Source organism: Hyaena hyaena, unplaced genomic scaffold, assembly GCF_003009895.1.
Source record: "Hyaena hyaena isolate Hyena2069 unplaced genomic scaffold, ASM300989v1 scaffold_382, whole genome shotgun sequence".
Taxonomy (NCBI): domain Eukaryota; kingdom Metazoa; phylum Chordata; class Mammalia; order Carnivora; family Hyaenidae; genus Hyaena; species Hyaena hyaena.
Genome location: NW_024081015.1, coordinates 1,513,716 through 1,769,862, shown reverse-complemented (window position 1 = coordinate 1,769,862; position 256,147 = coordinate 1,513,716). Strand labels below are relative to the sequence as shown.

Below are 256,147 nucleotides of genomic sequence, written 5' to 3'. Positions count from 1 at the left end.
AGTCCTCCATGGCGGCTAGTCCCACAAAATCATTCTTGGGGGCCCCATGAGGCTGCGGGGCCAGTCGGTACCGACCCTGGATCACATGGCCCCTTTTTTTTTCTGCTTAGGACCTTGCTGAGAATCATCTGGTCACTGGGGGCACTCACTTTTCCAGTGGCCCTCCTGACAGCACAATGCACACTGATTCCAGCCTAGTTTCGATCTAGGGCGAGACCCCCCTCGCCGCTGCTCTCCTTTCTGGATTTGGTCCTTTCCCTGCGGGGCTTTCTTCTGGGGGTGCCTTGATTGCTCCGCCAAAGCGGCAGCTAATAAATCTGCCTGTTTTTGCATCTTTCGTCGTTCTTCCTTCCGTGCTGCCTGGTCACGGTTAACGAACACCTGGGTTGCTACTTCTAGCAACTGACTGATATTCATGCCAGTGAAACCTTCTAGTTTTTACAGCTTGCGCCGAATATCTCCCTGGGCCGGGCCTACGAAAGCCGCATTAATCATCCACTCATCCGCTGGCTGGCGGGGTTTTTTCAGGTTCTCCTGACTGTATGGGCTGTTTAACCTCTGGCCGGTTTGGAGGAAGCCGTGAGGCGAGCCAGGATTACTTTACAGCTCTCTTCAGTACAGACTTTTAGCCAAGGAGGCCAGAACAGGACCAGGTCTTGCCAACAGTCAATATAAGGAAATTGGTCAGGGTGGCCTGGGTCCCCTGCAATGACTCTGAACACTCTGCTATCTTGTTCCTTCTCAAGTGAGTCCTCAGAGGGCCAGCCCACCCCAGAGGATAGCCAGTCAATTTCACAGAATGTCCGGAGCTTTTCAAGAGTTAATTTTACACCATAATTTCCTGAATATCCCTTTTTGAAATTCCTCAACATACACTCTAGGGGAGTCGGTTTACTCTGCTTTCCACCCATTTCCTCCCCCTAACAGACGACTTTCACGCACAAGAATGGGAAGATCAGGGAAGGAGGGGGACCAGTTTGGAAAGGACGCACACCCGCTTTGTCCGTTTCCGGCCGCTCTCCTCTCGGAGATATTTCAGGCTCCTCTTAGCATTGGCGGGTTCAGTTTCAATCCCTGACCCGGATCAGACTCCCGAGGAAGTCTGACGCCGCCTTAAGCCGTATGAGGTCGCCACGGAACTGCGGATCGGGACTCAACACTCGCTTCGGCCCTTGGTCAGGTCGGAACCTTCCCGTTGTCCGTCTCAGTCACATACATTCACACAACGACTCCAGCCCATCGCCCTACATCCAGCGCCTTAGAGTTGCAGCTTTGTTCCTCTTCCCTTGTGGACTTACTAGTGCAACTCTAGGAGGTGATCAGGCTCCCCTTCTGCCTCGTAGGGGCAGGTCCACCAAAAGGAACCCGGGTTCTTACCAGTCAGATGGGCGGTGCTCCTTAAGCTGGTTCCTGGGCCTCGGGTTCCGTTAGCGCACACAGGGCCCTCGCCCCGGCTCGCCGGGATAGGCTAGTCCCCTACGGATCAAGAGGTCCGCTGGCGCCAGGTGAGGTCGCTTCTCCCAGCGCTCCGAGGCTAGTACCCTGGTGGCAAGGGAGGTGGCAATGCACTGTCTCCGAATCCCGGGCGAGGCCCCCAGGTAATGTTGCAGGATTCTCGCTCAGAGAGTCGTGTCACCAAGACTTTTCTTTCCAGGAAGCAACTTTATTATGCCGACACCGCTCAGTTGGGTTCATACCCAAAAGAACTGAGCGGCCCACATCATATGGCATAGGGTTTTTTATGCATTTTCTATTTCTTTGTCTCCCATATATGGTAATACACATAAACATGTAGTCTGATTAAGTTGTTTCAGTTTACAAGAACATGGGGGATGTAGGCAGCTGGACTCATATCTAGGTGACCTTGGAGTCTGCTCTTCCCTCTTCTTCAGTTTTTTTCTTTCTCCTTAGGGAGGGGTTCCTACCACAGTCTCTATTCAAAATGAGGGATTAGAGTGCTCAGTTGATAGATGGAGTCTTAACTCCAGTCTGATGGACTCTGGGCCCACTTGTTCTGCGGATTCACTTGTGATTTCCCCAATTACTGAACATATAATTGGAATAGACCTACTTGGCAACAGACAGAATTTCCACATTGGCTCTCTGACCTATGGAGTGAGGGCCATTATGGTAGTAAGGGCCAAGTAGAAGACTCTGGAACTTCCCCTTCCTACCAACATAGTAAATCGTAAGCAAAGGCCGTGCCCCTGCTGCAACTGCAGACATTAGCGCCAACAAAAGACTTGAAAGAAGCAGAGGTAGCGATGCTTATCACATCCCCATGTAACTCCGTTCTGTGGCCTGTAGAGCTACATGATCTTGGGTAGTGACTGTGGACTGTTGTAAATGCAATCAGGTGATAACTCCAATTGTAGCTACACTTCCAGATGTAGTATCTTGACTGAAGAAATTCTTCGAAGGCCACTGGCACTTGATAGGCATCTATTACCCTTGACTTGAACAAAGCCTTTGCCTCCAAACCAGTGTGAAAAAACCTCCAGAAGCAGTTTGTTTTTACTTGGTAGGGCCGACAGTAACACCCTCACAGGCTCACTTCAGGGCCATGTCAGTTCTCCTGTTCTCTGCTGTAACATGGTCTGCAGAGGCACTGCTTGCTTTGACTCTGCAAAACATTGTAGTTGTCCACTGTGTTCTGCTGATTGTATCTGATGAACAGGAAGTGGCAATGACTTTGGATGTCTTAGTAAGACATATGAATGAGAAAGTGGGAGAGAAACTATTTTTGGTACCAATTTTTGTAACATGGTTCATTCAGTTAGGTGACAGAAACCACACCAGTAATTTCAGCAGGGAACACTTAACAATCATTAACTGACAATAAGGGATTGGCTACAAAGAAGGGATAAAAGAGAATTCTAAAGAACATCCTAGGGCTGAAGGGCAGTATCCAAGGAAGGAATAAACAGAGATGTTGGCTTTGTTGCTCAGATGTTTTCCTTCGAAAGTTCAGGCTGGGCACTTTCCCAGGGTGTCTGGCTGACCAGGTTATCCTGAAGCGCCGGGCTAATCAGGTGGAGATCTGTGCCCTGGTCCTGAGGCAGCTGCCCGCGCACAAGTTCTACTTCCTGGTGGGTTACAGTGAAACACTGCTCTCCCACTTTTACAAATGTCCCGTCCGTCTGCACCTCCAAACTGTGCCCTCCAAGGTCGTGTACATCTAGGACAGTCTCTTTTTTTGATTCAGGCTCGAGGCTGCCAAGGACAGAAATGTGTGGGGAAGGGGTGAAGTGGGAATGGGGAAAATGCATCCCCTCAGTGTACTGAGGATTCGTTTTCAAAGCTGCTGTTGAATAGACTTTCCATGTTGAAAAAAAAAAAAAGTTCATTGCTAGTGCAATAAAGCTGGCAAGCAGGTTTTTGTGGACTGGTTGGTAAGCAAGAATCCTCCTGTTGTATCAACAAAACTTATTGGTAAACAAAGGGCGTAACTGTCCCCCACACACACGCCACTGCCCGCCCAGCCCCGGAACAAAAAATGAAGCACAGTGGAATAAAGGAGAGCAGCTCTCCTGGCATGCTCCTCCAGCGCCCTCTACTGACAAGATTTAGCTTTATGCCAGCTGGCAAAAGAGAACTGTTTACAGCCAGCATCCAGGTTGACAAAGCTGGTGGGTGAAGGATGCAGAGTTGACAGCCAATAAATTGGTAACTGGCATCAATGGGGACTGTATGAGGTGTACCCTGTAGGTTTATGGTAGATAAATGTTTATCAAGTTAAGGAAAGAGGTTTCCATTTGGTCTTGCTCTTTTATTTTTCTTTTTAATCTAGAATGAGTATTCAAGTTTTATGAGATGGATTTTTTTTCATTGAGATGATATGGGCTTTTTCTTTTTTAATAAAGTAAAATATGTTAATAGATTTATTAATGTTGGTCATCTTTAAATTCTTGGGATACGGACACCTGGGTGGTTCAGTAGGTTAAATGTCCTACTTCAGCTCAGCTCAGGTCATGATCTTGTAGTTCATGAGTTTGAGCACCGTTGGGCTCTGCTGACAGCTCAGAGACTTGGAGCCTGCTTTGGACTCTATGTCTCCCTCTCTTTCTGTCCCTTCCCCCTTTCACACTCTGTCTCTCTCTCAAAAATAAATAAACATTAAAAAATAACTGTTAGATAACAATTCTTGGGTTAACCCCTACTCGTTCATAATATTCTTTTACCAGATTGCTAGATTGATTTGTAGATTTTTATTTTGTATTTATATATTCCATGAGCAAGGTTGACCTCTGGATTTATATTTTGGTATTGTTTGTATTGCTATCAGTTATGCTAGCTTAGCAGTCTGAGTTGGGAAGCTTTCTATCGTTTTATGCTCTGAAACCTAAAAATATAAATAAACCGAATAGATTATCTGTTCCTTGAAACTTTGGTAAAATTTAGTCATAAACAGTCTTGTCTGGGTATTATTTTCAAGGGGAGAAGTTTGGCTACCTTCTCAATTTTTTAAATGATTATTTTCATGTTAAAAAGTCTCTTTTTGAGTCATTTTTGGTAACTTATGCCTTCCTAGAAATAATGTTTTAAACATTCATTAAACATTCAAATTTATTCAATTTTATTCAAATTTCAAATTTATTAGTATAAAAATATGCTCCAAAGTATCTTATAACTTAAAATTTTGGTTTATTTCTATTCTTATTACCATTTTCATCTTTAAAAAAATTGTATCTTTTCTCCCTTATTCTTGCCGAGATTTATCAAAGTTTTGACCATTTTATTGGTCTTCACAAAAACCATCTTTTGGCTTTATTGAGCAAAGGTTTTCCCTTTCACATTGTTTTTTGCTTTGATTTTCAGTAATTATTTTCTTATACTTCCTTTGAGCTTATATTGATAATCTTTGTCTTGTTTCTTAAAAGCTCAATTCACTTATTTTCAAATTTTATTGTTTTTTACTACACACATGCAACCCAACATATTTTCTGAGTCCTGTTTGGCTGCAGTATACATGTTTTGATATGTAATGTTTATGCTGTCACTTCTTTCCAAATTTTTTAATTATTTGTTTTTAGAGTGAGAGCGAGAGCAAGAGAGAGAGAGAGAACACACACCCTCATGAGTGGGGGAGGAGCAGGGAGGGGAGGGATAGAGAGTCCCAAGCATGCTCTGTGCTGTCAGCACAAAGGCCCACATAGGTCTTGGTCTCACAAACTCCAAGAGATCATGACCTAAGCTGGAATCAAGAGTTTGATGCTCAACTAATTGAGCCACCCAGGTGCCCCTTTCTAAATAGTTTCTAATTTATTTATTTCTCCCCAACATTTTATTTTTAGTGCTTCCAAACATACACAGAGTTAAAAAAAGAACTTTACAGTGAACACCCAGTAGTGGCAGATTCTACGATTAACATTTTTTTTCTTGCTTCATCACGTATCTATACATCCTTCCTCCATTAATCCATCTTACCTTTTGCACGCCTTTAAATACATTACAGGCATTATAATTTGTTTTATTCTTAACCCATGAGTTGTAAAAGTGTATTTCTTTTTTTTTTTTTTTAAGTTTATTTTGAGAGAGAGGATGCATTGGGGGGGGAGGGGCAAGGCAGGGGGAGAACATACCAGTGTGATGCAGTTGTGTCTTTAATGTCTTTCTAACTCTTGTTAACACATTTTTTTTAAAGTTTATTTATTTTGAGGGGGGGAGGGGCAGAGAGAGGGAGAGACAGAGAGAGACAGACAGAGAGACAGACAGAGAGAGAGAGAGAGAGAGAAAGAGAGAGAGAGAATCAATCCCAAGCAGGCTCTATACTGTCAGTGCAGAGCTCGATGCAGGGTTCAATCCCATGAACCGAGACCATGACCTGAGCCAAAATCAAGAGTCAGACACTTAACTGACTGAGCCACCCAGGAACCCCTAAAAGCGTATTTCTTAAATGTCCAGGTATTTGGAGTTGGAGAGGGAGCGTGTGCCTTTGTTTTTCTTTTTTGATGTATTTACTTTTTTAAGAGAGACCTGGGGCTTGATCTCATGACCTGGAGATCTAACCTGAGCCAAAATCAAGAGTAGAAATCAAGTCGGCTGCTTACTGACTGAGCTACCCAGGTGTCCCTCGGCTGTCTTACTGCTCACAACAATCCTTTGAGGTCTACACTCTTACTGTCTTCCATTGTGGTCTCAGAATGTAAAATGTAAGATTCATGCCTGCTGGAATTTGTTGAGCCCTTATTTAGGCTTAATATATGCTCAAGTTACATGAGTATTCCATGGGTATTTGAAGAGAATGTATATTGTTAGGTACAAATTTTGTATAAATGTCTAATAGTCTGTTAAGTTCTTCATATTTATTACTTATTTTATCTACCAGAGCTATTAATTTCAGAGAAATGGGAGTCTTCCAAGATCATTGTGGACCTGTCAGTTTCTTATATTTCTAATAATTTTTGCTTTATATATTTCTACATCATGTTTTACTCACCTAAACAACTAATCAATTTATTTATTTATTTATTTATTTTTTTAAATATTTTTATTTATTTTTAGGAGAGCTAGGGAGAGAGAGACAGCGTGAGCAGGGGAGGGTCAGAGAGAGAGGGAGACACAGACTCTGAAATAGGCTCCAGGCTCTGAGCTGGCAGTCAGCACAGAGCCCGATGCGGGGCTTGAACCCACAAACCGCGAGATCATGACCTAAGCGAAAGTCGGACGCTTAACCGACTAAGCCACCCAGGCGCCCCTAATCAATTTATTTTTAAGATTTTTATATTACTATGAAAGAAAACCAGTATCATTTGCCGTAAGTAAAAATTAAAATAAATAGAAGTACAATAAATACCAAATGATGTGATTACATTTTAGCCAGTTCTTCTTGCCTGCCTGGAGTCTCTTCTCTTTTTGTTAAAAAAAGAAAAAGGGGCGCCTGGGTGGCTCAGTCAGTTAAGTGTCAAACTCTCGGTATCAGTACTGGTCATGCTCATAGTTCGTGAGATCAAGCCCTGAATTGGGCTCTGTGCTGGCAGCATGGAGCCTGTTTGGAATTTTCTTTCTGCTCCTTCTCTCTCTCTCTCTCAAAAACAAAAACAAAACCCACTTAGAAAAAAAATGGGGTGCCTAAGTGTCTCAGTCAGTTAAAGCATCCGATTCTTGATTTTTGGCTCAGGTCATGATCTCATGGTTCATGGGTTAGAGCCCCACATCAGGGTCTGTGCTGACAGTGCGGAGCCTGCTTGGGATTCTCTCTTTCTCAAAACAAACTTTTAAAAAATGTGTTTAACGAGTTAAAAGATGTTATAAGACATGACTGCCTCAAACTGGTATGTTCTCTTTAACTTAATCAGAATGATTAGTTGAATCATACTTTTTTAAAATCCCATGTAAGTGTATCACCTAAAGTCTCCTTCTTGAGGTATTTGAGGTATGTGATCTACGAGTTTAGAAGTCCTACATTCTGTTTTTGGAGTGGTAACCCTTAACATCTGAACATAAATATTTATACTTACTCTTCTTCCTAAGTCTACAATTAATATCTATATCTTCTTGTTTTTATTAAAGCAGAGCTTTACTTACCTCTTGTCTTCCTCTTCCTCTCCTACATACCATGTTGAAATCATTCATTCTATATTTCCATCTTACAAGTGAGGCAACTGAGGCTTTAGAGAATATAAGTTAACTTATTTGAGTATCAGAGTTGGGAGCTGAACCCAGGCAGTCTGCCTTCAGAGCCTATCTGTGCTCTTACCACGAGACCATACTCCCTAATTTAGGATTTTAGTTCCAGATTATGATTTAATTTTTAAAACATATTATATAGCTTAAATATACATTTTATTGTTTCTCCCATATACTATCTCTTTCATTTTACTTTGCTAAAATATACTCTTGAGTAACTGTTTTTACAAAGACCGGATATGTTCTTTCTTTCTCTCACATTTAAATGTTAGGTTGGCTAGGTCTAGAATCTTAGATTCACATTTATTAGTTTTGAGGAATCTGAAGACCCTGTACCCTTTCCAACTGGTATTTACTATTATTAATCAAAGAGATATCTGATGCCATCCCTTCTCCTTCAGAACTTTCTACCTATTTCCCTCATCCAGACACCTGGAAGGCCCTCTTCCCCGTTTTTAAATTGAGGATAATATTAAGTATACAAATATTAAGCATATAGTTTGAACATTTACATATATAAACTCCTGGAACCACCACCACCCAGATAGAGAGCACACGTACAGCATTCCAGAGCTCTCCCTCGTGCCCCCTTCACAACCAGATAAAGCAAGTCACCCCCTAGAAGTAGTGACGATTCTGACTTTTACAACTATATAAAAGTTTTACCTGTTCTTGAACTTTATATAAATGATTTCATACAGTATATAAGGCTTTGTGCTTGTTGAAAACCATGTTTTCATGTTCTTTCCAAACAGAAACTTGAAGCGAAGCTAGAGTTCTGGATGGAGAAATTTGATAAGGACACAGAAATGAAACAGAATGAACTAAATACTCTCAAATCTGCTAAGGCCAGTGACTTGGCACATCTTCAAGACCTTGCAAAAACGGTAAGGAAACAGTCTCAGTAGTGTAATACGGCTGAGCACCAAGGGGTAGGTGGTAGGTGAGCTACAGTAGGCGGGTCCTGCTGTTCCTGGTGACAAAGTGGAGGTGTGCCTATAATTCACTGAGATTCTGTCCTGTGATGATGACGATGGGGACAGTGATAGCAGCAGCCAACACTTGCATGGTGCTTGCTCTGTCCCAGGCACTTTAACTAGTATTTCGCATTTATAACTTATTTAATCCTCACAACAACCTCTTGAGATGGATACTATTAGTATTTCTACTTTATGGTCTCTGAAGCTAATCTGTAAATTATGATTTAAAAAAATTTTTTTAATGTTTTTTTATTTGTGAGAGAGAGAGATAGCGTGTGAGCCAGAGTCATGAAAGAAGGGGAGACACAGAATCCAAAGGTGGCTCCAGGCTCTGAGCTATCAGCACAGAGCCCAACGAGGGGCTCGAACCCACGAACTGTGAGATCATGACCTGAGCCGAAGTTGGATGCCCAACCGTCACCCAGGCACCCCTAAATTATGATTTTTAAAAAGCTTCTGATTATGGTTTCATCATTGAATAAACATAAAACTTCCTGAGTTTCTCTTTTATTTTTTAATTTTAAATGTTTCCTTTTGAGAGATACAGAGAAACAGAATGCAAGTGGGTGAGGGTCAGAGAGAGGAAGACACAGAATCTGAAGTAGGCTCCAGGCTCTGAGCTGTCAACGCAGAGCCCAATGTGGGGCTCGAACTCCTGAACCGTGAGATCACAACCTGAGCTGAAGTTGGACGCTCAACTAAGCCACCCAGGCGCCCCTCCCAAATTTCTCTCTTAAAAGATGGCTGCTGCTATTTTTATGCATACATTCTAGGAGGTAAAACAAATTACATTATTTTGAGGCCACTAATCACACATCAAATTAGTATTTCATTTTTATGCAAGATTTTATGCAAATTTGAATTATTAAAGTGAAAAACCTGTGGGGGACAATTACAAAGTTAATATATGAATATTTACAATATAGGAATCCAGTAAGTTTTATCTTTAGACTTGGCATGCTTTATGTTCAAATTTTATATTAAAAGTGCAGGGCTGGCTGGGCCACACCTTGCCAAGACAGTCTTATAACCTAGGATTAATGTCTACTTTTATAGATAAGGGAGTTTGAACAGATCATCATTGAAGATCGGATAGAAAAGGAGAAGACCAGGAAGAAGATAGAACAGGATGACTTGGAATTAAGGAGCATCATAAAGGTAGAAAGCCAGAACTGACATTTTGGGGCACCTTTAATCCGATAGCTGGCCTAACATTGAGGAACATAATGTATCTCTCATTTGTTATGAAGCATGGACAGGACATCTGTAAGGAAGCATGGCTTTTTGTTATTCCTGGAATCTGCCTACAGTCCTCAGTGCAGGGAGAGAGTTAACATGCCCCCCCTCTTAATCCAGAAGGAAAGTGGTGGTTAGCAGGGGAAGCAGAACCTAGAACTTGTGCCCAGAGGTCAAATTTAAGAATACTATTTATAATTGAAACAGCTCTTGGAGGAGCATCTTTTTATTTTTTTTAATTTATTTTTTGCAAATAAACTCTACCTCCAATATGGGGCTTGAACTTCAAGACCTCCAGATCAAGAGTCACATGCTCTACAGATTGAGCCAGCCAGGTGCCCCTGGAGGAGCTCCTTATAATCCTATTTATAGAAATGAGCTCAGCCTATCTTCTAGGTCCTGATGAGCTATTTTCAAAAAGTTGTAGGGAATAAAGAGTTTAGGGGGAAAAAAAAAACATTTACATTTAGTTTTGCTTTTTTTTTTAATGTTTATTTTTGAGAGAGCACAAGCGGGGGAGGGACAGAGGGAGAGGGAGACAGAATCCAAAACAGGCTCCAGGCTCTGAGATGTCAGCATAGAGCCCCACATGGGGCTCGAACCCAAGAACCATGAGATCATGATCTGAGCAAAGTCAGACACTTAACTGGCTGAGCCACCCAGGTGGTGCCCCATAACATTTAGTTTTATATGAACTCATGAATATTAGTGATGTTGAAACTGGTAGGTCAGATTCTGGGGAATATTTTCAAGCAGAAATAACATCAGCTGGACCCAAACTGTTGTTGAGAGGATTACCCTGCTCTCTGAAAGCAGAGTGTCTGCTGAGAGCCTACAGTGTGTAAACAGTAGTCTGTGATGTCTGTTATGGGGTAGATTAAGAAAGTAAGCTTTAAAGTACATTCAGAACCAGGCATCCAAACCCAGATAGGAGCTTTGCATTAGGAGAGACTCAGATGTACAGTTAGCAAGGATTTATTGAGCTTTTATGGTATTTTTCTATATGGCAGGATTCCTTGATTTTAGAGCATAAATGTAAAGACTAGCTGAAGACCACTTTTGTTTTCACTAATGAATTTGCTCCTGGTTTTTAGGGCTTAGTCTGATTTTAAAGTAGTGCAGACTATATTCAGAACAGTTGTCTAGGACTAAGATATTCAAGGGAGCTATTGAGATCCTTTTTGCAAGAGGAGTACTGATCCTTTAATCAATCATTAAAGCCAAGAAATGCACCAGGAAGCCTAGTGAAGCGGTCTAAGTTATCTGCACATTTTTGACGGAATGCTTACTTCTGCCTGTGTCCCAGCTAACTAACGTCCCTGCTGGAGCAAATGGTTTAGATGTGGGGAATCATAAAGAGAAGCAGTACAAGGGAGTCAGGTTTGTAAGTGAAAAGGAAAGATTGGCCTTATCAGATTCCTTTTCTTTATTTTTAGTCCTTGAGAACTTTACTCTAGGTTCTGTGGCTGCAGCTCTGGGTCCCGCACAGCAGGGCAGCACCGCTGCAGGGAACGCACGCGTGGCCACTTCCATGTTTCAGACAGACATCATTCTTCAGAAGTCACTTTAGGAAAACAGCCACTCCCTTCTGCAGAAAGGATGCAGCTTGTCAGGCATACTATAAATCGTACCCACTCTCCCTTTCTCTTCCAGCTCCAGGCCTGGTGGCGAGGCACAATGGTACGGAGGGAACTTGGTGGTTTCAAGATGCCTAAGGACAAAGATGACAGCAAGGATTCCAAAGGTAAAGGCAAAGACAAGGACAAGCGGAGAGGCAAGAAAAAGTGACATTCTCTTGCCTTTTCCTCTGGTATTCTGGAGATGGAAAGGCAGACCTGAAGGGAGGAGGAAACATTTTACCAGCACAGAGAACTCATCTACAGGTTATTTTCTTATTTGGACATTTCCAGGTGTTCCCTGGTGTTTTCATTTTGCCTGCTGTATTAGTTTGCAAACCCTGAATTAGGGGTACACCATCAACTTGGGGTTTCTTTTGAGGAACTTTTGGTGGGAAGTATTTCTAGGAGCCTTGTAAAGATTCTTCTTGCTCTTTCTTACTAGAAAAAGGTTCATGGGCTTAGTTATGGTGATGCATTAAAACTTCAGTAATTTCTGTAATTTCTGATTCTTATCATTTGTCGACAGTGAAAAATCTATGAGCAAAAGTGAAGTGTTCAGTCAGAATTCCAAAATGATGCTTATATAGTGTCTAGCATAATATAGACACAATGAAGTTCCCTAGGTTGGCTCCTTCCTGCCTTTTAGATTTGTTATCACTTTAGTGTTTTTGTTGGGGTGGCGGTGGCATGGAATATATATCTTACTGTAAGCTGCTTCAGCTCCTTTTCTGGGAGATAGGTAGGGATATCAATTATAAACTTAAAAAAATAATCCATTAGAATAAACAGATAAGAGATGTTAGGATGTACAGCCCACACCCAGTACAGGTGGGGACACAGGCCCCAGGGGAAGATGAGGTTGGAGAGATTTTTGATCAAGGAGACACCAGGGTCTACGTGTGCTTTGTTCCCTCAACAATTCTCACCCTGCAGGATATTAAGACTAAAACAGTAAAGATAATCCAAATAAAATGTCTTGGGATACTAGAGCTTTCCCTACAGCACAGTTGGTAATTTCTGAGTGAAAAGTGTCCAAATGTGTTACATGCATTGTTTCATGAATTAAACCTTAAATGTAATTCCAAATATAGGGCAATACTGATATCTGTATTTCCTTAAAGTAATTTAAAACACTGACCTCAAGGGGCTGTTATGAGGACCCAGTTTCTACTGATGTTCCTTCAGGGAATTAAATAACCTTTCATTTTTGCCAAGGAAATCATGCTTTAGGTATGAACATTTTCAAATCAGCCTTTATTTCACGCTACTGAAGTGTTGGCTTTTATTTTAATGTCAACGTGTAAGGTGGCATACAGGCAATTTAAAATAGCATACATGATATTGACATATTTATACTTAGAACTTATGCATTATATTTACAGACATACAAATATAGGACAATGTTTTACAAAATCTTTTACTAATTACATGTTTACAACATTTTCAGAAATAAAATGAAATCTGCTGTAAACCATCTCACTGCAACACTTCTATAAAAAGGGTTCTAAATATCCATGTTTTCCTTCATTTCTATAACCATTTTAAGCGCTTAGTTGTTAAAATTCATCATACTCATCAGCACAGTCACACATTAGTCACTGCTGAGCTGTAGAAAGTAAGAGAAATCAGACTCCTCAATTAGCTGTAAGGCTGTGTTTTAAAAACCTATTAAAGAAAGTGACCTGCTAAGAAGCCCCCCCATCTCTGTTCTAGCCAAATACAAAGGCCCCCGCCCATGAGCTGTCTCCAGAGAACCAGCTGACTTACAGTCTCCGTAGCTGGCAGGGGCCCTGGTGGGTGGGCACCTAGCCTTTTCGCCGTTCACACTTCAGCACGGGGCCGATCACTGCTTCAGTAGGAAGCTCATAAATGGTCAGGTAGAATCGCTACAACATCGTCTTCATCCTACACTGCAGTCTAGCAAGGCTAAATGTGAAATTTTCTTTCCATTTTTTAAAAAATACATACAAAACACTGAACACAAAAATTTTCCAACCAAAACATCATCAATGTTTTTGCATCTAGACAAAGAAAAACGTTCAATGTGCTTGATATTTTTCTTTCATTATCAAGCAAAACTGTATACAACTTTTTTCTAGCAATTCAAATATAAATTTGAATTAGTTTGATAAAAATATTAGGTTTCACATTATGTGTGAAATATGAATTAAGTGGAAATTTCCGTTTATTCCTATGGGATAATTAGTTGCAAATGTCCCAAATGTTGTATTATATATGTCTTCTGGGGTTATTCCTTGCATGGTATAAAACAGTCCTGTTCTTTGCTGAGTTTCAAATGACTATTATTTAGAGATTGTACTGAGATTTAATGTTGATGAGAAGGGGAAGAAATACCCATAGTTTAAAAATGCACACAAATTCTAAACAAGTTTTTCCAAACAGACCGCTCAATTTGAACTGTAACTATAATGGAGTCTGGCTCTAAACACTTAAAAGACATATTGCTTTTGTTCTGTAAGGACAGTGAAGGACTGGGTTTTGAGCTCAGAGGTTTAATTTTAAACTCGGACAAATTGGTAATGTTCTGCTGAATTTGTTTCCCTGTGAGAACGGGGGAAAAACGTTATTTTGACCAGATACTCCACATGATTTTACCCAGTTACTTTTAGATCCTGCATTCATATGATAGAACACACTTTGCTCAAATGCATGCATTGGTAAAGAAAATTCAGAACAATTCACCCTGGATAACTAGTATCTTCACTTAGTCTATTTACCTGGTTTATAAAGGCAGTGCATACCAAAAGATATGCTGACATCTAAAAGGGGTTCAAAATACAGGGTAAGAAAGAATCTAGTGGCTTAAACTTGAACAAAGGCTCCCGGCTTTGTGTTACATGAGCCCCTGGGCCCTTTTACTTGGTCCATGATTGAGTGAAGAAGGCACTAGTGGTAGAGTTAGATGACCTAGATACACAGTACGCTGTTTTAAGATGCCACAGTGGTTTGATTCAGGTACGGAAACTGGCTATTACCTGAAAAGAAATTAGGAAACTTGGCTTTTCCTTTATTTCTTGGACTTTGTTTTTCCTAATCTTCCATTAATCAGGGAGCTGGAAGTGTATTCTGCTGTGAGTGGAAGGTATGTGCAGACCCAGGTGTCCCGGGAGCAGCGTTGGGGGGAGTAGAAGGGAGGGCTCAATGCAAATGGTGAGTAGTGCATGTTACCAACCTAAGGATATAGAATCTGTGTGGAGAGTGTTTGTTTATAATGTGTAGATAATAGCAGGATGTCACGCAGAAGCAAGCTTTAACTGGTGGTGGCCAGCCTGCGTTTGGGGTGGGGTGGGGGGGGGTGGGCTTCAACTCTGGCCTTATATAGAACTTACCTCTCTCAAAAGGTTTTACTACACAAAAATCTAGGCCTTCTACATTATATGTGTTTTGCCTGGACATAAGTATTGTCCAAAAACCCCAATTCTGTTATTTTTGTTTTGCCTTTCACATACAGTCTAAATAATCATAATATAGCTTTTGATTTTAAATGTGGCTGAGAGTGGAGTCATTATTCCCCATATCATACAAACACCTAGCCTTGAGACTGTGGTCTCTACCCCATCTGTTGAAAATGCAGATACCCAGGCCTCGCTTTAGACTGACCAAATGAGACTCTGCATTTTAACAAATGGTCCAGGAGATTCTAATGAACAACCAGTTTGGGAAACCAGAGGACTCCAGAAACTGGAAACAGGTAGAGGTTATAGCAGGTCTGTGCTTTCAGGAGAGCTAAATAGTCTTCTGAGGAGATTTCTCTCTGGTATGTGAAACAAGCCTACTCTCTAGGAAAGCACAGCCAGTTTAGTCTTCAGTGTTGGGTTCTCAGTAATGACAGAATTAAGTTTCATTTGTGAAAACCAACCGTGTCTTCCTAAACAGTTCAATGGAAACGAATATAACCTCCCCTAAAATGGAGGAATGAAGCAAAATATTCCTGTTAGGAATCATGGAAACAGTCCCTTTTAAGAACACTTAAGAGCTCTGTTTAAGCAGATGGATGGCAGCAGCAATCGCGTCCTGCTCCGGTTTGGCCAGGCCAGTGCCCAGGTGCTGGGGGTCCTTACACAGCAGACGATGGGTGCTGCTGCTTGGGGGGGGCAAGTGCCAGGAGAGCCTGGACCGTCACCGCAACCTGGCTCAAACCTTTCTCTTCTAAAATGTGGAGAGGCAAACATAATTGCTCCTGAAATGGGACGACGTAACATAAAAACAAACAAAAGAGAAAACAGGATGAACATCAACAAACTAAAAAGAAAAAATAAGCACCTCTTCTCTCCCTCATAACAGTCCTGAGATATGAAGAATCAGTACCTGGGGAACTGGCCTCTGTTAACAGGAGTTACACAGAGATGGTACCTTGACCACCGCCACTTTATTGAAACAACTAGAAGTACAAATGGGCCATTCTGAAAACTGGAATGAGGCCCAGTTACATACACTTCTACATACAACAGAGGATAACAGAATACTCTGGAGTAAATGCAACACCCTTCATCATCGATACATAAAAGAGCAATGCAGATCAGTAAAATGACGCAGGGAAAATGGAAAAGCAATTCCAAGTTAGCAGATGGCTCAAGCCTGACAGACAGGACATTGGGGGAGAGAATGTGCTGGAAATCACACACCATGGGAAGGCAAGATGGTTTCCGGCCAGAAGCCAGACTGCCTGCGGGAAGGATGCCCACCAGTTACAGAATAAATGGGAGTATTTCATATCCTTGCATTTAATGGATTAAATTATGCTGGAGAGCTATGATGTGAGTTTAGTCAGGAATACCTTAATCATCATATATTTGAAAAGTATACGTTTGCTTAAGGAAGTTAACATGTACGGGGTTTGCCTCATTAATGTCTGGTTAAGCCTTGAGAAAGAAAAAGGCAGAGTTTAAGGATAACACCTGCCATTGGTGTTTCTTTTAAGATTAAATATTCAGAAAAACAGACACTGCTCTCAGAAAGGACAGAAAGAATTCTGGTCCCACTAAAAAGGAGACTACATACACTTATTAAAAAAGATAACTGGACTTTTCAATGGCACTTACTGTATTATTAGGAAGTTTTACAAAATTAGTTGCAATAAAAATATAACATTTATTTTGAACAGTTATTGGTACTTGTGCTTCTTAAAACTTTAATACTTATCTTGATAAAACAAGGTAACTGCAATCTTTTGACCTTATAAAACTAGTAACTCAGTATAAATACTTTGCGTACCACTGCCAATACAGATGAACTATTCTAAAATGAACGTGCAGGGTGTTTTGCTCTTGGGGAAGCATATTTTCTCCGAGGCCAATTCCCTTGTCCCGCCTCCATAGTGCCCCACACCGCGTGTGGTTTAGACATTCCCTCAGAGCCTTATACTTTCCAGATGCACATTTACCTGCCAGCGGCTTGGAGGGAACGCCGTGTGCTCTGAAGAGAATGTACAGCTACTCCCCCCAAGCCACACACAAGACCACGTGTTGTATCTTCTAAAGGGACAAAACTCCACAAAACCAAATGGTCTTTGACTCTGAGACATCTTAAAAACAGAACAAAGCAAACCTTCCAAACTCTGGAAGGCCCTACTACTGTATAAAACTGGTTTCCAACACAGTTTCAAACATCAGGTCAATGTTTCAGCATTAACTGCACACAGTTTTTTAATGTGTTAAAGAATGGTCCCACCTAACATGGAAGAAAGCCAAAACAATCGCACCCTCAGGCTGACTTCTACAACAAGGTGTTCTGTTCCCTGCAATTCCCCTTCATATTTTAGTTCAGCAGATTCCTGAATGTTCAGAAACCCTATTTATGAGAACTAGAATCTGAATGCATCCATGAAGTCGTTTCAAGCACCAGGGCCAGCAGCTCACATACTTAGAACATCGTGAAGATGACAATACTCCCTGCCTTGGGTACAGAACAGAGACCGCTGCCTGATACTTTACCTGCTCCTACTGTTCACATACAAGCTCCTGAACAGCCTAATTCAATACAAGTGCACCTAATAAGATGATTCAAGTATACTGAAATTACATAAATTCCAATTTTAAATTATAAATAGGGTTTTAGAGGTGAAAATCAGTTCATTGATAACAAACAGTAAGTATGGACAGGTGCCTATTCCTGGAAGGTCAGCTCCAGACCATCTGCTTGTTGTGGACTATTTTAAAAGTACACACTGGGCTCAGAATAGCGATCTAAGGAACCTACCTGAGTTTTGGACTGAACATTCAGATCAAATTAAAATTATTAAGACCAAATGGCCAGTGCTTCCAGATGTGTAGACAGCAAATGCTTACGTGGACCCGTGCCTCACAATACAGGGAGATCCCAGGATTTCAGGGCACAGCTCAATGCAGAGATCTTAGTGACCAGCTGCCTCCTCAGCTGGAAAGGGTACAACTATATTCTTTATGAGCAGTTGTTGAAAATGGCAGAAAAACGGCCACATGGGAATTTCATTATGTCATATCATATTCTAAGTCTTATTCTAAGAATAGGTGCAGGATTGTATCAGAGGCACCTCGGCACCTGAGATAAGAGGAAAAAGCCCATAGGCCAGGAGAATGGACAAATGACCATGAGAAAAATGCTGGTCTTTTGCTGTTAGCAATCATCATCAATGCTTACTAATGTGATGGGCTGTTCATCTGGACATATGGGGGACAGGATTTATCTGCTTTATTGGTTAGCTCTTTGATAGCCAGGAAAAAAAAAAAAAAAAAAGCACATAGGTAAATACTTTGTAGCAAGAAACAAACCTCCTTTACCAAGCACAGGAATGAGGTGGAAAATCACTGGAGTGCAATCGTTCAGCTAGAGGGGGAAGATCCCGTAATAAAGCAGACAGAGAGTTAACATTAAAGTACAATAAAATGCCACAAAACCCAAAAGCTGGATAGACAGAGAGACAAAACTGGATTCTTCTGAATGTGCCCCAAGAGAAAGTAGTGTTTCAACAGTTCTTTTAACGCTGAGGTTTAGCTGAAGGATGTCAGAAGGGGAACAAAGATTGTCCTGTCCAAAGTGTGAGCAGGAAAGGAAAACAGAAAAACAAAGTCAGTGGATCAGAAATACAGATTTCAGTATAGAATTTAATATGATCATCTCAGTCATACTCACAGAAACACATCCTAGTAACATTTTTTTTATTATGAATAAAAATAAAATGCTAAAAAAAACAAAACCACAAAGACTCCTCTTTGTGCTGAGCTTGCTTCCACTCCTAAACAGCAGAATAAAATGGACTTGTTGGTGACCAGTACAAACACTCAGGAAATTGAACAGAACTGGGTGACGGCTCAGGGTTATCAGGCCTACAAGTGGTGACGTCTGTGCCAGGCAACCTCTTTCCAGACTCATTCTTCCCTATTGACAAAAAAAAAGAATGGGCCAGAAAGCAGGACCAAACCTGCATGTAGGCTGAGGAGAGGGAAGTGTGTTCAGAGAAAGCCAGGTAAATCAAGGAGGGTTGAAGAATGAGGAGAGCCTAATAATTGGGGAAACTTACTACCTGGAAGCCAGGTGTACTGACTGATTCGGTACTCCTCTCAAAATCACGTCAGTATTCCTTCCATCTTCACCAAGTCCAAGTTACTAATATGTACAAAATGAATCAAGAGTGGGAAGGGGCCAGACCCTCCAGCTCATAGATGAAGAAATCAGGTAAGTAAATAAAAACACAATTGGGACTGGAGAACAGGAAAATATTCTTTAACACATAACATACAGTAATTCTAGGACATAAGATACTGGACTCAAACAGACATTTTTATCGCCCATTATAGTTTTCTGAAGATAACATACTTAATAAAAGTATAATGAAGAGAATACCCACATGCCCAGCCTCAACAGAGGTTTTCAAGAGTCACCTTATTCTTTAGTGTTTCATTCAGAACTCATAAACCCTTCAAAAGTTACACTGAGAAGGGAAACTGTTCACCTTGATACATATTCTCTGGACATAAAATCTGACCCCTGTTTGCAATATTAAGTTTTATGTTATACATTTTTAAAAGTGGCATTATATTACAAGTCAAACAGAAGTAGGGGTATTTAGGTAAAGATCAGAAAGCCTAGACATAGGGGAAAACATAGTGGAGAGGAGGAGGTTTCCTCCTGGGGCAGAGGGACCTGAGAAGGTTAATTTGAACCTATGAGTTTATGTATGTATTCATTTTCCTTCACTTTGTTCTAGGCAAATGACTAACTTTTTAGCAGAAGTGGCATCATAACAGGAACCTGTCTCAAAGTGGTAGTGGTGGTGGTAGACACTCGGGTAGAAGGCAGAAAGGGAGAGGAAGAGGTGGCCTTTGGGATTGTCCACTTCTTCTTTCGGGTGGGAGAGACCGAGAGGGAGGAAGGATGTGTCCGGAACCTCAATCTAACCACTCTGGAAAAATACCTAGTCTTTTAAACATGTATTTTTGTCTCCTGCCTTCAAACAGGACAGCACTGGTAGGGACAGGCTGGCCCACGATAAATATTGTTACCCACTGGTTGGCAAGTGCTGAATTAAATGCACATTTTAAGGCAGACTGTATTTTGCTAACTGTTGGCAATACATTCTGGAAGAATTTTAGTGTATGAACTTTAAATCTGAGACACAGGTCATTCTCTAAAGCCCAGAGTATAGGAACAATGAGTGTAAAGCTGGTAAACAGCACTTGCAGCAGGTCTGATGTAGGCCAAGTCTGCAAATATGTCTTGCTATTTGGGGATGTTTCTAGCGCTCTTCTCTTTGGGTATGTAGTGCCTCTTTTTCGTTACTCTTCTCCTGTCTCTGGTTCCCATTCCCTGCACTAACCCACGCCGCATTCTTTGTTCCAAGACCTGTGCTGTGGCGTCGGGGCAGGTCCCGGGCATGCCTGTGTAGTGTGGTGATCAGGCAGAAGCGTCTTCAACAGGCAGAAGGTGGCACTGACCGTTAGTGTGCTTATACAAATATTAGAACCTGCTTATTAATATGAAGAAAATGCATGCTATTTGCTTAGAAACCCTACTGATGCTCTGTTACTATGTTTAAAAATGGCTTGTTCTAAAAGAGATGATGAGTCTTTAGAAAACAATATGATGTAAAAATGAAAAATCTGCTTTCATTTGACATAGGAACAAAATAAGGTCCTTGCTAACTACCAAAAATGTAAATTTTAGTTCTTTTTAGAACTCAGATTTTAAAAAAAGCCACAAAAGAAAACAGTGAAAAATAACTAGTGAATTCCAGTCTACTTAATCAAAGGGGAAAAACCATCATGGGAACGGACTCCAGCCAACGCAGATGCTCTACGGCGCTAGCCTCTTTCTCTTCCCCTCTGCAACACATACAGGAGCTGAGGGAGAAGGCCGCCCACTGGACAAGTGGTGCTGTGGCTGCCTCAACTCAAGGTGACTAAGAGTGGAATGGGGGTCAGGTGAAGAGAGAGTCACTGTTGTGACAGCTGTTAGGACAGAGGGCTTAAGTTCTAGAGAAACACAGGAGTTGACTCGAGAGCCAACCCTGGGGCTCTGACCGCTAATTAAGAAAGTGATAGAAAAGAGTCATGATTTTCTTCTTGAAGGTTGGACACCAGATATGATGACAGGAACTTCAAGGGTGATGGTTAATGGGAAAAAAAAAAAAAAAATCAAACAGTACCAAGCTGGTTATTTCTTTAAATGTATGTAGGTCTCATGTCATTAAGTATAGTAGTTTCTAAGAGTACCATGCTTAGTTGGTCTAACATAATTGTTTTTAAAAGGGTAACTGAATAAAAAAATGTATGACGTTCATGTCTCTTAATTTACATCTTAATTAAAATCTGTAGAGTTTACCTATTTGTACCACTAAAGGGCTGTCGCTGAGGAACCTGGAGACCGTAAATCTCAAGAGCAGGACAAATGCCTAGAAATAGCCTCTTGTGTGCTACATTCCAAAGTATTAAAGCTTAGTGGAAAAACCAGTGAAAACAGAACCAGGCCTGTTAACAGCACTGTCTCAGTGTTTGTTAGTCTGGATGACCCACAATGTTTATATAGATGTTAACAGTACAGGTGAAGTGTACACAGTAACTCTCTGTGCTATTTTTGCAACATTTTTCTAAGTCTAAAATTATTTCAAAATAAACATTTTAAAAAAGTATTCAAGTAAGTGTTAAAAACCTGAAACCAACTGAAGCCTTCTCAGTCTGAGATGCACTCACTCTGAAGTATAGACTCTTATGGGCAAAGATGTATACAAGTCCAACAGCAAGTAGGAGTGTTTAGGAAAACAGCAGAGTATCGATTTTGATTACTTAACATGACTTATTACCATAAATTTAAATTTCTATGTGTATTATTTTTTTGCTTGGTCCTTGAAAATAATTAAGGAAAACTGCTCAGAAGCAGACTGACTGACTCTAGTAACACAAAATCTCGTCAGCAGTCATCAACTTGGTTCAGGGCTAGTCCTCTAAGATTTTAGATCCTGACATTTCTGAAAACTTTTAGAAAAATAATACTGAAGTCTGAGATGGGGAACTGGCAGCATCATCTAGGCAACATAAAAAATGATAAATTTATTACCTGAGGTACACCAATTTTTCTGCAAGCTTCTAGGAAATTCTCCACATTCCGCCTGCATTTTGCCATTGTTAATTTAGGCTACAAAGGAAGGAAAATGTGGTGTTACTACTGAAGTTTTCAAGATTTATTATTTTAAAAATCCTCTTGTCACAATTCCTTTGTCAATTCAGCACTCTGGTCCATAAGGTCAACAAATTTCCTTAAAGGATCAGATAATAAAGCTGTTAGTCTTTATGGCCATACGATCTGGTAAGAGCTTGAAAACAACCGTAGACAAGCAAATAGGTGTTCCAGTAAAACTTCATTTACAAAAAGAGGTGTTGGGCTTGGACCACAGTTGGCTACTCTGTACTTTAGACATTTTACTTTGAGTTTTGTAAGGCAAGTGCTAAATACAGAGAAATTTTAGGGGGATAGTTTAAATTTTTTTTCCATTTTAAAATAATACACAGTAAAGAAAATGTGTAGGAATAAGAAGGAAATTACCCACAACCTCAACATTCAAATACAATCACAGTCAACATTTTGGTTCATTTTCTTGCAGTCTTTATAAAATAAGATAATCTTATTAAAAATATAGATTTTTTATGTTTCTTTGGGGGGGGGGCGGGCAGAGAGAGAGAGGGAGACACAGAATCTGAAGTAGGCTCCAGGCTCTGAGCTGTCAGCACAGAGCCTGACGTGGGGCTTGAACCCATGAGCCGTGAGATCATGACCTGAGCCAAAGTTGGACGCTTAACAGACTGAGCCACTCAGGTGTCCCTAAAAGAAGAATTTTAAAGAATCAACAGCTTTTGCTCATAAATATGTTATTGATGCAGCATGTCTCTATTCAATATCAAATTCACCTGAAATTTTTAAAACATTTGTATTTCATTATTTCTTAAAATTTTATTTATTCTGAAAGAGAGAATACAAATAGGAGAGGGGCAGAGAGGGAATCCTGAGGGAGACAGAGAGAGAGAGAGAGAGAGAGAAAGAGAAAAAGAGAGAGAGAAATCCTAAGGAGGCTCAGCAATATAGAGTCCGATGAGGAGCTTGAACTCCTGAACTGTGAGACCATGACCTGAGCCAAAATCAAGAGTCAGACACTTAACCGACTGAGCCACCCAGGTGCCCCAAACATTTCTATTTTAAAAGATTGTATTAAAGAACCTGTTTCCTGAAGGATGAACATTTCCCAGAGGAGATTTCCCTAATTTCTAATTAGTAAGCTTGTTTTTCTGAACAGACCTCTTAATGACTAAAAACAGAGTTGTATCACATGACCTAAAATTGTGAAAAAGTTTTTCACCTAAAGGTTATAATGTAAGAAAGAGATATGAATTCCATTTCCTGGGAAGATTAACAAACTCAAGTGTTCGAATTTGTTGACTCGTTTCCCATGTCTGCACATCAGGCATGGAAGCCAAATGTCTATACAAGCTCTGCCTTTACTGAGTTTTCACATAGCTAAGCAGATGGAAGCTTTAACCATCTCTAGGACACAAAGCTTTTCTGGAAGGTTACCTGGATTTTCTTCGAAGATGGAATATGATACTATATCATGAAAAGAGGAAATATGATAAATACATTAATAGTGTTTGAAGGAAGTATTATAAACTAAATCTGTCAGAGGTAGCAAGGGCTAGTATTGGCTTTATTATAAAATATGTGGGATGAAAGGAAAATAATTTTTTTTAAATATTTTATTTTTTTAAGTAATCTCTATGTAGACCCAATGTGGAGGTCTGAATTCACAACCCCGAGATCAAGAGTCATAAGCTCTACCAACCTGACCCAGCCAGGCACCTCAATAATAATTTTTAATTTTCAAATAAAAAAACTTACAAAAAGGTCCAAAAGGACGACAGGCATTAGGTTTCTAGGAAAGCACCCATTCTTTCCTATGCCAAGTTCTTCTATCATTGAAGTAAAAAAGTTTGTTTTTTTGGGGGGTGTCTGGATGGCTCAGTCAGTTAAGTGTCAGACTTTGGGTCAGGTCATGATCTCACATCATGAGTTCAAGCCTGCGTCAGGCTCTGTGCTGACAGCTCAGAGCCTGGAGTATGCCTCAGATTCTGTGTGTCTCTCTCTCTGCCCCTCCCCTACTTGCAGTCTGTCTCTCTCAAAAATCAACAAACATTAAAAAAAATTAAAAAAATTTTTTGAAGAGTGAAACAAATGGTAGAATCAGGATCTACTTAACAGAAGGAGGAAAACAGCAATGGGGGTTCATATTGGCTAATTTACACTGGGCCTGGGCTCCTTCATTCTCTTCTACTTTTTACATGGGTAAGAGCAGGGTGTTCACTGCACAAGTGATGACGTGGTCTTCTCAACTCCTGGCTAAAGAGGGAGGTAAGGTGAACTGAGGCACAAGGAAAAGTCACTGTGGTGAAACTATCACAACAAGGGCTTAACTTTAAGGGAAGTTGGGCAAATAAAGAAAATACAAGACAACTGCTTTGCACTTTGGAGAATTTTTCGTTGGCTAGAAATTCTCTTTCCCTATACCAGCTTCCCTGTCTGCCTGTAAAAATGGAAGTAGAAACAATGTAATTAGCTTTATTACCAAGGGACATTAGCTAAGCAAATAAGGATCTTGATCTGAGTCTGGGAGAGAAGGCTGGGGGTGTGTTCACAGGGCCCCATGAACTCTACAAAAGAAAAGAATTGGGCATTTCATTCTATATAAGAAGGACCCCCTACATTTCTGAAACTCCACCATTCAGATGCCAATATCTATGGAGTGGAGAGTGAAGTAGGTCTGACTGCATAGGTAGAAAAACAACTTGGTTTCTATGCAAAAGAAAGGCTAAAAGGATGGAGATCATGTCGCCAAGTTAAAACTGGTTCAAGAATCACCACCATCTCAGAAAAAAGGAAAACAAAAGGCTCAGTCAGAATAGTGATCACGGAGACTAACTCAACATTATCTCCATGAAGGCTACTAGCATCTTAAGACATAGAAGATGTCTGTGTTTGTGGGGATGGGGGAGAGGGAGAGAGGGATGGGAAGTAGAAAACTTCCTTTGAGACTCCCCCTGTAGAGAGCAGCGTTCTGACTGATGAAGGTGTAGAGGAATGAGGAACAATCAATAAGCTCTCTGCCCAGTCATTTCTTCCTTTAGCATTATCTCAATTCCAGGGATGTAGGTCAATGTTTCAAAATTGGGATCAAACTCCTCACAGTCTGATGAAAGTTGTGAATCTATCCTTGAGAAGAATACACATGCATGCAAATTAGGGAGCTCATGAAGCCCTAAAAGTGCTTGATCCCAGGCTATATACAAATCCCTGCCTCTATGTGTCCAACAGAATGGCTAGTCAAAAGGACTCCTGAGGTAGATTCCCTATCATTCGAGTGCAGAAGGACTTATGATTTTGCCTTAAGTCAAATCTCAGAGAACCTACTATTCCCAAAAGCTTTGCTAGAATTTGGATGACATAACATACGGGTTGAGGTAGCTGTGCACAACCTGTTCTAATTCTTTAATGAACAACCTGATCTGAATAGAAATATTATATAAGTTTTGCAGAAGGTAATTTCAACAAGAGTATGTCCTATACCTAAAGAAATAAGGAATAAACAACTTCACCACTCTGAAATTTGAAATGATTCAGAATTTTTAAAGGTTATCTACCTTGGTGACATGGTTCTTTGGTGATATGAGTTGTCATATTACATTATTTGTAATCATTTTTGATACAATTTGCTAGTGCACTTCTAAGAATGTAAACTGTACCCGTAACACCTCTGCCTATTAAACAACCAAACAGCAGTTTATCAAACATCACTGATCTCCAAAAATAACAACGGAAGATGAATTATAACTTAATGCTTAGAAACACACATGCTTTTCTGGCTTTCTTTTGAAATGTGTGGATAACCTACGGCTATGCCACCCTGAACGTGCCTGATCTAGCCTGAAATGCTTGGACTTAAGACTTCCCCTTACATTAAGGGGTCATTTTTTGAATTGGGTGAAAGAAATCACAGTTCTTACAATACATCAAGAAAGTGTTTTTAAGTAATACACTTGGGGAGTTGTAATTAGCCAGTTCTCAAAAAATTACAATAAATCACTGTGTTTTAATTAATGTAGCCATAAAGAAATTGCTATGGTTTTTCATTTATATATGGCTTTAATTTTATATTCTTTAATTTTATATTCTCACAAAAAAACTTCTACTAAGAAAGTAAGTTACAAAGCTCTCTGTATGGTCAGAAGAACAAATTAAGGGAAGCGACAGTCTAATATGAAGGCGAATAATCCATAGAAAAGAAAAACAGACATAAATATTTATACTGAAATCTAGTACTATAACAGAAACCCCATTAACACAATACTGACTTATTCATAAAATCATTATCACAATTTCAAAGTAGGGATTTTTGGTGGTGTTGGGTTTTTTGCTTTTAATTAAAACACTGGACAATTTTCAACTGTTTGGCTCATTTTTTTACCCCCAAATGTTATAGTTTGGGAAGTTTTAACATTTACATGTTTTTCTTTGTTTTAATGTTTATTTATTTATTTTGAGATAGCAAGCAAGAGAGTGAGAAGGGGAAGGCAGAGAGAGAGAGGGACAGAGAGAACCCCAAACTGCGCTGTCAGTACAGAGCCCAAGGCAGGGCTTGATCTCACAAACTGTGAGATCATGTCCTGAACCTAATCAGGAGTCAAGTGTATAACTGACTGAGCTACCCAGGTGTCCTAAGAAGACCTCTTTTGATTTTTTTAAAAAACATTTATTTATTTTGAAAGACAGAGAGCACACACAGAGGTGCAGAGACAGAGAGAAAATTTCAAGCAGGCTCCATGCTGTCAGCCTAGAGCCCAACTTGGGGCTCAATCCCACCCAACCATGATATCATGACCTGAGCCGAAAGCAAGAGTAAGACGCTTAATTGACTGCCATGCAGGTACCACTGATTTTGTTTTTTTAAAGAGGAATTAATGTTCTTGAGAAATCGGACCACTTAAAACTCCCCTCCGTACCTTTTGTTCTCACACTTGATATGTACTCGATGCAGAGTTGTTGATTTCACTAGCAAGTTTTAAACGCTCTCATCTTACGTTATACCCATATTTCTTCGACTATAAGAAGGTCCATGTGTTTCATTTCTTTAGGCAGTTAAGTATTTGTAAAAGAGTTTTATTTTTTCTATATGTATTTTACACTCTTACATGAAAGGCACTGTGCTCTGGTAATCAAGGTAAAGAACCTCAGTCACCCTTATTCTTAAACTCCCCTTTCTGCATTAGCTGCTTGCTACTTCCTACGTATCTCCCCTGGAAATGAAAAATGACAGATTTGTCCTTTTTTTTTTTTTTTAAATGTTTTTATTTTATTTTATTTCTAGGAGAGAGAGAGAGAGAGAGAGCGTGAGCAGGGGAGGGTCAGAGAGAGAGGGAGTCACAGACTGAAACAGGCTCCAGGCTCCGAGCTGGCAGTCAGCCCAGAGCCCGACGCGGGGCTCGAACCCACGAACCGCGAGATCGTGACCTAAGCGAAAGTCGGACGCTTAACCGACTAAGCCACCCGGGCGCCCCAGATTTGTCCTTTTTAAAAATTATTCTTAAGGGGCGCCCGGGTGGCTTAGTCGGTTAAGCGTCCGACTTTCGCTTAGGTCACGATCTCGCTGTTCGTGGGTTCGAGCCCCGCGTCGGGCTCTGGGCTGACTGCCAGCTCGGAGCCTGGAGCCTGTTTCAGTCTGTGACTCCCTCTCTCTCTGACCCTCCCCTGCTCACGCTCTCTCTCTCTCTCTCCTAGAAATAAAATAAAATAAAAACATTAAAAAAAAAAAATTATTCTTAAAACAATTTTTCCCCTTAATCTGGCTGACAGAAACTGGGAAGAATGCAAAGCATGAATAAATCCTTTCCTTACTGGTGTTGCCAAACAGTTCATCAATTCCTATTCTCTTACTCACCACCTTTAGGACCAAAACCATGTCTTTCAAGTCTCTGAGAGCACAGCGGACTTTGGTAGTGCTGTTCCTCTCTGCCTTTCCTGCACAAAACTGAAGGCCTGTTTTCAGAGGTCACTAAGTAAAACTGGCTGCCAATTTTCCCTAGAAGTAAATGCAACATGCTTATCTGTGGATGTGCTAGAGGGGATAAGTACACATCATTATCCTTGGGACTTGGTAACAAAGCAGCTTTTATAATTAGAAGAATACAAAGTCCTTGAGAGGGATAAATGATTTGTATCTGGAGAGGCAGCAAGTTGAATGTCCCAAAGTGGCCATCTATAGGCCCAGATACAACTGCAATTTGAGTAAAGAATCTGTAAAAGGAAGTATCTACTAAATAATAACAAATGACCAGAAAATGAGATGGAGTCAAGATTTTTGAAAGGTTAGACGATATTAAGCATGTTACAAATGGACGGTATCCAGGGCGCCTGGGTGGCTCAGTCAGTTAAGCATTCAACTCTTGATTTTGGCTCAGGTCATGCTCTCACGGTTTGTGAGATCGAGCCCCGTGTCAGGCATTGTATCCTTCCCCTGCTTGCACATGCACACTCGGTCTCTCGCTCTCTCTCAAAATTAATAAACTTAAAAAAAAAAAAAAAAAAGAAGAAGAAGAACAGTATCCATTTAGAATCATCAAAAGAGGGTATCACAACAATAACTATTAAATGCAGTGGGAACCTTCATTATATCCTGGCTTTGTGTGTGTGCACGCACTGTGTGCAGGGAAAGGAAAGAGCACAGGTATGAAAGATAGTTTTGGAACAACCAGGGAAATGTGCCTCTAGATTATGGATGCTGTTGGTGCTTCCCCCAGTGACACATCAGCTAGCCTGTGCTTCCATCCTCACCTTCTACCCCTAGTCTGGGCTGGCTGCTAGTGTCCTATTATATCCCCTTCTTGGTTTCAGCCTGATCACACAGAACCACCAGAGTGTGAATCACACCTCCTCCCATCTTGAGGCAGCGGGGCTCAGCCCCCATGTGAGTCATTGCCTAGAGGCTGTAGAGAAGAGCAAGGTGGCCTAGGACAATTCTCTGAAATATTGAGAGAGTAAAGTTTCATAATATCTGCAACTAAATAGTTACAATTAAAACACAAATACACACCCACATACACACAAATATAGGCAAAGCAACACCATAAAATGAAATAAGTGTCAGGTCTAGGCTTTAAGAGTGTTCTTGTAGAGACGCCTGGGTGGCTCAGTCAGTTGAACATCCGACTTCGGCTTAGATCTTGAGTTCACAGTTCGTGAGTTCAAGCCCCATGTCGGGCTCTGTGCTGACAGCTCAGAGCCTGGAGCCTTCTTCAGATTCTGTGTCCCCCCCTCTCTGTGTCCTTCCTCTTTTCACACTCTCTCTCTCCTCAAAAATAAATAAAACATTAAAAAAAAGAATGTTCCTTGTATTATTCTTCCAACTTTTCTGAAAGTTTGAAATTTTTATAATGAAAATTTGAAAGGGAAAAAACTTGTTCTTTCTTCTGTGGGCTGCCATCCTGACACTGACTTCTGTATCTGACCAGCAGTTGAAAGAAAACCTGCCAGTCATCCTGAATGCATCCTCGTTTTCCACTCATCGTTGGTCACTAGATCATGTGAGTTCCACTCCCAAAACAGATTCCTCATTCTAAACTACAATTATAATCATATTTTCCCCCTCAGATTCTTTGTTTCTTCATTGTCTACACTAAGATAAACCTCTAAAACTGACACAGCACATAACACCACTGTCACATGGCCTTTGGCTTACCTCTTCAGCTACATCTCCCACCATTTATACCTACAACTTTGTGCATCATCATCCTAAGCAACTTATGAGTTCCTTGAATATACCATGATCCGCTCCATCTTTTGAATCTAGCTAGGCATATTATGACCAGAATGCTTTCTCTCCTGTTATGCTGGCAAATTTCTTTTTTTTTTTTAAATAATCATTTCAGTCACTGTTTTTTTAAAAGCAATATCTATGTGCAATGGAGCTTGAACTCATGATCCGCAGATCAAGAGTTGCATGCTCTACTGACAGAGCCAGGCAGGCGCCCCTATGCTGGCAAATTCCTACTTATACTCTATTGTTCAAATTTTACCTCCTTTGGGCAGACTTTCCTGAACTCTTCAGGCAGAGTTAAGTGGTCCCTTTTTGTATTCCTACAGCAACCTCTTATATACCTCTCTTGTAATGTTTATTACAGTTATGAATCATTGTTTACATGCCCATTTTTTCACTCATAGGAAGGAGACCCAGGAAGGCAAGGACTGGACTACTCATATTTGTATCCCTAGCATTCTACATAATACCTGCCATTGTACATAATATAGGTCTCATGAATAGCCAGTGCTTTTTAGTATTATGTACTTACTACAGCTGGCGAGGGGACATGGATGCTTGGGACAGAGCGAGGCCGCACATGATTGGCCAAATGGCAAAGAACAACACCATCGGTTAGAGCTGCTCCCAGATCACAAGGCAGTGATACTTTCAGCCGGTACTCAATATGCTAAAAGAACAGGAAAATGTGTAATACGTTAACTGAAGTGGCTGACACAGGACATAATGAAGTCACAACAAAATACTATATTTAATTAAGAATCAAGATAAAAAGCAAATAACTTAAGTACCACAATCCCTATTTTATTTATTTATGTTATGAGAGCAGGGGAGGGGCAAACAGAGAGGGAGAGAGAGAATCTTAAGCAAGCTCCATGCTAAGCACGGAGCCTGATGTGGGGCTTGACCTCAAAACTGTGAGATCGCAACCTGAGCCAAAATCAACAGTCAGACACTTAACTAAGCCACCCAGGCACCCCAAGTACCACAATCCCTATTTTATCCTTCCATTGTAAGTCAGTAACTCAAGGAGATCTAATACATACACATGGCAGCCAGGCCACAGTGGTACAAAATACTACATGAGAAATTCATTTACAATTTTAGGGTTAAAAATAAAACACAACTAGATTCTCTTTCAGTTCCAAAATAAAACACTATATGTGATATGTATATGTGTACATATATATAAATTATTACTACTCTTACAAGATTTCCATACATGAGGTAGTAAAAAATTTTAATGAGTAGGGCTAGGAATTGAGCTTTATAGAATAACCCATCTAATTTTCCTAGCAAACAGAAGAAAAGAATGACCTTAATAGCAAAATCTCTTTTATGTTTACCACATGGTGGGCACTTGCTGATTTTATGAAAAATTTTAAGTCAAATGAACAAGCGATTGCAGGGTTATGTGCTCTAGCAGTAACAATGCAAAAGTACAACTCAAAGGTAATGTACACACTTTCCGTAGTTGATCTATTAACTCCAGCTCTTCCTCTCTCTGTCTTGAATTGGGTCTTGATATGGAATCTGCAGAATCAGTGGTAGGTGCAGAAGATGAAAGAAGGGGTGAAGCATGACCTAAAAAAAATATGAGTATGTAAGACAGAAAGGTGACTGCTACTGCTGGAAAAATTTGCAGCTCCACCTGATCACAGGTGTCTCACAAGTATAGCACTTTTCACTTCTGGACTAACTCTTTAAAAAAATGTTTTTATTAAAAAAAAAGAAAAGTTTCAAATATACACAATAATAGCAAGAACAGTGTTAAAAACTACCAAATGTCCACCACCCATTTAACTCAACTATTTTTTTTTTTGATTAAAAATGTTTCCATTGGTGGCTAAAATGAACAAATTAGAGGACTCTAGATGCTGGCGAGGATGTGGAGAAATGGGCACCCTCCTACACTGTTGGTGGGGATGTAAACTGGTGCAGCCACTCTGGAAAACAGTATGGAGGTTCCTCAAAAAATTAATAATAGAACTCCCGTATGACCTAGAAATAGCACTGCTAGGAATTTACCCAAGGGATATAGGAGTGCTGATGCATAGGGGCACATGGACCCCAATGTTCATAGCAGCACTCTCCACAATAGCTAAAACATGGAAAGAGCCTAAGTGTCCATCAACGGACGAATGGATCAAGAAGATGTGGTTTATCTATACAATGGAATACTGCATGGCAATGAGAAAGAATGAAATCTGGCCATGTGTAGCAACATGGATGGAACTTGAGGGTGTTATGCTGAGTCAAACAAGTCAGGCAGAGAAGGACAGATACCATATGTTTGCACGTATAGGAGGATTAGGAGGAACTTAACAGAGGATCACGGGGGAGAAGAAGGGGAAAAATAGTTGGGGAGAGGGAGGGAGGCAAACCATGAGAGACTCTTGAATGCTGACAACAAACTGAGAGCTGATGGGGATGGGGGAAAGAGGAAGCGGGGTGATGGGCATGGAGGAGGGCACTTGCTGGGATGAGCACTGGGTGTTATATGGAAACCAACTTGACAATAAACTGTGAGAGAGAAAAAAAAATGTTTCCATTGAAAAATTAAATTATGCAAATCACAAGCAAACAGCTCAATAAATTATCACAAAGTGAACACAATGAGGTCAATAAATGCAATTATTACCAACACCCAGAAGCCCCTTTCATGACCCCTACCCATTAGTACCAAATGGTTATTTCCAACAACACAGGTCCTAGCTTCGTGATTTGTAATACCATAGATTAGTTTTGTCTAGTTCTGAACTTTCTATAAATGAAGCCAGACTGTATGTATGTATGCATGCTTTTGTCTGTCTATAAGATTTATCCATATTATATGTATTAATTAGTTCATTATTATTGCCTATATGGTATCCCATTGTACAAACACACCACAATTATGTATCCATTGTATCAGTCATGGACATTCTGTTTGGGGCTACTATGAATAATGTTGCTATAAATAGTTTTGTAAATACCTTGGGGTGTACATGTTTCCATGTTTCAGAAAGCAGAACTGCTGGTGACAGGATATACAAGTGTTCACCATTATTAGACAGTGGAAACAGTTTTCCATATTTGTTTACAGTCCCATATGCAGTGTACCTTGGGTTTGATTTTAAATCTCACTGCGAGGGCATCTATTCAGTTATACTCAAAGTAGTTATTTTTGATTTGAAATGTTTGTTTCCAGTTCTAGGTAACTTCTTTGGAGGCCAGGAAGATGTATATTAACTAAAAAACTAAAAAGTAGATTTTTTTAAAAAAATAATTACTGATTCATTTCTTTAAGAACACATAAAATAGCTTTTATCAACGGAAAAATCTGAAAAAGAGCTCATTACAAAGAGAAGGAATGTTCCCTAAAGGCTGAAAGAGTATTTTATTTTTTCCAACCTATAATCTTCTTTGGGTAGTGCTGAGAAACTCTAGTTAAATTGAAACAACATCCTCCTGTTTTTGTTTTTTTTTAATGTTTTTTTTTTTTATTTTTGAGAGACATACAGAGAAACAGAGAACGAGAAGGGAAAGGGTAGGTAGAGAGGGAGACATAGAATCCAAAGCAGGCTCTAGGCTCTGACGTGTCAACATAGAGCCCAACGTCGGGCTCAAACTCATGAACTGTGAGATCATGACCTGACCCAAAGTTGGGTCATGCTTAACTGACTGAGCCACCCAGGTGCCCCAAAGATTCTCCTGCTTTAATGCTAGTGAGATCAGAGTTTAAAGCTTTTGCCAAAGTAACGTCTCAGGGTAAAAGTTTAAAAGCATACAGCAGTAGGGGCACTTGGGTGGCTCAGTCAGTTAAGCATCCAACTTTGATTCAGGTCATGATCTCGCAGTTTGTGGGTTTGAGCCCCGCCTTGGGCTCTGTGCTGACAGCTCAGAGCCTGGAGCCTGCTTTGGATTCTCTGTCTCCCTCTCTCTGCCCCTCCCCTGCTTATGCTTTGTCTCTGTCTCTCTCTCAAAAAGTAAACATTTTAAAAAATGAAATAAAAGCAGACAACGGTTAATGTCATTATATAAAATACCCTCCCCCACTTCTTAGTCACTATGACTTACCTTTATTTCCCTCTGTCCTGACAGCTGCTCGGTGAAGGAAGCTTTCAGGGCGCTGGGCCTGGTTTCTCTGAATAGCAGCAGGAAAAGAATATGCAGGGGAATGATGAACTACATCAGCATGGAAAAGCAAAATAAAATTAAAGGAGATGAAAAAAAATTAAATATAGCAATAGACATATGTCACAAAAGTTCAATAAATGGTATAAAAGATCAAATTAAACATATTGATATAAAATGAATACAAAATTTGTTAACACAAAATCTAGTATAGAAAAGTAACCTTGATATCAGGAAGGCGGTTTGTATTTTTAATTGTCATGCTATTTTTGGTATGTCAATAGAGAATGAGTGTTAATAGACTAAATAGATTTTCTTGCAAAGCTATAACCCTGATAGCTCATGCTCATTTGTTCATATCAAATGGTTGAGGAGTTGAATTAAAAAATGGAACATGTGCAGGAAGTTCCCAATTTTGGGTCTGATTTCTCATCTTAGAAAAGGAAGTCACAGCTCTCTAAGAGGTAATTTATTAGGAAAATCCTGGTAAAGAATTATTCTTGATGTGGTTAATTGTACCTTTGTGTCTATTATTACCTGTTTCTGTTGTAGGTGAACTTGATACGGTATTTGATCTGTCATCGTTCTGTAGAGAAAAAGAGAGATCTCAATAATTATTATTCAAGAAGAGTTACTTTCCACATTTATGATTACTTTGGGATAAAAGAAAAATTCATGCAACTCTCTTTTAAAATAAAGTCTAGAAATGAGAATTTGGAGTTAAGGCCAAACCTTTTAGTTACTTTTGTAAGATACAAAGTTTATATAATGCATTCTCTAAAGATAGTTCTATTATATGATAGGTCTTTCTTATGACTATTAAAAATGATCATCCTAAGGCAGAAAATTTTATTGGGAAATATACACAGGAGAATAATTTCATTTTCTAGTATAGTTTCTAAAGTATTTTTCTACACCTCTGGGGAGTATAATTTAATGTATTAAGAAAAAAATGAAGTTAGGAAAGAAGGTATTTAAAGATGATAGATAGCTGTTATTTCCAGACTACCATTTAAGTCCAAGGTATTTTCACTTCATTGACCAAAGAGAACTGTAAAAAGGGAGAAGAGCTAGCTCAACATGTATAAAGTTTACCTAAAAAAAGAGAAATGTAATTAAGCTCATTTAAAAAGAAGTGTTGGTTGGATGGGTTAAAGACATTGAAGACTTGGCAGGGGAGTAGAATTAAGAAAGGTTAGAGTAACAATTTTCAAGGCCTTGACATCTGGACCCAATAAATTAAACATATTACAACTTTAATTTTGTAATGTTTGTTTATTTTTGAGAGTGAGAGAGAAAGTAAGAAGGGAGAGGCAGAGAGACGGGGAGACACAGAGTCCAAAGCAGGCTCCAGGATCTGAGTTGTCAGCACAGAGCCTGATGAACTCATGAATCACGAGATCATGACCTGAGCCGAAGTTGGATGCTTAACTGACTGAGCCAACCAAGTGCCCCTAACAGAATGATTTTAAAACACAGAGGTACATACATCTGCTGCCATGCTTTTTTCTCACTTTTGGTTTTAATATTTTCATTAATCTGTTCTCTGTAGATGGGAGTTGGGCAGAAGAAATGAATGATGATAGGGAATTTGTTAACATTCATGCATATATACACACATACACAAAAGCCATGCTGTTGAGAAGACTCTTGGACTGATCTGGAAGACATACTTGTGGTAATAATTCCTTGGTTTGATACTCTTTGGCTGAGAATTTATAAAGTAAGCTGAGCTGCTGAGTGAAGCAATGTGTTGTATCTTCACTAGTGAAAAAAGATATGTTTATCAAGTTTATAGATGCAAATAAACTAAGTTTAGGATGTTGAGAAGAAATGAAAATTTAAATTACAAATTTAAAATAAGAGCAACAAAAAAAGATCAGAGCAACAAGAATAAAAAGAATGAACAAGCAAATGAGGCAAAAATGATATCTTTACAAGGAAACAAAAGAGCATCCTTATTTTCAAAGAATATGAGACAGAAAGGAGAAAACTAGTTACCCCAACAAAGACCTGGTCAAGGTTCAATAGTACAAACAGGAAAACACAGGCAGTAGAGATTATTCCAGATATATAGGGAAAAAAATTTTTTAATTTTAAAAGACCCAGTAGGAGTTAGGCTAGAAAATTTAATATTGCAAAAAGCAATAAAGCTAACAGGCAACTCTATTAGATGAGAAGGAAGAGCTGAAACAAACTGCACCGAATGGCAATAAATGTTCTCCACCTCTAGAAACACCAAAAAGGTGATACACAGTTGTGTGTAACGAAAAACAAAGACAGAAGAGAGCAACTTGTAAAATGATAATTTTTAAAATGTACTTTTATTGAAACTAGAAATCTAAGTAACTTGGATTCTAGGGTACTAAGTCAGTTAGTTCGAATCACTCAGAGGCCACTGACTGTATTTGAGAACTTGCAGGACTGCACCAAAAAAACCCAAAAATTGACAGGAACTCAACTTTTTTGCCTGGTTAAGTAACAAAAGAAATAAACACATGCCTAAATATATATGTATATACCTGCTGTATAGTAATGGGGATACTAAAAAATAAAGGGTAGTAAGTCTTTTTAAACTAATCATTAACACTGCAGCAGGTCTGACAGAAAGAAAGAAAGTTAAACTTCCCACACAATGGTTGACAAGTTCAGATTTGGCCTTTTCAACTCTGATTCTGGGAGAGAATAAGCCCCAATGCCCTAAGGTATCCATTGAGTATAATGAATTACCTTCTCTCCTATGTATCTCCTATACTAGTTATATAACTTCCTTGAGAGAACAATCCCTCAATTTTCTATGTTGTCATTCAAATGAGGAACCTAGCTGAGAAAGGCTAGCAAAGAGTTAACAGAGATGAGAATTATAAAGGTTTTTCAGAAGTCACCCAGGTATGTGTAGCATCTTCAATAACGACTAAAGAGAAGGTTTATCAGGCTACAGATGGTATAAAGTTGGGGCCAGCATTTACAAGGACATGATGCAAGAATTTGAAAGTACTGTGGTAAATCAGAGAATTAAAAATGTTCAAAAGGCATTTGAAAAACAAAAGATACAAGATGTGGCAATTATCATCTAGGAGTATAACTGAAACATTTGAGAATTACACTGGGTACTGAGCAAAATGGATACTGAAATGAGAAAAGTCAACCTAACGCTTAGAATAAGATGTGAAAAAGCTTGTTTCATGCTCAGCACCAGGTAGGCTCTAATAAGGGCTATGTTTCTACTTGGGGACTGTGGAGCCAAAATGGAAGGCAGAGAAAGCTCAAAAGGATTAACAGACTGGGAAAGGCACATAAAACAACCAGAGTTGATCTGGGGAGAAGACAAGGGCAGCATCATAATAGTTTTCAAATAAAAAGATTCTTTTTTTTAAAGACTGCTAAATAACTAGAAAATCTCCACTCTGCAAAGAAGAGAAGTGTAAGCCACAGCATCGATCTAAGTTAGACAAGGGGAGAGTCTCTAACAGTGAAGATTATTAATAATTTCTTATATATTATATGATTAACAAATATGGAATCAACATTCCTACAGGCCTTCAAATAACAACATAGCACAGGATTGCAGGCCATATTCTAACTCTGTTATTAAGCTCGAAAGCAGCCACAGAAAATAGATAAACAAATGGTAGTGGCTGTGTGCCAATAAAACTATTTACAAAAACAGGTGGCCTCGGGGCCATTGCTTGTTGACCTCTACTAGAAGAAGGTTTTAGCAATGACACATTTGGGGATTAGGACTGAAATTATTTTGAATGCACATTAGACAACAGAGTTAATTTTATATTATTTATTAATCAAAGTAAAATAACTCATGACAAAAAAATAACCTTTGGTAGGAAAATCAGAATGGCATGTCAAACAGAATTTCAATATAAAGAATTAACACAGGCTCTGTGAGTATATCTAGCATGGTAACTCTTTCAAAACTTTCAAGTAAAATTAATGTTAAACTCAAATAGTTTTATAAGCTTACATGTATTTCATGCAATCCTAGATTTCACATTGCTGTTGGACCAATCAATTGGAAAAGTTAAGAACTCTTAGGCACAGCCCCTCCCCAAAGTTCCCAGTGTACTACAGTAACAAGAAAATACCTTAAGAGGCATGAAGGCAGAAGAATGAGGCAGGGAAGTAGCACAGCCCACTTGATTCAACCCTGACAGTGACTACATTTTAAAAGAGAAAGAGAAGAAACAGAAGGCAGCATTTATGTTAGCAAAATGTCAGGCAGGCAGGCAGATCTGGTCAATGAAATTAGAAAAGGAAAGGTTGTGGACAAACTTTCAAATGGTTTATTAAATACTGACAGGGCAGAAGGAATACTAGGGGAAAACCCCCTAACTTACAAAACAGGTTTCCCTTCTATATATGTCAAACTATTTCAATACCTCATACCATACCAATCAAGAAATGAAACGGTTTTTGGCATTTGGCTCAGAGGAGGCCAAGGTGCAACTATCTTCAGTCATCTCAAATCCAGGTTCATCTGGCACCAGCTGCCTCTGCCATAACACCTAAATTTGACCCCAACGACATCAAAGTCACACACCTGAGGTGTACTGGTGGGGAAGTCAGTGCCACATTTGCCCTGGCCCCCAAGACCAGCCCCCTGGGTCTGTCTCCAAAAAGGTTGGTGAACACTGCCAAGGCAATGGTAATTGGAAGGGTCTCAGGATTACAGTGAAACTGACCATTCAGAACAGACAGGCTCATACGGAAGTGGTGCCTTCTGCCTCTGCCCTGATTGTCAAAGGTCTCAAGGAACCACCAAGAGACACAAAGCAGAACAACGTTAAGCACAGCGGAACAATCACTTTCAATGAGATTGTCAACACTGCCTGATGGATGGGGCAATGATCTTTAGCTAGAGAACTCTCTGGAACCATAAAGAAATCCTGGGCACTGCTCAATCTGTGGGCTGCAATGTTGATGGCCACCGCCCTCATGACATCATAGATGACACCAACAGTGGTGCAGTGGAATGTCTAGCTAGTTAAGAACTACAACGGAAAATATTTTGATAAATGAGAATTTGACAACCAAAAAAAAAAAGGACAGGCATGATTTCTTAAAAGTGATTTTATGTAGAACTAAAACTGTGAACATCAAAACTGTTGAGCAAAATTGCCTTAGAAAATACCAAGACTCGTGCTATTCCTATTATGGGAAAACAAATCCAGTCAAAGAGCTCATTTTAACTGAGCAGAAATGGCATGAGTAAGAACACTATTTTTTCAACATTAATCCAAATTAGATTTCTTATAATTCAATGTAACAGCTCTGATGTGAGAAAACAAGAGGAATGAGGATTCTGTGTCATGCCTTGTGGATGAACCAGCATTTCATTTCTGCCTCTGTGTCCCAATGGCCTACGTGAGTATAAGAGGAATTTTCCTTTTCTCTGAATCCTTTATCCTTTCAACAACCTACATACAACTAGAAATATTGGATATATCTATTAGGTATATTACAGGTATAATTAGAGACAGTAAGCGTTAGAATCTATTGTACAGAATTTTGATTACAGATAAAACTCAAAGCATGACAATTTTTTAATTTGGTAAAGAGTGGAAATCAGAGAAGACAGGACTTTCATCACAAAGGGCACTGGATAAGACTGTATCTATTAAAACATCAAAATGCCAAAGTCTTAAATATATTAAGATCTTTTTAAGTTAAATAACTTTTAAAAATTTAAACTAGGATATTGCAAGGAAGCAGGGTTGTGGAAAAAAAATTTACACTAGGATCACAAATATGTGAGTCATGGAATAAAGGACCTTATTAAACACATGTGAATGTTCAGAAAAAGGTGTGTAGATGATCAATAAAATAAATACAACTATTTTTAATGACATTTGATAGATAGCAGTATTTCTTTTTTTTGGCAGGGTGGGCAAAAAAAAGTAACACTGTAACCTAATCTATCTAAAGGCAGAAAAAAGTGAAGAAGGAAATGTATCAAAGAACAACACTGTAACAACAGTCATATACTGTGTATGTGTCACCTCTTCAGTTTTCCTGGGCCTCCTTAAAATCAAATGTACAGACATTACTGTCAATCTCAAACATAAAAAGGCTAAAAGCCACTGTGTTGGCAAAGGAGGACAAAAGGAGTGGAAGAGAAGAGGATGTGAAATGAGCCTAGATACTCTCTAGTTTCTAGAGATGAGATACAGATACAGATGGGATATAGATGAAAACAACAGAAGCCTGGAGGCCAGCCCTAAAAGCATGTTAGTGTCAGGGATATTAAACATCATTAATACTTATTTCAAATCTTGTATTTCAATGCTGATGCATAGGAGCACATGTACCCCAATGTTCATGGCAGCACTCTCAACAATAGCTAAAACATGGAAAGAGCCTAAGTGTCCATCAACGGACGAATGGATCAAGAAGATGTGGTTTATCTATACCATGGAATACTACATGGCAATGAGAAAGAATGAAATCTGGCCATGTGTAGTAACATGGATGGACCTTGAGGGAGTTATGCTGAGAGAAATAAGTCAGGCAGAGAAGGACAAATATCATATGTTTGCACGTATAGGAGGATTAGGAGGAACTTAACTGAGGAACAAGGGGGAGAAGAAGGGGGGAAATGGTGGGGGAAAGGGAGAGAGGCAAACCATGAGAGACTCTTGAATGCTGACAAAAACTGAGGACTGATGGATGTAGGTGGGAGGGGGGATGGGCATAGAGGAGGGCACTTGTGGGGATGAGCACTGGGTGTTATGTGGAAACTAATTTGACAATAAACTATTTGTAAAAAAAAAAAAATCTTGTATTTCAAGATCTTTAAATGAAATCAAACATTTACACCTTCCTATATTATCAGACCTTTTCATCATGAAATAATTTAATGAGCAATATCAGATGCATAGTATTTATGTGTTCATTTCAGGAGTATTTATTGAGCACTTAATATATCCCAGGAACAATGATAGGGACTGAGTATAAACATAGGTAAATGCAACAGAGATTATCTCTGTTTACAGTCTCGTAGTCTAATAGGGGGTTGTAGGCTGAAGAAGAGTCATTTTAAAGATCTACCATTTAAGCTGATACCTGATAGATGAGTAGAAATTAACCAAGGAGTAAATGCAGGGAGGGAGAGGCATTCCATGCTGATGGAAATAGCATTTGCAAATTGTCGTGAGGTAGAAGCTGGCTTGCTATATTTGAAAAGCTGAAAAAATGCTGGTGTAGAATAAGCCCAGAGATGAGAGAGAGTATGCAGGAGCTTGCAGGCCATGTTAAGAAAGCTTTATTCGCCTGTTTCAGTCTGTGACTCCCTCTCTCTCTGACCCTCCCCTGCTCACGCTCTCTCTCTCTCTAGAAATAAATAAAAAAAACCTTAAAAAAAATTAAAAAAAGAAAGGCCTTTATTCTACCATATGAAGCTACTGAAGAGAAGTCTTGAGAAAAGCAGATATATGATTTTAAAATATGAGTTTTTGCACAGTGTTGGATACTATTTGGCATATAAAATATGTGAGACACAGTCCTTTTAAAGGGCATCTTATTTAGGTCAAACATGAATACTGGTAAGTAAAATACAAGCGTATGTGTTTTGAAAATGGCTTAAAGCCATTTCAGACTTCACGCCAAAGGGATTTATTTTTCCAAATTCCACATTTCCTTGACAAAGAAGTGTGGGCATTCAGACTTATGTCACTTCCTGTATGTTATTAAATCCCATCTTCAGTCTCCTAAATTGTTTTCCATTGTAGTGTGAGGGGCAATACACCATGGTGTTTAATAGCAGGTTCTCAAGTCAGCCAGATCTGGATTTGAATCCAATTTTGCACTTACTAGCTATGTGACCTCAGACAAATATTCTGGACAGAACATCTGTGCCTCAGTAATCATTTGTAAAAAGGTGATCAGTTTAACCTTAACTTTTAAGATCACTATGAGGAGTAAATGAGATAATTCTGGTAAAGTGTCTGGATCATCACAGGCTCTCAGTATTTTTCTCCATTTATTTAAATCATTTGCTTCTTAAACCAATTTATTTCCACTAAAACTCCAGAGGGTGGTGGTTTTATTTGTCTGTAAGACTGCCCAGTTAAAATGTGCTTTATCCATCTCAAAGGAAATGATAATTGCAGAACACACGGAAATTTTGACAATGGAAGTTTATGTAAGAAGGTCTCATGCTGAAGTGTGCAGTTCATGCAGCAGTATGCACAAGGGCGCAGTTACCAGCACGTAAGACAGGAATTGCTAAACACAGACTTTTGAACTGCTAGTTTTCAACACTACTGTAAAAAAAATATCATAAAACATGACAGGGAAAGCAATTATGTGAATGTTAGAATTCTCTTGCAAGGCTGACAAAAGTAAGATTTTTCAACACAGCTCTTATGTTATACTCATTTTCTGCTGAAGAAACAGGCAATAAAAGTAAACCAGTGCTAAAAATGATCAGTATATAACATTCCAAGTTAATGTTTCCCAGAATTTAAAAAATGGGCATGAGGGTAATCTTGAGAAGTAAGTATATTTGAAAAGTTTGGGATTTTCAGTATCTTAAAATAGATAATAAAATAGGATGGCAAATATACAGTTGTGTAATTAGTGTCATGGAGTAAAGAAATTCATTTAACACACAGATGACTCATGAACCAAATTAATGATTAATAAAGTAAGTGCACCTGTAATCAGAAATGTCGTTTAAAAAACTAATATGTCCTCTCCTCCCAACCCACATATGAAGCTAATATGGTCTGCAGTATGAATGTTTTACTTTTGGAAACACTAACAAAGCTATTTGAATCATGGCTGCAGAACCCTGGAACACCGGGTAAGTCATGAACTTAAGTAATGGAGGGAAACACTTGCAGCTATTTGTAAAGCATTTAGTAATGACGCTCATCATGTTTTATGATACATAATTTCTGAATGAAAAGTATAATTAACTATTCTCCAAACTCGACACAGCAATACATAACTCTGTTTTGTGCAAGGCTCTTACCACTAACAAGGCACTATCATCAGTGTGCTGAGACCTTCTGGATGGGAAGGGGCACTGGAGAGGCGGAGAGAAATGAAGCAATGTCAAAAACAAACGATGCACGCACATGACATATTTCACAAGTAACACAAGCGAAGCGGTATATCAAGACATAATGAAGATGCTAACATATAGGATCACATTCACAATCATTTTGAATTTATGTATCATAATAGCTAATAAACTGATTCTGAGTGATGATTTTCTTCCAAAGAACTTAATTCCAAATATGATCTGACTGCTTAAAAACTAAGCAAGGAGGGAACAGGGATTATTCTCTATCCCCAGAAGAGAAAGCTGAAGTATAAATGTAGCAGTAACAAAGAATTTGTGGACATTTAATGAGTCAGTGACAAATTAAAACAATAAATCCAAGAGTCATGATTTCTAGTCTATGCTCTCTTCATTACCTTTCTCAGACAAGAGGACAACTAGAAATTTAAACACTGTACACCCTATTTTCCTGAGAAGCTTTAATTTTTAAATAATGAATTTCTCCAGAATGACCATTAAGAAGAAAATTTGAGGGTAAAAAAAGAAGCGGTTATTATTACCCTGCAAACAAAACGACTGAAAAGGCTGAGTGAATCTTTCAGGTATTAGACCAATGCGTAAGTTCTAAGATAAACAAGAAGTAGTACTGGTACATCCAATCAATAAGATAAGGAAAAAAATGCTTTATAATAGATCGTTTAAAACATTTCAAACAATGTATTTTACATTCCAGAATAACTTGTGCTTTAAAAACTCTGTGAAACTTCATGTTTGCCAAGCCCCATGTGTTAGGTCTTCATGTAATTTAGTTTACAGAAAACAGATTCAAAATTCACACAAAACAATACCTTTAAGCATTTTTAAGGAAGCAGTGATCATAAACTGAAAACATGAGAAGGCAAAGATAAAGAAAAATGGTTTTAAAAGCCGACTGCAATACAAATACTTATTTAATAAGTTTCATTTTAACAGATCAAAATAGGTAAATTTTAAAAAATGCTTAAGCAATTAATTTTGTATGTTAACTTGCAATGAAAATGTACTATTTAATATTATAAAACTACTATGTACACTGTGTAATCAATAACATACACACTCAGGAAATGACCCCTGGAGCTGAGATATATGTAGTACCTTTCTGTTCAATACCAACACCGTTTACTGGTGCCAGATAGAGCTCCCTGGACTACCTCTCACTACACAGTATGCTTTGAAAATAGATAAGGGAGATGATACTTCTGTGGGGATGGAGGAAGGAAATAAATGATCTCCAGATGAATTAGTATAGACTAAAAACCCCCTGATCTATAGACTTGGGTTAACTCCCTAGCCCATATCTTCTACTCCTGAATAAGTGGAATTTTGTGAGGGGGAAAAGGAAATTGGCAATATTTTGATCACTGAAATCACATGATAATCGCACGCAAACATTTCATTTCCAGTGTAATAAAAATTTCCAAAGAGAAAGTGATTATATAGACTTACCTCACCATCTAGGGAAGGTTGCTGTTTTTGTGGACTTTGTGATGCTTTGTGCTATATACCCCAAAGCAGCCCCCCCAAAAAGGGAAGTTGGTTAGAATCTGAAACACTGGAAATGATAAATTCTATTTACCAAAATAATCAGCCACACTAATTTCTGTCTCTCTCGTGTGCAGCACTTTGCCAGATTTACTGGTTGGAAGATGTCACCCTTTCCCTTAAACAGCTTACAATTAAACAGGAAAGAGCAACAAACTAACAGTATTTCATGTGTCTATAAGCATTTATAAATAAAAATACAAAAAATGTATGTTTTTTATATGTGCATGCAAACAAACACAGTCCCAGTCAGAATAGTGATCTCTCACTATATTCTCTCAATGAACTCATTCTCTCTTTCTCTACTGCTAACACCCTTAACTTCCTCCCATCAGCCAAATTTCAGGTTTGCATTTTCAACTGCCTGTGGAAACTCCCTGTTTGGAAACCCACGGTCACCTCATGTTCAGCATATTCAAAAACAAATCCATAAATTCCCATATTAATTGGCTCTTTCCCCAATTTGCTAATTTCTACTACTATGTCAAATAATTATACCATCTGTATAATCAGAGTTTTATAATGTATTCTTATATACATTATGTTAAATGATTCTTTTTACTCTCTCAGATACACAAACATCACAATCATATTCTTTTTTTTCATAAGTTTTAACTATTTATTTTTGAGAGAGAGAGAGACAGAGCACGAGCAGGGGAGGGTCAGAGAGAGAGGGAGACACAGAATCCGAAGCAGGTTCCAGGCTCTGAGCTGTCAGCACAGAGCTTGACGCGTGGCTAGAACTCACAAGCTGTGAGATCCTATCTGAGCCGAAGTCGGATGCTTAACTGAGTTAAGCCCCCATAATCATATTCATTTAAAGACAAAAGAATTGAGGACAAGAGAAGTTATATGATATGTGCAAGGTCCACAAATCTGGAAAGTAGCATAACTGAGATTTGTACCTATATCTTCTGTTCCCAAATCCTACATTCTTTCCACCAAGCTAGACTCCTTTTCAAACTATTCTCTCAGCCTCAAAATCTTACTTTGGGTTTTCCTTTTTTCCCCCACTCATCTTCAGTGATTTATTCAACATTTACTATATCTATGTATAAAATATAATAAAACCTCTCTTAAAATCTCTTAATTTACAAAACCCATTGTGGTGGTAAGGGGTGCAACACTCACCACACTAGTAAAAGTATTAGGTGCACCTATAAGAATTCTGAAATAGTTAAATATTACATCTATGAGGAAATTAAAAGCCCAGAATGATTCAGTAACTTTCCCAAAGCCAAGCACATAATGAGTAGCAAAGCTGGATTCATATTCAGATATTTCTGATTCTTTTTTTAAAATTTATTTATTTTTTTAGATTTTTAAAGTTTATTTATTTTAAGAGAGAGAGAGAGAGCACAAGCAGGGGAGGGGCAAAGAGAAAGAGAGACAGAATCCCAAGCAGGCTCCACGCCATCAGTGCAGAACCCGATATGGGACTCAAACTCACCAACTGCTGAGATCATGACCTGAGCCAAGATCAAGAGTTGGATGCCTGGGGTGCCTGGGTGGCTTAGTCGGTTAAGCGTCCGACTTTCGCTTGGGTCATGATCTCGCGGTTCGTGGGTTCGAGCCCCGCGTCGGGCTCTGTGCTGACTACCAGCTCAGAGCCTGGAGCCTGTTTCAGTCTGTGACTCCCTCTCTCTCTGACCCTCCCCTGCTCACGCTGTGTCTCTCTCTCCTAGAAATAAATTTAAAAAAAAAAAAATTAAAAAAAAAAAAAAAAAAAGAGTTGGATGCTTAACTGACTGCACCACCCAGGCCGTGCCTATTTACTTATTTTTGAGAGAGAAAGGGATGGGGGGAGGGACAGAGAGAGAAAGAGAATCCCAAGCAGGCTCTGTGCTGTCAGCGGTCAGCACAGAGCCCAATATGGGGCTCAAACTCACGGACTGTGAGATCATGACCTGAGCTGAAATCAAGAGTCAGACACTTAACTGACTGAGCCACCCAGGTGCCTCCAGATATTTCTGACTTTAAGCTCTTACCACTATGTAACACTGCCTCTCCTTAGGAACCTCAGAAATCATCTGGTTTTATGGCTTCATTCTGCACCCTAGTTTAACTGTTCCAATTACTGTTTCATTTTCCTCATCTCTTTCTTTTTAACACATTCTAACACGAGCAGATCAGTTTTTCAGAAGTACCTTTCCTCTCATGTTTTTCTCCTGCTTAAGAACTTAGAATTGTTCTCTTCTACCTAAAAGATCAAGATCAAACTCTTATTTGACAGTTAATACAAAACATCCACAATGTGATGGTCTCTTACTAGCTCTGTGATGTCTACAGAAGGCAAGTTAAATGATAAATGAGTTAACGCAGAATGCACAGAACAGTGCTTAGGATGTAGTATGTGTCAGCCATCATCATTTACTGACAGTACCACATTCTGGTCACAGGTGAGGGTTTAGAGCTAGCCTTTTTTCTTTAAAGAAACTTTTCATTTTAGGTCACCCTTATTTCCATTTTCTGTGAGCTTAAAAGATCATCATCAAGGGCTTGATGTATTTGGAAAAAAAAAAGAGAATTTTTTCACGTGTATGGTACTTAAAGAAGATGGTCTTTGGCTAGTTATAAAACACAAGAGAGGAAGCTTTTGGGAGCCAAGAGTGATTCATTCATTTAATCATTCCTTCAACAACTACGGGCTGACACCTGCTAAGATCTAGGGATGGAGCAGTGAATAAACAAGACAGATACACTCCCGGTCTTCATGGTGTTTACGGATAAATGGAAGAGACAGATATCAAACAGACAAAAATAGAAATAATTCTTATGAAGAGAAAAATCCAAGGTGACTTCCAAATAAAAAGACTTTAAACGATAGAGGCAAAAAAAAAAAAAAAAAAAGTTGGACCAGGTTTAGATGCAACTGTAGAGACTATAAAATTAAAAAAAGAAAGAAAGAAAAAGTATTAACAGGGGTTGTTAGCTGAGTAGACGTGGAGAGAACAGAAAGGAAAGAATCTAAGATGATTCTAAAGTATTAAGCCTGTGACCCTCACACTGTTTTGGTACTCACCAGAGTGAGGAAGTCAGATGGGCTTGGACAACAGTAGTTCACATTTGCATGGCACTTTAAAGTTTACATGGCACTTGCACTTTCATGATCTAACCAATCTTTATTAATGGACTGAGGAAATGGAAGCTGGAGAGTAAAGTGAGATGTCTAAAGACAGATCGCTAATGAAGAGGAAGAGACTACTGTCCCAAGTACAAGATGATCACTTCACAGCCTACCTTACAGGAGGACAATTCATGTAATCACAAGCAGGAGACAGTTACGCTATTTACTCGAGATTCCACATAGTGAGAAAAAAGAAAGTTGACACTTTAATTAAGACAAACACTGACAGCCTCAGCAAAACAAATAAGTACTTACTTCTAAAACAATTTAGGAATGTCAATGAAATTTGGCAAAATTTCACCTTGACAAAGTCCAGGACAGCATCTCTTTGAATCTGCTTGGTCCTTATTTTCTCCTCCTCATACTGTAGGGCTGCAAGCTGGGCCTCTCTCCGAGTACGCTCTACTAATTGTTCTCTTCTCCGATGAAGTTCCAAGTCTGCATGTGATAACTGGAACAAAAGTATTTTGCATTTGCAAGTGGGGCTAAAGGTCAACTTATCAATATCAATATAATCAATGTAGGGAACCAATACTGACCCAAGCAATTTCTACTTTGCAGTCACCTAGCATTTCTTTTTTTTGTTAATTTTTTTTTTCATGTTTTTTATTTATTTCTGAGAGAGAGAGAGACAGCATGAACTGGGGAGGGTCAGAGACAGAGGGAGACAGATTCTGAAACAGGCTCCAGGCTCTGAGCTAGCTGTCAGCACAGAGCCCGACACGGGGCTCGAGCCCATGAACCGTGAGATCGTGACCTGAGCCGAAGTCGGATACATAACCAACTGAGCCACCCAGGTGCCCCATCTAGCATTTCTTTAAATGTGTTTACTGCTAATCATCTCCCATCTTTCTGTACTGTGTTTTTATATGCATTATAAAGCCATCATGTCAATAAAGATTTATTTTGTGTCTAGGGTCTAAAAGCATTGTTAACAAGTATTAGGTACACATGTTACATTAACTGTATCTTAGAGGAGACAAGTAGTAAAGTTTACAGATGTCTGGCAATTAATGGTACTTTAAGTATTATAAAAATAGAAAATCATTTTAGTTGAAAATCAGAACTAAAACAGAAAAAAAACAAAACAAATTTACCTGATTGTGATTTGGTGATAGTGACATGAGAGAAGATGGCTCAGATGAAACCCTGACCCAAAAAAGAAAAAAAAAAAAGGAAAGAAAAAATTATTTGGCAAGACAAGCAGTATATAAAAGACAAGTAAAATTTTACTGTTAATGTAGCCTTCTTTTAATTAATAGGCAAACTGTCTGGTCAGCAATGAAAGACTGACTGCATTTTGTAAACCTGAGCTCAAGTCATTAAATTAAGCTACAGGAATACCTGATGTCTCCAACTCACATTTCCTGCGATGATATCACTGATCAAGCTACAGAGAGTCAACAATGGTATCAGCCAGTGCTGACCAGACATTTGAGATCACTTTTCAAATAGCATCATTTCATGACAGCATACATAACTATTATCTTCTTCATTACCATGACTGAAACAAGATACATGTAAATAGAGATCGTTTTATCTACAAAGTTATTTTATCAACTGAAATCTGGAATATGGCAAAACCTGGTCACTATAGTTGTAAAGCACCCTCCTCCCATCTTCAACTGATGTAGCAATTTTAATAACAAAAGTAAAGATTCTGTTGATTTTTATTTTTAAGAAGAAGACGAAAACTGATTTGATGTTTTAAGAAAAACAGTAAAAAATTGCTTCTAATCTTTATTAATGCTAAATCTTTTTTTTCAAGGATTTTATTTATTTATTTTTTTTAAGGATCTTATTTGTAAGTAACCTCTACACCCAAAGTGGGGCTCTAACTCACAATCCCGAAATCAGCAGTTGCATGTTCTACCAACCAAGCCAGCCAGGCACCCCTACCAATGCTAAATGTTATAATTTGGTATTTATCTTTTTCCTGAATTGGATTTAGTGTTTCAAGTGTCTAGTACTCATTTGTCTCTCTGAACTAACAATGGTGGGAGAAAGTGGCTTTTGACATTTAGCACCTAAAATTTTAAACTATGATTACTAGTCTGTCAAGTTGATTTTAATGCATTAAATTAGCGTGTTACAAGGCAAGAAAAAAAAAAGTCTCCCAAAGCTCTGGTAGTTTCTTATTACTGATTAATAATACAAATTCTTCAACCTGGCTCTCAGGATTCTCACCCCATTTCAGAAACATGCCCACTATGCAATCTTTTCTCCAGCAAGATGCCCTCACTTGTCATTATTAATTCCTTACTTTAAGCCTCTTCAATAGATTCCAACCTATGGAGATTTTCTTAGAAAAGATCTTTTTTAGAATGTTTTTCTTTAAAATTGGGACTTTCTCTCTTGAAGTACATGTGTAATTAATACTTCTTTTGCGTTTATCAACTGTGATTTGTGTTATTTTTTTGGACAGTACTTTTCAGAGGCAAATATAGAAACTAACAATCCTTGAGCTGCTATCATGCACTCCATATGCCTTGTGAAGTACTTTATACACAGTGTTTCTCAATTACTTCTCATGCAATCTTATGCAGTAAGAACTATTAGAATCCTCATTCTACAGTTGGGAAGCTGAGAAATGGAAGTTAAGTAACTCTCCCAAGGTGATGCAGCCAGTAGTCTTTATCCATCTGATTTGAATTCTTATCTGTCTGACTCAACCGTAGTTTGCTCTCTCATCTTCTAGGTATGCAGCCAACAAGAACTGGAGGTGCCTGAGAAACCATGGAGTCCAAACCATAGCTTTACAAACTGAGGTCCTCAGAGGTTTAGTGACAGTTGCTGCAGGCAAAGCCTGGATGAGAATTCAAGCCACCTGACTTGGAGATTAGTGGCTCCTACTATACCATACTTCTCCACTCTACAGCAGCAGAATGTAGGAAGGAGAAAGCGAAGAACACAGATTTAAAAGCATATGGACACACACACAGAAAAAAAGGACCTGCAAGGGCCAGAGTAAGCTGTGAAAGTTAAAGATGGAGGCAGAGCATGAAGCATGGCATATGAGAGAATAAAAGTGGTAGCAAAGAAGGTATCTGAGAACTGACAGCTTCCGCAAGCTGATCACCAGGTGCTAATGTGGGCCCATCATGACTTGGGTGCTCCTAGGTGTCATCATGCTGCTTCGTTCAGGCATACGACCTTTTCATCTAGGAATATGTTTCTCAGTAGCAGTGTCTTAATATGTTGGATAATTTTTCTGTTGTACCAGCTTGTCCTGTACATTACAGGTAGTTTAGTCTTAATGCCTGCCAGTAACACTTTTTGGCAACCAATTCCCAACAAATAAACACATTTTTCAAATATCCACTACAACCTATTGAGAAACACTGGCTTACCCTATACTTTCCTAAACTAAAAAATACAATAAAAAAGCAAAGTAAAGAAGTAAAAAAGCAAAATGTTCTCTTTCCCTCCACATTTATTTTCTTATATTCGTTACAAATCTTTGAAGTATTCACAAAATTCTTTTTTTAAAAATTTTTATGCATGAAAAGAAAATTTTGAAAAAAATTATTTTATATGACCTCAAGAGTATAGCCATAGTTTTTACCTTTATTAAAATAATTAAAATAGCACCCAAAAAGTTTTGATGGAAATTATAATTTTTTAAAGGTACATAATAAATTACTTAATAACTCCCTTAGACAAGGTTTAAAATAAAACTTAAGCTGGGCAAAAAACTTCCTTCAATTTTTACTAATCTTTCCCAACCTTTACGTTATCACTCCTAGTCAAAGGCTTTCTTTTTTAAATTTTTAATGTTTATTTATTTTTAAGAGCGAGAATGAGAGAGAGCATGAGTGGGGGAGGAGCAGAGAGAGAGGGAGACTCAGAATCCAAAGTAGGCTTCAGGCTTTGAGCTATCAGCACAGAGCCTTATGCAGGCCTCGAACCCACAAACCATGAGATCACGACCTGAGCCGACGTTGGACACTCAACCGACTAAGCCACCCAGGCGCCCCTAGTCAAAGGTTTTCAAGAGAAAAGTAGAGAAGAGACAAGAAGAGAAGAGAAGAAAGGGGAAGAGAAGAGAAGAGAGGGTTGGTAGGGTAAGATTTTTAGCTGGGTTATAGCCAATAAAGAAGGAGACATGAGTGAGTCTGGGAGAAGCAACATGGTCTAGTGGCTAAAGGCATGAACTTTAGAATTAGTTGTGACTGAGTTTGAATCCAGGGTCTGTCACTTATTAGTAGGTGACTATGAATGTAATTGGAAAACTATTAGGTCTGAAAACATAGGCTCAGGTAAGGGAAGAATTCCTCAGTACAGGCAGAGCAAAAATTTCTAAAAAGTAGTAAAAACAGGAACTCTGGGTTAAGGTTTAGTAGAAAGATTTTTGGCTCCCATGAAATCCATCCCCAGTGTTACTCCAGTAAATATGTTACAAGTCAAAAAGGACTCTGCAAATGAAATTACGGTTACTAATTGGTTGACCTTAAAATGGGAAGATTATCCAAGTGGGGCTAATAAAATCACAGGAACCCTTAAAAGCACAAGAGAGCAGGGATGAGGGAGGGGCAATTGGACGGAAGTGGTCAAAGCTACAAACTTCCAGCTATCAGACAAATAAGTACTAGGGATGTAACGTACAACATGATGACTACAGTTAGCCCTGCTGTTGATTCCTACGAAAGTTAAAAGAGTAATCCCTAAGAGTTCTCATAAGGTGAAAAAAATTATTTTTTATTGTATCTATGAGATGATAGCTATTAACTAAACTTACTGTGGTAAGCATTTCACAATATATGTAATTTAAACCATCACACTGTATGCCTTTAACTTCTATACAGTGACATATGTTAATTATTTCTCAATACAACGGGGAAGGGGGAAAGAAGGCAAGAGAGTTTGTGGGACGTGATAGAAAGGGAAATCAGAGAGATTCAAAATGTGAGAAGAAATAGATTCAAAACAGCTTGCCATACGACTTGACAATGGAGGGAGCCATGAATCAAGGACTGTGGGTAGACTCCAGAAGCTAAAACTGAGACCCAGCTGATAGCCAGCAAAGCAACAGGGACTTCAGTCCTATAACTGCATAGAATTGAATTCTGTCAACAACCTGGGTGAGCCTGCAAGTGGGTTCTCCCCTAGGGTCTCCAGGTAAGAATCTAGGCCAGCCAGTACTTTGGCTATGGCTTGCCAGACCCTAAGTGGAGAATGAAGGCAAGCCTGCCCAGACTGTTATCCCACAGAATTATTATGTTTTAAGCTGCTAAATTTGTGGTAATTTGTTACTAAATTCCAGAGATCCTGAGCCTTCCTTATGATAGATGCAGGAGGTAAGAGGGACAGGAGATAAAGCAAGGACCCAACCAAAGTGGAAAAACACAACAGGAAACCCCTGTGTGAAACTGGAATCTTAAAAGACCACACTCTCAATTTAAGGACACAAGGCAACTAAAAAGCCTTTCTGAGATGAACTTCAATTTCAAAGATTTGAAATTTAGGGTGCCTGGGTGACTCAGTCAGTTAAGCATCTGACTCTTGATTTTGGCTTAGGCCAAGATCTCACAGTTGGTGAAATCAAGGCCCACGTCGGACTCCGCACTCATAGCTCTTTCTCTCTCTCAAAATAATAATCATTAAAAAAGAGATATGAAATTTAACTAAATCCCCATGAACTAACCTATGAGACTATGAAAGGCCAATTATGAGATTTCTTTCTTTCACTATTCTCCCACATTTTCTTTACCCATCTATATCTCAGGTTCCAAAACAGGTTTAATATCTTGTCAAGTATAAAGAACTATGAATGACACTTTCCACAAAGGAAAATCACATTTAAGAATAAGTATGTCAAGTCTACTACTTTAAGAGGTCATACAGGGCCCCTGGATGGCTCAGTTGGTTAAGCATCTGACTCTTGATTTTGGCTTAGGTCATGATCTCACGGTTCATGGGATTCAGTCCTGCACCAGGCTCTGTGCTGAGTGTGAAGCCTGCTTGAATTATTCTCTCCCTCTCTCTCTCTCTGCCCCTCTCCCTGGCTTGCAGTCTCTCTGAAAAATAAATACACTTAAAAAGATAACCAAACAAACATCAAGTAGTTAAAAAAAAAAAAAGACTTTATACGAAAGAGAGGAAGCAAAGACCCAAAGTCTGTGAATTTTTCAACTACTGTGATACAGTGTATGGCAAGAAACTTTGGAATTCAAGAATAAGCAGTGGTGCTCTAAGCAGTCAAGTTAATTTTAGAAATATTCTGAGGCACTAAGTGTAGTGAAAAGATCATCTCAATTGAGATAGAATGAGGATATGTATTGCTGTCTCTGTCTAGCTCCCTGTTTCTAGTCAAAAGTTTAGGGAAAAAAAATTTTCAGGACTCCTGAAATTCATTTAGCCCTCTTAATGCATAAATCCAGACATCACTACAGAATCTCCCTCCTATTAAGTATCTTCAAATCAAATAATTATACAAGTAATGGTTTATGCAATCTGAATTTAGAATCAATAAATCAATTTTACTTCTTTTTCTATTACATGAGCAAAAAGCACACTGTCATTCAGCTCTAAATACACAGTATCTAAAACACACAGTCTCTAAGTATCTTCATCATACACAAATCTGCACAAAACCAAAATCATTTCATGCTCTCACCTAATGAGTTTTAAAGACAAAACAGAGTTTTTTTTTTTATTTTATTTTTATTTTTTTAATGTTTTATTTATTTCTAGGAGAGAGAGAGAGACAGCGTGAGCAGGGGAGGGTCAGAGAGAGAGGGAGACACAGACTCTGAAATAGGCTCCAGGCTCCGAGCTGGCAGTCAGCACAGAGCCCGACGCGGGGCTCGAACCCACGAACCGCGAGGTCATGACCTGAGCGAAAGCTGGACGCTTAACCGACTAAGCCACCCGGGCGCCCCAGACAAAACAGAGTTTTAAAAAGAATTGGTTTCTTCAAACCTGTTTTGATATGAATATCTTCTCATGTCTTCTGTTTTTTGAAACTCCCTCAGAGGTACTGGCTTTATGGGTGATCCCTAGGCCAAAAGAACAGAAAAAAATCAATGTAACATATGAATCCACAACACTGTGACTACTACATAGTTCACGTTCAACTTGGCACTTAGAGATCTGTATATTACACTAAAAAATATTTCAACAAAATATTCAAATGTAAATTTTTATGTTTAAAAGCATTCATTATAAGCTATATGACTGCTTTGGTAAACAAAACACTATGCATAATCCCAAAACACTTATTCTTTTTTTAAATTAATTTTTTAATGCTTTACTTATTTATTTATGAGAGAGAGAGAGAGCGCGCGCGCAGAGGAGGGTCAGAGAGAGAGACACACACAGAATCCGAAACAGGCTCCAGGCTAGCTGTCAGCACAGAGCCCGATGCAGGGCCCAAACCCACAAACCGTGTGATCATGGCCCGAGCTGAAGTCGGATGCTTAACTGACTGAGCCATCCAGGCACTCCCCAAAACACTTATTCTTTAAAAAGTGGATTTCTTTCTCACTGTATTATATAAATTACACTGACCATACAGTAATATTTAGTAAATGATAAGGTGTTCGAACTTGAGAAGATTTTAGGTGTTATCTAATACAAATTTCCATCCAGAACAGGAATTTCTACCTGCCCTACCCTGACTTGTGCTCAGCCTCTCTTCAATATTTCTAGTAAGGGGGAAATTCACTGGGCAGATTCCATTTCTTTACTTCTTCATTATTACAAATTGTTACTTATGTTGGTTATACAAATAGTCCTGGGGATGTTGGAATATTAAGATAAAGCAAAAAGTAACTTCTCTTTATGGTAAAGCATGGTGTTAACTAAAAGAAAAACATATGCGGTTTAGTTTATTTATAAACTAAAGGGTAAAGGTCATTTTAAAAAACATTACTGAGGAAAATTAAACTGGACTCGGTGATAGGGACCACACAGTGAACAATAAAATTATAAGTCAAAGGTAAAGGCTTACTGATCATCACAACATGTATTTTGTCAAATGAGAATCTATAGAAGCAATACAATCTTAGTTCAACACCAAAAATAATCATTAAAATGGGTATTCTTAAAGGGAAAGAAAACCATCTTATCCAAAAAACATATCTGAAAATCAAATGTTAAACTATTTATAGTCTATCTCCAAGAAATAGTTGCCTCATATAGAATTAGAAAATCTTTGGTGAGTTACTGCAAAAGGCTAAAGCAGACTCTTTTAAAGTTTAGGCCTGAGGATCATACAGAATGAGATATCATTCTAGTACTCTGATCAAAGAATAATTATTCTAATTTCAGTGAATATGCCTTTTTAAATTAAACAAAAATCTCTCCTAGTATGTTAACATCAGTGATTTAGCACTCTGGTTTTACAATACTGCAATTATTGTTAGAGGTACATGAAATTTCCATGATAAAATGAATGTGACATTGGTTTCATGTCATATCCTATAAATATAAGCTATACCTTATTTTATCATAATACCTCTCTGTATACCGCTATATATGTGAGAGGTATTATAACAAAATTAAACAACAGCAGAGTGTTTAAAATCTCAAATAGCTTCATTTCTTTTAACAACTCTTTTTCAGATCATATTCAAGAATATAAAAAATATTTCTTCACTGGCTATTAAACCATCTAAAATAATGCTTACTTCATCATATTTTTATAGATGCTAAGCTGTAGAAAACCTTAGGACACAGAAGTCATAAAGACCCTTATGACATAGAATCAGAAAGACTACCACACAAGTATAGATGGAATTAAAAAAATGTACAAAATAGCAAATATAATGGCTTTAACAAATGATACTATAATTTTTCACTAGTATAATACACAAGCATTTTCACTTTTAGTAGAGATACCTCATCTCTGCAGTCTAACTATCCATAAAATTATCAAAGAGAAAAACCACAATGAAAGAAAAGATTCCCTTTAAGATTACAATGTGCATTATTAATTTTATTATTTTTTTGCAAAGCAGTTGCCCTTCACCCTAACAAGAATGCTCATGACCTGAATCATATGTAGTTTCATTAGTCACTTGGTACACTGCTACTACTGGGCTGTAGGACTTTGATTTATATAATATGATCCAACTTTACATATAAGAGTGTCTTCTGAACACCAACAAAAAATACTGTGTTCAGAAGTCTTCAGACAGGAAGACTGAAGGATTTTTTTTAAAGAATGATAATATCACCCCACAGCATACCCACTTGAGTGATTATTCTCTATTTCTAAAAGGCTAAATACATCATTCTCTAAAAAGGCCCCAAGTGTTTCTCAAATAACCCCTGCTCCGAGCCTGGGACCAACTCCAGACATTAACATCACACACACTGAAGTGGAGCCATTCCATTATGCTGACTAGATACACTGAAGAATGCAATCTCCACTGAGACCCTTGGGGGATTGGCAGAGATTCCACAGTGGGCTGAATGCTTATTTGTTTTCTAAGGCAACTCAGTGCTCCACTAAAAGAGACACCCAAGAATGATAATGGCAAACAATTTATATTCTGTGTGACTTGGCATAAAAGCTCCGATATAATTAAGTACATTATAAAAATTCTATCGTTAAGTTTGTATGTGCTCCAAAGTCAGCAGTTTGGTTTGATTCTTAAATTACTGATCAAACTACAATTTACTAGTTTGTAACAGTAAAAAAGCAGTAAGAACAACAATGAAAAGCATTACATTCCTTTGCACTTTCTTCAGAGGGATAGTATACTCTTAGGACTTCTCGTTTAGTCTTCAAAATTCTGAAATCTGTCTTTTTTATTTGAAAAATAAAGCTAAACCCTACTTCAGACTATTGTCTGATTTTTTACAATAAATCTGAAAAATTTAATCCTGAAGTTAGAACTGAACATTATAAAATAATACTTAGGCCTAAACCAACAAATCACTAATACGACTGAGATTTATGCCATCATGAACTGTTTTACTAGGGGACAGCAACAGATTTTGGCTGAAGTGTGTGTAGTACCTCATGAGAGATTCGCCGTTGTTCAATATACGCCATAAACTGGGAACTGAGGCTGTCTGAGTCCAGGCCCTTGGGCTGTCTCATCTCATCATCTTCCTCCTCTGCAGCACAGCTGTCGATGTAGTCGATCTGATCCAGATCATGTTCCACTGTCCACACCACACACACACAACAGGCAAATTCAACAGCCAATAAAGACATTCAGTTGTATTCTTTCCTGTTCCCTAACACCTTCTATTCTGAAAGTAGGAGGAATGAGAAGTGTAAATTATTTAAGCCTTTCTTTTTCAGTCCATAGCCACTCACAAAAAAAAGTTCCAGAAAAATCTTAGTCCTAATTCACTAAGGAATACAGTAATTGATAGTAATTATGGGACTACGGCCCTTTAATATTTTTTTCTTTGGTTAGCTCTTTACTGTTTTAAACAAAACAGCCTGAGTGTGTGAGACAAAGAGAAGAGCTTTTAAACATGAGAAGTTACATCTTCTTTTAGATTTTTTTCTCTCATGTTTTAGCTTTGGGGCTTAATCATAATCTCTTCGAGGAACTGGGAGGCAGAAAACCTAACAGAGTCAGGTCAAAAGGAAGGATAGGAAGAAAGTGGCCTTAGAGAAAAAGAAACAGATACTGACTACTCTTTCTCTTCCTGTAACTGTTGTCCACAATTAGAACAATGGTTTTCTTATTTATAAATTTATTTTCTAGAGCTCAGCAGCATAGACATTTTGTAGCAATTTGTAGCAGGAATCATCTGAGAATTTTTGCTTCTCAATGCTTTGGGGTGAGGAAAGGCATTTAAGTAAGATATAGCCCCATCATTATTCTAGTGTATTTGGGAGAGCTCCATTATTTTTAAGTTTAAAAAGTAACTTCATCTTAAAGATTTTATTTTTAAGTAATCTCTACACTCAATGTGGGGCTTGAACCCACAACCCTGAGATCAAGAGTTGCATGCTTCACTGACTGAGCCAGCCAGGCACCCGAAAAGTTAACTACTTTTATAAACTAGTTAAAATGGCGCACTAGAAAAAAAATTTACTACTAAACTTTCTAAGGTTCCCCAGAAACTAAACCCCAGCCATTACTGTATGATGTTCTATAGATTGCCTAAAAGATGTAGTTGCTGGGAATAATGAACTTGGAGAAGGCTATTTTTCTATTTTCAGGTTCAATTATTTCTAAATAATTCTATAAATGCAATTAATATGAAAATGAATTTTGAGTTATTAGACTTATAATAATAGGCAAAAGATGAAAAGGTTATATATTAAGTCTATACCCAAATTAGAAACCGGGTACATAAATGTATGTTTTTTCAATGTGCTACAATTTGTGTGACTAAATAAATGGTTCATTCATTATGACTACTACCCAAGAAAGCAACATCACTTTTTCATACTATCTAGACCAGTGCAGTCCAAGAGAAATAGAATGCAAGCCATAAATGTGAACCCACATAAGTAATTAAAAATTATCTAGTAGCCACAGTAAAAAAAGATATTAATTTTAATAATATGTTTTGCTTTGTCCAATATATCTAAAATATTACAGCATATAATCAATATAAGGTATTATCGATATTTCACATTCTTTTTTTTTTTTTTTTTTCATGCAAAGGCTTCATAATCCAATCTGTACTGGGTATTGTAGACTTACAGTACATCTCAATTTAGAAAGGCCTCATTTCAAATAACTACACGTGGCTAGTGGCTACCATACTGGACAGCACATATCAAGAAAAAATTATTTCAAGTCTGAAATAAACTGAAGGGAAAGAGATCTCATGTGAAAGCAAGATTAAAAAGAAAACTACTAAAATGTGAATGGGATGGTAAGTAACAGAAGTAAAAAGGAATACAAAATGGTAAGGAAGAAAAAGAGAGTAAGCCACTTAACTGAAATCATCATTCAAGGATGAAAGCTCTTGGGAAACATACAGATGGCTAGCAGACACATGATAAGATACTGATCACTTATCATCAGGGAAATACAAATCAAAACTTCAATGAGATATCACCTCACACACTTGGCAGAATGGCTTAACTCAACAACACAAGAAACAACAGGTGTTGGTGAGAATGCCAAGAAAAAGGAACACTCGGGCACTCTTGGTGGGAATGCAAACTGGTGCAGCCACTCTGGAAAACAGTACGGAGGTTCCTCAAAAAGTTAGAAACAGAACTACTCTATGACCCAGCAATTGCACTACTGGGTATTTACCAGCACCCAGTTTATGTTTATAGCAGCATTATATTTTTGCTCCTCCTCTATAGCTATATAACTATATAATAGCAGCAGTATTTATAATAGCCAAGATATGGAAGCAGCCCAAGTGTCCACTGGCAGATGAATGGATAAAGAAGATGTGGTATATATACATGATGGAATACTATTCAGCCATAAAAAGAATGAAACCTTGCCACTTGCAATGACATGGATAGAGCTACAGAGTATAATGCTAAGCAAAATAAGCCAGTCAAAGACCAATATCCTATGATTTCACTCATATGTGGAATTTAAGAAGCAAAACAAAGGGAAGAGAGAGAGAGAGAGAGAGATATCAAGAAACAGACTCTTAATTATAGAGAACAAATTGATGGTTACCAGAGGGGGATGAGGTGATGAGCAGAGGATGATATATGGAAGTGTTGAATTACTACCTTGTACATCTAAAACTAATATAATACTGTATGTAACTAAGTGGAATTCAAATAAAAACTTTAAAAAAAAAGATGAAGGCTCTTATCAAATGGATTTCTAGAAAACCAAAATAATATCCCCCTTATAGCTGGCCCTCAATATTTTAAACCTTAGGATTTGGGAATTCAAACTAAAGCAAGATTGAATAGAATGCTAAAATCAAGAATCTGCCTCAGAAGCCCAAAGAAAATAGTTCTGCCTGTTAATGAGTTATTTAAAAAATTACAAATTAAAAAAAATAATTCAAATTATAAATTTTTAAATACCAAAATAAAGACAACTTGGATTCAGATGCCCCTGAGGAACACAATTCCAGATGAATGCAAAGGTAAATGCTAAGAAGCACAACAAATTCCTAGAAGTGGTCAAATAATGACCACAGGGAGAATACACAATCAAAAGGAGTGGATGTGAAAAGGACCACTTAAAAAATCAAAGTGATTGCAAAGCTTTGGCTGCCACAGGGAATCATGCCTACCTCCACCATTTGTTACCACTAAACTGCTGCGATTCTCCTGGTACTGGCTTTCTCTTCGTAATCTTTGTTCTTTAGTAATTTCTGCTACTCGAAGTGGCAGATCTGAAAATTCATCTGTAGGCTTAAAAAAAAAATAGCACTAACATTTAACCACATTTCAAACTTTAAACAACATAGTATTTAAAGCATGGACATAATAGGAACTCACTAAAATTTATATTTAAGAAGAAACAGCAAAAAAGTACTGGAGTGGTGGTGGTGACGGTTTTTCAACAGTATGAATGTACTTATGACTGGTTAAAACGGTACATTGTATGTTATGTATATTTTACTACAATTAAAAAGAGATGAGAAGTTATACATGACTCTATAAATAAACATGAATTTAAAGTATCTATACAGGTATCTTCAGGGATACAGATATAGTTATGCACACACCCACTCACACATACACAAGCAATTTCAAATTACAAATGGGCTGTGGTCTGAAGTTAATTTGCTTTGGAAAGAAAGAAACAATGTTACAAATGCAAATGTGAGGTTATCAGTCTTGTTAACAAAAGCTTATTTCATCAATTAAGCCAATGTAGAACTAAGATAGTCTACCTTTTAATTTAAATAGGGAAAGCATAATAATAATTAAACTCAGGAGAAAAAAGATATAATCAGCTAAGAAAATAATTTATCTTGAGCATGTTAATAGTCTAAGGCTCCTGCCTCATTACCCATCAGCCTATAGTCCTATTTTCTCATCACCCAGCACCCCTTCTACTACCTCTGCTCAAGGTTACCCAGCCTGGCAAATTTTAGGCTTCAGTTGTAATTGGCTCAGTTCCCATTTGGCTTTCCAGGATTTTAAGCTATTTATACAAAACATATAAAACACTTGGTAAAAAGATGGCAAAGAAACAATACAATTTCTGGATTGTACCTCTCTGTGTGATTTTTTTCCTCTCTCTTGGCTTTTCTATATTTTGCATAATGAGAAATTGAATCTAATTAAGATACTTTCCATTTTCATCATTTTATTGCTTCTTAGTCAGGAGTTGGAACATGCAGAATAGAAAAAACACTTACTTCATTCCCTGACCATCTCTTATCACCACTGTCCACACTATTGAAACCTGAATCAAGAGCTCCATAAGGGCGACCTGAGTACATTTCTTCATGGCTGCAAAAAAAGAGAGTCTAGCTGTTACTGGGAAGTTTGAGGTTTTAAAATTAACATTTGAAATAAACTGAATGCAATTTTACTAAGAAACATTATCATGCAATTTAGTGATTTAACTTACTTAGAACTAAATGGGCATTCTTTTAAAAGTTTTTTTTAAATGTTTATTTATATTTGAGAGAGGAGACAGAGAATGAACAGGAAAGGGGTAAAGAGCGAGGGAGGCACAGAATCTGAAGTGGGGTCCAGACCTCTGAGCTGTCAGCACAGAGCCCAAAGGGGAACTTGAACCCACAAACTGTGAGATCATGACCTGAGCCGAAACGGGCTCTCTACCAACTGAGCCACCCAGGCACTCCCACATGGACATATGTTTAACTTTTAATATGAAAAATTCCAAATTAAAATAAATAGACTAGCATAATGTATACAAATATAACAGCACTTATCCCGTTTCAAAAATATCAACATGCTGCCATTCTTGTTTCATCTATGCCACTAACCCATTCACCATGCCTCCCTCAATTCTTAACAGTACTTTTTAAGGTAAAATTCATATACACTGAAATGCACATACCTTAAGCTATATACTTGACAAATGAATACATCTTTGTAATATACACCTCTCTCATGATAGAAGACATTTCTACTTTGCCAGATAATCCCCATACTTATCAGTCAATCCCCCTCACCACGGTACAGGGTGCTCCTAAGAGATAATCACTATTCTGGTTTTTTTTCACCTTAAATTAGTATGGAAGGCAGAATAACAGTCCCCAAAGATGTCCAACGCCTAATTTCTGGAACTATGAACTATGAATATGTGACTTTGCATGGCAAAGGGGAATTAAGGTTGAAGATAAAAATAAAATTGCTAATCAGCTAATCTTAAAAAAATAGGGAGATTATTGTGAAGTATCTGAATGGGCTCAATGTAATCAAAAGGTCCTTAAAAGTAGAAGAGGGAAGCAGAAGAGGAGGTCAGTGTGACGCAATGCTGGCTTGAAGAGGACTCTTGGTCTAGAGTCAAGGACTGCAGACAGCCTTTCTCCAAAAGCTGAAAAGGCAAGGAAATGTATCTTACTCAGAGCCTACAAAGAACAAAGCTCTTTCAGCATTATGATTTTAGCCTAATGAGACCAAGATTTAGACCTCGAACCTACAACACTGTAAGATAACAAATTTGTGTTTAAAAATTGAAGTTTGTGGTAATTCATTATGGCAGCAATAAAAAAGGAATACAATTAGTTTTACTTATTCTGAAACTCATAAAAATGGAATCATATGTAATTTTAAAAACCTGGCTTTTTTTGTGGCTCAGCATTATGTCAGTGAAATTCTTGACGGTTTTAATACTTTCAAATGGAATGGATAAATTGATATGTATAGGCTTAACTTTTTGAAAAAAAAAAACTACCGATCTGTTTTTGAAAGGAGCTATATTATTTTGCATTCACTCAGCAACGTCTCTGAGTTCCCCCTGCCAACACTTGTGTGGTCAGTCTTTTAGCTATTTTGGTAGGTGAAAAGTGGTATCTCACTGTAGTTTTAATTTACATCTGTCTGATGACTAATGATATTGTTTATCATTTTGTGTGTGTTGGCCATTCATTTGCCTTCTTTTTGTGATATGTCCATTCTTTTGCCTATTTCTAAGTACATCAGTAATCTCAAAAGTAGTTTGCTAAGAAGCCAGACACACAACACTACATAATACTTGACTTCATTTATATGAAACTCTAGGAAAGGCAAAACTATATTGACAGAAAGCAGAGCAGTAGTTGCCTGGGGTTGAGTCATCTACTGTAATGGTTGATGGAACATGGTTGATGGAAATGCTATCTATCTTGATTGTGTTGGTAGTTTCATGACTACATCCATTTGCCAAAATTCACTGACCTGCACACTTAAAATGGACAGATGTTATTATTTGTAAATTATACCTCAATAAAGCAGTTAAATCTGCCAAATACTTTGGTCAAAGTACCTGTCCCATTTTTATAATTTGTAAGGAACGTATGAGAGCATTGGTTGCTCCACATCCTCAATAAACATTTGGTGTTGTCAGGTTTTTTTTTTTTAAGTTTATTTAATTTGAAAGAGAGAGAGACAAAGGGACAGAGAGACAGGGAGAGAGAATCCCAAGCAACAGAGCCTGACGTGGGGCTTGACCTCACAACTGTGAGATCACCATCTGAGTGGAGATCGAGGGTTGGATGCTTAACGGACTGAGCTATTAAGGTGCTCCACTGTTGTCAGTTTCAATTTCGTCATTCTAGGTGCTGTGTAATGATGTCTTGTGCCTTAATTTACATTTCTATGATGATTAACGATGTTGAGCACTTTTTATGGGTGCTTAGTGGTGATTGGTATATCTTTCTTTGTTAAATATCTATTCAAGTCTTTGTCCAAGTTTTTAAAGTTTATTTACTTTGAGAGAGAGAAAGAGAGAGAGAATATGGGAAGCGGCAGAGAAAGAGAGGGAGAGAGAAAATCCCAAGTAGGCTTTGCCCTGTCAGTGCGCAGCCCAATGCAGGGCTTGGTCTCAGGAACCATGAGGTCATGACCTGAGCCAAAATCAAGAGTCAGATGCTTAACCGACTAAGCTACCAAGGTGCCCCTACTGAACAGTATTTTAAAACATTATGTATTTTTTTTTTTCAAGCAAAGGCTTTCAGATTTCTAGAAGAAAATGATAGGTTATTGCAAAGATTCTATTCATTTCTTTATGAAAAATTTCACAGTAATATTAAGCATATCTCAGTTGACCACTTGATAGATATAATGTATACTCATTTTATGTTCTTTATTTGCTACCTTTAGTTTCTCCACATACTCTCTCTTGCTCAGAGTTTAAACTGGTAAGATTAAAGTGAGACATACAGGTTTACCAATTCTCAGGTTGGCTTAGGATTTTCTTGGTTTTAGCACTGTGAGTCCTGTGTCCCAGGAAAACCTTCAGTCACAAGTAAACCAAGATACATGGATAAATAGGGCCTTCAGGACGCCTAGCAGAGTTCTGCCAGCCAGGCTCCCGTGATGCCCTGTCAGAAAGCCTACTCTCCCTAATAAACCACCTAGCACTACATGGACTCAAATGTGGAAGTGCCCCTTCTGGAGGAGGAACATGAACTGTGAGTCAGTATAGTGCAGTGAGGGGCACAAAACATAACAAGTTTTCTAGCTGAACAGATCTGGATTGGCAACTTGGCACCACCATTTACTAGCTATGTGACTTTAATTAACTTACTTAACTTCTCTCAACTTCTGTTTCCTCATCAGTTAAAGGGGGAAAAAAAGATTAGCAGCACCTACACCTCATCGATTTGTCATACTGAGAAAATACAAGCTAAGGATTTGCACAAATCCTATTGTAAAGCACTAAGTAAAAGTTATTATTATCTCTATGAAGAATGTAGCCTTTAAAGAGTATTTACTGTTATGTCAACTCACTACATCTGCTTCATTTGAGTTCGGTTCACCTAACATTTACTGAATGTGACATAGTGTGCTAGATGCTAAGAATATTGAGTATGAATAAAGGACAATTATTGCTTTCACAACAAGCTCAGGCTTGTTGGAGAGAATTAATTCTGTAACTGGGGCTACAGAAGCAGGACTTTTCTTAGTCCTTCTTACTGTTTACTTAGTCTTTCCTCACTGCCACATTACCATAAATAAATAAATGTTTAGTCTGTAATATAAAGCTGGTGAAAATCATCTCAGCAAAAAAGTATAGGTCACTATAGATCATCAGGGAAAACTACATGTGCCACTGTGTAAAACATAATTAATCATAACAGTGCAACTTGCTAAAAGAGTTGGAAACATTTACACTTAGAAATAAATAAAATATTTGTGACCTTTATAAAATGACTTAAGGAAGACTGTGTGTTGTTTTTATATTACACAAAGGTAGTCAGAAAGTTACATCTAAGGATTGAAAAGTACCCCAGCATCTAATCTGTACTGAATACTTGAAGAGCTATAGGATTAATAAAAATTCTCTTCAGCAAGACCAGACTCTTAGGACTAAACTAGTCCTAGAACACAGTAGACAGCTAGTAATTATAATGCCTAATATTTACATAGGACTTTATGGTCAGCCAAGCACTTTCAGAAACAGGCCATTTAATCCTCAGAACTACTGTTAAAGTATCAACAGGGTAAATAAAGATCATGTTAAAGTGGGGCGCCTGGGGGGCTTAGTTGGTTAAGCGTCCGACTTTCGCTTAGGTCATGATCTCGTGGTTCATGGGTTCGAGCCCCGCGTCGGGCTCTGTGCTGACAGCCAGCTCAGAGCCTGGAGCCTGTTTCGGTCTGTGACTCCCTCTCTCTCTGACCCTCACCTGCTCATACTGTCTCTCTCTCTCTGTCTCAACTAGAAAGAAATAAAACATTAAAAAAAAAAAAAAAAGATCATGTTAAAGAAACTGAAATCCAGAGGGGTTAAGTCAACTTCCCAGCAGTACAGGCCCCCAATAGTACAGGCATTCTGGCTCCATAACAGCATTTTGAATAAAATTACTGCCAACTAAAATGCAATTTCACTGTTCTGTACCTCAGTAAAAAAGACATAAAGGTATAATTTCCCATTTACTGCTGTGTGAGAAGTTAAAGGAAGTATTTTATTCACACGATATGAATATAAAATAATTTCTAGGACATTCTGAAACAATTACAAATATAGTAACATAACTCCAGAAAAATATGAAAAATACAGAATACAGATTAATCTAGTGAGGATAATGAAGGATTCTTATCAAGACTGGGAGATACTAGATCTATAATTACCAATCTTTTGGAAAGACATGACATGATTATGCTATTTAGACTTTCCATTTAGGATACACTTCTCCAAGGATTTAATCCTTTTATCTCTTTGCAAATATACATGTCTCTTGCCAGTTTTTAAAATATATGTATATTTTAAATATTTTTAAAGTATTATGATGAGGATTTTCCTATTAAAAAAAATTAGGGGGCATCTGGGTGGCTCAGTTGGTTGGGCATGTGACTCTTGATTCAGCTCGGGTCATGATCCCAGGGTCGTAGGACTGAGCCCTAAGTTGGGCTTTGTGCAGAGCACAGAGTCTGCTTAGGATTCTCTCTCTCTCTCTCTCTCTCCCTCCCCCTCCCTCCCTCTTTCTCTCCTCCCTTCTGTCCCTCTCCCCTACTCATGCATTCTCTCTCTGAAAAATCCAAACAAACAAAAAAAATTAGGCCAAGATCAATTAGTCCTCAAAACTAAGAACTCAATGACAGAGAGAAACAGGCTCTGCAATTAGCACTATAGGCCTCAATCAAAGCTCATTATTCTGATAGATGCTGATGCTGCCTCCTTAGTCTTAGGGCATACCTTCACATATATGTCCCCAGTAGTCAGCATTCACTGCCTTACACTCTAGTCTCAAAGGCAGCAGTAGCAGTTTATGTTCCTATTTGCTATTTCAGGAGAGGAAAACTTTTCCTTACCAAAGATTATTAACTCCAAGGAGGAAAATAAAAGCTATGTGAATTTGTTGTACATCTTTCCCCCGCCTCCCTTCCTTCTTTTTTTAAACAGCAGTTACTAACTTTGTTATTTTTTTAATGTTTTATTTATTTTTGAGAGAGAGAGACAGAGAGAGACAGAGCATGAGTGAGGGAGGGGCAGAGAGGGAGACACAGAATCTGAAGCAGGCTTCAGGTTCTGAGCTGTCAGCACAGAGCCTGATGTGGGGCTCAAAACCATGAACGTGAGATCACCTGAGCTGAAGCTGGACGTTTAACCAACTCGGCCACCCAGGTACCCCTATCTGTTGTACATCTTTCAAGAGTACAGAACTAGAACACATTTAATGAAATCTTTGAATAGGAAAAACAAGACTTTTCTCAATAAATAATACAAGAGTTCTACGTTATAAGAAACTAACCAAGGTAGGAGTAAAAAGAAATGAAGAAAGAAAAGGATATAATGAATGGAGAAAATTTAAAAACTCTTGGCAATAATGGTCTGGGTCCCCTCAGATTCTTCCCACTGTCAAAGTCCTTCCTCCAAGACAGGTCTAGATCTAGCACAGATTATACCAGACCTAATCCCTACCATCTGTCAAAACCTTTTATGTCTTCCTTAACATCACATACCTGCTTTCAGTTTTCTCAGAGATACAAGTGTTAGAACTAAGATGTTCTTGTAGAAATTTTTTATGAGTATATATGATATTGGTTAATTTCTCCTTGTGTGTTTGTATAAATACACTAAAACTTGTATTACTGAATGCTTAAACAACCAGATTAGAGCTAGTGTTTTAAATATCCTTCATAGTGTCTATTTAAATCTTCAATCTAACAGTCAAGCCAAAAAAACCTCCTGTCTGTGGCAAACACTCAGGTGAACTAGAGATACAGTGGTAAAGAAGAAAGACACCTTCTGTGGCAAAGGGCAGGGATCAAGTCCCTTGGGAGTAATACTTAATTTGCTTGAGAAATCAGGTTCTGTATTTTCAGATAGCTTGAGATTACTCCTTTACACCATAATCACTTAAATATGTAATCCCAGTAATTTCTGAAGAGAAACATTTAAACTGTAATGCCTATATCCCTTTACTGTAAATGACATATCTAATATACCTTAGCATTTTCTTAATGAGCATCAATTAATGTACTGTGCTATAACATAGTAATAACTTAAAATATTACTGAAATATGGAGGGTTCTTTGCATATATGTCTAATGGTGTCAAGTTGCTATATTTTTAGTGTGTCTTGATTTTAAGTATCTTATTAAAATTATGCAATATATCATATAGATAAAAAAAAAAGAATATAACAGACGTAAGTTTTTTTTTCTTTAAAGAGAGAGAGAAAGAGAGAGAGAGCGTGCGAGCATGAGCAGGGGAGGGTCAGAGAGAGAAGGAGACACAGAATCAGAAGCGGGCTCCAGGCTCTGAGCTGTCAGCACAGAACCCGCCGCGGGGCTCGAACCCAGGAACCGTGAGATCATGACCTGAGCCGAAGTCGGACGCTTAACCAACTGAGCCACCCAGGTGCCCCCAGACATAACTTTTAAAACATGATGGAACATGAATACCTTTACAGCTCATTTATGCCTCTTTCATACCAAATCTTCCTCTTCTCAGAGTTAACCACTAACTTGAACTTTTTGTTTAATATGTGTTGCTTTTTAAATTTTATTTTGGGGCGCCTGGGTGGCTTAGTCGGTTAAGCGTCCGACTTTCTCTTAGGTCATGATCTCGCGGTTCGTGGGTTCGAGCCCCGCGTCGGGCTCTGTGCTGACTGCCAGCTCAGAGCCTGGAGCCTGTTTCAGCCTGTGACTCCCTCTCTCTCTGACCCTCCCCTGCTCACGCTGTCTCTCTCTCTCTCTCCTAAAAATAAATAAAACATTAAAAAAATTTTAAAAAAAAATAAATTTTATTTTTTCCTTCAACTTATTTTTTGTACTTTTAATATGTCTGCTTTTACAAACTCTACCAAAATAGAAATTTGTTAATCTGTTTTAAACTAGGATACTGAGAAGCAAGCTCATCAGGACTGTGCTTTTATGTAAAATGTGACAGGTTCTAGGAGAAAGCCAGAGGGGTTCTCTCTTTTTTTTTTTTTTTAACAAATAGTTTATTGTCAAATTGGTTTCCATATAACACCCAGTGCTCATCCCCACAGGTGCCCTCCTCCATGCCCATCCCCTCCTCCAGAGGGGTTCTCTTTGGAATAAGGCCTTGTTGGAGATACCCATTTTGCCTGTTTAAAGGCCTTCTGAATACTCTAAAACTAATGCTACTTCAGTTGTTCCAAATGGTTGAGAATGCCAAGGAGATAACCTTTTAAGTCAGGTGTTATGCAGCCAAAGGGTTCACAAGCTAAAAGATCCTGAAAGTAATATTAATGGTCATCAAATCCAAACTCTTCACTCTCTATTGAAAAAATGAAGCCCAAAAAGTCTGAATGACTTCAAGTCATAGAACTAGTTAACAGCAGAGCCAACGTTAGCATTCAAGTCACTCAGATCACTGGTTTTCAACTGGGAATGCCCGCAGGGAATATCTGGCAATGTCTGGAGATATTCTGTTTGTCTGTCACTTTGGAGGGTGGTACAGAAGCCAGGAATACGGATAAACATCTTCTGAATTACAGGACAGCTTTTCACAACAAAGAACTATCTTGCCCAAAATAGCAACAATACTGAGATTGTTGAAACCTTAACTTAGAGTTACACTTTGTCCATCTATGTAATCAACAAGTATTCTGAGATAGACAAGTGCCAAAATAGGTTATTTCCTTTTAGTTAAACATTCAGATTTAGGGTCTAGTTTGATTCCCTGTAAGACGAAATACGTTAAATTAAAAAATAGAACATACTCACCAGGAACCAAAACCCAAGGGTCTCCTATCATAATCTGGCAGATCTGGAGCAATCTTACAAGCCTGTATGTTCAGGTACTTAAATATGTGCACTTTGCCTTTTATACATATCTAAAAAAAGGAACACATAAAAGCAACCAATTTATTACTCATCTTAAATATATGTATCCCTTTTTAAAAGTCATAATCAGCTTTTTACTTACAGTATATTAGAAATAGAAGGCATTTCTATCAACCATAGACAGTGATATTAAAAATCTAATACTTATTACATTATAACATATTTGTTATTTTATGTATTTATTTGAAATGTACATATATGTACATATATATACACACAGATTTTATTTTCTAGTCATAATAAAATTTCAGTAACATATAAAACAAATAACTTATAAATAGTGATAAAATACCAAGTAAATTTATCACACTGATTAGTTAGACACAGTCAGGAATAAATTATAAATATGTTTTGAATCCTACTTTCTGTAAGAAAGAAAAGATTAAATATTAAAGTTCTATTTCTGTTGACAGAAGTAAAAACATAAACTCTTTAGGATTATGAGATCCTTCCACAGTTAAGAAGTTTACTCATAAAGCTTTATAGTTGCCATCCAGAGGTTTGAACAAGACCACAAATCAACTATAGAGCACAAACTACAGTGAAAAATAAAGGCTGGTAAAGTTGTTCAGATTATAGGATGTCTAGAATCTACACATGAAGCTACCTTATAATTACTTTATTATCAGTTTCATATCAGCCACTGATAAACAAATGACCAAACTGACTAAATGAGGAACTTAAAGACTTTAGAAAATAAAAAGGTATAAAAAAGATGGTCAAAAGAAACGTACTGATAATCCTTAGTTCTGGAAGCCAAGTATTTGTCTCTAGCCATTTACATTGCCTATATTCAAGTTTTACTAGAAAGAAATTAACTCAAATTTTATTAGAAAAACTTTAAGAAAGAACCCTTCAACTTAAAAAAAAAGTCAATTCAATGAAAGGAAAAACACACTCTGCAAACATTACTGTCCTCCATCCCATTTATTCAAGGCTTCTAAAGAATGCCTATGTGTGTGAATTTATTTTAAAAGAACTTCATTTCCAACAAAAAGATAAATGCACAGAACTTCAAGTTTTAAATTCACCCTTTGTCAAAAAAGTTCACAACATCCTTCAAATCCGGTAGAGCTTACCTGTGCGGGAGGAGACTGTAGTGGATTGTTATCTAGGGTGATCATCTGAAGGTGCCTGAGGTTCCGATAACAAACGGGGATTGTTGTAATTTTATTGCAGGAGAAGTCGAATCGTATTAAAGGCAACTCTGCCAGCTCTGCAGGGTGATAAGACAGAAATGAACAACTGATGATATTTCAAAACTAGACAAGTTTTATAGGCGCTTCTAATTAAATACAGTGAATTTAATGTATTTATCTCCATTCTTTCTTAATGATGAACTGATACTGTAAAATGAAATCTAGTTACTCACAGATGGTAATACTAATAAAAAGTGAGCTGTGTTACCCCTCACCGAACTAAAGAAACCGGACTCCTCATACCACAGAAATACAGGCATAACCAAGGGACCAGATGACAGTCTGTACAAAAAACAAGTTAAATGCCTAAGTCCCCAACCTCAACTCATGCAGCTAGGGCACTGCCCCTTTCCAATCACCGCAGGAGTCAACAAGTTATTCTCTGAGGCTTTGAACTCAGGAACCTCAGGCACAATAGAAAGTCAGGATAATGAGTTGCCAGTTGAAACTGAAGGCTTTAAGAGAAAGTCTTACACAATGATGAGATCTCAGCACTTATCCACCAACCTCAACCCATCTCCAGCTCTAGAATCTCAGTAATCTCCCCCCCTTATCCATGGGGAATACATTCCAAGATTCCCAGTGTATCCTAAAACCACGGTTAGTACCAAACCCTATATATAACATGATTTTTCCTATATATACATATCTGTATATATTTTATATATATAATCTTTTATATATATAATCTTTATACATATACATGATAAAGATTAATTTATAAATTAGGCACAAGATATGAACAAGAATAATAAAATAGAATACTTATAACAATGTAGTATAATAAAAATTATGTGATTATAGTCTCCCTCTCTCTCTCTCTCTGCTAGAAAAAAAGGGAGGAATTAGACATAGGGACATAAAAACACTAAGCAAATAAAAAAAAGAGAGAAGTTATTAACTCCAGAAAAACAACAACAATAAAAAAGATGTACAAAAAGAATAAATGAAATCAGAGCACCTGGGTGACTCACTCTGTTAAGGGTCTAACTTTGGCTCAGGTCATGAGCCTCATGTTGGGCTCTGTACTGACAGCTCAGAGCCTGAAGCGTGCTTTGGATTCTGTCTCCCTCTCTCTCTGCCCCTCCCCGACTCGTGCTCTGTCTCTCTGTTTCTCTTTCTCAAAAATAAATAAATAAATAAATAAATAAATACTAAAAATTAAAAAAAAAAAAGAAACGAAATCAGTACATCAACTGAATTGGCAGGGAACAATATTCATAAGTTAAAATAATGGAAATAATAATGCTTTGATCAGAAGTTATGACAGACCATACTGGGACGACAGTAGGAGGGAGGGGAGAGTATGATGGTGATAGTATATAAGTTAAATCCTCATCTACCACAATGGGAATCTCACATTAAGTGTCAAAATTGATAAATCAAGTAAAGCTCTTAAAGGCACATCACTTAGAAATGTCAGCAAAATGCCAGTGGAAAGAGTCAAAGGCAGAGAAGGCAGATGCTTTTAGACATTAAAGCTGGGGACAGGGATGGCTGAGGCAGAGGAATGCTATTATTGATTTTAAACTTTTTTTTTTTTTTTTTGAGTATTTGGGTTAGCACAAGGTGTTATATGAAAGTGTTGAATCACTATATTGTACACCTGAAACTAATCTTACACTGTATGTCAATTAAGTAGAATTTATTTATTTTTTTAATGTTTATTTTTGAGAGAAAGAGACAGAGCACGAGGAGGTGAGGGGCAGAGAGAGAGAATCCCAAGCAGGTTCTGCACTATCAGCACAGAGCCTGACTCAAGGCTCAACCCCACAAACCATGAGATGGTGACATGAGCCAAACCAAGAGTCAGTTGCTTAACTGACTGAGCCACCCCAGGTACTCCTCGAGAATCTAACTTTTAAAATCCACAATGAAACAGAGGCCCCTAGACAGTGCAGAATCTGCTGTGGATTCTCTCTCCCCCTCATTCTCTGTACCTTCCCCACACGTGCTTGCTCTCTCTCTCTCTCTCTCTCTCTCTAAAAATAAATAAACTTAAAAAATAAAAATAAAATAAAATCAACAATGAAACAGATAATATGTAATAACTAAACCATTATAATCTTGAACACTGGCTGTAGCTATCTATCATCCATCTATCTATTCATCTCAAATGTTTATTTATTTAGTTTTGAGAGATAAAATGTGCATGAGTGGGGGAGAGGCAGAGAGAGGAGGAGACAGAGATTCCTAAGCAGACTCCATGCTATCAGCACAGAGCCCAATGTGGGGCTCAAGCTCATGAAATGTGAAATCAAGACCTGAGCTGAAATCAAGCCACCCAGGTCCCCTGCTGTAACTCATATTTTTGTCTCGTATCTATTAGTTCTGAGAGACTTTAATATAAAAAGACAAAAAACAATAAAACAATTATTTCAGGACACCTGACTGGCTCAGCCAGTAGAGCATGCAACTCTTGACCTTAGGGTTGTGAGTTCAACCCATGGATGTGAGTTCATCCATGTTGGATGTAGAAATTCTTTAAAAAATAAATAAATAAAAAGAAAACAATTATTTCACAATTTCTTACCTTCAGGCAAACGTACTAAGTGATTTCTTCTGACATTAAGGTCTCTCAAAGCCTCCAAATTACCAACTTGGGAAGGTATTGTTTGAATTTCATTGCAGCTCACATCCTATTTCAAAAAGATACAAAGTAAAGAATTCTTCTAATATTACAAATTTGCCTGCTTTAAACCCTCTGTAAAATGAGGTTGGACAAAGATAATATTTATGGTGTGTCTTAACTGTAAAAAAAATTATGATTCTTTGTCCAAGAGTAATTCCATAGTTTATGCTAGTATTTAATTTTAAAAACTTATAGGCTTTTGATTTTATAGATGTTGTATGAATCTACATTAATTTTATGAGCAGGACAAAAATTAAATGACTTAAGACGTGGACAGGAAGCTTAGTATCAGATCAAATGAAAATTCTAATGAAAAAGTAAATTAGAAAAAAAGTATAAAAACATCTGTTTAGGACAATATTTTACTTTATATGTATTCTAATGAGACTAGAAGAAAAAAGCAAAACAATGATAAAAATTATAATGATAAAGTTAATTGAAAGGAAATCCTACTTTGAAAATACCAGTTCACCTGCTCCTCAAGAATATAAAATAAAAATGCACTGAAGATGACTCAAATCATTCTTTTTGAAACTGAAAGTGAGGGGAAAATAGTAAAGTACGCTTAACTATAGGCTACGGGAAAAATAGATACTGCCCTATTTGGCATCTGATCAAGTTGGTACCAATACGTGTATTATGCAAGCCTTCTGGTATCTTGGTCAACAGCTTGACAACACAGATTCTGAAAAGAGGCTAACTACAGATACCAAGACTGACAAATTCAGAATTCCACAACTCTGACACTAGCCAGAAAAAATGTATAAATCCATGGGGAACAGCAGGAAGTTGTCTAGCTTAATAAAAGCTCCAAGATGCCATGTTAACACTTAAAACTCTTCTAGTATATAAGCAAAAAGAATGTATTAATAGAGTTATTAGAAAAGATCACTTACCCAAAACTCCAAACATTATTTTAAAATTTTCCCACAATATTCTTAGAGAAAATAATATTATTTCTACTTTTCCTACCAATTAATGACTGAAGTGGAATAAGTAGCTATATTTTTTATTCCAATGCTCTGGGCATCAAAGTTAAAAGGAAAAGAAGTTGAAAGGATAGGGAAAATTGAGCTGAGCTAGAAGATAACAGTATTTCTAATATTTCTCTTGGAAAGTGTACATCTTGAAAGACAGGTTTCCTCTTACTTAAAAATGAAGAGAAATAGGGGCACCTGGCTGGCTCACTCAGAGAAGCATGAGACTCTTGATCTTGGGGTCATGAGTTTGAGCCCCACGTTGGGTGTAGAGATTACTAAAAAAAATAAATAAATAAAAGGGGGAAATGAAAGAAGCAATAGGATGTTGTGAGAACATGTTCTATCCAGTGGGAATCAAGGGCTCTGGGATTCTTAATTCTCACTCCGACACAAACTATTTGTATGACTGTGGATATCAATTCACTGCTTTTGTAGAAAGCTAAAAGCTCCTTCTAGCAGAACTATCTATTTTTTACGTATTTAGGGTTCAATAAGGAGAGTTTAAATGGCTGAAAATCAGAATTTGAATCACAAGTAGAATTTAACTACTAGTTCATGTTAATAACCAGGTTCTGAAGGGGGTGCCTGGGTGGCTTAGTAGGCTAAGCCTCTGACTTAAGCTCAGGTCATGATCTCAAGGTTTGTGAGTTCGAGCCCCACACTGGATCTGTGCTGACAGCTTGGAGCCTGGAGCCTGCTTTGGATTCTGTGTCTCCTTCCCTCTCACCCCTCCCTTGTTCACGTTCTCTCTCTCTCTCATTCTCTCTCTCTTTCAAAAATAAATAAACATTAAAAAAATAATAATAAATAACGAGGTTCTGAAGAAATGTCAACAAACATATATTCTGGACTTTATTTCCTAGATCTAACTGCTTCTAATACACCACAGTCTAGTATCTAGACTCCAGATTTAACATATTTGTAAATTTTCACATATGACCTTTTACATTCATAATCCACCTGAAAAAAAAGAGAGCTAATGTGTGGTCTAGTTAATTATATGTGTGTTTCTGTTCATAATATCTACCTTTGTTAATAAACTACATGGATCCTCTCAAATCTCAATGGACATAGCTATATTGGACCATTTCAGATATATGAAACATGGGCTCTGGAGTTAAGGTAGATTGGTTTAAAATTCTACTTCAGTTATGGAACTTTGGGCAAATTACTTAACCTAGCTAAGTGCTAGTTCCCTCAGCTGTAATACGATGATAAGTATTATACCTAATTCATAATGTTACTGTGGTGATTAAATGGAAAAGTTGCACTCCCATGCCCAGGACAGGAGTACTAAAGAGTAACAAGGAGTGGTACATGAAGTGAAGTTTCCTAGAAAACAGAAGGCAGTAAAGAATAGCTTACTTTAGAGAGGGAGATAGGTACTAGAGATAGCACTGTAGGGCCAAAAAAATAAGCCTGACCTTTGCAGTGCCCATTGCCCAAGAGGGGTTAACCCTAAATCAGAACACTGATGCTATTAAGATTTAATGTGAAAAATCCAAATGCATTATTAACTTATATCTCAAAAACTTATTAACATATAAATCACTTAATAATCACTTAATGGGACTTTGACCCATTCTACGTGGGCCTATTAGACTTGTACTTTCAGTTCCTTTCTTAACTCTGTGCTGAAGCATTTCAGTACTGATCAACCAGCAAAACTTCACTATCAATACCTGGAAAAACGCAAAACACACCTTAATACTGGGTCTTTCTTTACTACAAAATAGAGTATGGTATCACTACAGATATACATATATGTGAAACAATAAGAAAGTAAAACATTAACTTACAAGTTCTGTTAAATGTCTGAGATGTCCAATTTCTTCTGGAAGTGACACCAATTTGTTATTACTAGCAATTAAGACTTTCAATGGTAAATTACACAAGTGTACTGGCAATGTTGACAGTTGGTTCCGACTAAATGGGAAAGTAGAAAAAGAAAAGAATTAGAACTCACCACTCAAGAAAAAAAATTTTGTCTTTCCCATTCTATATTCAGTAAGTGACAAACATAAGTCATGGAAGGAACAAATAAGGTATCAGATTTGGGTTCGAGCCTCCATTTCCTCACTTATCAGCTTTGTGGTTTTAGGCACAGTATTTAACTTACCTGCTTTTTACAGATCCTCATCTGTAAATTGAGGATTTTAATCCTTCTCTACCTATCCTACAAGGCCATGTACCATAAAATTCCTTTGTATAAAGATGTGCTACATAAACACATATTATTACTTTATTAAAGTTAATTTTATGTAAGATAAAGTAATTTAAAAATATGGTAGGGGAACCTGGGTGGCTCAGTAATTAAGTGTCTGACTCTTGATTTCTGATCAGGTCATGATCTCATGGTTGGTGAGATAAAGCTCTGCATCAGGATCTGCACTGAGTGTGGAGTCTGCTTGGGATTCACTCTCTCCTCACTTCTCTCTCAAAATAAATGAATATTTTTTTTAAAAAATAGGGTGGGGCACCTGGATGGCTCAGTCGATCAAGTATCTGACTTTGGCTCAGGTCATGATCTCACAGCTCATGGTTTTGAGGCCCCCATCAGGCTTTGTGCTGAGAAATCAGAGTGCAGCACCTGCTCTGAATTCTGTGTCTCCCTCTCTCTGCGCCCCTTCCCTGTTCACACTCTATCTTTCTGTCTCTCTCTCTCTCTCAAGTATTAAATAAACATTTAAAAAAATTGGAGAGATGGCCATCATCCTCTCCCCTTGCTTCCAAAAAAGGGTTATAAACATAAAAGTAGTTGTAATTTACTTCTCTCATCATTATATACATTATAATCAAATGCACATAAATGATCCAAATATAGCTCTATAGAAAACAAGTGACAGGTTGTGATTTCAAATATATCACATCAGCTGAAGTATAGGTAAGGAATTTCATTTATATAAAAACATACAAAATCAGAGCTAAAAGTACACACCTATCATTAGGATAAAAGTAAGTTAAAACCTTACTTATCTAGATTTAACCTGCTAATCTCTATGGTCAATTGACCCCATTTTCAAGATCTTTTGCTGATTTTACTAATATAGATCATGAGCCTATAAAACTTTTTAAATAATTCTAATTCCTAGACATTTATCTTAAGGAAGGAGAAAAATAAACATTTACATACCAGTGTTAATACTACTTTATCACAGCAAAAAAACTGAAATAAACTAAATATCCAAGAGGGAAAATGAGTTTTAGAAGTATACAAACTGTACAGTAAAATTTTTACATACAAAAATATTTTGAGAGTATTTCATGACAAGGAAAAAACTCATTTAAAAATTTGACAAAAGCCTGGATAAAAAGGAAAAATATCACCTATAACTATAAAACTCAAATATAACATTTTGGTGAATATCCTTTACACCTTTCTACATTTGCTCATTTTCTCCAATGAACAACTGTAACTTTCATAATTTAAAAAAGGTCTTTCAAGATATGAAAAAGTGGAAATAAGTTAAATAAATGCATTTACACATTCAGAACTTAATATACAAAAATACTTAATCACAAGAATGAAAGTACTTTCAGATCTACTATCCTCATCTGATATAGCTTATTTGAAAATCTAATTGAAGAACCACAGCTATAAGACTGTTGCAATCCTATCAGACTAATGACCCTTATAGTTACAAAGCTAAAGACAAAGGGAAAAACAAGGAGGGCACAGGAATATTGTTAATTCAGCCTAAGAACATGTATCGATACTGCAGATATGAACAGATAATGTAAATTTTAGTGAAAGCCAAGAGAGAAGTGAAAAGACCACATGAAAGCAAAAATAAAACAATTTTTAAAAAGAAGAAGAAGAAGAAGAAGAAATTCCTTACCTAATATTTAAGAATGTTAGAGCTTGTAGGTTTAGAATTGCCTCTGGTATATACCGAATACAATTTTGGTATAAGTTGAGATTCTCAAGAGAAACGAAATGACATGCTTCTATGGGAATTTCTGAGAGGCGATTTCGTGACAGATCTGAAAGAAAAATAAATTGTGAGGTTAATTCTTGCAATGTATTTTATTGAAATGTTAGGTAAATAAGCAGGTTTCATGACTGAATTCCCAAGAGTTCCTATTTTAGAGACTCGTCCAGAGTAAACATTCAAATACTTATGAATATTGAAAAAACCATTTTAACATATGCCTCTACATCTTTTTGATAGGAAATACTGATTCTTTTTGAATTTCCATGTATACTTTAAAAATAAAACCATTAGGGGCGCCTGGGTGGCTCAGTTGGTTAAGCACCGACTTCGGCTCACGTCATGATCTCGTGGTTCGTGGGTTCAAGCCCTGCATTGGGATCTGTGCTGACAGCTAGCTCAGAGCCTGGAGCCTGCTTCAGATTCTGTATCTCCCTCTCTCTCTGGCCCTCCCCTGCTCACACTGTCTCTCTCTCTCAGAAATACATAAAACATTAAAAAAGTTAAAAAAAAAATAAAACCATTATTTTTTGCAAGTAACACAAATTCTAAGGCATATCTGCCTACGATTACACCAAAGATCATAATAAGTATCAAATATCCTAGGAAACAATGGGTCCCTAAAATCCACCATCCCAAAAGCACAGAAACATTCTGAGGTTTTTAGAAAAGAAAGCAAAACTGAGCAAAAAATACTGCCCTTTTCTTTATTAAGAGTATGAAGGTCATGTCAAAAGGGTTCAGGAACCATTTTTGCGCCAACTACCCAAAATGAGACAATTTGAGCTTCAATAAAGATAATAATTGTAAAGGACTCAAATCTATCACATATATTGAATTATACTAGCTTATAATGACATCTCCCCCCTTTCCCAAGACAATAGAGAACCAATTCATTATCTTGTAAACTGACAAAGGGCGAAAATCAAACACTTATCTTGCCTTCCTTATATGAACTGTACCACTGAGTAACCAAACAGATGAAAAGAGGCATCTTTGTGTTAAGTGGTCTAGCTATCAATGAAAAGTAATGATAGAATCTAGAATTGGGTACTAGGGAGCCTGGGTGATCACTTGGTTAAGTGTCCAACTCTTTTTTTGGCTAGGGTCATAATCTCACAGTTTGTGGGATCAAGCCCTGTGTCCAGCTCTGTGTTAACAGCGTGGAGCCTGCTTGGGATTTCTCTCTGGCCCTCCCTCTTCCTCTTTCAAAAAAAAAAAAAAAAAGTTCAGAATTGTGTATTAATGACTATTTTTACAAAAAGATGATCAGAGGGGTGCCTGGGTTGCTTGGTCAGTTAAGTGTCTGACTTTGGCTCAGGTCAAGATCTCACAGTTCATGCATTTGAGCCCCATGTTGGGCTCTGTGCTGACAGCTCAGAGCCTAGAGCCTGTTTCAGATTCTGTGTCACCCTCTCTCTCTCTGCCTCTCCCCTACTCTCTCTCTCTCAAAAATAAATAAACATTAAAAAAAATTTTTTAATGATAATCAGAAGTTGTATGCCTCCCTACAGAAGAAGAGAACATCACTTATGGTCTTGCCAGGACAGAACCTACGTCTAATCAAGCTTTTGCAAACTTTCAGGAAGTGCAGAAGGCAAAGGAATGTGCTGAAATACAGTCACTCTATCATTATCCACTTAGCCTTAGTTAAATATACTGTGAGATTCATTTGCTTACCACTGTTTTTCTCTTCTTCTCTTCCTCTGCCCAATCTTAAAGTCTCTGCTGGCAATTACTTGGTGACAATCCTGTACTAAAAACTTTTCCTAAATGGAGGACCTGAATTCCTACATATCCGCAAGTATCTTGCTTTCACCATAAACATGCGAATAATACTTGGCTAGGTACAGGCACAGTTCCTCTCTTAGGAATCTGTAGATTTATTTTACTACCTTCTAAGTTTCCAGTGTCCCCTTGAGTAATCTGGCACATATCTTGATGATTTTTCCTTTGTAAACAGCTTGGGTTTGGGTTTGTTTTGTTTTTGTTTTGTCTCCCCTTCATCCTCAACACTCTGGTCTCGAACTTAATCATTCTTTAAATCAGAGAAATGCTCCCCTATTATATCTTTAGTTGTTGTATCTCCTCCTTTTGCTCTCTCCTTCTCTATTTTTTATTTACTTACTTACCTACCTACCTACCTACTTATTTATTTTCTGTTTTGGTATATCTTCTACTTAATGTTCCAGACCAGGAATTTGAGTCCTCTCACCTTTTCTTCTCCTTCTTCTTCTTCTTTATGCTATGATTAGAGGCGTGTCACTTTTTTTCTCCCAAAAATCTAGGATAATTTATTTTGTTTTGCCTATTAAATCTGTCACCTATCACCTTCAATTTCTATTTCTGACTTCTGACTGAAGTCACTTGTTCTGGTGACTAGAACTATAGTAACTAGCAATCCTTGTTCATCTTGCCTCTGGCTGCTGGAGTTCCTTCAAGTGAATTACTTTCCTTTGCTAATTCATGGCTTGCCTCATCTTTGGAGCTCAGATCAAGCTGCTTGAGTACTCTGAATGGCAATTAACACCAAGATTGAGGAAACAATCCCTAAAATGAATCAGAAGCTTCCACTCAGAAGCACAGCTTTTTCTGAGAACTCAAAAATTGTAATAGCTGCTCCACAGGCTTTTGCCTCTTGTTTTCATTTGGATCACAGTATGTTCCCCAAACTCACGTATTCCCTCCAGGCCACACCAGCCTGCATGCCTCAGAGCTGCTTACTCTGAAGTTGGGAAACAGATCACCATCTTGCCAAAATGCCTCCCCATATTGTATTCATTAGGAGAAAGTTAAAGTCTTGTTAAAGGAGATCATCAAGTACTTAGGACTAAAAATTTCCTACAGAATCACACTGTAAACAGCCTCTTTCTTACTAAATGCAACAAGAATTATTTTTTTTTTATCAATTCCTATTTAAATTTTATTAGTATAACTTTAAAAGTTGAAGAAATGAGGAGTGCCTGGCTGGCTCAGTGGGATGAGCTCTCATGTGGCTCTTGAGCTTGGGGTCTTGAGTTCGAGCTCCATGTTGGGTGTAGAGATTATTTAAATAAATAAACTTTTATTAAAAAGTTGAAGAAATGAAAGAAATTAACCTCATTAAAAACTGTTCGTTATTTAAATTTAACCCTCTAAAATGACAACTCCAGGCAACAAATTAAAGCAAGGACTACTGAGAGTCAATTTGCCTTGTATGTATATTATAAATTACTTAAAATCCAGGAAAATGAAACAAACCAATTCTGTCATTTTTTTGGTCCCCAAACTAGGGAGGGGAAAAAAATAACAGCAAGATATACACTAGGTTTAGATGCATCTCAGCAAATGTGTACTCCTTAACTGTTTTAATATTTAGCAAATTTACTCAGCCACCCACTCAGCTGACTGACTGAGCTACCCAGACACCCTCGAATTAAGGGTTCTTATAAGGTCTTGCACTTAAATTGTATTTTTATTTCAATTTGGGAAGACAAGTAGCTTCTTCCGTAAGTTAACTGAGTAATTTTTTTACACAGTTTAAATTCATGAAAGAGTCATTTAGGTCACTGATCATATTATGGAAAATATTGCAAAGTACTAATGGTTTATAAAAAGTATTTTTTGTCATATTCCCTTAAGAAAGAAGTAATTTTATAGTCGAAGAAATGTGATTTTAAAGTGACTTCAAAAAATAACCTTCAGGGGATGCCTGGGTGGCTCAGTATGTCAAGTGTCTGACTCTGGCTCAGGTTATGATCTCATGGCTTTTGAATTCGAGCCCTGTGTTAGGCTCTGTGCTGTTAGCTCATAGCATGAAGCCTGCTTTGGATTCTGTGTCTCCCTCTTTCTCTGCCCCTCCCCCCCCAAACAAACATTAAATAATAATAAAAAATAAAAAACTTTCAGTTAAAAAATTATAGATATATATTATTTTTTAATGTTTTATTAATTTCTGAGAGAGAGACAGCGTGAGCAGGGGAGGATCAGAGAGAGTGAGGGAGATACAGAATCTGAAACAGGCCCCAGGCTCTGAGCTGTCAGCACAGAGCCTGACACGGGGCTTGAACTCACGAACTGGGAAATCATGACCTGAGCCGAAGTCGGACGCTTAACCGACTGAGCCACCCAGGCGCCCCTGGATATGTATTATTCTTAAAACTCTTTCTGGTTATAAAAGCAATGATGTTAAGCTTCATACATGCAGAAGACTATATAAAACATATATATTTTTAAATACGGTATTGCCAGTACCCTAGAAGCCTCAGTGTAGCTCTTTCTAATCATAACCCTTTCCCTTTCCAAAAGAGAAACCAATCTATCGATTTTAGTGATAATCATTTCCTTGACAGTTTTAACACTTCATAATTTTTAGTATTAGTTTCCTATTATTGCTGTAACAAATTGCTTAAAACAACACAAGTTCATTATTTCACACTTCTGGACGTCAGAAGTCAGAAATAAGTCTCAATGGGCTAAAATCAAGGTGTGTTGGCAGGGCTGCATTCCTTCTGGAGCTTTTAGGGGAGAATCCATTTCCTTTTCTCTTCCAGCTTCTAGAGATGACCCATATTCCTTGGTTGATAGTTCCATTCCTCCATCTTCAAGCCAGCAATGTCAGGTAGAGGCCTGATGCTGCCCTCTCTGGTTCTCCTTCTTTTGCCTCCTTCTGCTTTTAAGGATCCTGTGACATGTTAAGGATCCTGTGCATCTCTCCTCACTCCCCAAATAGTCTAGGATAATCTTCCTGTTAGAATGTCTGCTGATTAGCACCTTAATTTCCCTTTGCTGTGTAACCTAACATATTCATAGATTAGAATGTAAACATTTTTACAAGGCCATAATTCTGCCTACCATGTCTATGAACTTTTTAAAAGGAGAAGCATACTGTATGTGTATTTTTTTGTGACCTTCATTCAACATTTGAGGTTTGATGGAGCTAAAAGCAGAAAAATGATCACCTTTAGCCCAGAAGGCTGACCTACAGCCTACAGTTTCTATAAGGATCAGTTTGTCATTCTCTTGTGAAGAGAATACTGCTGGTTGCTATATTCTTAAAGGTCTCATGATTGTACATCTCACGGATACTTAATATTGAATTGAATGATAAGCAACAGAGAAACCTTGCAAAAGTAGTTTTACAAGTTGAAATTCAAAGAAGACATTTATTATCTAATACTCCCTGCACATTCCCTGACCCCTGCCTACTAGGCATATAACCACCAGGTTCATGCAGCAAAAATGCAGCTCTTTCTGCCCACGGGCTCTGTCCCCATGTTATAATAAAAGCAACTTTTTTCACTGAAAATGTCTCAAGAATTCTTTCTCAACTGTTTGCTCATGGCCTCACATCAAGATGTACTCATGTAAGCTGTATCCTTCATTTCGTTGTCTTTCATAGCTTTTTACTATATGAACATGCCAGTTTGTTTGCTTATTCTACTACCGCTGAACATTTCAATTACATACCAATCTAGATAAATATCTAGGAGTGAAATGCTGTGTAATAAGATATATGGATCATTAACCTCACAAGAGAATGACAAACTGTTTTCCAAGTGGTTGTACCAATTTACACATTTACCAGCAGTGTGAAACAGTTCTTATGGCTTTACATCCTTGCCAATCATTATTATAAGATGTTTTAATATATTTATTATATTTTAAAGATTTTCACACAGTGGCATTTCATTGTGATTTTAATTTTCATTTCCTAGATAATTAATGAGGTACGACAGTTTTTCATATGCTTTTGGTCATCTAGATATCCTTTCTTATAAAGTCTTTTGGTTTGTTGGAGACCTATATAAATTCTGAATATGAATCTGGTATCAATTTAGATGTTGCAAATAACTTCTCCCTACTCTGTGGTTTGAAGTTTTATGGTCTTTGTGGTATCTTTGATGACAGCCTTTAATAGAGTACAATTTTTTATTAATCTTTTCCTTTATGGTTAGTAGTCTTTATAGTTTTAAAAGAAAACCTGCCCTACTCCAAGATTAAAAAGATATTTTCTTCTAGAAGTTTTAGAGTTTAACCATCACACCTAATCTACCAGGAATTGATTTTCTAGTATGATGTGAGGTAGGAGGCTAATTTCAATTTTTCCTTCAGGGATGCCCATTTACCACAGTGACAATTATTGAAAAACCATCTTCCCTCCTATTATTTGCCAATAACACCTTTCTCATAGATCAGTGTCTGTATTTGAATGGGTCTGTCTGAAGGCTCTCTAATCCACTGCACAACTTGTCCATCTTTATGTTACTATTACTCAGTCTTAATTATTATAGATTTATAATAATTCTTGACATCTAGCGCAGTGACCTATTCCTAAATTGCTAAGGTATTCCTACCACTTTGTAGTTCTTCAAGAGTGTCTTGGCTTTCCAGGTCTTTTCAATCTCCCTATAAATTTTAGAATGGATGGGCTTGTTTAATTTCATGAAAGTACTTGAAATTTTTCCTGAGATTGCACCAAATCAAACATCAATTTGGGAAGATATAACACCTTTACAATACTGAATCCTTCAATCCATGAACATCACCACTAATTAATTAAAGCCTTCTTTAATCTGTCATTAAAGTTTTGTAGTTTTCCTCAGAAATGTTTCATACATTGTTTAGTTGCTTTATCCCCAGGTTCTTATTATTTTATAAATGATATATTTTTTTGAAACTTTATTTTGATTTTTATATATTGATTTTGTATCTGGCATTCTTGGTAAACATTTCTTTTAGTTCATGTAATTTACCTGTAGATTCTGTTAGATAGTTCTAGATCTGTAATTACATACGTCTGTGAATACTGAAAGCTTGCTTTTGCTTTTCTGATATTTATTTACTAACTTACTGAATTCCCTTACAATGCTGACTAGGACCTCCTGTATTATGTTGAATAAAAGTGGTAATAGAAGGTATTTTGTCTTGTTCCTAACTTCAAAGGTTTCCTGTAGACATTCCTTATCAGATTAAGGAAATTCCTTTTTATTCCTAGTTTGCTAGGAATATAGAAGTAACATGTTGAATTTTTATCAATCTCTTTTCCTTCATCTATTAAGATGATCATAGGATTTTTATCTTTTCTTATATTAATATGGAATTAATTTTATTTCTTTATTCCACTGTTCTTTTATTCCGTTATGGCAGAACTGATTTCTATCCTCCTCATTAGAATTTTATTCTATTAATGTGAAATTAGTTTGGCTTTTGAACATTAAATCTTGCACTGAGGAGATAAACTCAATTTAGTCCTTTTTAGGCTAATATCCAAAATCTATAAGGAACTCCCCAAACTCCACACCCAAAAAACAAATAATCCAATGAAGAAATGGGCAGAAAATATGAACAGACACTTCTCCAAAGAGGACATCCAGATGGCCAATAGACACATGAAACTATGCTCAGCGTCCCTCCTCATCAGGGAAATACAATCCAAACCACACTGAGATACCACCTCACACCGGTCAGAGTGGCGAAAATGAACAAATCAGGAGACTCCAGATGCTGGGGAGGTTGTAGAGAAATGGGCACCCTCCTACACTGTTGGTGAGAATGTAAACTGGTGCAGCCCCCCTGGAAAACAGTGTGGAGCTTCCTCAAAAAATTAACAATAGAGCTCCCCTATGACCCAGCAATAGCACTGCTAGGAATTTACCAAAGGGATACAGCAGTGCTGGTGCACAGGGGCACATGGACTCAACAATAGCCAAAACATGGAAAAGAGCCTAAGTGTCCATCAACTGACAAATGGATCAAGAAGATATGGTTTATCTATACAATGGAATACTACATGGCAATGAGAAAGAATCAAATCTGGCCATTTGTAGCAACATGGATGGAACTTGAGGTTGTTATGCTGAGCGAAATAAGTCAAGCAGAGAAGGACAGATACCATATGTTTGCATGTATAGAAGGATTAGGAGGAACTTAACGGAGGACCATGAGGGAGAAGAAGGGGAAAAATAGTTGGGGAGAGGGAGGGAGGCAAACCATGAGAGACTCTTGAATGCTGAGAACAAACTGAGGGCTGATGAGGGTGGGGAGGAGGGGAAGGGGGGTGATGGGCATGGAGAAGGGCACTTGTAGGGATGAGCACTGGGTGTTATATGGAAACCAACTTGACAATAAACTATTTTAAAAAATTTAGTCCTTTTGGAGCGCCTGGGTGGCTTAGTCGGTGAAGCGTCTGACTTTCGCTTAGGTCATGATCTCGCAGTTCGTGGGTTCGAGCCCCGCGTCGGGCTCTGTGCTGACTGACAGCTCAGAGCCCGGAGCCTGTTTCAGTCTGTGACTCCCTCTCTCTCTGACCCTCCCCTGCTCACGCTGTCTCTCTCTCTCTCTCTCTCCTAGAAATAAATAAAACATTAAAAAATAATAATAAAAAAATAAAAATTAAAAAAATTAAAAAAATAGAAAATAAAAAATAATTTAGTCCTTTTTATTTTTACTCTTTTCATTAATTTATCATAAAGGTGTTTTATCCTTTTTATTAACTGGACTCAGTTCATTAATATCTGGTTCAAGATTTTTGCATATATAGTCATGAATACTCATAATAACACTCTGGAGTATTTTCTCATACTAACTTTTTAATTTAATGTTTATTTTCGAGAGAGAAGGAAAGTGCACATGTTCAGAGGAGGGACAAAGAGAGGGGAGATGGAGGACTCAAAGTAAACTCTGCACTGACCATAGCAGGTATGACTTGGGGGCTCCAACTCAGGAACCGTGAGATCTTAACCTGAGCCAAAGTTGATGCTTAATCAAATGAGCTACCAATGCATACTCTCATACTAACTTTGTCAGGGTTTGATATCAAGGTTTTCTGGTCTCATAAAATTTAGTTTGGGACCATTCCTTCTTTTTTATTGAGTAAAAGGGCTTAAGACTTCTCTTTTTTTAAGTAATCTCTATGCCCATTGTGGGGCTCAAAGTCATGACCTCAAGATCAAGAGTTGCATGCTCTACTAACTAAGCAGGCCAGGTACCCCTCAAATGATTTCCTTTTAAAAAGCTTGTTAGAGGGGCGCCTGGGTGGCTTAGTCGGTTAAGCGTCCGACTTTCACTTGGGTCATGATCTCACAGTTCGTGGGTTCGAGCCCCGCATCGGGCTCTGTGCTGACTGCCAGCTCAGAGCCTGGAGCCTATTTCAGAGTCTGTGTCTCCCTCTCTCTCTGACCCTCCCCTGCTCACGCTGTCTCTCTCTCTCTCTCCTAGAAATTAAAATATATATATATATATTAAAAAAAATATTTAAAAAAAAAAGCTTGTTAGAATTTATTCATAGAGCTATCTGGTTCTGTAGTTTTCCTTAAAAAAAAAAAAAAGACTTTCACAACTGACTGAATGTCTTTAATACTTACAGAACTATTTAGGCTTTATAAATCTTCTTGAATCAGTTTTAAGTTATTAGAGTCTATGAGTTTCCTATTTCCATCAGAATTTTCAATTTCATTAGCAAAAAGTTGTTTATAATATCCTTTTTAAAAAATGTTTTTAGCATTTGCAGGAATGTCTTCCATTTTCCTTTCTGACTTTGGATTTTGTACCTTCTTTCTTGATCAATCTCATCAATGATTTGAAAATATTGTTAGTATTTTCTTTTTTAAAAATTTTTTAATGTTTTTTATTATTTATTTCTGAGAGAGAAAGACAGCATGAGCAGGGGAGGGTCAGAGAGAGAGGGAGACACAGAATCCAAAACAGGCTATGGGTTCCAAGCTGGCAGTCAGCACAGAGCCCGACACAGGGCTTGAACCTACAAAATGTGAGATCATGACCTGAGCCGAAGCCAGAGGCTTAACCAACTGAGCCACCCAGGCGCCCCAAAAAATATTGTTAGTATTTTCAAAGTATCAACTTTGGCTTTGTTAACCCTATTCATTGTATAATTTCTGTATTATTAACATATTTCTACCTTTATCACTTTTTTATTTGGAGGAGGGGTTGTGCTATTCTTAATTTATTGAGATGGATGCTTTGCCTATTAATTTTTAGACAGTTCTTTTCAAAAATATATATTTAAAGCTATAAAATTCCCTTCAAGTGCTGCTTTAGCTGAATCTCATAAGAATATATATTTTATTAGGGTATTATATTAGAAAATATTTTCTATAATTTCCATTATTATTTCTTTGTCTCATTCTGATAGAAATGTATTTCTTAATTTCTAAACCTATAAGCATACTCTAATGATCTTTTTGTTGATTTCTAACAACTTCATTATGGTAAAAGACTATGCTCTATGTAATTTCAATTCTTTCGTATTTGTTTGCATTCTATGGATCTGTGTATGTTCCATTTTTATAAATATTCTATATGAGTCTGAAAAGAACGGTGTATTCTACATTGGACATGATGTTCTACTTATGTCTATTAGGTCATATTTGGTTGCATTGTTCCAGGCTCTTCTTACTTTTTTTTGTCAGTGTTTTGTATCAGCCGCTGATAGGGGCATAGTACAGTCTTCAGTTACTACTATTATCTTATCTATTGCTCTGTAATTCTTTAACATTTTCTTTATATATTTTGGGATTTTGTTATTAGGTTCCTACAAGGTTTTAAATTATCAAATCTTTCCGGTAAATCAAATTTTTATAATTCTTAAGTTGCTTCTTTTATTCCCAGTACCATTCCTTGCTTTGAAATCTCTTCATTTGGTTTGGTAGACTGACTTTAATATGACTCCCACTGCTCATGCCCTTGTATAAATCCCACCCACTTAACTGTGGGTGGGACTTCAAAACTAACCAACATACAGTTGATTCTTGCACGGTGAGGGGGGGTTAGGAACACCAACTCCCCCCAGAGTTGAAAACCAGGTATAACTTTTGACTCCCTCAAAACTTAACCACTAATAGCCTACTGTTGACCAGAAGCCTTACCTGTAGCATAATTGTCAATTAACACAAATTTTTTATATGTATTATATATTGTATTCTTACAATAAAGTAAGCTAGAGAAAAGAAAATGTTAGGAAAATCATAAGGAAAATACATTTATAGTACCATACTATAAAGAAATCTGTGGGGCCATCTGGGTGGCTCAGCTGGTTAAGCATCTGACTGTTGATTTTGGCTCAGGTCACGATATCATAGTTTGTGAATTCAAGCCCCACGTGACAGGTGTTAACAGTGCACAATCTGTTTGTAGTTTTCTTTCTCTTTCCCTCTGCCCCTCTTTCCTGAGTGTTTGCTTTCTCTCTTTCAAATATCAATAAATAAACTTTTTAAAAAAATCTGTGTATAAGTGGACCTATATAGTTCAAACCCATATTGTTAAAAATCAACTGTACTGGGGCGCCTGGGTAGCTCAGTTGGTTAAGCATCTGACTTTGCCTCAGGTCATGATCTCAGTTTTTGAGTTCAAGCCACCCATCAAGCTCTGTGCTGACAACTCAGAGCCTGAAGCCTGTTTTAGATTCTGTGTCTCCCTCTCTCTCTCTGCCCCTCCACCCCTCACACTCATTCTCTCTCTATCAAAAAATAAACACAAAAAAAAAATCTTTTGGGGGCATCTGGGTGTCTCAGTCAGTTATGCATCCGACTTCAGCTCAGGTCATGATCTCATAGTTCACGAGTTTGAGCCCCATGTCAGGCTCTATGCTGACCTCAAAGCCTAGAACCTGCTTCAGATTCTGTGCCTCCCTCTCCTGCTCATGGTCCATCTCTCTCTCTCTCTCTCTCTCTCTCTCAAAAATAAACATTAAGGGGCACCTGGGTGGCTCAGTCAGTTAAGCATCCGACTTAGGCTCAGGTCATGATCTCATGATCTCATGGTCTGCGGGTTAGAGCCCCGCGTCGGGCTCTGTGCTGACAGCTCAGACCCTGGAGCCTGCTTCAGATTCTGTGTCTCCCTCTCTCTCTGACTCTCCCCCACTCAATCTCTGTCTCTGTCTCTCAAAATAAAATAAAGACATAAAAAATTTTTTTAATAAACAAACATTAAAAAAATTCAACATACTTTAAAAAAATAATCTTTTTAAAAAAGTCAACTATATTTCATTGGTTAGACTTCTTTAACTCAGAGAATATTGCAAAGGTGATGTGATGTCACTTCTGTGGGTATATCTGTCTCTGTTGCCAGCTGTGAAGAGACAAGCTACCATGAATTCTACCAGTGAAAGTAAACAAATTCTGCCAACAGCCTGAAGGAGCCTAGAAGCAGATCCTTCCCCATTCAAGCCTCCAGATGAGAACTCAGTCCTAGTCAACACCTTGATTAAAGCCCTGATGCAGACCTAACTATGCGGTGCCTAGACCCCGATCTAAAGAAACCTTTAAGTTCCTGAAGCTGCTAAGTTTGTGATGACTTGTTATATAGCACAGAAAACTAATAATATATCTACAGAATTTTTTTTTTTTTTTAATTTATTTTGAGCGAGAACGTGAGCACGGGAAGGGTGGAGAGAAAGGGAGAGAGAGAATACCAAACAAGCTCCAGACCCAGTGTGGAGCCTGACATGAGCTTGATCCCATGACCCTCACATCATGACCTGAGCTGAAATTAAGAGTGAGGCGTTTAACTGGCTGAGTACCCAGGCAGTCCAATAGAGTATCTTTTTCTATTCTTTAATTTCAACCATTCTGGATCATTATGTTTTAAATATGTTTCCTGGGGCATTTGGATTGCTCAGTTGGTTAAGCTGGTCTGGCTCTTGGTTTTGACTCAGGTCATGATCTCATGGTTCATAAGATCAAATCCCACACTGGGATTCTGTCAGTATAGAGCCTGCTCGGGATTCTTCCCCTCTCCCTCTCTCTCTGCCCCTCCCCTACTCGTTCTCTTTCTCTCTCAAAATAAATAAGCTTAAAAAAAATTGAGTATGTTTCTAATAAACAGCACACATATAGATTTTGCTTTCTTTTTATTGCCTGACAATCTTTATCTTTTAACTGAAAACACACTATATTTAACATAATTACCTAATGTATCTGGATTTTTAAAATAGTCATGTTATTTCTGAGAGATGTAGTCCTTGACTAATCATTAAAGTTCAAACTAGCAAAATATAGATACAAAACTTAACCACACTTGACTTAGGACTAACTAATATAGGAAAATCTCATTTATATGTAGTGTCCTGAGTCTGTATACAAGCCAAATGCTTCAAAATTACCTGTTTTTCTGTAGATGGAAAAAAGATTTCTTAGCTTTGCGAACTATTTTTACATAATAGTGCCAAAGAAATGCTAATATCCGGAAAATATATTGCTTTTCCAATATTTCCTATTTCATGATGGAAGTGCTTTTGTCTACCTAGCTGCCTAAGTCAGAATTCTAGAATCATCCTTTTTCTTTTTCCTAATCGAATCCTATCAACAAACATTCAGTTTCTTGATTCAAATATATCTTGAATCCATCCATTTCTCTTTATCTCCTTTGTCACTGACTCTTAAGACTAATCTAAGAACCAAATAAAACAGTGCATGGAAACTTACTTCCTATACTATAAAACACAAAAAGGCACACATAAAACCAGCCTCCGAGGGTTAAGAACAACACAGTAAAAACAAATAACCAAACTCCCAAAATTATATGGATTGTAGTAGGCAATAAAATATAGCAAAGTATAATACAGTAATTTATTATCTTTGGTCACCAAAAAGAAGTAATGTTGCATTTAGTATATCCTACTTATACAAGACAAAAAATACAGAAAACATTTGTTTAATGATTTACATTAAAATGTTTAAAACAATTTCCTTATCTTTCAGTGAGGTTAAATAAGCACAAAGGTTAGTGTACCTTTGTGTCACTGGAGTAAGTTTTTTATTTCACACATACACATAAGACTAGTTATTGTCCTAAGTTTCCAACTCTGTGTCTGTTTAATCAATCCTAGGTTGTTTTCCAGACTACAAACTCAACCGGTATTTGCCAAGTAATGTGAAAAGCCACAAACTGGATAATAAACAACTTTGCAATTAAGCTATTAAGTTACTTCCATGTATCATATCCTGAATGTGGCCTTGGTCTTTCACCAGCCATTATCTTTTCATCTAACACTAGTGACATAAGCCAACAACTATACCAGTCTTTGACACAGCCCTTGGATGTATTATTCAGTTAAGCAAAGCATAAAAAGTCCATTTTGGCCTGATAAAAATATGAGAAGATTTTTGGCTAAGGGATAAATCATGGAAGTTTCAATTAACTAAAATAAATGTTTCAAGTAAAAAATGCTCTAAGGTGGGACTCCTGGGTGGCTCAGTTGGTTAAGTGTCTGACTTTGGCTCAGGTCATGATCTCCTGGTTCATGAGCTGGAGTCCCATGTCTATGATGACAGCTAGGAGCCTGGAGCCTGCTTTGGATTCTGTGTCTCCCTCTCTCTCTCTGCCCCTTCCCCACTCATCTGCTCTCTCTCGCTCTCTCTCTCAAAAATAAACATTAAAAAATTAAAAAAAGAAAAATGTTCTAAGGCATATCATTTACGATAAAATGCCTAATGATTTTCCATATTTATAAAAATCCTACCCTCAATGTCAAATTTACCTCAGGGATACTGTAAGTTTTAAAATAATATGTTAAAAATTTAATAAAATAATATGTTAAAGAAAAAGCCTAAAAAATAGTAAAAGGCATCCTCAATATTAATAGAGGGGGTATATAAGAATATTCACTCTAGACTCACACAGTAAATATTTAACGAGTTTCTATGTGATAAGGGTAGGGACTGTATTTGTTTGGTTCAACTCTGTACACTTGGTATTAAGTAGTGCCACAGCACATAGTAGGGTGCTCAATAAAATATTCATTCAAAAAAACAAGCAAATAATGGCTAAAATAAAAATTGTTGAGGGGGCGCCTGGGTGACTCAGTCGGTTAAGTGTCTGAGTTCAGCTCAGGTCATGATCTCACAGTTTGTGAGTTTGAGCCCTGCATCAGGCTCTGTACTGACAGCTCAGAACCTGGAGCCTGTTTCAGATTCTGTGTCTCCCTCACTCTCTGCTCCTTCCCCCCCTCACGTTCTGTCATCTCTCTCTCAAAAATAAACATTAAAAAATTTAAAGTAAGTATATGAATAAATAAATTAAATAAAAATTCTTGACTCAGAAATGAGTAAGAATCCTGTCCTCTCCATCTACAGAACTTCAGCTATAGTAAAACTATAACATAATTAACAAAAAAATTTAACCAAAAAAAGGCCAAATCACAATTTTATCTTTATGATTTTTGTTTTAAGAAGTATTATATAACCTGGATTGAAAATAACTCATTTATAAATAAGTACACACTTACATAATGAATCAAATCCAACAGAGGAATAGTGTGTGTGTCAAACTACAAAGCTGAGACAGGTTACAACCATAAAAGAGTGCTTTATGTACATAAAATAGTAACATTGGACCGTTGTTCCATTTTGAAATACAAAATATTCTTAAATGTGATATTCCCCTTAAATGTTAATAAAAATTATATGCACATTGATTTACAGTCTGATTTGCTACAAGAACTCACATATTTTCATTTTATTCAAAGGCTTATAATCTATTATGAACCAGATTTGATTATGAGAACTCTTGTATCTTTTTGATATGCTATCTCCAATTATTTGAGCATTTCCTCATATTTTAGCAAAACAAAATGTTCCGGGTTTACCTTGTGACCTTCCATATTCTGCTACTGGAGCCAGCTACTTATCACCCTGGACTAACAGAAATTTCTGTGGCAACTTAGATTCGGATGATGGAGGTAGGAGACAGAAAGGAAAGCCACCAAGCCCTAGGAAAGTTTTAGAATAAATGATTCTTATTTTTGTTTTGTTTTGTATGTAAGCCACGAAACTTTGTAGTGGTCTGTTACACAGTAATAAACAAGCAAAACAGAAACTAGTACCTGGAACTAAAGTGCTGCTCTAACAAAAACTTGAAATATGTAGCACTGGCTTAAAATGATGCATCAGGCAGTGGCTCCAAGGGGCCTCCCAGAGCTTGTCAGTGATACTTGAAGGACAGTGAAAAAAACATTGCTACTGAAGGCTGAAGAAAAGGGCACCCTAGTTCTGCTCTGGCAGAATAATGAAATCAGAGCCTGTCATAATGTTACAGGTAGAAAGGGTACCTAATGGGTTTAAATCATCATAAATATATGTGGCTATCTGTAGTGAAACATATTAAAGTGAAGTAATATATGACAACAAAGATCAATAAATATTATTAAATCTTAATGAGAAAGGATGTGCATGTATTTATAACACATATACACATGTATATTTCTTCAATTTTCTAATTTTTCTCCCCTCCCTTATTTTTAGATATCATTCAAATATATTACACATTTTTCCTTTTTCAAATAATGCAGAGAAAACAAGACATCAACCGACTTAGAAGATCCTTTTTGTTCACACAGGAAAAAAATACAAATTTCTGCTTAGGATGGATTCCAGTTTCACATAATATTTGAAAAACAAACTCAATTATTTAGTCTCGAAAGACCATTCTCAACTGTGATCTAAGTCTTATATAGTTGACCCTTGGACAACATGGGTTTGAGCTGTGTGGGTCTACTTGGGTGCAGATATTTTTATAGTACACTGCTGTAAGTGTATTTTCTCTTATGCTTTTCTTAACATTTTCCTTAATCTAGATTACTTTATTATAAGAATACAGCATGTAACACATATAAAATATGTAATTGGCTGTTTATGTTATTGGTAAGGCTTCCAGTAAACAGCCGAGGCTTACTAGTTAAATTTGGGGGGTGGGGGAGTCAAATGTTACATGTGGAAAAAAAAAGTTAGACATGATTTTCAACAGTGCTGGGGGTCAGTTCCCCTTGCCCTCATGTTATTCAAAGGTCAACTGCATTTCCTTTTATCTTAAACTGAAATACTGTTTATCACATAACTCTGCCAATGAGTGTTCAAAACCATACCCAGAAACAATATAATCTCTTATATATAAGCAGTATTCTCTTAAATGAGATAGATAACAGCCAGATTTTCGTCCTAGTTCTACCATTTATTACCATCTTAATCTCTAGAACATTTCAGAATCTCTCACTCTAACACTTTCAGTGAGATGCTTTCAATTATTTTACTTTTCTAAGAGGTATTTTTTTCCTAAGTCTATCTTTCTCATTACTTGTTTAGTAACTTTGATTTTATGATTGAGTTGATTGATTGAGTAGGTTAATTCCTACTTTCAGGGGCAAAACTTGGAGCCCAAAGACCTAAGAGTCTCCCATTTCTCATGAGAAAGTTTGAGACTGTGAAAGTCACAAGGTGCAGAAAAAAGAACATAATTATTTTACTTACATAGTATCTATGGCTCATTTCTGATAAGGTAGCAAAAAGAAAAAAGAAAAATCCTTAACTCTTTATAACATATAAACTTAATAACTTAAATCTCTTAAAAGAAAACAATTATAAACATTTAAGTAGTAGTTCAAATGTTTAGGTCAATAGATTCTTTCTTTGCTTAGAAGTCTGCTCAGTTTTACTCCTTTTATCAGAAGATGCAGTCAAACTGTTACAATTGCCATTTTTGACAGATACTTCCTAGAGCAACCAGACGCAATCTTATTTTTCAGACCAGTGTCTGACTCCTATACTAAGCTGCTTGGGATCACTTCCTTTGACCCACCAGATATAAGTCACTCTCTCTTCTGCCCATCTGTCCTTCCTATTTTCCTGCAAGCTATCAGAAGAAATAATGTGGTGGTATATCCGTTAAAAAGAACACACCCATTGAATCACAACCATTGAATCACAACCAAACCAAGCTAAATTCAGTTGAACCAATTAATACAAATATCCTGAATGTAAACTTAAGTTTTCCATACCACGAGAGATGAGCTTGAACGTATTCAGTTCTATATAGAATTCTTCCAAGTGTTTCTAGCTTTGATGCACGAACAGGTTATCTAAAGCACACAGGGAAAAGGAACCAAGGAATATCTTTCCCAAACTTCTCATTTGAAAAATAGATGCTTTGGCCACTGTGTATTACTTATGAGTACACACATACACACACATCAACAGGAAGACATTTTTTAGAGTGTTTGCTTAGTTCACAATGTTCTTAATTTCTCTCTCATTCACAGGAGCTGGCTCTCCCCACTCCTTGCTTTTCAGAGTCAAATATACCAGTAATTCTTTTTTTTTTTTTTTAAATATTTTTTATTTATTTCTAAGAGAGAGAGAGAGAGACACCGTGAGCAAGGGAGGGTCAGAGAGAGAGGGAGTCACAGACTGAAACAGGCTCCAGGCTCTGAGCCAGCAGTCAGCACAGAGCCCGACGCGGGGCTCGAACCCACGAACCGCGAGATCATGACCTAAGCTAAAGTCGGACGCTTAACCGACTAAGCCACCCAGGCGCCCCTATACCAGTAATTCTTAACCCTAGGGACCTTCTCAAAGGAATATCACAGAACTTGAGGCTCTCCTCAGTGTCCATACCCTGGAAATTCCTATCCCTTCTTCAAGAGCTATCTCAAACATAATCTCTTATTATTATTTTCCAAATGTGGGCTCCATGAAGGGATTCATAAGAAAGGATGCTTAGTAGTAAATATAGGAGACACACTGAAAGACCAGGTCAGATGACAACCACATCACCACCAACCCTCTGCAACATGATTTAAAAATGGGCAATCTGATAACAGATTATTATCCAGGATATATTATTAAAAAATTCCGAAACTCAACAACAAAATAAGCAACCCAATCAAAAACCTGAGCAAAGGACTTAAAGATATACAAATAGCCATTAAGCACATGAAAAAAAGTCAACATCACCAATCAACCACTTCACATCAATTAGGATGGCTATTATATTTTTTTAATAGTCAGAAAATAACAAGTACTGATGAGGATAGGGGTTAACTGGAACTCTCATTCTTGCTGGTAAGAAGGTAAAATGGTACGACTGCTGTAGAAATTAGTATGGTGGTTCTTCAAAAAAATTAAACATAAAATTATCTAGCAATTACAGGATGCCTGGCTGGGCACAGTCAGAGGAGCATGCAACTCTTGATCTTGGGGTTATGAATTCAAGTCCCAAACTGGGTGTAGAGATTAGTTTAAAAAATAAAATCTTAAAAAAAAATTATCTCGCAATTACATTTCTGAGCATATAAAGCCCAAAGAAATGAAAGAAGGGACTCGAATAGGTACTGCCACACCAATATTTATATCAGCATTATTCATAACAGAAAAAAGGCAGAAACAACCCAAACATCCATTAACAGATGAATGGATAAACAAAATGTAGTAAATGCATTCAACAGAATAATATTCACTCTTTAAAAAGAATGAAATTTGGATACATGCTACAATGTAAATGAACCTTGAAAATACGTGTAAGTGAAACAGGATAGACACAAAAGGACAAATGTTGTACAATTCCAATTATATGAGATATCTAAGGTATTGAGAATAGTCAAATTTACAGACAGAAAAGTAGGGTGGTTACCAGGGGTTAGGAGGAAGAGGTAACAGTTACTGTTTAATAGATATAGTTTCAGTTTGGGAAGATCAAACCGTTCTGGAGGTAGCTATAGTGGTTGCAAAACAATGTGAATATACTTAACTGTACCTTTTAAAAATAGTTTAAATGGTAATAAATTTTATGTCTATATATCTTACCACAATAAAAACAAATCAAACGTGTAGTACTCAAAGTAGAAAATCAAGGGGCGCCTGGGTAGCTCAGTCAGTTAAGCATCCAACTTTGGCTTAGGTCATGATCTCATGGTTCATGAGGTGGAGCCCTGTATGGGGGCTAGCTCTAGGCTGACAGTGCTGAGTCTACTTGAGATTCATATTCTCTCTCCCTTCCCCATTTGCTCTCTCTCTCTCTCAAAATAAATAAACTTAAAAAAGAAAGTAGAAAATCAATGTAATCTTCTTCAATATGTACCTTAAAAATCTCTCCACAATATTATGAACTTTTCTAATAACCATTATCTTATACTGTGGCAATAAACTAAATAATTCAGAAATGACAGAAACAAAATTCCAAGTATTCTTGAGCATCAAGTCTCAAAAGTCAGTCTCACAACTGTGTAACAAAGAATGTCAATTGTTTATTAACTTCCTTCCTTCCTAATTCCATTTCTCTTTCCCAGAGAGAAAAATGTGCAATATTTCATTCTATTCAGCTATGTAATTATGACAGTAGAATTTATTTCTTTAAATCTCTAGAGCCAAGCCAGGACAACCTAGGTTCATTCTAGTCCAAACGCAAATTAATGTTTTCAACAGTACAGCATTTATTAAGAAATGTTAGCAGTCAAAAGTCCTATGTTCTTCTAATAATTCCTTCAGGCCATCCCACGCAATGACATCATCCTTACTAGATAAAGTCCATTATGCAATACCCACATATACAGTACTATCACTTTCTATGAGAACAGTCACTGTTATTAATGTTAAAAAAGACTGAGATTATGACAAATATTCTCTGAAAAGATTTTTTTAATGCTGAGAGCAATGTCAACTTTAACAGGATATTATAAGAATAATATCCTTTAAGATATAAGGAAATTGTAAATATAAACTATAAAAAATTTCTAAAATACACATTAAAGATTAAATAAAAAGATCAAATCCCTAAAGAATTATGTAAAAGTATTTATTTTAAATGATTTGATTACTATTTAACAAACCACAATGACACTGTTCATGGCGCTTCCCACAGGCTAACAAATATGGAGGAGAAAGACTATAAACAGTTGCCCATTAATCAAACATACTGTGATACCTCATAAAAGTTTGTTATACTTTTGAAACTCTCTTTAAATTTGCCACATTCAAAAAATACCCTATATTTAGGTATTTCCTTTATGTTTTCAACTACTATGTCATTCCCATGAAAATTCTGTTGAGAGAGAATGCAATAAAAATAATTTTATTTTAGCTATTTAGTAAAATTATGTAACCCACAGAGGTCAGAAACAAGAATATTTTCTAAAGTTTTTCATTCTACAGTTACATTATATGTGTGTAACTTGTGGTTTTTTTTAATTTTTAAAAATGTTTATTTTTGAAAGAAAGAGACAAAGAGTGCCAGTGGGGAAGGGGCAGAGAGAGAGAGAGAGAGAGAGAGAGAGAGAGAGAGAGAGAGACCGAATCCAAAGCAGGCTCCAGGCTCTGAGCTGTCAGCACAGACCAAGAACAGTGAGATCATGACCTAAGCAGAAGTCGGACACTTAACCGACTGAGCCACCTGGCTGATTCATGTGTGTTTTCTTTTTTAAATTGTTTTTAATTTTTTATCAAACGTAGTAAATTTATACCATTTTAAATGCCAAGGAGATTTCTGCTTCCAGGAAGATGGAACATGCATTTTTCCCTACTCCTCCTACTAAGTACAAGTAAAAATGCTGGCCATTGTATCTAAACCAAACCTAAGACTCTAGGGGTACCTGGGTATCTCAGTTGGTTAAGTGTCCGACTCTTGGTCTCAGCTCAGATCATGATGTCCTGGTTCATGGGATCGAGCCCCAAGTCTGGCTCTGCACTGATAGCTCAGAGCCTGCTTGGGATTCTCTCCCTCTCTCTCTCTGCCCCTCCCCTGCTCATGCTCTATCTCTCTCTCAAAATAAATAAACTTAGAAAAATAAATAAAATTAAAAAAATAAAACACAAGACTCTAAAGGGTTAAAAGGAGGCAACTAGGGACTTCAGGATCCAAGGCACAACACAGTGATCAGTTCCCTGGGTTTTCTTTTTGCTTCATTTATCTAAGTTGGCAACCCAGGAATGTCCATGGGCAAAGACCCCCCCCCCACAAAAGGAAAAAAAAAAAAGGCCCCAACAAAAACCTACTCTCTCTAGCCAAAGGACCACAAAAGGGGCAACTCAGACGATAACTGCTCTACTCCAGCCAAACATCTCAGAAAAACTGTGCCCTCACCCCTACCCGTGCCAAAAAAGGCTGAGTGGGGAGCCTAGACTTTGAATTTCCATCCTTGCAGGACTAGGTAACTCAGCATTTCTGTGGCTCCTCCCTAGCCCCCACTGGTGTAGTGTCAAAGGCCCGGTAGGGAACCAGGACTTTCATGCTTGCCAGAGGTCATGTGCCCACCTCCCTCCAATGTGGAATCAGTGGAGACCACAGGGGGAACCTGGACTTCCACCCCTACCCAGCAGAAATAAGGCACCCTCCACCTTCCTACTGGTGTGATGTCAGAGGAGGATGAGTAGAATCAGGACTTTGACCACTGTCCAGTAGTTGGAAAGGCACAAAGAAAAGACAAATGTCCTTTCCTAAGATTACCATTTCTTTTCAGAAAGCAAGGGCCATGAAGAAATCTCAATTCCTTAGAAGAAGAAAAGAATGTGAAGTGTATAGGGAAAGTAGCAAAAACTTCAAGGACTGAAAAATATTTTAAATCACATCTGATGCTAGTTTTAAGTGTTCTGCATTAGAGTTTAAAATTCAGACCACCATGACTGTGGTGCCATTACTGAGATAAGAGGGAAAAAAATAGAGAAAGGCACACTCCAAAAGAGATGCCACTGAGCGTATCTGACTTTTGAGTGAAGCAAATAATTTAACAAGATCCAGTCCCTGTAATTTAGAACTCCAAAAAGTCAAAAACAACTTAACCTAGAAGGACCCAGGGATTCAATGATGGAGATGCTGATAATCAAGTTCTGAAGTAGTGTTGGAAACAGGGAATTAGAGAAAAATCCATTAATATCCTCCTTTACTTTTTTTTTAAATAAAAATTTTTAATGTTTAGGGGCGCCTGGGTGACTCAGTCAGTTAAGCGTCTGACTTGGGCTCAGGTCATGATCTCACAGTCCGTGGGTTTGAGCCCCGTGCCGGGCTCTGTGCCGACATCTCAAAGCCTGGAGCCTACTTCAGATTCTGTGTCTCCCTCTCTCTGCCCTTCCCCTGCTTGCTCTCTGTCTCGGTCTCTCAAAATAAAATAAAGCTATAATAAAAATTTTTAAATTTTTAATGTTTATTATTTAGTTTTTAATGTTTTTTAAATGTTTATTTTTTTGAGACAGAGAGAGATACAGTGTGAGCAGGAGAGGAAAAGAGAAAGGGAGAGACACAGAATCCAAAGCAGACTCCAGGCTCCAAGCTGTCAGCACTGAGCTCAATGCGAGGCTTGTACCCACGAACCACGAGATCATGACCTGAGCTGAAGTCGGACACTTAACTGACTGCACCATTCAGGCGCCCCTTATTATTTATTTTTGAGAGAGAAAGAGACAGTATGCAAGTGGGGGAGGGGCAGAGAGAAAGGGAGACACAGAATATGAAGCAGGCTGCAGGCTCCCAGCTGTCAGCAAAGAGCCTGATGCAGGGCTGGAATCGATGAACTGTGAGATCATAACCTGAGCAGTAGTTGTTAACTGACTGAGCCACCCAGGCATCCCTTACTTTAAATATTGAAATTCATACTGCATGACAACCACTTGATATGACTAGTTCAGGGAATATATATTTTTCTATGAAAGCTATGAATATAACTACCACAATTTATTTTCCTTGTTTTATTTTCACATAGCAGTATTTACAGAGATACCAAAATATGCCTCATTATTGGGAAAGTCTTAGTTTTAACCAGTTAGAAAATATAAAGTGTATCTTATGATCAAAACAGTCATATTTTTAAATGACACAATGACATAGTTTTATGTTTAACAGCACCTTAGAAGTTAGAACTTTATGAATACTTTGAACAAATTTATTACAACAAACTTGTTTTTCTTCCCACCCCCAACCCCCTTTTTAATATAGGCTTCATGCCCAGGATAAGGCTTGAATTCACAGCCCTGAGATCAAGACCTGATCTGAGATCAAGAGTCAGATGCTTAACCACCTGAGCCACCCAGGCGTTCCCCCTCCCCCCATTACAATAAATTTTAATGGCAACAAGTCTGGGCTACGTCACTGTGGGCTTCATTAGGATTAGAAAATCTGGTCATGAGGGGTGCCTGAGTGGCTCTGTTGGATGGGTATCTGACTTCACCTCAGGTCATGATCTTGCCATTCGTAGGTTCGAGCCCCACATTGGGCTCTGTGTTGACAGCTCGGAGCCTGGAGCCTGCTTCTGATTCTGTCTCTCTCTCTCTCTCTGCCTCTCCCTCGCTCACGCTCTCAGTCTCTCAAAAATAAATAAACGTTAAAAAAAAAATAAGAAAATCTGGTCATGATATTACAAAGAAATTCTTTGCTTGAAGCTTAATGAAGCTTAATTTGTTAATAGGTATTTGTTGAAATTAAGATCATCTGATTAAATGAAGTCACTGTCAAATCTTTTCAACACAGTAAGATACTACTGGAAAAATAAAGGCAACTTGTATTCTCATTTAAAAATATCTGTGAATATTAATATTAATACAAGACTTGCATGTGTAAATCTGAAAAAGTAAAATACAGAAACCTAAGGATTTCTATATATTTCTTTTTCATTAAATACTAATACAGTTTTTGGTTATACAGACTGACCAAGCATCTGGATTACTTGAAAAATTTGTTTGTGGTTGCATGTCTGCATAAGAAAAAGGCATTTATTACTGTTATTGTCATTATTGTTTTTTGACTGTATGCCAAAATATTTTTTTTCTTTCTTTTTTTTTTTTTTTTTTACAGTTTATTTATTTTGAGAGGGGGATGAGGGGCAGAAAAAGAGGGAGAGAGAGTCCCAGAAAGAGAAAGAGGGAGAGAGAGTCTGCACTGACCGTGCAGAGCCCAATGAGGGGCTCAAACACAAACCATAAAATCACATCCTGAGCCTAAGTCCAACACTGAATCAACTGAACCACCCATACACTACATAAGCCAAAATATTTTTAACCTACAGAGTCTGTGTCCTTTGCTCTGTTTATGGTATACTTTCATCTAAATATTGATACCAGTATCTTGTTAGTAGTACAGGTAAGAAAGGTAAAAATTTCCAATAAACTGGTAATATTTATAGGTGCATGGGGTATTTTTTTTTAATCTCTAATGAAATGTTTAAACTTACTTTCAAGTCCCATATTTACACTTAACTTCACGGAAGTTTCTCATTGGATACGTAATATCCTCAACAAATACCATAAAATCAAAATATTTAACTCTCACTTCAGACCTTTATTCAAAAATTTTTGATTTCAGTGTAATGAAATAATTTCAATTTTGAGTTTATAATTTACTTTGTAAGATTAATTTCTGTCCAGCACTGAGATTATAACATCAGCTGTCTTTCATAATAGTATTAGTATTCTGATTTAGTATTTAATTTGAACATATATTCCCCCGTAACCCATCCCCCACCAGCCCTGGTTTTTAAATGCTTGGCCTAAATTTATTTTAACTCCATGAAATAAGCATTTGTTTAAAACATTCTTATAAAACTCTCTCTGAAACGTATGCAGAATTTAAATCTTGGCTAAATGTATTATCATTGCCCTATTTATAATTTTTGAAAATATTTTTAAGTGTTTATTTATTTGGGGGAGGGGCAGAGAGAGAGGTAAAAGAGAAACCTTAGGGGCGCCTGAGAGGTTCAGTTGGTTAAGCATCCGTCTTTGGCTCAGGTCATGATCTCGCGGTTCGTAGGTTTGAGTCCCGCATCAGGTTCTGTGCTAGCAGCTCAGAGCCTGGAGCCTGTTTCAGATTCTGTGTCTCCCTCTCTCTGCCCCTCCCCCACTTACTCTGTCTCTGTCTCAAAAATAAATAAACTATAAAAAAAATTAAAAACAAAACAAAAAAACAGAGAAACTCTAGCAGGTTCCGCGCTGTCAGCACAGAGCCTGATGTGGGCCTAAAGCTCACAAACTGTGAGATTATGACCTGAGCTGAAATCAAGAGTTGGATGCTTAACCAACTGAGCCATCCAGATGCCTCAGCCTATTTATAATCTTAACTGATTTTCCTTAAGTGATTTCTTCATAGTGTAACTATGAAATCAAAGTGAGGATTTTAGCCAATAGATATATGAAAAGATGCCTAACATCAATAATTATCAAGGAAATGAAATCAAAATGACAATAAAATACCACCTCACACCTGGCAGAATGGCTAAAATAAAAAAACACAAGAAACAACAAGTGCTGGCAAGGATGTGGAGAAAAAGGAATCCTTGTGCACCACTGATGATAATGCAAACTGATGCAGCCACTCTGAAAAACAGTATGGAAGTTCCTCAAAAAATTAAAAACAGAAATACCATATGACCCAGTAATTCCACTACTGGGAATTTACTCAAAGAAAATGAAAACATTAATTTGAAAAGATATACACACCCCTATGTTTATTACAGCATTATTTACAATAGTCATGATATGGAAGCAACTAAAGTGTCCACTGACAGATGAATGGATATATATATATATATATATATATAATGGATATTATATATATGTAATGGATATTATATATATGTAATGGATATTATATATAACGGATATTATATATATAATGGATATTATATATAACGGATATTATATATATATAATGGAATATTATCCAATAGTCAAAGGGAATGCAATCTTGACATTTGTGACAACATGAATGGATCTAGAGGGTATTATGCTAGGTGAAATAAATCAGAAATACAAATACCATATGATTTCACATTTATATGGACTCTAAAAAACAAAACAGGCAAACAAACAAAAAGCAGAAACAGACCCATAAATACAGAGAACAAACCAATGGTTGTCAGAAGGGAGGGGAGGTAGGTGGGAAAAACGGTAAATGGGAGTAGGAGATACAGGTTTCCAGTTATGGAATGAATAAATCACAGGGATGAAATGTATAGCACAAAGAATATAGTTAGTGGTATTATAATAGCACTGTATTGTACAGATGATAGCTGTATGTGGTAAGAACAGCGTAACATACAAACTTGCTGAATCACTCTGTTATATACCGGAAAGTAACGTAGCATTGTATGTTAACTATTCTTAAAGGAAAAAAATGAGGATCTTACTGGTAAAAATGACAAGTTATTTTATTAACAAAAGGACTAAGATAAAGTGATACCCAAATAATCTTTTTATTTTGCAACTGAGTCATTCTATAACACTAATTAACACAGGAGCCCTAATGTAGCTTTATTTTTTTTAAAGTTCATTTATTTTTGAGAGACATAGAGAGGCAGAGAGACAAAGCACGAGCAGGGGAGGGGCAGATAGAGAAGGAGACACAATCTGAAGAGGCTCCAGGCTCTGAGAGGTCAGCACCGAGCCTGATGTGTGGACTCAAAACCATGAATCATGAGATCATGGCCTGAGATGAAGTCAGACGTTTAACCAACCGAGCCACCCAGGCGTCCCTAATGTAGTTTTTAAATCTCACTTTGGTAGTCTTGTATATATATATATTTCAGATCATTAATGATACCCAAAGTTTTCTGAGCTCTCACTGGCTACAAATTTGGTCTTACTGTTCATACTTAAATGTTCAAATCCCAAACTTATTTTGCAGATATGCAAAACTGCTAAAATACTGACTTTATGTAAATATTTCTGTTGATCATGATTTTTCCACATCTTAAAACAAGATACTTCTAGCAACTTCCCGAGATTCTTACTATTTATTGACAAGATTCTAAAATGTAAGCAATGACATCTACTTTCAGCACAATTAAATTTAGATGAACGGATTTTTATTTTCATTGTGGAACTAGATTTTTTCATTTCGTTTAAATTATGGTACAGCTGTTCCTATTTTTTTCCTGCTTGGAATGGTGCTCTGGGGATGTTGTCTTCCAGCACATTTTAAAGAAGAGAACCAATTCAAAAACAATCTATTACAGGGGCACCTGGGTGGCTTAGTCGGTTAAGTGTCTGACTTTCGCTTAGGTCATGATCTCGCGGTTCGTGGGTTCGAGCCCCGCGTCGGGCTCTGTGCTGACTGCCAGCTCGGAGCCTGGAGCCTATTTCAGAGTCTGTGTCTCCCTCTCTCTCTGACCCTCCCCTGCTCACGCTGTCTCTCTCTCTCTCTCTCCTAGAAATAAATAAAAATATTTAAAACAAAAATTTTAGAAAAAAACAATCTATTACATAATTTGCTTATTAATGAAAGTCAATTTAAATGGAAACACATTTTGGGGCACCTGGGTGGTTCAGTTGTTAAACATCTGACTACGGCTCAAGTCATGATCTCACAGTTTGTGAGTTGGTGTCCCACACTGGGTAAGCACAAGCCTTGCTTCGGGTAAAAAAAACATCAGCCTTGCTCCAGGTGAGCCCCACTTCTCTCTCTCTGACCCTCACTCACTTGCATCCTCTCTCTCTGTCAAAACAATAAAAAGGAAACAAGTATTTTCTTGGAAATGGCAAAGTTTTGTTTTGTTTCTTAATTCCAGTTTAGTTAACATACAGTATTATATCAGCTTCAGGTGAACAATATAGTGATTCAGCAACTCCATACATCACCCAGTGCTCATCAAGACAAGTGCCTTCCTTAATCCCCATCACCTAGTTTACACATCCTCCACCCACCCATGTCCCCTCTGGTAATTCTCAGTTTGTTCTCTATAGTTCAGAGTCTATTTCTTGGTTTGTCTCTCTTTCTCTCTTTTCCCTCCATTGCTTGTTTTGTTTCTTAAATTCCACATACGAATGAAATCATATAGTGTCTTTCTCTGACTTATTTCTCTTAGTGTTATACTCTCCAGCTCCATCTAGGTCATTGCAAATGGCAAAATTTCATTCTTTGTTTATGGCTGAATAATATTCTACTATATATAATCGGTATATATACACACAGATATATATATATTATGTATATATATATATACCACCTCTTCTTTATCCATTCATCTATCAATGGATACTGCTGTTTCCATAATTTGGCTACTGTAAATAATGCTGCAATAAACACAGGGATGCATGTATCCTTCCGAATTAGTGTTTTTGTATTTTGGGGGTAAAAACCCAGTAGTATCACTACTGGATAATAGGGTAGTTCTATTTTTAACTTTTTGAGAAATCTCCATACTATTTTCCACAATGGCTGCACAAGTTTGCATTCTCACCAACAGTACACAAGTGTTCTTTTTTTCTCCACACCCTTGCCAACACTTGCTGTTTCTTGTGTTTTTTATTTTAGCCATTCTGCCAGGTGTGAGGTGATCTCTCACTGTAGTTTTCATTTGCATTTCCCTGATAATGAGTGATGTTGAGCATTTTTTCACACATGTGTTGGTCACCTGGTTGTCTCCTTTGGAGAAATGTGGAAATGGCCAAGTTTGGGGTGCCTGGGTGGACGTCAGTTGAGCCTCTGACGTCAGCTCAGGTCGTGATCTCACAGTTTGTGGGTTTGAGCCCCGTGTTGGGCTCTGTGCTGACAGCTCAGATCCTGGGTCCTGCTGCAGATTCTGTGTCTCTCTTTCTCACTGTCCCTCCCCTGCTTGTGTCTGTCTCAGTCTCTCAAAAATTAATAAGTGTTTAAAAAAATTAAGAAATGTTCATGTTTTTAAAAAGAAGCAACTGTTTTTGTATTCTCATAAAATCTTTCAGGTGAGGTTGATAATAATTATCAATCACAATAGGAAATGTGAATTCCTATTGTCAGAGTAAAGGTCTCATTTTATCTAACACCATGAAGCACTGTCTTTCTTCCTACTCTTCCATCCAACCTGTCTACCATCTGAAGGATACACCCAGGGCCAGCACCTGTCTCAGAGCAGTCAAGGTTTGGAGCTGGGCACTTAATGAACAAACAAACAAATAAGTCTTACTGGAAAAGCTATCAAGGATGCTAGAGTCTAAGAAGGCCCACGTATCATGCTTTATCGGTTTACATACATTTGCTTAGGAAAAGCAGTAATGTATACTGAATGAATTGGAAAAATAGCTTTCTTTTCACAGTTATGTTTTTCACATATCCTAGAAGAGTGGGATGCTGAAAAATGCATGTAGGCTGACAAAATTTTGGTACATAGTTCCAAAGCTGGGCTGTGCAAAAAATATTAAAGAAATCTAACAAGAAGAATGAAATATAAAATCAAACTCTGAACTCAAATTTAGCTAAGAGAACTAGCCTTATAGTCTGGAGACCTGGGCTGTAGTTGTGTTTTGTTGATGGCATTGCTGGACTGAGAGGATACAAATGTCACTCTATTGTGAAATGCAGAACTGTGTAATGAAAAAGGACAAGGACTGTGTTTTTCGGAAAAAGGTATTTTATAAACAGGAGACATTATTAATGATGGAAACTCTGCTGCCAACATAAAATTATTATTTGGTAACTTCATTTAAATTCTAAGGATAACTAAAATAATGATTTTCTCCAAAAGTTTTAAAAGAAAACCCTAAAATGGTAATCAAAAAGTTCAGGGGTGCCTGGGTGGCTCAGTCGGTTAAGCATCCGACCTTGGCTCAGGTCATGATCTCATGGCTTAGGGGTTCAAGACCCACTTCTGGCTCTGTGCTGACAGTTCAGAGCTTGGAGCCTGCTTTCGATTCTGTGCCTCCCTCTCTCTGTGCCCCTTCCCTGCTCACACTCTTTCTCCCTCTCTCAAAAATAAACATTAAAAAAATTTTTTTAATTCATAAAGTTCAAAGTAAAACAAAATTCTAAATACAATTCCAGAGGAAACTAAATCATACATTACAAAAAATAACCAAATAACCAACAAAATACTCTGGGAAAACGTGATACCAATTACCAGTGCTAACAGTCAATCATCTTACCTTCTACCCTGGGGCAGAGGATGCAGGGGTAGAGTGGGGATATCAATTCAGAATCACAGCAGTACACTGTACCAATTTAATCTTGGTACATACAGGCCTGGGATAAGATTCAATAATATGTATTTCTAACAATTTCCCAGGTGATGCTGTTGCTGCTGGTCTAGGAACCATACTTCGAGAACCAGTACTCTTTGGGAAGCTATGAGTCTGCCCAACAGAACTGTGTATTGGCAGAGGAGGCCTAGGATTTTTAGTCCAGGACAATAATTTCAATGTTTGCAACCAAGAGCAATAGGGTTTTCTTTTTCTTTTTCTTTTCTGAGAGAAGCTAAATGATTGGTATTCTGTAATTATCTTTGTTTCTGTGTTCAACCCACATTTGGAAAATATACTAATAAATTTGAATAATGTATCACTATGAAGTTACAACTGTGATACAGCTGTATGTGCAATAAGATTTCTTACTCCAGAAACATGAGAATAAAACTAATTCAAACTTTGGATACAGACCCTAATGATAATAGCAACACAACAAGTTAGAGAAAGATGCAAAGTTGTGAGTCATACCAAGAACCTGGAAAGTAAAAAACTGCCTTGTGGACAAGACAGCGTAATAAAAGACAGCAAAAAATATACTGTATTCTGCTAAAACCACAATTGCTCAATGAGGCATAGATTATATGAAATAATTCAATACTATTTATTCTGGATAATATTTTGCATTGAATTTAAGAGTTGTCAAATTACTTAGTATGTTGTGCTCGCTTTGGCAGCACATATACAAATTACTTAGTATGTCAGTTTAAATACATTCTGCTAGAAAGTCATTATGCATATGGACTATAAGTATTTCTTTGCTTAGAGAAAGAAAATAAAATCTTTGATGAAATTGGTCTTGATTAAACTGTTGGATACACATATATGTTGAAGCAACTAAGGAAATTAAATTCAGGAACCTTCAAAAATATAGTTTCAATGGTATCACATAAATGAGATTTACTGAAAATGAGAAACCACAAGTTGGCATTTAGATGTTGGTATTTTTAAAATGTTTGATAGCATTTTAACTCAAAATATAGTTTGGTATACTAATAAATATTAGTAACACAGTACATGAAGTTTGACTATACTGGGTATGAAAGAGAGGAAATGCTATTAGACTAAAACATAAGTGAGAATCAATTTTCAACAGAAATTATGGAAGTCAGAAGACAACGTACTGACACTTTTAAGGTGCGAAAATGGAGGAGGGTAGGAAACCTGCCAAGCAAGAATTCTGTACCCAGTGAAAAAAAAATGAAGCCAAAATAATGATTTTTCAGACAAGTATATATGTCTTGTATGTTTGACAAAACAAAAGTCTGAACATGTTCAATGCCAGCAGACCTAGACAGGTTTATGATACATCAACTAGAGGGTCATTCATTCATTTATTCACAAGTCTGCTGAAGGTATACTGTATGGCACACACTACTATAAATGCAAGGTTACAGACAAAGTTGTTATTTTAATGAAGCTTATATTATAATAGAATAAGGAATCAACAAATAGGGACATGCTATGAAGAAAATAAAGAACAGCACTAGAGGGACAGTGGTTCAGGACACTTGAACAGGATTTATCATTAACCTTTACAAAGAGTAAGTTTTAGGGGATAAAGGGCTAATAGCATTTACTGATCATTTACTATGAGCTAAGAATTACTCTAAGTACTTTATATGTACTTATCTGTATTTGAGCTAAAATCTAAAGGATGAGAGGCATCCAATCACACAAAGATTTGGAGGAAGGGCATTCCATGAAGACAGGATAACAAGTACAAAGGCCACAGAAGGAAAACAAATTTGATATGTTTGATGAATAGAAAGAAGTGTAATTGGACTAAGATTTAATGAGCGAGGCACAGAAATGAATCAAGTTGATGATTTTTCAGTCCCTGGTGAGGCATTTGAATTTTATACAAATGGCAGTTGATAACTACTATGGAATTCTGTCTGATTTTACAGGTAAGTGACATGATATGGTTGACATTTTATGTTATTTTTTTTTTTTCTTTTTGAGAGAGAGAACACATGAGAGAGTATGTGCTTGCACAAGCAGGGGAGGGGCAGAGTGAGAGAGAATCCTAAGCAGGCTCCATGCCCAGTGCAGAGCCTGACATGGGGCTAATCTCATGACGGTGAGATCACAACCTGAGCCAAAGTCAAGAGTTAGATGCTTAACAACTGAGCCATCCAGGCACCTCCCTGACTGACACTTTTAAAAGATCATTCTTGGCTGTTACATGGAGAATGCTTTCAAGGGGTGAGAGTAGAAACTGGAATATGGCTGCAGTAGTTCATGGTCACAGTGATGGGGCTTGGGCTTCAGCAGGCGAGACACACATGAACAGATTTAGGATATCTGTAAATAGATAAACACGAATTGCTAATAGATTGAGGAGGGTGGAAGAAACAGAATAAAGAATGACTTTTAGGCTTGGGACCTGAGCACAGGTGTTGGTAACACTAACACTAACTGAGTAATTCCCACTTCAAGAAAAGGATAGTAGTGTCATTTACAAGAACACCGTGGTGATGTTAGTTTCTTCACTCTGGCTCTCTCCCTCCCTCCCTCCCTCTCTCTCTCTTTTTTGGTGAGAGAGAGAAGGGTCCATAAATCAAAAGTTCTTTCTATTCAAGGTAAACTTGAGATGCCTCTTAAAACATCTAGTGGAAATATCAAGTGGGCAATTAAATGTGTAAGTCTGGAGCTCAGGCACAAGGTCAAGGTTAAAATTATTTGCTGAATGAATACACCACAGATTCAAAGTTGACTCTAGCTGAAACCAATACGGGGAAAGGGCCAAACCTTAACTCATGCCCATGCCAAAGCACAACCTCTGAGGAGATTCCTCAAAACCCCCAGGCCTCCTAAACCTTAACTCCAATCCACTCTGTTCTTTTTATTTTTCTAAATGAGGAAAGATAAGAAAGACTGATTTAAGTCAAACAACTAACAGTAAAGAAGCAAGGCTAAAACATGCAAATCATCTTATTCCCAAAATAACATTGCACTTACTGCACCCCAGCCCATCAAATCCATGGGAGCAGCTCAGCTATTACTAACTAACCCGATCCCCCACTTCCTAGTGGGGGAAACAAACACTAGTTTGTTTCATGACATTGCTTCAAGAAATTTATTCCATCTTTGTCTTACATACTTTCCTTTTGAGCAGGTTATCACTCTATATCCTTGTACTCCTTATCTCAGACTGTCTCTCCTCTCCCATACTGCCTCAAAGTAGAACCTACAGTGTTTTCAGATACTTAATATTTAAATCTCCTTTCTCCTACCTAAAAATCAGTAAGAAGCTAACCACTGCTTGAATCAGTAGTCTCCAAAAGAGGAGAGTGAGCCTACTATCCAGAGGATATATACAACGATCCAGTGCAGTGTGAAAGAAAAACATTAGAACTTTCATTTCCATCCTTATTTAATTTCTCCTTTAAAATTTTGTATTTTATAACATATACTTTTGTACATACATATAATATATAAATAAGTAAACATATTTGTTGTCAAAAACTTTTTATTATAGGGACTGCTGGCTAATGACAATAGAATCTTGTCTCTAGATATTAGGATTATGGACACTGCAGACCTCTGAAAGGACAGGAGCTAGGCAACACTGTTCAGCTTTCGTCTCTCCAAATTAATGCAGACTAAAAAGATACTGAGGATATTCTCAGAATAAAAAAAGAAAAGAAAAACTGAAGGTACTCCCAGAAAAAATCTAATCAATAAATCTTCCTCCTCTCCCAAATGGACTAAGAAATAAAAAGCTTGGCTGTAAAAAAAGTTAAACTAATTACAGCCAGTAAACTGCTTATCATTTAATGTTTGCTTACTGTTTATTACAATAATTACATACTCTACTAAAGGCTTACTTGCTTACTTGATTTTAGTATTAAATACAACTTACAGGAGACACATGCAATTCTTTTTAAGGCTGCCCAGATTCTAAACACTATTATTATGTCTGGGCAATCCAATACTTTATGAGACAGACTTCTTTCCTCAATAGAATCTGAAAAATGCTACATAGTATATTTGCTTTCTCCTCCTCTCTTAGGGCTAGAAGTATGGGCACATAATCTAGGTTCCCCCAAACAGACACATCTTTCCCTAACCATGAATTTAAAGCAGAGTGGTAATAATACAACCCAGTTTCCAGAGGCAGTGGAGGCAAAAGTTCCAGTGCTGGTGTATAGTATCCATTGTCATAGGGTGTTCACAGTACAAGCTGAAGGGTCCATCCCAGTGGCAGTGTTAGTGGTTTCTTCAAAGGACCTGCTGTGTCATAGGACTTAGGGTATTATTCCTGGTTACTTATCCTTCCAGCCAGCTTCTCCAATCCTTCCAGAGATTTGGTAGGCTACTCATGACCACAGTTGATTTCTGTTGCTTGTAACCAAGAACACTGAGTAACCATACATGCTCAATTTTAATACTTTATTTTTCATGTATATTAGTCATCTATTCATAACTTTGACAGCAGTTTTTCAGTGACACTATCTTTAAAGCAAATCAGTCTTTCAAGTATTTATTTTATATTAAAGTGCCCAATTTTGCAAAATGAAGTATTTTTATACTTTTGGAAAAATTAATTTTCAAAAAAAATCAGAGAAAACAAAACAAAAAAACTATGGAGACAAATCAAAATGGAAACACAATTTTTCCATAATCTTCATGACATAGCAAAAGCAGTTCTCAGAGGGAAGTTACAGGAATAGAGAACTACCTCAAAAAACAAGAGAGATCTCAATCTAACCTTACATCTAAAGGAACTAAAAAAAGAACAAACAAAGCCCAAAGTTTGAAGGAAAATATTAAAGACTGGAGTGAAAATGAATAAAATAGAGACTCAAAAAAGGAATAAAAAAGATCAATGAAACCAAGAGGTACTTCTTTGAATCAATAAACAAAATTGATAAACCTTTAGCCAGACTCATCAGGGCAAAAAAAAAAAAAAAAAGAGAGTGAGAGAGGACTCAAATAAGAAATTCAGAAATGAAAGAGGAGAAATAACAACCAATACTATGAAAAATTACATGCCAGGGGCTCCTGCCTGGCTCAGTAAATAGAGCATGCAATTCTTGATCTTGGGTTCATGAGTTCAAGCCCCACACTGGGCACAGAGCTTACTTTAAAAAATAAAATGATGGGGCACTTGGGTGGCTCAGTCAGTTAAGTGTCCAACTCTTGATTTCGGCTCAGATCATGATCCCAGGGTTGTGTTCTCTCTCTCACCCTCCCCCATCATTTTCCCCTCCCCTGCTCACACACTCTTAATCTCTCTTAAAAAAAAAATTACATGCCACAAATTGGACAATATAGAATAAATTCCTAGAAACATACAATATTCCAAAACTGAACCAGGAAGAAATAGAAAATTTGAGCAGAAAGGTGACTAATACCAAAAATGAATTGATAATCAAAACACTCCCAACAAACAAAAGTCCAGGACCAGATGATTTCACAGATGAATTCGACCAAACATTTTAAGAAGAGTTAATACCTATTCTTCTCAAACTATTCCCACCCCCCCCACAAAAAAAAAAAAAGAGGAGGAAGGAAAACTTCCAAATTCATTCTACAAGGCCAGCACTATCTTGATACCAAAATCAGACAAAAACACTACAAAAAAAGAAAACTACAGGCCAGTATCCCTGATGAACACAGGTATAAAAATCTTCAACTAAATATCAGCAAACCAAATTCAACAATCTAAAGACGCACACATGGCTCAGTTGGCTAAGCATCTGACTTTGGCTCAGGTCATGATCTCATGGTTTGTGAGTTCAAAACACATATCAGGCTCTGTGCTAACAACTCAAAGCCTGGAGCCTGCTTCAGATCCTGTCTCCCTCTCTCTCTCTGCACTTCCTTCATTCATGCTCTGTCTCTCTCTCAAAAATAAAAATAAACATTAAAAAATTTCAACAATACATTAAAAGGATTATTCACTGGGGCACCTGGTGACTGAGTCAGCTGAGAGTCCAACTCTTGATTTCAGCTCAGGTCATGGTCTTATAGTTCTTTAGTTCAAGCCCCATGTCGGGCTCTGTGCTGACAGTGCAGAGCCTGTTTGCGATTCTCTCTCTCTCCCCCTCCCCTGCTTGCATGGGTTCTCTCTCTCTCTAACTAAAATTTAAAAATAAACATTGAAAAAAAAAGCTTTAAAAAATAAAAAGGTCACTCAGTATGATCAAGTGGGGGTTATTCCAGGGATGTAAGGCTGGTTCAGTATTCACAGATCAATCAGTGTGATACATCACCTCAACAAAGATAAAACCATGTGATCACCTCAACTGATGTTGAAAAGCATTTGACAACATATAACATCCATTCAAAATAAAAACTCCTACCAAAGTGGGTTTAGAGGAAGCTACCTGAACTATAATAAAGGCCATATATGAAAATCCCAGAGCTCTCATACTCAATGGTGAAAAACTGAAAGTGTTTCCTCTAAGATCAGAAACAACACAAGGATGTCCATTTTCACCATTTTATTGCATATAATACTGGAAGTCCTAGCTACAGACAAGAAAAAGAAGTAGAAGACATCCACACTGAGGGATGCCTAGCTGGCTCAGTCAGTAGAGCATGGGACACTTGATCTCAAGGTTGTGAGTTCCAGTCCCACATTGGGCACAGAGATTAACAAACAAACAAACAAACAAACAAGCACCATATTGGTAAGGAAGAAGTTAAACTATCACTATTTGCCAATTACGTGATACTTGTATACAGAAAACCCTAGAAATTCTACCAAAAAACTATTAGAATACATGAATTCAATAAAGTTTTAGGATACAGAATTAATATACACAAATCTGTTATGTTTCAAACACTGCTAACAAAGTAGCAGAAAAAGAAATTAATAAGCAAAGAATCCTACTTGCAAATGCACCAAAAATAATAAAATACCTAGGAATAAATTTAACCAAAGAGGCAAAAGACCTGTTCTCTGAAAACTACAAGACACTGATGAAAGAAATTGAAGGTGATATAAATGAAAAGATATACTATGCTCATGGATTAGAAGAATGTTGTTAAAATGTTCATACTACCCAAAGCAATCTATAGATTCAGTGAGATCCCTATCAAAATACCAATAATGTTTTAACTAGAAAAAATAATCCTAAAATGTGTATGGGACCACAAAAGCAAAGCAATCTTGACAGAAGAATAAAGCTGAAAGTATCACAATCCCAGATTTCAAGATATACTAAAATACTACGGTAACCAAAACAATATGGCACTGGTACAAAACAGACACAAAAATCAATGGAACAAGCCAGAGGGCCCAGAAATAAACCACACCTAAATGGCTGATTAATCTATGGCAAAGGAAGAAGGAACACATTGTGGGAAGAAGACAGTCTCTTCAATAAATGATGTTAGGAAAACTGGACAGCTACATGCAAAAGAATGAAACTGAGCCACTTTCTTATACCATACACAAAAATAAACTCAAAATGGATGAAAGATCTAAATGTTTAAGACCTGAAACTATAAAACTCCTACAGACATAGTCTCTTGGACACTGGCCTTAGCAACAAATTTACGGATGTCTCCTTAAACATGGGAAATAAAAGCAAAAATAAATTATTGGGACTATACCAAAATAAGAACTTTTGCACAGCCAAAGAAACCATCACCAAACGAAAAGGCAACCTACTGAATGGAAGGTATTCACAATGATACATCTGATAAGGAGTTAATATAAAAAATATTTAAAGAATTTATATAATTCAACACCAAAAACCCACAAATAATCCGATTAAAAATAGGCAGAGGACCTGGATTTTTTTTTTCAAAGAAGACATACATATGTCCAAAAGACATGACAAGATGTTTAACATCACTAATCATTAAGGAAATGCAAATCAAAACTACAATACGGTCATCACATTGTACCAGCTAGAACAGCTAGTATCAAAACAAAACAAAACAAAACAAGAAATAACAAATGTTGGCAAGGATATGGAGAAAAAGGAACCCTCACGCACTGTTGGTAGGAATGCATATTGGAACAACCACTCTGGGGAACAGTATAGGGGTTCTTCAAAAATTAAAAATAGAGGGGCGCCTGGGTGGCTTAGTCGGTTGAGCGTCCGACTTTCGCTTAGGTCATGATCTCACGATTCGTGGGTTCGGGCCCCGCATCGGGCTCTGTGCTGCCAGCTCAGAGCCTGGAGCCTGTTTCAGTCTGTGACTCCCTCTCTCTCTGACCCTCCCCTGCTTACGCGGTCTCTCTTTCTCTCCTAGAAATAAATAAAACATTTAAAAAAAAATTAAAAATAGAAATACCATATAACCCAGTAATTCTACTACTGGATATTTACCCAAAGAATATGAAAACACAAATTCAACAAGATATATGCAACCCTATGTTCACTGCAGCATTATTTACAATAGCCAAGATATGGAAGGAACCTAAGTGTCCTTCAATAAATTAATGGACAGATAAGATTAAGATACGTATGTATACACACACACACACATTATATACATAAATTACTCAGCTATAAAAAAGAATGAGATCTTACCATTTGCTACAACATGAATGGACCTAGAAGATGTTGTGCTAAGTATAATAGGTTACTCAGAGAAAGACAAATACTGTAAGATTTTACTTATATGTTAAATCTAAAAAACAAAATGAACAAACAAAACCAGAGGGGAGGAGAGTGGGGGGATTGGGCAAAATAAGAGAAGGAAATTAAGAGGTACAAACTTCCAGTTATAAAATAAACATCATAAAAGCCATCTATTAGAAGCCCTCAGCTAACACCATCCTCAATGGGGAAAAACTGAGAGCCTCCCCCTGAAATCACGAACATGAAAGGGATGTCCACTCTCACCATTGTTGTTTAACATAGTGCTGGAAGTCCTAGATCAGCAATCAGACAACAAAAGGAAATCAAAGGCATCGGAATTGGCAAAGAAGAAGTCAAACTTCCACTTTTCGCAGACGACATGATAGTCTACATAGAAAACCCGACAGACTCCACCAGTAGCCTACCAGAACTGATTCAAGAATTCAGCAAAGTTGCAGGGTACAAAATCACGTACAGATATTGGTTGCATTTTTATACACCAATAATGAAGCAACAGAAAGAGAAATAAAGAAACTAATCCCATTCACAAAACACCATAAAATACCTAAGAATAAAACTAACCAAAGATATAAGAGATCTGTATGATGAAAGCTATAGAAAACTTATGAAGGAAATTGAAGAAGACACAAAGAGGGGCATCTGGGTGGCTCAGTCGGTTGAGCATCCGACTTTGGCTCAGATCATGATCCCTCAGTGGGTTCAAGCCCCGCATTGGGCTCTGTGCTGACAGCTAGCTCAGAGCCTGGAGCCTGTTTCGGATTCTGTATCTCCCTCTCTCGGACCCTCCCCTGCTCACACGGTCTCGCTGTCTCTCTCTCTCCCTCTTCCTCTCTCTATCTCTCTCTCTCAGGAATAAATTTTTAAAAATTAAAAAAAAAAGAAAGAAGACACAAAGAAATGGAAAAACATCCCATGCTCGTGGATCAGAAGAATAAATATTGTTAAAAGAATATTGTTAAAATAAATATAAATAAAACTACCCAAAGCAATCTACACATTCAATGCAATCCCAATCAAGATTGCACCAGCATTCTTCTCAAAACTAGAACAAACTATCCTAAAATTTGTATGGAACCACAAAAGACCCCGAATAACCAAAGTAATACTGAAGAAAAAAAACCAAAATGGGAGGCATCACCATCTCAGACTTTAGCCTCTACTACAGAGTTCTAATCATCAAGACAGTATGGTATTGGCACAAAAACAGACACATAGACCAAGGGAAGAGAATTGAGAACTCAGAATTGGACCCACAAACGTATGGCCAACTAATCTTTGACAAAGCGGAAAAGAGTATCCAATGGAAAAAAGACAGCCTCTTTAACAGATGGTGCTGGGAGAACTGGACAGCAACATGCAGAAGAATGAAACTAGATCATTTTTCACACCATACACAAAAATAAACTCAAAATGGATAAAGGACCTGAATGTGAGACAGGAAACCATCAACATCCTAGAGGAGAAAGCAGGAAACAACCTCCTTGACCTCAACCGCAGCAATTTCTTACTTGACACATCCCCAAAGGCAAGGGAATCAAGAGAAAAAAAATGAACTATTGGGACCTCATCAAGATAAAAAGCTCCTGCACGGCAAACGAAACAATCAATAAAACTAATAGGCAAACGACAGAATGGGAAAAGATAGTTGCAAATGACATATCAGATAAAGGGCTAGTATCCAAAATCTATAAGGAACTCACCAAACTCCACACTTGAACCAAAGTCAGCTCCTTAATCCACTGAGCCACCCCAGCACCCCTGAACTCCATACTTGAAAAACAAAGAATCCAGGGAAGATATGGGCAGAAGACATGAACAGACACTTCTCCAAAGAGGACATCCAGAAGGCCAACAGACACATGAAACGATGCTTAGTGTCACTTCTCATCAGGGAAATACAAATCAAAACCACACTGAGATACCACCTCACTCCAGTCAGAGTGGCTAAAATGAACAAATCAGGAGACTCTAGATGCTGGCGAGGACGTGGAGAAACGGGCACCCTCCTACACTGTTGGTGGGAATGTAAACTGGTACAGCCCCTCTGGAAAACAGTGTGGAGGTTCCTCAAAAAATCAATAATAGGGGCGCCTGGGTGGCTTAGTCGGTTAAGCGTCCGACTTTCGCTTAGGTCATGATCTCGCAGTTCGTGGGTTCGAGCCCCGCGTCGGGCTCTGTGCTGACTGCCAGCTCAGAGCCTGGAGCCTGTTTCAGATTCTGTGTCTCCCTCTCTCTCTGACCCTCCCCTGCTCACGCTGTCTCTCTCTCTCTCTCCTAGAAAGAAATAAAAATAAAAAAATAAATAAATAAAATAAAAAAAAATCAATAATAGAACTCCCCTATGACCCAGCAATAGCACTGCTAGGAATTGACCCAAGGGATACAGGAGTACTGATGCATAGGGGCACATGTACCCCAATGTTCATAGCAGCACTCTCAACAATAGCCAAAACATGGAAAAGGAGCCTAAGTGTTCATAAACTGACAAATGGATCAAGAAGATATGGTTTATCTATACAATGGAATACTACATGGCAATGAGAAAGAATCAAATCTGGCCATGTGTAGCAACATGCATGGAACTTGAAGTTGTTATGCTGAGCGAAATAAGTCAGGCAGAGAAAAAAGGGCAGATACCATATGTTTGCACGTATAGGTGGATTAGGAAGAACTTAACGGAGGACCATCGGAGAGAAGAAAAGGAAAAATAGTTGGGGAGAGGGAGGGAGGCAAACCATGAGAAACCCTTGAATGCTGAGAACAAACTGAGGGCTGATGGGAATGGGGGAGAGGGAAGGGGGGGGGTAATGGGCATGGAGGAGGGCACTTGTGGGGATGAGCACTGGGTGTTATATGGAAACCAACTTGACAATAAACTACTAAAAACTAAAACTAAAACTAAAATAAAATAAGTCATTGGAGGAGCGCCTGGGTGGCTTAGTTAAGCATCCGACGTTGGCTCAGGTCACGATCTCACAATTCGTGGGGTCGAGCCCCATGTCAGGCTCTGTGCTGGCAGCTCGGAGCCCAGAGCCTGCTTCAGATTCTGTGTCTCCCTCTCTCTCTCTCAAAAATAAAACATAAAAAAAAATTATTTTTAAATAAAATAAGCCATTGGGGTGTGGGGGCACCTGGGTGGCTCAGTTGGTTAAACATCTGACTTCAGTTCAGGTTATGATCTCGCAGTTCACATGTTCAGGCCCCATGTCAGGCTCTGTGCTTACAGCTCTGAGCCTGGAGACTGCTTCAGATTCTGTGACTTCCTCTCTCTCTGCCCCTCTCTGCTCACGCTCTCTCTCTCTCTCTCAAAAATAAATAAACATTAAAAATAATAATAATAAATAAATAAATAAATCATGAGGATGAAAATTATAGCTGAGGGAATATGGTCAATAATATTGTAATAATTTTACATGGTGATAGATGGTGACTACACTTATTGTTGTGAGTAGTTAGTAATATATAGAATTGTTGATCACTATGGTGTACACTTGAAACTAACATAATATATGTCGACTAACACTTTAATTAAAAACAGGTTTTTTTAATTGAATAAAAACTTTCGCTTACCTAACAAAAACATCTTTAAGATGTAAAAAATTCCTATTTTCCTAAATGACTTTTATATTTTTTTCAACAAAGTAACTCCTTAATTTTTTCCTAAGAGACTAAATTCAGTACTGTATTTGTTTTCATAACACCCAATATGTCATGTGTCAAACTTAACTGCATTTTATGCAGTGACTATGGTGGAGTGATCTATTTTGACTACCCTCAATGTAATTCATTTGGGTAGTTCTAAAGCGTATCAGTGATCAAAATGTTTCTCCCTATAGTTACTCCTGCATTCTCAATCAGTTTCTTCCACACATCACCTAAAGAAGATTTATGGATGGAACCAGAGGGTATTATGCTAAGCAAAATTAGTCAGAGAAAGACTAATATCATTATGACTTCACTCATATGTGGAAATTTAAGATAGAAAACAGATGAACAAAAGGGAAATAAAAATAATATAAAAACAAGGAGGAGGACAAAATATAAGAGACTCTTAAATACAGAGAACAAACTCTGGAGGGGTTTGTGGATCGAGGGATGGGCTAAATGGGAAAGGGGCATTAAGAAAAGATACCCGTTGGAATGAACCCTGGGTATTACACATAGGGGATGAATCACTGGAATCTCCTCCTGAAATGATTATTGCACTATATGCTAACTAGCGTGCATGCAAATTTATAAATAAATAACAAATACTAAATAAATAATTTTACAATAGAAAAATTTAAAAAAAAAAGAGTCAATGGAAGTTTCAGGACTTTAATGGGACCTCTTCTGATCATCCTCAATTTGGATTAGGGACCCTTTTCTGTGTCCTGTGTGATTTGGGGTTTTCATTGAACATGAGTGCCATGAAGTTGGGATTGTGTCTGTCTTGCTTACTGTAACATTCCTGATGCCTAAAACTTCTAAATTCTCAATAAACATCTATCTACTTAATGGAAAAAAGAAAGAAACTTGTGTGGTGTTATTTTAATACCAAAATTTCTAAAACTAGGAAAACATTTAAAACATCAGTGTTTCTAGTCAAGGATAGCTCAATTAAATTTTATCAGTACATTATATTAAAGTTTAACTCATATTAAATATGTTAAACCTAAGATCCACTGAGTCACTCAATACTAACATTTCATATTAATGAATAAATTATTCAGGTTTCATACAAAAATATTAAGTGATGAGAAACAGAAAACGCCAGGCTTTCATGAGCTCTTTTAATAAATAAACAGAAGCAAGCTAATAACACAATTACACAAAATAAACACTAACCAACTGCAAAATAAAGATTAGGGGCACCTGGGTGGCTTAGCTGGTTAAGTGTCTGACTCTTGAATTTGGCTCAGGTCATGATCTCACAGCTGTGAGATCTTCTTGAGATTCTCTCTCTGCCTCTCTTTCGGTCCCTCTCCGTCTTGTGTTCTCTCTCTCTCTCTCTCTCTCTCTCTCTCTCTCCCTCTCCCTCTCTCTTCCCCCAAATAAATTTAAAAACAATAAACATTTAAACTAAAGATTAACTTAAGAAATACATTTTAGAACTTCATGATACCCTCATAAAATGCAGTAAAGTAAGGGTCCTAAATGAATTTTAAAGTAGCAAAATCTAAGGAAGAATTTCTCAGGTGGTAGTTCTTAGGTCACTTGCATCGCACAATCAGGTGCTTGTTAAAAATGCAGCTTCAGGGGCGCCTGGGTGGCTTAGTCGGTTAAGCGTCCGACTTTCAGTTAGGTCATGATCTCGCGGTTCGTGGGTTCGAGCCCCGCGTCGGGCTCTGTGCTGACTGCCAGCTCAGAGCCTGGAGCCTGTTTCAGAGTCTGTATCTCCCTCTCTCTCTGACCCTCCCATGCTCACGCTGTCTCTCTCTCTCTCCTAGAAATAAATAAAACATTAAAAAAAAAATTTAAAAAATGCAGCATCAAGAACTCTACCCTAGGGACACCTGGGTGGCTTAGTTGGTTAAGCGTCCGACTTTCGTTTAGATCATGATCTCGCAGTTTGTGGGTTTGGGCCCCGCGTCGGGCTCTGTGCTGACTGCCAGCTCAGAGCCTGGAGCCTGTTTCAGTCTGTGACTCCCTCTCTCTCTGACCCTCCCCTGCTCACGCTGTCTCTCTCTCTCTCTCTCTCTCTCTCCTAGAAATAAATAAAACATTAAAAAAAAAAAAAAGAACTCTACCCCAGATCTCCTGAATCAAACTCTTTTTAGAGTCTGGACACAGAAATGTACATTTCTAAAAGTGCGACAGGTGATGTTGCCCGCACCTGGGTTTGAGAATAGACTACAGTTCGTCACTTGATAATAAAGGGCCAGAAATCACAATGTTATTAAGTCATAAAAAGCATCACATACTTATGAGGCTAAGATTCCTATTAGACAACTGAGACTTGCATAATTATCAAAGTTATAATTATTGAATATATATGGAGAGTCTACTTCACTATAAGGAGTTTAAAATTTCTTTCATTAGTAAATCAAGATCTTACTTTGAAATTCTGCACAGACCTAGAAATTCTTACTGCCACAGCTGGGTTATATTTTGAGGGACTGAATTTTAGCACATGTAGCAACTCTCTTATCCTCTATGACAACAATTAAAGAGAGTCTGGATGCTTGACTTTTTGACATCAAAGGGTAGCATATTCACTGGTGTTATCCTTGAGAATGTTTTTGTTTGTTTATTTTTTGTTTTGTTTTTTGATAGAGAGTGAGAGACAGAGAGAGACAGAGAGAGAGAGAGAGAGAGAGAGAGAGAGAGAGAATGTGAGGCAGGGAGGGGCAAAGAGAGAGGGGAGAGAGAGAATCCCAAGCAGGCTCCACACTCAGCACGGAGCCTGATTGGGGCTCAATCTCACAACCATGAGATCATGACCTGAGCTAAAATCAAGAGTTGGATGCTTAACCAACTGAGTCACCCATGCACCCCATGAATGTTTTGGTAATTGAATCTACTATGTCCCTAAAGTCCCAACGGTGTCCATTAAACCCAGTAACACAGAAGTCAATTGTCATTTTCCAAGCTAAGAAAATGAATAGACTCTAAATCATTCCTGTTTTCACCTTCTCTTTCACTCACTTATCTATTAATCCTTTCATCCAACCATCCACTCAACACATTCTCAAAGGGTATTTGGTATTGTACTAGGTGTTGTACAATAAAGAGAGTAAAACAGAACTCTCTATGGTAAACCAGATCCTACATGGTCCCCCTTCCCAAGATGTCCCACCCAAGTCCCTGGGACTATAAATATGATATATACTCTATGATCCATATTTAGCAAAACAGATTTTGAAGATATAATTAAGCTTACTAGTCAACTCACTTTGAATTAAACTAAAGAGAGATCATCTGGCTAGACTCCGTCTCATCACATGAGCCCTCTGGCTGGTAGCAGAAGTTAATGATTCTAAGCATGACAATGAGACACACCATTGCTGGCTTGAAGGTGGAGAGGGCCACAGTAAGGAATACAGGTAGCCTCCAAGACCCCAGAGTGACCTAAAGGTGACAACCAGCAAGAAAACAGAGACCTCAGTTTTATAACTGTGAGAACCTGAATTCTGAATGATCCTGGACCAAGTCTCCAGATAAGAATCCAGCCTGACCAACACTCTGATTTTGGCATTGTAAGACCCCGAGTGGATAAGTCAGCTGAGTCCAGTCTTCTGACCTATAGAACTGGAAGATAATAAATGGGTGCTGTTTTAAGCCAATATATCCAAGTTTCTTTGGGATATACATCTCAGAGTCTGGAATATCTGGGTCAAAGAGTACGTGTATTTTTAATTTTACTAAGTATTTTTCAAAGTCAATGCATGAATTAATATTCCCATTAGCAATGTATGCACATCCCCAGTGCTCTTTTTTCCAGTACTTGGTATTGTCAGTTTTTTGAGTAGTACCTCAGTTTGGTTTTATTTTCCATTCCTTTGATTACTAATAAGATTCAGCACTTTTTCACATTATTGCTCATTTGAAATTCCTCTTTAGTAAAGTACCAGTTTACGTGTTTTCTCAGTTTTCTACTGGGCAGTCTTCTTGTCTGTAGAAATCCTACACATATTCTAGGTAGTACTTGCTTGGAGTATTTACTGAAAATCTTTTCTTACTCTGTGGCTTATCTTTTTTCGCTATGATGTGCGGATCATCTTTTAAAACTTGTTTTTAATGGGAAAAAAGTCTATTATTTAGTATTTGCAAGAAATAAGTTTAATAAAGCAGTTAAAATCCTTGGTTTAAGACTTTCTTCAAGTAATAAAACTCAAAATATTTAGAAGAACAAGGAAGAAAGTTCAAAGTGAATAAGGAAATACCTTAAATTTTTAGGTTTTAGGACTAGTTTATGATTCTAAAATTAGTAGCATTGCACTGGATATTGCTGTCTACTTCAGAAACTCAAAATAATGTTCCTTTGTGTGAATTACCACATTTGCCATATTTTTTTAAGCTTAAGTGGAATAACTGCTTCATAAATAGAGAAAAAAATAATGAACATGTTATAATACTACTCAAAAATCCTATTTCACATTATCATCTTTGATAACATTAACCATTCAGCTCCCAAATACAACCACAGTAAAAAGAAATGAGCCCTATGAAATCCTTGGCCCCAACACTGCTGCTGTTCTTCTAAAGTCTCAACATTGATTTTGTAGTGATCTATGACTCATTTTCTCGCCCCACCTAAAGGTACCATCCTACAAATGACTCTTACTATTTTTAAAAAACATCAGGGGGCACCTGGGTGGCTCAGTCGATTAAGCATCTGACTTCAGCTCAGGTCATGATCTCATGGTTCGTGGGTTCGAGCCCCATGTCAGGCTCTGTGCTGACAGCTCAGAGTCTGGAGCCTGCTTCTGATTCTGTGTCTCCCTCTCTCTCTCTGCTCCTCCTCCACTCACACTCCTCTCTCTCTCTCAAAAATAAATAAACACTAAAAAATTAAAAAAAAATTCCAGTACAGTTGAGACTAGATTCCTCTCTTGAAACAAATTATTTCCGATGCCTTTATACCCAACAGCCATGATTCCCCCCATGGTCTCTGCCTCTTCATAAAAAGTATGTGTGCATGTATGAATGTGTGCATGTATGTGTTGATAAGTAACAGAAGTCTTTTTACCTTAGTCTTCCCTATTGTGTTAATACAATATAAGAACTGTGCTGTTCCTCAGGCAAAGAGAAAGGAAGAAGCATATGGTGAGAATATCAGAACTATAGGCGTTCTCATTTCAAATGGAGGTAAAATTATTATAAGAGGGGTATTATGTTATTTCCTGAAAAGTGTTCCCACATTCATTCAATATGCATATTTCCACAGAAACTTTATCTAGAGTAGCATATACAATATTAATATCCATACTTCTAAAACTGGGATATGTACTGGCCAGAGGATGGAGGGGATTACAGAAAAACAACAAAATAAACATTACAGAAACTTATTTGGTTTGGTTTTCCCTAGTGGTTGGTAATTTGAAGCCATAGAGTTGTATTAAAACAAGCATGGAAATATAGAGTAGAATTCTCAAGAAAATTCCAAGACTTCTTTATATGTGGGAGACTGCAGCTGTTAGATATAAAGAGGTTTGAAATGTGAGTTAAGCCAACTTTCATGTTTAAGGAAAAAATATGAAGCTTTTGTGTATTGTCTTTAAACCTGGCCAGGCTACATACAATTTGTAACACTATTCCTGTGAGGAACTGCTTTTGAAATTTTGTTTGTAAATTGTTTAAGTTTTTTAAATTGCATACAATTTGTTAGAACAATTCCACTTCTAGGAATTAATCCAAAAGAAATAATAAGAGATTAAAAATATTCATAGTGTTATTTATAATAATAAAGTATTTGAAATAGCCTAAATGTCCAATACAAGGGATCTGCCTAGTACAAACTGCAGCTATTAAATTCTTTTTTTTTTTTTTTTTTTTTAATTTAACTTCTAGGAGAGAGAGAGAGAGACAGCATGAGCAGGGGAGGGTCAAAGAGAGAGGGAGTCACAGACTGAAACAGGCTCCAGACTCTGAGCTGGCAGTCAGCACAGAGCCCGACGCGGGGCTCGAACCCACGAACCGCGAGATCATGACCCAAGCGAAAGTCGGACGCTTAACCGACTAAGCCACCCAGGCGCCCCGTGCAGCTATTAAATTCTATTACAAGGAAATGTTAACAGACATGACACAATATTTCTAATATGCTATAAGATGGAAAAAGTAAACTATAAAAAGCTGATACTTTGTATCAGCATGTATATGTACATGCATTGAAAAAAAACTGGAAGTACCTTTCCTTCTTTCCCTTGTGTATTGTTTTTCCAGACTTTCTATAGTAAACATGTCTTACTATTATAATTATAAAAGATCTCAAATTAAGCATACAGGGCTTATATACAAGAACAAAGAGCTTCCCAGGCGCCTGGGTGCCTGGAGCCTGTTTCAGATTCTATGTCTCCCTCTCTCTCTGACCCTCCCTGCTCATGCTGTCTCTCTCTCTCTCTCCTTCTCAGAAATTAAAAAAAAAAAATTTTTTTAATAAAGAAAAAGAACAGAAAGAACAAAGAGCTTCCAATTCTTTGTTATCAACTGGTTCTACAACACAAGGTAGAAACAGAAAACCTCTTCTCCCTCAATTTATATACTTTTTCTTCTTGTGTAGAGAAAACTACATTCCTCAAGCTGCAATGAATACAGAATGAAGACATATAATATCTCACCTATCAGAATGACACAGATCAAAATGAATCAGAAGATCAGTGGGTGCACCACTCCTATGTGCTGATGATATCATCTAAACTGAACAATCCTTCTGGAAGGGTAACTTTACAATGTGTATAAAAACCCCTAAGTTGTGCATACCTTTTAGCCAAGCAATTCTATGTCTAGGAATTTATCCTGAGGAAATAACTGTATAAGTTTGCAAATACATACATACTAGGCTATTCTCAGCAATACCATATGTAATATTGAAAGTTGAAAACAATCCGAATGTGCATCAAGAGGGTAGATAAGGGGCACCTGGGTGACTCAATTGGTTGAGCATTCTACTTCAGCTTAGGTCATGATCTTGCGGTTCACAGGTTCCAGTCCCTCATCAGGCTCTGTGCTGACAGCTCAGAGGAATTCATTGTTTCCCTCTCTCTCTCTACCCTCCCCTGCTCATGCTCTGTCTTCCTCTCTCAAAAATAAATAAACATCAAAAAAAAATTTTTTAAACAGGGTAGATTAAATGACAATGTATCTATACAGTGCCCTACCATTAAAAATTATGCTACAGATACTGTTTCTGGTATTATATTTCATGTAGTGAAAAAAATTAGATGAAAATACAGTCTTTTATGATCCCATTTTTATGTATTAAAAAGAGGGGCGCCTGGGTAGCTCAGTCAGTTAAGTGTCTGCCTCTTGGTTTCCACTCAGGTTCACGAGTTCAAGCTCTGTACCGGGCTTCAAGCTGGCAGTTCGGAGCCTGCTTCAGATTCTCTCTTTCCCTCTCTCTGCCCCTCTCTCTCTGCCCCTCCCCTGCTCGCCCTCTCTTTCTCTCTCTCAAAATAAATAAGTAAACTTAAAATATGTTTTAAAAGTAAGAATGTGTACATTTGTGAAGAAAATGTTTGGAAGAGTTCCAACCAGTGTTTACTACTAAATTTACTTCTGGTAAGTAGAATCATGACTGATCTTTATGTCTTCTTTAAAACTTTTCCGGGGCGCCCTGGCAGCTCAGTCAGTTAAGCGTCCAACTTCAGCTCAGGTCATGATCTTGTGATTCATGGGTTCAAGCCTGGCATCCAGCTCTGTGCTGACAGCTCGGAGCCTGGATCCTGTTTCAGACTCTGTGTCTCCCTCTCTCTCTGACCCTCCCCTGCTTGAGCTCTGTCTCGTTCTGTCCTCTCAAAAATAAATAAACATTTAAAAAATTAAAAAAAAAAACTTTTCCTACCACAATGAACATGTATAACTGTTAATATCAGAAGAAATGATCTACTAAACTGAACCTGTCTCATTAATCAAATATAATTAGTTTTACTCTTTTCTACTCTTTCCTCACTTCTGAGGCCCTTAGAATATTCTTCCTGATTTAAACACATCAAATGCTTCAGGGGGTGGCAAATGTGTCAACTATATACTAACGCCGCTATGCATGCGGCAAAGATGACATGCTTAAAAATGTCAGTCTTTGTTAACAAGATTTTATTTCTAAAAGAAAAATGTATATACCCCCCCAGGTTCATGTTATTATGATCAGACCCCATTTGCTGTCACCTCCTTCCTTTGCCTCTGCCTTCTCACCATTATTGCACACACAGTGTTTTCAGCTCTAGATACCATGGTGGTTACTGTCTTGGATATAGAAAAACCTTGCCAAGAGAGATATGTTTTAGAAAATAAATAACAGAAAACAAATTTCAGTTCTAGTCCAAACAGTATGCCCCAGCATCACTGTCAAATATAACCTTCTGCAATGATAGAAAGGTTCTACTGTCTGTGCTGTCCAATATGACAGAGAGTGGACCTAATGACACACATGGGTACTAAGTACTTGAAATGTGGCATGAGTGAGGAACCAAATTTTTAAATTTTAACTTATTTTAAATAGCCACCTATGGCTAATAGCTACCATACCGGAGAGCACTGCTCTAGAAAAATTCACAGTACATATACTGTGGCTGATACAAAATATACACATGAATCCAAGAGCTACATGATTTCTACTTAAGACCAGGTACTCCAGTGTGCATTTCCAAAACTAACGAAACTGTAATTTTACAGATTGCTACCTTGACAAATTACAGACTGCTTCCTTAAAAAATTAAATGGCCTTTTAGCAATCCTCATTCTTCTTTACCTAGGCAATAAGGATCCACTTGTTCAAAGTCTCAATTCTTGTAGCTTTAGTAACACTGCATTATCTTAGCTCACCACTACATCTCAAATTTGTTTTCTGTTTGGGTGTAATCTTAGTCTCTCCCTCCTGCCTTCTACTACAGTCTTTTCCCAAAGCCTGGTTCTTAGTTTCTTGTTTTCTGCCTTCTATTAAGAAGAGATTTCTCACAGCTTCAACTATAACCCCTATTTGCCTTCTGTAAAACAGCACCATCTCACTATGTAACCTTAACCACATCATTTAACCTCTGAGACTGCTTCTAGTTTGTAAAATAACTGAGATGGCTATTATGGTCCCTTCAGCTTTAGGAGTTTCTGAATTCTAGTAAACACCTAGTTATGGAACTGGACTTTCTCTCAGACTGATGCTACTCCTTGCCTTTTTAAATGCTGGTATATCCCATGGTTGATAGAAACCAGCTTTTTCACTCTCCATACTCTTTCTCCAAGAATTCCATAAACTATTCATTATGACTCTCTCAAATGTATGGGGTAAAAAGAATCTGCTCTTAAAAACTTCAGATTTAGAGGTGCCTGGCTCCAGATTTACTTTTTTAAAAATGTTTATTTATTATTTTGAGAGAGAGAGAGAGAGAGACAGAGAGAGAGAACGAATATGTGCATGCATGGGGAAGGGGCAGAAAAGAGGGAGAGAGAATCCCAAGCAGGCTACACACTGTCAATACAGAGCCTGACACAGGGCTCAATCTCATGAACTGTGAGACCACAACCTGAGTGGAAATCAAGAGTGGGATGCTTAACCGACTGAGCCACCCAGGCACCCTCCGATTTACATTCCTATTCATTGCACAGGATTTACTAGATGTGCTATAACCCATTTAAAAGTATCAAACAGGGACGCCTGGGTGGCTTAGTCGGTTAAGCGTCCGACTTTCGCTTAGGTCATGATCTCGCGGTTCGTGGGTTTGAGCCCCGCGTCGGGCTCTGTGCTGACTGCCAGCTCAGAGCCTGGAGCCTATTTCAGAGTCTGTATCTCCCTCTCTCTCTGACCCTCCCCTGCTCACGCTGTCTCTCTCTCTCTCTCCTAGAAATAAATAAAAATATTTTTTAAAAAAAGTATCAAACAAACCAAAATTATGTTTGGCAAACTTCTTTGTCAGTATGGCTTACTGATTAAAAACACAAGTTTTAGGATTAGATGTATCTGAATTTGAATCCCAATTGTCACTAGCTATGTAACCTTGATCAAATTAATGTTTCCACTTTTTCATGTGTAAAATGGGGTTAAAATACACTTACAATTCATATTGTTGTTGTAAATGCATGTTTTATAATATACAGCTCAGACAATACTTGAAATATACTAACAGTTCAATAAATGTTACCTATTATTATTATCAATAGCATCACCATCTTCCTAATACTCCAGATTTAACAGCTAAGTCATCTTTGATGCCTTCTGTCCTTTTTTTTTTTAATTTTTTTAATGTTTTATTTATTTCTGAGACAGAGAGAGAGAGCGCGTGAGAGAGCGAGAGAGAGAGAGAGAGAGAGAGAGGCAGTGTGTGCAGGGGAGGGTCAGAGAGAGAGGGAGATGCAGAATACGAAACAGGCTCCAGGCTCTGAGCTAGCTGGCAGCACAGAGCCCGATGCGGGGCTCGAACCCACGAACTGTGAGATCATGACCTGAGCTGAAGTCAGAGCTCAACCAACTGAGCCACCCAGGCGCCCCCTTCTGTCCTTTTTTAAAATATATACATTCAATCAGTATTTGTACATTTTCATTTTCCAATATGACATCTATTTTTCATTCTATCAGAGATTTAGATTATTGTAGTCACCCAACTAGATTACTAGGGTTTTTTAATTCTTACAGGGTAAAGCCTCTTATTTTTGTTTCCTTTATATTATAGTTAGTATAATGTCTTATACATAAAAGTTTTGCTCTTACTAGACAAGTCAAATAATCTTCACATTTATTTATTCCTCCATTAGATCCCTTGAATTCTTTGAGGACAGAAAGTGTGTTGGTCCTCTCTATGTATATGCACTTACAAAATTCCTTAGCAAATGTCTGTTGAATTAATGAATGCTGATTAGTCTCCCTGTCTCAAACTCAATAAATCTATCCTCAATCTAGCTTCCACATATGCAAAGGGTAGCTCATATATTCTCTAGTCCAATCATTTCTTCTGACCAAACTGACCTGACCACATTATCACAAGCAGTACTACTGTATTAGTCAGGACTCTTGATTTTGAAACAAAAAATTCTGCTCAAATCAAGCAGAAAAGGGAATTTATTAACTTGTTATCCAAGGACAGCACTATCTTAAGGCCTGGCTATTAAACCAAAGGTTCAAACACTATCATCAGAACTTGGTCTCACTTTCTATCTTTTGGCTCTGCCTTCCATTTATTAGTAAGCTTCAGGCTCACATTCTATTCTCTCAGCAATCCCAGGGTCCAAATCATGCCTCTTTCTCAATAGTTCCAATAAAAAAAAATCAGAATTAACAGTCATGTGTGCTCACTGGAAAATGTCTCTATCTCTGAGCAATCACTGTAGCCAGAAGGATGGACTACATTGATTAGCTAGGTCTGGCCTTAGTCACGTGCACACCCTTATGCTGGGCTAGGATATTCATGAAACTGAGAGGAGTGATTTCCTAGGAAAACAGGAGTACTGTAAATCAGATGAAAGGGTGTTGTATAATGGTCTGGCAAAATTAACTGATATGTCATATACTCCAGGAATTTTTGCATGCTGTCCACCACGGCCTGGAATTGGTTTTTCCTTCTCATTTTTGCCTATGCAAATCCTTTCCAACCTTTCTGCCCCAAGAAGTCTTCTGTGATTTCCTTCTAAGGTTTTCGTTGTCCACTGGATCAAATTATCTGTTCCCAAATAAATATTTCCCTTTTCATAAAAAATCTACTTTTTTAAATAAGAGTGAAAAGCGTCAAGAAAATGTTGCTAATTAATTCTAATCATGTCAAATTATAAGTAGTATGGGAAATATTTGCTGTTTCTTAGAATATAAACTCTTGAAGGATAGTAGTTCTACCAGATACTATACGTTATGAGAAAACAGACTACATGACAACTTTGACGTATATATACTGTATATATAGTATTCAAATAATTTTTCTGGCTTTAGATTTTAAAGAGTCTTAACAAAACATTTTAGTTAACAAAAGTTGTGTCTGAATCCATCAAAGTACCTGATATAAGAGCTACACTATAGTTTTGGAGTTCTCTCAAAGTAGGCTCAAATCCTGGCTAACATTGCCTTCCCTGGCCTTTAACTACAGGTCTTTGAGCAAATTATCTGGTATCTCCAAATCTTGATTTCACTATCTAAAAACAGGAATAGTAATATCTATCTGTACATAGGAAGGCTGTGTGGTATAGCAGAAAGGAAAAGAGTTAGATGGACCTGGGCTGAAATTCTACCACCAATACCAATTATAGGACCTTCTCTGAGTGATTCCTCATCTGTAAATTCTGAAGGCTTCCTCACATATAAAGTGGGGATAATAATGCTTAGTCCATTGGTTGTTCTGAGCATTTAACAAGGCAATGTATTTTAAAACACCTAACACAATGAACAGCAAACAGTGTGTATTCAATAAATGATGAAATCTGCATTAAATTATCCATTTAAAATAACTTAGACGGGTGCCTCATGGCTCAGCCAGGAGAACAGAAGAGCATGTGACTCTTGATCTCAAGGTTGTGAGTTTGAGCTCCACATTGGGTATAGAGGTTATTCAAAAATAAAATCTTTAGGGGTGTCTGAGTGGCTCAGTTGGCTGAATGTCTGACTCTTGATTTCAGCTCAGGTCATGATCTCACAGTTTGTGGGATCGAACCCAACTTTGGGCTCTGTGCTGATAGTACAGAGCCTGCTTGGGATTCTGTCTGCCCCTACCCTGTTTGCCTGCTTTCTCTCTCAAAATAAATAAACACTAAAAAAAACCAAAAAACAAAACAAAAAAAATTTTTTTTAAATAAAATAATTCAGAGCACAGTAAGGAAAAAATTTATTGGTATTAGTTCTTTTTCTTCAAAAATGCCTTTGGGTTTTCTTTGTTAATTAATAAAATATTTCTTAAAAGCAAAACATGTTGGTCCTATAATTATTTAAAAGCAGATAATAAATGAAATAAACACCTGTAACCAACTTGTTCTTTAGCTTCGTGCTTAATGTAGTAATACTGAAATGACTCACACCAATATAAAATTGCTATATTACCCATCTCTGAAATAATCATATGCCATATAGCCATCTCCTGAACAGAATCAGGTAATTTGGGCTATGAACAATTTTGGATGTTGTCTATCAGAACATATGCAGAAGGGAAGTGGCTGTTCATATTTACCTTAGCAAGAAAGTTTAATTTTAATAACATCCACTAAAAATACAAACTATCTTCAGTACCACTGTTCCCAAAAGAGATTAAATAATTAGACATTTAATTTCTTCCATTTTACACTAGAGTGAAAGTTTCTCCGGAAAGCAGTTTCTTGAAGTAGTTTAACAGTTCTGTTTATTTTTCTAACAAGTGAATCATATGTTAATACCCATCAATCTTTAATGAGTGCACATAGAAAATTACTAAATCAAAGACTTTAAAATCAAATAAAATGGAATAAATTAAAACACAAAGTACTACACATTCTTTCGTTGCAAAAAAAAACTATATCTAAATAAAATACTTAACTATATCATACTACACAAACCTGTGTAGGGGATTTTTTTTCCTCCTTTGTGTAAAACATGAATAGACTCGGTTTTTAATCTACTCCCTAAGGAAGCTATATTTTAAACACAAGAAAAGCATATTATGTTGAGTGCCTCAGTCACCAGACATTGTTCTCTACAATTGAGAAAACCAAATAATACCCAATTCCTTATTACCTTTCCTGTGTTCAAAAATATGTACAAAGCAATGTTCATTTTTGAAAAGCGTTAAGTACAGATAGGGTAGGCAATCTATGTATCTTTTCTTCTCTCAACTTTTCAGGGAGGGCATGAGAAATGTGATGGAAGTCTGAAGGTTGGCTCTAGTTACTGCTACAAGTACGTTTGGTAAGTCAACTAGATAAAGGTGGAGAAAGAAAAGTTACAGCCTTAGGGCTCACATTAAAAACAACTCTGAAGAAACGTCAGTCGTCAGATCAATGCTTCCCCAACAACGCAGTGGCCAATGTTCTGAAATACTAAGGGCGCTCTACAATCCCAAATCTTAGCATAGTCAATCTGGCATCCCAAATTCGAAAGGGCCTGCAGAAACCGGGGCGGGGCAAGGGTCGACTTCAGTAGCAGCATAGATTAATTTTATAGCAGAGAAAAACACCCTCTGTCTATCCCTACGGTCCCCTTCCCCGAGAGATGCAGCAGTCTGCCGCCTCACCCCAGGCTAGGGGTCTGGCCCGCAGGCCGGAGGGGGCTGGGTGGGTCCGAGCAGTCCGCTTCTCCCCGTTAGTCGGGTCCCAACCAGGCGCTATGGGACCGGTAGCTGTAACTACCCCCCGAATCCTCCCACCGGCTGGAGCTGTCTCCCGCCGCGTTCCAGGCCCCTGGTTGGCAGGGATGCCCCGTGCCCTACTCACCCGCCCGGGTGGTGTCCGTCAGGTCATGGTTGGCCGCTCCCCGGGGAAACTCCCTCAGTTTCCGGCCGCTCAGGCTCAGCACCCCGGTCACAGCCGCCTCCTCCAGCGCTCGATCGAGGGAGCGGCTCCACGAACCCGGGCCAGAACCAGGGCCTGCTCCGGAGCTTGGCCCACAGTTAACACCGGAGAGGTTACCTCCCGATGCCACTGGACCAGAGTACTCTGCAGCCGTGGCCACAGCGACCAAGCCTGCGGCCGCCATTTCCCAGCCGACAACTCTCCGGCCCACGGCTCAGCGCATGCGCCGCCAGAACTGATGGGTGGGCGGGGAAAGGGGCAAACAGACCCCGGACGGCTCTCCTGACGGGCTGGGCGGCAGTGGCCCTCCGCACACCCAGGCGTTTGCCCCGGCCTACATCGAGGTTTTCAAGGGAAATCAAAACTCACAATCTGGAGCATCCCCTACTATAGGCTCCCAGTACCATTTTAAAAATGCCTCTACAAAAATATCTTTCAATGTTCTCCACAAAAACTTCCGTGCCTTCCTCCAATACTGAAGGGTTCGATTAAGCATTAAATTAAGGCTTATCACTGTTGCTACCAGAGGAGGGGACCCTGGGATACGACGGAAACATTTTCCCAACTCTGTCATTCTATACACCAAGTGATTCAGATGCAGATATGTTGTTAACTGTTATTTTCGGAGAAAATAAATGCTAACCTGGCCCCCCAAATTCCATAATCCTCATTCAAAGGGTATATAAATGTTTAGGGCCCTCTTTCCTTTTTATAAAAAATAGCTCTTAACAAAAATGAAACAAACATGTTAAATAATATTTGTCCTTTAGGCAAGATTTTATTGTTGAACAAATCAGGATGAATGGCATTAAAGTCTAAATTTTTGTCTAGAACCAAAAGTGAGGCGGGGGTGGGGGGTGGGAGATAATCTGACCATAATCTAAGATTAATGTGGGAATTAGAGGTAAAATGGAAGAAATGATAAAACCCAAAATCATTATTGAAAAACTGGAAAATATCACTTCACTTTAAACGAATTAGGCCTCATTTACATTGCAACCAGTCTCCAGCATATTCTTTTACACATTTAAGCCATTGCTGCTACATTAATGTAAATTTCCCCTACAACCAACCAGTATTTGTGGGAAATAAGAGGCTGTTAGCGCTCTTTTCCTAGGAGATTACAATCTAATTATAGAATTCAGACAAACATACCTATAATAGTAGGACAACACAAAAAAGGGGCTGAATAGGGGAAGCCAGGTTAATCCATGCGAATACAAAGAAATGGAATCTGCATCATGAATGAATGAAATTTTGGATAAAATATGGAAGGCTATGAAATAGGCAACAGTAGGAAGGTGAAAGCAATATTCTAGACCGGGAGGAGTATCAATATGAACACACCCAGGTATGATTTATAATGGTACATGTGAATATTTTAGGCCACAAGCCAAAAAGTTCAAGAGACAGCAAAAGAAAATAAGGTTTGGAGAGCCTATCCATCATTCAAAGCCTAACCCTTCAAACTCTGATTAGCACTTCCCCCAACTCCCAGATGGAAGAGGTTGTGAAAATGTTTAATCTCAGTGACAAAGCTGATTAGTAACAGATGCTCAGAGAGTTGTTCTATGAATTCTTACATTCCAGGTTCTTCAACAGCAAGCTCCATGACTGATCATCAGTATCAAGGTCTGTTATGAGCATGGGTCATTGCAATGGCGAGTGATATATTTGTCAGCTCAAAAAACATTTATCCAACATACAAACTGTTTTTTGTTATTCTGATCTAAAATTGTTTTGTTCTTAGATTTTAAGCTATTTAAAAGGGCAGGACCTCGTTTTTTTTTTAAAGAAATATTTCAACTACAGCGACTAAAAGCATAATCATATATTCCATATTAACACTACTATGCTAGCTACCAGATATCTTTATAAAATGCACCATTGTCACCTGAATTTGATTACCTATTACCTTCCACTATTTACACTAAATTCTTCTAACAAGTTCTCCATAATACAGCCTCATTCTTCCTATCTATCTATACAAGTACCTCATTATAATTGCAACGTAACATACTAATCATGGTCTCTGAACTTCTGACCAAGTTTATAGGTTGCCATTGCCTTGTCCATTCAACTAGATTTTAAGGTCCTTATGTTAAACTCTATAATTTTCTTCCATACCCCAGAGTTCAGTATCTTAATAGGAACTAAGTAAGGATGAGTGGACACAGAGACAGAAGATGGGTTATATACTAATATAGCAGATGTATTAATACAAGAGAGAAAGCTGGGAGAGGGGGAAAAAATGGAGAACAGGGTAGATAAATCTATAGGTGTTTGAAGTCCAAAAGAAAAGCCTGTGGAAATGAGAAATATATATGAGAACAAGTCCTAGGTAAAGAGAGACTGTAAGTAAAGGTAAAGCAATGAGATAAGACTTCTAAGGATTTGAGCTCTGATCTGCAAAGGTAGAATATAAGGGAATTCTCATCCTACTCCCTCAATCTCCATAAAACAAGTGACAAGGTCATCTTGTGAGAATGGTATACAGGAAATGGAATCACTGTAAGGATTTCACCAGTGTCTAGCAATGAATAATGAGAAACAGGTACAAAAACACTATGAGAAAAAGGGCTATAGAGACCTATAATTTATTCTACAACTGCTCTGTGGTCTAGAAGCAAGAGCTGAAAAAAATTGATAGTGAGGGTTATTGAATGTTAGGAATTGATAATAGAGAACTTCCTTGCTTCTTCCTGTTTATTTTACAGCTGAAAGTTAACTTATTGAATGAATTCCAGGGGCAAAATATTCACTCAAATCTCAAGTTTTCCAGCTCTGTATCTCACTACCGCATGGAGAAATAAAGTCCTTTCCCTCTTCATCCACTCACTAGAAATATGTTCTGGTCACTGCTTTAAGAACTCCATTTTTATAAACTCAAAAGCAATGGGATTAAAATCTTCACTAATCCTATACTCTTCAAATGTAAAGCACAAAAACTAGCTTGTTGAATATATTCAGTAAATGTTTGCTCCTTCTCTGATTCATTTAATAAGCAGACAATAGGATTTTCTTCTCACTAAAGGAAAGTAGAAATAGAAGTAGAAATTAGAGACCTCCACACTATGGAAATAATTTCCTATTCATCTTTAAACATCAGTAAACCTCTTCTGAAATACAACTCAAAACAATGAATTTCAGCTCCAAGACAGCATTACACATTTCCTTGTTTCATCAAGCTTTTTGTACTTGATAGAAGTAACATAATGGCAAGTGGGAAAAAAAATTAGAAGTCATTTAATTTATAAGAAAATCTTTAACTCCCTAACAATGGCCGACAACAGTTCAAAATCCTTATTGTTGATGCTTGGGGCTTGTTGGTATCATTTTTAAAAAGAGGAATAACTGGGGCGCCTGGGTGGCTTAGTCGGTTAAGCGTCCGACTTTCGCTTGGGTCATGATCTCGCAGTTCGTGGGTTCGTTCCCCGCGTCGGGCTTTGTGCTGACTGCCAGCTCAGAGCCTGGAGCCTGTTTCCGAGTCTGTGTCTCCCTCTCTCTCTGACCCTCCCATGCTCACACTGTCTCTCTCTCTCCTAGAAATAAATAAATAAAAATATTTAAAAAAAAAAAATTAAAAAAAAAGGGGGAATAACTACAAATTAATCTACATAAAAATAATTCACTTTAAAATAAGCTTAAATCATGTGTTGATTTTTTTTACGGTGGCAATAGAGGTCATATAATTCTGATGAAAGCTCAAAAATATACTAAACAGAAATAAAAGAATCATTTTCTGCCCTGATACTGCCTGTATTCAGAACGTATGGTATTCATTCTCTGTAGTGCAAAGTCAGCTATTGTTTTCTCACTCTTACTTATTGTGTAAATCTAAATCAGGACAAAAATTACCTTAACACACTAAGAAACAAATGTGCAAAGGGAAAAAAAGTGACAAACCAAGAAACATACTCTTAACTATAGAGAACTGATGATTACCAGAGGGAAGGTGGGTGGGGGGATGAGTGAAACAATTGATGGGCATTTAGGAATGCACTTGTCCTGATGAGCACCAGGTGATTAAAATTAAAAATTATTCTGACACTGTGTATAATGTTTGAATTATAAAGCCACTGACAGCAAAATAAGATATACATATCTATTCTAGTAGAAAATAATCACTGGGCAATGAAGCTTGTAAGTTTCTTCACACTTTGGAAGTATTTTATGATCTGCTTATGTCATTAAAATTATGAAATCTATGCCTGTTAGAAAAAAAATACATAGGGGCGGCTGCGTGTCTCAGTCAGTTGAGCGTCTGACTTTGGCTCAGGTCATGATCTCATGGTTCGTGGGTTCAAGCCCCATGTCGAGCTCTGTGCTGGCAGCTCAGAGCCTGGAGCCTGCTTCAGAATCTGTGTCAAACTCTCTCTCTGACCCTCTCCTGCTTCACGCTCGCTCGCTCGCTCTCTCTCTCTCTCTCTCTCAGAAATAAAACATCAAAAAATTAAAAAAAAAAGAAAAAGAAAAAAATGCACAATGTCCAATTAGGAACACTGGCCTTTTCTAAGAGGTCTACATAGCTTGAATACAAAATGATGTAATGAAATCTCAATAATTATCACTGGTAGAGTAGATTTACTTGCCATGCTACAAATTACAAATGCTATAGCACTGCTATTAGCACTTCTTAGATATTGGACAAGCCAAACATCATTCCACTACACTCTGTGGATGTTCAATTCACAGAAGCAGGTTATTACGAGAATTAAATTAAACTGAGAATTAAAAGACCTGGGCTCAAAAAGTGACACTGCCACATACAAGTCTTGAAAAGCTGAGCCTCTAAAACATAGAAAGGAGTTGAAATGGATGATGTTGAAAAGCTCACCTAGCTTGAAATTCTGCACTCTAAGTAAATCTGAGTCTTTAAGTCCTGCTGGCTACTTACTTCTTGGTTGGAGCTCATGAATGAAATGGTCAAAAGGCAGTTAGAATATGCGTCTAGACTGATTTACCAATTTGATTGGTTAGGTAGTTTTTCAAACCCTAAAAATCATAATTACTACAAAGTTCTTTGTAACATATATCTAAAAACCACAATTCAATCTTTATAGCTAAGAATAAATGTGAGACCTGTAACATTTTATTTGTTAAAAATGAACAGCTTCAGAATAGATCTAAATTTGTAACTTTTCCAAAAAACACCAAAAAGTACAATGTAAAGCACCTCCTCATTAAATACAAACTCTCATTTTGTGATGCACTGCATCAATGTTTTGCATACACCTTGATGCAAAGGAAATTTTAAGTTGTATCCTGTTTTTTAAAAATTTAAGAACTGAAAAAGGATGACTACAACCATATTCCAAGAAAGGGAATTTTCCTCTGACAAAGCATATTCTTTTGTTTATACACATGTTAGCACTCAAGAATTTTAATTTAGTTGTAACAAAGGTAAAATTTTGTATTTAAAAAGAAAATGAAATTAGAGATGCATGAAGAGCAAAAGTTTAATATACCAAAGACATTTTGTTGTTTGATGCAATTAACATCAATATTTGGGGCAATTTTTAAGGTTTTCAAGAAAAATGGCATAATAGCTCCATACAATATTTAAAATAAAAAAAATGAAAACTTCTTTATACCATATTTTCACAAACTGTTCTAAAGACAGCAAATTTGTGCTCAGTTATTTTTCCTTTGCTTTAAAATAAGCTACCAGTTATTCTAAACCAGTCTAAAATAAAATGTAAGATTCATGGATGAAATCTAAGCATTTGTACTTGCAAAAATGTTTTGCAATGAGTCCTTGGCCTAAGGAGACTAGAGCTTATTTTCAAATTGTGTGACTGGCTTCCAATAATCCCTTATCAGTAGACTTACTGGCAAAATACCAGATATTAAGGATCAGATTTAATTCTTTGGTATAAGCATGAAACTGCTGATACTTTTCTGTGGCTAGCATAAACCAAATAACCCAAGATGCATGAGAAAACAATGAAGTCTAATATACAATACAAGGCAGGCAAGAGTGATAACTTAATGTTTTGTTTTGTTTTACAGGGAAAATTAACACCAATACACTCTAGGGAAACTAACACCTACTTAGAGGTTTCAACATTATAGCAAACCAAAAGGTTAAACTTCAGAATGATTGAACTTGTAGCTGGAATATTTTGCTGCATTTTGGCATTATACTGTAACTTATAGTATACAATCATCTGAAAACTTTCAGCACTAGCTTGGCACAACAGATTAATTCCTCCCACTCCTCCAGAGTGTGGGAGGGAAAAAAAAAACCCTCACTATAAATGCCTGAACTTTATACAAGAAAGGTATAAACTAAAGTTACAATGTAACTCAATTGCCATTTTGTCTTCGTGACATATACAAGTATATTTTTGATTTTGAAGCTTTATACTGTTAAATTAACAAGCTTAAAAAGCTTATAAAATTTAACTTTTGAATAAGAAGTCTAGGACTTTATGGCTGTTGATTTTATCATCAAAATATCTAAAGGACTCAATCTATTTTGATAATTATAATTTTTCTAAATATCATTTGAAGAATTCTTCATGGACACTAGATTCAAGCCTACACTAAATCCACACAGTATAGCTATGTCCTGGGTTTTTAAGTTTTTCACCTCAACCTGCTACTTCCTCTCCTGCTTTCTTCATTTACCAAATACAACTGTTAGGTTTTTACATTGGACCTTCTCCAAGGTTCTATCAGACAATTTTGTAAACACACATTTATAGCCTTTAAACATCAACATTTTAAACAAAGACTAATGCCTAAAGTCACATTTCTTGTTAAAAGTTCAATATTAAAGATTTATAACTCTGGAGAATTAACCTAAGGTCTTCTGAAAAATGAACCAAATTCCAGATATTCCCATAAATCTTAAAACTCAAAACTGAAATTCTAATGATTTTTTTTAAATATCGCTAATGAAGAAAAGTCAACTGCACTTATTACATCAACACTATTAAAGGATAGGTGACAGCAACCAAGGGACCTACTCATATTTCTGAAGACCAAAATTTACATGGCAAATAAAAAAAGTGATGAAGATCCTAAATACCACTGTCATAAAAATAATCAATTTCTATCTTTCTGTCTTCTTTCTGCTGCATGAAGGACAAAAGACGTCAAATAGAGAATTGTTCTGTCTGAGCCAACCATGAAATCTTAAGAACAGATAGGTGCATTATTCCCTGTTATTCTTTCAGGGTATTATTTATACATGTTTAAAAAAAAAAAAAACCTCAAAAATAAAAATAAGAGTTATTTAGCTTTGTGAATATTTTGAAATAAAGTTTCTTGAATTTCTGTGATGAACTCATCAAGCAATTCAACTTTTAAAACAGAGTCATCACTCAAAAGTCCCTTTGACATGGGATCTATCCCACGGTTACAAAGCGGCTTCCTCCTTTGTTGAATGAGAGGGTGGCTCTTTGTTCCTTCAGGATCCCAAATCGCTCATTCAAAGTCATCCCTGTCTAGAGAAAACAAAACAAAAAAATTAACAACTTGACTGTTAGTCATATTTGCTTAGAACAATAATGTGATCATAATGGTAATTCAAAGTAACAACAGCTAACACTTCCTGAATATTTATGCGTTCGAACTCATTTAACTCTAACAAAAACCATACGAAATTAGGTCAACTTAGTGAAGTTTAGAGAAGTTAGTTAACGTGCCTACTTGCAGCTCCAGAATTTAAACCTGGGAGTCTGACTCACAATCTCTATTTTCTAACCACTCTAAATGCCTACAGTACTATATAAAACACAGAACTATAATGCCCATAAAGTCATACATCCAAGATTTTCTCTATCTGAATTATTTTTAGGCTCTATAAACACTGCCACAAATTCTAATGATGTCTCTGATAAACATAGGAGTTACTGATACTTGTGAATATTTGAAACAAACTTTCTTGAATTTCTGTAAGTTTTTGGATTTCTATGAGTTCACCACAGAAATTCAAGTAAAATTCAAATCAAAATCCGGTTTTTGATTAACCAAATTTTATTTCACCATTTCTGAAAGAAAAGTAACCATGACAAAATAAAATAAAAAGAAGCAAAACAAATTTGGTCAAATTTCTATCCATACTTCATATTTTCAATTCCACACATTCTTACATCAATGGATGAAAAAAAAAGCATTTAACAAAAATCTAACATCCATTCATGATAAAAACTCTCAGCAAATTATGGATAAAGAGAACTCCCCCAACCTGTGAATCTACTAAAAATCCATTGATAAAATCATACTCCATGGTGAAACATTTTATGCTTCTTCCTCAAGCTTGGGAACAAGGCAAGCATACCATGTTCTCATCATTTCTATTCAACATTGTACTGAAGGGTAAGGGATATGGAGAATGACATGATTGTTTACATAGAAAAATCTTAAGGAATCTACAAAATTACTAAAAGTGGTTAAGTGAATTTTAGCAAGATCACAAGACACAAGGTCAATATTAAAAAAATGTCGAATTCACTCCACAGTGAGATATACCACTTCACAAGCACTTGGATGACTACAATCAAATGACCGATAATAACAAGTGTAGATGAGGATTTAGAGAAATTTAGAATTCTTTATACATGCTGGAAGGAATGTAAACAGTGCAGTCACTTTGGAAAACAAGTCTAGCACTTTCTCAAGAGGTTAAACATAGTTATGAGTATGACCTACCAGTTCCACTTGTAGGTATTTACCCAGAGAAATGGCAACATACACTCACACAAAAAACATACATGAATATGCAGAGAAACTTTATACACAATAACGAAAGAATGGAAACAGCCCAAATGTCCATCAACTGATAAATGAGTAAATAAATTATGGTATATCCATTGATGGAACATTATTCAGCAATAAAAAGATGATCCACTATAGATGAACCTTAAAAATACTATACTAAGCAAAAAAAGCCAGTCACAAAAGATCACATATTGTATGTTTCCATTCATATGAATGCCCAAAATAGGCTTATCTATAGAAACAAAGTAGATTGTTCAGTGGTTTCCTAAGGTTGAGGAGACTTAAGATACCCCCTGTTTAATTCATTACACATTTTATTTATTAATTAAAATATTATCAATGAATGGCACAAAGAAACAAAAAAAAAAATTACCTGTTTTCCAACACTATTTATGTCAAATTGTAGAGGGACACCTTTAGGAACTTTCTTTACATCAGATTGCTCCCGTTTTAAGAATGAGGGTACAGCAGTACGAGTTAATAGTGGTTTCTGAGTTCTATTAGAAAATAATTAAAATGAAATCAGATAAGCTTAATAAGTAAAAGAAAAATAAATCATTTGGTACATAAAACGTCTTGACTTGTACACATGTTCCATGTACCAAGTCTATTTTGTGTTCTCAAACAAGTATTACAGTCTCCCCTTATCCATGGGCGTATGTTCCAAGACTGCTCCCTCACCTGCCAGTGGATGCCTGAAGCTGCATAGAGCACTGAACCCTGCACATACTATATGTCTTTTCCTATATATACATACCTATGATAAAGTTTAATTTTTTTTAATGTTTATTTATTTTTGAGAGAGAGAGAGACAGAGTGTGAGTGGGGAAGGGGTAGAGACAGAGGGAGACAGAATCTGAAGCAGAATCCAGGCTCTGAGCTATCAACACAAAGCCCAACGTGGGGCTCAAACACACTCACAAGCTGTGTGATCATGACCTGAGCTGAAGTCAGCCACCCAACTGACTGAACCACCTAGGGACCCCTTTAAAGTTTAATTTTTTTTTAATTAGGCACAGTATGAGTTATTAAACAATAATAGTGAAATAGAACAATTTTGACGATATACTGTAATAAAAGTTATGTGAATGTGGTCTCTCTCCTGTCCTCTCTCAAAATATGTTCTTGTATTCCTCTTTCTTGTGATGATGTGATAAAATACCTACATGATGAGACAAAGTGAGGTGAATGATGTAGACATTGTGAGGTAGTGTTAGGCTACTACTGACCTTCTGACAATACATCAGAAGGAGAACCATATGTTTTCAGACCATGGTTGACTGGGTAACTGAAACCATGAAAAGTGAAATCACAGACAAGGTGGTACTAATGTTCCTGGTTCTTGACTGACTCATCTAGAGACTAAAATTTATGATCACTCAAGAATACTTCTTTAAGTAGAACTATAATGTTTTCAATAATTTGGAATGATTGGTGACTTCCAAGTCTTGATCTTCTACTAAAATAAAGCAACCTCTGAAGTCTTAAGAGACTCATCCTATGTTTTCTTCATTTCATTTACTAAAATGACTGGAAATCATTTCATTAAAATAAAAACTCCAAAAACCTAGAAAGTTTATAATGCAATAAACATAAGGGAATGGTTAACTAAATTAAGGTCATTCAGATAAAAGAACACACTACGAAGCCTTTAAAAAGAAGGCAGAACAGGGGCGCCTGGGTGGCTTAGTTGGTTAAGCGTCCGACTTTCACTTAGGTCATGATCTCGCTGTTCGTGGGTTCTTGCCCTTCGTTTGGCTTTTTGCTTACTGCCAGCTCTGAGCCTGGAGCCTGTTTCAGTCTGTGACTCCCTCTCTCTCTGACCCTCCCCTGCTCACGCTGTCTCTCTCTCTCTCTCTCCTGGAAATAAATAAAACATTAAAAAAAAAAATTTTTTTTTAAATAAAAAGAAGGCAGAACTGTATGTACCTAAAAGTAAAGATGTCCAAACTATATTAGGAGGTGGAGGAAAAAGGAGCAAGTATGTGTAGCATTCCCTCATTTGTTATTATACATAAAAAATAAATGTATATATTACTTCTTATATATGTACTAATTTTTTAAAATAAAAATATGGCTACCTTGGGGCTATAGAACCAGGAACCAAGAGAGCTTTTACTTTTAACTTTATACTATAGTATTTCCACTTTATACCATAAGTATTACTTTTATCTTTGTCTCAATTTATCTTAACTTGGACATCATGAGAAGTCCAGTGTTTTTCTATTACCTTATATACTGAGAGGTTGTAATTTCTGACAATATAAAAAGGACTTACACTGGGCATTGCACTGCTCCAGGATTGTCAATGGAGACAGTCAAAATTCCTCCATTTGTGGTGGAAGTCCGCCATCTAGTTTCAAAAAACCAAAAACTTCATTAAAATGCAAGTTTATAAATCCTATAGTATATTCCACGTAAGAAATACATTTTAAAGTAACCATTACATTTTCTCAGCTTTTAAAAAATATTAAGCCCCACCAGGATATATAAAATCAGCATGTTGAATGTAGGAACTAGACACCTGAATTTATTACTTTATCAATGTAACAAATACACATACATTAAAAGACATAAATTACAGAAAGGCTTCTAATGAAAAGTAACAGTTTCTAGTATTTTGTTCCACCTCTACTCCCCAGTGGCAGAACTTTCCTGCTCCCCAATGGCAGCACTTTTAACCTTTCTTGTTTTAACTGCTTGATAGTTACCTCCAGTTCACTATACAAGATGTGTATGTAATGATACTTTGCTATCATAAGGTTTTACCTAATCACACTATACTCTAGTTTCCCTACCTCCCTCTAAACACTTTGATAGCGATATCACTATTTTACTTCCAGTATAACTTTAAATATAAATCTTTCAATCTCTTTTAAAAAAATTGTTTTTAACATTTATTTATTTTTGAGGGAGAGGGAGACAATCTGAAGCAGGCTCACATGTGCTGACAGCCCAGAGCCTGATGCGGGGCTCTAACTCACAAACCGTGAGATCATGACCTAAGTCTAAGTCAGACACTTAACCAACTCAGCCACCCAGGCACCCCAAATCTTTCAGTCTCTTAAATCTTCTATCAACCTCTTGACACCATTCTCTCTGACTTTGTATGAAAGGAGAGTAGTACCTCTATTACTTCCTTTCAACTCTTCTCCCACTTTGTACCTCCCATTTTTTGTCAGCTCTACTTGTACATTCATGTTACTTAAAATCTGACATTTTCACTATATTCTGTTACCAAATTAAGGATCTGGGGGGGGGGTTTCCTATAGATTCTCAAAGTTCAAGACAAACAGTATTTATAATATTACAATTATGTAAACATTGTTCCCTGGAGAAGCAAATGGCTTATCATTTCTCTCCTTGGGGTTTCCAGTGTCATGACTCCTGTGCAAAAGAATATTGTCAACATCAAGTTCAAATAGTTTCTCTTCTTACATTCTGCTCAAAATCATGCCCAATTTTAGCTTGCATATCTGGACCATTATTTTACACATTTTGTTTTCTAAAAAGTAGTCATAGTTTTAAATAGTTTAATTTCAAAACCTGATCATATTGATGGAATTAGAATGTTACAATTCACATGTGAGAAGTGCAATTCTGACAAAAAAATATTCTTAAAAAACTTTTATGGGGTAAGGAAAAAAGTATGTGAAAAGGAAAAATTTTGTTTTTAAAGGTTTCACAAGTTTTCTAAAAGCTCTATTTGATTTCTATTTGTTCCCTGAATACATTCATTTATATAAAAGCAGTTATAGAAAATAAAAAGCTATTTCATTAAAATGGAATACTCCACTTTTTTTCTTAAATAAAGGGATGTATTTCGTGCTAAAACTCATTAACACTGACATGTGGAAATGCAAAAGGTTTTTTGGGGGGAAAATGGATTTATTTATTTCAGGCTCAATACTTAATATATTTTGGGTCTCATTTAATTCCTCAGTCAGGGGCACACAGTAATCGGGGTTGCTGTATTCTGGGAGTTCTGAAATGACATCTTGAAAAACAAATTCAAACTTACTGACGAGTTCTCTTTGCTACTACATCGTCTAGCAGTTGTTCTGTGTTCAACTGGGCCTGAACCTGAAGGGAAAAAAAAAGCAGTAGATCCCATAGAAAGCAGAGGATTTGAATCTAAAAAACAACCCTGCTCTGTAACTTTATAACCCAGTATGGTGTGTGGATGAATGCAAGAGAGGCATGTTCCTATTCTGGCAATACCTCAGTTGGGGTTTCTCTATCAGAACAGTGGTAAAACATATTTATTCCTAAATAACATGTTAAGCTCATAAGATGTTGCTACTGACGACAACAAAAGGGAGAACAGAAAAAATAAATAACAAAAAGAACTAATCTAATGTCACGTTCTCCATATCCCAAACCCAAACCTTATCTCAACCATGGGCTATGCCTATGATTGAGGATTACCACTAAAGGTAGATGTTCAAGATCCTTTGAGTAAAAAGAAACCACCAGCAAGGGTTTTTTATACCTTTAGGCCTCTTCTGAAAAGAAAAGTTGCCTGACGAGTATCTTTCTGATGACTTAATTTATTTCCACTCCTGCTAAAATTGGCTGGAATGTTATTTCTACAACAAAAACACATATATTATGAAAAGTCTCAGCCATTTAACAACTTTCAAACATCCTGGGAAAAATTAGCAAAAATAGTTAAATTCATAGGTTAGACATTCGAAGTATACTAAAGACTCTGAATTATTTCCTTATTTACTCAAAGCTATTGTGATTCAATTTATAAATATCTCTTTCTGTTGCTTACTACATAACAACCTAGTTAATTCTGAACTAATTATCTTCTAAATATTGCACTAATATTCTAATATAGAAGATTTCTTCTAAAGACATTAACAATTTTAATGCTATTTCCTAAATTTGATGAAAAACATATATGTACAGATTTATTTACAGGGTAAGTAAAAAGAAAATCATACCTAGGTACATCATAATCAAACTACTGAAAGCCAAAAGTAAAGAGAAAATCTTGAAAAGTAACATCTTCTATGGTTTTCTCTTTCATCCTCACTCAGAAACCTTTGTATGTTACTATGAATCACATAGAAACGTATAATCTTCCAAATGCTTATTCTTTCACATACAGCAATGTACTCTCAATTATGTTTGACTTGACTTTCACCAATTCCTTTCTAATTTCTTTTTTCTTTTTTTTTTTAATTTTTTTTTTTTTTTTTCCTAGGAGAGAGAGAGACAGTGTGAGCAGGGGAGGGTCAGAGAGAGAGGGAGTGACAGACTCTGAAACAGGCTCCAGGCTCTGAGCTGGCAGTCAGCACAGAGCCCGACGCGGGGCTCGAACCCACGAACCGCGAGAGTATGTGAAAAGGAAAAATATTGTTTTTAAAGGTTTCACAAGTTTTCTAAAAGCTCTATTTGATTTCTATTTCTCTATTTGATTTGATTTGATTTCACCTAAGTGAAAGTCGGACGCTTAACCGACTAAGCCACCCAGGCGCCCCTCCTTTCTAATTTCTATATGAAGTTAGTAAAATATGAGAAAGCAATTTTCATATTTATTTACTTTTTATAAACACTTAACAGATCGCCTAATCTTACCTCCAATCTTAGACTCAAATGCAAAATTTCCCTAGCTAGCCTAATTAACATAGGTCATTAATGTAATGGACAAGTTCTTATTTGCTAATTTCCCAATTCCCAAAACATACTATACCAGATTTATAAAAGAAAGAAGGATGACAGTTAAGTAAAACTGCAATCCCAGCTATCCCATTTATTTATTTATTTTATTATTTTTTTTTAGGAATTGCCTGAAGATTGTTTTTTTTTTACAAATAGTTTATTGTCAAATTAGTTTCCAGCAGTTATTCCATTTATACAAAAACTTTACTTCAGAGTTTTTTTCTTTTGAATTATCTTCTATAAAAGATGAATAAATGGTACTCAAAACTAAAATAATATGGAAACTTACCAGTTTATCAACTTCCTTTTTGCCCATTTTATTCTTACAGAAAACAATGCCTTAAGAATAGGTCATGATTTTTGAGTTTCTGTTATGCCTTTAATTTAATATAAACATAAACTCAGCTATGGGGTGCCTGACTGGCTCATTGGTAGAGCATGAGGACTCTTATCATGGGGTCTTGAGTGCAAGCCCCCATGTTGGGTGAAGAGATAACTTAAAAAAATATATATTTTCAGCTTACAAAGCATCCACACAGAATTCTCTATAATTTTCTTTTTCCACAAATACATTATTCTATTAAAAATCACTGAGACTGAATAACAATTTTAGCTTTCAGAATTCCCAATTTTGAATAATTCTGGTGGAAGTATTTTTACCTGAACAATCACCTTTTGTAATTTTATTCTATATGTAAACAGAGGTAAAGAAGCAGGGCAATGCTTTTGTTTTTTTAAGTTTACAATTTGTTAAAATCATCAGTAATACAGGGTCTCAGTGCTTCTGTGTTGGATGTTCAGATAGACATCCCAAATATCTGTCTTGAAAATGACCACTACAAATCCATTCATTTGGTCTCAGTGCAAGAAATCTATCATTATTTACTCAGGATAATATAGCTTATTGTATTTGAGTACTTACTTTCTATTTAGCTGGTTAGGTCTCTTAAGAACTGCAACTGCTTTTCTCTGTACTTCATTTTGTCTCAGAAGGTTGGCCTTCCTTTTTAATGCTGGAAAATACCGTTCTATATTCTTTCAGAATGCAAAACAAACAAAACAAAAAAAACAAACAAAAAACAAACAAAAAACAACTGTGTTAATCCGACTGCTTTTTGATATATACTCTATTACAATAAACATTTCTTTTTTTTAATTTATTTTTATTTTTTACAAATAGTTTATTATCAAATTGGTTTCCATATAACACCCAGTGCTCATCCCAACAAGTGCCCTCCTCCATGCCCATCTCCCCCCTCCCCCCAACATCCATCAGTCCTCAGTTTGTTTCTCAGCATTCAAGAGTCTCTCACGGTTTGCCTCTCTCCCTTTCCCCCACCATTTCCCCCTTCATCTCCCCCATGGTCCTCTGTTAAGTTCCTCCTAATCGTCCTATACGTGCAAACATGTGATATTTGTCCTTCTCTGCCTGACTTATTTCGCTAAGCATAACACCCTCAAGGTCCATCCATGTTGCTACACATGGCCAGATTTCATTGTTTCTCATACAATAAACATTTCTGAAGCAGAATGGAGACTGCTTAGATGCACACATTTGACACACAGGCTGAAACGACTCGAATCTTTCCAGTCTAAGTGACTGAAAAGACAGCAACCTCCTTATACTTAAAATACTTGCAACAAAAGGAAATTCAAATAGAAAAATGAATTTTTTCTATTTTGGATATGTTCAGTTTGAGGTGCTCTGCGGGATTCACCAGTTATGGGGAAACATAGTCCTTGAGCTCAAGAGAAGAATCAGAGGACCAGAAATGTAAATCAGGAAATCAGTTAAACATGATTTTTGATTATCAAGTGAAGGGATAAGAGGGCCAAGTTCTGGGATGGCTGGGTTGCTCACTGGGTTAAGCATCTAACTCTTGATTTCAGCTCAGGTCATGATCTCACAGTTCATGAGATGGAACCCCAAGTTAGGCTCTGTGCTGATAGGAAGGAGCCTGCTTGGGATTTGTTTTCTCCCTCTCTCCTCCTGCCCCACTCACAGGCTTGCAGTCTCTCTCTCAAAATAAATATAAACTTAAAAAAAAAAAAAGAGGGAGAGAGACAAGTTCTAAAACAAATGTGAGAGAAAAAGAGGAGGTTATGACAGCAAAAAAGTCTGAGTAAAAAGAGCTACAGAGAAAAAAAGGAATAAAAAAAATAAGCATATGAAATGTCCACTTTTTCTTCCCTCCTCATATATAAATTCAATCTAGCATTAAAGCCTAATTCAGATTTCTGTATTTTCCATGAAGTTTTTTCAAAAGTTCTTGGCAATATGACTACCTTATATTGTTTAAGCATATGAGAAGTATTCATAAATATCAATTAACAAGAAAAAACACAAAAATTGTAACTCTTCATTTTCATGAACATTTGGAAAAGAAGTAATGTAAAAACTGAAATAAGGAGTATCAGGAGTATAGGAGAAATGCTATGAAATCACTCATAGCCCATTCTAAGCTTTGTATTCGGTCTTTAATAATAACACTAAGTATCACTTTACGGGTAAATGTAAATTCCTTCCATGCTGTTGTTGTTGTCGTCACCTGTTTTTTTACCTTCAAACTACCTGCCATGCTATAACCATATAGTTATTTGTGGGATAATTTATATAATGTTTATTCTCCATTCTCCATGAGGGATTTTCTATTGAGTTACTGCAGAATCCCTTGCATCTAGCATATAGTGGGTACTCAATCACATTAGTTAAATGATGAATACATAGACTAGAGTAACAATTCATTAATACACGGTGAATGTATTATTCCATGAATCTAAAGTTACTATATATGTATAAATATGCTTTAAAAAGAATACGGGGGAGGCCCCTGGGTGGCTCAGTTGGCTAAGTGTCTGGCTCTTGGTTTCAGCTCAGGTCATGATCTCATGATTTATGAGTCTGAGCCCCACGTCGGGCTCTGAGCTGACAGTATAAAGCCTGCTTGGGATTCTCCCTCTTTCTCTGCACCCTCCCCAGCTCATGTGTGTGCGCTCTCTCTCTCTCTCAAAAATAAACAAACATTAAAAAAAAATACACGTATGGAAAAGTTATTCTTTCACAATAATTTTGATATAAATTATTTTTTTAATGTTTATTTTTGGGAGACAAAGAGAGACTGCAAGCAGGGGAGGGACAGAGAGAGACACAGAATCTGAAGCAGGCTCCAGGGTATCTGAGTGGTCACAAGCAGTCAGAACAGAGCACAATGCAAGGGTCAAACTCCCAAACCATGAGATCATGACTGAGCCAAAGTTGGATGCTTAACTGACTGAGCCACCCAGGTGCCCCTAAAAAATTATTTCTTGAGGTATTTGAAGTATTATATATATAAAGTACTTGAAGTATTTTAAATACTTAAAATTTTAAATATTTAAAATACAGAAACAAAATGAAATTTTATATGCATAAAATACTTGAAGTATTTTTTTATTAATTTTACTGAAGCATTATTTACAAAAAATAAAATTTTAAGTTTACAATTTGATGACTTTGAGTAATGAATCATGTAACCACATCATAATAAAGATACACAACAGTGTCCTCATCCTAAAACATTCCTTGTGACCCTCTGCAGTCAATTCCTTTACCTTGCCTGACTCCCACCCCAGGCAATAACCAACTGATCTCTCACTATAGTTTAGATTTTTCTATAATTTCAAATAAATGGAATCACACAGAACGTAGCATTATGTTTTCCTTTTGCTTACTATGATGTTTTGAGGTGTATTCATGCTGACTTATATATTAATTTATTCCTTTTTTACGCTGAATAAAATTCCATAGTATGAAGACATTTATTTTCATTGTTAAAATCAGACAAATGATTAAAACTACCCAGGAGGGACACCTGGGTGGCTCAGTTGGCTAAGGGTTCAACTCTTGGTTTTGGCTCAGGTCATGATCTCATGGTTTGTGAGTTAGAGTGGTGGGGCCGCAACGACAGCACAGGGCTTGCTGAGGATTCTCTCTCTCCCTCTCACTCTGCCCTTCCCCTATCTCTCTCAAATAAATAAACTTAAAAAAAAAAAAAAGAAAAAAACCTACCCATTAGTGGAAAACAACTGTTATGCAGCAACAACAAAATTTTTTTAAGTTCACAGAAGTATTAAATGGTTTAGTATTACCAAAGTCAAGTCAAAAATTCTATGGAACATAACATACTCTCAAGTTTGGGAAATTCTGAATCTAAAAGAAAAATAATTATTATTTAATTGACACTGATGAATTTATATATGCCACTCGAAAAATCCTTTAAAAACGTAACACTGGGGCACCTGGGTGGCTCAGTCGGTTGGGCATCCAACTCTTGATTTTGGTTCAGGTCATGATCTCATGGTTCATGAGATCAAGCCCCATATCATTAGGCTCTGAGCTGACAGCATGGAGCCTACCTGTGACTCTCTCCCTCCATCTCTCTGCTCCCCTCCCCGTTCTGCACACATGCACTCTCAAAAATATAAATAAGTAAACATTAAACAAAAAAAAGAACCTAAACACAACTTTTACCTGACAGGTATTGTAAGCTGTCTCTAAACAAAATGAAAATTCATTCGTAGAGACAACCATTCTTCTGTTGGTACAGCCCCCATGTGCTCTCAGTAAATACTAGTTATATAAATGAATATGCCATCTTTCCCATTTAGTCATTCACTTCATAGGTCAGAAAATGTATATTTTTATTGAAATAAAATCTCACTAATTCACATGAACTGTGAAACATGAGAGATAAAGTAACAACATCTAATTATGGTGAAAACTTTTTAAGGTGTAGAATTTCTAAGTACATGTAACAATTCAAAACCAATTAAATTATTTAGGTAAATTTTTTAATGAACAGAAAATAATATGAGTTATTTATATTTAAATAAAGTTTCTAAATTGCTGGAAAATAAGCTGCTTCAAAAGTACTATATTTTGTCCTAGTCAGACTATTAATCTACATTCAGAATGAGGAAAGAATTTTAAGAACCAACACTTTTCTAACCCTACCTCTGTCAAAATCATTCAACTTTGAATATGTGGATCTTACTATTCAGTACATTCTGAGCATTCTATAATTAACATTTTAAATTTTCATTATTTTCAAACAACTCAAAAGACTACCATGTGTGGTAATTTAATATTTTTACTGGATCAAGTAATAAGATAGCACTTAAATCCAATCACCCTCCCAGTATCTGTATTTCTTCCTGTTTTCCAATTTCCAATAAATAGTTAACTTCTGTGATAAAGTTTTAGAGGTGAAATCAATTGTTGATGGTGGCAAAATTGAAGTTAAGGGATCTAAGACAGTTGTGGTTCTTAACCAGAAGATGCACATTAAAGATAATTTGAAGAGGGGCACCTTGGTGGCTCAGTTGGTTAAGCATCCAACTTTGGCTCAGGTCATGATCTCATGGATCATGGGTTTGGGCCTAGTAATGGACTCTGTGCCGACAGCTCAAAGCCTGGAGCCTGCTTTGGACTGTGTCTCCCTTTCTCTCTCTCTGCCCCTCCCCTGCTCACTCACACTCACTCACTCCCTTTCTCTCTCTCAAAATTAAATATTTTTTAAAAAAAGAATTTAAAGAATGAAATCCTGAATTTTTTTTACAAGTATGTAGTTTTTGCATAAATTAGAGAACCAAAAAGACTAAAAAACAGAAGAGTAGAACATTAAATTCCTTGGTGCCTCAGGCCTACTATAGTAAACCTAAAAATCAGGAAAAAAGACTATTTAAATAGTTGTGAAACTATTTGAAGAAACACTTTAGCCAATTCAAAAATACTCGCTGAGAACTAAATAAAAGTTCATTAAAATCTGAAAAGTAGTTAACTCACATTGGGTAAATGACTGCACTCTAATTAAAAATAGATATCTAAGACAAAAAAATGTCTGCTCATACAAACTTACTTACTGCCATTCACAGCAACATTATTCATAATATCCAAAAAGTGGGAATAACCAAAATGTCTCACACTGGTGAATCAAAGTGTGGTATATCCATATAATGGAATATTATTCAGTAATAAAAAAGAATCAAATACTGATACATATACAACATGACCACCTCAAAAACATCATAATAAATGCCAGACCTCATATTATCATATGATTCTATTTACATGAAATGTGCAGAAAAAACAAATTTATAGAAAATTCACAGAAAGTTAGTTGTTACCTGAGGTAGATGATAAGGTATGACTATAGTGATAGAACTGTTCTAAGATTAGATTGCTATGATGATTGTACAACTCTGTAAATTGTCTAAAATTCACTGAATTGTACACTTAAAAAGATGAATTTTATAGTATAGAATTATACCTTAATAATTTGTCAATGTTGTACATACATAAAGAAAATAAAAAACTTATAAAAATATTTTACATAAATTTTATTTAAGAATGTGGATATTTAGGTATTCTTCATGAATAGGTCATTTTTTTATTTTACAGAAGACCCAACATACTACATAAAAAAAATCAAAATACAGAAATAAAATGCTTCTCAATGAGAATATTGTACTCATTCACAGAAATATTAGTACAACTAATGGAAAAGAGTATCTGATGTATGATTAAGCCATCATCCTACCTTGTCACTCAGAGGTGGTCGATTCATAGGACTAATTCCTTTTCGAATTCCAGTTGCTTTCCTAGCTGCAAGGCCAGTAATAACTCCATAAGGACGTCTCTTTCCAGGCATTACTCTTCCTCTCCGGCTCACACTATTCTTGCCAAAACCTATAGGAGGTTTAAAAAAAGACAAAAAGAGATCTGTCTAAGAATGCAACTAAAGGGCACACAGGTCATACGGTATTCTATTTCTTAGCAGGGCGGAAGGTAGGAGTATTATATATTTTATTTATTATTACTCATATAATATTTCTTATATTAATATTATATAATTCTGTTATTTTCATGTATTTACACGTGTTACATAAAATACTTCATTTTTAAAGGGCAATAAACTGCACCACAAAGGGTTTTATTCCTGTAATGGACTACAAAGGACTATAGGATTCTCATGTTTTCCCTATAACTAACCTCTCTCTTGCATTAGTTTCTCAATGAACAACTTTCCCTGTGCAATGTGTTCACTAACAACATGTAACTACTGAGTGCCTAAGATATGACTAGTCTAAATTAAGATATAACAAAAAGTACAATACTTCATTAATAACCTTGTATTCATTTTTTTAATGTTTTTTTAAAATTTATTTCTGTGAGAGAGGGGGGGAGAGAGAGAGAGAGAGAGAGAGACAGCATAAGCAGGGGAGGGTCAGAGAGAAAGGGAGACACAGAATCCAAAACAGGCTCCAGGCTCTGAGCTAGCTGTCAGCAAAGAGCCTGACGTGGGGCTCAAACCCCACGAACCAAGAGATCATGACTTGAGCTGAAGCCGGATGCCCAACCGACTGAGCCACCCAGGCGACCCAACCTTGTATTAATTATATACTGCAATAGTATTTTGGGTAAATTAGGTTAAAATATATTATTCAGTTGTAGCTCACAGTTTATTTCTACTGAAGGACACTGATCTTGAGGGGATCACTATCTCATATCCAATTTACTATGTTGCAATTTGGCTTATTTTCATTCCTACTGTATTTAAATTGCTTTTGCTAAAATCCCAGCTGAGCTCCAATAAACATTTTAATCTCTGTGGCATGTGACACAACTTGCCTTTGCCTTTCTATTGTGTATCTTATCTATTTAAATATTTTCTAATTATGAACAAACATGCTCACTGCAGAAATCTTAGAAACATAAAATACAAATGAAAATAAGTTACCCATTATCTCATCATCCTGGGATAACCACTAACATTATATGTCTTTCTAGTCTTTTACTCCTACACATTTAAAAAGTTAACATTTTTAGTTTCAACTATTTTTAAACAATTCAAAAGACTATCACAGAGGTAATTCACAATTGTGTAGTACCAAGTGCCTAGAAGGTGCACTGAGTCAATCTTCCTGGCAACCACATTTCATAGTCTATGTACTATCTTATAGGCTGTATTAACACTGTATTGCGAATATTATCCCATGTCTTTGATATTCTTCCATTGTATTATTACTGCTTTTTTATTTAAAGAAGGCTCCATGCCCAACGTGGGGCTTGAACTCATGAAAAGTCACATGTTCTACACAATGAGCCAGCCAGATGTCCCTCACTGTATCATTTTTTAATGTGCCATATTTGATCCAACCAACCTCACAATGATCACTTACTTCGTTTAAAATTTTTTTAAATGCTTATTTTTGAGAGAGCAAGAGCGAGAGCGAGAGCGAGAGAGAGAGAGAGAGGGAGGGAGGGGCAGAGGGAGACACAGAATCTGAAGCAGGCTCCAGGTTCTGAGCTGTCACCACAGAGCCTGATGTAGAGCTCAAAATCACAAACCTTGAGATCATGACCTGAGCCAAAGTCAGATGCTTAATCAACTAAGCCAACCGGGTGCCCCTCACTTCACTTATTTCTAATGTTATACTACTATATATAATGTTACAGTAACATTATAGATAATATTTTCTGGGGGGGATAAAGATGCAACAAACTTTTTAAAAAAAACCCTGTATTTTAATCAGTTACATATAAATTTACCTTTAATTTTACAGAGCTGTCAAGTATCAATAATATGAACTAAGAATAATATAAGAACATATGTTAATTTTTCCATTTATTTAATGTTTATTTTGAGAGAGAGCATGTGCACATGTGTGAGAGCAGGGGAGGGACACAGAGAGAAAAGAGAACCCCAAACAGGCTCCGTGCCATCAGCACAGAACCTGATACAGCACTCAAACTCACAAACCACAAGATCATGACCTGAGCCAAAATTAAGAGACACTCAGGCACTCTAAATTTTTAAATTTTTTAAGTAGGCTCCACACCTCGTGTGAAGCCCAATACAGGGCTTAAACTAATGAGCCTGAGATCAAGACCTAAGCTGAGATCAAGAGTCAGATGTTTAACTGACTGAGTCACCCAGGCATCCCTGATATGCTATATCAAATAGTAAAACAAGTTAAGGATTTTTATTCATATTTTTAAAAATCCCCTCTAGAATGATTGTTTTTTCATATTCTCAGGAACATAAGAGTACACTTTCCCCCTATTATTGACAACATTGAATATTCTTTTTAATCTTTATCACTTAGTATTTGGAAAAAAAAAATCTCGTCTTATTTGGTAGTTTACTAGTGAGAATGGACATGTTCCCCATGTATTTTTGGCTATCACTATTCAAGAACTGTCCTGTTCCTAAGTCAGTTTTCTGGGGTCAAGTTCTAATATCCTTTGATGCTCTGCAAGAAGAATTATGTTAAATTTAGAATTAATTTTTCAAGAATTAACATGTTTATAATATTCATGAATGTAGTAGGTCTTTCCACTTATTCAAGACTTCTTTTGCAACTAAACTGGTTCAGGAAAGCTTTAAACTTTTCCTCACATAAGTCTTGTATATTTTAAGCTTATTTCTAGGTATTTTTACATTTTACACTACAATCATAAAAAGATCCCTTTTCTAATAATAATTTTCATACTGTCATTCTTGGGATTACAGAATGCTACTGAGATATTAATTAATTACTTTTAATCAGTCGTCCCACTGAACTTACTTTTTTAGTTCTATAGTCTTTCATATTATTTCTGGGGATTAATAAGCGACCACCATTACTAGCTAGAAATGATACTGTCTTCTTTTTTACAAAAATTATACCTCAAATTCTATTTCTTAATGCAATGGCCAGTAATTTCAGAGAACTATGCTAAATAACAACTGTGATATTGGGCATTTTTATTTTAACTCTAATTTTGGGGGAAGTGTCTTTAGAATTGTATCCTGTATAATACTACACCCCTGAAATATATTAACAGGTCTTCCAGCAGAAAAGTTTCATGTCCAAACTTAAAAAATTTAAAATAGTTTTCTTTACTAAAGGATTTCTTAGGCTAACGTGTGATGAATTTCTAACTTGGGTATAACAGTGTATGTATTCCCAAACGTATCTAATTCCAGAATACTTTTGTGTGATGTACCTATTTTGAGAACAGAGTTTAATAAGACAGTTGGGAAAACTTGTTATAATGGTTGAACCATTTACTAATTGTTCCCAAATCACTCTTTACTACCCTGCTTCTGTTACAGGAGCATTTCTCTTACCAGCTGGCACAATGTTAAGCTTTGTAAGTAGAGGGCACTGGATGGTCTGTAAAGAATGCATTTTTATTTTTACTTCCAGATTCCAGTGTATACCTCAAGATTCATCTGTGGCAAAAAACATCCAGTCGTGTTCATTATCCTTCCCCTGTAAGCTGAGACTACAGTGAGGCAAGAGAAGAACCAAAGGCACAAACTGAGTGTGAGCAATGCCTTGAATTTTGGGTCTTAGGCATCTATCTAGATCTACTCCTAAGCCCAACTCCTCCTCCATTGAATTTAAGTTCCATCATGCTCACAGATGGCTTCCTAGTGAGTTCCACAGGATGGCAACTCAGTGTGACAGGGAGTTTTTCCAGATTTGTTCCTTTCTTGGGTGCTCTGCCATAATCCCAAAGTGCAGATGCTATTACTTTTATAATCAGGAAAAAAGCAAAACACAACTTTTAAATTTTTGAAATAAAATTATGTGGGTTTTTTTAGTTTTATTTAAGTAATTACACCCAATGTGGGGCTTGAATTCACAACCCCGAGACCAGGAGTTGCACAGTCTTCTGACTGTGCCAGCCAGACACCTCCTGAAAATCAAATTACTGTTGCTATATTTTTTCCTTCTAGAATTGCAACCAAATAAAGATTAAGCATACACAAAACTTGTCTAATTAAATCTACAACTACTTATTATTTTTATTTGTATTAAAGAAACAGATACCATCAACTCTGCTAACACATTGGGCCAAGTACTTTAAATGAGAACTTGATAAGATTGATGCTAACATCTTAATTTTGCAGGTAAGTGAAGTGAGGTAAAGAAAAGTGACTACCCAGATGTCACAGTTAGAAAATGGCACAGTCACTGCTCTAAGTGCAAGTTTGTGTGACTCCAAAACTGAACTTTTTCCAAACTGTAATATAAAAAATAAAGAATAAAAAGCAAATAAAATAAATAAAAAGTGACACATTTCCAAAGAGAAGAAAAACAACTATTACCAAAACAGTGGGCTCTCAGCTCAGCATTATAGAATAGACAAAATTTGAGTAGGGAGATAGACAGAAACCTAAAAGTACAAAGACATGGATAACCACAGCATACTGAGATACGGTCTAGAATGAAAATAAGAGAGGCGCTTGGGTAGCTCAGTTAGCTAAGCATCTGACTCTTGATTTCAGTTCAGGTCATGATCTCATGGTTTGTGGGCTTGAGCCCCACTCTCTCTAAATAAATAAACCCTAAAAAAATTTTAGAATAAGAAGTAAATGGATGTGATAGACTCAGATCAGAATGCTTTACATGGGGATAAAGAATACACTTGACAAGGAATGAGGGGGCCACAGGATTCATTACCAGGTTACATCAGTTTAGAAGTAGTAACTTTTTTTTAAACCATATGTTCTTTTTTTTTTTTTAACTTACATCCAAGTTAGCATAGAGTGCAACAATGATTTCAGTAGATTCCTTGATGCCCCTTACCCATTTAGCCCATCCCCCCTCCCACAACCTTTTTTATTTTTTTTATGTTTATTTGTTTTTGAGAGAGAGAGAGCATGAGCAGGGGAAGGACAGAGAGAGGGAGACAAAGAATTTGAAGCAGGCTCCAGGCTCTGAGCTGTCAGCAGAGCTCGATGTAGAGCTCAAACTCACAAACCTCAAGATAATGACCTGAGCCAAAGTCAGATGCTTAATCGACTGAACCATCCAGGCATCCCAACAGTATTTTAAACTAAATGGAAGAGGGAAGAAGGAAGGCAATGAGACCATTCCATCTGACCATTCAGATGCTACTGTAGTACTCAAACAAGACATGATGAAGGACTGATAGTGGAACAAAGAAATTTGACGTATTCCAAAAGAACAAATGAATTAGCAGAGGAAAGAGAAAGAGAAGGACTCCATTACTATACCAAAGTTTTAAGCTTACATGAGAAAGATGCATAAGAAAAGTTTCATTAACAAGAATAAAATTGATTAAAATGAGAAAAGAATTCTATTCCTGGGTGTTTTCTATTTGAGTACTATAGTCATTGTTCCCATACTCACTATCCTTTCCACTTTTATTTCTATGAGTGGCTTCTCCTCTACCATCTAGCAAACTTTATCATTCATTAACCTCTTCCTTAACACCTTTGAACAAACTTCACCAGCTATACCTCAACTTTAGCAATGGTTCTATTTTTGACCTTTTCATTGTCGTGTTTCATAAAGAAAGACCTATGCATACTGCCCCAATTCACTCTCTTCTTATCTTCTGTGACTTATATTCTAAAATGCACTATAGACATAATTTAATGCAGTAAGTCTTTTCTGAGGTTTTTTTTTTTTTTCTTTTTGTAAACAAGCTCTACACCCAACACAGGGCTTGAATTCATGACCCCAAGATCAAGAGTTGCATGCTCTACAAATTGAGCCAGCCAGGTACCCCATTTTTTCTTAGTTCTCATCCATTCCAGCTACTCTAGAAAGTTCTCTTCTGTCTTTCCAGAGTACCTTCATTCTCAGTATTGCAACTACTATCTCTATGAAGATCTTTTCACATTTTCGGCTGTTCTAGAGCAGTCGTTTAATCCTAGTCATGTATCAGAACATACGGAGCTTTAAAAAAAAATCCTAGGCCCTACTTCTGCAGATTCTGCTTCAGTACAAACAGAGTACATTGATCTAGTTTATAAAGCTCCACAGGTGTGACCAAGGTTGAAAACAATTAAAACTAGAGGGAGGAATTTTCATCTTTGAATCCTTTGCTCAATCTCTTCATGAATTTCTTTCATACACTTACTAACTTATCTCGGTAATTTCTGGAGTCTGATTTGAGAGGTTACAAAAATCTTACACAAAGATTTGAGAGGTTTTTTGGGAAATGTCAAATCAGAGTGAATGCATTACTGGCTCCTTTTCAAAGCAGTATACAAATATTTTCCTATGTCTTCTACCTCCAAAAGAAGCTGCATTCTCAAACTTTTTGGTATCAGGACCTCTTTATACTCTTAATTATTATTGACAACTCCAGAATTTTTGTTTCTGTGGGCTTATGTTTATGGATATTATCACACTAGAAATAAGAACTAAGACAGTTAAAAACTATTTCATTAAAGCAGCAATAATGAACCCAATAACAGGGCAAATAACATATTTTTAATGAAAAATAACAATTATTTTCCAAAAAATCTAAAAATATTTAAAAGGAAGGGTAGCAATGTTTTTATATTCTTGCAAATCTCTTTAGTATCTGTCTTAATAGAAGATAGCTAGATTCTCTTATCTGCTACCACATTCAATTTAATTATCACACATCATGTAGACTCTGGAAGACTCCATGGTACATTCATGGGAATGTACAGAAAATGGGGGATTTCCTGGATCCCCTGGACAACACTTTGAGAGCTGTTGGTACTACACAGTATTGCCCCAGTGAAGAATATTCACGTTGTTGATACAAATATTTAATGAGTGACTATATTCTGGGCAAAGAATTAGGAAGATTTTATTCAGTTGTTTGTTCAACCATCAAAAATGATTCATTAAGAGGGGCGCCTCACTGGCTCAGTGGTATAGCATGCGACTTCTGATCTAGGGTCCTAAGTTTGAGCCCCACTGATGGCTGTCGAGATTACTTAAAAAAATAATAAATAAAAATTATCTGAGGCGTACCTGAATGGCTCAGTCGGTTAAGCGTCCAACTTCAACTCCGGTCATGATCTCGTGGTTCGTGGGTTCGAGCCCCACATCGGGCTCTGTGCTAGCACTTCAGAGCTTGGAGCCTGCTTCAGTTTCTAAGTCTCCCTCTCTCTCTCTCTCTCTATTCCTCTCCCCCACGCACATTCTGTCTCTCTCTCTCAAAAATAAATAAAGCATCAAAAAAATTTTTTAATAAAAATTATCTGGTATTTTAAAAAATAAAAGTAATTTGAGAGACTGCCAAGGGCTGTCTTATGTGTTCTCTCTCTTACCTCAAGCCAACATCCTCACTGACATACAATGTGGAAATCTGAACTTCTAACCAATCAGAATTTGAGACAATCTCCTATCTCTCTGCACATTCACTGACAGCAGCAGCTGTTCTATTTTAGGCTCTGTTACATGTAACTGGAGAACAAACAAGCACAAGTTCAATCTTCTAAGATCATAAGCTGCCCCTAGATAATCATTTATCTTAAGGCTTAGATCATAACCCCCATAAAAGGAAAGATTTTCTGATACTTCATGGACTAGATCCTATTTCACCTTATCCATTAAATCACCGCTGATTTTCTTAGCACAAAATCTAAAGTCCTATAGTACTGTTGGAATTTCTCTTATGACATTTCTAAACTCCATGTTTCCTGTCTTATCTCTGTTACTAGAAATTCCTTGAAGTAAAAGATCACATCTTTAAATACCCTGAGAACCTAGTCAGTTCAAAGCATTTATTACATATTTAACATATGGCTAGTAAAACAATAGATTTCTGGCCTCTATGAACTCTGAAGTTATTTTAAAGCAAATCATTTGTAGAATGGCATGCTGAATAACATAAATCTTAAAATATGAATCACTGGAATTAAACATTCATATGTTACAACTAGATATCTGTCACAAAATTTACTTGTCTTTAAAAATTATTAGAGAAGAATAAAATTTTTTGTAGGGCCTAACCTCTGTTACAAACATATTTTAAGGGTATGATGGCACATTAACGGTTAGATATAGAGCTAATTACAATCATGTTCAACCCACTGACAATGATTTTTTATGTTTTTTAACATACAGGATAAAAGTCAACTTAGGAGCTAGTTTATCAAACATTTTTACATGTGTAAAAAAAGGTCTAGAGTTGTTTTTTTTTTTTAATTTGAACAAAAGTTTATTCTAAAACACTGACATAACTGCTAAAGAATTAATTAGTCATATACAATTGGTAGGGTTCAGTTATTGCCTTAAAGTCATTTTGGAACAAGATGGTTATAAATAAATAGGTGTTACCTTTGGAGGATTTAACAAATCCTAAAAGTCCTAGATGATAATACAAACACTCTGGAAGTACTGTCCATGTAAAATAGTAGTCTCCACATATTTAAAAAGTTCTCACATAGAAAAGGGAGTTTGCTTCCTGTAACTCCATAGAGTTAACAGATAGGCATGATTCAATTCAAATTAAGAGAACTTTCTAATAAATAGAGCTGTTTCCAATAATGGAGATGTCTTTTGAGGTGGTATGCTCTTTCACTGAAGATATATGTATGCTGGAGTTAGATAATTATTCACCAGATAAACTGTTGAAGAAACACATGAGCAGGAGATAAAACCTCATGATATGTAAGATCCTTTACAATACTGTAGCCCTAAATATAATTTATGCTACTTATATACTGGGAATACTTTAAAAATGACTTAATATTGTTAAGAAACAGGGTTATCACCTACTTAAAGCAACTTAAAATGTTTATCAGATTTCAATATTAAACAAAAATCTGAAAGTACTCACAAAGGGTACTAATATATTTCCTCTATGTTTTAAGTATGTACTAAAAATAATATACTATGAACACACAAATAACAGCTCTTTGTTAAAGCTTACTTGTAAAACTTACCAGAATTCTGTTGGATTCCCCAGCGTACTCTCATCCTGAATTGTCGGGCACTACTTTGCTGGAGTCTTCTATTTAGTCTTGGAAAATTCTGCTTTTTTCCTTCTTTTCGATTCAATTTGATGATATCATCTGTGATACAGGAAATGTGATTATTTTCATTTTAACTTAATGACTCAATCACTCAGTCTTATTTCTAGTCTATAGATTTCTTATATTCCTAACTTCTTTGCTACGTTGAAAGCACTTTCATAAGAGGATAATAAGATAAAAACTCAAATCAGCCAATATACTTGGAACACTAAAGAAAGGTTTTGTAGGAAAAGTTCAAATCAATTGCACAATGCAGATGTACCAATTAATGAAGATGTCCGTTATCCATTGTATTTCTTTATCTGACACATAAAAATAAGCAAAAGCCTGTTTAGAAAAATTATTCATATTTACTTTCCACAATCACAGAAATCTCCAGTTTTTAAGCTTTTGTTTTTTAATGTTTATTTATTTTGAGAAAGATAGCATAAACAGAGGAGGGGCAGAGAGGGAGGTAGAGAGAGAATCCCAAGCAGGGTCCATGCTGTCTGCACAGAGCCCAACATGGGGCTCGAACCCACCAACCATGAGATTCTGATTCAAGCCAAAAGCAAGAGTCGGACACTTAACCAACTGACCCACCCAGGTTCCCTGAAGTCTCCGGGTTTTTAAAGATGACCATCTTGGGATGCCTGGTGGCTCACTCAGTTAAGCATCCGACTTCAGCTCAGGTCATGATCTCATGGGTTGTGGTTCAAGTCCTGCCTTGGGCTCTGTGCTGACAGCTCAGAGCCTGGAGCCTGCTTCGGCTTCTGAGTCTCAGTCTCTCTTTGTCCCTCCCCCACGCACTTGCTTGCGTTCTCTCAAAAATAAACATTAAAAAAAAAAAAAGATGACCATCTTACAATAAAACCAGAGGCAGTCAAAAAAAATAAATCATTCAATTAAAAGAAAAAATTTCTAAGTTTATCTCAATTCAGCAAATATTTATTGAGCATATACTATGTGCAATGAATGTGCTGTAATGAAAACAAACAAAAGTAAAATGTGGTCCCTGTTCTTAGTTAAGTTTAAAATTGATGGAAACGAGAGCCTAGATGGCTCAGTTGGTTAAGTGACTTCGACTCAGGTCATGATCTCACTGTTCTTGAGTTCGAGACCCACATTAGGCTCTATGCGGACAGTTCAGACAGAGCTTGGGGCCTGTTTCGGATTCTGCTGTCCCCCTCCTTCTCTCTCTGCCCGCCCCACCGCATTCGTCTCAAAAATCAATAAGCATTAAAACAAAATTTTAAAATTGATGGAAACAAATAGCAAATATGAAATCAAACAACTACAGGGTAAAGGTATAGTACAAAAAGAAAGTACTATGGGTTCTCCACTCATCTAGCAAAATAATTCAGGGTTACCTTGTTTTTCTTTCTACCTGATCCTTCAAAGCCTCACTTTCAAACTCTCCTACCAAACTAATCACAAACATAACATTGCTCTAAAACTACAGCACATCAATGTGAAGGTCAAGAAACTATACTTCAAATTTCTATTTATAAATGTTAAAAGAAAGTTACTAGAAGCCAAAAATACTCATTTAAAAAATATCCAAATTCTTTCTCCATAGTCCCAACTCCAATATTAATTTTGATGATTGATAAAGCAAATAGACCTAATCAACAACTTAATAAAATTTCACAAAAAAACCTCTTGTTATTTTTTCCACGCTGCTCTAAAACACAAATCTAACAGCTCTGTCAATATAGTCTTTTCTAAAGTAAAAGAAGCAATTATATATTATAGTGAGCCTTTCTTATACATTACTACACTACCTAACCCATCAGTAATCTTTAAAACTTTTAATCACAAATATTCATTCAAAGAATTCGAATCTCCCCAAAGTATTTTGTTATCTTTGAGATCAGTCCTTCAATATACATAAATTCATCCAAGTTAAAGACACTCAAAAACATTTATTTTAAAATAAAAAAACTTTATGATATTGGATGAACATATTAAATTCTCAAGAGACAGAAAGGGACTATTTTTTAATACTTTCAAAACACTACTTTCCTTTAACAAGTGCTACTTATTCTTCGGCAGAAGTCTGAAATCTCAGAGCCATGAAAGTACATCAAAAAAATGAATTTGCTAAGAACCATTAAAAAAAGAGGCAGAAAATAATTGACTCACAAGGTTATTTTTAAAATATGGCATTTTAGATCATAAACATAATGAAAAATTAAAAGTAGCAACGGTGCCTGACTGGCTTAGTCGGTAGAGAATGCAACTCTTGATCTCATGATCATGAGTTCAAGCCCCAAATTCAGCATCGAGCCTACTTTAAAGAAAAAAAAAATTAAAGTAGCAAAGCATATAAAATATAAAATAGTTTTATATTTAAATGTTTTATGATCTAAATCCTCAAGTTAAATGATCTATTATGGATTCTTCCAATCTAAAAGAAGAAAATGGCTTTTTCCTACTCAGGTAGATAAGAGTATGTAACAAAACAAAAATTGATTACAATGAGCTACTTTTACGAAAAAGTTTCTTCCATGAGTATATATAAGCGTATATATGTATGCATCTACTTATATATGGTATATGTATGGTAATAATAGGAGCAGATACATGGACCATACACACTAATAATAGTGTATATATACATGTAATGAGAGTATACATGCGGTGGTAATAATAGTAGTAACTAACATTGCACAAGTATTTAATTCTCACAAGAATTCTATGAAATAAGTATTATAATACTCATTTTAAGATTAAAAAACTGAATCACAATGAGGTCACCTATTGTAACCTTGGTAGATATTCTCTATGAATACTCACATAATTCATACAGCCACCATTTAAACAAAAATCGGATTCTAAACCTCTGCAGACCTGATAAAATGGAATATTCACAAAGCATGATTGTCTAAAATAGGTATTTTGTTTCTCTCAATTTCTCCAGCCGCCTGGCTGGCTCAGGTAGAAGAGCATGCGGTATTTCGGGGTCATAAGTTCAAGCCCCTCGGCAGGTATAGAAGCAACTAAAAAAATACACTTAAAAAAAAAAGAAAAATAGATATCATCTCTTTATCCCATTTCTGTAATGGGATAAAAAAAGTAATCTGAAAAAATGCTATATATTCTTGGAGAGAAAAGAAACCAAGGTCTAGTTTAGCTATCCACAGCACATTTCTACCTCAAAGGGAATTATCTCTGTTTTCTTCACTTGAACATCCTAACCATCAAAATAACATTAAAAAAAAAACACTAGAAACCTGAGAAATATATTGGTTATGAAAATACATGTTTAACATTTCCTGCAACACCTACAGTTTTGTTTTGTTTTTTACTTGTATGATCTGGAACAAGTTATTTCCCTATGGCTCAGGTTTTGTAAAATGGGAATACAAACAATGGTTTATATAGTGTTTACATGCAAATACAGTGCTTACTGTGTACCAGGTACTGCTCTAAGCAGTTTAAATCATTTAATATAGTAACCCTCTGAGGGAAATAAGCACTGTTCTTAACATCATCTTTTTACAGATGAAGCACTGAGAAATAATGTCCCTGTGACCACATGGGCTAATAAGTGGCACAGGATCTGAATTGAGACAATGTGGTTCTGAACGGATTCAATGCTCTTTACTATTAGGAGCACACACCTCATAGAGTTACTAGGAGGCTAAAACTGAGTTAACACACATAAAATGTTTAGTTCAGTGCCTGCAAGGTAGTAAGAACTCAATAAATACTCGTTATTCTATTCTTCTCGTCCTTAGCTGAAAAGTTTTCTCATTTCTTTAGAGTTCACTATCAACAAGTCTTGAGGCCAAACCTATTATTTCTGATGATTTACTTAATTCACATATTGGATTCTGATGTACACTAATCACAGAAATCCAAGAGTTCTTGATTTTTGACAAAAAAAAAAACTGCAGATGAACCACAGCAAAAGAAAAATACCTTCCTTGGAATAGTTCCACCTCTGTATCCGCCTGTCACGTATTTTCAAACACTTTTCCGAAAACCTGTAAGCCACCGAAAGAGCAGGCAGAACTAACCCCATCTAATAACCGGAACTTGAATTTTGACACAAAGAGAGTTAACTTCAGACCAGCTAATCCAGAGACTAACGCCTCACCTGCGTTAGGTCTGAATTTTCAACTGAATCCCCAACCCTCCTACTTTTTTACATAATCCTCACCGAACTACCCCACTCATAGGCTGGACCCCACTGCTTCTCCCGGCTTCCCACTAATCCATGTCAGTGTCTCTGTCAGTTTCTGCTTTTTTCCTCCTTAGCGAACTTTGAGGCCTGAATAAGGAGTGTGCCTTTCTAGGCACCTCCTAATGAAACACTATCTGATGACCCCCCTGTCCGACGATATTTTCTGAAAAGCGCTCCCGGGTCGGAGCCCCGCGGTCTGGCGCCCGTCAGGAATGGCCAACTCCCGGGGGCGTCTCTGCGCTTCTCGCGCCGCGCCAGGCGTAGGCCCGGCCACATAAAATGCCCAACAAGCCCTCCTCCGGAACCAGCGACTCCAACCGAACGCAGACCCAGCCGTGCTCTCCAAGGGCTTTCTTCAGAAATGATGGCTTGGTCGGACCTTTCCCCCTCGCTCGCCCGTTAACGCCCCCAGCGAACACGCTCGAGGGGAAACCCGCGGAGTTTTCCTCACAAAGAGCCGGGGTCGCCCAAGAGTGGTAGCGCCCCTCGCCCCTCCAACCTCCCGGTCCGCAGCGCCCCCCGCCCCCACTGCCTCTCCTCAGACACAGCCGCGCCGAAGGGACGCCCGGGTCCCTCCGGCCCGACCGCGGCACCGGCTCGCGCTCCCCTCGTCCCCACCGGCCCTCACCGGGTTCCGCCCACCCGCAAAAAAACTCGACCGACAACTGCGGCCAACCGCCCCTTCCCCCACAAACCGCGCTACTTGGTTCCACCCACTCCCTCCCCCCACTCCAACTCGGTCCAACTCGCTCCTTACCCAAAGACATATCAATTTTGTCAAGGTTTTCATTGCTGCGGGCTTTCGCCGCCACCGGCGGCGGGGTAGCCGTGGCTCCCACTAACCGGGTACCAAACCGGTTCATGGCTGGGGACGTCGCGCTGGAACAGTCAGCGGAGAAGGCCAGAGACTGAGGCCTGCCACCTCCCACTCACGCACGCAGACTAGCTGCACCGAGGGAGCGCGCACGCGTGCTGGCCGCGCCTTCGCTCTCCCACCGGCGGCTGCGGGAGGGGGGCGGGTTGCGGGGGGTGAGAGGCTACAGAGACGGGAGGCGGGCGAGAGCGGCTACACGCGGGGACTTGATCCTAGCGGCCCTTGACGGACCGGAGGAAACATTGCACCGCCGCCCCCTGCTCTGCGCTATTTGCCTTCCGCCCAAATTGGGGAATACTGGAGCCTGAGCGCGTCAGAATCTCATGCCTTAAATGAGATTACGTTCCTCCGTTTCTTGCGCTGCTTCCGGCTACAGAAAGGTCCCCTGAACTTTGGTACACACGAACCTTTCACGCCTCACTGCAATGCAGCCTCGGGCAGGGTAGACCCCATCCAGCTTAGATTGCAGAACTGCGTCCCAGCTCCCCTCTCCCAGACCAGCTCCTCCACCTGCAACATGCGGAGTCGCCACGTCTGGAGGCAGAGGAAAAGATGCAGTGACAATACTTGCGTCACCTTACCAATAAAAGCAAACGCTAACGTTTCCCGTATCTGTACCACTTCTCAACCGGCACTCTTAAAACATTTTGCACGGTACTAGCTACCTTAATAACACTTCATCTTCCCTTGGGAGAGGGGTAAGTACCTCTGCTTGTTTGGCTGCATTTGTCTCTAATTCATTTGCGTTGGGAATTGGTAGGATTCGTTTTTCTTTCTAATCATCCTTGTAAGGAAAACTTCCTAATATTTTATGAATTTCTGCATGATATTTTTTTTTACCTATTTACAAAACATGATATTTTCTCTCCTCTTACCTCTTTCTCCTCCTCCAAAGCAACTGTGCTTGTATGGAAGCATTAAAGCTTAAAACTATTTAAGACAATTGCATCTTAGGAAAAAAACAAGGACAGGTTTTCCTCCATTTAGAAATCTCTGCCACCTTCCTCCTGTCCACTTCCTAAAATTTCTTTTTGCAAAGAAATGGACCAGTGACCTAAAGTATCTCAAAACAACAGTAACCTGCACTTAATTAATTTTTCCCCCTAAGACAAAAATATAACCATACAAGAAGAATGAATCAGCCCAGGACACACCTATGAAGCAGCACAAAAAGCTTTAATGGTAAAGGAAGGTTTGGACTAAAAAAACTCAAGAACAACATTTGGCATGTCAAGAAGAGTAGCATATATGCTCTTAGCACAATGTGCCTAATTTTGTTACTATTGCACCCAGCATCCACCACCCCTCAGCTGACTGCAAAGAAGTAGGGAAAATGGGTTGTAGAGATAAAAAGTATGAGGGAGACCTAGATTTTACTGAGTACCTTTTTCACTCACTTCATTCAGTGTGTGAATTTGAGGACTGTCTGGGTCTCATACTCATCTACAAAACAAGAAGCAGTTATACTAAATACACACTTTATACTTAATTATTTTTGGATTTCTTAGCGTTCTAAAATCTAAGCATGAAAACATTTTTCTCCACACTATCATTCTCTCCCTAGAAATAACTTCTATAATCTCTGCGTCTTTGTGAAAGTAAACTACAGGGAAGAACATTAGGTTTTTAATTTTATGAAGGAAAATGAGGGTATTTAGAGTTTGGATGCATTCTGTACTTCAGGCATTAATAAGACATAATAAAAATCCCAGATATATAAAATCCTACCCACCACCAATATAGATAGATTCCTTTTTATCCTGATCTCCCCAAAACTAAAGCTCTACTCCAAATCTCCTTAACTTTAATATGCCCCAATATTTCATTAAGCAATCCTACCTGTTGTGTCAGACTTTGAGATTTCCCCAAAGGCTGAAGGTCTCAGAATCTCAGAGCAATCACCCAGATTCCAAAGGGAAAAACAAGAGGCATTGTAAAAGGATAGGTCAGTCACACACAAAATAAAAAAAAAAAACAACAGCAACCTGAGACACATCCAGCAAAAGTGAAGTGATAAGATAAGAAATCAGAACTGGGACTTGTCTGAGAAGTCAATCAGCCAGCTACAAGGGCTGGAGTTAAAAGTTTGACCTGTATTTTCTGGGGCATGAGAGGCATCTATTCATTTAATCATATATTCATTGAGCACTAGGTATTGTAATAGGCTCTCAGAGTAAAATGGTAAGTAAGATGGATTCAGTCCCTATCTTCATACAGCTTGCAGAGCAAAAAATATTTTCTGAGCACCAACTGTGAATAAGTACTGTACTGTCTGGACACTGAACATACAGCCATTGTCTGGTGTTCAGGGGCTTCATCTAAGTCAGAATAAACACAGAAATCAAGCAGCCGCCCATTTTAGAGGCTTGATTTCATACATTGTAGATAAGGCCATGTCTAGGATTGCCAAAAAAAATACAAGATCTATTAAATTTGAATTTCAGATAAATAATGAATAAACAGCAATTTTTTTTTCCTACATAATGTTGCATGCAACATTTAGGATGTGTTTATATTAAACAATTATTCATTATTTATCCGAAATTCAACTGGGAGTCTTATCTTTTTATTTACTAAATCGGGCAACCTTAACGTCACACTTTTCTATCAACAGGTTTTGGCTCTCTTTTCATAATGTGCATAGAGATCCACATTCTCTTCAAAGGTGATCATAATTCATGTATTTCACCTCTTAATTATTTTTATCCTTTTCTCAGCTTTATTGAGATATAACTGACAGACAATAAAAGACACATATTTGAAGAGTGCACTTTATACAGATGTATGGTGTATAGGCCTGTGAAAACACCACCATAAACAGGACAATAAATATATCTATCATCCCCACAAATTTTCCTGTGCTCCTTTATAATCCTTTCCCCAACCATTACTTAAGCAACCTTTGATACTATAGATTAATTTGCACTTTCTAGAATTTTACATAAGTAGAATCATACAGTATATACTTTTTAAAATCTGGATTACTTCACTCAGCGTAATCGTTTCCAATCTGTATGCCTTTTCTTCTTTTCTTTGTCTTATTGCACTGGCTGGGGACTCCAGTACTATATTTAAAAGGAGTGGTGGGAGTGAGCATCTTTGCCTCATTACAAACCCCAGGGGGAAAGCATTGTCTTTCACCATAAAGTATTATGTTAGATTTTTTGTAGATGCCCTTTATCAGGTTGAAAAAGTTTCCTTCTACTCCTGGTTTGTGGGGAGTTTTAATCGTGAGCAAATGTTGAATTTTATCTAATACTTTTTCTGCATCTTTTGAGAAGACCACATAGGGTTTTTAATTTATTATTTTTTCAAATGTCGAACTACTTTTGCATTTCTAGGATAAACCTAATGGTGTATTATCCTTTTAATATATTGTTGGATTTGTATTGCTAATGTTTTGTCAAGGATATTGTTTTTCTTTTCATGAGTCATATTGAGTGTAGTTTCCTTTCCTTGTAATGTCTGATTTGGTGTCAACTCTTGCTTTTCAGAAGATTTTTGTAATTTTCTAATACTTATATTACATTGGGCTAATAAGGGAGTTAGGGTATAATTTGTATCATCTGTAGGTATAATTACCATTATACCTATTTCCTTTAAGCTACTTGCAAGCACAGTACCGTTTTCCTTCTCTCTTCTGCTCGTTTCTTCTCATCCCCCTCCCATCTCCCCCATTTGCCACTATATCTGCTGTCGTAGCTTTTTCTTTGCCACTCTGCTATAGCTTCCTGTTCCTCTTTTGTGTTGCCCTTTTCCTTTGTTCTAAGCTTTTCTAGCTATTCTAGTCTTCTGGCTTTTAATCTCAGGATTCATTCATTCATTTGTTCAAACAGTGTTTGAATCCCTACTAAATGTAAGACACTGCTGCGTTACAACGATACAGCGGGGCAGTACAGCAGATACATGACAGGCAGGCTTGCAGGCGTGGCTGGAGGCATTACTGGCCTCCAAGTTCCTGACCATCAGTTTTCTCTAACTAGACAACTTGCTCTGGATAGAGAGGGGAACTTGAAGGGGAATTCTTCCTGGACTCAGGGGTTCGGTTTCTAGCTCACTCCTTATTAGGCTTTGTCTTCTCTGGGCAGGGTAGGCATCCTATCAACCAAGGATTGTAGTCAATTCACTGAATGACTAATTGTGGAATTTTCTAAAGCTACGCAAACCTACATAAGTCACACAGTTTCCCTTTATTTACATGATTGTGCCCTTAAAAAATATATATTCTCAGGGCCTCTGGGTGGCTCAGTTGGTTAAGTGTCCAATTCTTGATTTCAGCTCAGGTCATGATCTCACTGTTGTCAGATGGAGCTCTGCATGGGGGCTCCAAGCTGATTATGGAGCCTGTTTAAGATTCTCTCTCTGCCTCTCTTCCCTACTTGCACTATCTCTCTCTCTCTTTATATATATATGTGTGTGTATATACACACATATATATTGATTTGTTCTAGACAGATTGACAGGTGTTTTAGGAACGTTCTGCAGGGTCATGGGGCCTTTAGTCATTCTTTATTCTTTCCATGCTTCTTCTCCCTTTGCCCCTTGGCCTCCTTGCTCCGGGATGAAGAGCCTTGGCTGGACTCTCATCTCTCTTTCCCTCAGTAGAGGATCCCTTTCTTGGCTCGGGTTTATCCAGCTGGAGTTTCAGAGAGCTGGGACAGGGACATATTGAACGTTCTTCTAATATATTAAGAATTGGTTCAGCCCAGAAATAAGATTTTTACAAATTTCATTGTAACTTCCCAATTTCTGAATTTGTATGCAATGAGCTTTCCCATATAACTGAATAAATGAACCAATACTAAATACTTGAAGTGGGTGAAAATGTTGCTGTCAAGACAGAATAGAACCATTCAATTAAGACCTGGCAAAAATTTTTAAAAGTTTTAAAAATCAGGGGCGCCTGGGTGGCTTAGTCGGTTAAGCGTCCGACTTTCACTTAGGTCATGATCTCGCGGTTCGTGGGTTCGAGCCCCGCGTCGGGCTCTGTGCTGACTGCCAGCTCAGAGCCTGGAGCCTGTTTCAGTCTGTGACTCCCTCTCTCTCTGACCCTCCCCTGCTCACGCTGTCTCTCTCTCTCTCTCTCCTAGAAATAAATAAAAAAAAAAAAAACATTAAAAAAAAAAAGAAATATCTCAAATCAACAACATCTTAAGGAACTGGAAAAAGAAGAATAAATTTGCCAGATACAGGATTTCTANAGCTCAGAGCCTGGAGCCTGTTTCAGTCTGTGACTCCCTCTCTCTCTCTGACCCTTCCCTGCTCATGCTGTCTCTCTCTCTCTCCTGGAAATAAATAAAACATTAAAAAAAAAGTTTTAAAAATCAGCCCATTTGAGGGGTGCCTGGCTCGTTCAGTCAGTAGAACATATGACTCTTTACCCCATGGTTGTAAGTTCAGGCCCAATGTTTGGTGTAGAGATCACTGCTAAAAATCCCATCGGATATGAACTACTATACGCTTTATTTTTTAAAAAAGATTTTTTGAAGTTTATTTATTTTGAGAGAGAGAGAGAGAATCCTAAGCAGGTTCTGTGCTATCAGCACAGAGCCTGACGTGGAGCTCTACATTATCAACTGTGAGATCATGACCTGAGCCGAAATCAAGTGTTGGACACTTAACCAACGGAGCCACCCAGGTGCCCCCAAAAGACTTTCTTTAAAAGTAATCTCTACACTCAGTGTGGAGCTTGAACTCATGACCCTGCGATCAAGAGTCACATGCTCTCCCAACTAAGCCAGGCAGGCATCCCTATAAGCAAAAAGAGAAAAGGAAAAAAAATTTTTTTTGGCAAGTCAGTTAATGTGGTAAAATCAATGAATTGGTTTTGGCAAAATTGGGTAAAACCTTCCAAAAATCCTAAGCTGTGGAAAAAAACAGAAATTAACTCAAAAGAAATTAAAAATTAATCATTGGGGTGCCTGGGTGGTTCAGCAGTTGAGCATCCAACTTCAGCTCAGGTCATGATCTCACAGTTCATGGATTCGAGCCCCACATCAGACTCTGTGCTGACAGCTCAGAGCCTGGAGCCTGCTTAAGATTCTGTGTCTCCCTCTCTCTCTGGCTCTACCCTGCTTGTGTTGTCTCTCTCTCTCTCTCTCTCAAAAAATAAACATTAAAAAAATTTGAGTTAGTCATTATAAACTAAGAAATTTCCATGTGAAACAACTAAAATTTTGGTTACGTTGATTAGGATGCAGTCACAAGAAAACAAAACCATACTAAAATCCTTGCTTATTTTTAAAAAGGATCTTAAAAATCCTTGCTTATTTTCATATCTAGAAAAATGCTGTAAAAATAGTGTGATACCCATATACCCTTCACCAAGATTCACCAGTTATTAAAGTTTTGCCACATGTGCTTTCTGTATACGGATGATCCCCAACTTGTGGCTTAACAGTTTTTTGACTTTATGATGGTATGAAAGTGATAGGCATTCAGTTGAAACTGAACTTAGAATTCTAAATTTTTATCTTTTCTCAGGCCAGTGATATTCATGGTTCACTCTCTCATGCTTCTGGGCAGCAGCAGCCAGCAGGCTCCCTATAAGCCAGGTGATCAGGAAGGTGAACAACTGATACATTTACAACAATTCCACACTCCTATAGCCATTCTGTTTTTCACTTTCAGTATTCAATACATTACATGAGATGTTCAACACTTTATTATTAGATAGGCTTTGTGTTAGGATTTTGAGCATCTGTAGGCTAATATTGGAAGTGTTCTGAGTAGGTTTAAGGTAGGTGAGGCTAAGCTATGATGTCCAGTAGGTTAAATGTATTAAATGCAATTTCAACTAATGCTATTTTCAATTTATGATGGGTTTGTCAGGATGTAACCCCACTGTAAGTGGAGGAAGATTGGTATACAGTCACACAGATAGCTATAATTATTTTATTTGTTGTTGGACAACCTGAGAGTAGATTGCAGACATCACTATAAAGTATATATCTCTAAGGATTTTTTACATAACCATACTAAAATGATCAAATTCAGAAAATTTAACATTGATGCAACTCTATTCTGATGTATAGCCTATATTTAAATTTTGCAATTATCTTTTTAACAATATATATTTTTCCAATCTAGGATCCATCCAGGTTCACATATTGCATTTCTTTGTCCTGTTCCTTTTGTCTCCTTTATTTTTTAATTTTAAGTTTATTTATTTTGAGAGAGAGAGAGAGAGACAGCAAGGTTGGGGAGGGACAGAGAGAGGGAGAAAGACAGAATCCCAAGCAGTCTCCACAGGGTCAGCACAGAGCCTGATACAGGGCTCAAACCCACAATGCAAGATCATGACTTCAGTTGAAGTCGGACACTCAACCGACTGAGCCACCCAGGCGCCCCTCTTTTGTCTCCTTTTCTTTTTTTTTTTTTTTTACGATATTTACTACATTTTTGAAGATTGAAGGCAGGTATTGTATAGATTGTCTTCCAATGCTGATTTATCTTATTGTTAACCTGTGATTAGATTCAGGTTATTCATTTTTGTTATGAGTACTATGTAGTGACGTGTTCTTCTCATCAGGAGGTACGTGATGTCATTTTGTCTTATTGGTGATTTTAACTTTGATCACTTGATTAAAGAATGTCTGCCAGATTTCTCCATTGTAGTTACTTTTTGGTCTTATTTCTAATAAGTAAATGATCTGTGGGGAGATAGCTTGAGACTGTATAAATATCCTGTTTCAGAACAAATTTCACTAATGGCTTTAGCATCCATTCATGATTCTTGCATGAATCAATTATTACACTGGTGGCTCCAAAATAGTGATTTTCTATGTCTGTCATTCCTCTACATTCATTAGTTAACATTCTACTGTGGAAAACATCTTTCCTTCCCCCTTTCTTTCTCCCTTTTTCTATTTATTATTTGCTTACTTATGTATATACACATGTAAGTTTCCATAGAAATTCAGACCCATCCTTCGTTCAAAATTTGTCTTTTGAAAAGCAAAGGGATGAAAAGTGTAAGGCCTGTGCTTAACTTTGAAAACAATGTAGATTATGTATACATATCATAAATTAACTCAGTTAGATGCTCAATTGTTTATATTTTTTATGTTCATTTATTTTTTTTTAAATATATTTTTATTTATTTCTAGGAGAGAGAGAGAGAGACAGCGCGAGCAGGGGAGGGTCAGAGAGAGAGGGAGACACAAACTCTGAAACAGGCTCCAGGCTCTGAGCTGGCAGTCAGCACAGAGCCCGACGCGGGGCTCGAACCCACGAACCGCGAGATCATGACCCAAGCGAAAGTCGGACGCTTAACCGACTAAGCCACCCAGGCTCCCCTATGTTCATTTATTTTTTAAGAGACAGAAAGACAGAGTGTGAGCGGGGAAGGTACAGAGAGAGAGAGAAGGAGATACAGAATCCAGCTCCAGGCTCCGAGCTGTCAGCACAGAGCCCAATGCAGGGCTTGAACCCACCAGCCATGAGATCAGGACCTGAGCCAAAGTCGGACGCTCAACCAACTGAGCTACCCAGGTGCCCCTTTTTTATTTTTTATTTTTTTTTAATGTTTCAAATTGTTTTTAACTTGGCCAGTGGAAGCCATTCCTTAGCTTTTAAAATTAGAATATTTTTTAAAATGCTGCTAAGAGTAATTTTAGTGAATATAATTTTAAAAAGAACATATTCATGACTATAATTGATATTTGTTGAATATATTTGAGAAGACTTTCTTCAAGCCAAAGTTTTGTCAAATAGGTAAATGTAATGAGCTTTAAAAACCCATTATTTGAATAGCTGGTTCTTGAGTGAATTTGGCTTTCTACCAGTGGTTCTCTGGGACCTATTACTATCTGTATAAAAATAGCATCCTGATGATTTTGAAAACAGATTGCTCAAGATCAACTTTATTCAAGTTTTTTGACTTTTAAAATATTACCAGGGGCACCTAGGTGGCTCAGTTGGTTAAGTGTCTGACTTTTGATTTCAGCTCAGGTCATGATCTCATGGTTCATGAGTTCTGGCCCTGCATTGGGCTCTGAGCAGACAACATGGACCCTGCCTAGGACTCTCTCTCTCTCTCCCTCTTTCTCTCTCTCTCTCTCTCTGCCCCACCCCTGCTTTTTATTTCTTTCTCAAAATAAAATAAATAGGGGCGCCAAGGTGTCCCAGTTGGTTAAGTGTCTGACTTCGGCTTAGGTCATGATCTTGTTGTCCATGAGTTCTAGCCCCATATCAGGCTCTGTGTTTACAACTCAAAGCTTGGAGCTTGCTTCAGATTCTGTGTTTCCCTCTCTCTCTGCACCTCCCCTGCTAGTACTATTTCTCTCTCAAAAACAGATAAAACATTAAAAAATAATAAAACAAAAACTAGAGCAGACAATAACCTGATGATCTAGCAATTCCACTTCCAGTTATGTATCTAAGAAAAGCCTTTGCTTATATAAAGGAGGAGACATGTAAGAGAATGAAGCACTGTTTACAATTGCAAAAACCTGGAAACAACCCAAATGCCTATCAATGAAAGATAGCATGAATAAACTGGTGTAGTCACACAATGGACTATTATATGGCAGTCAAAATCAATGAACTCTAGTGACATATGATAATATGAATAAATCTTATCAATGTAATATTAAGTTAAAAAAAGTAAGACCCCCAAAATAAATGCAGGTCAATACACTTTTTATAAAGTTAAAACACAAAAGATTTTAAAACAATACATCCGAGGAATATAGATTCATGGAAACAAGCTATATAAAAAGGGAAGTTTGGGGCACCTGGGTGGCTTGATTAATTGATTTCAGCTCAGTTCATGATCTCAGTTTGTGGGTTTCAGCCAGGCATCTGGATCGCGTGGACACTGCAGAGCCTGCTTGGGATTCTCTCTCTCCCTCTGCCCCTCCCCAACTCACACTCACTCTCTCAAGAATAAATAAATAAAATTTTTAAAAAGGGAAGCTGTGTAATCATAAACAAGAGATTCAGGATATGTCCACATGGGGTGAAGGAAAGCAGAGGGATGGGATGGGCGGTACATGGCTAGTGTAGGTTATTATCATGTTTATTAACTGATTGCTTAAAGAAAATGGGTGTCAACCCAAACTTGGACATAACATTTCCCAGAACTTTTACTATAGAACTCTTCCAGCCTTTTATAATTGTAGTTCTGGAATTCCTGATAAAGCTGACTTTCATGTAAATATGCTAAGATCATGTGGCAATAATTTGGGATTTTACTGTATGCCAAAATAAAATTCGTACATTTGTAGAAATAGAAGGTAGTGAAATCCCAATGACTAACACCACTTCTTCCTTAAAAAGTATAACCCTTTCCTAGGAAAGTACGAGAAAGTTTGAGCAAAGTATTTTTTAAACAGAAGTTGGAAGTTACAACTTGCATTAAAAAGCTCCTTCATTTCATTTTTAATTCACAAAAAAAGGTTTCTCAAATTTGAAAATTCCTATGTCATATATTATTGTTAATAGAGTAACTAGTTTCCCGTGGAGTTAATCTAGATCCTTCCCTCACAGAGTAGTGCTGATTCTATCGCTTTACCATTGCTCTAATACCAACCTCCTTGTTCTCTATAGCCACTGCCCTAGTTCAGGCCTGGACTTGCAGACTAGTAACTCAAAGGCCACACACATTACATTTAGCCTACAAACGTGGTACCCCCCCACTCCAAAATTGTTGCCAATATTTAAAAATCTGGAAGCTGTACTTAAAAATTCAGACTCCAGCTTCTATTGCAAAATCAGACTATTTATCTGGCAACTCCAGGCCCATATGCCCAATTTGCAACATTCAATTAAAGCACAGGTGAGACTTCCCTTCTTGGATGAGGTTTCCAGTTCTGAGAGTTTCTGCCACTCTCATACAACCGGCTCACTTCATTCAGCATTACCTACTCACCTCTATAGGGATTTCCAATCTCCTCTCATATCCATTCTTCCACCCTTACCTACAAACCTAGTTTTCTAATCAGGTTTGGTCAAATTACTTCTTGATTTTCATATCCTAAACTTACTCCTAATTGTTCTAAGGATAAAATCCAAACTCCTTGGAATGACACTTCATGTTCTGGGGTGCCTGCTCACCAACACCATTCTATCAACACTTCTCAGCTCTTATTACTACTCAGAACCAGCACTTTCCACACCAGCAGGCTTCATTACGCCTGGGCCACTGTTTTCCACTTTCTCATCTCCTCGCTAACTCATACTTATCTTTTAAAACCCTGCTCTGACATCAATTCTCCAGAAAAACCTTCCCGAAAAGACTTTTGCTCCTGTTTTTCCTTTCCGATCTCAAAGCAACCTGTGTTCTTCAGTTCACTAAAACGCTTTGAGGTCCCCAAACACCATCGACAGGTGTTAAGCCAGTATAGGTTGAAGTGGGGTGAAGGGTACTTGGTTTAAGACCAGCGTTATTTCCTAGTTTAGAATTCTGATCGAGTCCAGTCCTCAAAGTGAAACGACGTGACGGGGCGCCTGGGTGGCTCAGACGGTTAAGCGTCAGACTCTGGCTCAGGCCATGATCTCACAGTTCGTGGGTTCGAGCCCCACGTCGGGCTCTGTGCTGACAGCTAGCTCAGAGCCTGGTGCCTGCTTCAGATTCTGTGTCTCTCTCTCTGACCCTCCCCTGCTCATGCTGTCTCTCTCTCTCTCAGAAATAAAACATTAAAAAAAAAAAAGTGAAACGACGTGTCGAGAGTGCGTAAAGGTTCACACCTGTACGGATTCCCGAGACTGACATTGCTGTTACCCGCAGGGTGCACGGCCGCGAGCACGCAACCAGGTTCTGCATCCGCCGCGAGCGCGTCCTCGGATTGGATAGGGCGGTGCATGCCGGGGGCTACCGAGTCTTCGAAGTGCTTGCTGGGAGTTGTAGTTCTTGGAGCCGGAAGTGGGGGTGGCAGCGATACGAACCACAGCTGAGACTGCAATCACCGCGCCTGCTGTCAGCTCGGGTGTAGTGCATCACCCTGAGCCCACCCACCGAGAGTGCCTCCTCCGTTCCCGGGGGGCTTCGGAACCCCTGAGGAGCGAAGAGGCAGGGACACCTCTCTTCAGAAAGGAGGCGACGTCGCAGCCCCGGATGCGGCCAGAGGGCGCGGGAATGGAGCTCGGCGGCTGCGAGGAGCGCCTGCCGGAGGAGAGCAGGTGGGCTGGAAAGGGCAGGGGGAGTCAGAGGCAGATGGACGCTCCAGGTCACCGGGAGAGTTGGGGGGCTCGGAGGGCACCAGGTGAAGTCGTGATAGACATTAGGGCGATTTCTGTGGGCGACTTGTTTGGGAAGAAATTGTGAACAGAGGGACTGGCAGGGCGTGGATAGGACGGACGGGGGAACGGGTTTAATGAGGGTAAGGGAGGGGGAGTAGAATATGCTCAGGGCAGGGGGAGCCGGAGGGGGAGGTGGGTATTGAGGGGTGCTGTGGTGAGATTTTACTGGCCAGAATCTACAGATAGGAGTAGGGCACAGGTTGGTGTCCCCAAAAACTTGCGGTGATAGCAAGTCGGTCCAATATTGAGAAGGTTGGTGGTGTAAGAATTTTTGGGCGCAAAGGTTAGGCCGTATGAGTGGCCTAGAAAGAAGCTTAGGCGGGGACGAGTGTGAAGAAGTCGGGAAGGAGGGCCTGTGTATGAAAGTGGACGATTGTAATGGCCATGGTGTGGGGGAGGGGGCTAGCTAATGCGACTAGAAATTGTGTGCGTGCCTCTGTCAGTGTGGCAGGACCCTTCAGCCATTTCCTTTTCATCTTCAGACCCTTCACTTCTTCCCCGCAATGCAACTAAGCAATTTCACATTTATTTATGCTGAACTATTACCTATTTCATACTTTTTAGAAACGGAGGTTTTAAGATTTTACAAACTACTTTAAATAGTGGCTTATACTCTGTATAGGTGCTTCCCATATTTAGAGTTTGCTTCATTGAGAAAACATCAGCAGGGGAAAAGTAATGAGATATTGTGCCAAGGTGAAGACCTGGCTCTTTGTAAGTTTGACTCCTCTGTTCTGTACACTGTTAGCTTGCGGCCTGTTGTACATAACGTGGACTGACAAGATTGGGTTCCTGCCTGAGATGTATGAATGATGAGTTCAGTGAAACTGAACATTTTACTTCCCTTTTCCATGTTTCAGTTTCTGCTTATGTATATTTGGCTATTCTTCCTCCAGATGTCTGTGAAACGTTTCATGTAAAAGGTCCCATATAAATTCTAAGCAAGTTTTGGGGTCATTTTTATTTTCCTTTACCTGTTCATGTGGGAGAGGCTGGGTTGGAAATTCAGGTTCAAATGTCCATCCCGTCTAGCTGGCCATTTAGCTAGGTTAGTTATTAATGTATTTAAACAAATAATTATCACATGCCACACACTGTTTAAGAGACCTGCAAGTGCTATTTAATCCTCATGACAGCTGTATGAGGCAGGAATTATTATCATCACCATTTTATAGATGAGGAAGCTGAGACATGGAGAGGATAAATAACTTGCCAATTTCATATAGCGAATCCTGGTGGAACCAGGATTCAAAACCCGGCAGTCTGGCTCCAGAGTCTGCATTTATAGTACTTATGCTGTGCTGCCTCTTGTTATACTGAGACAAATGTATAAGATAATGAATTTTATAGCATTCTTTGCCTATCACTTAGGCCAGTAGGAGAGCTCCTTTGCAGGTATCTTTTTCTCTCTATTATTTTTTCCATGCTTACTTCTTAAGCAACTGTAGTCACAATTTAATTTCTGCAGTGGGATTATCCCCATAAGGTTACTGGTATTGTTGCTATAGCCTACTCTTTGTTAGTGGCTGGCTAACTCAGAATGTGTTATTTATTGAGATTTCATGACACCAATGGCCTCCTTAGTTCCAAATAGTTAGCTGGCATATACATGCCTTGTGCCTGAGAATTGAGGCATTGTGGCTGGGTCACTGCAAACCTAATTTTCCATGGTCAATAAAATACCCAATTCAGAAAAAAGTCCTCGTTTTTATACATAAAGGATAAACTTACCAATATTTTTTCTGAAAGCATTTGATGTAGTGAAATGTGTGTAAGCTTTATAACCAGGTAGATCTGCATTTGATTCCTAGCTTTACCGCTTAATTTTTTTAAATTTAATTATTCATTTTGAGAGAGACAGAGACTGCATGACTAGGGGAGGGGCAGAGAGAAAGGGAGAGAGAGAATCCCAAGCAGCCTCCTCACTGGCAGTGCAGAGCCCCATGCCTGTTCTAACTCACGAACCATAAGATCATGACCCCAGCAGAAATCAAGAGCTGGACGCTTAACTGACTGAGCCACCCAGGTGCCCCTCTGTTGCTTAATTTGGCTTATGTATCCAGGAAAAATAATGCCTTCCTGACTGGTAAGTTGTGAGGGTTTGATAAGATAATGTACATGAAGCTCCTTATAGAGTGCCTGGTATGTACTAAGTGCAAAAAATGTCTACTTCTGTCTCCTCCCCAGTTTTCTTGAAATATGGTGGGTGAGTGCTTTTCTGGTTGCTGTTTTCAGTTGTATAGCCTGTTCTTCCTCCATCCGTGGCTTCTCTGAGTTCAGTGCACTGAAGATTGGGGTGTTAGCCTAGCTTTTCACTTTATCCTTGGAGTATAGTAATTTCATAGGTTCCCTTGTTTTTCATCTAACTAGTTATCACGCTAGCAAAATGCTACAGTGCTTAGAGATGATACTTTGCTTTCTTTAGTTATGTAGTAAATACCTGTTGTTTGGAGGTGTCTGGTGAAACTCCTAAACAGTGAAAGGAACGGTTGTGCTAGCGTTGTTCTGCCACCCTAGACTACCTGGGGCTGTACAGTCTGAGCTTGGGAACCATCTATATGTAGAGTTTTCTTGATGAAGTGATCCAAATAAAGTCAAAATTCAAGTACTAAACTACTTTTTAGTGTCTCCAAACTGAGTTCATTCCATTGACTGAAACTTTTTTTCATCTTCTGTTCTCTATCTCGGTTAATAGCATTTTTCATTCAGTCAGCTGCCCTGAAATTGATACTTCCCTCTTCATTTCCCATATCCAAGCAGTTACCAGGTCCTGTGAATTCTGTTCCTGATTTTTCTCTTGAAGCTTTATTGTTTCATTGTTTATATATTAGCAAATATATATTCCAAATATATATTTGCTTATATTACTGAAAATCCCAGGGAGTAGTATTGCTTTAGGCATGGCTAAATGTAGGTGCTTAAACAAGAATTTGTCCCTGTCCATTGACTCTTCTTCTTTATGTTTTGGCTTCATTCTTAGGCAGACTTTTCTATAGGATAATGCTTGGCAACTTCAAGTTTACCAATCCCAAACAAACAAACAAACAAAAGGCAATCCCAATAGGTACAACAAAAGCAAAACTTAAGAGGCTGACTATTATGGGGCTGACTTGAGTTCTATTCCTCTTCTTATAATCAAGGTATGGAATATGCTGGTCAGTCAGGTCTAAATTATGTGCTCAACCCTGGATCCTGTGGCAAGGGGATACTTTCTTGGAATTTCATGGACCAGAGTAAGTTGCAGAGGGGTGATTCCTCTGTGGAAAATCAGGGTTCTGTTACCAAAAGAAGGGGACATGAATTCTGGGCACATATAAACAATATATTCACTTAAAACCCCATTATCTCTCATTGTGGATTATCTCAGTAGCCTCCTAAATGATCTCCTAGCCTGGACTCTAGCCCCAATTCCAGACAGCCTCCACACTGCTACCATCTTAATTTTTCAGAAGCAAAGTTACTATAATATTTTGCTCCGAAATGTTCAGTCCTTTCTTATTGAAGATAGAAAATATAATTAAAACTCTTTCCCTGATATTTAATCTGTGCCTTGATCCTTATGAAATTGCCAGTTACAAAACAATAGCATTCACTCGCTCTTATATCTTCCTCATCATTCTCATTCTTGCTTTTCCACATTCCCTGTAGTACTTCCTCCTTTGCCTGGAAGGCTCTTAGTCATCTTTCAAATAATGCTCCTTTATTATTTTTTTATTAAAAAAAGTATTTAGAAAATGTTTGTTTATTTTTGAGAGAGAGAGAGACAGACTGAGCACAAGAGGGGGAGGGGCAGAGAGAGAGGGAGACACAGAATCCAAAGCAGACTCCAGGCTCTGAGCTGTGAGATCATGACCTGAGCTGAAGTCAGATGCTTAACTGACTGAGCCACCCAGGTGCCCCATAAATAATACTCCTTTAGAAGGCATCCTTCACCTGCCCTTTTCCATATCTGTAGCACTTCTCTCTTCATGGCATAGTTACGTTAAAAGCCCATCTTCCCTATTTCATTATGAATACCTGGAGGAATGGTAACTCCTCCTCTTTATCACCATAAGCCCAGTGCCTGACATATAATCACCGTGTAATGAATATTTACCTGAGGAATGGAAACGTTAACAATTTGGTCATACCTCTTATAGGTGGGCAAGTGCATTGGAAGGGCCTCTTTTCTCCCTTTCTCCCTATTTTCACTTTCTTAAATTTATCCTCATTTCTTATTTTCTTCCCTTTCTTTTCCTTTTTTAAGTGGTAAAGCAGGAGGATCACATAATTTTTGAGCAATCCATGTTTCTGGCCCAGTTATTAGCCTGCCTACCCCCACTACTCACTGCCTTCACCCTCCCCCCCAACGTACTCTTGAAGCCCTGGGGGGGAAATGCTATTGCCAGAACCTGGGTGAGGGTGGTCTCTCAGCTGCCAGCAGGGACCCTAAGCTGCAGCTTTTCTCAGGTATCCTTCCCACAGCTGTTCTGCTTTTTATAGCTGCTTTATCACTTTCCTTAAATGGAATTGTTTTGTGTGTGTTTTGTTTTGTTATTTTGCCTCCATAAATCTTACTAGCCAACCTGGGTGGTTATAGATCAGCTCTGTCCAACATGATAGCCACTAGCCACATGTGTGGCAATTTAAGTTGAAATTAATTAAAATTAAATAAAATTTAAAATTTCAGTTCTTTAGTCATGTTCTCCAGATTTCAAGTGCTTAATGGGAACAGTGTGTACTGGCTGCCATACTGGACGGCACAGATAAAGCACATTTCCAGCATCATAGAAAGTTCAGTGGAACAATGCTGTTAAAGACTTAAATCTGAGTTTTTCGGGAAACAACTAGAGTATGCTTACATTTTTTTTTTTATTTTAACATTTATTTATCTTTGAGAAACAGAGAGAGACAGATCATGAACAGGGGAGGGGCAGAGAAAGAGAGACCCAGAATCGGAAGCAGGCTCCAGGCTCTGAGCTGTCAGCACAGAGCCTGATGCGGGGCTCGAACCCATGAACTGTGAGATCATGACCTGAGCCGAAATCAGATGTTCAACCGACTGAGCCACCCAGGTGTCCCCATGTTTTTTTAGTTCCTCTGAATCAGGCTTGTTTGAAGTTTAACCCACACTTGATTGAGAGGAGAGAAGATTATTAAAGGAACTTATAAATCATTAGTGACTAAATAGGGACTTGGCAAACTACCCTCAAAATTTGTGGGGCCATGGCCTCTGCCAGTGAAATTCACAGTGTGCTAGATTGTAGGACTGAAGAGATCATTGATTTTTTTACTAGAAAAGAGCAGAACCCCATAATATCTAAAAGATTCTAAGACAGTCTCCCTCTGAGCTTTCTCATTTGGGTGCTTTTGTGAAGAAAGCATTGAAAGCCATAATTTCATTTCCCTCTCCACCCCTTTCAATACCATGACTTTATTTTGCCTCCTCAAGAGTCCTGTGAGATTTTAAACTTTATGAGGTGTTTGTTTATCTTTTTACTATTCTACTTTTGTTATTTGTTCACTGTCTCATAGCTTTAGGGCCAGAGAATACACCTGTACTTCTTCTGCTTTGGAGGATTGATGGACTGTGTGTGTGTGCACCTTACATAGTACAAACCTAGTTTTTGTGAATGTTCTATTCTTAAAAAAAAAAAATGTTCAGGATGTAGCTTTCTAGATGTAAAGAACAACCTTATATATTATTCAGCTCTTCTAATCACTTTTTACTTTATGGTTTTCATGATCTGAACATTAATCTCCTATTACCATTGTTTTTTCTGTTTCCATTTTTTTTAAGATCTTATTTTTAAGTAATCTCTATATTCAGTGTGGGAGTTTGAACCCATAAACATGAGGTCAAGGATCGCATGCTCCCACCAACTGAGCCAGCCCCTCAATTTTCTTTCTTCTGTCTTCTACTGTTTTTGTAGAAAAACAGTCTTCTCCTGTGTGTGTGAGTGTTTTATATATTTTGAGGTCATGTTATTACATACATAAAAATTAATGAGAGCTGTATCTTCATTATGCCCTCTTTGTCTTTTTTAATGATTCTTGTCTTCAGTGTAACCTTGACAGAATATCATAATTTCAACTAACTTTTTTGCTTGATTGGCTGTTTTGTTTTAAATAGTTGAGTTCAGGGGCACCTGGGTGGCTCAGTCAGTTAAGTGTCCGACTTCGGCTCAGGTCATGATCTCACAGTTCATGAGTTAGAGTCCTGTGTCAGGCTCTATACTGACAGCTCAGAGCCTGGAGCCTGTTTCAGATTCTGTGTCTCCCTCTCTTGCTGCCCCTCCTGCCCTCATGCTCTCTCTCTCCTTCAAAAATAAATTAAAACATTAAAAAAAATTAAATAGTTGAGTTTAGTTCATTGACTTTAATTTTTATATCTGTTTCATCTTAATTCTGTCATCTTTTAAAAAATGATTTTTAAACTTTTTTTTTGTTTATTTTTGAGAGAGACAGACAGACAGACAGTACTGGCAGGAGAAGGGCAGAGAGAGGAGACAGAATCTGAATCAGGTTTCAGGCTCTGAGCTGGCATCATAGAGCCTCACGTGAGCTCGAACCCACAAACCAGGAAATCATGACCTAAGCCAAAGTCAGACATTTAACTGAGCCACCCAGGTGCCCCTAAAAATGACTTTTATAATATTTTCTTGCTCTTTCTTTGCCTCAGCAATTTTTAAGATAGTCTAGTTTTAGGGGTGCCTGGGTGGCTCAGTCATTTAAGCACCTGACTCTTGATTTCAGTTCAGGTCATGATCTCATGGTTAGTGAGTTTGAGCCGTTAGTGAGTTTGAGCCCTGCCTCCGGCTCTGTACTGCAAGTGAGGAGCCTGCTTGGGATTCTCTCTCTCTGCCCCTCCCCCATATGGATGCATGCACATGCATGTGCTTTCTCTCTCTCAAAAATAAACTTTTTAAAAAAAGATCATCTCTCTCCTTTCTCTGCCCCTCCCCCCTTGCTCTCTCTCTCTCTCTCTCTCTCTCTCAAAAACAAATAAACATTAAAAATTTTTAAAAAAGATAATCTAGTTTTAGTTGTAATGATAGTTAGCTTTTGCTTTAAAATGGTGTTCCTAAAACTGAAGTAATTGAAGCAGTCTTTCTTTCCTCCTGTGCTTTGCTATCAAAGTGGTGGTGTGTGCCTCCTTTACCTTGCTTGTAAAGCATTCTGCTACCCAGACATGACAGTATGGTAATGAGACTGACTTTCTTATATGGCTCATGAAATTAGCCTCATTGCTTTGCAATAAAACCTGATATGTTTCTACCATTCTGTCAACTAAGCAGATTTGAGTCCCTGTTATATACAAGATACCTCCAAATCTGAGGAAGTCTTTTCTAGCTTTCTGCTTCAGCGAGAGCACCATGAGCATAATCAGACCTTGGAATATGTATTTACTAAGAGGAGATTTAACCCTGGTTTAAAATCAGTTGAGACATTGTTTAGATGCAGAGCACAATGACATGTCTTAATTTGTGTTACAGACTGTCCAATCTAGATAGTTTTTGGCAGAATTTTCTCTGAGGCAGAATGGGTAAGAAAACTTTATTCTGGTACCCCTTCTAATATAGTTGTGTGTTTATACTGTGGAAGGTGAAAGAGGGAAAAGGACAGAGAAAAGAGAAGGAGTATTATTATCTGCTCTATGATGGTGCTTTCTATAGATGATCAGTTACACTGAAGGAACTGAAGCTTAAAGAATTTAAATGGCTTACCCAAGGATGCAACAGCTAGTTTGTGGAGAGCTTGGATTCAAATTCAGGTTGGCCTGACTATGAAGCTTGTTCTCTTTCTGCTGCATGACATTTTCTCCGTCCTTTTTAAAAAATGTTTAAAAAAATTTTTTTTAAATTTTTATTTCTGAGAGAGGGAGAGAGACAGTGTGAGCAGGGGAGGATCAGAGAGAGATGGAGACACAGAATCTGAAACAGGCTCCAGGCTCTGAGATAGCTGTCAGCACAGAGCCCAACATGGGGCTCGAGCCCACAAACCGTGAGGTCATGACCTGAGCCGAAGTCAGACGCTTAACCGACTGAGCCACCCAGGCGCCCCTCTCCGTCCTTCTTATAAAGTACAAAAGAAATAGAAAAGACATGGTCTCTATCCTTGAGGAAACAAACCACATACAATAACAATTTTTTTATGGATGATTAGGAAGAATGTTATATTGACAGTGTATATTACAGGGTTTCAAACAAAGGAGTTATAGCAAGTCGAACTATTTAGAACTTTTTTTTAAACGTTTATTTATTTTTGAGAGAGAGTGTGTGTGAGAGTTGGGAAGGGGAAGAGAGAGAGGAGACAGAAGATCTGAATGAGCTCTATGCTAACAGCAGACAACCCAATGTGGGGCTCGAACTCATAAACTCAGCCAAAGTCGAACACTTAAAACTGACTGAGCCACCCAGGTCTCCTTATTTAGAACTTCTTAGGAGAAGTTTGAGCTAGAGCTGGACCTGAGTCCCTGAATGAGACAAGAAGAGAAGCTTTCTAAGTGGAAAAGTCCTGCATAAATAAAGTCATGGAAGTAGATGTGAGGTTGGCATGTTTATAATAAAGTGTGGTAGGGAGAGACTACATTCAAATTGAGGAGTACTGAGCAGGAAAGTTGGTATTTAGATTGGAGCTACATGATGAAGACATTTCGAATTCCATACTGAGGAGTTTGTACATCATCAGTGGTTTAGTTTTCTGACATAAGGGATTTTCCTTTTGTTAAATCCGTTCATTGTTGAAATTCAATAAATTTGATGTCATTCAAATGTAGTGTGATTGGTGAGGCATTTGTTGAATAGATATGAAGTTACAAGCATGCCTACAATGACTACATATTCCCTCCAAGACAGGAAGATTCTGCTGTCAGCCATTAAAGAGATGGGACTGGCCCATGGTTAGGTTCTCCTAGGAGCCCTGGAGCTGAGAGACTATAATGAAGTCAGGCATGTCTTTTCTATAAGCATATTATTTACTTAAAAACATCATAAATATTTAACTTCATACTCTACATGTCAGATACTATATAATTAAAACCAGAAAATATGAAACCAGATGAGAAGAAAGTTAAACAAATTAAATGTGGTAGTCTGTTGCTACTTAAGGTTACTTAACTATGTTTTCCTCTGCTGTAAAAAAGGAACCTATTACTTCTTTTCAGGGAGTGCTTTTTGGTATTAAAAGTCCCAGGTGTTTGCCGGACCACAGCCTTTCAACATAAGATGCCCTTGATGCTTTGGTATTTAAAAAAATCCTTGATGGTATTTTCCAGCCTCTTGTTTGCTAACTTTGTTCAGATTATTGCTCTTTCATTAATTGCTAGACTCAAGGAAGGCCAAACAGTTCTTTCCTTCTCTACATTCCCCTCATATAACTAGAGGTAACCACTATTACATATCTTAATTTCTCTCAGTATTTTTATGTTGAGGTCATAAATAATAATTTTATATTTTGCTTTCTATGGTTTGACATACTATATATCATTAACTTTGGAAACTCTTCCTAATGAAAACTTTTCACGGTTTCATGATATTCCATCATTTGGATATCACATACTTTTCTTACATTTCAGGAATCAAATCCTTATCTGACTTGGGACAACCTGACTTTCAATCTTGATTTCAGGTAGATACCACAATCCTTTGCAGATAAAAGGCACACTGTGGAGAGGGTATGCCAATAAGTTGAAACTGTATCCTTGTACAACTAAAAAGGATGCTGGGGATCCAAGACATGTCAATATATATTTCTTGGATTAAAATCTCACTTTACAATTGCATAATACTTATTACATATTTACTATATGTCATATATTTCAGTTATTTTTAGTGATTATGTGTTATATGGATAGCCCTTTTTATTTATTTATAAGTTTTTATTTGAATTCCAGTTAGTTTACATATAGTGTCATATTAGTTTCAGGTGTACAGTATAGAGTGATCCAACACTTGGATACATCACCTGGGACATAGCACTTTTTAAAAAAATAACATTTGCCTGTAACCTTTCTGTTTTAACCTTGAGTGTCACTTTTTTAAAATTCTGGGATAATTAACATACAGTGTTATATTAGTTTCAGGCATACAGTATAGTGATTCAACAGTTCTCTGTGTTACTCAGTGCTCATCATGATAACTGCACCCTTAATCACTTTCACTTATTTCACCCATTCCTTCCACTCACCTCCCCTCTGATAACTATCCATTTGTTTTCAGTTAAGAGTCTGTTTTTTAGTTTGTCTCTTTTGTTGTTGTCTTGTTTCTTAAATTCCACATGAGTAAAATCATATGGTATTTGTCTTTCTCTGGCTGACTTATTTCACTTAGCATTATACTCTCTAGATCCATCCATGTTGTTGCAAATGGCAAGATTTTCTTTTTTGTGGCCAAGTAATATTCCATTACACACACACACACACACACACACACACACGCACACGCACCTTCTTTATCCATTCGTCTCTCAATGGACACTTGGGCTACCTCCATAATTTGTCTATTGTAAATAATGCTGCAATAAGCATAGGATTGCATATATTTTTTCAAATTATTATTTTTGTATTCTTTGGGTAAATATTCAGTAGTAGAATTACAGGATCATGTGGTAATTCTATTTTTAATTTTTTGAGGAATTTCCATACTGCTTTCCACAATGGCTGCACTAGTTTGCATTCCCACCAACAGTGCAAGAGGCTTCCTTTTACTTCACATTGTTACCAACACTTGTTGTTTCTTGTATTTTTGACTTTAACTATTCTGGCAGGTATAAAGGGATATATCATTGTGGTTTTGATTTGCATTTCCTTGATGATGAGTGATATTGAGCATCTTTTCATGTGTCTATTGGGCATCTGCATAGCTTCTTTGGAGAAATGTCTGTTCATGTCTTCTGCCCATCTTTTAATAATTGTATCATTGTGTGTGTGTGTGTGTTCAATCTTGTAAGTTTTTTTTTTTAATTTATTTTTTGAGAAGGAGTGTATATGGGGGAGGGGCAGAAAGAGGGAAATAGGGGTTCCCAAATGTGCCCTGCGCTGACAGGCTGACAGCACCGAGCCCACCATGGGGCCCATACTCATGAACTGTAAGATCATGACCTGAGCCAAAGTTGGATGCTCAACCAACAGAGCCACCCAGGTGCCCCTCGGTCTTGTAAATTTTTAATACATTTTGGATATGTCATTTAATAAATTATAAGATGTGTCATTTGGGAATCTCCTATTCAGTAGATTGCCTTTTAGTTCTGTTGATTATTTCCTTTGCTGTGCAGAAGCTATTTATTTATTTATAAGTAGGCTTCATGCCCAGCATAGAGCCCAATGCAGGACTTGAACTCATGACCCTGAGATCAAGAGTTGATACTTAACCAACTGAGACACCCAGGCACCCCCCCTTTTTTTTTTAAAGCCAAGAAGCTTTTTATTTTGATGTAGTACCAATAGTTTACTTTTGATTTTGTTTCCCTTGCCTCAGAAGACCTATCTAGAAAAATATTGCTATGGCTGATGTCAGAGAAATTACTGCCTGTGCTCTGTTCTAGGCTTTTTATGGTTTCAGGTCTCACATTTAGGTCCTTAATCCATTTTCTAAAAAGTTTTATTTATTTGTTTTGAGAGAGAGAGCACGCAAGAGAGCATGAGCACGAGCAGGGGAGGGGCAGAGAAAGAAGTAGAGAGAGAATCCCAAGCAGGCTCCACACCAGTAGCACAGAACCCAATCAGTGGCTCAAACTTACAAACCATGAGATCATGACCAGATCTGAAACTGAGAGTTGGACGCGTAACTGACTGAGCCACCCAGATCCCCCACGTCCTTAATCTGTTTTGAGTTTATTTTGTGTATATGTGAAGTGGTTTGGTTTCATTCTTTTGCATGTAGCTGTCCAGTTTTCCCAGTACCATTTTTTTGAAGAGACTATCTTTTTCCCATTGTATATTCTTGCCTCCTTTGTCAAAGATTAATTGATCATACGATTGTGGGTTTATTTCTGGGCTCTCCATTCTGTTCTCTTGATCTATTTGTTTTTTTATGTGCCAGTACCATACTGTTTTGATTACTACAGCTTTGTAGTATTTGAAATCTGGGATTGTGATACTTCCAGTTCTGTTCTTCTTTTTCAGGATTGCTGTGGCAATAGGTATTCTATTATTTTTGGTACATTTGTAAATAGGATTATTTTCTTAATTTCTCTTTCTGCTACTTCATTATTAGTGTATAGAAAGCAACAAGTTTATATTAATTTTGTATCCTGCAATCTTAACTGAAGTCACAGATCACTTTAGTAGTTTTTTGGTGGAATCTTTAAGGCTTTCTATATACGGTATCATGTCATCTGCAAGTAGGGAAAGTTTTACTCCTTTTTTTTTTTTTAAACCAATGTGGATGCCTTTTATTTCCTTTTCTTGTCTGATTTCTGTGGCTAGGACTTTCAGAACTATGTTGAATAAAAATGGTGAGAGTAGACATCCTTGTCTTGTTCCTGATCTTAGGGGAAAAGCTCCCAGTTTTTCTCTACTGGGTATGATGTTTGTTGTGGGTTTTTCACATATTGCATTTATTATGTTAAGGTATGTCCCCTCTAAACCTACTTTGTTGAGGGTTTTTATCATGAATAGATGTTGTACTTTGTCAAATACTTTTTTTTGCATGTATTCAAATGATTGTGTCATTGTTTATCAAGTCTCTTGTTGATGTGATGTATCACATTGGTTGATTTGTGAATATTGAACCACCTTGTATCCCAGCAATAATCCCACTTGATTGTGCTGAATGATTTTTAAAATATATTATTGGGTTTGGTTTGCTAATATTTTGTTGAGGGTTTTTGCATCTTTGTTCATCAGAGATATTGGCCTGTAGTTCCCTTTTTTTTTGGTAGTGTCTTTGTCTTGTTTTGGTATCAAGGTGATGCTGGCCCCTTGATTATCGCTTCTAATTGTGACTTGGCAAACTTAATACCTAGCTGGCATTTAGGAAAACATTTTCCTTTAATATCCTTATTTGAGTTGCTTAAGCAATTTCTATTCCTCTTTCAAGGAGGAATCAAGTCAAAATCATCCCGAAAGAAAATAGATAGAACTCTATTCTGAGGTTGGCATAACTGTTGATGAAAATGATTCAGGTAGCAATAGATTATGCTGTCCTTTGCCACTTAGACCTCGTTCTTCCTTGGCACAGGGTGAGATGCTTAGAAATACTTGCTTTTAATTTATGATGATTAAGGGAGAGCACTCTCTGTACTTGGAGAAGTGGCTCTGCAAAGGGCTACTTTGAACCTAATATACTTCAAAGGCCTTGCTTTTGCCCAGATAAAGGTTACATGTCAATTCAAGGTGATACCATTCAAATAATTATTACTAAACAGGTTTCATCCAAGAAAGATTGACCTTACTTACTGAAAGTGTGGTTAAAGAATACAGAGGCATATTTGATTTCTTATGGTGATCTGTTCACTTGCATATAAGATTCAGGTATGAATAGATAAATGCAGCTACTGTGTATGGGCTCCAGTTGGATTTAGCATTTCAATTCTCTGAAAGTGATAACTGCATCATTAGGATAAAGTATTCTAAAAGGGTAAAGACACTAAATAGTCTAGCTATGTAATTAAAATTTTTTTAAAGTTTACTTTTCTTTTGCATGAGCTTATACCAAATATAAATGATTTGGTGTATCTTAGAATAAGAGCCACATTCTTCTGTAGCTTTGGTGTCTTAGGGATGTTACATTGTGGGGAAGGAAAGTTCTTTAGCTTTGTCCAGTAGAAGTTGGTAGTAGATCTGAATGCTCAGGTTTCTAGGATTTCAGTGCTCTTTATATAATTTGGAATCAAAGCCTTAGGATGATAGGGTACTTGGTGTCTGCTTTCAGAATTTATAATGATTTTCTTTGACAGTTATGCTTGTAAGATAGAGAATAAATCAGAACATAGATATGTAAAGTCACTTGAGGACGCAAACTGCTCTCAGGCCTGCAAGACTTGATTGTAACCTGTTGGAATGTGAAAACCATGTCAGTCTGAACAGGCCAAATTAACCCTACGGAAGCATAGGAGATGGAGAATCACTGAAGCAAAAGTTGGCAGTCAGTTGACCTCTGTGATGGCAGTTTCTCGCAATATAACAATAAATAGCATTTTAATGACCATCTAAGTCCTCTGTACATCTTAGTTATCTTGACATGTCTCTTGGGACTGGTATGGAAATAGAACAGGACAATGGCCAACAGGTACGTGAAGAGGTGCTCAGGATCACTAATCGTCAGGGAAATACAAATTAAAAAAACTGCAGTGAGATAGGACCTCATGCCTATTAGAAGGGCTGTCATCAAAAAGATGAGAGAAAACAAGTGTTAGCGGGAAGGTAGAGAAAAGGGAATCCTTGTACACTGTTGATGGGAATATATTGGTGTAGCCACTGTAGAAAGTAGTATGGAGATTCCTCAGAAATTAAAAATAGAAGTACTGTGTGATCTGGCAGTTTTACTTCTGGGTATATATCCAAAGGAAACAAAAACAGGATGCTGAAGATGTATCTGTACCTCTGTGTTCACTCCAGCATTATTTGTAAGAGCCATGGCATGGAAACAACCTTAGTATCCATTGATAGATGAATGGATAAAGAAAATGTTACACACACACACAGAGGAATATTATTCAGCTCTAAAAGGGAAATCCTGCCATTTGTGACAACATGGATGGACCTTGAGAGCATTATGATAAGTGAAATAAGTCAGACAAAGAAAGACAAATATTGTATAATCTCACTTATATGTGGAGTCTAAAAAAGTCAAACTCCTGGAAATAGAGAGCAGACTAATGGGTGGTTAATAGAGATGGGGGATGAGGGAAATGGGTACACTTCCAATAATCAGATAAATGAATTCTGTGATGTAATGTACAGCATGAGTGACTACAGTTAACAAGACTGTATAATATATTTGAAAGCTGCTAAGAGAGTAGATCTAAATGTTCTCATCACAAGATAAAATTTGTAACTGTGAGCTATGAATGTTAACTAAGCTTAATATGTTAATCATTTTGCAGTATATACATATATCAAATCATTATGTTACATACTTCAAGCTAGTATAATGTTATATGTCGATTATATCTCAATAAAACTGGGGAAAAAGAAATAGAATAAATGAGTTTGGTGACTTGAATGTTTAAATGGTGTAAGGTTAAGAAAGCCTGATGTCTCCCAGTTTGAATAAATTCTTGGTCTTAAGGCCTTGAGAGCAGAAGACCAAACTGAGATTCATCTGACTTTCTCTTTTTAGATGACACTCTTATACTAGATCTGGCTTCATTCATTATATTTTAGTTGTCTTTACTGACCAACTTTTAAAAATGACTCAGAAAATGTACAAAAGTTAGTTTTGAGTACTGATGGAATTAGAAAGGATTCCAATTCAGGACCCTTTTGCCCTTATAGGTATTTAAATGATGTAAAATAGTTATGGTGAAAGTTCCTGAAAAAAATTATTATTCCCACGACTGTCCTTGACAAGTATAAAGGTAATATTTTAATAAGAAATTAAAACAGGGCAAGGTAAAGTGTGCAGCATGACAATTGAAGGCCTAAGAGGAGGAGTTTGGCACTTCATCTCATGTTTTCTTTATGCAGTTTGATTCCGTGCATCCACCTTTTCTCATTCAATTGAAGTTGGTTTTGAGTTTTTATTGGGATGGAAACTGTTGAGAAAATGCTGGGGATTTAAGAGGAATCTGAAGATCATTTAGGGCAGCAATTTTCAGACTTTTCTTCTGCAGTACTTTACATGGTCCAGAAGAATAAGCCAAAAGTTGACTGATTTGGAGGCATGTCCCAAAGTGGCTCAGTGCAAACAGAACCTTTTAGTCTTGACTTTAGCTTAAAAAACTATGGGGGTGGGGGGCAGAGATCATGGACAATTTCTGTTCTTAATCATATTTGTATGCAGGTATGTGTACTTAGTGCATGGAAAGATAATGAATAAAAAGTCATTTTTGACTTTTTTATTCTGAAAAAGATTTCTGGATTTGATCAAATGCCCTCATCTCTTTATTGCTTATGTCCTATCATTTCCAGAAATGGATCTTGATTAGTTGCAGTCTTAGAAACACAGGTTTATAGGCTTCTTATGTGAGAATTGAATGAAATAATAGATGAAGATCACCTTACAAAGCATAACATGCCATGTTAAGAGTGAGGGTTTTTTTTACATTTAATTTGTTTTTTAAAATTTACATCCAAGTTAGTTAGCATATAGAGCAACAATGATTTCGGGAGTGGATTCCTTAATGCCCCTTACACATTTAGCCCATTCCTCCCTCCCTCAACCCCTTCTGTAACCCTCTTTTTGTTCTCTATATTTAAGAGTCTCTTATGTTTTGTCCCCCTCCCTGTTTTTTATATTATTTTTGCTTCCCTTCCCATATGTGTATCTGTTTTGTATCTTAAAGTCCTCATATGAGTGAAGTTATATGATATTTGTCTTTCTCTGACTGACAAGTTTCGCTTAGCATAATACCCTCTAGTTCCATCCATGTAGTTGCAAATGGCAAGATTTCATTATTTTTGATTGCTGAGTAATACTCCATTGTGTATATATACTGCATCTTCTTTATCCATTCATCCATCGATGGACATTTGGGCTCTTTCCATACTTTGGCTATTGTAGATAGTGCTGCTGTAAACACTGGGATGCATGTGCACCTTCGAAACAGCATATCTGTATCTCTTGGATAAATACCTAGTAGTGCAATTGCTGGATCATAGGGTAGTTCTACTTTTAATTTTTTGAGGAACCTCCACACTGTTTTCCAGAGTGGCTGCACCAGTTTGCATTCCCACCAGCAGGGCAAAAGAAAAGAGATCCTCTTTCTCTGCATCCTCGCCAACATCTGTCGCCTGAGTTGTTAATGTTAACCATTCTGACAGATGTGAAGTGGTATCTCATTGTGGTTTTGATTTGTATTTCCTTGATGAAGAGTGATGTTGAACATTTTTTCATGCATCAGTTGGCCATCTGGATGTCTGTTTGGAGAAGTGTCTATTCATGTCTTTTGCCCATTTCTTCACTGGATTATTTGTTTTTTGGGTGTTGAGTTTGATAAGTTCTTTATAGATTTTGGATACTAACCCATTATCTGATGTCATTTGCAAATACTTTCTCCCATTCTGTCGGCTGCCATTTAGTTTGCTGATTGTTTCCTTTGCTGTACAGAAGCTTTTTATTTTGATGAGGTCCCAGTAGTTCATTTTTGCTTTTGTTTCCCTTGTCTCCAGAGACATGTTGAGTAAGAAGGTGCTGTGTCCAAGGTCAAGGAAGTTTTTACTTGCTTTCTCCTTGAGGATTTTGATGACTTCCTGTCTTGCATTTAGGTCTTTCATACATTTTGAGTTTATTTTTGTGTATGGTTTAAGGAAGTGGTCCAGGTTCATTTTTCTGCATGTCACTGTCCAGTTTTCCCAGCACCACTTGCTGAAGAGACTTCTTTATTCCATTGGATATTCTTTCCTGCTTTGTCAAAGATTAGTTGACCATACATTTGTAGGTCCATTTCTGGGTTTTCTATTCTGTTGTATTGAGCTGAGTGCCTGTTTTTGTGCCAGTACCATACTGTCTTGATGATTACAGCTTTGTAATATAGCTTGAAGTCCAGGATTGTGATGTCTCCAGCTTCAGTTTTCTTTTTCAAGATTGCTTTGGCTATTCAAGGTCTTTTCTGGTTCCATACAAATTTTAGGATTGTTTGTTCTAGTTCTGTGAAGATTGCTTTTGTTATTTTGATTGGTATTTCATTGAATATGTAGATTGCTTTGGGTAGTATTTACATTTTAACAATATTTTTTCTTCCTATCCAGGAGCATGGAATATTTTTCCAGTTTTTAATGTCTTCTTCAATTTCTTTCATAAGCTTTCTGTAGTTTTCAGTGTATAGAGTTTTCACCTTTGGTTAGATTTATTCCTAGGTATTTTATGGTTTTTGGTGCAATTGTAAATGGAATCGATTCCTTGATTTCTCTTTGTTGCTTCATTATTAGTGTATAGGAATGCAACCAATTTCTGTGCATTGATTTTATATCCTGCAATTTTGCTGAATTCCTAGCCATTTTTTGGTAGAATCTTTGGGGTTTTCCATACAGAGTATCATGTCATCTGCGAAGAGTGAAAGTTTGACCTCTTCCTGGCCAATTTGGATACCTTTTATTCTGATTGCTGAGGCTAAGACTTCCAATACTATATTGAATAAGCATGGCAAGAGTGGACATCCTTGTCTTGTTCCTGACAAGGAAGGCTCTCAGTTTTTCCCCATTGAGGATGATATATATTAGTGTTGGGTCTTTCATATATGGCTTTTGTAATCTTGAGGTATGATCTTTCTATCCCTACTTTCTTGAGGGCTTTTATCAAGAAAGGATGCTGTATTGCGTCAAATGCTTTCTCTGCATCTTTTGAGAGGATAATGTGGTTCTTGTCCTTTTATTGATGTGATGAATCCCAATGATTGTTTTGCAGATATTGAACCAGCCCTGCATCCCAGGTATAAATCCCACTTGGTTATGGTGAATAATTTTTTTAATGTATTGTTGGATCTGGTTGCCTAATATCTTGTTGAGGATGTTTTTGTTTTTTAATCTTAGTGTTCTTTACAACTTAAGTCCTCTCAGAATTGGGTCTTAGGCCCAAGTAAAAAATTAATAGGGGAAAAAATAATAGGGTTTGGGGTAGGAGACTTCTTGGCTCAGCCTTTCTTTGACGTGTTTAGGATTAGGTACAACAAAGTTAACTAACCTTTGGTATAAATGATGCCCTTGCAGGAGGGAGCACTGGCAGTTGCTGGGTAATTTGAAGACTACTGTGGAGGGTTTGGTGTCAGCCAACAGCCCCAACGTCTGGTCCAAGTATGGTGGCCTGGAGCGGCTTTGTAGGGATATGCAGAGCATTCTCTATCATGGGCTCATCCATGACCAGGTATGTTAATCTCTTCTTTCTTACCAGGTTTTGCTGAAAAGAAACAGTTGCATTAAGTTGTTGATAGGGAGATGATGAAGGCTACTGGTCTGTGAACCCTTGAGAGTGGGACTGTGATATGATGAGAAGGAAGAGGATAAGGACAATGATGATGAATCACTAGGATTTTTCCCTTAGGAGGACCCTAGTGCACCTCTGAGAAGTATTTACAGAATATTGTCATTTTTAGAATATCCTCTGAGCATCATTTATAGATAACTTGTTGATTCTTATGAATGGTAATTTTAGTTATAGCTTATTTTTTATATATAAACTTCATTGATGTTGAGTTTCTTCTCTGTAATTTCCTCAAACACTAATAAACTTTGAGTATTGATAGTGAGTAGAATGTGAGAATACATAATGGTTTTTGCCTTATCTTTGGTAGTTACTCCATTTGCAGTTTTTTAAGTAAGGTTTGGATCTGAATAAAACTGTTGGGTGAGTCATTGGCTCTGGTACCCTCCGACTTAAAAAATCAGACCTCACAGATATGTGCATAATCTTGTGTTCCCAAACACTCATGCTCATCCCATATCAGGCCTAGTATTTTTCCTTGCCTGGCACTCTTTCCCTTGAGCTAAGCTTGTTTTTCTCTTTTTTCATCAGAATTTATTCTCAACTAGCAGTCACATTGAAAAAAAGCTAACCAACTAGTTGGTATTAAGGTATTCATAGTTGGTAGGATTTAATATGCTACCCTTCCTTCTAAAAATATATGTGTATTACCGCTGAACAGTATCTTCAAACTAACGTTCCTGTTTGATATTTTGAGAATTCAGTGGTGAAATTGGCTTAGGTTAGATTTTCTTTATGCAGAGGAAGTTCTGAAAGTGAGGCTCTCTCAAAGTGTTTCTTATTGGTTATTGTTATTTAAGCACTGTTCTAGACACTTGGAGGTAGCATTGTATGGTAGCCTGACAAAAGTCTCTAGAATCAGATAGAACCTGGATTGAAACCTAGACTTGTTTCTTAGGTCCTTGGGGGGAAAAATGACATAGTAGTTACAATTATAGACTTCTGAGTCAGACTGTTAATCTCAGCTTCAGAACTTTGTGGTATTGGGTAAGCTATCTCTTTGTGCCTCTGTTTCCTCATTTGTAAAAAGAGGAGGTAACACTGATACCTACCTCACAGAATTATTGTGAGAATTAAATGAGATAGTATACATGAAAAGCTTTAAAAAAACACAAGAAGTTGATAGTTGATCTTAACTATTAGGTATTATTAACTTTTTTGAGGCTTGCTTTTCTCATCTGTAAAAATGAAGATAATGTTTTTTATATCATAATGTTTGATGGAAAGATGAAATAGCATACAAATTTGTCTAGTGCAGTTTTTGGCATATAGGAAATGTCTTTCCATTTTTTAAGTTACAAGTTACATGTAGTTCTATAAAAAATAGTTATGAAGATAAATTAACCCACTGCAATCTAGTTTTTGCCCTTACTACTGGTGATCTTGCTACTGAAGTTTAAGTAAAATGATGTCCATGTTACCAGATCCATGAACATTTCTTCTCCTTTGAACACTGTCTTATGTTCATCATTGTTGTCATCTTACCATGACTCTTCTAGTGTTGTAGAGTTCTTCTCTTATCCCTGTGACCATTCCTTCTTAGTTTCTTTCCCTGGAATCTCTTCTTTTGTATTTTAGTTTTTAATAGGATTCTGTCCCATTTCTTTATCTCTTCTTATTCTGTACATTTTCCTGAAATAGCTTCATCCACTTGCATTGTTTTAACTATCACCTTTGTACTAAAGACCCCTAGCTCAGACACCTCTGCTAAACTCCAGATCCATAAGACATACTGTCTGTATACATTATCATCTGGCTGTTTGTCCTATAGGCCAAGCACAACATGACCCAAAACAAATTTATTTTCCTCATAAGATTGCCTTTCCTCCTGTTTTTAACACTAATTTGTGGCATTGCCAGCCACTCAGTCTCCCAAGCCAGAAACTTGGGAATCATGCCACATGTTTTACAAAAACTCAGTACAAGTTTCCCAGGTTGATGACCAAAATAAATATATCAGTGGCACTGCCATTTAGTGGTTATGTACTTGCATCTTGCTAGCAAAAAGGTTTTCTCTTTGGCCCCGTTACTAATTATATATTGTCATCTAGAGTAATCACCTTACCATATTACAAGACAGTTTTACCATCTGTGCCAGAAAAAGAAAATGTCATAATGAAATAGTAAAGTCAGTGGAATTCCAAATGAAAGATGCTTGGTAAATGCAAACCAACATTAACATATTTTGTTACAGTTATTAATAAGTGATATCTATGAAAGCATATGGTCATCAGAATGAAAAATATTAAAGTATATGGTCATCTGCAAAATAGCAGTAATGTTAATTAGGGAAAGCAAACCAGGCAAATCTATCATACACACATTTTTCAACTATACACTCTAATGGAAAGAATCAAAACCAAAAGATCAATACCGATTTCACTGCTGCTCTGTTCTGCCTTGTGAAGACCTAACAATTAATGTCTGTGTCAAGGACTTATTTTTCCCTTTCATTTCCTCCCTGAAGATTAAGACTTTCAAAGGCTTCTGGCTGCTGTGTCATCGGGAAGCTATTTTGGGTGTTGTGCCCTTGGAGAGGGGGAAGGGATTCAGTGATTCATGCTGGTCATATCTATTCTGTGCTTTCAAAGGATGTGTTATGGAATGTGAACTTTATTTTTTTAAATCACTCAGGGCCTTTGGAAAGCTATGACATCATGACCATATTCTTAGAGGAATCTCATTTTCCCTGACAGCCTGCATCTGGGCTACCTTTTAGTTTTTCTATAAGGCAAGGCATATTTGATCATTTCTTTTCTACTGCTTAGAAATGTGGACGGAAGGGGGAAAAAAAGAAATGTGGAGACACTCAGTCTATAAGATTCCTCAGCTGAATGGGAGAAGTAAAAATATCCCCCTCTTTTCCACCACCAAGAAGAAACCTTTTCTCAGCAATATAGGCGACCCAATTAAAAAAATTCTTTTTAATGATTGTTTATTTTTGAAGGAAAGAGAGACAGAGTATGAGTGGGTAAAGGGCAGAGAGAAAGGGAGACACAGAATCTCAAGCAGAATCTCTTGAGCTGTCAGCACAGAGCTCGACATGGGGCTCAAACTCACCAACATAAGATCATGACCTGAGCAACCGACCGAGGCACCCAGGTGCCCCTAGGCGGCCGTATTTTAAAAATAACAATAATTACAGAAAAGACTTCTGTGTATTTTTCTTTTCTGAATATATAAGTAATATATGTTTTTTATTTGTTGAAAATTTGGAAAATACCAAAAAAGAATTTGAAGAAAGTGAACATCAACCTCAATACCAACTGACAACAACCACTCTTTTAACATTTTGGTAGATCTTATTTTTTCTATGCATTTATGTGTCTTTTATAATATTAAGATCATACCATGTATGTCATTCCATAACTGGCTTTAAAATATTTAACTTTTAAAATAGTATATATACATGCTTAAAAACACAAAAAGCATAAAACTGTATTCAGTGAAACATCTTATTTCCTTTCAGTCCTTTAACTACTGTTTACCAGTTTCTTTCCAAAGAATTTTTATGTTTATGAAAAAAATATGAATAATTTTCTTTGCTACACCTCCTGATTTTTCACACAAATAAAAGAAGGCTATAATTACTATCCTGCATCTTGGTTTTTTCCTTGATAGGTCTTGTAATTCATTCCAAGTCATTACATAAAGTGCTTTTTCTTTTGTACAGTTGTCATTTTATAATATTCCATTAATGTATGTACTATAATTTATTTAACCAGTCCCCTGGTAATGGACTTTTAGATTACTTCCAATTATTTGCAGTTAATAACAGTGCTATAGCAAATAACCTTGTGTATAGGTCATTTTGCCCTTTACATAAGATATTCCTAGAAGCAGAAATTTTAGGCTAAAGGGTATGTGCATTTCAATTTTGATAGGCATTGCTAAATTGTTCTCCAAGAAGTTATGTCACCAACGATGTAGAAGAGTATGTATTTCTCCATATCCATGCCAATATAGGGTATTATTAAACTGTAAACTATCTCCAGTATGACAGGTAAAAAGTTACATTCCTTTTATTATGAATAATGCTTATAAGACCCATTATTTTTCTATGAACTCTTCCTATTCCCCTCCCATTTTCCTTAGTTTCCTTTCCTATGGATTTGTAGTTCTTTATTAATAGAATTAATCCTTTGTCTATAATGTGAGTTACAAATATTTTTTCCTAGTTTGTCTTTTGCCATTTCGTTTGGTGGCTTCTTACTATACAGAAAGATCTGATCTTTAGTAAGTCAGATTAATCATTTCTCTTAGGGCTTCTGGGCTCTGAAAGGAGCCCCCTGTACCATTATAAAAAATGTTTCTTGATGGTTTCTTCTATTAATGGATTAATTTTTAACATTTAAACCATTTCATTTGTAATTTACTTTTAATATATTTAATTCTCTTGGCACACAGATCTATTTCTGATTATTTATTATGGTCTGTTCTCTGTGTGCATCACTGCTGTTTTAATTATTGTGCTTTTTCATTATGATAAGAATAATGTGTGTTTCGTTGATGACTTCCCCCAATATTCAAATATTTGTCATTTTGTTTATTATTATTTTTATTTAATATATAATTTATTGTCAAATTGGCTAACATACAGTGTCTAAAGCGTGCTCTTGGTTTTGGGGGTAGATTCCTGTGGTTCATCGCTTACATAGAACACCCAGGGCTCATCATTTGTCATTTTGTTTACCCCTTAACCACTACATCAATTTTTGAATAAGGACAGGAAAAGCCTTCTTATACAATGTCATCTGGATCATAAGCTGATTAATTAAATGAGGGCAATTAAAGAGCCACTCAAACACTTTATTTTAAAACATCTAAATTTATATTTATTCAACAGTCTTTGGATATAGGGCCAAAACTTTTTCTGGGAGTGTGGATCCATTGATGGAGTTTTGTATCATCTTTCTGAATAAATTGTACTCATAATACATGAAACAGGGCTTCCAGTTTTAATTTCTTCTACTGGACTAGCAATTTAAAGATTCTGTAATATGAGTATAAAACTTTCTGCATTTTTAGGGCTTTTTTCCTTTTAATTTTGAAAGTTGTCTTGCCTCTGTATAACTTGACATCAAGTTTTTGTGTGGGCATAAATTTTCAGCTCCTCTGGGTAAATACCAAGTAGTGTGATTGCTGGATCATATGGTAAGAATACGTTTAGTTTTGTAAGAAACTACCAAACTGTCTTCCAAAGTAGTTGTACCGTTTTTGCATTGTCACCAGCAGTAAATGAGAGTTCCTTTTGCTCCATATCCTCACCATTTAATGCATTTAATGTTTGCATTGTTCTGGATTTGGGCTGTTCTAATATAGGTGTATAGTGGTGTAATGTTTTAATTTACCACTCTTCCTAATGACATATAATGTGGCATGTCTTTTCATGTGCTTATTTGTCCTCTGTATATCTTCTTTGGTGAGGTGTCTCTTAAGGTCTTTGGCCCATTTTTAAATCAGATTGTTTGTTTTCTTTTTTTTTTTTTAATTTTTTTAATGTTTATTTTTGAGAGACACAGAGTGCAAGTCGGGGAAGGACGGGGAAGGGAGGAGAGAGAGAGAGATAGAGAGAGAGAGAGAGAGAGAGAATGAGAATCTGAAACAGGCGCCAGGCTCTGAGCTGTCAGCACAGAGCCCAATGTGGGACTCAAACTCAGGAACACTGAGATCATGACATAGGCTGAAGTCAGACCCTTAACTGACTGAGCCACCCAGGTGCCCCTGATTGTTTTCTTATAGTTGTGTCTTAAGAGTTCTTCATTTATTTTGGATGACATTTTTTTTTTTTTTTTTTTTTTAATTTTTTTAATGTTTATTTTTGAGAGAGACTGAGAGAGACAGAGTACAAATGGGGGAGGGGCAGAGAGAGAGGGAGACACAGAATCCAAAGCAGACTTCAGGCACTGAGCTGTCAGCACAGAGCACATCATGGGGCTTAAACTCACTAACTGAGATCATGACCTGAGCCAAAGTCGGACACTTAACCAACTAAGCCACCCAGGCACCCCGGATAACATTTCTTTATCAGATATGTCTTTGTAAATATTTTCTTCCAGTTTGTGGTCTCTCTTTTCATTCTCTTGACATTATTGGTCATAGAGCAGAAGTTTTTAATTTTAATGAAGTGCAGCATATCAGTTTTTTGTTTCATGGATCATGCTTTTGGTTTTTGTATCAAAAAGTCATCACCATACCCAAGGTCTTCTAGGTTTTCTCCTGTGTTACCTTCTAGGAGACTTAACAGTTTTGCATTTTACATTTAGACTTATGACTCATTTTGACTTAAGTATTGTGACAGGTATAAGGTCTGGGTCTAGATTCTTTTTTTTTTTTTTTTTTAATGTGAATGTCTGGTGTTTGAGCACCATGTTGAAAAGACTGTCATTGCTCCATTGTATTGCCTTTGCTCCCTTGTCAAAGATTAGTTTATTCTATTTATGAGCATCTGTCTCTGAACTCTCTGTTCTGTTTCACTGATCTGTCTTTTTTTGTTGTTGTTGGCCAATACTCCACTACTGTGCCTTTATTGTAAGCCTTGAAGTCAAGTAGTGTCAGTCATTTTTGAAGAAAAACTTCGCTCTTGTCTTTCAAAATTGTTTTAGCTATTCTAGGTCTTCTTCTCCATATAAACTTTATTATTATTATTTTTGTAATGTTTATGTATTTATTTTGAGAGCGAAAAAGAACGCAAGCAGGGAAGGGGCAGAGAGAGAAGGAGAGAAAACCAAGCAGGCTCTGCATTGTTGGTGCAGGGCCCTACATGGGGCTTGATCTCATGTTTTGTGAAATCACAACCAGAGCTGAAATCAGAGTTGGAGGTTTAACGGACTGAGCCACCCAGATGCCCCCTTCATATAAACTTTAGAATTAGTCTGTTGATATCCACAAAATGACTTGCTGGAATTTTTATTGGATTGCATTGCTTTAGTTGGAAGGAACTGACATTTGACAGTATTGAGTCTTACTATCCATTAGCATGGATTATATCTGTATTTATTTACTTCTTTGCTATATTTCATCAGTGTTTTGGGGTTTTCCTCATATGGACCTTGTACATATTCAATTAAATTTATTTCTGAGTAGTTCACTTTGGGGAGTAGTTCACTTTGGGGAGTAGTTCACTTTGGGGAGTAAATGGTAGTGTGTTTTTAATTTCAAATTCCACTTGTTCATTGCTGATATATAGGAAAGTGGTTGACTTTTGATATTAGCCTTGCAGTATCACCTTGCTATAATTACCTACTAGTTCTAGGAACTTTTTTTGTTCACTCTTTAGAATTTTCTACTTAGATGATCATGTTATCTTGAACAAAAACCATTTTATTTCTTCTTTCCTAATCTGTATACTTTTATTTCCTTTTTTTTTCTTATTGCATTAGCTAGGACTTTAATAAGATATCAAAAAGTAGTGGGGAAAAGGGACATCCTTTGTTCCTGATCTTAGTGAGAAGGCTTTGAGCTTCTCACCATTAATATGATGATACTTGTAGGTTTTTGTAGATACTCTCTATTAATTTGAGGAAGTTCCCTTCTATCATAGTTTACTGAAAGTTTTATTATGAATGAGTGTTGGACTTTGTCAGATGTTTTTTCTATATCTATTAATGTGATAAATTTGGCTGTTGATGTGATGGATTCCAGTCTTGATTTTGAAATGTTAAACCAGCCTTGCATACCTGGTGTAAATCCTACTTGGTCATATTGTATAATTCTTTCTATACAGTGTTGGATTCAGTATGCTAATATTTTGTTGAGGACATTTGCATCTATGTTCATGGGAGGTATTGATCATAGTTTTCTTGTGATTTTTTTTCTGGTTTTGGAATTAGTATAATGCTGGCCTTAGAGAATGATTTGGGGAAGTATTTTCTTCTGCTCCTGTCTTCTTATAGAATTTATAAATATAAGTTATATATACATTCTTATATAATTATAAGGAATTGTTATAATTAAATGGTTAGTAGAATTCACCAGTGAACCCATCTAGGCCTAGTGCTCTTGGTTTTGGAAGGTTATTGATTGTTGATTCCATTTATTTATTTATTTATTTATTTTAGTAGATATAGGCCTATTCAGATTATCTATTCTTGGTGAGATTTGGCAGATCATGCCTTTCAAGGAATTGATCCATTTCATCTAGGTTATCATGTTAGTGAGCATAGAGTTGTTTGTAGTATTCCTTTGTAATGTCCATGGGATCTAAAGAGTTGTCTCCAATTTTATTTCTGAATTAATCTAGAATTTTGCCTAAAAAAAGGAAATGAAGTATAGGTGCTATTCACATAGATATGACATAACCAGCAGATGTGTTGGAGTTGATATGCCACTGCTGCCCAACCTGGCCACTCAGTGTCCACTAAGCCACAGAGCAAAGATCCGAAACACTGCCACACTGCTGCCAGAATATTAAAGGTCTCCATGATTCTAGTTAGCAAAAAAGCCTATACATCTGATACTTCTAATTCTAGCTTTTACCTTCCCAGTCTAGGTGAGAAAGCCACTGACATTTGAGATGATTCTTCAGTCATATATTAAGTTCTGATTTAAGACTTTCTAGGCTTTCTAGGCTGTTTATTTTGTTCCATTGGTTGGTCTGTTTCTTAATGCTTGTGCTAGTTTTGTAACTCTAAATTATTTAGATTTAAGTTTTAACCTGTTGCCTAGTCATCTCAGAAAGGATTCCCAAAAAATAAGAGTTAGATTTTCTTAGCATAAACTTTTTGCTATCATGTTCAGGCCTCCTCCAGTGTGAGACTGTTTTATCTAGAATTGCTCATTCCTTTGACTCTCTGACCTGGGCAGCGAGGGGAAAGCAGGTCTTCCCTTACCTGATTTTGCAGTAAGAACTGAAGACATCTGTCTCTGACTTTTAACGAATAACTCTTCACCAATTTTAAGATTTACCTTCTAGGGCTTCGGTGGTGGAGAGACAAGGGAGAAGTCAGATTATTTTCGTTGTGTAACTTTCTATATCATATGCATGCATTACCAGTTCAAAAGAACAAAAACAGTTTTTAACAAATAAAAAGGGTGAACGTGAGTATATATGCTTTTGATTGCTGCTAAGAACCTTTGTTGAGGCAAGGGAAGCTTATGCTCTCCCCCTCGCCCTCTCTTTGAATGTCAACACTAGAACTGGATTTGGTCTAAAGTGGTAGTGATTTCTTCACCTTCTGTGTTCCCACAGCAGGTGTGTTGCCGCCAGACTGATTACTGGCAATTTGTGAAGGACATCCGCTGGCTCAGTCCGCACTCAGCCCTTCATGTGGAGAAGGTAAGAAGTGAAAAGTAACTGCAGGGCTCTGTTGTTTGATGTTCTGCCTGAAGAGTCTCCTAGGCTACAAAGATTTTGTGTGTTAAATTTCCTATTAACTGAGGAAAGGAAATTATGCCTGTAAAACTAATCTGGGGAGCTTGAGGGGAGGATTATTTGCTTTAAAAAAAATAAACCTTACAAATCCATTGCTCCAGGCCTCTTTCTCTCCTCTGGGGAAGAGGTGAAAAAGTTTTGTTATCTTCAAAAGATCTGCATGTTAGGACAAGAATGAAGCTGTTCAGAATCCTAGGAAGATGGCAAGAGATGCCCCAAAGCAGTTGGGGAAGCAACACTGAGATGCTGATACTATGTGAGGAGAAGAGGAGCCACCAGTTGGAAAGAAATGGAGATTTCTGTAGGCCAGTGTCAAATGGAGCCAAACGTATTCCTAATATCTTTAGCTACCCATTGTAGGACTTTATTTTCCTGACCTCTTAGCTCATGTACCCTTCATTTCCAAGTAGGCAAACAGCTTGTGGAGGTTAGTTTTTTGGCCAGAGTTACACAGCTAGTTCCAGATCAGTCACTGCCAAATGTATGTATCTATTTATTTAACTCTTCATTATGGAAAATCTCAAATATATACGAAATTAATGAGAAGAGTGTAACGAACCCTGAAATATCTATCACCCATCTTCAATATCTGTTAATGCCTGGCAGTCTTATTTCATGATATCTACCCACTGCAGGTTCATCACTGAGATGATGTCAGGGAAAGTAACTTGTTTTTAAATGATCAGGGAACCAAATTACAAGATGTCAGACTGGCCCTTTTTGTGAGAAAAGCTAGAGCCCAGTGGTTTTTCTTATGTGGATTTTCTTTGTCCTTCTCGTTATACTTTTCTTACCACCACTCCCCATCACCTCAGCTAACTTCCTTTTCTAAAATATATTGCCGTAGTCATTTCTTCTTAGAAACGGCCTGAAATTGCCATTCATATATGTTTTGCACTGAACCTGGGTTATGAGGCCTTGCTTTATTTATTTATTATTATCATTATTATTTAATATTTTTATTTATTTTTGAGAGGGAGAAGAGAGAGCACAAGCAGGGGAGAGGCAGAGAGAGGAAGACACAGAATCCGAAGCAGGCTCCAGGCTCTGAGCTGTCAACACAGAGTATGATGCAGGGCTCGAACTCACGAACTATGAGATTGTGACCTGAGCCAAAGTTGGACACTTAACCGACTGTGCCACCCAAGCGCCCCAGACCTTGCTTTTAGAAACAGCCAAGTAGTGGGGCGCCTGGGTGGCGTAGTCGGTTAAGCGTCCGACTTTCTCTTAGGTCATGATCTCACGGTTCGTGGGTTCGAGCCCCGCGTCGGGCTCTGTGCTGACTGCCAGCTCAGAGCCTGGAGCCTATTTCAGAGTCTGTATCTCCCTCTCTCTCTGACCCTCCCCTGCTCACGCTGTGTCTCTCTCTCTCTCCTAGAAATAAATAAAAAAAAAAATATTTAAAAAAAAAAAAAAAAAAAAAAAAGAAACAGCCAAGTAGAAGGAGGTTCCAAATAGAGAATGCTGTGACTGCAGCTAGAAAGATGCTCAGATGGCTTCTCTTTGGTGGAGAATCTTAGGCGGTGTCTTCCCAGATCCTTTCCCCCAGGTTTTTATTGCATTATTTTCTAGAGGCCACCTGAAATGGAGGACTCTGTGAGAGAAGCCAAGAGGTCAAGTTTATCCTTCCTCAGAGTACCCCAAAATAGATGTCTCTTTGGAGTTAGAACATAAAGAGACAGATGTAGCAGCTTGGTCCTTTCCTGGAGCTACGTATCAGGTCTTAATGCTTAGTCCCTCTGCAGTGGCCCAGTCCAGCAGCGGAACCACTAATCCCTTCCTTCCTGCTCCTCCCTCAGTAACCTCTATATACTAGCTGGAGGGAAAATACCTCTGATTGCCTCCACTTCCCCTTCTCAATTTAATTCTCAGGTCATTAGGCCTCAGTCTTGCTGTCTTTACCAGGATGCATGTTTTGACTCACGCCTCTTTGCCTCCCAGTTCATCAACTTGCACGAGAATGGCCAGAGCAGCTCTGAGGGCGTGAGTGAGCATGCTGTTGCAAAGTTGTGGCTGCAGCATAGCTTGCAGTGCCACTGTCTCTCAGCCCAGCTGCGACCTCTGCTTGGGGATAAACAATATATCAGAAAATTCTACACAGGTAGGTGGAGGTCACTTTGCCAGGATTGTTGCATATACTTCCTCTCTTCCACTTTTCTCTTCCTTTACAGACTGACTTTCACCCCAGAGCCCCATACTTTCACTTGGTGCCATAGAGATTCTAATCAGAGACAGACATCCAGTCTTCTCTCTCACCTCCTACATAAAACACAATCAAACTGTATGCTGAGGTATTTCCTTACTCCTATATACACAAACCGATAAGAATAACCCCCACTTACTGAGTTTCCTGTGTGCCAGTTACATACTTTTTAGACATCTGGTCTTCCTAACAGCCCCGAGACCTGGATATTAATACCTCTGTTTTCCAGTCAAGGAAGCAGAGCCTGAGGAGGTCCAAAGTCACCTAGAGCCAGGATTCAAATCTGGGATTTGATGACCTTGAAGTGTCTTTTTGTAGCCTCTCTATTATACTGCAAATGACTTAGCGTCTCCTATGCTATGTCCCTGATTCCTCCTCTCTCCATAGTGGCACGATTCTCCTCAGGTCCTTTTTACCCTTTATCTCCTCCCTTCCCTGAACCCCTCCCAGGCTGTACAGGGAAGCTAAAGTTCTCCCTGTTGGGCTCCATCGCAGCAGTCGCTCTTCTCTCCCCAGATACTGCTTTCCTGCTAAGCAACGCCCACGTCACGGCTATGCTCCAGTGCCTGGAAGCAGTAGAACAGAACAACCCCCGCCTCCTGGCTCAAATTGATGCATCTATGGTAAGTGGGCAAAGTTATCACTGGGCCCCTGGACCTCATCATGGTACAGACCATAGCAAATGGCTTCTTTGCTTAGGCAGTTGTGAACTGAAAGGCTTTCATTAGAAGAAAAAAGTACTTCGAGAAGAAGGGGAGGTACTATTAAGTATTTATTGAAGTAAAAAGTCTAAGCTTAAGTCTAAGAAAGGAAGTGTCTAAATGTTTATTTATTTTTGAGAAAGAGAGAGGACAGCATGAACGAGGGAACGGGCAGAGAGAAAAGGAGACACAGAATCTGAAGCAGACCCCAGGCTCTGAGCTGTCAGCAACAGAGCCCAACACGGGTCTCAAACTCACGAACTGTGAGATAATGACCTGAGCTGAAGTCAGACACTCAACTGGCTGAGCCACCCAGGCCCCCTGGGAGGTGTCTATTCTTAAAACCCTTTTTAAAAAATCCTTAGTCTGAGTAAGCACCTCCTGAAGGGCAGGCTTGACAAGCTGGGGGGAAGAGAACGATTTTGAATCAGAAGTAGGATTTGTAGTGTCAGAACTAGTATGACTTGGTGTTACACAGGATCATTTTCGGCGTCGAAGTATGAAGAAAGTTTTGTTGCTTGATGTTGCTTATTGTTAACCCTTTGATTCACTTGCCCCATCACTAATATCAGTGCCTCAGTTAGAATGGAATCATAGGCCCTGCTTCTTTTTGGGAGGGATTCCCTATCTCTCTTAGTTTTAAATTTCTTTAAAAAAAATTTTTTTTAAAGTTTATTTATTTATCTTGAGGGGCACTTGGTTGGCTTAGTCAGTTAAGCGTCCGATTTCGGCTCAGGTCATGATCTTATGGTGGATGGGTTTGAGCCTCTTATTGGGCTCTGTGCTGACAGCTCAGAGCCTGGACCCTGCTTCCGATTCTGTGTTTTAATCTCTCTCTGCCTCGTCCCACTTGTGCTCTATCTCTCTCTCTCTCTCTCAAAAAATAAAGAAACATTAAAGAAAAGTTTAAGTTTATTTATTTTGAGAGAGGGAGAGAAAGTGTGTATGAACAGGAGAGAGGCAGAGAAAGAGGGAGAGAGAGAGAATCTCAAGCAGGCTCCACACTGTCAGCACAGAGCCTGATGAGGGACTTGAACCCACAAACCGTGAGATCATTACCAGAGCTATAATCAAGAGTTGGACACTTAATCGACTGAGCCACCCAGGTGACCTTCTTGGTTTTAACTTTCTTAGTCACCAGTACCAGGCTTGGTGCTAGGCACCATACATGCACCATCTCATTTCGTTCTCACAGCTCTATTAGATAGGCATTAATCTCACGTTACAAAGGAGGCCAACTGAGGGACAGAGGAGAGAAGTCACTTGCTCAAAGTTTGTTAAGTGGTAGGGCCTGGATCTGAACGCTGATCTGATTTCTGACTCTATGTTCATAGTGTTAAGAATTTTGTTGTGCTGCTTCAATAATAAAGCATTCCAGATACCCCACCTGGGATTCCAGTTTCAGAAGCTATGGTGTATGGCAGGACTTTGAGGTTTTCAAAATTGTATGCTCTACTGGAGCAATAGAGTGGTATGCTGCATCTACAGGCTTTGGCTGCAGTTTAGGCCTGCTGCCAAAGGTCAGCTTCTACCAGTGTTACTGTTGTGCCGAGTGTTCCTTCTCTGAGGACCTCTGTCCTGGGCTCCAACATGTGGTTGGGTTTTTTGTTTTTTGTTTTTTGGTAGTTTGCCAGAAAGCATGAGAGCCCACTGCTGGTGACAAAGAGCCAGAGCCTGACAGCTCTGCCTGGTTCCACGTACACTCCTCCAACCAGCCATGCTCAGCATTCCTACTTCGGGTCCTTCTCCAGCCTCTACCAGTCTGTACCCAGCCACGGCTCAGGTATGGGGGCAGGAAGGGAAGTCATGACATGTATGTCCAGTCCTGGAACAAGTAAAGGATTTTGTGGGTGCACACAGGAGAGGCACAGATGGAGCCTTGGCTGATGCAGTTTGTCATATTTCATGTCTTGATAATGAACATCTTAAAAAGTTATATGGCAACCACCCTAAGATAATTTAATAGAATCATTAAAGTAACAGAGGAAAGAGATGTTTTTAGATTCCCCTGGATTTCTAATTCACGTTGCCAAGAAGGCATTTCAATAATAATAGCTAACACTTATTGAGCACCTACCACGTACCAGGCTCTGTTATAATCAATTTCTATACATTATTTCATTTGATCCTTCAAACAGCCCTATGCAGTATTGTTATTATTGCTCATTTTACAGACCAGGAATGTGTACCAATAAGCAGTGAAGCTACCATATCATATCAAGAGGGCATACTCTTACCTAGCTTATCTCCTTCTAAGTAAGTTTTGCTTACTTCACATGACGAACCTTTTCTGAGATGATGCCATGTGTCCTGGGCACCCAGTAATGATAGGGAGTTACATCCTTAGTTGTAGAGAAGCCTTTCATAAGTACCAAAGATTTCCAGCTTACCTTTTTCTTCCCTTTTTATATCCTAGAAAGAAGATCGACTTCCTTTTCACTCTCTGGCCCTCCTCGGAAACCTCAAGAAAGTAGAGAGCACGTCTCACCAGCACAGGATCAATCCTGCCAAGCCCCACTGCTTCCAGCCTCTGCGTTAGCCAGGGATTCCCCCTCAACCCCAAATGAGATGAGCTCTAGCACACTGACCAGCCCCCTAGAAGCATCCTGGGTCAGCAGCCAGAATGATTCCCCAAGTGATGCCAGTGAGGGGCCCGAATACTTGGCCATTGGCAACCTGGACCCCCGAGGCCGGACCGCCAGCTGTCAGAGTCACAGCAGCAATGCTGAGAGCAGCAGTTCCAACTTGTTCTCCTCCAGCAGCTCGCAGAAGCCAGATTCCGCTGCTTCTTCCCTAGGCGAGCAGGAAGGAGGTGGGCAGAGCCAGCTGTCCGGCGTCCTTCGCAGGTCCAGCTTCTCAGAGGGGCAGACGTTCACTGTTTCCAGTGGAACAAAGAAGAGCCATACTCGCTCCCATTCGGACACCAACATTGCTTCCAGAGGAGCCCCAGGTAATGATAGTCACCATCCCCAAGTTAGTGACTTCTGTTTCTGATGACATGATCGGTATCCTGCTTATAATGAAAGACAGAAGTTTATAATGTTATCTGAATACCCAAGATATGGGAGAATATTTATGTTTCTTCTTTTATATGTTTCTTCTTTTTACCAGTTGCTAGCTTGTAAATGTTTTCCTGGATTCTTACACCAGTTCCTTAGCATCAGAGGAGAGTGTGGCGTGTCACAGTTTGAGTTCTCTGGCAGAGAGAAACACTAATGAGCTTTAAAAATAATCCCGTTAGGGGTGCCTGGGTGGCTCAGTCGGCAAAGCGTCCAACTTCGGCTCAGGTCACGATCTCGCGGTTCGTGGGTTTGAGCCCCACGTCGGGCTCTGTGCTGACTGCCAGCTCAGAGCCTGGAGCCTGTTTCAGATTCTGTGTCTCCCTCTCTCTCTGACCCTCCTCTGCTCACGCTGTCTCTCTCTTTCTAAAAAAATAAATAAAACATTAAAAAATATATATTATTTAAAAATAATCCCATTAAATTCCTCCCCTTTCTGTGATTCCTGAGAAGTTTGGTCAGGTGTCACACCAGTATGAGAGAGGCAAAGTGACATTGGAGTTTCCTCATTAAAACTAGGGATATAGTGCGTGTCAGATGATGGGACCTAGGAAACAAGTAGGTGGGGCTGGCCACTGCATCACTAAGTCAGGTTGGACGGCCGCCAGGGGAGGAGGCCCTGGCCATTGGGCCCTCCCTCACACAAATAGCAGCTGCTAGCAGAGCGCACCCTTGGCCTGGGAGAGGTGGGGCTCACTGCTCTTGCCACCTCCCTGCCATCTTCTGTCATGGGTTGTTAGTGTCTGGTAGGCTTTGATTGGGGTTCATTTGTAGGAGAGTCTCCATAACAGCAAGTATAACATGGATCTCTGGGCTCAAAGCCAGTTCTGGGTGGGAAAGCCCCAGAAATAAAATATAAAAATAATATATAAAAAATATAAAAATAATATATAAAAATCTTTTAAAAAGCAAAAGATGAAGATTTCCTTTAGCAACTGGAGCTGCCATTGATTTCTCTCTGTTCTTTCTAGGAAGGTGAGAGCTGAGGCCCTCATCTGAAACTTCTGAGTGACAATTTTTTTTCCATTTTCTACTCAAGATGCAGTTCGGGTATTGGAACTCTTTAGGGGAAAAAAAAATCTCCAAATCAAAACCTGCCTTCCCACAAGCTTTCTTAGGTGTGAAGAGTACTTGGGTTAGCTCCTCGCTTCACACCTCCTGCTGCAGGCCTGCTGTCCACTGTACTCCAGGCCACTGGTCTTTGAGCCTGGGACGCTTCCCTGCCCCCATTCTTGAATCCACGTGGATTCTAGAAACCACGGTAACCTGCACTGGAAAGGAGAGCAGAGAAAACCTAAGCAAAAGGGTCTGAGGGAGAGGGGGTCATGTGTAGCTTCTTGTATGAGTCAGCTACTACGGTTCAGTAGCTGAGTACTTCAGCACTAGGGTTCCCTCTTGGGAGTTAGGTCCCCAACTCTGCTAGATAAAAGGACACTCTTTTTCTCACTCTCTCTGTTCTCATTTCCTCTCTCTGGACTCTCCTCTGCACCTGTCTGTCTACGTACAGGAGGCCCCAGGAATATCACCATTATAGTTGAAGATCCCATTGCAGGTTTGGGAGCCAGTCCTCCTTTCTGTCTGCCACCTCCTCCTCTTGTTTAGTTTAGAACTTCGTTTCCATTCTGGTGTCAAATCAAGTCTGGCCAGTCCTGCTGTGATTCTTGGACCCATCTCTAAAATGACACTGATATTTTGCATAGTATGTTTTCTATGCATGACTTTCAGATGCCTCATTTAGTCTCCCAATAGCTCTGGGCGGCAGAATCAAAATTTATCAATCCTGTTTTGCCCAAAGGGTGAAACTGGTGCCCACTCGTTGTCTAAGGCATCATGATGAATCAGTGGCAGAAGTTTTCTTATAACTGAGTACTTAACTATGGATTACTTTATTTTTCTTGAATTAACACCAGAATGTTTTTCCCCTTTCCGTGGTCTTGGATGTGGATGCATGCTTTTTGCCTCTCCTAGAGTCCCATTTCCTTTTTCTTTCACCTATTTTCCTTCCTTTGTAAGTCCCACCCCTCCCCCATTCCAGCCATTGTACAGGTTTTTTTCTAGTGACTTAAGTCTGTTTCTTTGGTTTTCACGGTGGTGTTCAAGTTGAAGATTGTGTTCAATTCTGGGTTTATAGAGGTATTAACAGTAGAGTGTTTGCCAGAGAGAGTGGTGAGGGAGGACTGAAAATGGTGGCCTCGTGCTAATGGGGGAAGCCACTGAGTATGTAAACTCGGAAGAGAGAAGGTTAAAGAGGAGGAAGTTGACAGGACCACTGTTTAGAAGAACACTGTTATTCTTAAGGAGATGAGAAATTGTAACAAGACAGATTTCAAGTGAGTGTGAGGAAATCTAAGAATTAGAGCTGTTCATTTGAATGGGCAGCATCAGGAGGCAGTGAGCTCAGAAAGCAAAGGCTGGACGGCCTGTACATGTTGTAAAGGAATAGGGTACTAGTGTTGGGAGTTTATGTTGTGCACTTAATTTTACTGTGCACTTAATTAAACTACTTGCAAGTCATAGTTTCTTAACCAAGGCATCATGGAGACTGCTGGTTTGTCTTTAGATCAGCGGTGAGGAGGAAAGCTCAGTGCTAGGACCGATAGAAATCTTTGAGACCCAAGGAAAGCACAAAGTTACCTCTTACCACAGAGTAGCATTTTTTTAATGAGAGGAGCAGCTGACAAGTTGGCACCCTCTGTGGGGGAAGTGGGTTGGCTGCGGCTCGGTCATTCACTTTCCCAGAGCATCCTCCTCGTTTCTCAGGCCCCCACCTGCTTTTCTGCTTGCCTTTCCTTCTGTAGCAGTGGAAATTTTGTGTTTTCCTTGGGAGAGTATCAGTTTCTCATTTCCTACGAGCCCTGCCTACTCCCAACTCTCATTGTTCTTGAAAACTTCTACCCAGCCACTTCCTACTTTGTCAGGCTTTTCTTGAAACCGTTCCCTTCCTTCTCCAGTAAGGCTGGGCCTACAGCCCTGTGACTGATCCCTTTGGATACAGGGCCATCATCCTTGGCTTCTCTAGCATTGTCTTGATGCTTCTTTGAAGGACATTGCTGGATTTTATTTTGTTTTTCAGCTAATTGAGAAGTGGGTTAAATTTGTAGGTGTGACAACTTTCAGGTTCATTTCAGGTTCAAGAGAGGCCATATCCTAGCATTTCCTTAGTGTAACCCTTCTGAGATTGTTTAAGAACCCAGTGTCAAGGTATCAGAGAAGTTTCAGTGTGTTTATCTTTGTTTTACCATGTGAGGGCTGTTTTCTACATTGGTTTTTGTTAAGAGGAGAGAAATTGGCTGGTATTCCTAGAACATTTGGTAAGAAGATGGAAGAAAAAAGAACTGCATTCATAAGTCTACTTTGATTTGATTCTTTCCACCTTTGTGTTGCTGCATTCTGGGTTATGTTTTCTCTTTTCCTCTTAGAAGTTACTGACGCCCCGTCTCCCTTCCTCCATGTGTTCCTGCATTCTTGGACTGTTTCGTGTTGCTGTGCCATCACTCTCCTGTTTGGGAGGGCATTGGGAATGGGAGCAGTTAAATATTGAAACTCCAAAGTTGGGAATGTATCTGTTGTTCACCTCGTATGTGTGTTTTTACTCCCTGGTGGTCACTGACACTAGAATCCTGCAGTGATAAGTCGAAGTTGAAAGGCCCCTTGCCCTACTCTGGCCAAAGCAGTGAAGTCAGCACACCCAGCTCTCTGTACATGGAGTATGGTAAGTGAGCACTAGGAAGGCCAGGGCTGCAGCTGTGTCTTTTCTCTGCCCTCCCCTTGTGCCTGCTAAGCTCTGAGTCGTCTGCCTCATGTCAGCTCTGGGGAGGGTACACACTGTACAGTCTCACCCTTCCTATCATCATTTCCAGCCCCCATGCTAGAAATCACACTGCCCCGCCATTTCTCTTGCTCCTTTCTGACTTAGGGGTCCCACCCTCTCTTATGCTGTGGGTGTTATCACCATGAATGTCTGTCAATCCAGATGGAATGGCTCTCTGAGTGGGTGAGAGGGGAACCTTGAAAGGAGGCCTGTGAGTGTCGGGGCCGAATTACGAGAAGATAAGCTCCACAGGAGGAAGCTATTTGTTTCCTTGTCTGATTCTCAGCACAGGTTTTTAGTATTATTTTTTGTAGGGTAGGAGAGCAAGTATCTCATCTTTAAATTTGGATGGTAAAAGGATTGTCTCTGGGCTCTCTTCTGTTACTCTACTATTCTTTAAACAAGAGGCTTAGTGCTATGGGATTCTGAGATTCAGAGAAATTCCTTTAGAGGGCAGTCCTCTTCTTTCCAACCTGTTAACCTGGGAGAACTTGGGAGCATTATTAGTGGTAAAATCATCAGACTTCTCAAAGAAGCTTGTCTATTACAGATTTATTTTCCAAGTCGGAGTTTTCACCTCCACATTCCATTTTCCCACAGAGGGCGGGCAGTACCTATGCTCAGGGGAGGGCATGTTCCGAAGACCATCAGAAGGACAGTCTCTTATCAGCTACCTGTCTGAGCAAGACTTTGGAAGCTGTGCAGACCTGGAAAAGGTAAGAAATCTAAGGGGCTACTGAAGAGCTCAGGAGTTAGGTGATCTGGCCATTTCTTCTAAAGAGGCTTTGGGTACACAGTAGTAACATGAGCAAAGACCACAGTAAAAACAAGTTCAAACTAAAGGTAAGCTCAACACGTTCCGTCTCTGGAGAACTTTTCGGGGAATCTATGCTCCACATTGAGTCCAAAAATATTATCGATTTTGTCTTAGAAGGTACCTTGGGCAGAGAAGTATTGAATTTTAGCCACATGATTATTGTTTCCTTGACCCTGGAACCTTAGGTAAAAATTGTTTCCAGAATCAACTTCTGTATTTTGTTTTAAGGCTCCGATATATAATAAATAATGTTTTTGTAGGATTTTATAGCTTAAAAGCACTTTATCTTGAGATATTATGTTTACCTTAATGCTTTGTGTACAGGGATATGCTTTAGGAAAGACCTTGATATTAAATTCTGGACTTCTTTTCTATCATATTTTTATGTAAAGTAGGACAGGAAGGCCAGGCATGGCAGGTTTGAGAGCAAAGAGAATGTAGAACCGTTGTTTTGCCCATCAGCTTTCCTTATAGTGGAACTGTTCATTTCCCCCGAGTGTTCTGAATAAAAGCAGCACATGTCTTAGAAGCTCTACTTTCCAGGGGCCCCTGGGTGACTCAGTCGGTTAAGCGTCTGACTTTGGCTCAGGGCATGATGTCGAGGTTTGTGAGTTCGAGCCCCACATCAGGCTCTCTGCTGTCAGCACAGAACCTGCTTCAGATCCTCTGTCTCCCTCTCTCTCTGCCTCTCCTCTACTCTCTGTCTCTCGAAAATAAGTAAACATTAAAAAAATAAAAAAGGAAGCTCTACTTTTCAGCATTACAGCCAGTGAGGTGTTCAACATACCTAGCCCCTTGCTAATCAACTTCTTTGATGCTCTCCTTTCTCCCAGGAGAATGCCCACTTCAGCATCTCAGAGTCCTTGATTGCTGCCATTGAGCTAATGAAGTGCAACATGATGAGCCAGTGCCTGGAAGAGGAAGAAGAGGAGGAGGAAGACAGTGATAGAGAGATCCAGGAACTGAAGCAGAAGATCCGCCTTCGTCGCCAGCAGATTCGCACCAAGAACCTGCTCCCTGGGTATCAGGATACCGAGCATGGAAGTGAGTGAGGCTGTGAGCTCCTCAGTTCTGCTTCTGTAGGGCATTAGGATAAGATTGGTGCCTTGTGAGCTTTCTTTTTTGTCTCACTTTGAGATGTCATAACCCAGCTAAGAGTTTCTCTGCTGTCAGAAAGATTTTTTGTATTCTAATTTTTTTCCTGCCAGACCCAGAGTCTTTGAGTTTATCCATTTCCTACCTCAGAAATATCTTCCAAAAAGTAGGTTTCTGATATGACAACTAAGCCTGCTGGTCCCAGAGTCACTTCCCAGATAGTAGTACCTTCTGTTTATTTGAAACCTTCAAAGTGTCGTGAATAAAATGGGGAATAGCCAGCAAGAAGAGTTAGTTTCCATTTCACCATTGTAACTCCCAGCCAAGGTTCTATTCACTTCTCTGTTGAAGTCATACCAGGTCCCTTCCATTGTGACCTTAGGGGTAGGAGACCACTTTCTGTTCTGTTTATTACCTTTTTTTTCTTTTTCTTTTTAAATATAGCAGGCTTTCGGGTCACTTCTAGCAGCTCCCAGTTTAGCTCACATGATTCAACGCAATTCTCTGACTCTGGCTCTGCTGATGAAGTTGATGAATTTGAAATCCAAGGTAAAAAGTGACACTTTATTTTAAGCAACTTTCATTGCCTGTCTCTTTGAATTTGAAGTCATAGACTGAGAAGCTTTCTGTAAGTATAGACAATCTTCAGTATGGTACATTATGGACTGTGTCAATAACTGAGAGACAGCCTCTCTTGCTAAAAACAAAGCTCCTTTAGTAAAATTTAAGCAGAAAAAGAAGTGCTTAAGGTGGAGGGGCCTGGCTGTTGAAGTCACCCTGATGAGTCTCCTCAGTTGCACTTTCTCTTGGATTTTCACTCTGATTCCTCCTGCTAACAGCCTAAGGCTGGCCCATACTTGCATGAAATTAGAATCTTACTCTCTTATGTTCTATAACACAATCGAAATTGTTTCAAAATGTTTAAAAGGAGCTTTGTTATAATCTTAAGAGAAAAGAACAGAAAGAGTCATGGGGGGAAAGAAAGAGGGGAAAAATCAGGTTTACAAAGTAGAGCTTTATTCTGTCCTACCAGCGCTAACATACTTAGTGGAATCACCAACCCTTGTTGTGGTTGTTGTTGTAAGCATGTGCATAGAGAAAGGGAAGGGTTCTAATCTGGGAAGGCAGTTATGTTAAATCCGGTTAACTCATGATTAATGGATTAATCCGTTCCCGCAAATCATACATTTCTTCAAGTTCCCATCAGTGCCACAAACAAACCAACCAACTGAAAAGCAGTTCAGGGACATAAGCTTTCATCCATGGGTGAAACTAAGAGTTATTTTCTTATAGAGGTGAATTGACTCTATAATTCTCCATTGTAAGATGGTGATGAATAAATTTTTTATAGATCTATTTATATCAATCTAGACAGTTGATGTAATTCACTTTTCACCTGCCCAGACCTCCGGTAGTAATCGAAACCTGGTGGTAGCTTCCCCGAGGTGGTAGCTTCTGAATGGGATTTCTTCCCCATTCAGAAATACAATTTTTGTACATATTTTTCCAGGTCTCTAGGAAGTCTTCCTTCTGTTCTCTCTTTAACATCTGATTTCTTTTCATGACAATAATAGCCACTTAAAACTCCATTTTTTTCTTTTTTTGGTTTGTTTGTATGTGGTTTTCCAACAACATTTCTCCAATTCTCTGATACCAGCTGAGTATCCTGACCTTTCGATTCTGCCATTAACTCCTGGAGTTAGCATAGACCCCAGAGGTTAAGGGCTCAGTCCCACAGGTACACCCACTTCATATGCCAACCACAAATGGGGTCGCCAGGTTACCTACTCTTCTCCACAGCCAGCTACAAACTCAGGGGTTCCCAAGACACCTCTTCAACTCAGGTTCCATAACTTGCTAAAATGACTTACAGAACTCAGGAAAACGCTGTACTTAAGATTACTGTTTATTATAAAGGATAAAAATGAACAGTCACATGAAGAGGTACTTAGGGCACGGTCCCAAAGTTTTCCTAGCACAGGAACTTCTCTGTGCATGCAGTCAAGGTGTGCTATATTCCCAGTACATCAGTATATTCACCAACCATGTAGCTCTCCCAAACCTCATTACAAGTGAAAACGCTTTATCAAAGTTTCATTCCATAGGTATGCACGAGTGCTTACATCATTGGCCTTTGGTGATTGAGTTCAATCGGCACCACCTCTCCCTTTTTGGGAGTTTGGGGATGGGGCTAAAAATTCTAATCCTCTAATCTGGTGGTTGGTTTTTCTTCTGGCAGCCAGCCCCATCCTGAAGTTATCTGGATATTCCTCAAGAGTGAGTCACCTCATTAGCATAAACTCAGATGTAATGGAAAGGAGCTCATTATGAATAACAGAAGACATTCCTGTCACTCTGGAAGTCATAAAGGTTTTAGGAGCTTTGTGCTGAAAACGAGGCAGAGGCCAATTATATATTGTTTTTTGTATGCCACAGTCTTTGATTGGCTTGATCTCCAAATTAGAAGACAATAAAGGGTTCTGCCCTTTCTCTTGAGATCAGCAGTTAGAGTTTCATAGGAGTAGTATTAATGTAAATTTACAACACTGCTTCACTGGGTGGGGAACAGTCCACTTAACACTTAAGTCTGTGCCTTGTAGCAAAGCAGGGAGCCAGAGGAAGCTGTTCAGTCTGGAAGGAGCCAAATTTGAAATAGCCTGCTTGGGAGTGGCATGAAGTCACTCCTGTTGGAAAACTGTTGTTGCCTTTATGGCCCCAGAGGAGTTGCTTAATCAGCTAACTCTAGTCAATTCAGGACGGAAATCCCTAAAGGAAAAGACCTCGGGGTAGGGTTTCTCAACCTCTAGGCCAGATAATTCTTTGTTGTAATAGACTGACCAATGCATTGTAGACTGTTTAGCATCATCAGGGGCTTCTACACAAATTACCTACAAGGGTGCAAAATCTCCCCTGGTTGAGAACCACTACCTTAGGAGGTCTTTAAGACCAGGCCGGGTTGGGGAAGCAGCAGTAACTATCTTCCAATTGATACTGAGCACCTTCCTATGGATGTAACTTCCTAAAAGCAGTTTCATCTTTTGGAGCCAAGTCAAGTCCTGATTTCCAGGAACATGTGGTATAGAACTGTCATTCTCATTGATTTACTTCCTGTCTGAATACTAAAGGGCCCCCTTTTATAATCATTATCACAGATGGTAGCGAAGGATCTAACCTGACTCACATGTCAAAGAACGGACTCTCAGTGTCAATGGCCTCGATGTTTTCAGGTAGCCTGTGTTGGAAGTGTGAGTGTGCTCATACATGCATGTGTGTGAATGTTTGCATCACCTTTTGTACATTCTTTATCTTGTGACACCTATCTGTGAGGTTTAGAGAACTAGCTGGGAAAAACCAGACCTGAGCCAGCTAGTAATAATTCAAATACTCATTTTCTTCTTTATAGGACCAGGACCTCCAACAGTCCTCCTCACAGAGATTGTCCTTGTTGATTCTTCCCTGCAGTGATATTTGTAGACTAAGTAGTCATTGTGGCTGATGGAGGTAGTAGACAGTTTAGAAAGCATTGGTCAGGAGAAGAAATTTGAGTTCAAATCAATAGCTAAGCTACTGCCACCCATTCAGACAGCAAAAGTGTGATAGAATGACGTGAAAGCATAGTGTGTCTTTAGAGTTTTGAATTTGCAGAGCCATTTGCAGAAAGCGATCCCTTCTTGGTATTTTGTATATAATTCGGATTTACTGCTGTAAATGTTTAGCCTTTGTAATTGCTTTGTGATTCAAGCAAGTAGGCTTTCCGTAGGTAGGGTTAACTGAAAGTAGCAGTTTTCTACTCAGAGTGGCTTTAAAACACACAACAGGAAAACTCAGGACTTTTTATTACACAGTTTATTTATTTTTTTGTAACTTTTAAAAATGTTTATTTATTTATTTTGAGAGAGAGTGCACATGTGCGTAATTGTGAGCACAAGCAGGAGAGGGAGAGAAAAGAGAGAGAGAAAGAGTCCCAAGAAGGCTCCACGCTGTTCAGTGCAGAGCCCAATGCAGGGCTTAATCCCAAGAACCTTGAGTTAATCATCTGAGCTGAAATCAAGAGTCTGACACTCAACCCGACTGAGCCACCCAGTCACCCCTAAACAGATCATTTTAACTGTTAATATTATCAGCCACTAGAATTTGAAATAATTATGTAAGATCAGATAAAGATTGGAGAAATAAAATTCAGTTTTCTTCTTCTCTTTTTCTAAACTGTTGTAATTTATTCTAACGTAACATATTGTAACATAGTCTTCCCTTGCTTGATATATAATTATCCTATCACTTTTTAACTAGTCTCTTATGTGTTTACAAATACAGTCCTTTCGCGGCTACATTCGCTGACTGCCAGCCATTTCTCCTTACGAGCATATTCAGTCGGCTTTAACCATAAGGCATACTTTTATTTGATCTTCCTGGCATCTTTTCTTTCCCCATTTTGGGAGCTTTAAAGCTTTTAAAATACATTTTTATACCTTTTTTATACATTTGTATGTTTTATATACATGAAACATTTTTCAACTAGAAAACTACTTTTTCTTGTGCCCCACAATCCCAGCACGCTATGGGAGTTGGAGGGAAAGCAATCAGAACAGGCCTCCTTCAAAAGAAGTGGCTTGTTTACCTTCTTTCTACACAGAGATTCTTATTTATGAAAGTGTAACTTAGAATTCATCTTTCTTTACACTAGATTTCTTTTTTGCTTTCTGTTGCTTTTCATCTTTCTGGTTTATTAATGGTATGAAGTTCTTTCTAAAAAGTGTTATTATACTTCTCATTAGCAATCTTCCTGATTACTAATGAGGTTTATAGATGTGTTTCTTTTTGATCATCTTAAGTGATCTATGTATTGAAGAGCCTCTGAGGATACTATCAGATTAAAATCCGTAACACCCTTGGGAAAATTTAAGTGCTTAAGCACCCTATTACATCATCTATGATGAATACTCTGCATATTGTAATACTCTGCTTGATATAATCATATTTCTTGATTCATTGAGTAGAACATATGGAACAGAAGTGTTTCTGAAGGAAATAGATTTGGAAATTACTCCCTCCTAGCAGTAAAGTGGATATAAACCTTGTGATCTCAGAAGGCTTATTCATAGAAAGCTTTGTATTCATCAACACCTATTTCAGTAATTTTTAGCAAATTTATCAGCTTGTGGAACCATTACCATAATCTAGTTTTAGAACATTTTTATCATCCCAGTAAGATTCCTTGTGCCCATTTACAGTTAATTTCCCTTCCCATGGGGTGCCTGGGTGGCTCAGTTGGTTAAGTGTCTGACTTTGGCTCAGGTCATAATCTCATGGTTCGTGAGTTTGAGCCCTGCATTGGGCTCTGTGCTGACAGCTCAGAGCCTGGAGCCTGCTTCAGATTTTGTGTCTCACTCTGTCTTTGCCCCTCCCCAATACATGCTCCGTCTGTCTGTCTGTCTGTCTCTCAAAAATAAACATTAAAAAATATTTTAATTTCCCTTCCTACCCTAAGCCACAGTTCACTGCTCGTCTTTCTGTTTCTATAGATTTGCCTTTTCTGAACATTTCCTATAAATGGAATCATACAGTATGTGATCTTCTGCGTCTGGCTTCTTTCACTTCATCACTTTCTTTCTACAGTATCTGCCAAATTTGTATGAGATCATTTATAAGCTTCCAATCCCAGTCTTTAAAACTTCTTTCATTTTAGAGTTTTGTTCCTCACCCCTCCTTCGCCTTTTATTACAGCTTCATCAGTTGTTCTTTATCTTCCTTTGTAGATTCTTCTAGAATTTCAGTCTTCTACATGCATGTATCTAGTCAGGGTCCAGTCAGGAGACAGAGTAATTTGAATAGGGAAAGTTTAAAATAAAGAATTATTAACTATCATGTGAGACTGAAGTCATGGGAGACGGGCTCATAAGGAGTAACAAGAACCCTAAAGTATACAGGAATAGCAGATGTAAGTAGCTGTCAGTATAGGGCGAAGGTGGAGCACTGGGGAAGGAACAAGCATAGAAGAGGATCATATCCACACGGCTGAGATCCAGACCGCCCGGCTCACTAGAGGTAGAGAAGTTCTTTCTCTGTGGCTGCAGAGCAGCCCTAAGAGAGTGCCTGGGGATACTGTCCATGAGAGGTGCCATGCCAACGGCACCAGGAAACCATTCTGTGGGGTGCTGGCAGAGGCTGTCCCTAGGGAAGTGCTGTGCCTCAGAACTCAAGAGATGCTGGGGCAAGTTGCTTCATGGGAGGTGCCAGGCCTGTGGCTCCTGCTTTGCCAGGAGGTGCTGGGGAAGCTGTTTGAGAAGTACCACTAGTGGCACTCTGCTTCAAGGCCACCTTCATGAAGGCCTGCGTCCCCAAGGGAGAAGTCACATGTTCTACAGGAAGGAGTCTGCCTAGAGGAGCACACCAGGGTCTGCAAGAGAAATGCCTGCCTCCTTCAGTGTCCCTCCAGTGCCCTCTACTGACAAAGCTTAACATGGTGCCAGCTGGCAGAGGGCCACTGTTTTGAGTCCAGCTCCATTATCCTAGAGCCAACACAAAGAAGGGCAGGGTTTGAGCTGAAAGGCAATAGATTTTTAACTGGCACACTATATAGAGAAAGAAGTTCAGAAACTATGTTTTCTGACAAGTATTTAAGTTATATCCAATTCAAGGTAACCAGTGTTTCTCCCCACACTACCCTTTTAAATACATTTTTTTTCACTTTTAAAAACACAGTAATTGTGATTTTCCATTTAGAAAAGTTTCCTCTCTAGTCACTTGTTACAGAAAATACATTGGAGTTGGATATCCACATGTGTTGGGTATCACCTTATCTGCTAGAAGAAAGGCAGGAAGGAAACCAGCGTCAAACTGGTCAGTAAATTCTGAAGTCGACTCTCTTCCTGTGCCTTACTTTGTTTAAAAATATGCAGATTTGGCTAGGGTACCAAGGTTCTAACCATTTCTTTCCTGATCATCCCAATACCAGTGTCTGGACATGGAAAAATTCTTATAGCATGTCATTTTTTAAATTGTTTTTATAATTTTGATTTTCTTTTTTCAGTCAGTAGCAATAGCTTTATGTAAAGCATGGGAAATGTGAAATCAGTTCTCTTAGAAAAAAATACTTGTCAAATAATTAATTAAAAGTTTCATAATTATGTTAACTTCCATCCAATTGAATGGCCTTGTCCTCTCTGTTTAACTCATTAGTTTTCTGCCTGAGAGCTTCGTCTACTTTTTTTTTTTTAACATTTATTTATTTATTTATTTTTAACATTTATTTATTTTTGAGAGACAGAGAGAGACAGATCATGAGCAGGGGAGAGGCAGAGAGAGAGGGATACACAGAATCGGAAGCAGGCTCCAGGCTCTGAGCTGTCAGCACAGAGCCCAACGTGAGGCTCGAACTCACGAATTGTGAGATCATGACCTGAGCCGACTGAGCCACCCAGGCGCCCCAAGCTTCGTCTACTTTTATCCAGATCCTTGATTAGTGTTTTCACCACACTAATTTAATTATATGCTTGAACTGACCAGAGAGTTCACAGAATGCAGGAGAGACCCAGTACCCACAGGGCCTTCATGGTACTTGGCCAGTGTCCAGTATCTCTTTTGGTCAGGCACTGCTTCCCCCTCTCCACTCTCAGGGGAAGATCGGCGCAACCAAACCTGTGTGGTCTTCCCCACTCTTGGAAGTATTCATGATTAGCTAGGAAATCTTTGTACCTCTGGTAAAAAAAAAAGAAGCATGGTGAAGTATGACTTGACAATATTTTCCTAAGAGCAGAGGATGATTTTTTTTTTCCTCTGGAAGAAAACATGACTTCTCTCTGTAAGATTGAAGAGCTGCTAAGTAGCTTTTTGAAGACAATGGTTTCCTTAGCAACCATGAATTATCACCACTTCTTTCTGATGCACAGTGTTTTCTCTAAATGGCCTGGCCTTACAATAACAACGTTGGTTAGCTCTTTATTCAAGGTTATTTGTCTATGATTTTCTCTCATTTTTCTTTTTCTGTCACTCCCAACAGGCTGAAATTTGCTTTTTGCTTTTAGCCAATTAATCATTTATTTAGGAAATATTTTCTGAAAGCCTATTATGTAGAAAACACTCCAGGGGTGTAAAGATAAGACTTATGTACAAATCCAAAGCAGTAGTGTTATTCAATATTCAAAGGAATGCTACAAACTAAATGGTCTATGAAGGTCTACTATTGCCTAGAGTTTTTTTCTTCACTAGTACTCTTTAGAATGGAATAGGCAACTAGCAATGTATTGAGATCTGGAGTTTGGTGGTACAAATTCACACAGAAAATATATACACAAACCTCTTTGTAATAAAGTAAGATTTGTTATTTACTCATCAAAAATTTTGTTATCTTAAATTTTCCTGTGCTTAGAGAGCATATGAAAATTCACTGACAGATTCTAATTCTGTTCTCTTCTGGTATATATAGCTTTGAAAACATTGATTTGTTAGGAATATAACCTGAGTATATAGGGCTTGTATACAGTGCCCTGTATTAAGTATTCTAGGGCTAACCAGAAGAGTTAGACATGCTCTCATTTCCTTACAAGGAGATTTCATGATCTAGTGGCACATACAAAAATATATATACAGAGGAAACTGTATGAAGGAAACTCAGTAAAGAACAATTGAGCTTCTCATTGCCAATTGCAGACTGATGTCATGTAAGCTTTAGTGCTCTGTTGAGCGGCTCACATGATCATCGTGTAGCTTTAATCAGGAAAAGAATGTCTTTTCACTGGGTATCAAAGGAAATGAAGGATGAGACTTATCAGAACAGTCTTGTTTTCATGACTTGAATACACTCTATTTTCTCTTCTTGAACGTGACTGCTCTATTTCACATTTTCCCCATCAAACGTATTTGGGAAGATGAGGTCTCTAGAGGTTCAGGCATATCGTTATTAGAAATCCTCTTCAAAATCCTTTATGAGAAATAGGCTTTGTAAAGTCTGCTGTAGTTTCCTGTAATTAGGCCTGAAAGTTCTATGGAAAACATCATGTTGAATATCTCCATGAAAATGTGAGATATTACCAGGCATCTCCAGGGAGCTGCCAAGTCATAAAGTTCTCTTCTTTCCCATGCCACCAGACCTAAAGGAAATCTTTCCATGAAGCTTTTATTTATGTATGTATGTATGTACGTATTTATTTATTTATTTTTATAGTTTATTGTCAAGTTGGTTTCCGTATAACACCCAGTGTCCATGAAGCTTCTATAAGGATGCTGAAGACTTTCGCATTCCAGGGTAATAGCAATAGTAGTCAGGTGTTAGGAGCAAAGTTCCAATTGCACAGAACATTTAATAAGTTACTTCTATGACCCAATTTCTGTGTTAAGTACTGGTTTTGATATAAAAAAGAGCTAGCTAGAGCCCTTACCTCAGAGTTTATCATTTAAGAGGGCTTGAGATTTAGAGAATGAAGGAGAGATTGGAGTATTCTTTGTGTGTTTGTGTTGATAGAGGGTATGTCCCTGTGTGCCTTAGGATGCTTCCTTTCCTCACTCACTGTTTTGTACCAAATCTGAGTTTGTGTTCTCACCTGGATTTGTAGCCATTTCAACTGTCTCCACGCTATGCATAATGTCACTTATTCACCCTGGTTGTAACTTGAACAGAGCCAAACTATAAATGATGTGTAGAGCTTCCCCTGGGCTCTGCTCCTTACCCTGCATAGAACATAGCTTGTAGTTGCTACCCTGAGCGCTAAGCTGACACAGGCTTGGAATGGTTTCCATTGTTATTATCCCTCACTGCCTCCCTTTCCATTTCCCACTCCCCTTATCTGTTTTCTGTTTAGATGCTGACATCAGAAGGAGCACAGCCTCAAACAGCAAACCCTTCTCTTCCTCCCAGTCCTTGTAAGTACTTTTTACCTCTTTTAAAAATAAAACCTTGGGTATGTGGAGAAAGAAACCTAGTTCTTGGGACATGGAGGGGAAAGGCCGTAGACGAAGCATGCACATTCACAGAGAGACAAAGCGAAGGGCCTGCCCGCTGGTGGTGGTGAGTCCCCAGCAGCAGAGCAGAAGGTCAGTGGTTCAAACAGGGTGGGCTGTAGTGGAGGCAAAGATCGCAGTCTGGATTGTTCCTTCTCTGCTGGCTGATTATATCAGAGGCCCCCAGAAGATTAGATCTGAAGAGAGAGAGCAGTGACCCTGATTTCTGATTATGAAATCAAACTGAACTGGTTTCCCATTGTAGATCCAACAAGGGGAAATAGTCCCCCATTCAGGAGCAACGGTCCTTTATCGTTCACAAGGCAGTTTTGCTCAATTTATTTTGTAAATAATGTTATAACCCCCATTTTGCAGTTAAAGAAACTGGAGTTTAGAGAAAGGAAGTGATACAGAGTCCCTCACTAGCAGTGCGACGTAATGCTATTAAGTGGGGTTTGAGCCTAAGTCGTGGGACTGTAAGATCAATCTGTTTTCCTCCACTCATGTGTCTGAAGCTGATGAGAAAAGAAGCCAGGCAGACTGGGGGTGCTGTGAGTGTTCTCAACCCAGCAGTCACAGGGTATAATATCAGATCCTGGAGGGCAGGCTCTTTCTTCTATGCTCAGCCTTCCTTGTGCTTCCTTTCCAGCTCTCACTGCTTCCTACACTCCACATCTGCAGAGGCAGTGGCCATGGGACTCCTGAAGCAGTTTGAAGGCATGCAGCTGCCTGCTGCCTCAGAGCTAGAATGGCTGGTTCCAGAGCATGATGCTCCTCAGAAGGTAGATTTCTTCAGCTTTTTCCCTCTACCCACTGTCCAGCCCCATGAATCCATGAGCCTCTCTGATGCTTTTCTTTTCTGTCACATGTCCCCAGTCTAGAATGAGCCTGTGTGTTTCCTTCCTAGCTCACAGAAGCCACTTATTACAAATGTGTTGAGTTAATGAAGGAATGAATGAAAGAATGAATGAATGAATGAATGAATGAATGAAGATGTGCTTGCCTGGGTTTTCCCCAACAGTTGTCAGAACAGGAGATGACGGCTCCTTCATTATCCTTATTCCACATGACTGCTTACTAGACCTAGAGGTGGAACTCCTGTATTGTGACCAACTTTGAGACACTGTGAAAAAGTGTGAAAAAGTTCATATTCTTTTTGCTCTGTAGTTGAGTAAGGCATGAAGCATCCTGGCATAGCAGGGGTCCTGAGGTGGCTTTGGGACAGCATCAGCAATGGGTGCCACCCCACTGGAATGCTTTTTCTCTTCTTTTTACTTCTTGGAATACCAGGCCCTCACTTCTAGTAGCCTGGTGCCTCAGTGATTTGTTCCGAGGGCCAAGGTTGCCTGAAGCTTTTACCTGAGGTGTCCTGACACCTCTTTGATTAACTGTGTTTCTGTCATGACCAAAGGATCAGGCACATTCCCCCAGACTGTCCCTGTTGGACCTTCCTGTGCTTCTCTCCTGCAGCTCCTGCCCATCCCTGACTCGCTGCCTATCTCACCAGATGACGGGCAGCACGCTGACATCTACAAGCTGCGTATCCGTGTTCGTGGCAACCTGGAGTGGGCTCCACCCCGGCCTCAGATCATCTTTAATGTTCATCCAGCCCCCACGTGAGTAGGCAGTGTCTGTGCCCTTTGGAAAAAGGATATATCCGGGGTTGTCAGGGCCGTCCGCTCGCCTCTTGTCTCTGCCTCCAGCTGTAGCTCCCACACAGTTCTGTTCGCTTAAAGGCAGAGAGTGAAGATTATCTATCGTGTCACAAGTCTTACTCCTGATCTTCCTGCTGCTTCCCAGAGCTGACTGGAAATGAGGTCTTTTTTTTTTTTTTTTTTTTTTTAAATGTTTTATTTACTTCTAGGAGAGAGAGAGAGAGACAGCGTGAGCAGGGGAGGGTCAGAGAGAGAGGGAGTCACAGACTGAAACAGGCTCCAGGCTCTGAGCCGGCAGGCAGCACAGAGCCCGACGCAGGGCTCGAACCCACGAACCGCGAGATCATGACCTAAGCGAAAGTCGGACGCTTAACCGACTAAGCCACCCAGGCGCCCCTGGAAATGAGGTCTTTTATCACTGGCCTTTCTGACCTGTTGCCTTCCTCCCAACAGTTTTGGGAGCTTACTGGTTTTTCTTTTCTTTTAATTTTTTTTAACTTTATTTATTCTTGAGAGGCAGAGAGAGCGAGAGAGAGAGTGAGCAGGGGAGAGACAGGGAGAGAGGGAAAGAGAATCCCAACCAGGCTCTGCACTGTCAGTACAGAGCCTGATGCAGCGAACTCACAAACGATGAGATCATGACCTGAGCTGAAACCAAGAGTCAGACGCTTAACCAAATGAGCTACCCACGTACCCCCTGGTTTTTCTTCTCTTAAGATGGATGGTTACCTTTCTTTCCTCTTGCTCTCTCTTCTGTCCTGTTTCTCATCTCTTACATTTGTACAGGAAGTGTGATTCATTTGTTAGGGACTGTCCCTGCCTTGACCTAAATTCTAACCTAGTAATCCTCGGTTTGAATTGGTTCTCCCGGTGGGTTCATTTTGTCCAACTCTAAAAAACAACAGGTGAATTCCCCACTCTTCCCATACTTAACAAGAGCCTTACGGTTGCCTCCTTTTCCTTTACACCCCAGAGACCCCCTGTGGCCGGTATCTGCCAAAGCCCTCTCCTTCCCTTCTCCTCAGGAGGAAGATCGCTGTGGCCAAGCAGAATTACCGCTGTGCAGGGTGTGGCATTCGGACTGACCCCGGTGAGCATCTTCTCTGACCCCTGATCCGCCTCCAGAGGCTGTGCCCTCTCACACCCTTGGCAGAGTGGCTGGTCACAGTGTCAATGAGAGGAGTCAACAGAGCAGAAGAGGGAAGGGGAAAGAAGGGTCCTAGACCCCCGAAGGTAGGGCTGTGCAGGATCCCTGGCAATCAGAGGGAAATGATTTTGGGGGGCCCATTACCAGCATCGTGTACCAAAGAAAACTGGATACTCTGGGCCAGGTTCTTGGAAGCTGGATCTTACCAATTCTGCCCGGGTTTGTTTCCTCAGTGGCCTTCAGGGAGGGACACAGAAACCCACAGAGTGGGTTTGAGAGCACAGAAGTGGATGGAGCCCAGTGCCCAGTGTCTGCCCCTTCCTGCTCTTTGAAAAGGAGCAAGAGAGCTGCCTCACCACCTAATAGAAGGCACAGTCACATCTGACCTTTGACTTTCTGGTTTTTACAGATTATATCAAGCGGCTCCGGTACTGTGAGTACTTGGGCAAGTACTTCTGTCAGTGCTGCCATGAAAATGCCCAGATGGTCATCCCCAGCCGGGTTCTGCGCAAGTGGGACTTCAGCAAGTACTATGTCAGCAATTTCTCTAAGGACCTGCTCTTTAAGATCTGGAACGATCCTCTCTTCAATGTGCAGGACATCAACAGTGCCCTCTATAGGAAGGTCAAGCTGCTCAATCAAGTCCGGGTAGGATCCTTGAAAGGCCACATCACAGATTACCCTCCTCATCCCTCATCCCCTCCCTCCATTCGTTCAGCCTTTGCCAGGATCACATTTCTCTCTGTCACCATGTCAGACCTGTAACCGTCTCATTACTCACACTTTCTCTGCATACTTTCTTTTTTTTTTTTAAGCTCTGAGAGCTTTTTTTTTTTTTAATGGTTTTTATTTCTTTCTAGGAGAGAGAGAGAGAGAGAGAGAGAGACAGCGTGAGCAGGGGAGGGTCAGAGAGAGAGGGAGTCACAGGCTCCGAAACAGGCTCCAGGCTCTGAGCTGGCAGTCAGCACAGAGCCCGACGCGGGGCTCGAACCCACGAACCGCGAGATCATGACCTAAGCGAAAGTCGGACGCTTCACCGACTAAGCCACCCAGGCGCTCTCTGCATACTTTCTAAACTTCTTGCCATTTCCCACCTATCTGTCTAGTTAGAGACTCAAACCTACCAATGGCAGCTCTGAAGCCATACATGGCACTCACTGACAAAAGCAGGAGTCCTCTCTGCACTGAAAATATACTGAAGGGAGAATAGGGTATCAGGTGGGAAATTCAGATTCTGGATTTCTCAGTGGCTTCCAGTCGTGTGGTTGAGAACCCAGCCTAGCAAAGGTGCCCTCCCCGACTGGAGGTCATTTTGAAGTCCATTATTGAGTTACAGATGTAGAGAATAGTTTGGCTCTGGCTGCTGCGTGCAAAGCTTCCAGACCCCCAGGGTTTAAAGGTATTGGTCATTCTAAGTTGTTTCTTTCCTCTTCATACCTGCTCTTACCCCCCACTCAGCACCACAATGTCTTTCTCTTCAGCTGCTGCGGGTCCAGCTATATCACATGAAGAACATGTTTAAGACGTGCCGACTGGCCAAAGAGTAAGTCTTGTATGGAGGCCAGAGGCCTCTTGCTGGGTTAATGTCTCTGAAACAGACGTGCCCCAGCAGTTGTCCCTTGTTATGTGAAGAGGGAAAGTAGAGAGATTTGTAGAGAATTCCAGAAATGGTCAGTGAAAAGCCTGCAGCAGTTAACTGTGTCTGTATCCTCTGGAAGGGCACTCGCTGGTTGTTCTGTCAGGCCAGACCTGCCACTCTTTGCAAGCTGGCTTGAATCACTGTGCAGGAAGGTGTGAAAGTCACTTCTGCCATCCAGATACCTGGTAGTGTGGAGGGTCCAGAGTGGTCTGGAACTCCTAGGCTGGCTCAGCGCTGCTCACCCTCATTGACTCTGTCTGGGCCCTTCTTTTCCCTGTCTGCTTCTGGATAGAGATCCTTCTACTTTGGTGTGCCACACACAATGTTCATTTTCGTCCTTAATTTTTTTTTTAAGTTTATTTATTTTGAGAGTGAGAGAGATATGGGGGGTGGGAGGCAGAGAGAGAGGGAGAGAGAGAGAATCCCAAGCAGGCTCCATACTGTCAGCACAGAGTCCAATGTGGGGCTCGATCGAACTCATGAACTGTGAGATCATAACCTGAACCAAAACCAAGAGTCAGATGCTTAACCGATTGAGCTATCCAGGTACCCCTAAAATGTTCATTTTCTGCTCTTCCCTCCCTCCCCTCATTTCCTGTAGGCTTCTCGATTCCTTTGACACAGTTCCAGGACACCTGACCGAGGATCTTCACCTGTATTCACTGAATGACTTGACTGCAACCAGGAAGGGGGAGCTGGGGCCCCGGCTTGCTGAGCTCACCAGGTCAGGGGCTGCCCACGTAGAGCGATGCATGGTAAGATAGTCTCACTTTAGCATGTGACTGGACTCTTGCTTAGGGGTACAAGGAGTGGGGTGGACCCAGCTTCTTGCCGTGCAGCTCCAGGAAGTCAAAATGGCCTGTCAACATGGGAGGAAAACTAGGTAGGATTGCTGTTCCCAGCATTGGTGAACAGCTAATTCATCTAGATCTAAAGAACCTGGAATTAGAAGAGGATGTGGTGCTGGCACTGCCCCTGGGTAAGAGCAGGACTAAGCAGGCCTTCAGTGTAGAATTGTCCTGATGTGGGAGGAGAACCCTGAGTTAGAATCGGGAGGGACTGGGTCTTCGCTTTATCATTCTCAGTGACTGTGACCAAAGGAAATGCTTTGCCGTCTCTTCAGTAAGCCTCAATTTTCTTGTCTCTAACATGAAGATAATAATTAATAGCCCCTGCTCTTCACTCTCAGGAGCTTTGAGAATGGATAAAATAATTTACGTGAAAGCATTTTATAAACTTCATTCTATAGATACAAGTTATTATTGTCCTTGATATACTTAACATGCCAGGAATTCAGAAGTTCCATTTTTAGAATTTCCCATCTTAGAATATGCCCAGTGTGTGTTCCTGTGACAGTCCCAGAATTAGAGCTCAAAGCAGGGCCTATGGAGAGACCCTGTGCAGCGGGGGGACTTGGAAAGACTTCACTCTACCCTGACTCAAGGCTGGGTGTTATTTTGGAGAAATGCCCTTGCCATCGCATTTTATCTTAATTGGCTGTGGTTCCTATTTCAAAATAGAATCCTCACCCAGCCTGGGATTGTGACTTTAGGAAGCCCCTTGTGGCGCACACCATCCCTTCTTTCCAGCTCTGCACTGCAACCCACTCTCCTGGTTGGAGTTTCTCAGACTCGTGCTCTCTTGTCTCCACCTTAAAGCTTTGTCTAACACTGCCCAGTCCTGGCCCCAGTCAGGCTGTCATGCTCCCAAGTCCAGCCTGGTCTCTTCCCAGAAGGCGGGAGAACCCCTTAGGGTCCGCTCAAGTCTTCTTTATATTTTGTCCCTTCCCTCACTTGGGTTCCTTCATCCTCTTGTGCCAGTTCCTGGTGTGCTGCCCCTGATTTTGCTGCCTGTCCCTCCCCGCCCTTCCCCCGCAGCTCTGCCAAGCCAAGGGCTTCATCTGTGAGTTCTGCCAGAACGAGGATGACATCATCTTCCCTTTTGAGCTCCATAAGTGCCGGACCTGTGAAGGTAAGGGCTGGTGCCGGTGTGGAGTGGGCAAACCAGACTGAACGCGAAGCTCATTTAGTTCCCTCAGCCGTCTCTATTAGCAAGAGTTCAGTTTGACTCAGAGACTCCCTGTTTTCACCACGGGTGCACCAAGCAATGGTGGCAAGAAGGGGCTGGCAGTGATTTACTTTCAGCTTAAGATAATAGAAATTGTTCTCTCTTTTTCCCACCTTCCCCACCCGAATAGAGTGTAAAGCTTGTTACCATAAGGCTTGTTTCAAGTCTGGAAGCTGTCCCCGGTGTGAGCGGCTGCAGGCCCGGCGGGAGTTGCTGGCCAAGCAGAGCCTGGAGTCTTACATGTCAGACTACGAGGAGGAGCCCACCGAAGCTTTGGCCCTGGAGGCCACCGTCCTGGAGACCACCTGAAGAAAGCACATTGAGCCCTCTGCTAGGCGCTAGGGCCACACATAGTGCAGAGCTGAGCCTCCCTTGTAAGGACTTTCCCCACTCATTTTTTTTTTCCTTTGGTTATTATTATCATTATTTTTTTTATGACTTCTCTAACGTCCATGTGTAATCAACCTTTGTTAGGTTGGTGGGGTCCAGTCTGTTGTGACAATTTATAGGTACCAGGTATTTCCATCAGAACTGACACACAAGCCCTTGTGTGAAGCTTCTAGTGCCTCTGTCAGGGGAGTGGACAATGAAACCTAGTTCTTCTGACATCCATGGCCTTCTCTACTTGGACCAGATCCGGTTTCACCTGCATTTCAAGTGTCATTTCCAGTTTTATTTTGTTTTAGTTCTGGAGCTTCTGAGTCAGGCCTTTCTCAACCAACTCATTTGTCCTTTGCTGCTGATATAGTAGGATGGAGTTTTCTCTCTCAGTCCTCGAATAGAGTCAGATTGCACCCTGAGGAGAAGCATCAGAGACTGGGACTACGTGGTGTGCATTCTGTCCAGCTTACTTAGGTATTTTTGAGGCCACAAAATCTGCATTACTACCTGGAATACTCAGAGACCTCAAGGAGGCCACCACGTGACCTCCTTGTTTAAAATATTCTAGGCAAAGATGATGTCACAGGCTGACTTTCTTTACCCTGGTGGGCTTGAAGCAAGAAAACAGAACTGATACTTAGGCCAGGCCCTTCAAAGCCTTAAACCAAGCATACGTGAGGCCACAACCCTGTGGCTTAAGGAGCATTTATTTAGTCAGAGGAGCTGTTGGCCTCCTCTTAAGTGATAAAGTCTCTTCTCATCAACCTAGGTCTGGTGCAGATGTAAACTTTCAAGCTTAGGCAAGTCCCTGATGCCATCCTAGGTTGAGGACAGAAACCCCATCCTCCATCTTATTTGTGGGTCTCTTGCCACTGTGCCCTCCATCAGGTGGTCATTTTGGTCCTAAGTAAAAGTATGGCCCAATTCCATTCTCATCCCGTTCCTGCAGTAGAGCTGGGACCTTCCCTGGTGACTGAACTCTTGCCTTTGTTTCTTTTGTTAAAGTCGGGGTAGGGGTGGGGAAGCTTTTTGCTATTAGTGGGGTTAGGGAACGTGGCAATTTGTGGACGTGAATGTGAGTGTGAATGTTCCTGTGTACTTGGGATAACAAGAGCCTTTATGCCTATTGTGCACTGAGCCATTTAGCCTGGTGATATCCATATGTTCAATCATTCTTTCCATATTACTAATTTTAACACACACATACCCTTTCTTAAAAATGTGTGTTTCAACGGGACCGTGATATGTTTGTGGTGTTAAGTTGCCATAGCTCCTGACCTCTGCACAGAACACTGGTCAGGGTCACTGTTCCCAGGGCTGGAGCTCTGTGAACAAAAGCCCATGGCATTTTTTTTCTTTTCTGGGACTGACTTCTTGTATACCTGTCTTTCCATAGTTGGCTACTAATAGAAAAAATTTGATGTAGATGCTACCCCAAGAAGCCAAACAGAAAGCAGCACATGGTTGGTGGAAGCCGATGAGTACCTGAGCTGGAGGCAACGAGGAGTCTCACAGGAAGTAGAAGGGTTGGTAAGGAAATAGCCAGAGCTGAGGCTCCACCAGGACAGCAGGGAGCAGGGAGGAATTGACCCATGCTGTTGGTCTCTCTGCCTTGTGCTTGGGATCCAGCTGGAAGACCCTGAGCTTGTTCTCCCTTAGTTGATCAGGGGGGCTCTGAGAGCAAAGGCCTCCAGCCCAGTTTTGAAGGGCTTAAACTAGGAGCCTTGTCCTACCTAGGAGCTTTGGGAATGGCCCCAAAAAACTCAAGTCTTACTAAGGGTTAGGCCTCAGATTCAGACTCTGAGCTCTACTTCTAGTTGTGGTATAAATTACACATCCAGCTCCTTACTCCAAGTCACTACACTGGAAGAGAGATGCACTTTCATTATTGTCCTCTCTGTTTCATGTTAGCATAGGACCAAAGGCTGGAAAATGCCGACAGTTTCCAAAGTTGAGCTCAGCAGTCGTACATGCTCCTAGTTTTTCACTTATTTTTCTCCACCTTCTGCATTCCGTCTCTTTAGATTGCGTATCTGTTTGAGTGACCCTGACACTTTGCTGTCATCACTGTCCAATACCCATTTATTTATTTATTTGAGAGGAAAGAGTATGGGATGTTTTGAAAGCACTTTGCAACTAATATCAGTATCTGAAAATCCCCTGCTGTTGTGGGGAAAAGCTTTGAATGCACTGAAGAGAGTTCCTTCTGAATGAAATGGGAGGGGAAAAAGTGTTCTTTTTTATAAATAAAGGGAAAAAAGAGTTGAAAGTTTGCTTACAAGGTAGAGACAAAATTCAAGACATTGCAGAAGAGTGGACAGCAAATATTTTCCACTTAAATGAGGCTGTTATTGACTTTCTCTGCCAAGGCTTTAAAGGAGCAAGAGTCTATATAGAGATGTTCTGTTCATCTACAACTTGTGTTCTGAACTGGATTTCTATTCGCTGTAATATATACGCAGCCTAACAGTTTGTTGTCATCTTTAATAAACTAAGGAAATGAAATTCCTGCCTTTTATTTGTCCACCTTGACTATCAGGAAATGATTTTGAGTATTTACTATAAAGCAGGCATGTCTAAAAATTCAGGTTTCTGAGTCAGGAAAAGTGGGTCAGAATGCATCATCACTGACTTGTTATGTGACCTTGAGCAGATGACTTTGTTTCTCTGGATTTTTATTCCTTCATGTGTAGAAGATACAGGCACATAGTCATTCACAGTGCACGAGGTGTGCTTCCTACCCATCCCCTTGATGTAAGTATCTTTTATTTCAAAGTGATGTAAATCTTTCTCTCTACAGCATCTGAATTGTGTTGGGTGCTGCCAATGCAGAGCCTGATGTGGGGCTCAAACTTACGAACCATGAGATGATGACCTGAGGTGAAACCACGAGTCTGTGGTGGTCTGTAGTGGTGGTCTCTGTCTCTCCAACTGAACCACCCAGGCGCCCCTACCCTGCAACATTCTGAACATTTCTGCTTTGATATCTCTTGGTCATCTCCAACTGATATGTCTAGAACTAACACAAGTATATTTCCCCAAACCTAAACACGAGTCACTCCAGTTTGAAAATTGGGTTTCGACTCCTTTCTCTCTGAGTCAGGTGGCATGTTCAGCTAGTCAAGCCTATGTCCTTCCCACCACCTATCATCAAATTCTGTTCAATTTTCTTTTTAAAGTGAATCTGTCTTGTTCCTTTTCTATCACTAGCACACAAATTCAGTTTCTTAATCTCAACCATCTCTCTCCATGCCAGTCTTGTCCTATTTAATTACCCATTAAATATTTGGGTACCTACTGTATGCCAGTTTCTGTGCTAGGCTCTGTGGCTATTGCAGAGAGCAAAATGGAGCCAGTCCTGACCCTAAGGTCTTAAGGGGGAGACAGACATTGTCTAAAGTCACTAAAATGAATATATAATTACAAGCTGTAATAAGAGCTATGAAGGGAAAGAGTAGATACTATTAAAAGGGGGGAGGCTAATTTCGATTGGTGACAAGGCCCCTGCTAGACACAGAGTAGGGAGAAAGGACTCCAGATGAGAGCTGGCATATGTGTTGGTGTAGAAACGGGAGGAATTTGAGCAAGAACCTGCAAGGACTTCCTAAGCATGTTAGACGTTATTCTCAGGGCCTTGGGAAGCCATCGAAGAGTCTTAGAGAAGTGACTCATCTGGTTAAAATGTCAGGGTGTACTTTTCAGAGAATAAATAGAGTTAAAGCAAGAGTAGAAGCAGTGGGATCTTCTAGAGAGATGGTTGCAGTCATTCAAGAGAAGTTATATTGGTTTGGACTAGGGTGTGGTATATTGTCATCACTGTCTGCTCATTCCCCAAAGCCTCTGAAAACAAGATGCATTCCGAATGTTCTACAATGACTTGGACATTTTAAATCAGTGAACGAAAGACTAAGGGGAAAGATACTGGAAAGATACTGGGATAAATGACAGAATCCGAGGAAAACTGACAAGTCTCAGGAAGCGCAGAGCCTAGGGCAGCTGTAGAAACTTCAGGTTCCGCTTTTTCCAAACCTCTTGTTGCCAGTGAGGCAGGCCAAAGAGTAATGATTGTGTTGGGGACTCACCCCTGAATAGTGGGGCACACTCCAAAGAAAGGAGTGCTATGAGTTCGGCAGTCATTCATTTGTAGCAGTGACTGTGTGATCCATCACTCCCTGTGGCCCCAAGGGTGTGTAGATTTGCTAGGCTCTGTAGTGGTATAGAAAGAAGGCATGATCTTTATAGCATCTTTAAAGCGAGGCTCAAGCCTGTTTCCTTTTTCCTACGAACTTCCAGCTTAGAGTATGGGTAACAGGGATCACTATGCCCACCATATCCTGCTGCCTCTTCTGCCCTGACCAACTTCAGTCTTCTCCCATATCCAGTCTCCAGGGTATCAAACTGCTAGCTGTTAAAATTTTAGCGATAGCAGCTGCCAGATGGCCCACGCTTTCCCATTGCGAGCTCGATGTTCTTGGGATCAGAGATGAATATGATTAAAGGAAAGTGAATCTGCTTAGCATTACTACTCTAGGAGCTCGGAGAACACGAGGCTGTGCTTTGCATATGCCCTCGCCTCCCTCCTTTTGGCGGACTCCTCCCAGAGGAACAGAAAGCAGAGAGCTACCGTCTCTGGCTTTGGAGGTCCATCAGAGACTTCATTAATTTTCTTTGGATTCTGTCATTTATCCCAATATCGTTACACTATCTTAATACCAGAACAGTGGGGTCTGAGGGTTAGTGGGTTAAAATAAATCTTGAGTGGTGGGAGGTCTCCTATGTACGTGGGAGTTTTCGTGACCAGCCTTCTGACAGGCTTCAGCTAAACAGCAAGACAAAAGTCAGTAGCATGGGTGACCTGAAACCTTTTGGCAACTCATTTGTCACCGTAGGTAAATCCTGTCCTTTTCTCTCACTGTCTTGGGAATTTCTCACTTGTTTTCCTTTCAAACAATGGTGCTTGGAGTTCCCAGCTGGTTTTATCTCCCCACTGGCCCACAGAAGGAACAGAAGCTCCTCTCCCAGCTTCTTCCCCAAGCCCTTGTTTCCACAGCAAGCACACAACTGCTTTAGCACCAGCAGCTGTGAGGGAGAAACAAGTGAGGAAAACACACCTTTCTCTCCTTTCCTCCCTCGCCTGCCAGCCTTGGCCACTTAGAATCTGGGGAAAGAAATTCAACAAAGGACTAAACAAAGGACTAAAAGATTTGTATATTTCTCCCTTAACCACTGGAAGCCCTACAATCACAGATCTAACTAAGAGAAAGTCCTGACAAGTTGAAAAGCAGGAATGAGGCCTGCAAAGGAAAAGGGAATGAAAGCTTCTTCCCTCTTTTCCTCTTTTGTTTAATCAATAGTATTTAATTTTCTAATTAACAGCCACATGCTTAAAGTCCACAAGAGTATATGGTGAAAAACCTTGTGCCCAGTTTTTGCCACACCCCCCTTTAGGAGCCCCTCATTACTTTATTTATCCTTGGAGAGTTTTTTATACAAGCAAATAATGTACATTTGTAATTCTTCACCCTTTTAAGAAAATTTGCAATATTCTATCCACATTTATGTATCTTGCTTTTTTGTTTTTATTTAAAAATTTTTTAACATTTATTTTTGAGAGACAGAGACACAGCATGAGTGGGAGAGGGACAGAGAGAGAGGGAGACACAGAATCCGAAGCAGACTACAGGCTCTGAGCTGTCAGCACAGAGCCCGGTGTGGGACTCAAACTCATGAGCTTGTAAGATCATGACCTGAGCTACAGTCAGATGCTTAACTGAGCCACCCAGGTGTTCCCCTGTACTTTGCTTTTTCAAAAAACAGTGTTTCTTAAAGAAGCTTCTGTATCAGTACATGAAGAGCTTCCTTATTCTTTTTTTATAGTGGCACATTTTCCGTTGTATGAATGACAGTAGTTTGTTCAACCAGTTAACCTACTGATGAACATTTGTTTTCCATCCTTTGTTAACACAAACAATGCTGCAGTGAAAAACCTGTATTATCTCATATGGGTACAAGTATATCTGTAGGATCAGTTCTCCAAAGTGGAATGACTGGCACAAAAAATGTATATTTGTAATTTTGGTAAATATTGCCACATTGCCCCTCCACAGTGGGGATAAGGAGCTTGGGCCAGGGGGAGGATGGAAACATTACTATGGGGTCATACTCCTTTACCTAAACCTCACTACTGTTTCTCCATAGAAGATAAAGTTTGGTTCTTTCCCTTGGCACATAAAGGATCTTTAAACGTGGTCACACTGTAGCTTCCTAACTTCATCTCCTGCCATTCCCTGAACTACTAGCAGATTCCCAACTGTGCCTTGATCTTTCTTCCTTTAAAGAGCTAACTCAGCTACATCATGGCTTTCTCTGGCTGTATTCTGCCCTACCCATTCTCTGTGAACCCTTAGCACTCTTTCTGTACTCCTCTTAGAACACGTCTCACACAGCCTTGTTATTTCTCATTTTCTCTAACAGAACAACAAACACGTGAATGAATGGAATGAATGCATGAATGGCCAGGTGGGCATTGGAATGTAAGGAACTGCCTGTTCTGCACGGGCACAAGAATGGTCAGAAATATACTGCGGATCAAGGGACAGGATTGTTCTGACTTTGCCTCTGACTACTGCACCTCTTAGCTCCTTATCTCTTTCCTTGGCACTAAATCTCTGCCAAGATTTGGTTACATTCCCAAAATTTTTTTTGAATATTTTATTTATTTTTGAGAGAGAGAGACAGCATGAGCAGGGGATGGTCAGAGAGATAGGGAGACACAGAATCTGAATCAGGCTCCAGGCTCTTAGCTAGTTGTCAGCACAGAGCCCAATGCGGGGCTCGAACCCACAAACCATAAGATCATGACCTGAGCTGAAGTCGGACAATTAACCGACTGAGCCACCCAGGTGCCCCTACATTCCCAAATCTTAAGTGATGAATATATACTTACCTCCCCTTTCTTCCCTCAGCTACTTTGTAACTGTTTCTGTTTTGTTTTCACCAGCAGCCATTGTCATAGAGGGTGACATTCCAAATGTCCTTTACTCACTTTATTATTAAACCGACAGCCTTTCCTTGCCAGAGACTAAATATGATGATATATATGCCCTAAAAACACCCTCTGAATTAAAAAAATCTTCATGTCTACAATGTAAGCTGACAGAAGAATGATAAAGCTGTGTGAAAAACTGCTGAAGCTGTTAAAATGTCTAAATGTTTTCCAACCAGACATAGAAAAATAGCTTACAGTACAAAATCTGTACTTGTTCTGAGGACCTTTGTTTATTGTTACAAACTAGTTATGGTTCACAGGAAGTAAAAGCCTGATTTCCAGCAAGTTCTCAAGCTTCTCTTCTCAACACTTAACATTTAAAAAAAATTTTTTTTAAGTTTTTATTTATTTGTGAGAGAGAGAGACAGCGTGAGCAGGGGAGGGTCAGAGAGAGGGAGATACAGAATCTGAAGCAGGCTCCAGGCTCTGAGCTGTCAGCACAAAGCCTGATGCGGGGCTTGAACCCATGAACTGTGAGATCATGACCTGAGCCAAAGTCAGATGCTTAACCAACTGAGCCACCCAGGTGCCCCTCAACATTTAACTTAGATTTGAGGTCTCCATAGGCTAAGACCCCTGTTCAACAGGGAAAAAAAGGATGCCAGCCCAGCATGCATGCATCCATTCATATACCCACATATCCTAAGTAGACTTAGGTTTCTGTGTTCCAGACATCATGCCACAGCTGGAACACAAACAATCATAGAAAATTGTTCCAAAAGGTGTTTGCTGCAGCATAAATTGTGAGTTCAAAATTAATAGTGGAAAATATCTAAAAATAGATGCAACCATTAAAATGATAGTTGTGTAGACCATGATAGTAACATAGAAAAAAATCTTATAACACATTGTCTTATGGAAACAAAGGAGAAAAATATATGTCAAAAATACATGAATCCTTATTTATATAAATAGACAATAGAATAAATAAGAAAAGACAAATCTTCCTTACAGAAGAATTCAATATCTGTAAATTATTCCCTTTCCAGGAGGTGGAGCTTAATCCTCTCTCCCCTTGAAGATGGACTAGAATTAGTAATTCACTTAAAAAAAAAAAAGTACAGACAATGAAGTATTGCTTGGCCATCAAAAAGAATGAAATCTTGCCATTTGCAACTACATGGATAGAACTAGAGGGGATTATGCTAAGCGAAATTAGAGAAAAACAAATATATGACTTCACTCATATGGGGACTTTAAGAAACAAAACATGAACATAAGGGAAAGGAAGCAATATAAAAACAGAGGGGGACAAAACACAAGAGACTCTTAAATATGGAGAACAAACAGAGGGTTACTGGAGAGGTCGTGGGAGGGGGGATGGGCTGAATGGGTAAGGGGCATTAAGGAATCTACTCCTGAAATCATTGTTGCACTGTATGCTAACTAACTTGGATGTAAATTTAAAAAATAAATAAGAAATTTGAAAAAAAAAAGTATGGAAAGAGAAAATAGCAACTTCACAATGGAGAAACCTGGCCAACACTACCTTTACCAAATGATCAAAGTTAACACCACCTTTGATGTCATGTGGATATTATGCGCCCTGGGTATATGATGAGGTGGGCACATCACTTCTGTGGTAATCTTTCCAAAAATCCATAACCTCAGTCTACTCATGAGGAAAACATAAGACAAACCCAATTTGAGGACTGTCTACAAAATACCTGGCCAGTACTCCTCAAAACTGTCAAGGTCATGAAAAACAAGGAAAGACTGAGGAACTGCCACACGCCAGAAGAGGCTAGGGAGACACGATTAAATACAATGTTCCATCCTGAATTGAATCCTGGGACAGAAGGAGGACATCAGGAGCAAAACTGATTAAATCCAAATAAAATCTAAAGTTTAATTAAATGTAATATACCAATATTGGTTTCTTAGTGTTGAAAAATGTGAGATGGTAACATTTGTCAAAACTGAAAATTTCTGGGTGGCTCAGTCAGTTGAGCGTCTGACTTTGGCTCAGGTCATGATTTCACGGTTCGGGGGTTCTAGCCCTGCATTGGACTCTGTGCTGACAGCTAGCTTAGAGCCTGGAGCCTATCTACGGATTCTGTATCTCCCTCTCTCTCTGACCCTTCCCTACTCACGCTGCCTCTCTCTCTCTCTCTCTCTCAGAAATAAAAACATTTAAAAACATTTTTTTAAAAAAACGAAAATTTTCAGAACTTTCATGCTATCTTTGCAACCTTTCTGCAAGATTGAAATTATTGCAGAAGGAATAAGGAGTGCACTTGTGATGAGCACTGGGTGTTATAACACCTGAAACTAATATTACACTGTACTTTAACTTGAATTTGAATAAAAAGTGTATATACATCATTATTACAACTATGGAAAAATATCCCTGGAGAGGAAAATTATACATAAAGGAAGGGAAGGCAATATAAAAAAATACGTGTGGCTCTATTGAAATGATGGGATTATGCAGTAATCCCCCCCTCCTTATGTACTTATTGGAATGCCTGCAAACTGGTCATATTGTTTTTTAGAATGTATAGAGTTAATTTTGGTTTTTGCTTTAAGAAAAAAAATTCCCTTGAAATGCAGAGGGAATTTACAAAAAGTATATAGATATTAAAGGGCAGTCAAGACAGCTATCGCTTTAAAATACTCCCCAAACATTCTTCAGCACAAGATAAGGTGACCCAAATTGGCCAAGAAAATATCCAGGGCTTCTGCCTTCTTGATCTCCTAGCCTCATGCCCAGTTCCTCTGAGAACTGGTGCCTCTGTCTAGACTTTCTATCCCGACATCACACAGGGAGAGGACACCTTGGAGTTTCCATAAACATTTTGCACATCCAGACTTAGAGACCTTGATTTCTACCCTTGATAGTTTGTAGGGTTCTGCCATTGCCTTCATCCTGGAAGAACTTTGGCTTCTTGGTGCATTCCAACTAATTAGGGTCCCTGGGAAGATGGGGGCAGGTTGGGATGGGGGCAGAGATGGGACTAATGGGACTCAAGAAAAGTTCTCTTGATTGCCAGGTTTTAGAGTAGAAGGTCCAGGCAGTTCAATCTAAACAGTTTTCCAGAGACTTCTCAGATTCCAGCTATTTCGAAGATTACAAACAGCACTATTTGACTCTGGTGTGGCACTCCCATCATAAACAGAAACTACTATGAGCAGTTTGCACTTACTTCCCCTTACCATGCCCACTTTGGACCCAAGCAGAAGTTAAGTCTTAATTTAAAACTAAAGGTGAAGAGTTTACCAGCCAAACAGAAATATTTATCCAGCCTGCATTCTTTCCACAAAGCACCAGTCAGCTCAGGAGCCCCAAAGAAAAGTTAGAGCCAAGTCTTCTCTTTAATCCTTGGTTAGTATTTTTTCTCACAAAAACCTTACCAGATTTTTGTTTCAGCCCTCTGATCAAGGGATGGGCACATGGCTCAAATCCAGATTGCCTGAACTCTTTTCCGAAACTCTGAACTTTGAACAAGTTAGGCAAAGACCAAAAAAAAAAAATGGGCTGGCACTTACTCATTCTAATGTGGTGATGAGACTTTATTCCCACCTCTCAGACGCTGTGGCTGCCAGTTTTCTATCCTGTTCTGAGTCTTGTTCTTTAGCCTTCCCTTCAAATCATTTTAGTATATTCCTTTGTCTCTTAAGCAGATAGAATTTTGGTAGAGTTTTATTATTAGCAGGATGAAGGGCTTATGATGGGGAAGTGACTTTGAGGGGCCATTTTATGATTTCATTTCTGACAAAGAACCCTGAGTCAGCCAGTGAAAGGGCAAAAGATAAGGCAATGACTGGAATAATCCCCAAATTATACAATCAAATATTGACTTTATCTGTTTGATTTAAATTGATCCAAGTCAGGGGCGCCTGGGTGGCTTAGTCGGTTAAGCGTCCGACTTTCGCTTAGGTCATGATCTTGTGGTTCGTGGGTTCGAGCCCCGCGTCGGGCTCTGTGCTGACTGCCAGCTCGGAGACTGGAGCCTGTTTCAGTCTGTGACTCCCTCTCTCTCTGACCCTCCCCTGCTCGCTCGCGCTTTCTCTCTCTCTCTCCTAGAAATAAATAAAAAAATAAAAACATAAAAATAAATAAATAAATAAATAAATAAATAAATTGATCCAAGTCATGACTGTGTGATTCTTTTCATCTACACTCAGTGCTTAGATACAGTTCCTGCCCTTTAGGCACCTGCTATTTAGTGTGCAGTGTTTACTGTGTGCTGAGCACTGTGCTCAATTCTTTACATGTATGACCCCTGTAATTCTCCCAACTACCCTATAAAGTTGATGCCATTATCATTTCTATTCTATGGAAGAAGTAATTAAGACACAGAGAGTTTGAGTAACTTGCCCAAAGTGACACTGCTGGTAAACAATGGAGCCTGGATCCAAATACAGGCAGTTTCGCTCCATAAACCCCAGTCTTAACCACTATGTTATGCTGGAATGAGTGATAAAGATAGAGTTCTGGAAGATCAGAAAGGGAGAGATGAAAGTGGCCAGGATGATTAGGGGAAGCCTCGAGGGCTTCTTGGTTCTGGAGCTGACTCCCAGAGGCTGGATGGAATTTAAAAAATGTTTTAATGTTTTATTTATTTTTGAGAGAGAGAGAGAGAGAGAGAACATGAGTGGGGGAGGGTCAGAGAAAGAGGGAGACACAGAATCCGAAGACAGGCTCCAGGCTCTGAGCTGTCAGCACAGAGCCCGACACAGGGCTCGAACCCACAAACCGTGAGATCATGACCTGAGCCGAAGTCGGATGCTCAACGAACTGAGCCCCCCAGGATCCCCGAGGCTGGTTGGAACTTAATGTTGAGAGGAAGAAGAAGAGCCTCTTGGGAAAGAGAGGAGGGTCAGTGTAGCAGGAACGAAAACAAAGAGCTGGAACTGAAAAGTCTTTAGACAACTGTGAAACATACAGAAAGATGGTCCTTTGTTAATTGTTCAAGGAACAATTAGATAACTATGGGAGAAGTCAGATCATAAACGGTCTTGAATGACATGTCAACTACTATGACTTTACCCTACAGTGAGGACCCCTGCAGCTTTTACAGGGAGCAGTGGAAACCCTTTTTATAATAGAAAATTGCAAATGTATACAAAGATATTGAGCATAGTATCCTAAATCCCCATGCACCTATTATCCAGATTTGACAGTTATCAACTCCCCACCCACTGCCCCTACCAAGATTATTTTGAAGCAAATCTTAGACATCATATTATTTCATCTGTACATATTTCAGGATATATAGAAAATCCCAAGGAATCTCCTGTAAATGCCCTGTTAGAACTAATAAGTGAGGTTAGCAATATTGCAGGATATAAGATAATCATACAAAAAACAATTGCATTTTTATATACTAGCGATAAACATCAAAATTACAAATTTACAATCACTTAAAAATACGTAGGTGCAAATCAAACAAAATATGTACAGGATTTGTATGCTGCAAGTACAAATTGCCGATGAAAGAAATAAAAGATTCAAGTGAATGGAGAGATATATTATGTTCATGGATTGGAAGACTCAACATAGTAAAGATATCAATTCTCTCCAAATTTATATACAGACTTGATGCAAGTCCTATCAAAACCCCAGCAAGGTTTTTTGTCTAAATGAACAAGATTATTCTAAATTTTATATGAAAAGACAAAGAAACAAGAATAACTAAAACAATTTTGAAAAGGAAGAACAAAGTAGCTATCAGTCTACCCAATTTCAAGACTTACTATTGGGGCGCCCGGGTGGCTTAGTCGGTTAAGCGTCCGACTTTCGCTCAGGTCATGATATCGCAGTTTGTGGGTTCAAGCCCCGCATCGGGCTCTTTGCTGGCTGCCAGCTCAGAGCCTGGAGCCTGTTTCAGTCCGTGACTCCCTCTCTCTCTGACCCTCCCCTTCTCACGCTGTCTCTCTCTCTCCTAGAAATAAATAAAAAGCATTAAAAATTTAAAAAAAAAAAAAAGACTTACTATATAGCTACCATGTAGCTTCAAGGACTGTGCAGTATTGGTGAGGGATAGACAGGTAGATTAATGGAACAGAATAGAAAATTCAGAAATAGACCCACACAAATCTGCCTACCCGATTTTGGACAAAGATGCAAAAGCAGCTCAATGGAAGAAAAATAGCCTTTTCACAAATGGTGCTGAAACAACTGAAAATCCATAGGCAAAAAATCAACCTTGACCTAAGTTTCATACTTGTTCAAAAATTAACTCAAAAAGGATCACAGACTTAAATGTAAAATTAGAAAACTTTTAAGAAAAAAATAAAAGAAAATCTCAGGTTCTATGGCTAAGCAAAGAATTCTTAGATTTGACACCAAAAGCATGATTTATAAAAGGAAAAACTGATAAACTGGACTTCATCAAAATAAAACTTTTGATCTGCAAAAGACCCTGTTAAAAGGGAAGAAATGACAAGCTACAAAACTGAAGAAAATATTTGCAAACCACCCATCCAACAAAGAGCTGGTATCTAGAAAGAACTCGCAAAACTCTACAGTAAATGTTGTATGTCAATTACACCTCAATTTAAAAGAATTAATGGAAAAAACAACAGTAGTAAAATAAACAATTCAATTGGAATATGGGCAAAAGATAGTAAGAGACATTTCACTGAAAAAGTATACAGATGGCAAAAACAAGCACATGGAAAGATGTTCAATATAAATTAATCACTGGGGAAATGAAAATCCCAACCACAAGATATCACTACATATATATCAGAATCACCAAGGTAGAAAATAGTAAAAATACTAAATGTTGTCAAAGATGCAAAGATGCCATTCATTGCTGGTGGGAATATAAATTGGTACAGCCAATGTTTAATACAGTTTGTCAGTTTCTTATAAGACTAAACATGCAACTACCATATGATCCACCAATTACAACTTTACACATTTATCCCAAAGAAATGAAAACATATATTCACCTCAAAAACCTGTACATGAATGCTAATGGCAACTTTATTAGTCAAAAACTGAAAACAACCAACACATCCTTCTATAGCTGAATGTAAAACAAACTATAGTATGTCCATACTTCAGAGTACTACCCAGAATTAAAAGGAATTAAAATTAAAAGGAACAAATTATTGATACACACAACCACTGGATGAAGCTCCAGAGAATTATTATGCTGAGTGAAAAAAAAAAATCAATTCCAGAAGTTATATTCTGCATGATTCCATTTATGTAACATTCTTGAAAATGACAAAATTATAGAAAGGGAGAACAGATTAGTGGTTGCCAGAGATTAAGGAGGGGGTGGGGCAAATGTGAAGTGAATGTGGCTATAAAAGGGCAACATGAAGGATCCTTGCCATGGTACTTGCTCAGTGTGTTGACACTTTCAAAGTTAATATCCTGTTTGTGTTATTGTATTGAAATTTTCACGAGATGTTATCCTTGGGAAAACTGGGTAAAAGTTACGTGGACTGCTCTGTATTATTTCTTACAATTACATGTGCATTTATAATGATCTCAAAGTAAAAAATTTAATTGAAAAAAATTAACACTATAAACTGCTATGAGAAAGAATCAGCAGATGCAATGGGAAAAGTCATACCCCAGGAGCTACAGAGACTATAGCAATATGAAAGAGAGTTCAAAACTAATTAATCGTGTAAAGAGGTAAAAATAGCCAAACAGCCAAGGAAATTTTAAAGAACAATATTGCTCTAGCAGATCTCAAAACATATTCTAGAGCTATCATAATTAAGATAATGTGTCACTTTGTATACGGAAAGACAAATTAGAACAAAGAAACAAAATGGAAAGTTCATAAATGGATCCATACATGTAAGGAAACTTGATATATGACAGAGGTAGTATCATACATTAATGGGGAAGTGATGCATTATCTGGTACATGATTATGTAATACTGGTTATCCATATGAAAAAAAAAAAGAGTTAATTTAGACCCACACCACAAATCAACACAAAAATTAATTCCAGATGGAGCGCCTGGGTGGCTCAGTCAGTTGAGCATCCAATTCTTGATTATGATCTCATGGTTCCTGAGTTTGAGCCCCATGTCAGGCTTTGCACTGCGAGTATGGAACCTGCTTGGGATTTTCTTTCCCGTTCTCTTTCTCTCTCTCATTCTCCCCCCCCCCCCCGCTCCCCATAAACAAATAAACTTAAAAATTAATT

At 38.3% G+C, this 256,147-nt stretch overlaps 3 protein-coding genes and 1 pseudogene across 11 annotated transcripts; 2 read left to right on the top strand and 2 right to left on the bottom strand.

The window, feature by feature from the left end:
* Nucleotides 1–12,689: 12,689 nt before the first annotated feature.
* LRCH3 (leucine rich repeats and calponin homology domain containing 3) lies at nt 12,690–136,773 on the bottom strand. 4 transcript variants are annotated; one of them, XM_039250873.1, is made up of 20 exons: nt 136,454–136,773; nt 79,105–79,249; nt 77,065–77,191; nt 74,187–74,292; nt 71,534–71,670; nt 70,335–70,444; nt 61,880–61,973; nt 60,803–60,923; nt 57,624–57,772; nt 54,578–54,654; nt 48,754–48,805; nt 47,958–48,107; nt 44,434–44,484; nt 42,916–42,969; nt 34,464–34,512; nt 33,870–33,977; nt 31,276–31,394; nt 30,343–30,480; nt 22,016–22,093; nt 12,690–15,665 (listed from the first exon to the last, which is right to left on the bottom strand). In XM_039250873.1, the coding sequence occupies exons 1-20, from the start codon at nt 136,713–136,715 to the stop codon at nt 15,543–15,545; spliced, it is 2,250 nt and encodes a 749-aa protein (XP_039106804.1). In that variant the 5' UTR covers nt 136,716–136,773; the 3' UTR covers nt 12,690–15,542. The 4 variants fall into 4 exon arrangements, with proteins under 4 accessions (XP_039106804.1, XP_039106801.1, XP_039106802.1 ...); XM_039250870.1 differs by lacking the exon at nt 12,690–15,665 and adding an exon at nt 18,453–18,841; XM_039250871.1 differs by lacking the exons at nt 12,690–15,665; nt 42,916–42,969 and adding an exon at nt 18,453–18,841.
* On the top strand, nt 36,902–38,929 carry LOC120244390 (annotated as a pseudogene).
* A 4,828-nt stretch (nt 136,774–141,601) lies between the features above and the next one.
* On the bottom strand, nt 141,602–171,918 carry FYTTD1 (forty-two-three domain containing 1). 2 transcript variants are annotated; one of them, XM_039250874.1, is made up of 9 exons: nt 171,669–171,918; nt 166,651–166,779; nt 157,513–157,661; nt 151,857–151,969; nt 149,754–149,850; nt 149,283–149,344; nt 147,540–147,614; nt 145,635–145,758; nt 141,602–143,985 (listed from the first exon to the last, which is right to left on the bottom strand). In XM_039250874.1, exons 1-9 carry the CDS (start codon nt 171,772–171,774, stop codon nt 143,887–143,889), a joined length of 954 nt encoding a protein of 317 aa, XP_039106805.1. In that variant the 5' UTR covers nt 171,775–171,918; the 3' UTR covers nt 141,602–143,886. The 2 variants fall into 2 exon arrangements, with proteins under 2 accessions (XP_039106805.1, XP_039106806.1); XM_039250875.1 differs by lacking the exon at nt 171,669–171,918 and adding an exon at nt 170,647–171,362.
* An 11,747-nt stretch (nt 171,919–183,665) lies between these two features.
* RUBCN (rubicon autophagy regulator) lies at nt 183,666–243,478 on the top strand. Of its 5 annotated transcripts, none has more exons than XM_039250880.1 (21): nt 183,666–183,908; nt 202,819–202,972; nt 212,280–212,366; nt 214,404–214,563; nt 215,182–215,288; nt 216,993–217,149; nt 217,783–218,316; nt 222,042–222,137; nt 222,837–222,952; nt 223,887–224,097; nt 224,596–224,697; nt 227,301–227,375; nt 233,946–234,006; nt 234,734–234,866; nt 235,555–235,700; nt 236,765–236,829; nt 237,296–237,534; nt 238,368–238,429; nt 239,127–239,280; nt 240,403–240,496; nt 240,723–243,478. In XM_039250880.1, the coding sequence occupies exons 1-21, from the start codon at nt 183,844–183,846 to the stop codon at nt 240,899–240,901; spliced, it is 2,997 nt and encodes a 998-aa protein (XP_039106811.1). In that variant the 5' UTR covers nt 183,666–183,843; the 3' UTR covers nt 240,902–243,478. The 5 variants fall into 5 exon arrangements, with proteins under 5 accessions (XP_039106811.1, XP_039106810.1, XP_039106814.1 ...); XM_039250879.1 differs by having other exon boundaries at nt 224,593–224,697; XM_039250883.1 differs by lacking the exon at nt 227,301–227,375.
* The last annotated feature ends 12,669 nt before the right edge of the window (nt 243,479–256,147 follow it).

Coding starts and splice junctions, on each gene's coding strand:
- LRCH3 (XM_039250870.1), bottom strand. CDS start 136,715: ATGGCGGCCGCAGGCTTGGTCGCTGTGGCCACGGCTGCAGAGTACTCT. Junction 44,485..47,957: donor CTGTCCTGGACTTTGTCAAG/GTGAAATTTTGC, acceptor TGGGGTATATAG/CACAAAGCATCACAAAGTCC. Junction 34,513..42,915: donor ATGATAGTGCCTTGTTAGTG/GTAAGAGCCTTG, acceptor TTTTCTCTACAG/AACGATGACAGATCAAATAC.
- RUBCN (XM_039250879.1), top strand. CDS start 183,844: ATGCGGCCAGAGGGCGCGGGAATGGAGCTCGGCGGCTGCGAGGAGCGC. Junction 227,376..233,945: donor AATGGCCTCGATGTTTTCAG/GTAGCCTGTGTT, acceptor TTTTCTGTTTAG/ATGCTGACATCAGAAGGAGC. Junction 238,430..239,126: donor ACGTGCCGACTGGCCAAAGA/GTAAGTCTTGTA, acceptor CATTTCCTGTAG/GCTTCTCGATTCCTTTGACA.
- FYTTD1 (XM_039250874.1), bottom strand. CDS start 171,774: ATGAACCGGTTTGGTACCCGGTTAGTGGGAGCCACGGCTACCCCGCCG. Junction 157,662..166,650: donor GGGAATCCAACAGAATTCTG/GTAAGTTTTACA, acceptor AACCTCCTATAG/GTTTTGGCAAGAATAGTGTG. Junction 143,986..145,634: donor TAAATAGTGTTGGAAAACAG/GTAATTTTTTTT, acceptor TGTTTTCTCTAG/ACAGGGATGACTTTGAATGA.